Source organism: Nycticebus coucang, chromosome 5 (genome assembly GCF_027406575.1).
Source record: "Nycticebus coucang isolate mNycCou1 chromosome 5, mNycCou1.pri, whole genome shotgun sequence".
NCBI classification, from domain to species: Eukaryota; Metazoa; Chordata; class Mammalia; order Primates; family Lorisidae; genus Nycticebus; species Nycticebus coucang.
Genome location: NC_069784.1, coordinates 81,768,577 through 81,985,003, shown reverse-complemented (window position 1 = coordinate 81,985,003; position 216,427 = coordinate 81,768,577). Strand labels below are relative to the sequence as shown.

The 216,427-nt window shown below is 38.3% G+C and overlaps 1 protein-coding gene across 1 annotated transcript; it reads right to left on the bottom strand.

The window, feature by feature from the left end:
* Nucleotides 1–31,830: 31,830 nt before the first annotated feature.
* LIN28B (lin-28 homolog B) lies at nucleotides 31,831–166,356 on the bottom strand. Its single transcript, XM_053590599.1, has 4 exons — nucleotides 166,248–166,356; nucleotides 165,220–165,410; nucleotides 98,452–98,636; nucleotides 31,831–32,467 (listed from the first exon to the last, which is right to left on the bottom strand). Exons 1-4 carry the CDS (start codon nucleotides 166,354–166,356, stop codon nucleotides 32,098–32,100), a joined length of 855 nt encoding a protein of 284 aa, XP_053446574.1. The 3' UTR covers nucleotides 31,831–32,097.
* Between the last annotated feature and the right edge of the window lie 50,071 nt (nucleotides 166,357–216,427).

Below are 216,427 nucleotides of genomic sequence, written 5' to 3'. Positions count from 1 at the left end.
ATCACTCAATTTCACTTCAATCATTGGACACATTGTGGTTTGCTGCTAACAGTGTGTGTACTGGGAGACGTCACTTTCTTTGGATCTGGTTCTTCTACACATCTGATGCTTTTCTGATTTTATGACTTGAAGCTGCTATTCTTGCCTCCCAGGTCCCAAAGATAGTCACTTGGATGCTGAGAGAAAACTTTGGCGAAAGCTGTTGTAAACTACATGGTGCCCCGGCCCCAGCACACCTAGGTAATGACTTGGGCCTGCAGCTAAGATTCATGCTAATGTTATGCCAGCTCCTAACCAAGCACATGGCATGTAGGTCAGGCCCTAGCAGCGGGGTTCAGTGCCCACCTCCCTGCGGTCCCCAGAGTGCAGGCCCAAGCATCCACCATTTGGGGTTTTTAAAAATCCATTTCCAGTCATTTCCAAAGCTGCTGTTTAGAAACCTGTGACTGTGCATGCCTTGAGTTCCTCTTCCTTTCCTTTTTTTTTTTCAGTTTTTGGCCGGGGCTGGGTTTGAACCACACACCTCCGGCATTTGGGGCCGGTGCCCTATGCCTGTGAGCCACAGGCGCTGCCCAACCTTTTATTTTTTTAATCCCAGTTTCCCACCTCCTTTTCTATGCTCAACTAGGGAAGGAGGGAGGGGGGTGGGGCCTTGGTGTGTGCCACACCTTCTGGGGGCAAGACATGATTGCAAGAGAGACTTTACCTAACAAATGCAATCAGTGTAACCTGGCTTATTGTACCCTCAATGAATCCCCAACGATGAAAAAAAAAAAAACATTACCAATTACTGGCTGGGTGCAGTGGCTGGTGCCCCTAATCCTAGCACTCTGGGAGGCAGAGGCAAGAGGATCCCTAGAGCTCAAGAGTTCAAGACCAGCCTGAGCAATATTGAGATCCCATCTCTACTAGAAATAGAAAAATTAGCCAGGCATTGTGGTGGGTGCCTGTAGTCCCAAATATGTGGGAGGCTGAGGTAGGGGGAATCACTTGAGCACAGGAGTTTAAGGCACTCTACCCAGGGCAACAGAGTAAGACAATGTCTCCAAAAAGAGAAAAGAAAGAAATTCCCATTTACTCAATTCAAGGTCCCAAGGATTTGGAAGAGTAGGCTGCTGTTTGGGGAACTTGGTGTTGAGGCATAGCCACTGCTTTGGTTCTGCTTGTCATGGGATGACACTTTGTCTTACTGGTGGCAGCCACAGAACCCCCCAAAATACCTTGTGTATAATGATATACCATAGGCATCATAAATTTAAGAAACCTGCTTTTAAGTACTGTTTATAGGTTTTTCTGTTACACCTGCAACCTGTTTTCAAAATACATGAGGATTTTATGATTGCCTTATACAGACACGTTAGTTATGGGAAAATTTGTTTTTAGGTGTCACTAACATCTACTTTGTAATAAAGATTCATTTTGTCTGAATAGAGCCTTTGAGTTTAAAATATTTTCATGTGTTGCCATTTGATCAAATAATTTCTTTAAAAACGTGTGTATTTTTATATTATTCCTCTACGTATAGCTGGTTTGCTCTACCACCACACCCAAAAGCTGAGGGCTGGTTCAGTGACCTTCAGAGGTTGTGGAAATTTCCCTGGTTGAGGTGGTCTGAGCAGACCAGCACAAGTGGTGCTCTTGGGTCAGTTTTACCTAATGTCAAAGTCTCTGGCCTGGATAGGAAAAGAAAGGGCCAGAAGGCAGTGGGGACAGAGATGACTGGATGTGGCATTCGAGAAATTGCATCACCACATCTGAACACCTCAACTTTCACGGAAGTCCTGGGAAGCAGTCAGGGACTCCCATGGATGCTTTCTGTGGTGGGCGAGGGGAACAGTTTCCATTCTTGGAGAAACCCACATTTTCTTCCATCAATGCCCCAGGTGCTAGAGAGGAAACTTGACAGCCCATGTTTTGGCCTTTTGTACCAAGTCCTGAGCACCTAATAGATCAGCTCCTGTCAGCCCCACAGCTAGACCCAAAGGAAAGGGGATCTTACACTATCAGAGGAGGAATTAATTCTGACACTCAAGAAGCATGTCGCTGGGGCCTGATGTTTGGTTCTGAGCTCTGAACTTGCAGAGCCAGCTACAGGGCAACTGCCCTTTACCCAAGGCTGCTCTGTAAGACCTGAGAGTGTCCACCCACATCCACCTGACGTGGCCACAGCCCTCCGGAAGGGAGAACTGATGTGCTTGACTGTGGACTCGTGGGAGCAGAGGTGGTGGAGAGGGAGGGGCGTGTCCAAGGTCTCTGGCTCGCGTTACTGCTGATCCCTGGCTAGGGACACAGTGTGGGACCAGGGGTGTGTGGACAGCCTGAGTGTGTTTTCTTCATGTTGAATTTGAGAGGCTTTGCAGGTGGCAGAGCGACGTCAAGGTAGGCAACTGGATGAATCAGCCTGGAACTTGGTGGAAGGCCCTGGGCTGAAGATATGGATTTCTGAGTTGAAGATACCATGTGAGCTTGCCAGCTTTCTAATAAAGATTTTTCTTTTTTTTTTTTTTTTTTGTAGAGACAGAGTCTCACTTTATGGCCCTCGGTAGAGTGCCGTGGCCTCACACAGCTCACAGCAACCTCCAACTTCTGGGCTTAAGCGATTCTCTTGCCTCAGCCTCCCGAGTAGCCGGGACTACAGGCGCCCGCCACAACGCCCGGCTATTTTTTGGTTGCAGTTTGGCTGGGGCTGGGTTTGAACCCTCCACCCTCGGTATATGGGGCCGGTGCCCTACCGACTGAGCCACAGGCGCCACCCTAATAAAGATTTTTCTAATAAGTTGTGTTTTTTCCTTTGTTCCCCCCAATAAATGAGTGAATAATAATGAATTTTTAATGACTATTTGATCTTTTATTTTGTAATGTGTTAATATTTGGAAGAGCTGCATAATTGAGCAAAAGTATTAAATGATTGATGCATGAGGTAAAGTCACACTCAGCTATAAGATCCGTTCCGAGTGTGAGCTGAACCAAGGGCACAGCACAGAAAGGTCATTGATACAGTTGCAGATTCCACCTTCCAGCCAGCCTTATAGAAACTCTCAACTGTAGAATTTTCTTGAGCTATCAAGAATATCCACAATTGGGTGGGGCCTGTGGCTCAGTGAGTAGGACGCCGGCCCCATATACCGAGGGTGGCGGGTTCAAACCCAGCTTGCAACCAAAAATAGCCGGGCTTTGTGGCGGGTGCCTGTAGTCCCAGCTGCTCGGGAGGCTGAGCAGGAGAATCGCGAAAGCCCAAGAGCTGGAGGTTGCTGTGAGTCCTGTGACATCATGGCACTCTACCAAGGGTGGTAAAGTGAGACGCTGTCTCTACAAAAAAAAAAAAAAGAATATACACAATTATCTCTAAATGCTATTAAAGTGCCCCTTCCTTCTCCAAAATCTGAGTGAGGCCAGATTTTCTTCATGCACTTCAACAAAAAAAAAAAAAAACGTATTGCAGGCTCAGCGCCTGTGGCTCAAGCGGTTAAGGCACCAGCGACATACACCTGAGCTGGCGGGTTCAAATCCAGCCTGAGCCTGCCAAATGACAATAACAGCTGCAACCACAAAATAGCCGGGCATTGTGGTGGGCACCTGTGGTCCCAGCTACTTGGGAGGTGGAGGCAGGAAAATAGCTTGAGCCCAGGAGCTGCAGGTTGCTGTGAGCTGTGATGCCCCAGCACTCTACCCAGGGCAACAGCTTGAGGCTCTGTCTCAAAAAAAAAAAAAAAAATGTATTTCAACATATTGAATGCAGAGGCTTGTGTAAGAATACAGCTATGTCTTCTATTATGCTGGACTTTTAAAAGATTTGCAAAAAGGTCAAACAATGCCACTTTTTGCTTTTAGTTTCATAAAAGTTATTTTCAAGAAAAATATCATTTATGTTAATGTGTAATGAGTTATTTTATTTTATTTTATTATTTTTTTCTTTTTGTAGAGACAGAGTCTCACTTTACCGCCCTCGGTAGAGTGCCATGACGTCACACGGCTCACAGCAACCTCCAGTTCTTGGGCTTACGCAATTCTCCTGCCCCAGCCTCCCATGCAGCTGGGACCACAGGTGCCCGCCACAATGCCTGGCTATTCTTTTGTTGCAGTTTGGCCGGAACCCGCCACCCTCGGTATACGGGGCTGGCGTCCTACTCACTGAGCTACAGGCACTGCCCAGAGTTTTTTTATTATTTTTAAATGAAAAAATAAATGTCACCATTCTCCACCTCTGGCCTCATGGCTGTCCCCGGTTCCTCCACCCCTCACCTGGCGTCTTCCCATCAAGCTTTGTGCTGCTATCATTCGTCTGAAAATTTGCCAACAGAGATGGAAACCTGCTGAGGACCTCCTGACCTGCAGAGAAAAGCCCTCCCTCACATGGCCCCTCCCACACTATCACTCCCGGCACTCTGTGATTTTGCATTCCCAGAGCTCATCACTGCAAGCCCACCCCTGCCAGAAATGCCCAAATGTCCCCCCAACAGTGCCCCCATGACAAACTCACACTCTGGACTAAAGTGTCACAGCCTCTGCTGAGTCAGCATTTCGCCACATGCCACCCTCCACTGCCACGGTTCACACCCACGGCGTGGCTCTTCATGGAGCAGCCACTGCAGGGAGGTTTGTTGAGGTTTGCAAGGTCCATTATTGAATTTAATGAAGAAGCTTCTTCATGTAATCCCTCTAATCTGAACCTTCAACAATACTGTGACCGTGACAGGACAGGCTTAGTGTCCCCCTCTTTTTTTTTTTTTTTGAGACAGAGTCATTTTGTTGCCCTCAGTAGAATGCCCTGGCATCAGAGCTCATGGCAACCTCAAACTCCTGGGCTGAAGTGATGCTCTTTCCTCAGCCTCCCAAGTAGCTGGGACTACAGGTGCCTGCCACAACCCCCAACTATTTTTAGAGACGGAGTGTCGCTGTTGCTCAGGCTGGTCTCAAACCTCAGGCAATCCACCCGCCTCAGCCTCCCAAAGTGCTGGGATTATAGGCATGAGCCACTGTGCCCGACCTGTGTCCCCTTTTCAAAGGAAAGAGAGAGATTGGATGGGCCCAAGCTTCATACCTGTAATCCTAGCACTCTGGGAGGCTGAGGCAGGTGGATCCCTTGACCTCAGCAGTCTGAGACCATCCTGAGCAAAAGCAAGACCCTCTCTCTACTAAGAATAGAAAAATTAGCCAGGCATCATGGTGAGCACCTGTAGTCTCAACTATTCAGGAGGCTCAGGCAGGAGGATTGTTTGAGACCAGGAGTTTGAGGTTGCTATGAGCTATGATGCCACGGCACTCTACCCAGGGTAAGAGAGCAAGACTGTCTCAAAAAAAAAAAAGGAGAAAGGGCAAAGTACTGAGCGAGGAAGTGATTGGTCCAAGGTCACCCTGCAGCAGGTGACCCAGTAAATGCTGGGGCCGGGCACCCCCCTTGCTCCCTCCTGCCGCTCTGGGCAGCCAGCTCGTCTCCAGCCGTGTTCTTACTCTGCTCCCGCTCTGTGCTCAGGCCTTGCTCTCTTTCCACTTTCAGCCACTATGGTCCCCACGCCATCTACACCAGCTGCTTCTTGGTCACTGTGCCACTGAGACCTGGATACAGAAACAGTGTTAACATTATCTTGCTATTTGCTGGGGGCAAATACATCCCCATGGACTTTCAAGTTCTCCCAGCACCATCTCCAGCTGTCCTGGGAGAATTCACCTCTTTCAGCTTTTGGCTATGCCGTTCTAGCCCCCCTCCCCCACCTGCTTGTCACAGCTGCCTGCTTTGCTGCCGTGCACAGCATCACTGGGCCCTCAGGGCCTGCTCTCCGGAAGATGAAGCGCCAGCGACTGGGATTCTCCACTCCAAAGCCTTCAATGACAGGCCAACAGGACCAAATGTGGTTTACGCTTAGCTAAAGGATCTCACAACTGAGTATGTGGAACTTTATATCTTTTTATTTTTTGAGACAGAGTCTCACTCTGTCACCCTCAGTAGAGTTTCATTGAGTCATAGCACACAGTAACCTCAAACTCTTGGGTTCAAGTGTTCTTGCCTCAGACACAGGGGCCTGCCACAAGCCCAGCTGTTTTCAGCGGGGAGGGTTCTCATTCTTGCTCAGGCTGGTCTCGAACTCCTGAGCTCAAACAATCCCACAGTGCTAGGGTAACAGGCGTGAGCCACCACAGCCGGCCTACAACTACAACCAGCACTTAAACCAGCACTTAAAACAGTGATTTTCAACCTGTGTGCCATGAAAAACTTTTAAAGATCATTTATTAAATTATTTTCAAAAGAAGTTCAAAACATAGTAAGTACATTCTTGTTTTACTCTCTGTTTTTTTTTAATGTGCATATTTCTTTTTTTATTGTAAAATCATAGCTGTGTACATTAGTGCAATCGCCTGTACCCATTCTAAGATGCACCATAGATGTGGCCCCACCCATTACCCTCCCTCCACCAAACCCTCCCCCCTCCCTTTCCCTTCCTTGGCCCTTTCCCCATAGTCTTGTACTATAGTTAGGTTATAGACTTCATGTGAAAGCTATAATTTAGCTTCATAGTAGGGCTGAATACATTGGATACTTTTTCTTCCATTCCTGAGATACTTTGCTAAGAAGAATATGTTCCAGCTCCATCCATGTAAACATGAAAGAGGTAAAGTCTCCATCTTTCTTTAAGGCTGCATAGTATTCCATGGTATACATGTACCACAATTTGCTAGTCCATTCGTTGATCGATGGGCACTTGGGCTTCTTCCTTGACTTAGCAATTATGAATTGGGCTGCAATAACATTCTGGTACAGATGTCTTTGTTATATTGTGACTTTTGGTCTTCTGGGTATAAATCTAGTAAAGGAATTATAAGATCGAATGGCAGGTATATTTTTAGGTCTCTAAGTATTCTCCAAACATCCTTCCAGAAGGAACATATTAGTGTGCATTCCCACCAGCAGTGTAGAAGTGTGCCCTTTCCTCCACATCCATGCCAACATCTCTGGTCTTGGGATTTTGTTATGTGGGCTACTCTTACTGGGGTTAGGTGATATCTCAGAGTAGTTTTGATTTGCATTTCTCTGATAATTAAGGATGATGAGCTTTTTATCATGTGTTTGTAGATTTTGCGTCGGTCTTCTTTAGAGAAGTTTCTCTTCAAGTCCCTTGCCCACTCTGAAATGGGGTCACATGTTCTTTTCCTGCTAATAAATTTGAGTTCTCTGTGGATTCTGGTTATTAGACCTTTATTGGAGGTATAACCTGCAAATATTTTCTCCCATTCTGAGGGCTGTCTGCTTGCTTTACTCACTATGTTCTTGGCTGTGCAGAAGCTTTTTAGTTTGATCAGGTCCCAGTAGTGTATTTTTGATACTGCATCAATTGCCTGGGGGGTCCTCCTCATAAAATATTCACCCAGGCCGATTCCTTCAAGAGTTTTCCCTGCACCTTCTTCAAGTATTTTTATAGTTTCATGTCTTAAGTATAAATCTTTTATCCAGTGAGAGTCTATCTTAGTTAATGGTGAAAGGTGTGGGTCCAGTTTCAGTCTTCTACAGGTTGCCAGCCAGTTCACCCAGCACCATTTGTTAAATAGGGAATCTTTTCCCCACTGAATGTTTTTAATTGGCTTGTCAAAGATCAAATGATGGTAAGTAGCTGGATCCATCTCTTGGTTCTCTATTCTGTTCCAGACATCTACTTCTCTGTTTTTGTGCCAGTACCATGCTGTTTGATCACTATGGATTTATAGTACAGTCTCAGGTCTGGTAGTGTGATTCCTCCTGCTTTGTTTTTATTGCTCAGTAATGTTTTGGCTATTCGAGGTTTTTTCTGATTCCATATAAAACAAACTATTATTTTTTCAAGATCTTTAAAGTATGACAATGGAGCTTTAATAGGAATTGCATTAAAATTATATATTGTTTGGGCAGTATGGACATTTTAACAATGTTGATTCTTCCCAGCCATGAGCGTGGTATGTTTTTCCATCTGTTAACATCTTCAGCTATTTCTTTTCTTAGAGTTTCATAGTTCTCTTTGTAGAGATCTTTCACGTACGTTGTTAGGTATACTCCCAAATATTTCATCTTCTTTGGCACTACTGTGAAAGGAATAGAGTCCTTGACCGTTCAGCTTGGTTATTGTTGGTATAAAGGCTACAGATTTATGGGTGTTGATTTTGTAGCCTGAGACATTGCTGTATTCCTTGATCACTTCTAAAAGTTTTGTAGTAGAATCCCTAGTGTTTTCCAGATATACGATCATATCATCTGCGAAGAGTGAAAGTTTGATCTCCTCTGACCCTATGTGGATACCCTTGATCACCTTTTCTTCCCTAATTGCAATGGCTAAAACTTCCATTACCATGTTAAAGAGCAATGGAGACAATGGGCAACCTTGTCTGGTTCCTGATCTAAGTGGAAATTATTTCAATTTAACTCCATTCAATACGATATTGGCTGTGGGTTTGCTGTAGATGGCCTCTATTAGTTTAAGAAATGTCCCTTCCATACCAATTTTCTTAAGTGCTCTGATCATGAAGGGATGCTGGATATTATCAAAAGCTTTTTCTGCATCAATTGAAAGAATCATATGGTCTTTATTTGTAAGTTTGTTTATGTGTTGAATTACATTTATAGATTTACGTATATTGAACCAGCCTTGAGACCCTGGGATAAATCCCACTTGGTCATGGTGTATAATTTTTTTGATGTGTTGCTGGATTCTGTTTGTTAGGATCTTATTGAGTATTTTAGCATCTATATTCATTAGTGATATTGGTCTATAATTTTCTTTTCTTGTTGGGTCTTTCCCTGGTTTGGGGATCAAGGTGATGTTTGCTTCATAGAATGTGCTGGGTAATATTCCTTCTTTTTCTACATTTTGGAAGAGGTTTAGTAGTATGGGTACTAGTTCTTCTTTAAATGTTTGGTAGAATTCTGACGTAAAGTCATCTGGTCCTGGGCTTTTCTTTTTAGGGAGATTTTGTATAGTTGATGCTATTTCAGAACTTGATATAGGCCTGTTCAACATATCCACTTCGTTCTGGCTAAGTCTTGGTAGGTGGCGTGCTTCCAGGTATTGGTCGATTTCTTTCAGATTTTCATATTTATGAGAGTAGAGTTTCTTGTAGTATTCATTAAGGATTTTTTGAATTCCTGAGGGGTCTGTTGTTATTTCATCATTACCATTTCTGATTGATGAAATTAGAGATTTTACTCTTTTTTTCCTGGTTAGGTTGGCCAAAGGTTTATCTATTTTATTGAACTTTTCAAAAAAACCAACTTTTGGATTTATTGGTCTGTTGTATAATTCTTTTCTTTTCAATTTCATTTAATTCTGCTCTGATTTTGGTTATTTCTTTTCTTTTGCTGTGTTTGGGGTTGAAGTGTTCTTCTTTCTCCAGTTGCTTGAGATGTTCCATTAAGTTATTGACTTCCTCTCTTTCCGTTTTCTTGAGGAAGGCTTGTAGTGATATAAATCTTAGGATTGCCTTTGCAGTATCCCCGAGGTTCTGGTAATTCGTGTCTTGATTGTTGTTTTGTTCCAAAAATATGGCGATTTCCTTCTTAATCTCGTTTATAACCCATGTATCCTTCAGCATAAGGTTGTTTAGCTTCCATGTTTTTGTATGGGTATGCAGGTTCCTGTTGTTATTTAGTTCAACTTTTATTCCATGATGGTCTGAGAAGACTCAAGGAATAATTTCTATTTTTTAAAAATTTGCTGAGGTTATATTTGTGGCCTAGGATGTGGTCAATTTTGGAGTATGTTCCGTGGGCTGATGAGAAGAATGTGTATTCAGTTTTTTTGGGATGAAATGTTCTGTACATGTCTGTTAAGTACAGATGTTGAATGGTTGAGTTTAAATCTAAAATTTCTTTGCTTAGCTTCTTTTTGGAGGATCTATCCAGGACTGCTAAAGGGGTGTTAAAATCTCCAACTACTATGGAAGTGGAGGAAATCGAGTTGCTCATGTCTGTTAGAGTTTCTCTTATAAATTGAGGTGCGTTGTGGTTGGGTGCATAAATATTAATAATAGAGATCTCATCATATTGAGTATTACCTTTAACAAATATGAAGTGTCCATCCTTATCCTTAATTATTTTGGTTGGTTTAAAGCCTATTGCATCTGCGAACAGGATTGCAACACCTGCTTTTTTCTGCTTTCCATTTGCCTGGAATATAGATGACCATCCCTTCACCTTGAGTCTATATCTGTCTTTTAATGTAAGATATGATTCTTGGATGCAGCAGATATCTGGCTTGAGTTTTTGTATCCAGTCCGCCAACCTATGCCTCTTTAGAGGACAATTTAAACCATTCACATTAATTGAGAGTATTGATAAGCCTTTCGAGAGACCGGTGGACATTTTTAATCCTTTTGCGACTGTGGAAGTTGGAATTGGATCAAAAATTTTTTGGATGGGTTTACTTTTGTGGTGGAGAATTATGCTGGTCTTTATGGAGGATAGGTCTAAGAATGTCCTGGAGAGCTGGTTTAGTTGTGGCAAATTTCTTCAACATGTGAATGTCGTTGAAGTATTTAATTTCTCCGTCATAAATGAAGCTCAGGTTAGCTGGGTACAGGATCCTGGGTTGAAAGTTATTTTGTTTTAGGAGATTAAAAGTCGATGACCATCCTCTTCTAGCTTGAAAGGTTTCAGCAGAGAGATCTGCAGTTATTCTGATATTCTTCCCCTTGTAGGTAATGGTTTTCTTTCGTCTGGCAGCTTTCAGAATTTTCTCCTTCATATTAACTTTAGTGAAATTGATTATGATGTGTCTGGGGGGTATCTTATTTGGGTTGAGTCGTGCTGGAGTTCTGAAACTGTCTGCTATCTGGATTTTGGAATCTCTTGGCATGTCCGGAAAGTTCTCCTTCATAATCTCATGGAGAAGAGACTCTGTGCCTTGTGAAACCACTTCGTCACTTTCGGGGATCCCTATAAGACAAATATTGGTTTTCTTCAAATTATCCGAGAGCTCTCTGAGAGAGTGGTCTGTTTTTGCTCTCCATTTCTCTTCTTCTTTGAGGGTTTGGGAGCATTCAAAAGCTTTGTCTTCAATGTCAGAAATCCTTTCTTCTGCTTGCTCCATTCTGTTACTGAGGGATTCTACTGTGTTTCTCAGATCTTTGAGGGATGCAACTTCTTGTCTCAAAGTGTCAAATTCTTTGGTCATTTGGTCTTTGAATCCGTTGAATTCTTGAGATAACTTTTGGAATTCTAATTCGATCTTATTTGCTATCCAGATCCTGAATTCAATTTCTGACATCTCAGCTATTTGTTTGTGCATGGGGTCTTGTGCTGTTTCTGCCCCATCGATCCTTGGGGGAGTTGATCTACTCTGATTATTCATATTGCCAGAGTTTTTCTGTGGATTTCGCCTCATGATTGTTTTTCACCGTTGCCTCTGGCTGTCCTCAGAGTTAGGGAAGTGTCTCTCCAAGATTAGATCCCAGCGGGATCACTCTATTGTTGCTAGATCTTTGTAGGGAGTGACCCTATGTAGTTCCTCTGGGGCTGCTCTAGCCAGGGAGTTCTGGTTGTGGAAGCAGCTCCGGTTTGTGACACACCCGGATCCAGCAACAGGGCTGGGGGTGGTGCACATGGTTCTGGGAGTGCCAGGCGCCCAATGACTTTGGCACAGAGAGCCCAAGGCTCCAGCAGTCTCTGGCCAGGAGAAGAGCTCTGCGCAGAGGCAGGGAGGGCTCCAAAGGGCATGCAGCTACCAGAGTCCCTGTCCAGATGAACGGGCTAGTGTGGAAGCTGGGAGGACACAGGAGGGAGGACGCAGGGTTGCGTGGCTCCTGCAGTTCCTGGTCGAGGAATGTGGAGGCCCTGTGGGTGCAGGTCACCGGTCAGGGGTCACTGCACAGCTCTTATGGAGGTCTGGGCGGTACTAAGCCCAGGAGTTTGAGGTTGCTACGAGCTGTGACGTCACGTCACGGCACAGCCCAAGGCTCTAGTGTGCCAAAACCGTCTCACTCTGCCCCTAAGGATTAAGGCTGTAAGCAGCTCAGCCCCCACCTTTAGGCTGCTCAGTCAGTAGGTTACTTTGACCCGCCCAATACTTGCTCTGAGACCCTGAGGGCGGAGCTTGCTGGGGCAGTTCTTTCGCAATGGCTTCCTGCACCCAGCTCAGTGGCTCAGTCTGGGGCCCCAGACAATGCCCAAAGTTCTCCACACTCCTGCTCAAGCTCTCCCCAAGGCAGTTCAACTGAGTGCCAAGTCCAAGCACATCGAAACAGTTCACAGGTAAGGCCTTTCCGGTTTGCAGTCTCACTGCTGCTTGTACTTACCGTTGCCGGTGTGATTAGGTCGATCGAACACACGCAACCACTTGCCAGTTTTCCACTGTTTTTGTCCTCCTCTTGGGGTCCAGAAGTCCCTTGCTGACTCCCTGTATCCTCAAAGGGATGATTATAGGCAGATCCCACCGGCCAGAGATGCCTGGAGTCTTGTCTCCCCAGACTCACTGTTCCCATTTGCAGGGAAGCTGTTACTCGGCCGCCATATTTAATCTACTCTCTGTTTTGGATCAACATAATTTCAGCATACTATGGAAGTTTAACTATAGGTTCAAGTGTGCCGTGAGATAAAAAAAAGTTGAAAAACACTGTGATAGGAAAGGAGCCTTGAGGGGGAAGTGATATCAGCCATTTCTTTCTTGACATTTACCTACAAGTGATAAAAAGTTCCTGAGCTGCTTACAACTGTTGGCAGCTACATGGAATTATGCCATTTGTGCAGAGACTGGCTGAGGAAAGAGCTCAGACACGAAACAAACCTCAGCAAACCTGCCCAGGGCTGAGCACGCCACACACTGTGAGGGACATGGCTACAATCCTCTCACCTGCTCTGACTTCGTGTCTCCCAAAATAGCTTCTGTTACTTTGGGGACTTCATTGCCTTTCGCTGCGCTTCCTACCACTTTTATTCTTCTCATCTGCTCTCTCTTAACTCTTCTCCTTCTTAGTGTTGACATGTTTTGCCAGTAAGAATTATGACCGTGTAATGTGGCTACGGCACTGCAGGAGCGACAGCTAGCACGTGCCTACTGTTTACCAGCCACTGCACCGGAAACACACAATTTAGTACTTTCACAACAATCCTGCAGGGTGGTTTTTATGAGCACCACTTTACAGATGAGGAAACTGAAGCTCAAATAGACTGGTTTCGCCAAGACACCCTGGCAAGCCCCGGAGCCAGCACTCTCTCCCACTGTGCTTCTCCCAGGCTGGCGCCCCTGCATCTGGTTCTTGGTTCCTCTCCTTGGCTTATCAAGGAATTTCCATGTTGAAGTTGAAAAATGTAAGACTTTCTATTTTTGGTGCATGTCTTTCTTTCTTTCTTACTTTTCTTTCTCTCTCTCTCTCTCTTTCTTTCTCTCTCTTTCTTTCTTTCTTTCTTTTTTGAAACAGTCTTACTCTGTTGCCCTGGGTAGAGTACTGTGGCATCATAGCTCACAGCAACCTCAAACTCTCAGGCTCAAGCAATTATCTTGCCTGAGCCTCCCAGTAGCTGGGACTACAGACGCCACCACAACACCTGGCTAGTTTTTCTATTTTTAATATAGATAGGGGTCTCGCTTAGCTCAGTCTGGTCTTCAACTCTTGAGCGCAGGTAATCCACCACCTCAGCCTCCCAGAGCGCTAGGATTACAGACATGAGCCACCACACCTGGCCTATTTGTGCAGTTATTTTATGGAGGAATATTTTCTTAGAAAAAAAGAAAAATTAAAATCTGACATTGGCCTTTAAAATTATCAGTTCATGTGGAAATGTGTGGTCCTAGTTACATTTTGTCCCAGATTTCTTATCCATGTTGTTCCCCTCAACCACCCTGCTAGATCAAAGCAGCTCAGCTCGAAAGCACAGACCTAAAAAAGAAGGCAGAGGGGTTCGGCCTTGGACATGGCTTTGAGGTCAAACAGACATGGTTTGGAACACTAGCTTCTGTGTCCTCGTGTGTCCTCTAGTGCTCCCGCCTAGCAAATGGTTGGCACTAGAGTTAGTCCTCAACGCCTTTCCCCTTGGATGTCAAGTCGAATCCTTAAGGCTTCTGGAATCTTGGTAGCTATAGTCCTTGTAAAGAGCCGGAGGGTCAGTGCCAGGTGCGGGGAGGAGCAGAAGCATACAGGGTAGGGTTGTCACCAGGTTCCTCTGCTCACAGCAGACCAGGCTGAAGACACTAGTAGCCCAGCACCAAGACTGCTGAGGTGTTCCTCAGGGGCAGAGAGAGCGAGCCGATCCTGACTTAGGTGGCCCCAGAGAGTACCAGGCGGAGAAGGGAGACTGTCGAGAGCTCCTTGAGGCAGCAGGGGTGGAGAGCGCTGGCATTAGGTTAAGTGATCTCCACGAGGTGAAGAGAAGGGAGAATGTGTACCCTTGCTTATCTGCCCGTGTCAACCACCTGTAAGCCAGGAGCAGGTGGGATGGATGCCTGCGGGACACAAGATGGGTTCATTTTGATGACAAGAGGGATGGAGAGAAGATCTAGAATGCAAAGAGTGTGGTGGTGGTGGAGGGGGAGAGGTTCTCAAAAACTCTCTGGAAACTTGTTTCTCTATACGGCTGCTGACTAATGCTGGGACATGGGGCCAGACTGCACCTGCTGGACCTCAGTTTCGTCTATGAGGTGACGGTAGGCCAGGTGAGGGCTCTTGCAGCTCTGGAGAACACCCTTCTTCAGCCTGGCATTGTGTCTCCCTACTGGGTGAGAACTTCGTTTTAGCTGAGGGTGATTTAGAGGCAAAGTCCTCCCCGGCTGTTCTTCCTGTTCAGGGAAGCCACACCCTTGTCCTATCCTTCATAAATGGTGTGTTGGCCTGAAGACATTACATCAACATCGTCATCAATACCACGACTGTGTTGGCTCCTTTTACCACCAATTGCCAGTGTTTCTTTTTATAGTGTTTAAAGGGCTTCTGAACAGGTGTCTTGCTGAAAACCCCCTTCTAGAATGGTGTTGACTGATGTTTTCCTCCAAAAGAGAGAGAATTGTTGAACTTCAGAGCAGATAAAGTATATTAGTTTCAACTAATACAGAGGTTCCTCAACTCGAGTGTCTATCAGAGTCTCCTGGACGCTCTTTAAATCCTGCTTGCTGTGCCCCACAGCCTGAGTTTGATTCAGTATATCTGAGGAGGGCCCATAAGTTCTGAGAAGATACTGACACTGCCATTAAGGCCACCCCACTTTCAGGTCCTCTTGACTAGCCCAGCCCCCTTATTTGAACCAAGAAAAACCAGAGCCCAAATGTTCTTGCTCCACCAGCCCCATGGTTTCCACTAGGAAGCAACTTGTATTTGTCAGCTCTAGGTCAGTAGTTCCCAAAGTTTTTGTAAAGGGTTCACTCAAGGAACCAGTTAAAATTCCACCTCCAAGAACCCACTCTCACAGATACGTGGGGAACAGTGATCCTTAATGTGGCTGCACGTTGGAACATTGGAATCGGAGGCTGTGATGCCATTCATTCGGGCATCAGAGAGTTTTCAAATCTCTGCAGGTGACCCAAATGGGAAGGCAGTGTAAGGAGTTCTGGGCCGCAGCATTGTCCAGGAACATGCTGCTTTGGGCGGCACTCCCGGCGGGTTGGAGCTCTGTGGACAGTGCGTTCGGAGTCCTGCCTCCTGCAGTGAGAAACAGGCGGAACAGGAGGGTCAGAGGGGGTCTGGTGAATGAATAGGAGTGGGTGGCACTGCCTGCAGCATTCAGACCAAAGCAAATGTAGGCCGCTGTCATCAGGTGTGACTGGGGCAGGATTTTGATCCTTTCAACTCTGGCATTCACTTTCTTTTGCTCCCTACAGCTTCCTAAAGAGTTGGAAAGAAGCTCACTGCCTGGTTCTGGTATTTGGAAGAAGAGAATGATTAAAATCAGGATTCTGAGGTGGCTTTTCTAGTTCTAAACCTGATGATGTGACCCGAGCAATAATGGAATCTCCTCCTAGAGGCCCAACTGTACGTCCCTCTGTAACTCAGGAACATTCATATCTGCCATTTTTACCTTAGGAGGGTTTTGTGAGAACCAAATTTCAAAGTACCACATAAACTCTATGACATTGTAAAAGTGAAAGCTATTATTATGTTAATCAGTGGCACAGATGGAAGATTAAGGTGCAAGAAATAGATCTTCACTGTATTATTCCTGAAAAAAACGTTTTTTAAAAAACTTGCGTCTAATTTGTCCTTGCTTCTAGGCTCACAGATTTAAATCCAATACTCAGAACATTGGCGTGTGATAACATTAGCATTTTAACAAGACATTGTTTCTTCTCAGATAATGGAAGTATGAGCAGACTTTTAAGGTGTCTAAAGGGGAAAGAACAACATAAAAGTTTTAAGCAATATTTAAAATTCCAAGAATTTTGGAAGCCTACTATTTCTTACAGCTTGAAATGTGGAGAAGAGATTTATGAGGTAGTAATTCAATGGGTTTTTAATGTGATATGAGTGTTTACAGTTTTGAAGTTTCTTACTACAAAAAAAAACTTAGGAAATAACGCAGTTAAGTTACTTTGTCCTAGACCAGTTACCAATATCAGTATCCCTTCAGCATCCTCAGCTCCATATTGAAGCCTGTCTTTTGCATAAGAGTTCATAAAGTCATTACTTATAATTACACATTTTTCTAGTCAGAAATTTTCCTAGGTAAATTTATTATATGAAATATTCAGATATTTAAATAGTAGCCATGAGGTAACAAAAAATATTTGTTTAAGAGAGCAAGAGTGCCCTCTGGTGGTGTATGGCAGTAACTGAAATGCATCATGCTCAGTTATTTACATCAAACTCCAGTTCTTCTATAGTTTCTCAAAAGTCAGACTATTACCATAAGCAACAGATGCAGAAAAATAATTTGAAAAAATTCAACATCATTTTCTAACAAGAATAGTTAAGAACGTAGGCATAGGGCAGCACGTGTTGCTCAGTGAGTAGGGTGCCAGCACCATCTACCGAGGGTGGTGGGTTTGAATCCGGCCCCGACCAAACTGCAACAAAAAAATAGCCGGGCGTTGTGGCGGGCACCTGAAGTCCCAGCTACTTGGGAGGCTGAGGCAAGAGAATCGCCTAAGCCCAAGAGCTGGAGGTTGCTGTAAGCTGTGACACCACAGCACTCTACCAAGGGTGACAAAGTGAGACTCTGTCTCTTAAAAAAAAAAAAAGAAAAAAGAACATAGGCATAGGTGGCACATTTATTAATCTGACAAACCCATAGCTAACATCATACTGAATGGAGTAAAACTGAAAGCTTTTCCACTTAGTACTGGAACCACTTAGACAAGGATAACCACTGTTACCACTGGTATTCAAAATATTGCTGGAAATTCTAGTCAATGCAATCAGGCAATAGAACGAAATAAAGGGCATCCAAATGGGTAGAGGGTGTCAAACTCTCGCTCTTTGCACATGATACGATCTTATACTTAGAAAACCCCAGAGACTCAACCACAAAACTCTTGGAAGTCATCAGGAAATACAGTAATGTCTCAGGGTATAAAATCAATGTCCACAAATATGTGGCCTTTGTATATGCCAACAATAGCCAAATTGAGAAGCAAATCAAGGACACAATTCCCTTCACAGTAGCTTTAAAGAAAATGAAATGCTTAGGAATATACCTAACATAAGAGGTGAAGGATCTTTACAAAGAGAATTATGAAACCTTAAGAAAAGAAATTGCAGAAGGTATTAACAAATGGAAGACCACACCATGTTATTGGCTAGAAAGAATCAACATTGTCAAAATGTCAATTCTACAGCAATTCTACAGATTCAATGCAATCCCAACTAAAATACCAACATCATATTTTGGATAACTGGAAAAAATAGTACTTCATTTTATATGGAACAAGAAAAAAAAAATTAGTAATAAAAACAAAGCTGGGGGCATCACCCTACCAGACTTCAGGCTATATTACAAGTCCACAGCAATCAAAACAGTATGGTATTAGCACAAAAATAGAGACATAGACATATGGAACAGAAAAGAAAACCAAAAGATAAAACCAGGCTCTACTTGCCATTTCATTCTTGATAAACCAAACAAAAGCATAGACAGGGAAAAAGAATCCCTATTCAACAAATGGTGCTGGGAGAACCAGATAACCACATGTAAAAGACTAAAACTGGACTTCACCTTTCACTACTTATAAAAATCGACTGAAGATGCTCCAGGGCTGGTGGGTTCAAACACGGGCCAGGCCTGCTAAACAAACAAACAACAACAACAAAAAAAAAAATAGAGGGCACCTGTACTCCCACTAGGGAGGCTGAGGCAAGAGAATCACTTGAGCCCAAGAGTTTGAGGTTGCTGTGAGCTGTTACACCATGGCACTCCACCGAGGGCAACAAAGTGAGACTCTGTTTCCAAAAAAAAAAATTGACTGATGAGGATAACAAATTTAAATCTAAGACACAAAACAATAATAATCGTAGAAGAAAGTATGGGAAAAACTCTTGATGATGTTGGACTGGGAAAAGATCTTATGACAAAGATTTCAGTGGCCATTGCAACAACAAAAATTAGCAAATGAGACTTAATTAAGCTGAAAAGCTCTGCACAGCTAAGGGCACAACACGTAAAGAAAAAAGACAATCTTCAGAATGGGAAAAGATATTTGCATGATATGAATCTGACAAAGAGTTGATAACTAGAATCTACAGAGAAATTAATCAACAAAAAAGAGCAAACAATCCCACCTATCACTGGACAAAAGTTATGAACAGAATCTTCTCTGATGAAGACAGATGAATAACTAATAAACATTTGAAAAAAGTCTCATCATCCCTAATCATCAGAGAAATGCAAATCAAAACCACCCTGAGATATCACCTAACCCCAGAGAGAATGGCCCACATCACTAAGTCTCAAAGCTGCAGATGCTGGCGTGGATGTGGAGAGAAGGGAACACTTTTACACTGCTGGTGGGACTACAAACTAATACAACCTTTTTGGAAGGAAGTATGGAGAATCCTCAAAGAACTCAAATTAGACCTCCAATTTGATCCTACAATCCCATTACTAAGCATCTACCCAGAAGAAAAAGAATCATTTTATCATAAGGACGTTTGCACTAGACTGTTTATTGCAGCTCAATTTACGATCACCAAAATGTGGGAACAGCCTAAATGCTCACCAACCCAGGAATGGATTAACAAGCTGTGGTATATATATACCATGGAATACTATTCAGGAGACTTTATATCTTTGTATTAACCTGGATTGAGGTAAAACACATTCTTCTTAGTAAAGCATCACAAGAATGGTGAAGCAAGAATCCGATGTACTCAATTCTAATACGAAGGCAGTAGATGAGCTAATACAAACCCTCATAAGCGAAAAACTCAAACCAGTTCGAGGTAGTGAGTGGGCAGGGGAATGAGGGAGCAGGGAGAGGGGAGAAGGAAGGGGGTTGGGGGGTCATGGTGTATGGCATAACTTTTGGGGGTGGGACACAATTATAAGAGGGACTTTACCTAACAAATACAATCGGTGTAACCTAATTCTTTGTACTCTTAATGAACCCCAAACAAAAAAAAAACCATCATATAATTTAAAAAAAAAAAGACCTTAACCATAAGAAAGTTTTATACTTCCCAAGACTCTCTGAAGGGTGGAATACCTTAGGACACAATGTTTAGAATGTGTAATGTTATTTAAGACATCATTTACTAAGTGCTGAAGAGCATTTTGGTGGGGACAGCGTTCCATTAAGAAATCATTTTTAACTAAAAAGAAACACTGTTGTCAATATGGCTCTTATAAATAATATCTCTTAAATAATCTGACCTGTTCCCATAGTCTTTTATTTGTTTTGTTTTGTGGTGAGATTCTAAAGGAACATTATGAATCTTCTCAAGTAGGTTTTGGAAATTACCACCTGGGATGACCAGGTAAGGTCCTAGATGGAGACAGACTATTAAACCAGATGTCATGCCAAGATTTCTTCCCACCATTTTGTTCTGTGTTAAAATTTCCCTGGCAATCTGATTTTAAATTCTGCAGAGTATCAACAAACAAAAGCCCCTCTCAGGAAACAGAATGTGGACTGGTCCATTTCCAAAACAATGTAAGAGCAGCTTCTCACATGTTAGCTGTTATTTCCTAAATTTTCTACCATGAGAAAGTGTATTATAGTTATCATTAGATTTGATTGTTTTAAGTAGATTGCTATGGCTAAGTTTTTGATTGATTTGGGGCAGATCAAGTTTAACATAGTACTTGTTGAACTAATACCTGGAGTAGATAATAAAAATTATTTGTGCAGAATTAATTTTAGGTAGAAGTGAGAAAATTCAAAGAGCTAATGTGGAGATAACTGTAAAGGCTTGAGTACATGACATGACGATCGCCACGAGAGAGTGCTGAACAATACTTAACACATCCGACCCATCAGCAGGGAGGGACAGGCCACACTCAGAGGAAAGCTGTGGAAAAGCAGCAAGAAAGGACCTTATGTCAATAATACATCTACTTGAACCAAATCAAATGTAAATGTGGTTTAATTCTTATGTGCTACATAGTCTTTCCTTATACTTTGACTTTGCAGCCTTACCTTTCCTATAACGGAGGGGAGAGTCCAGCCCCTTCACTTCTCTTGACAAAGGAGAGCAAACCATACCATGTAACTTGGGATGGCAGCCAAAACCCTGAGGTGGGAGTTGGTACTTTAAAGAATGTGTACAAACTGGAGCAGGCAGGTAGCTGGAGATGCTAAGTTCAGAAACTAAATGGAAATTGAGGTCCATGACCTTCAGAAAACAGCTCACAACGTCAATAAATTATGAGTGAATTTAGAAACAAAATATACATACATCTGCTATGTTGTATTAAGGAACATTCCTGATATACAGCCTCAGAAACATTTATCATTTTTCAGATACCCAAAACTAATTTAGAGAAAAAGAGAGAGGGAGAGATTGAGACAGGAGAGAGAGGGAGAGCGGTCAGGAAGAATTACATGCTGATTTCTAAACTGAGAATGATGGGAATTATATTTGAATAACAATAAAATCTTTTAATGTTTTCAGTAAAATTATTCAGAAAAAATTGAATTATTTCCAGAAATCAAAGCAATCAAGAAATCTCATAGAAAGAGTTGATAGAATATTTCAAAAAAATTACAAGAAAACAGGAATAGAATCTCACTAGATGGTGGATATCACAATAACTATTGTTTTGATTTAGCAGCCTAGCCAGCAAAAGCTTTCTGGGAAGGCCCCTGCAAATTGCGTATGTGGGAGGTATAGCAAACACAGATATAAAAACCTAACACAGTTCCTTGTGTTCTGGGTGTAACTGTTGTCTTAAATAGGCCTCACACTTGTTCTTTATTAGAAAAAAAGAAAAGAAACATTAATTACAGAAGCATATTGAACCACCTGTATTTTAATCATCAAATAGCTCTATCTAGAATTTAAACACTGTAACTTTCCTAGTGTAGCTCCCTGGCGAGGACAAATGTGGTTGGTGAACCACGCATCTCCAGACCAGCATGTGGGACGCCAGAGCATAAGACGGTTGTATGTTTCCATACACTTATAAAAATTCAGATTGCTCAAGCCCCACTTTGTCTAGGGAGTTTCATTAAAATGCTAAAATGGATGATTTCCTTCTCAGAATCCATGTCCATGCTAACTGTCTGATACACCCCTCAGCCACTTATGGAACCACTAGGAGAAGTGATAAGAAGCCCTTTCTCTTCATACTCTTGCATGAAATTGGCTCCCTAGTTATCCTCTCTTCTAGAACCTTCAGAGTTTCTCCCCTCTGCCTTAGACATGTGCTAGGGTATCCCTAAGGAGCAAAGGGCAAGGTGCTGGGAAGACTCTACTGAGGGCTAGTAGCAAAAATTCGTTTGCCTCTGGTATTGGAATATATCCATTGTGTCTGTCTGCCACAGTCACTATGGTTTTGAACCTATGACAATGAGTTTTTTGGAAGGATATCCATGTTGAGGAATAGAAAGCACGTCTTTACACACACCAAGGCCCCACCCCCCTCCCTCCGTCCCTCTTTCTGCTTTTCCTCCCCCCCATAACCTTAATTGTCATTAATTGTCCTCTGCAAGAGGGACTTTGCCTAACAATTGCAATCAGTGTAACCTGGCTTATTGTACCCTCAATGAATCCCCAACAATAAAAAAAAAAAATGTTAAAAAAATATATATATAAATTTAAAAAAAAAGAAAAGAAGAATAGAAAGCAAAGAGCAAGAGTCCAACAGGGCTTCTAACCACGATCTTAGCAAGAAAGTTGGGAAGCAAGACTATAATAACTTTGTTGTTTTTGTTGTTGTTGTTGTTGTTGTTGCAGTTTTTGGCCAGGGCTGGGTTTGAACCCAGCACCTCCGGCTATGGTGGTGCTGGGTTCCCTACTCGTTGAGCCACAGGCACCGCCCTATATTAACTTTGTTAAGGAAAACAGCTATGTAAAAATTGTAACAACTTTGTTGAGACTTGTAGCTTTTCTACATTCATTAATCACATTTTATGTTTTCTAATAATGAAATAATCATTTGCTACAAAGCAAAGTTTTGGTCACTGACAGCCAGCATGTACAATGGTGGTCCCAGGAGAATGCATGGCATTTTTACTTTCCCTTTTCTAAGTTTAGTTTAGTTACATTTAGATACACAGATACTTACCATTGTGTTGCAATTCCCTGTAGCATTCTGCAGTGCAGGAACACACTGGACAGCTGGACAGGCGTGTAGCTTGGAGCAACAGGCTCTGCCTTGTGGCCCTTGTGTGCAGTTGGCTGCAGCAGCTGGGTTTGTGTGAGTGCACTCTCATGTTCACACAGGGCAGAATCATCTACGGACACATTTCTCAGATCATATCCCCATCATTGAAGCAAGGCTATAAAATAATACAGTGAACAAAGAAGCAATTTTTTTAATCTGGAAAAATTCTTAACTCTTACTAGTTGCTGTATTACATCATTCTCTCTTTCACTTCATTCCAAACAAGTAGTACAGACTCTGTTGCTTTAAAAACAACAACAACAAAAACACTCTGCAATTTGATGCTGCACTATCAAAATTTTTTGTGCACCATTCTGGATACTTTCTATTGACCTGTCTTCCCATTTTCTAATCTTCTGTTTGGTTGCTTCTAACCTGCTGTTAACCTCATCTGTTGAATTTTTATTTTCAGGCATTAGCTTTTGCATTCTACAATTTGTTTCACTTCTGTATCTTCTCCTGTATTTATTTCCCATAGTTTTTGTTGTTGTTGTTGTTGTTGTTTGTTTTTTTGAGGCAGAGTCTCAGTCACCCTGGGATTGAGTGCTGCCATGTTATAGCTTACAGCAACCTCAAATTCTTGGGCTAAAGTCATTTTCTTGCCTCAGCCTCTGAAGTAGCTGGGACTACAGACGCCTGCCACAACGCTGGCTATTTTTTTTTTTTTTAGACACAGGGTCTTGCTCCTGCTCAGGCTGGTCTACAACTCCTTAGCTCAAGGGATCCACCTGACTCCACCTTCCAGAGTGTTAGGATTACAGGTGTGAGCTACTACGCCCGGCCACCATAGTTATTTTTCCAAGTGCTTTTATAATAATGGCTATCTCTTAATCACCTCTGTGTATCTTTTTGTCATCTGTTGTTTCTGCTTCCAGCCAATTGGTTATTAGCATGCTGCATGCTTTTTGGTTGGGTGCCAGATATTGTAGATGAAAGTTTGTAAAGGTTCTTCTTCCAAGGAGGGTTGATTTCTTTTGGCAGGTAGGCAGTGTTATCTGGCTGCTTTGGTCCCATTAAGGATTAATATTAGGCTTTATTAGAGCAGGTCTGTTTCAGTTTTGCTTTTTTCCCTAAGGCATGATTCCTCTGGGGTCTATATGCTCTTTTGTGGGATAACACAAAAAGCTGAGGGTGTTTACCAAGAGCCATCCAGCTTGCTGAGGCCGGATATTCACTATCTCCCCAGCCCTGGATGACTGAGGGCATCTCCCACTTCTTTAGCCTCCCAGCCAAGCTGGGACGAGACAGGAAGGTACCTGGGCCAAGGTACTCCCCGAAAATGAGACATACCCTCCCCCCCCAAAAAAAGAAAATGAGCACACCCTTAATTTTGCTCCTCAGGCTCCTCTTTGGCTGCGTCCTCATCACAGCCCTGCTCTCAGCTGCTGTTTTCTGCCAACTCACGTGATTTAGTTACTGTCTTAAAAATAACCTATATGAAGTTTAGGGGCTCTCTTTTCCACATCCTTCTCTCTGGAATTTGTCTTTCAATTTTCTCTTGCTCTGGTTGATATAGGATTCCCCCACGCAAGGCTGGACAGAGATCCCCCTATTCTCTAGGCCCAGGGGAGCTCAGAAATCAGATCCCCATTTTCAGGCACAAATAGGTGGGTCTTTCCAGGCCATACTCTCTGGGTTCAAGCAAGGTCATGAACAAAGCAGCCTAAAATGTTTTGGGTAGTTCCACCTTGAGTAGGGAGCACTAGCCCTAATCCCTTCCCTGAGGTACCTGCCTTCGCAGAAGGGAGACTGCATTCCACTCATTTTTTTTTTTTTTTTTTTTTGTAGAGACAGAGTCTCACTTTATGGCCCTGGGTAGAGTGCCGTGGCATCACACAGCTCACAGCAACCTCCAACTCCTGGGCTTAAGCAATTCTCTTGCCTCAGCCTCCCAAGCAGCTGGGACTACAGCTCATTTGTTAATATACTCATTAACTTTGAAAAGATGTTTTTCCACCTACCAAATCCTGGCCAAAAATGTAATGTATCCCCCTAGACAAAGGACCCACGTGAGAGACTTCCAACTTAGTTCTTCCCTTTTGCCAGAAGCTCTGGTGCTTTTTACTACTTCTGTGTTCCTCTTCTGTCTGATAAAAGCCTGTCTTACCACTGATCTGTGGTCTGTGGGTTCAGTCTTCAAATCCCAGAAACCAAAGACCTACTGAAGAAGAAATTCCAGTATCATGGTGGCCTTGAATTCCTGCTTCCTCCACTCACCAAACCTTCCACTTCCTGTTGGGTCCTGTCACCCTGTGGTGCCCCAGGGAGCCAGCGAGTTGTCTGAGGGGAAACGTTGGGGGTAAACGTGGCATTTGCCTAGGGTGCTCCCCTTCTTTCAAAGTTGTAACCCCTCAGATCCTGGCTGCTTTGGTTGCCCTCCAAAACATTCCCTTGTTTTCTATCATACTTTGTCTAGCAACATTTGTCTCTTTCCTGGCTGTGAGAGTTCACGGGTGGGAAGACAACGAAGCCAGGCTGGGCCCAGACGACACAGCTGGTCTGGCTGGTTTAGGTCCTGCGTCACTTCACGTCGTCCATCCTTGCTGTTCTATAAATTCAGCTTTAACCTAAATATGTATACTTTAGGGCAATTGATTTAGGTGATAAGTCTTTGAATTAGAAATGTTTTGGGTCATGGTTTATGCCAATTCTCATTTATTATGGGTCACGGGATATACTGATTATTGTTTAAGATAAGGGTTAACATGGTTTTTGCTGTGAACTTTTATGTATAAAATGATAGTTTTGGAAATGGAAGTTCAAAACAGTCTCAGAGAGGCTACTCGCACTGTTCTGCAGATTGCTGGCCTTCTGCTATCTGTGTCTCTGCATATTGGCTGGACAGTGACAGGTGGCCGGACCCTCTATGTCCAGGAATAGGAGCTTAAAGAGGAATGCTTACTCTTAACCCTAATCTCTCATTCATGCTGTTTCTTCTGAATATTCTTCCAATTCCCTTTCTTTATCCAAACCAGACCCATCTTTTGTGCTCAACCTAAAACCCAACATGCTTTTACCCAGTTGTTTTGAAATAAGTTTTATTGATATGACAAAAATATATGATGTTAAAGGAAAAGCACAAAACTCCAAACCATATATAATGTAACATAATTTTTGAAAATCACCCAGGTGTATATATGACCAGAAGAAAATTCAAAAATTTTTATTGGTTGTTTCCAGGTGATGGGATTTTTATTATTTTTTAAAGATTTACCCTATTTTCTATAGTAAATACTGCTTTTAAAATAACAAAAGACTCTTCTACCAAAAAGCCCTTCATATCCTAGGAAGAGTGACTCACCCACTGTTACACAAGAACGTGAATATACTCTAAACTACCAAACTGTACAATTGAAAATGGTTAAGATTGGCTGGACTCGGTAGGTCATGCCTGTAATCCTAGCACTCTGGGGAGGCTGAGGCAGGCGGATCACCTGAGCTCAGGAGTTTAAGACCAGCCTGTCTCTACTAAAAATTGAAAAACTAGTTGGGTGTCGTGGTGGGTGCCTGCAGTCCCAGCCGTTCCGGAGGCTGAGCACGCCATGGCAATCTAGCCAAGGAGACACAGTAAGACTATGTCTCAAAAAAAAAAAAAAAAAAAGTTAAGATCACGAATTTGGCGGTCATAGTAGACCTCCAAAAAATTAAAGTTAATTATCCTGGTGTAAACAATGAGTTTAATTGTGGGATTGGCCAATTTATAGAACTCAACAGTTTTATCAAATTTTTTTAAAGAGACAAGGTCTCACTCTGTCGCCTGGAGTGAAGTGGTATGATCATAGCTACTGTAACCTCAAACTCCTGGGCTCAAGCAATCCTTTTTTTCTTTCTGGTGTGTCTGCCTGGGAGAGCAGAGAAGGCAGGGGAGGAATAAGAAGTGGTAGAGAGTCTTTGAAGATTCAGTGTCCCCCAAAGTTACTCTTCATTTACCCATCTCAGGCAGATGCCCTGGTGGTTCATGTGCCCATAGCCCATGGCATACTGTCTGGACCACCTTCTTTCTCCCTTCCCCTGAGTTATCTTTCTGCTTCAGCCTCCTGAGTAGCTGGGATGACACCATGCCTAGTTAATGTTTCAGTATGTTTTGCAGACATGGAATCTTGCTGTGTTGCCCAGCCTCAGGTGGTTCTCCTACCAGGGCCTGCTGAAGTGCTGGGAATACAGGTACGATCTCCTTGCCTCAAATCGTTTATTTATGTATTTATTTTGGTGACCATGATGTGACTTGAACACCTCAAATTGTTTTTATACCACACCAATACTGCATTCATAGTTACTGGTAAGTCTACATTCACATTTTAGATATTTGGTACTGTTGTATTCTGGCTTTCATTTTCTTTTCACATTCTGTATAATTATTAGGAAACACTTGTAGGAAAATTCTAAAATGATTTCTCCAAAAGGCTTTGAAAATTTCGTTTCAGACCACTCGGAGTATGTCCCGACCGGCCAGTCTGCACGGCCAGGTGTGGTGTGCACATCTGTAACCCTAGCTGCTCTGCAGGCTGACGTGGGAAGGTCAGTGAAGCCCAGGAGTTTGAGACTAGCCTGAGCAACGCAGCGAGACCGTGTTTCAAATAGTATAATGATAATGAAAAAAGTTTTTTTAAAACTGCATAATCCCGGTTGGATGATGCAGAACAATCCCTACCGATGGCACAGCCCGCTTTTCCGTGTTCATTGGCTCACACCGCACTTATTTACCATCTGAGCTGTCCCGCGTAAGTTCCATGTTTGTTAATCACCATCACCTGAAGGTGTGTTAAAACCAGTGCACCCAACTCAGACCTGTGTAGATACTGCCCAAATGCCCTTCTGTCCATTTATTTGATGGAGCAACAACATAAATCATGAAAAATCTCCAAAAGCCGTTATAAATGCCAACGTTATATGTTTTATTTTTAATCAAGTAATTTTTTAAAACCTCAACAAATCCATAATTGACAGACTAAGACATTAGGCATGAAATGAGAATATCAAATCCATGGTCTGCAGAAAGGCAAAGAGTGCGTGAGACCGTCCAGATGACTGCACACGAGGGAAATGCCATTCCAAACAGCTCCTTCTTTTTCGTCCTTTAAAAACATACAGTTCAAGTGTTATTTTCACTGGTAAACAACATGAGTCAAAGTGGACAATGAGGTAATCTAAATACTACATGGGATAATTTAAAAACGCTAGATAAAACACCGTATTAAAGACATAAAAATCAGGGTTCACTTTGGTCTCTAGTATGGTTAGAGTTATTAACACCAAAAAGCAACACACACTAATTATTAAAGCCAGCTTGGTGGCACGTGCCAGTGGTTGATAGATGCAAGTGATTCAAGAGGTAGTCAACACCATCATTTTCAAGCTGGTGACTCTCACAAGTGTTAAGCCATGGATGTATTAAATATCATAATACTTTCTCACGGTACAGTACTTTACTATAACTTGCAGCTTTGTTCCAAATATAAAATTTAAAAATGAATCATATGTTAACCTTTCACTCTATCTGAACAACTATTGACACAGATCACATAAAAACCACATCTTGAAGAGGCTGTTGATAGTTATGCCAGACAGAATTTGATGCTTTCAATAAGTTGTTCTTCTCTAAACAAATAAATCTCATTAAGACATCTAGAAAATTAAAGTCAGTGCAGCTGCACTTGTACACACTTTCCCAAAATTTATAAGCAAAGGGGAAATACATATATATTTTATGATAAACATTTCTTAGAGAAAACAGATAAATTAATTTAAATTAATTTTAAGACTTAATGAGATTTCCCATGTCCTGTATAATTCATCTTAAAGTGAATGTTACAAAGTCTATGAACACTTATGGGCTTCTATTCACAAACTAAATACAACCAGCAGTAACTTGGGGCCATAATGGTGCAAAATCCAAAGGAACACATCAGCAATAAAAGCATTCTCTATTTGGTGGTGGAACGATGCTAAAACATGACATTTCTTGATCTTTTTCCTTACATTGCACACTAAACTTCCAAGTTATAAGCAGGTAAAAATGTTTCTAAATCTTTCAATTGTAAAAATACACCCAAAGTCTTGTAGTAAAGACTAGAAATGCAAGTATAAAAATGTTTCCACTATACTCTGCCATGTAGCTCATAGGCTTAAGAGACTAGTAGGAATTACCTTTGTGTTGACACGAGGGTGAGGCTGGTTAAAATGCAACTTCATTTACAGACCTGCTGCCCCACCGTCGGTAACCCCTGCAAACCAACGCTCTACACAGACTCTGCTTCCTCAGTAGCGAGGCATGGCATTGTGTGTTCACTCCTTGGTAAACCAGTGCTAGTTAGTTATGTGCCTGGGGCTATGATGTTGCAATTCGCGTGGCTTCAGGGCAACACATGGAAATGAAGAAGATTGGCATCTTTTAAACTGTTTGCCCAGCACAAATACACAAAAACACTCATACATGGACCCTCTTCCTGCTACCCCTTTCTGCCCCCCACCTCTGGGCAAAGCAGAGAGAGTGCTTCTGGGTTCTGTTTTGCTTAAGTTGAAGAGTGCCCATAATTTTTTTAAACTAAATACACAATCATTTTAAGGAAATGCTTGGAGACATGGCTAACTAAAATGGGATGCTCTGTTTTTTGCTAGTGTTTGTCAGAAACGTGCAGTTGTGAATTGCTATCTATAACATAGGTAAAAAGGTTCTGTACCAGAGAATTACCAGCCACCTGTGAGGCTAGAACAGCACACAGGTGTGCCAGACATCAACTATGAGGTAGCCTTTTGCTGTAAACAGAATAATATTTCACTGCCATAAACGGACAATGTGCTCGTGTCAGAGATAGTCACATATGCCAGGAGTTGAGGAATACTGCTTTTGACTATTTCTCACATGAAATAAAAACAGGAGAACTGATACTGGATAGTCAGAAACTTTGATCTATGTCAAACTCAGAGGTAGTTACTAATATCAGTACATAATACTTATATAAAGGTCTCAGGTATTTGGTTTATCTGGAGTAAGCAGGACTGCAGACTAGCCTGTAAAGAAACAACAAAAACATATGGTGTGTTCCCTGAGCAAAGTTCTTTGTCCTGAGTATGTATTGTAATAGTGACAATAGTCTCATATAAAAAATAAACTCCAACTTTTAACTGTAAGATAGGTTTGGTATGTGCTCTTAGTAGTTCAGCCTTGTAAGATGTTGAAAAGGATTTCAAATTGCATCCATAAAATCCACAGTTCAAAAGTGTTTCTGTGTTTTTTTTTTTTTTAACCATGATCTCAGCTGTGAATTTTTATATGTAAACAGGGAATGTCCAATTTTCAAGTCCATAATTTCCTATTTCTATAAGGTCAAGGAACTTTGGTTTGAATTTTCAAAGTGACTTACCATGTTTTGCATTTTTACTGTTAACCTGCTTATTATATCTGCTAAAAAAAATTAAGCAATGTCACTTTGATTTGTCTACATAATTTAAATAAGCTTGAAATCCTCACATAAGGCAAGGAAGTACTTCTCTACAGCTATTATCACATTCAATATCGTCAAAGGTAAGCTTTGCATCACAGCACAATGAAATTTCAGTATATACCACAGAGATTCTCACAAACACTGTTGTGAAATTCAAGCTGAGCTGTAAGGGACTGGTAACCCAATCAGAGGCATTTTCTCCTTAGGATGGCTTGCTGAAACAGCAGCAACGTGGATGTCTCCCGTGACAGCACAAGGAGAAGGAGCAAAAACTGTTCAGCAAAATATGTCTCCTTTGAGTCATGCTATTTTCTCTTTTTGATTATCTGAGCTTACACCAACAGGCCCATACAAAACTATATTTATTGCCTAATCATAATTAACTGATATCTTCCTGAAGCTGTTTCTCAAATTTGCCCATAACACCTAAAGTCAGGATGACCCCAAAATAATTTTTTCCTTAACTGACACCTAAAGGAACCAATCGTAGGACTGGTCTCCAGCAGGTGTATTACTATCAACACAGATGAGAACCGGCCTGAGAAGATCCTCTACCCCTACCACTGAACGTCCATCCTGGATCTACCACACAGGTTACTCCAGCACAAACACTGAAGATACCTTCCACATCATCAATTGTGTTGTACAAAATACTTGTAGCTATCTGGTGGAGGGGTTTTGGTACCTATGCCCAGGCTTCTCATTCATTCTAGCTGCCTGACACCAAACACTGTCCTTTTCAAAGTCATTGTCAGCTCACACAGACTGGGCAACTGTGAGCATTCACTGGATTTTCATTCTCAACCCTAGTCTTTTGTTCTTTTCTGTGCTGCTTTTGTTTGTTTGCTTTAGAGTCAAGTTGATTAACTCCCCAGGGGGAATAAACACAGCTAGCCACCAGAAATACTCGCGCAGCTATTGGAATTCTCCTTTAAGGTCTTCAGTAGTAAGTGAGGAGGGCTCAGGGCTCCCTGCTCTAAGCGGTGGTCACAAGATTGACTTAGTCAAGAGAAGCTGCTGCCGCCACAATCCCCTCAAAACCTCACAGCATGGAAAAGATTACAACGAGCTGGTATCAAAATACCACTGAAAACAGTCAAATCACTATCTTTATACCCTCCCCTTCATCTCTCTTAATAGGCATCTAATTTACAATCAAAACATAGAATTAAAAACATTGAAATATCGGCACAGAAATTACACATTCATTGTCTTTTCTGGAGTTATGAATCCCAGAATTAAAAAAAAAACAAAAACAAAAACAAATCAACTATGGCAGTCAGAGGCATATGGAGTTAAGGTACTGCCTTAAAAGGGGGGAAAAATACCACTCCACAGACATCAAGGAAAAGAGACAATCCCAAACTCGGGAGAAGTGGATGTTTTAAAAAACCTTTAGTACCATATGATTGGCAGCTCTGAGATCTGAAGTAGCCTTTGGTTCACAAAAAAAATAACAGTCATGGTTTTGTTTTTATGTAATATAAAAGAAGTGGTATTTCAAGAAAACTCCAGGGGTTGTTTTTGAAATCATTTAAAACACTTGAATCATTTAAAATACACAAGGGTTTTCAATTCTTGGAAATGTCCAATTACGTGAGGGAGGGTGTGTGCTTGTATATATATACACATATATAAAGGCAAATTCTCTTTATATATATGTCTACTTTCCTATATAAAAATCCTCATGTCCACACACACAGACTCAGGCTCGCTCCCTCTCCCACATGCACATGTTGATACACATAATATCTCATTCTCTGAATAACATAAAACATGACACCCTGATCAAATGTAATTTGCTTAGAGTGATTTGTCTGTTTAAAAATTCACAGTTCCTCAACAGTAGTTAAAATACCAGGTCAGCTGCTGTTTGTGAAATACTGTTCCCCTGTACTTGCATGAGGTAGACTTCCCGATTGGGTAAAGAAAGCGATACGTTAAGAAGTGTTATGTCTTTTTTCTTTTTTGGACTGAAGGACCCTTTTTGCTTTGCTCTTCTGGTGCTGCAGACGACTTGGAGGAGGAAGCTTCTTGAGGTGACCTGCCTAACCGTTCTGAGATCTCTGCCCTCGCCTCCTGAGGAAACAGTGGTGATGTGCAGCCATGCCCGCCTCCCACTTCTCGAGGGAAAGTCGAAGTGCATGGCTGGGATTCTGCTTCCTGTCTTCCCTGAGAACTGGCGGGTGGCTGTGCAACAGTTTTATGCGGGCAGTTTGCCACCATGTGCGTGATGCTCTGGCAGTAATGGCACTTCTTTGGCTGAGGAGGTAGACTGCATTCCTTAGCATGATGATCAAGGCCACCACAGTTGTAGCATCTGCAAGAATGAATGAGGAGAACACTGAGAAGTAGGCAGCAGGTTTCATAAAGCACGTCACAAACTGTCCCTGAGATCAGCGTGTTTTAACGTGCCTTTCTTTTCTGTTTGTTTTGAGACAAGGTAGAGTGCAATGGCATCACCATAGCTCCTTGCAACCTCAAACTCCTGGGATCAAGTGATCCTCCTGCCTTGGAGACTACATATCACATGGCCAGCTATTTTTCCTACTTATGGTAGAGATGGGGGTCTTGCTCTTGCTTAGGCTGGTCTCAAACTCCTGAGTTCAGGTGATCCACCCACCTTGGCCTTCCAAAGTGTGAGGATTACAGGCATGAGCCACCATACCTGGCCTAATGTGCTTTCTTAAAAGTATTTATTGTTTTTTATTAATATGTTGGTTATCCTTGTTGCTTCAAATCCTATCATCACCAAAGTGCTCTAGCAAAGTTACACAATTAGTTGTGCATAATAGCCAGTGAAAAACAAGAGTACTAAAACATGAAAGAGTATTTCATCACTTCCACATAAAAATGACTGCTTATTTAAATTTGACAGTTGCTTATTTTCAACGAACAGTTTAGTCCACTAGAGGGCAGCGAATATTCAACAAAAACCAACCAGTTAGTTTTACAAACAACAGTTTAAAAATACAGCTGTTGACATGATATGAAATAGCAGTTCACTCAGCAATCGGGAAAATTACAGACCAAATTAAATTTTATGAGTTTAACACTTTTTTGAGCATTAATTATTTTGATTATTGAAACCAGCTGAACTGGAAGAATTTTTTCATTTATACAAAATAAAGTAGTGCAGTGAAATTGGATATACACATATTAAAAACTCAGATGTTTCATCAGAAAGTCAGAATGCTATCTGGCAAATTGCCAATATATTTTAGAGCGACACAGTTAAGTGTCTGACTCAGGGCTTCAGAAAAAGAAAGCTTCTAAATATTAATATTTACATCAGATTGATACAAGATTAGTTCAGTGATAAGAAAAATTTATTTTCTTTTCTTTCTGTAAGAAATTAGTTTTCCTTTATGGTGATTTCCTCTAAATAGAAAACAACATAAATCCATCCTTATTTAATATTTGAATGCATACTTGGGACACAGCTCTGTACTAGATCTCTAAAAATTTAGCTTACCAAGGGAATTATTTGGAAGATGTATTTGCTCAATTTCAACACAATTTTTTTCTTTTAAAATTTTATATTGAAAACAAACTATTGGAAGAAGAAATTAAGAAAAACTTAGATTTACAAAGGTTTTTAATTTGATTGTTAAATATAGAATTTGCTTATTGATTTGTCTCCAAATGAAGTATTTTAAGGTTTTATTTCAAATTTATTTTCCAAATACATTTCTGACTCCACAAATCTCATTGAAGCACAAATAATGACAGCTCACACTGTTTTTAGAAAACAACAGCAAAATATGCAGTAACTATGAGAAAATAGACTAATGACATAGTTAATTGTAATGAATTATATTTGTATGTGTATGAGAGAACATCAAGCTCAGTAATTTAGACTACTTTATACTTCAAAGATAAGCTACTAAGCTACTCTTAATCTGTTAAACAGTGTATGTGGGATACTTAGTATTTTATCTTCTAGGATAATTTATAAAGGGTGAATTTTTTAATAGTCAAAAAATCTAGATAATTATTGCCTATTTCTATAGTTATTTATACTGCCTTACAAATTTTATAAAAATGAATTTACAGAATGGGCTTTTAGTCTTTACAATAATTAACAAGTATTTATCTTAGGACAGACTAGATCATATTTTCAAAACTTAAATGGGAAAACTAAGGAATCATGTTCTAATTAAATTATTTATTGTACAATTAATATCTTAATAAGTAAAATTTATAATAGATTCATTATTATTTCAGCCATATGTTCTAACAGATATTGCAAAAATACTAATAGAAATTACAAATGTTTGAAATTCTTGTCCTCAAAAGAGCACACTCAAAAATGGCATCTTTCAAAAATATAACCATATTACTTATAATAATGTTTTCCTACATCGTTTTCCTCTATAATGGATAAGTGAATTCTTAAATTAAATTTGCCCATCTATAAGACATCTTCTTTTGAATTAAATTCACTTCCTTGAGGATAACATCCACTCAGAAGCTCATTTTCAGAGAAAGAGAAAATAGGTTAAAGGCTTCAGTAATAGAGCCAGCTCTCCTGCGGACACATCAATTTCATCAGTCACCGTGGTATGCGCTGCGTTATCCAATTCAGGGAACCATTTTGACCATTCATTGACCAAGGCCTGGTATCAGGATTCACTTTCACAAATGGGATCTTCAATCACATTCTCTATGTGCATTTACCATCACATTTCAGTTATAAAAGTCAGTTTTAAGGATGCTGTATGATTTTGGTTTTGGTTTCCTTGCATTTTGATCTGCATAATTCACCTCTCCCCCACCCTGCTTTTCTAGTATGTGCTATCATTAAGCCAGACTCCCTTCCATACTGAAAAGATCTGCATTCAGTGTGTATGTGCTCAGCCCTAAAAGGAGGAGAAGTGGTATTTATTCTCTTCTTCTATTTAATCATTTAATGTCAATCACTCTTATTAAGTGTGCAGATCACACCCCATTATGAAAACCCTTCATTCCCAAGGGAGTGACGGCAAAATGGAAATGCTCGGCTACCTTTTAGCCACCACCGGCACCACAAACTCCACACAGGCTCAACACAGCTCTAGTGCCCTTTGTTCATCCTCTACACTTCTCTAATCAGTCCGCTTGTTAGTTTGAATTTCTGCTCGCATTATGATGTGACCATAAAAATGGCACGTGTGCCCACGAGTAGCTACATGCTTAAGAAATATGACAGTCTTACAAGAAAGACTGTATAAAGAAAACTATAATCATACTGTGTTAAGTATTCCTGTAGCCCAACATAAAAATAAAATAATTTATGTTAAGAATTTTACAAACTACTGAACCAATGGCATAAAAAAGATTCTCACATATTAAACATAAAGATAAATAAAAATGTTCAGCTTAATCTTAGAATGTTACCAAATTCCTCATAAAATTACTTTGTAAATAATTTTAACTATAAGCATTGCTTCTTATTCAAGAAGCTTCTGAAGATAGAATAGAGATAATCAAATTGGAGTAATGTTTTAAAAACTATTAAAATAAGGCTAAAATTTTTTAATGAAAGGAAAATGTCAATAACAGAATAAAGGCACCCAAGACAGCCAAATAAATAAAAACAAATGTTTTAGGCCTTCAGAACTATTTAACTACATCCTGAAATAATTGTGTGAATTTTTATAAATCAAGTTCAAACACCTATACTACTTAGTAAGTTAGTCAAAACAAATCCAAATTTCTGAGGAGTCCAGGAAAAAAAAATATGATGCAGACATAATTTAGATCTGCTATGAACCATTAGAAAATTTCTCAGTTTTCAGTCCAAACAACTCAATAAGTAAATTCTATTTTCTACCTTTTTTTTTTTTTGCAGTTGTCGTTGTTTAGCTGGCCCTGGGTTCAAACCCGCCAGCCTGGGTGCATGTGGCCAGAGCTGTAACCACTATGCTACGGGCACCGAGCCAAGTAAATTCTATTTTCAAATGATATCAGCAATAATGGTTAGAGCTGAGCTCAACTGAGGATCACTAGGTTAAAAAAAAGATGTTAATTGAAAAATAACACTCCAACAGCTTAATTGAAAAAAATCATCAATTATATATTCCCCCGATCCCTAGAGTGATTAAATAAAAATGAGAAGAGGAGTAATCCTACAGATAGAGAGCCAGATTTACCAATCCAAGTTACTGTAAAGGGAAAAATATAACTTAGGGTGCTTCTCAGTATTTGAAAGTTTTAACATAATAAGAAGTTATATGGAAACTTAAATCCATGTTCTGAGGGTCTGGTGGGGGCCTTAAGGATCACGATCTGGAAGTTTCTCAAGAAGAAGGAAATGTTGAAAGAACAGTAAATGAAGCAGTATCTGGGAGAAAGAATAGAGTAAAAAACAAGTGCAAGCTTTTGGCAGGCAGAAGGTATTCCTTCCCTATAAAAGGAGTACACAAAAGTCCCTGGAAAACAAAGAGGAAGAAAGGATTAATGAAGTTTCTAATGAGGGGTCAGAGGAGCTAAAGAAAATTCACAAAAAACAACATTACAAAAAAAAAGAAAAAAGAAAAATCACAGATTTAAAAGAATTTCAGAAACTAAACTGGAAAAGATAATTGAGTCTCTGAAAAAATTATAATATTTATCATTTTAACCTCAAGATTAAAATCTGGAAATGATACTAACATTCTACAACTCTATGGTTTTGGATTCTGATACATCTGGACACTTGTTATCTAATCAGAATATGTGTCAGTCAAACATAATACATGGAGGTACTGCATCCCAGCTGGGTGGTGATGGGGAGATAGATGGTAGGGCAGGGATTTTACCAGAGAACCCAAGAGACGAGACCTAAAAGCAAAAGGATTCAGAGCATAGCTGAGGAGGAAAGGAATCTGTTTACTTTGTAGCGTCTTCTTTTTGAGACATCACTCTTTCACCCTTGGTAGAGCGGGTCACAGCTCACAGCAACCTAAAACTCTTGGGCTGAAGTAATCCTTGCTTCAGCCTCCTGAGCAACTGGGACTACAAGTACCTGCCTGGCTAGTTTTTCCATTTTCAAAAAAATACAGATGGGGTCTCCTCTTGCTCAGGCTAGCTTTGAACTCCTGAGCACAAACAATCCACCCACCTTGGCCTTCCAGAGTGCTGGGATCACAGGCATGATGAGCCACTGCACCCAGGTGAGAAAGACAGATTCTAAGACCAATGTTCCAGAAGAAGGCCCCCTTTTGTATTGATTTGATTCTAAACAATCTACTCAACCTGGGTATACTCTACAGGATCTGCCCCAAAATACCAAGAGGAGAGTTAGAGTTAGGAAACTTTGAGGAACCACAGAACTGAATAGTCCCACTTACGGTGCACATGTCTTCTAACCTTTATGGAAGCAACCTATACTTCAATGAATTTGTTTCTTTTTATTTCATTCTTTTTTTTGTTTGTTTGTTTTTGAGACAGAGTCTTACCTTTGTCACCCTGGTGTTGTAGCTCACAGCAACCTCAAACTCTTGGGCTCAAGCAATTCTCCTGCCTCAGCCTCCTGAGTAGCTGACAACGCCTGGCTATTTTTGAGATGAGGTCTTGCTCTGACTCAGGCTGGTCTCTAACTCTTGAGCTCAGGCAATCCACCAGCCTCCACCTCCCATGGTGCTGGGATTACAAGCATTAGCCACCTTGTCTCGTATATTTCATTCTTCTTATATCCAAATTCCTTTTTTTTTTGAGACAGAGTCTCACTATGTTGCCCTTGGTAGAGTGCTGTGGCATCACAGCTTATAGCAAACTCAAACTCTTAGGCTTAAGCTTTTGCCTCAGCCTCCCAAGTAGCTGGGACTACAGGTGCCACAACGCCTGGCTATTTTTTGTTGCAGTTGTTAATTGTTGTTTAGCTGGCCCACGCCAGCTTTGAACCCACCAGCTTCAGTGTATGTGGCTGGTGCCGTAACCACTGTGCTACAGGCGCTGAGCCGAATTTCTAAGGTTGTAAGCCAACTAAACTATTTTTTTTTTGTAGAGACAGAGTCTCACTTTATGGCCCTCGGTAGAGTGCCGTGGCCTCACACAGCTCACAGCAACCTCCATCTCCTGGGCTTAAGCGATTCTTTTGCCTCAGCCTCCGGAGTAGCTGGGACTACAGGCACCCGCCACAACGCCCGGCTATTTTTTTTTTGGTTGCAGTTTGGCCAGGCCGGGTTTAACCCGCCACCCTCGGTATATGGGGCTGGCGCCCTACTGACTGAGCCACAGGCGCCGCCCCCAACTAAACTATTAAAACACTTTAATGAAGTTAATATTTATACATTCTAAGTATAGTGATAAAAATACTGAATTTTCAAAAGTACTGGTTGACGGTGACTTATGTTCTTTTAAAAAGTGTATCTTTCTTGGGCGGTGCCTGTGGCTCAGTCGGTAAGGTGCCGGCCCCATATACCGAGGGTGGCGGGTTCAAACCCGGCCCCATATACCGAGGGTGGCGGGTTCAAACCCGGCCCCGGCCAAACTGCAACCAAAAAATAGCTGGGCGTTGTGGCGGGCGCCTGTAGTCCCAGCTACTCGGGAGGCTGAGGCAAGAGAATCACTTAAGCCCAGGAGTTGGAGGTTGCTGTGAGCTGTGTGAGGCCACGGCACTCTACCGAGGGCCATAAAGTGAGACTCTGTCTCTACCAAAAAAAAAAAAAAAAAAGTAAAAAAAGTGTATCTTTCTTTTGATGAAGAAATTCAGACTCAGAGTTCACCTAGAAGGACATTTTTATGAAAATGGTTGTTTCACTTCCATTTTTATTACATAAAAATGCTACATCCAACAAGATTTATGGAATTTGATTACACATAAATTTAAAAAATATAAAATCTTGATTTTTAAAACACTGACCCACACACACTACCACGTGGAGTTGGTAGTGAAAAAAAATCTGGACTGCAGTAGTCCTAACCTTATGTTTTATAGATTGGGAGAGTTCACAGAAAGAAGCTGACCTCCCGGTAACCCTAATCTCAAGAAATATGTACTTCAAATCATAAATAAAATTCGAGCCAAAAGAAAGCGACTTTAGCTCATGAAATCAAACTGTGATATGAATGATCTATTTAGGCCTTGAGGTAGTGCGATCAGATTCTATTGGTTAGAGGAAATGTAAATTGGAACTTCCTTTCCCAGAGGAGAATATGACAGCACATTTCAAATTAATATGCATGACCTCTGACCCAGCATTCTCACGCTAGGAATGTGCTCTATAGGGTAAGCACAATCGAGGCACTAAAATTTGACTACAGCATTGTCCATATTGGTAAAAAGTTAGACAAATTAAATAATAATCATCACAATAAATGCTTATAATCAAACCCAGGTATTCTAACTATAGAATCCAGGCTCTTTACCACTAAGCTACAAATATGTTAACATGAAAAATAAAGCCCACGCATAGTAAGAAACACTTTGCAGACACTGAAAGGAGTTAAGTAAAAAAAAAATTTTTTTTAAACTAAGATAGATCTTGACTGGTCTAGTTGAAGTGGAATACATGGAAAGATCTCTAGGACAAATTGGTAAGTAAAAAAAGTAAACCACAGCATGATACATGTAGTATAACCACATTGATGTTTCAAAGACACTATATACTAAGTAATTGCATACATTTTTAAATGCATGGAAAAACCACTGGAAAGATAAACTGTAAATTAACAAATTAACAGTGGTTACATCTGGGGAGGAGAATAGAGTTAGTAAGGAAAAGGGGCATTTCATTTTTACTCCATACATTTTTGTACAGTTTCTTTTATAGTTCCAACAAGAAAGAATTAACATATTATTTACGAAATTAAAAAAGGAGCAATTATAATGAGAAAACTCCATTTCTATTCTGTTTGACCATCGTTGTTATCGTTAGTCATATGCCAGTGAGCCTATGTATCAGTAGTTCTAGAATCATTTTGGAAGTTTAAAAAAAAATACTAATAGGGCATTGTGGTTTATGCTGCTAATCCTAGCACTCTGGGAGGCTGAGGTGGCTGGATTGCCTGAGCTCAGGAGTTTGTGAACAGCCTGAGTAAAAGCGAGATCCTGTCTCTACTAAAAACAGAAAAACTAGCCAGGCTTTGTGCTGGGAGCCTGTAGTCCCAGCTACTTGAGAGGTTGACGCAAAAGATTACTTAGGCCCAAGGTTGCTGTGAACTGTGACGCCACAGCACTCTGTCAAGGGCGCAGAGTGAGACTCTGTCTCAATAAATAAATACCCAGGTGGTGCCCATAGCTCAGTGGCTAAGGCACCAGCCACATACACCTGGGCTAACTAAAACAACAACGACAACTCCAACCAAAAAATAGCTGGGCGTTGTGGCAGGTGCCTGTAGTCCCAGCTACTTGGGAGGCTGAGGCAAGAGAATCACTTATGCCCAAGAGTTTGATATTGGTGTGAGTTGTGACGCCATGGCACTCTACCTACCCAAGGCAAGAGCTTGAGACTCTGTCTCAAAAAATAAATACCCAGACTAATAATTAAATCAGAATCTTAGAGAGTGAGCCCCAGGCACCTAACAGTTTCATATATTTACAGGGGACATGTGATATTTTCATACATGCCTACAATGTGTAATAAGCACATCTGTCTAACTGGGGTGTCCGTCACTTCAAGTTATCTCTTTGTGTTAGGAACATTCCTATTCTGCTCTTTTAGTTAAAGTCTACCATACTCATTGTAGACTGTAGTCACTTTTTTTTTTTTTTTTTGTGGTTTTTGGCCAGGGCTGGGTTTGAACCTGCCACCTCCAGCATATGGGGCTGGCGCCCTACCCCTTTGAGCCACAGGCGCCACCCCTGTAGTCACTTTGTTGTGCTATGATTATTGTTCATTCTCTATATTTTTCCACCCATTAACCATCCCTACTTTATCCCCTCTGCTACAGCCTTTGGTAACAACCATCATTCTACGAGATTGTTTTAGTATTTAGCTCCCATATAAAAGTGAGAACATATGAGATTTGTCTTTCTGCGCTTGACTTATTTCACTTAATGATGTTTTCCATCCAGGCATCAGTGGTTTTTAAAAGCTTCCTAGGAGAGAGTTGTGTGCAGCTACTTGAGAATCACAGCTGTATACAAGCGCAAATGTTGCACTGACAATCTTACTAAGGGATTGCTCAGTAATCCCAATTATAAGGGATGTGGTTCAAGACAGAAAAAAACCTCTGAAAACATTGTTGTCAATATGTCATTGAAATCTCAGAAATGAAAAGAGAGAGGGATGGAAGCAGGCAAAGGAGGTGGGAAAAAGAGAAGACAGAGAGGAAGGAAGAAAAATTAGTGTGTGTCTCTTATTTTTTTAGGGAAACTAAACCCCGATCCTTCAAATACACTGATCTCTACTTATTTGGGGAGGCAAATATTGCAAAAACGTACTGAGTTGTAACTTTAGAGGTGGTTTCTCTGTACAACTTTTAGCTCATCAGTAAGAACAAGTTCAATGTGTAGTACCCATGTTATCAAAGTGGACAATTATGTATAGCTCCTTAATCAGTGGCTACTTTCCCTAAACGTCACCATAATTACCAACCAGCATTTACTGATTTCACATAATAACTTTTAATTCTCCATCTTGTCTTCATCTAAAATTATTTTGAAAAGTATATGGATCTGTTTAGTATGAATATGCTCTTGTAAACATTTCTCCTAATGGCCAAATTCTGTTGTTGTTTCAATAGCAAACTGCCTTTTTATGGGTATAAACATAAGATCTCTGCTTTTTATAAAAATGATTAGTCATGTAATTTTTTTGTTGGTGGTGGCTGAATTTCCTCTCTTTTTCTTTTCAGTATTATTTTTTCTTTATTTAAATAAATTTAAGGGGGCAAGTTTTTTGTTTTTTTTAACCATGCTGAATTGAATAGTAGAGGCAGCTAGGCTTTTAATATATCCATCACCTGAACAGTGTACATTGTACCCAACAGATAATTTTTTATTCCACATCCCCTCCAACCCTACCCCTTCTGAGTTTCCAATGTCCATTAAGTCACTCTGCATGACCATGCATACCCACTGCTTAGCTCCCACTTATGACAGCCATGTAATTTTTAAAAACCCTAAGTAATATTTGTTTTTGAGACAGAGTCTTACTTTGTTGCCCCAAAGAATGCCGTAGCGTCACAACTCACAGCAACCCCAAACTCCTGGGTTCAAACGATCCTCTTGCCTCAACCTACTGAGTAGCTGGGACTACAGGCACCTGTCACATGCTGGCTATTTTTTTTTTAGAGACAGGGTCTCGCTCTTGCTCAGGTTGTTCTCAAACTCCTGAGCAAGCAATCCACCTGCCTTGGCCTCCCAGGGTGCTAGGATTATAGGCGTGAGCCACCAGGCCCAGCCTCCTAACTAATATTTAAACTACATATTGCCTAAAAGAGTACCATTGACAAGGTGAGTACTGCTTACTGTTTTCCATACTTAAAAAGAAAGAAGTCCATACATAAGTGATTGTTTTAAAGCCTGTTTAATTAGACTACCCATGAGTATGTTCTTCATATTATTAAATAAAAAGCAAAATTGAGTCAGTATAATTGTCTTTCTGTTCTTTCTGGGGCATAAGAAATGGTAGATATTTGAAAGTTCTGTGTTGCCTAAATTTAGTCAGAGTAATCAGCAAGGTGGTGGCACAGAATTCAAGACTCCAAAACTGCTGACAGTGGAAATCAATATTCTGTGTCTCCTCCCCACCCCCAAACCTTAGTTTTCAGGACCACCAAACTGATTTGGAGTTTATATTGAATTCAAAAGGTATTTTTAAATTACCAACTACTGTTCTGACCTCTTTATCTGGTTATATAGTGAGGAATTATCTAGATACCTTGCCTATTAGTAGTTTCAACTGCTTGTAATACCTGTTCAGTCATTTTCATAAAATCATATGAAAACCAACAGAAAAAAACAAGCACTTAAGAGTATCTACCATGTGCACAACTGTGTACTAGATGCCCATGAAAGGCATCTGAATAGTTTAGCTGGATGGTGTATGATTTATTTATTTTATCTCACTGATGTCTTTCTACTGACTGCTTTTTGGATTGTCTTAGGTTTATTAGCTTTTGGACACTTTCTCTGATTAATGCCAAAGACTATCTCATAACGCCAGCTCAAATGCAACAAAGTGTCTTGAAAATCAGCTAAAATGCAGTAATAGCTCTGTTCACAAACCTTTCATCATCTTATGAAAACAAGATAAGATGAAAAATGCAGGGGACCAAGATGTCACGAATGGCAATGCAGGTGGCTGGAAAGTAGGGATGGAACATGCGGTGGTGTATACAAGGACACTGAAGGGACAGAAATCATGATGCTGTGGGGGCAGAGGGGGCATTCTTTAGTAAGGGCACTCCAATCTGGGAAGCTGATTTATATTTTAGTCTATTATGCTTAAAAGTACTTAACAGAGGGCGGCGCCTATGGCTTTAAGGAGTAGGGCGCAGGCCCCATATACCGGAGGTGGGGGGTTCAAACCTGGCCCCGAACAAAAACTGCAAAAATAAAAAGTACTTAATAGATTCTGTGGCAAATCCATGGAAAAAAACATTATTTATTTATTTATTTTGTTTTTTGAGACAAAGAGTCTTAACTATGTCACCCTTGGTAGAGTGCTGTGGCGTCACACCTCTCAGCACCCTCAAACTCTTGGGCTTAAGAGATTCTCTTGCCTCAGCCTCCCAGGTAGCTATGTACCTGCCACAACACCCAGCTGTTTTTTGTTGCAATTGCCATTGTTGTTTAGCAGGCCTGAACCAGGTTTGAACCCACCAGCCCCAGTGTATGTGGTTGGCACCCTAACCACTGAGGTATAGGCGCTGAGCGAAAAACAATTATTATTTTTTTTTTTTTTGTAGAGACATAGTCTCACTTTATGGCCCTCGGGTAGAGTGCCGTGGCATCATACAGCTCACAGCAACCTCCAACTCCTGGGCCTAAGCGATTCTCTTGCCTCAGCCTCCCGAGTAGCTGGGACTACAGGCGCCCGCCACAACGCCCGGCTATTTTTTGGTTGCAGTTCAGCCGGGGCCGGGTTTGAACCCGCCACCCTCGGTATATGGGGCCGGCGCCTTACCGACTGAGCCACAGGCGCCGCCCGAAAAACAATTATTTTTTAAGAGTTTTCTACTGTTAGTTGAGAAAAATAATGAATTCTAAGTCAAAGTTAAAATTTGAATATAAATGTTATCTCTCTTTTAGGTGACAAACAACATCCCAGCCAGACAATCTGTTCTGGCTAATGGAAAAGTTGGAAAAACAAAGAGAAAGATGTACTCAAACACAGATAACCTAATGCTTTCCAATTTCTCAGGAGTAAAAGTAGTTTGTTACGAAATAGGATCCAATCCCATGTGCAATGGGCTCCCTGCCAGCGCTGCTTTCAGAACCCAAGACAACCAAGGAGAAGTGTCTGGGTCAAGAGCAGGGCGCACGCATGCGCGCGCGCGCACACACACACACCCCCCAAAACCACATGCATTTTTGCAGTCATAGTGCTAAAACTATCCAAATCATAAATTTAAATTCAGGCTGGGCCCGGTTGCTCACACCTGTAATCCTAGCACTTTGGGAGGCCAAGGCAGGACGACTGCTTAAGGTCAGGCATTAGAGGTCAGCCTGAGCAAGACACCGTCTCTGCTAAAAAAGTAGAAAAAAATAGCCAGGCATGTTGGCGCACACCTGGAGACCCAGCTATTCCTCCTACTTGGGAGGCTAAGCAGGAAGATAGCTTGAGCCCAGCAGTTTGAGTTTGCAGAGAGCTATGATGTCCCCGCACTCTAGCCTGGTCAATAGATAGCAAGATCGTATCTTTAAAAAAAAAAAAATTCATTCTTGTTGAAAGCAAGGTCAGTTTATCTACCATCTTTGGTCATACTGACCTTTAAGTACAAAGTGTTTTAGAAGGTTAGTAGTACTATGCATTATGAAAGAACAAAAGACATTCGATATTTAACTTACCTTGAAATAGTTAAAATTAGAGATGTTCACTTAGAAAGAAGAATCAGATCATAATACAGTCTGAAAATGTTTGTTATTTGTCTATTACAGTGGCCTTACTGAAAATCTAAAGTTACCAGAGCAATTTGTTTTCATAGACTATTCATTTCGAATTCACCAACATCATGGGTATGACATCTGAAGTAAATTAAGCATTGTCTCAGTCTTAAGAAATAGAATTCCTCCAGTGCTTTGTGTCAACCTTTATAAATTTTGTTTCTTGCTCATCACATAGTTCCTATTAGGCTTTGGTGCAGCAAACCAGCATTATTTTTTACCTATAACATCATTTACAAGTCATTCTAAATTCATGTTTCCTGGATACATACATTGGAAGATTTTTTACTCTTCAACATTTGTCCACAGCACAAGAAAGAGGAATTTCTTTATGTTTGATAAGTGAAGTAATAATTTATTATTTAGAGAAGCAGATGTAAACATCCAAACAATATATAAAAGAATTTAAATACCCTATTAAAATAGCTTAGGTATACAAAATAAGGACTGCAAAACAGTGACCACCTCATATTTTATCAAATACACTTCACCATTTAAACACAGAAAGAGGAGAGAGCCTGAGAAATTCCAAAAGAAAGAAAGATGCACAAAGGTCAAGAATCAATCTTGGTGGCGTGACTGATGAGAACGGGACAGAAGAAGGTTAGATCACAGTTATACATTTATAATGGTTGTTTGCAAGCCAGAGGCAAAGGAACTGGATTAAAAGATGGATTCTAGTTTCAGCCAAGTGGTTCGGGTTATTCAAAGCTTTGAGGTTATTATGTGAGCTACCTTAGATACAAGTAAATGTTGGTAGTTTGAGTATTTATGAAAATAAACTCTTAAAACACCTCCCTACTAATGTATTACTAAATTACTAGCACTGAATTATTACTATATTATTGAATTCATAAGAAATATTCATGAACTTTCCATTTTGACAATGTTTTTTATGAACATTTACATAAGAGCAGCTCTCTCAGCGCACCTTACCTGGTGTGATCAGGAATAATTCATGTGCAAGGGACAAAAGAAGAATGTGGCAAACTGTCTCTTGTCTTCACAGCTATATAGGAATAAAGAGTTAAAACTATCTTGCTGAAGTCACCAAGGAAAGGCTTCTGATGATCAATAAGTTTGATCTCTCATCCCAGCACTAGCAACTGTGAGGCAAGCGAGGAAGTATAAATGAGAAGTAAACGACCTCTGTCCACTTCTCCCTCTAATCCAGTTGGTCTGTGACTGACTATAGATTGCCCTTTGCCAAGAACCAGCAGCTCTTAAATCGTTCTCCATGTAGGCAGGCGGGTAGGCAGGTGAAAACTGAACAGGGAAAACTGCTACCATATTCAGACAGCCTCGGAAAACTTTGATATTATCTCCTCTTGTGTACGTTCCACCTTGAAAATCAGAGCTTAAAAGAAAGCCTTGTATTATTGACTTCATGGCTATTTCCTTTCTTCCTTCTTACTGGCTGAGGCTGTTTCATGTCATAAATCTTCTTATGTGATTAAAACTTGATAGTCAAGCTGCTAAGATGTCCCTGTAGATCTTTCCCCTAATCACTGATCCCGTAAGGAACCTTGTCTCTCTCTGTGTACACTGTAAGGCTGTGACCCTGTGAAGACACGGCCTTTGGTATAAAAAAAGATAACTGTCAAGCTAAGGTTAGAGGCAGGATTAGGGCTACATTCTGTATGTTAACAGATTTATTTGCACATATTCCATAAGCCAAAAAAATGGTTTTGTTATAAGAATAATTCCTTAAGCACCTGAATGGTGAGTTTTGTTTTGTTTTTTTTTTTTTTTTGAGACAGAGCCTCAAGCTGTCGCCCTAGGTACAGTGCTGTGGCATCACAACTCACAGCAACCTCCAACTCCTGGGCTCAAGCCATTCTCCTGCCTCCGCCTCCCAAGTAGCTGGGACTACAGGCGCCCACCACAATGCCCAGCCATTTCTGGGTTGCAGCCATCATTGTTGTTTGGCAGGCCGGGGCTGCATACGGAACCCACCAGCTCAGGGGTATGTGGCTGGTGCCTTAGCCGCTTGAGCCACAGGCGCCGAGCCTGAATGGTGAGTTTTAATATCCCTTGGTCAGCCTCTGGATTTGGCGGGAGGGAGTTTATATGAAGAGCTGAACTTATTCCCTCGGTGAGAGAAAGGAAAGAAAGCCGCTGACTATTTTTTCTAGGTTTTTCTTTTTTAAAATCTTGAAAAGTAGCCTGAAAAGTGTGGCAAAAAGAGGGAAATTTACTTGAGCAATATTTGAGCATTTCATTCAAAAAATGTTATTTCAGAAAACTAATAAACATTTAAAAACATGTGAAACAGCTAACATGATAGCTGGCAACTGGCAAGGTGCTCCTTACCACACTGCATATAAAGTTCTCTTTATACATCTGACTTTTAAAACTCAATTTAATGCAGCATGCGCAGGGGAAGAGTTGTGCTTGCCTGGAAAACCGTGTGTTGTCTAGATCTAGAGAACAGTTTCTGGATTATTCGATTCTGATTCTAGGAAGGCTATTTTTTCAGCTCTTTCCATGGCAAAATTATTTTTCTCCACATCCTATCCTGGCAGATGGAAGTTCAGCTGACTTCCCTTCCCCACAGCGGGGGAGCTAGTTTGCTTCCATTTGCACACTCATGTCAAAAATCCCTGATCTACAAATATGTTTGTTTTTTGAATTCTCCCTTGTACCACAGTTAACCCTCCTGGTTCTCTCATTTAATTGAATTAAAATAAAATCCTTAACACTTGTTCATTTTATATCTATGTAAGAATCATAGAAAATTATCCTTTAACTTACAGTAAATATGCACTACAGAAGCCACTACATGAGATACAAAAATCATTATGAACTTCTTGCTCTCGTAAGCATATGAAATCTAGAAAGGAGGTAAGGTGATGCAAAACTGACTTGAACTCTCAGTATTACTGGACTCAATTTTAGTATTTTTGTTTCTTTTCGGTGATTTTATTTTTCCTGTATCTTGAAACATTTTGCTTTTCCATAATCCGGGGAATTATTTCTAACTATGCTGAAGGGTATTAAAGTGATATGAATGTAATTATTTTCAATGTTAAGATAGGTTACCAATAAAATTCTTATGTAATAGGAATATGATTAAAATAATAAGAAAATGATATAATAAAATAAGACAAGGAGATCAGAATACTAAGAAAAAGAATGATATAATCACTTAGGGGTAATTATTATCTTAGCACCCTTCAATCTTCTTGTTGCAATTGCTCAAAGAGTTGCCTGATCCTTTTAAGAACATTAAGAAAGATATTGGGAGATAGCATTTTTGTGGCTTTTTGTTTTTTTTTTTGAGACAGAGCCTCAAGCTGTCGCCCTAGGTAGAGTGCCATGGCATCACAGCTCACAGCAACCTCCAACTCCTGGGCTCAAGTGATTCTCCTGCCTCCGCCTCCCAAGCAGCTGGGACTACAGGCGCCCACCACAACACCAGGCCATTTTTTTTTTGGTTGCAGCCATCATTGTTGTTTGGAGGGCCCAGGCTGGATTTGAACACGCCAGCTCAGGTGTATGTGGCTGGCGCCTTAGCTGCTTGAGCCACAGGTGCCGAGCCTTTTGTGGCCTTTTTTCTTTTTACCTGTTCATTGAACATAATGTGGCTCAAGGAGTAGGGCGCTGGTCCCATATGCCAGAGGTGGTGGGTTCAAACCCAGCCCTGGCCAAAAAGAAAAAAAAAAAAAAAAGAATTCAGAATTTTTCATTTCTGTTCATAATGGCAGGGAAAAGAAAATTGACAGGAGATGTTTTGCAATCATTAGAGAAAGAAGAACATAAATACAAAAATAAAGACAGCAGCATTCCAGATTCTAACAGGAATGAGAAAACTGTATAAGCTAAATGTCAAAGCATGAATCTTCACATAAGACAATATCTTTAATAAATATTCTCAAACTCAAGAATCAGTGAGTGAACAACCTATTTCTAAGAACAAAATTATCCAGTTTGTCATTCTACAGGGAGGATGTCACCATAAAATATTTTTGAACAAAAATTTTTGCTATAAGAAATGTGATGGCATTTCACCTTTTATGAGGTTTGTATGAGAAAATCTACATGATCTTGTTCATAGGTAAGTACGTGCTGAAGGCCCTGACTGAAAGGGAGTAGCACAAAAAAGAAAAATGCACTGACTTGATCATTCTAATCAATTTCTTAAAAATGAAAATATTTTATAATTATACATTAGATAAAATGACCACCTCTTTCTTTTTTTTTTGGCCGGGCTGGGTTTGAACTCACCATCTCCGGCATATGGGGCCGGCGCCCTACTCCTTTGAGCCATAGGCGGCACCCATGAAACCTTTCAAAAGTATTGCAGTTTGAGTATGTAAACGCAAGAAAAACCAGAAATAATGACGAGCTGGAACCTCTTAAAATGTATTTGAAATCTAGATTAGAATATACCAGATAGGCATGTTCCAGGATCATCTATGCAAAATCACTTGCATTCAAAAAGATACCTCCCATTTTGGATGTGTATATCTTTACATCAGAAAAATGTGGAATTAAAATTCACGTTTGTTACATTTAAATTCTTATTGATTTCTGATGCAGTCTTTCTAAACAATCCCTTTATTTACTTATCTATACATTATTTGTAATATTACTTTAAAAATCTATTTTAAAAGAGTCCATTGGACTTAGATGATAAGTGGTTATAACTTTTCTTCCTGGCATACTGATGACTAATAAAATGCAGACTTTGATAAATGCAGTAATAATATCTTTTCAAAAGAAGACACAGTCACGGGGCAGCGACTGTGGCTCAAAGGAGTAGGGCGCAGGTCCCATATGCAGGAGGTGGTAAGTTCAAGCCCAGCCCCAGCCAAAAACCACAAAAAAAAAAAAGAAGAAGAAGAAGAAGACACAGTCACAATCATTGGAGGACTAGAAATAACTTTGTAAAGGAGCTGGCCTAGCTGCCAACAAGTGTGTTAAAAGCTATTAAAAAATGAGTAAGGTAGGGTGGCGCCTGTGGCTCAGTGAGTAGGGCGCCGGCCCCATATACCGAGGGTGGCGGGTTCAAACCCAGCCCCAGCTGAACTGCAACCAAAAAATTGCCAGGCGTTGTGGCGGGCGCCTATAGTCCCAGCTGCTCGGGAGGCTGAGGCAGGAGAATCGCGGAAGCCCAAGAGCTAGAGGTTGCTGTGAGTCCTGTGACATCATGGCACTCTACTGAAGGTGGTAAAGTGAGACTCTGTCTCTACAAAAAAAAAAAAAAAAAAAAAAAAAAAAGAGTAAGGTTTATATAGATGCAGAGATGAAAAAGAAAATAATATGCCAGGTGAGTAAATAGCATGAGTATAAGATGACAGAAATGGAAAAACCGAAAGGCAAGTTGGCCTTTAGTCTAGTTCTGGATGTTACTTAATATACTGTATTTCTAAAGCACCTCTATCACACTAGTGGCAAGAAAATTCATGGCAGATGAACTGACATCTTCGTGAATTAGGGAGCAATGGCAAAAAGAAATAACAGGGAAACTTAAAATACTTTTCCCCTTTACAAGAATAGCAAACATAGCAAACTAAACAACCTAACAATGATAATTATAAAAATCTTATGGATACTCTATAGTTAATGTCTATTTTTCCGTTCCTTGTCCATCAGTATTTTCTTTACCATCTCCTACTCTTACATTTTCATTAACTACTAGTAAATTAATTTGCTTTGTTGAAGATACCATGCATTTCTTCCTATATGTATGTAGTTCACTATCGAAATGTTCTGTATTGTTCTAAAATTCAAATCTCAGATTAACTTAGCTTATGTAAACCTTACCAGAATATTTGCAAATGAAGAAAATGATAAAGTAGTTTATTTGTGTATAATACACAGTAGTTCTAAATGTGGGAAGTTTGCTCATTATGCCTGTATTCTAGAAACTATTTTTTTACCTGGCTTTCAAAATACTATTATATTGATTTTCTTTCTACCTACTGATATTTTCCTATCTTATTCTCAGTACCTTCCTAGATTCACTGAGACCTAGACTTATGTTCGTCTGTTACCTTCCCCTTGAAAAATTAACCCATTCCCTTTATACATGCTGTATTCTTTAGTCTGATCACTCACAAATTGTTGACGTCTTTTTGTAATTTCAAATTCATCTAAGTTCATTTTGACCCCTCATTTCCAAAGCTCTTCCAATATTGACATATTTCTCTGTAAGTTGTATCATTCATTACTGCATTCATAGTGTTTATTAGTATAGTACTTCATTGGCTCAAAGAAAAAGAATAAGTATTATTAAAATCTTCAAGCACTCTGGGAGGCTGAGGTAGGTGGATTGCCTGAGCTCACAGGCTTGAGACCAGCCTGAGCCAGAGCCAGACCTTGTCTCTAAAAATAGCCAGGTGTTGTGGTGGGCGCCTATAGTCTCAGCTACTTGGGAGGCTGAAGCAAGAGAATTGCTTGAACCCAGGAGTGTGAGGCTGCTGTGAGTGTACACGGCACTCTACCGAGGAGGACAAAATGAGACTCTGTCTTAAAAAAAAAAAAGGACAAAAACCTTCACTATAGAGGCCGGGCGCAGTGGCTCATGCCTGTAATCCTAGCACTCTGGGAGGCAGAGGCCGGTAGATTGCTTGAGCTCAGGAGTTTGAGATCAGCCTGAGCAAGAACAAGACCCATCTCTACTAAAAGTAGAAAAACAGGTGCCTGTGGTCCCCAGCTACATGGGAAGCCGAGGCATGAGGACAGCTCAAGCCCAAGAATTTGAGGTTGTTGTGAGCTGTGATGCCACAGCTCTCTACTCAGGGTGACAGAGTGAGACTCTGTCCAAAAAAAGAAAGAAAAGAAAAAGAAAAACAGACTGTAGTTAAAGCTCAGAAGTTACCTACCAAAATGAAGAATGAAAAGAGGACTATAGGGCGGCGCCTGTGGCTCAGTGACTAGGGTGCCGGCCCCATATGCCGAGGGTGGCGGGTTCAAACCCAGCCCCGGCCAAACTGCAACAACAACAACAACAAAAAAAAAAAAAATAGCCGGGCGTTGTGGCGGGCGCCTGTAGTCCCAGCTACTCGGGAGGCTGAGGCAAGAGAATTGCATAAGCCCAAGAGTTAGAGGTTGCTGTGAGCCGTGTGACGCCACAGCACTCTACTGAGGGCAGTAAAGTGAGACTCTGTCTCTACAAAAAGAAAAAAAAAAAGAAAGAAAGAAAAAAGAAAAGAGGACTATAGATAAAGCTCTCAGGAAAACTACTAATTGGTAACTTTTGGGTGGAAGAACCAGTAGGAATCTAGGGGGGAACGGTCAGAAAAGGAGTAGGAAGGCAAGAAAAGAGGTATTTCCCTAGTTAATGCAGAAAGTACAGTTTCAGGGTGGTGCCTGTGGCTCAAAGGAGTAGGGCACTGGTCCCATATGCTGGAGGTGGCGGGTTCAAACCCAGCCCCAACCAAAAACTGCAAAAAAAAAAAAAAAAAAAGAAAGTACAGTTTCATGTTCCAAAAAGTAGCTACTAGATGGAAGCATTAAGATAGGTTGGTGTATTTAGCAAGGAGTAGTAGTAGAGGCCTAAGATAGAGCATAATATAAAGACACTAAAGAATTAAAACTGAACCATAGTACCAGTATCAGAGTCAGACAAGCATATCTTAGGAAATAGACCTTCCTAGGGCATGACTTTATTCAGAGAGTAGAGAAGCAACCCTTTCCCAAGCTGCATACCACAAATTCTTTTGAAAATCACTAGCATCCAGTAGAACAGACATCAGACATGAACAGGCAATTCACAAAAAGAGAAAGAAAAATGGCACAAATATTTCAAATATAATGTTAAAAAAATATTTCAAATATTTATCCACAGCAGAAAAAATACAAATTTTTTAAAAGCAAAAATCATACAAAAAAGAAAAAAACAATGAATTACATTTCCTTCAAAGTAGCATATATTCTGAATGACCCTATCACTGAAAAATATGGAAAATACAAGATAAAAATATTTTTAAAACATCTTTTGAAATGCTCTGCTGATCAGGCAGGAAAGTAAGTATTGCTTAGAAGTCAAAAATGAAGTGAAAGCAGGCAACTAGGAAGGTGAATATAGCACGGAAACAAACTGTCTTTCTAGACACATTTACAGAACAGCAGCGATACCCTCAGCTTTCCCCTTACAAGATGGGTAATGCCCAAAGCAGGGTCAGGAAAGAGAATCTAGGACCTGTCTAAAATTAGGAGTCTAACAGCATATCCTGCCCCCTAGAGAGCTGGAACCCCTGCCCCAAATTACACTGTCAATGTCAAGATAAATGAAAAGTAAAGTTACTTCACAGAAGGGGCCGGCATGAGAACGTTTCTACTCCTAACTTGGTGCTGGGAGGAAGAGAAAACAAATCTCCCCCCTGAGAACTGATAACCACAAGCCAGATGCCATGTGGTGCTGCAGCTCAAGCTGAGAATTTATTTTCAAATGGTTCTGTTGGTACAAGTTCCTCCAGGCACAAGATAGAGTAGGCACAAATCCTCCCAGAGAAAATACACTTTCAAGGCAACAGTCAAAAAATTCCTAGAGATAAAAAGTTCAAGAAATATGACTTTCTGGTTAAAAAAAAAGAAAAAGAAAAAGAAAGTAGGGCACCATGTGCTACAGCCAATAGAATCAGACCCAAAGACTTGAGATATGGAATTGGTCAGATTCAGACTATTAAAATGGGTATGTGTTGATATGTTTAAAGTAACAGTTGTTAACATTATCAGAACAATCTCTTCTTTTTATCATAAATATTTTTGTAATGCCCTTATTCTTGCACAGAAAGAAATTTAAAATAATGTAGTCTACATAGGCATATAATCTAAACTATTTATCTATATTCCTTAACTGCAATATATACAAAAAAAGCAATTTATGGTAAGTTAATACATACATCCATTAAAAAATGTAGTGGCAAGCTACCTAAGCTACACAATAAAAATGTCTATGCTTAATACTTATCTATGATAAACAGATGTAGATTAAAGAGAAGCCATTCCATGAGTATAGGAAAAGGAAAGATAAATGGTACATGGGGATACTAAAATAAAAATTATCATGTGTGTATACATAAAAGGAAAATTATCTTGATTGAAATAGTGTAACATGTCAAGACAAATTAATCAACACAGGAACAATTAGAAAATACAATACTTATATAAGCTAAACCTTATGTATAAGTGTAGTAATCAAATAATTTCCTATGTTGTTACATAACAGACCACATGCATTTTAATTCTACCACATTCTGAGACATAAATTCAGTGGCAAATATATAAAAAGACCTTGGAGATCAGATCCTTTAATAGGTGACCTGGAATAGTGGATGGGTTGGAAAATAAATGATAATACAAGAGATTATAAAGAAATTATTTCTGGAAACAGTTATCACAGTGAGGCCAGAAAACAATTTGCAACCCCCAAATAAATTTCTACATGTAATTTTTACCATATAGGTATTTTTATCTCTCTATTACAAAAAAGTTTATGAATACTATACATGGATTCAGTCGCTTCTGACTGGGATAGACTTACTCTTCTGCAGTCTACAACAATAAAACTGGAAAAGATATACGAGATAACTGTTCACAGTCAATGGACAGAACAGTAAGTAGTAAAAGACCAGGATGCATTACAGAAGGGAAATATTCAAAGTAAGCCCCATGTTGTCCCAGCTTTCTGCCTAGGTAGATGTTCAGGACTACAAAACCCAAGCATAGCACAATGGTGTGAGCGAGCTGAAGAGGCACAGAAGTGAGTTCAGGGTTTCTGAAACAGCTGCAATTCTCAGGACAGGATACTGGAGAGAAGATATCTGTGCATAAAAGGACTCTCACCCCCCTGCTCCTCCACACCGACACTCTTGATTTTTTTTTTTTTTTTTAAGGGCGAAGTTGCACAGGCACTGGTTGAGACCCTCCCAGCACAGCAGAAAGAGACTTTGTTGTCTGGCAGAGAGATAAGCAAAAATCCCCTAAGGACGCGTAATGCTATGCGATATTGGAGTTCTAGCCTAGCCTAGACAATGTGGGAGAGCCCACATTGGATTTTAAATTTAAATTTCTAAACTTAAATCTAGAAATTTTGTATTCACTGGAGATTCTACTAAGCTTATGACTTGGGAGTAAGAACCATTCACTTAAGGAAGGACTATACCCCAGGACTAAACAAAAACCAAAGTAGATCTTCTACCCTGACCTAGAATAAAAACAAAGTTGGCAAATTAAAAACTACCAGTTATTTAACTGTATGCCAAAAAACCCTCCACACATTGTAAAGAAATGACCCAAATCTCCCACAGCCTATCTGCCCAACATTCTACATACAATAAAAAAAAATTACTAGAAATGTAAAAAAGAAGGAAAAAGTGGCCCATATTCAAGGAGACACAAAAGCCTAAAAGCCTAAAAGACCTAAATGTTGGAAATAGCAGGAAAGAACTTAAAATAACTATAATACATGGGGCACCTTGGTAGGAAAAACAAAAAACTATTTTTAAAAACCAACCAAAAATTCTAGAATTTAAAGCTACAATATCTAAAATGAAAAAAAAAAAAAGAATTGTTGATTGGATGAGAGTACTTAGAAAATACCAAAGAGTCAGTGAACTTAAGCACAGATTACAAAAGAAAAAATAGAACTTGACTTATAGAAAAGAAACAAGGACTGTAAAATATGATTAGTGTCTTTGTGACATGTGAAACGATATGAAGTAGTCTGATACATATGCAGCTAGTATCTCAGGAGAAGAAAGAATGGAGCAGAAAAAACACTTGGAAAAAAACAATAGCCTAAATCTTCCCAAATTCTATAAAAGAAAAGAAATCTTGGCTGAACAAATCAAAGAGCTCAGAGAACCCCAAACATAATGAATTCAAAGGAAACCATACCTTGGTACATTATAAAGGAATAAGAAAAAATCAAGACGCAGTTCACATTAAGGCACAAAATGAATGACATGTGATGTCTTCTCAGAAATAATGGAGGTTAGTTGACAATGAAACATCTTAAAAGTAGTAAAAGAAAAAATATTTTCAATCAAGAATTACTGATCTATTTAAAAATTCTTTAAGTTGGGTGTCGTTGCTCAGTGGTTAGAGCAACAGTGTGCAGGGCTGGCAGGTTTGAAACTTACCTGGGCCTGATTAAGAAAAAAACAAAATAGCTGGGACTACAGGCACCTGTCATGATGCCTGGGTATTTTTTGTTGCAGCTGTCATTGTTGTTTAGCTGGTCCAGGCTGGGTTCAAACCCACCACCCTTGGTGCATGTGGCTGGAACCATAATCACTCTGCTACAGGCGTGGAGCCGGGTTTTAACCATTTTTTTTTTTTTTTTTTGTAGAGACAGAGTCTCACTTTATGGCCCTCGGTAGAGTGCCGTGGCCTCACACAGCTCACAGCAACCTCCAACTCCTGGGCTTAAGCGATTCTCTTGCCTCAGCCTCCCGAGCAGCTGGGACTACAGGCGCCCGCCACAACGCCCGGCTATTTTTTGGTTGCAGTTTGGCCGGGGCCGGGTTTGAACCCGTTACTCTGGGTATATGGGGCCAGCGCCTTACCGACTGAGCCACAGGCGTCACCCCGGTTTTAACCATTTTTAAAGGAGTGTAATTGTATCTAGTTGTTTCAGTGTGTAATCCCCTAGTGACGTCTGATGTTGAACATCTTTCCATGTGCTTATTTGCCATCTGTCTATCTTCTTTTAGTGAGATGTCTATTCGGGTCTTTTGGCCATTTTCAATTGGGTTGTTTGCTTTCCTTTTTTTTTTTTTTATTGTTGGGGATTCATTGAGGGTACAATAAGCCAGGTTACACTGATTGCAATTGTTAGGTAAAGTCCCTCTTGCAATCATGTCTTGCCCCCATAAAGTGTGACACACACTAAGGCCCCACTCCCCTCCCTCCGTTCCTCTTTCTGCTTTTCCTCCCCCCCCATAACCTTAATTCTCATTAATTGTCCTCATATCAAAATTTAGTACATAGGATTCATGCTTCCCTTCTAAGTAAGTGTACACATACGCACATGTACACACACACACACACACACACACACAAATGCCTGTAGTCCCAGCTACTTGGGAGGCTGAGGCAAGAGAATCGCTTAAGCCCAAGAGTTTGAGGTTGCTGTGAACTGTGATGCCACAGCACTCTATCAAGGGTGATATAGTGAGACTGTCTTAAATAAATAAATAAATAAAATAAAATGGTTAAAATCCAAAACACTGACAATACCAAATACTGGCAAGGAGGTGAAGAAAACCCATTCATTGCTGGTGGAAATGTAAAATGATAGTCACTTCAGAAGACAGATTACCAGCTTCTAACAAAGTTAAACAGAGTCTTACCATACGATCCAGCAATTTTGCTCCCATGTACCCAGAAGAGTTGGTATTTATCCAAATGAGCTGAAAACTTATGGCCACCCAAAATCCTGCATTTGAATATTTATAGCAGCTTTATCCCAATTTCCACAACTTGGCAGCAACTAAGATATCCCTCAATAGTGAATGGATACACAATGTGTGGCGCATCCACACAACGGAATATTATTCAGAGATAAAAATGAAATGAGCCATCAAGCCGCAAAGAGTCAAAGAAGCCTGTCTATAAAGGCCGTATGATTTCAACTACATGACACTGTGGGAAAGGCCAACTGTAGAGGCAATCAGAAGGGCAGTGACTGCCGGGCTACCCAGGGAGGCCTGGAAGGATAAGGAGGTAGAGCCCAGGGGATGTTGAGGGTAATGACACCATGCTGTCCTTACTGTAATGGTGGAGACTTGATATTAGACATTTGTCCAGGCCCACGAAACCATGCAACCCAAAGAGTAGACAGACCCTTGTGTAAACCATGCACTTTAGTTAATAATAATATGTCAATATTAGTTCGTAAATTATAAACAGATGCACCATGCTACTGCAAAATGTTAATAATAGGGGTATCTTTAAGGGGAAGGGAGAGAGTATATAGGAACTCTATGCTTTCTGTTCAATTTTTCTGTAACCTTAGGACTGCTCTGAAATAGTCTATTAATTAGTATATATAAATATAATTTATATAATGAAAACCATGATATAAGATGGTTCACCTATGACAATCCCTTTCTTTTCTTTTCTTTTTTTTTGAGACAGAGTCTCACTATGTCACCCTCAGTAGAGTGTCATGGTGTCACAGCTTACAGCAACCTCAAACTCTTGGGCTTAAGCAATTCTTTTGCCTCAGCCTCCCAAGTAGCTGAGACTACAGGCACCCACCACATTGCCCGGCTATTTTTTTTGTTGTAGTTGTCATTGTTTAGCAGGCCTGGGCCCAGTGCATGTGGTCTGCGCCCTATCCACTGAGCTCTGGGCATGGAGCCTATCTAGGACATTTCCACTGTTCATGAAGATGCAATCTATTCTCTACTCAAGGATACAGTTATCTTTTTAAGTACTTCATATATATATGAAATATATGTAATCCCTTTTTCAAAAACTTCTATTTGTTCCTCAGGGTATCGTACCAAAAATGTCTGTATTCACTCAGATTTTTAATACCTCGCACAGTGCCTAGTTCAATAAATATTTGCTAAATGTTGAATGTAAAACAAACAAACAAACAAACAAAATAAAAATTCTTTAAAAATCAGAGTAAAATAAAGATATTTGAGCAAACTTTTGGTCAGCAGATTGCTACCAAAAGAAATGCTAAAAAAAAAAAAAAAAAACCAAAAATCTTCAAGTTCAAAAGAAATGTTATCACATAGAAATTTATGAAAGAATGACTAAAACTAGAGAGAAATGTGTTCACCAACTACTACATATGTATTTTAAGCAAAAAGAGTAACACTGAACTGTGGAACTACAAGTTATACAGAGATAAAATATATGACACACTAGCACAGAGAACGACATGGAGGATAGTAATTATATTTTTCTAAGATTTTTTTTTTTTACATTTTAGATCATACAGAACATTAAACAAAAGGCAGAAAAAAAAAACAAAAAAAAACCCCAAATGATAAAAAGAGTTAAAAAGGAGCAAAATGGCAGATTTGCACCCAACCACATTGACAATTACATTAAGGATAAGCACAGTAGCTCACACCTGTAATTACAGCACCTGGGAAGGCTAAGGCTTGAGGTCAGGAGTTCAAGACCTGCCTGGGCAATACAGTAAGATTCTGTCTGTATAACAAAATTTTAAAAATTAGTTGAGTGTGGTGGCTAGCACTGGCAGTCCAAGCTACTTGAAAGGGTGAGCTAGCAAGATTGCTTGAGCCCAAGAGTTTGAGGTTGCAGTGAGTAATGACTGGATTGTGCCACTGCACTCCAGCATGGGTGACAGAATAAGACCCCAACTCTTCCAAAACAAAAAAATAAAAAAATAATAATTATAGGCCAGACACAGTCGGCTCGTGCCTGTAATCCTGGCACTTTGAGAGGCTGAGGCGGGTAGATTGTCTGAGCTCAGGAGTTTTAGGCCAGCCTGAGCAAGAGTGAGGCACTGACTCTAAAAAATAGCCAGGTATTATGGCGGGCACCTGTAGCCCCAGCTACTCAGAAGGCTGAGGCAGGAGGATCACTTGAGCTCTAGAGTTTGAGGTTGCTGGGAGCTATGACACCATGATACGCTCAAGGGTGACAAAGTGAGACATTGTCTAATAAATAAATAATTAATTACATTAAGCACAAAGGTCTCAATATTACAACTAAAAGGCAGAGATTATCAGGTTTGCTTTTTTAAAAAAGCACCTACTTATATCTTAACTATAGTAGACATAACTTATAGTCACAGATTTTTTTTTTTTTTGAGACAGAGCCTCAAGCTATCACCCTGGGTAGAGTTCTGTGGCATCACAGCTCACAGCACCCTCCAACTCTAGGGCTTAAGCGATTCTCTTGCCTCAGCCTCCCAAAGTAGCCGGGACCACAGGTGCCCACCACAACACTCAGCTATTTTTTGGTTGCAGTTATCATTGTTTGGCAAGCCCGGGCTGGATTCGAACCTGGGTGGTTTATGTGGCTGGCGCCTATAGCTCAAGGCTTGGCGCCTGTAGCTCTTTCTTAAAAAGAGAAAACATCATGCAGATAACAATCATAAAAAAGTGTGTGTGGCTATACTGGTATCAAAGAATACTTCAAACAGTATCTATTACAAGAGAAGTGAGACATCTCATAAAAATGAAAGGTCAATTTACCATGAAGACACAATATTCCCAAATATAAATGTAACTGATCTGTTGCTAATGGGTTCCAAAACACATGAAGCAAAAATAATGTCAGAATTTAATAAAGAAATAGAAAAATTCATAATCAGAGTTAGAATTCAAAATCCCTTTGCAGCAATAAGTAGACATTTGCACATTTACACACACAAAATAAAGATATACCTTTGAGCTACAGTATGAACCACCATTACCTAATGAATATCTTAGAACAATGCATTCAGTATCTGTTGAACATGCATTCTTTTCAAGTGTACAGGAAACACTGTCCAGGATAGAACACACAAGAATCTTGGGTCAAAAAATAAGCCTCAATAAATTTCACACAAAGTGGAAATATTATAGAATGTTTTCTAGCAACAAAAGAATTAAGTTAGAAATAAATAAGTATGCAAGAATTTCAAATAATTTTAGAAACCATACAATAATACACTTTTAACATTCAGATCAAAAAAGAAATCACAATGCAAATAAAATGTGTTAAAATTTGTGGGTGCAACTAAGCACTGCTTAGCAAAAAATTTAAAGCTTCACCTGTTCATCTTAGAAAAGGAAAAAGATTTAAAATGCAGTGGTCTAAATTTCTTTTCTTTTTTTTTTTTTTTGTAGAGACAGAGTCTCACTTTACCACCCTCAGTAGAGTGCCATGATGTCACAGGACTCACAGCAACCTCTACCTTTTGGGCTTCAGCGATTCTTCTGCCTCAGCCTCCCGAGCAGCTGGGACTACAGGCGCCCGCCACAACGCCCAGCTATTTTTTGGTTGCAGTTCAGCAGGGGCTGGGTTTGAACCCACCACCCTCAGTATATGGAGCTGGCACCCTACTCACTGAGCCACAGGCACCACCCAGTGGCCTAAATTTCAATCTAAAGAAGCCAGCAAAAGATAAATATAAAATAAGTAAAATGAATTAATAATTAAGAGCAGATACCAATTAAATCGAAAATAGAGAAAATAAAGCTAAAAATTAGCTTAAAAAGATTTTAATTAACTCCTAGTAAGAATAATCAAGAAATAAGAAGAAACAAATTATCACTATCAGAAATGAAAGAGGAAATCTTGCTACAGATCTTACAAAGAAATATTATGAACAACTTTTTGCCAGAAATATTCCACGACTTAAACAAATACTCCATACCTTCAAAAAAACACAATGTAAGAAAACTAACATAAATTGCCTTCTGTGATAGTTAATTTTATGTGTCAACTTGGCTAGACCACAGTAATCAATTTTTGGCTCTTGTGAAGGTTATTATTAGATGTGATTAATGTTTGAATCAATAGATCCTGAGTAAAGCAGACTTCCTACATAATATGGGTGAGTCTATTCCAATTAGTTGAAAGCCTTAAGAGAAAAAGACTGAGTGAGGTTCCTTTAAGAAAAGGATTCGGTCTCCGGATAGAAGGACTGCCTTAGGCTTTGAGCTGCAATATCAACTCTTCTCTGGGTCTCCAGCCTGCAGGCCTGACTTGCAGATTTCTAACCTACCAGACCCCAGCAATTGTCTCCAGAAAGACTTAAAGGGAGTGAATTTGTAATATTTTTTTCCCCAAGGAAAACTAAGCCCAGATAGTTTTACTGACGAATTCTACAAAATATTTAAATAATTATTTTTAATAATGAAATCCTACAAAACCTTTTTCAGCATGAGGAAGAACTCATTTATTAGACCCAAATAATCCTAATAATACCAAAGAATATCAAAACCTGACAAATCTACTACAATGACCTAGAATTATATAATTCTTCATGAACACAGACAAATCAACGAAAATACGAGCAAAAAGAATCCCGTGATTTATAAAAAGGATTATATATTATGACCAGACCAACTGAAGTTTATCCTAGAAATGGACAGCTGGTTGGTCATATAAAAGGTCAATTAATTCACCATATTAATAAATACCAGAAAGGAGATTAGAAAAATCCTTTTACCTTAGTACTGGAAAATGCAGGAAAAAAATTTGACAAAATCCAACATGTACTCATAATCAAAAGTTCTCAAATCAGGAATAGAGGAAAACTTCCTCACTTTGACAAAGGATTACTAAGCACTTTCATCCAAAGAATGAGAAGGCAGCAAGGATATCCATTCTCATCACTTGTAAATAACATTTTATTGAAGTAACTAGCCAGTTCAGTAAGGCAATAACCAAAAAATGGGAAAGAAATAAAAAGTATAAAAATGGAAAAGGACAAGAAAAATTATCTTCATTTGCAGACATTATTAGCAACATATAAAATCTAAAAGAAATCCACAAAAATAAAATAGGTAAATTAATGTTATAAGTTACAAGTTAGATATATAAGCAACAACCGTATTTTTACATACTAGCAACACAAAACAAAACTTTAAAAGATTATTTACAGTAGCATTAAAATACATAAAATAATCAATAAACGTAACAAAAGATATGGAAGACTTTTTTATACTAAGACTTTTTTATCGTAAGAACTGAGAACTATCATGATGAGAAATAAAAGAAAACCAGGTGGCACCTGTGGCTCAAAGAGTAGGGTACCAGCCCCATATACCAAAGGTGGAGGGTTCAACTCGGCCCCCGGCCAAAAACTGCAATAAAAAACAAACAAAAACAACCTAAATAGATATATATCAATGTTAATCACACGACTCAAAAACGATTATATTAGGATGTCAATTCTCACCAAATTATTCCATTGATTAAATACAGTGACAAATCTCCAGTTGACAAGTTCATTTTATAATTTTTATAAAAATGTGAAAGACTTTGAATAGCCAACGAAATTTTGAAAAAGATACACAAGGTTAGAGGGCTCCGGCCACGCGAAGTGGCTCACGCCTGTAATCCCAGCACTCTGAAAGACCAAGGCAGGTGGATTGCCTGAGGTGTTTGAGACCAGCCTGAGCCAAAGCCAGACCTCATCCCTAAAAAATAGCCAGGCATTGTGGCTGGCACCTGCAGTCCCAGCTACTTGGGAGGCTGAGGCAAGAAAACTACTTAAGTCCAAAAGTTTGAGGTTGCTGTGAGCTATGACGCCATAGCACTCTACCACGGGTGACATAGTAAGATTCTATCTCAAAAAAAAAAAAAAAAAAAAAGAAAAAGAAAAGACCTACTGAGGTAGAAAACATTAATCAATCTCATAAACTCTACAATGAATAACAAACTAACAAAGTAGATTGCAAACTGTATGTGTATACTGCCTGATTCATTCCACTATGTTAAATCTTCACAAAACTTCCACACGGAGAGAAATCAGGAACAGGTACATACAGATGGTAGAGACTGGCTGGAAAGAGGCACAGGGTCCTCGCGGGATGATGAAAAGTGTTCTATGTATTGACTGGGGTATTTCTTTCTTTCTTTTCTTCTTTTTTTTTTTTTAATAAGAGGAAGGGCTTTATTTACCTGCCGGGAGCTTAGGCATAAGAATTCCAAATGGCCGTGCTCCAACTGGGGTATTTCTTACAAGGGAAGTATATTTTATTAAAACTCATCAAACTGTACATTTATGATCTGTGTATTATATGCATATTTTCTCAATTAAATTTGTAAAATGTCAATTAATATGCAATTTTAAAATAACGCTTGTTATGTACATATGCTAATTTGATAAGATTTTAATTCAAATTGATTTAAAAAGGAGTCTCAATCTCCTCTCTTAAATATTTACAAGTAACAAGTACAAATGGTCCCTGACATTGATGTGTTGGATTGTCAACTAAAATACTAACAGTGGCCCAGCTGAAAGACAAACAATTCTAGGACAATGGTCAGTAAAAATAAAGTATAACCTTCTTTCAACTTAGAGTGTAGTCCCATTTCTAAAAAAATATGGTGTATTACAATGGATTAAGAATTCTTTGTATTTACATGCAAAAGAGTTAAATTTGATGCTCTGATATTTAGAACTAGGCTTTTCACTATACAGGGTGAAAATAAATTGTGTGCAATTTAAAACGGTTTAACATAGTATATTGCACACAAAGTTTATGGACACCATGTATGTGAGTGCAAAAGTAATGATGCAGATGCCACAATCTGCTGTCTGAGACTACCTCACATGTTAAAGTTATCTAGCGTTCCCAAATGAGAGTACCCTTCCCCATCATCGGTTTACCAAAATCTCCCATACATATTTACAAATAGTGTGGTAAGGAACCAACCACATGGTGAACCACTGATTTAAAGAAATAATAAGAAACAGAAAATACAATCTCTGATATCACCAAGGAGATTTAAAAAAACAAGCAGAACTCATAGAATGTTTTTTTCTTAAATTGAAACTAAAAACCTAATGGGTAACTTACAATCAGATCAGAAATGGCTGAAGAAAAGCATCAACAACTTCTGTTTCCAGCAGTAGGGCCAACCAGGCTCTCTAAAACACACCTGGATAAAACACATTGCTGGACTTGCAGAAAATGAGGAAAATGTTTTCCCGCAAATGGAAAAGGCAGAGCTGTCCTGAAGGCAGTTGCTGATATTAATATTGCAATGAGCGACCAGATGAAGTCAGGGGCTAGCAGCATCTGAAACTGCTACGACACCAAGCCTGGGAACCTTGAAATTAGATACCACAGTCAAGGCAATGGCAACCGCAAGTCTGGACAGAAGCAATCACAACTCTGTCTTTCTCTGGTAAAGAAACACTTTACTGATTTAAGCCTATACAATTTTCACAGATTAAATATGTATGCTCACATATTAAAAGATAATGAAACATTAAGAACTAATCCACCATATGTGACAGTCAGCATAAACAACATACTTGGATTTAGACTTCTAAGAACATGACTGGAATTGTCAAAAACAGACTATAAAATAGGTAGAGACTAAGTTTTTTACTAAAATGATGAAATTACAAAAGTGAATAAGTAACAAGAGACCAACAAAAGTCATCAAGCACATTTGGAAATATAAAAGTCCAACAGAACTATTACATATGAAAAAGGTATTTTTGACATTCACACCTCCGTGGGAGTGGTAAATAGCAACTTAAGACAGTGAAAGGTAGGCTTAGTAAACTAGAAAATAAATCTGAAGAAATTATGTAGAACACAGAATTATGTGGAAGATTAAAAGCGGTGAAAAGACTTGAACATAGAGCTAGATGGAGCATTACATATATCAAGGGGGTCCTTTCCCCTTTCTAAGGAGCAAAGCCACAATGACCGTCTAAAAGCAAGGCGTCTTTAACCCTCCTGGAAGGGTGACCTAGCCAGGTAAATTTTAAACAACGCTTCAATGTAGAAGGTGTAAGCTATTTGGGGCTTGATGTGCTGTGAATGTTGCTTTTTTCCTTTGTTAAAATATTTAAAGAGAAGTGGAAAGGTCCTCGGAGGTGAGATCAGATCATGCATGCTCCATTTTTTACTTACTGCAATTGTTAAATAGGCAAAGTTCTAAAAAGCACTGCTGCCAGCCAACGATAATGTTTTTGTAAAGTACAGCAAAACCTACAGATATACGCAGTATATAAAAAAAAGTATTTATATTTTGGAGGGGTGAGAGAAATCCAAAATAAAGTAAATGCTTGTTTTACTTTTTAAAAAAAGAGAAAAATAACCTTCAAAAAGGCAGCAATTAGACCAATAGCAGATATTTTTACTGAACAATGCAAACCGAGAGTCAGCATGGTACCTTTACAATGCTGAGAGCACAGCTCATAACTAAAAAGGCATATACCCTGTGAAACCATAAAACAGGGAGAAATCAAGAACAAAAGTAATAATAAAAACATTTAACAAATACCAACCAACTACAATGATCAGTACAATGAACATACGCTATTACTGAATATCATGCTTAATGGGACAATTTCAAGGGAACAGCTAAAATAATAGAAACAGATTATATAACCTCTGGACTACTGTGGAGGAATAGCGAAATAAGAAAATAAACAAAACCTCAATCAACAAAAATGGAAAAAGAGAAGAATTAACAAGAAAAAAAGGAAAAAGGGAGAAAAAGCACTGCAGGGTGAATAGACAGCACAAAACTTGTAATAGAATGTATCAGTAATTGTAGTAAATGTACACAGAGTAAGTGATAAATTTACCAGTTTATAGATTGTCAGATGAGATTTTAGAAATTTTTAGAAAGCCAGCTATTTTGACGAGGCCTATAAAATATGAAGATGTGAAAAGACTGAAGAGAGAGAAGTGAGATCAGGTGTTATGAATCAAATTGTGCCTGTCTTCCAATTTACACTTGAAGCCCTAACCCTAATGTGGAGATAGAGCCTTTAAAGAAGTAAAATTAGATGAGGTCATAAGGGGGGCTCTACACCAACAAGACTGACATACTTGTATGAAGAGGACAGAGTTGGAGAACATTCTCTTTAGTAAAGTATCATAAGACAGGAAAAGCAAGTAGCCAATGTATTCAATACTAATACAAAGCCAGTAAATGAACTAATACATGCCCATACAAGAGGAAAATCTCGATTCAATTCAAGTTGGGGGAAAGAGAAGGTGAGAAGGGGAAGAGGGGAGGAGAGGGTGGGATTGGTGTGCTCTCACCTAATGGGCACAAGGTAAGGGTATATGGCTCACCTCCTGGGTGAGGGGCACAACTACCACAGGGACCTTACCTAACAAATGCAAACATTGTAACCTAATCATTTGTACCTTCATATGAATCTGAAAAAATAAAATGTCCACAACCTGGCAACTTCTTTCCATGTCCACAGCCATATTCCTAGACCATGCTGGAACCATGCCACTGTTATCTTTCATCTTCCTCCATTTTTGCAACAACCTCCAACTAATCTCTCTGCTTTTATTCTTGCCTCACCTAGTCTATTTTCCACAAACCAGTGATCTTTGCATAACGACACACAGATCACATCATTACCTTCCCCCAAATCTTCAAGGTCTATCCATCTGCTTTGGTTTCATGTGTCAGAAACTTGATCTTCAATGCAATGGTGCTGGCAGGTAAGGCCTAATAGAAGGTGTATGAGTCACAGGGGCACCACCTGCATGATTCCATTAATGATGTTATATTGGGAGGGTTATAAAAGGATGACTTCTGCCTCATTTTATTCTCTTTTGACCTCTCCAGCCTTCCACTATGGGATGATATAGCAAAAGGGCCCTCACAAGATGCCTGCCCCTCAATCTTGGACTTCCTAACCTCTAAAAACTGTGGGTCAACAAATTTTTTTTTTTTTTTTGTAGAGACAGAGTCTCACTGTACCGCCCTCAGGTAGAGTGCCGTGGCGTCACACGGCTCACAGCAACCTCTTAACTCTTGGGCGTACGCGATTCTCTTGCCTCAGCCTCCCGAGCAGCTGGGACTACAGGCGCCCGCCACAACGCCCGGCTATTTTTTGGTTGCAGTTTGGCCGGGGCTGGGTTTGAAACCGCCACCCTCGGCATATGGGGCTGGCGCCCTACTCACTGAGCCACAGGTGAATTTTTGTTTATTATAAATTATGCAGTCTGTGGTATTCTTGTATAAGCAGTACAAAATAGACTAAATCATCATCTCATCAAGAATAAAATCAAACTTCATAAACAACCATGGTCCTTTATGATCTGATTTTCTTTGAGACTCTTCCTTCCCTTACTTTTAATCACTGTGGCTCAGATGGGGCTCACATGACTCCATGTCGAGCAAATCACTGTGCCACATTCTAGGCTAGAACAATAAATCAATCCTGAACTTTTGTTGGAGTTGCTGAGAATTCTAACCCTCTTAGCACTGGGATTGAACATTCAAATTGTATCTCAAACTACTTTAATTCCTGGGATTATAAATTATGTGATTCACTTAAATTTCTTTCCAGCTCCATTACCCCTTAAGGCAGTGGCTCTCAATCTTCAGCAAGTATCAAAAGTACCCTGAGGGTTTGTTCAAAAACAGGGGAAAAAATGATGACTGAGATCTACTACACCCCAAGGTGAATCCGGGGAGAGGCCTGAGAATGTGCCTTTGACCAAGATTCCATGTGATGCTAATGCTGGTCGAGGGATGACATTTGAACAATCACCTTAAGCCATTCTGAGTCAGTTCCTGTGACTTGCATCTGAAAGATTAGTGACTGGTCTACTTCCAGTCAGATGACAACCCTTGAAGCAAGCTGAAAATCAGATTAAAACTTCACATTATCTAGAAAATAATAAAAGTAACTAGAACTTCCTACCAAAACCTATGTAACACTTTTTCCTATTATCTATAAAAATAAAGATTGAGAATAAAGTAAGCATCCAACTTAAGGAAATAGAAAAAATTTTTAAAAAATAAAGAAAGAAGACTTTCTACAGGTGAGATATGAAAGAAATAGAAAACAAAACTAGCAAAATGTGTAGTTAAAACAAACAAGGCCAAGCCTGGTAGCTCATGCCTGTAATCCTAGCACTCGGGGAGATCTAGGCAGGTGGAATACATGAGCTCAGGAGTTCAAGACCAGCCTGAGCAAGAGTGAGATCCGTCTCTCTAAAAATAGGAAAACTAGCCCAGCGTGGTAGTGCATGCCTGTAGTCCTAAGCTACTCAGGAGGCTGAGGCAAAGATCTCTTGAGGCCAAGAGTTTGAGGCTACTATGAGCTATGCAGCCACTCACACTAGCCTGGGGCAACAGAGTGAGACCCTATCAGGGGTTGGGGGGAAGAGCTAATTATTTGAAAGGGTAAACTCTTGAGAAGACTCAATAGGTTAAAAAAGAGAGAAAATAGAAACATAAATGTTAGAAATTAAAATCTAGTTGCACATAAGAAAGAAATTAGTAAGAGAATCTTACTGCAACCTTATGGCAACAAATTAGAAAATCTAAGGCAAGTAAAAGCTCTGGAAATCTAACATTCTTAACTACAAAATGCAAAGGGATTAACTGTATTTATTACTTTTTGTTTGTTTTCTTTTTCCTGTTCTTTCTTTTTTAGAGACAGGGTCTCTCTTGGCCAGGGAGGGTGGCTAACGCCTATAGTTCTAGCACTCTAGGAGGATAAGGAGGGTGGACTGCTTGAGCTCATGAGTTCAAGTCCAGCCTGAGCAAGAGCAAGAACCCGTCTCTAAAAATACCAGCCAGGCACTGTAAGTCCCTACTACTTGGGAGGCTAAGGCAAGAGGATCACTTGAGCCCAGGTGTTTGAGATTGCTATGAGTTGTAACGGCAAGGCACTCTACCGAGGGTGACAAAATGAGACTCTGTCTCAAAAATAAAAAAAAGAGAAAGGTCTCCTCTGTTCACACCTCCCATCCCCCAGGTGGAGTGCAGTGGTGCCATCATAACTTACTGCAACCTTGCGATCCTAAGTAGCTAGAAGTGCAGGTGTGTGGCACCATGTCTGGCTAATTTTTAACTTTTATTTGTAGAGCTGTGGGGGCGGTCTCACTATGTTGTCTCAAGGGATCCTCCCATCTCAGCCTCCTAAAGTGCTGGAAGTAAAGGCATGAACCACCATACCTGGCAGCCTCTATTACCTCTCAAGTTGGGGGCTACAAATTATTTTGATCAGGCATACTTATCTATAAATTATGTTTTAATGTTTATCCCAATATATGTATATTTGCATGAAGTTATACATCAGGTACATACCAAAAATAAAAGGTGTAAAATAAATAAAAAACATGTGATATTTTTTCCATGAAAGAAAATAAATTTATTATTTATTCCTTGAGAGGACATTACTATTTTAATTCTTCCAAACTTTAAGTTATTCGACAACATAGACAGAAAACTCCCTAATTTGTGAAGCTAGAGTATAACCTTAATAATAAAACTTGAAGGGAAAAAACAAAGTCCAAGTGCATGTATGACCAATAAATATTATGAAAATGAATATATCAGCACACCATGACTAAGGTTTCTCTCTCTTTTTTTTTTTTTTTGCCCAGGAATGTAAGAACGATTCAACTTCACAAAAATCTACAGATGCAATTCATTTTATCAGTATATTGAAGTAGAAAATTACCTGTTATGTCAATAGATGCTAAAAAAGATTTTTGATATAACGTAGCAGCCTTCTATAAGAACTCTGAATAAAAGAGACGAAAAAGGGGGCAATTATACATGATGATTATTTACTGAAAAAGAAAAGCAAACATCAGGCTAAATTTGAAATCTTTAAGCCATTTTCATTAAATTGGAAGACAGGTGTCATCAGCATTATTCAACACTGCTTATAGAAAGTTCTAGTCCACTTGTAAGAAAACAAAATAAAATAATAAGTATAAATATTGGCGAAGAGACAAAACTACCCACAAAAGCCATTGCTTTTCTCTATATATGCAATAACCAGTTAAAACTGAAAGAAGAAATTCATTCACAATAGCCACAAAAATTATAATACCTAAGAATAAACATTTTAAGAATGGAAGCTATATGCATATTCTGTTGAAAGAGTCAAATAACTTGAACAGATGGTTAAGGACAGCCTGCATTCTCCTCCAGTCCTATTCTCTCTGCCTCTTCAGCATAAACACTATTGTGAATTCAGGGCTTATTACGTTTTCATATTCTTACCATACATGTAAGTGTGTGAAGATAATATACAATATCACTTGCTGATTAAAAAAACTTAATGATTGAATAATATTACACATATCTTTTGTGTAACCTGCTTTTTTATTTAACATTACAGGTTTTTTTAAGAAAAGTCAACCATCCACATCTTAAACACAGTTCGTGTGTTTCCAGTTTTTAGCTATTACAAACATTGCTCCAAGAAACGTTATTGTACAATTCTTTGTATAAAACTGACCATGATCCACACTGAGAAAATATTTAAAATCATGATTTAGTATTCATATATAAAAATATACATACCACCATAACTAAAAGTTTATGAAACAATAGTTACTCTTAGTACATGAAAGGTATTATTATTATTCTATTATTCTATTTTATTCTTAAAAAACTTAATAATGCTGGTCATAACCCATCAAATTCTCTCAAAGCCCCTAGTAGGTCCCAATCCACTGTTTGAAAAACACTACCATGGAAAATCTATCAGAAGTGGAGTTGAAGGACGTGAACAATCTCAATTCTACCAGACGTTGCCAAATCGTTCTCTAAAGCAGTTGTATCAAGAATCCCATCAGTACTGAGTAACATTTTTCACAAGACTTGCTGTTGTCAGACTTTGAAATTTCTGCTAATTCAACCAGAGTAAAATGATGTCTCATTTAAATTAGCAATGCCAAGCATCTGTTTGTTTATTGAATAGTTTCCTCTTCAATAATTACTATTTATTTCCTTATTTTCTACTGTGCTTTTACTTTTTCTTTTTGATTTATAGTGCTTAATATATTTTGGATATTAATTATCAATTACATGCATTGCAAATATTTTTTCCCATCCTTATTCTCTCTCTAACTTTATTTATTTATATTATTGGTGCTTGACTGTTTTACGTCATTCTGGTTATGGCTGGCACTTCTATTCCCCAGAATCTCCCTGTCTGAATGGTTATGGGTTAGAATCAGCCAAGAGAAATTTTTACAAGATTTGGAAATCCAAAGTGAAGAAGTCATTCTTGAAGGATCATCATGATCAGACATGGTAAAAGATAAGACGCATAACTGCCCAGGACGTTCCAGCTGTTCTCTTTCCCGTGCTCTCTGCCCAGCTTATCTTCCCAACTGCTGGCCCTTGTCTGCAAGCCCACAGAGGCTGTAGCCACACACAGTCAGCAGTTTCTATAGGCCTCTCCAGGAGCTCTCTCTTCCAGTTCCCCTTAAATATGTAGATGGGCTGAGCTTTTAGGAATTCTCTGCAAGTGCTTATTTGTCCACCCAGTTGAATAAATCTAAAAACTGATGATTGACTATTTTTCTAATCTGCTGATTCTTCCATTTCCCTGCAACTGCCACTTTTGCATAAGATCTCAATCCCTAATTCTTGTAATACTTTGAAAGAGAATTGCTTAAGCCCAAGAGTTTGAGGCTGCTGTGAGCTGTGACACCATAGCACTCTACCCAGGGCTATAGCTTGAGACTCTGTCTCAAAATAAATAAATAAATAAATAAATAAATGAAATACTTCATATGGAAATTTAATGATTATAAATCTGATTTTACATAAAGAGAACCTGGTTTTCTAAACTGGTACTTCCCATGGATAAGTACAAGCAGATTATAATTTATATATTATAAATTAAAATATAAATAAGGTAGCCATATTATACCAACAAAAATGAAAATATCTTTATGAAAACAGTGCAAGTCATAGCTCTTAAATGTTTATTTTTAACCAAATTTCAAATATTAAAATTCCAATGTAAACTTAGAAGGCTTTTACATAGGATCTTCCAATTTATCAGCACAGATTTGATCTTGTATATCCTTACTAACGTAGAATTTTTTTAAAGGGTAGCTGGAGGCTGCTAACAACTTTGTGATTCCCCTGGATTGTTCTTTTGGTTTGAGGTGTAGGACTGGTATTTCGATGGAAGGATTTGGCAGTATAAACGTGGAAATTTTCTGTTGATTAGTTTCATCTTGATCTACTCTTATCCTGTTTACACAAGAACAAACTGGATATCACAGCTAACGGATAGAAATCATGAGAATGTATGTTTACATTTAAAGGCATTTTATACATAAATTTTTAAAATTTAAAAGTGATATTCTGAATATTATAATATTCATTTAAAAATATACTTACCTAATATTATAGGGTAAATTAATTTCCTTTTTTGGAAGGATCTTAGACTTTTGAAATACTATCCAATTCTCATAATACTTGTATATTGTTTGTACTAAAACCAAACAATACATATTTGATCTCATTTTCACCAAGGCCACAGTCTAAAGGAAGAAAGCTAAATTACTTCTTCAATCCATAATTTCCACTTGAAATATTATTAAAGCTGCTTCTGGAACTCTTTTTGTCTATAGGCATTATTTTACTATTTATTAGGCTCAGAATAAAACAGTAATCAAAAAAATCAACCTCAAATTCTGATTATTTGCCACTTGGCTTCTGACCACTCCCGTCAGGCATCTTGGGAGACCTATGCAGCGCCAAATGAAGCTCAGCCCCACACAATGTCTGGCAGAGGGTGATGAGAATGGCACATTGTCTGCCCAGTCTGAACAGAGGTCACAGCAGGGAGAGCATCTGCTAAGATAATGTGAATGAAGGAAACGACTATAATTGCCTCATTAAGAGATCGCTGGCCAAATAATCACAAGAAGAAAGGATTTGGATAACCACCCTAAAATTAGGCTATAATAAAGAAAATTTGGGATAGAATAAAAAAATGCAGAAAGATTAAAGAAACTCGGGTATTTTATTGGTTTTACTTATTTCCTCAGTCACTATATGGATGAATGAAATCTTGGATGCAACAGTTCAGTTATTCAACTCCTGCCTGTGCCAGTCATTTGCAGGAAGCAAAAGATGCAAATTTGCAGCTGTCCAGGATGCAAACAAATGTAAAATAAAGAGTTGTGGGGAATTCCTTACAGGGACCAAAACACGGAAATTAAGAATGGATATGTACTAATCTGTGTTTCAGAATAATAATGAAATGCATACAATCAAAAGGCATGAGAGAAACATGTAAAAATTAAAAGAGCAAAGTCTCAAAAAGCCAAAGGAGAAAAAAGGACAAATGGTCTAATCAATTTACCTTCTCTATCATATTTACCACCTCCACCTTTTAAAATTATTTTTCCTTAAAAATACACATTACATAATTATAACTAAATCCTTAATCACTTCATATTATCAGAGCAATTGTACATATTTTGTTTAACATTGTTGATAAATTAAAACTTTTCATAGGAAAAGCTGAAGTAAATACATGTTTTTTTAATTTAAATTTAAATCAAGTATCCAAAATGGAAACAAAACTAAAATTTAGTCTTGATTACAAACTATTTTTGCATTTCCTGGTATTTTGAGGGTAAGCTGTATGAATTTAATTTATATTATGCAGCTAAAATTTATTATGATATAAATAGTATCTCAAGGTAAATATGGTTATTAAATTTTTCTGATTACAACAAACACAATAAAATTAGCTTGTTATACTCATAAGCCAGGTTTAAAATAAGCAAACTATTTGATGACTTTGATGTTTTACACCCAAAATGTGCTGGCTAATTTTTCCATTCCATTTGCCATTCCGGTCTTTAAACTGCCTTAATCTCCTGCCCTCAGATGTTGACCTTGTAAGAATAGGGGTCATAGGTCAGAATAGAAAGACCTCAAAGGATCTGGACTATCAATTCATGCCTGAAAGATTTCTCTGCCACAATAGGAAAACCTACTAAACAGCAAATTCCTAAATCTAATCACACAAGTATCGGGGTGAAACAGTTATTTATTGGAATTTGTTGATCTACATTTTTAAAACATCTCTAGTACCTGAAAAGCATTTTTACTTTTCTTCAGGAAACAGGATCTGGCATATAACAAATATAAAAATAAAATCATTGAAAGAATTTTGAAAGTAAAACCGATATTCCTTAATAAAACTGCATTATAAACCTAAGGTTAGGTTTGTTATTTTCAGCAATTATATGGGGATTAAAAAAATACAGCACTGTATTTTCCAGTACAAAGTACCAGGAAACTTCAAATTATAACGCTGATATGATGAGAGAGATAATACTGATGTAGAGGAGGGTGGGATAGGATGTGGTGAGATGGGATTACCTCTAGTTTTCAGCTTGCTTGCTCTAAAAGTGAATGAGGGCAATAAATAAATATTTTTCTTTTTAGTAAACAAAAGCTCCCTCAATGGGAAAAAAAGAAATGAAAATTTTTAACCCCCTCCAAAAACCACAAAACTTCACAGCTTCCAAAGGTTTCTTGCAAAATTTAAAGAATGTGAGCTCACAAAATTGTGCCCCTCAAAAAACAACTTCATTATCACACATCTCTACTTTCCTTAAAAAAAAAAAAAAAAAAAGGGCAAGTTAACTTTTGTGAGTAGAGAATAAATCAAACAAATGATTAGTTCCTGTCTGTGTTCACCTTGATCTTTCTGACCATAACACACCATAATATACCATTTTAATACTGGACTACAAGAAATGTTAAATTCCATAACCAATTTTTAAGTCTACATGAAGAGTATTTAACAAGTCTTTCTAATATGACTAAATGAAGGAAATCCCCTAGACTTTATACCATAAGGAGTAATACCAAACATTGTAACAATCAACCTTCTTTCTAAGTAAAGGTAAAAAAAAATCAAAAAGCTTACTCATGTAGTTATGTAAGCTAAATATTGAATAAAATGAAATAAAAGCATAGAATGCTGGTATTATTTCCTAAATTGTTTTTTAAAACTCAAGTCAACACTGTATTGTTATAAATAGCACTTCTTGGAGTATATGGTTGGGTAAAAAGATGTAGAAGGGTAAGGGAAAAAAGAAGATAATCAATACCCTAAGGAAAGAATTAGAATTAACAAAGTAGGTAAAAAGAGAAACCACAAATAATACAAAACTATACATACTTACCACATATGTAGAACTTCAAATGTCAAAAATTACATACATTTTCATTCACTAGTTAGTAAAGAGTAAAATCATTTAACCCATAAGGAAGAATGTTCAGGACAGTCATTTTAGTCCAAATTCTTTTTATTCATTTAACGTATTTGCAATATAAACTAAAATCTTATTATAGAAAATATCCAATTCCATATTATAGGCTGACATGATTATTTCATATATATACTAAAAATCAACAGTTGCAAAGAAAAATAATTCTACTATTTTTCCCCTATAATTTCATTCTGTTAGGAGTTACTTTTTTTCCTCAATTGCGCTTTTAAAGAGAACAAAAAGGTATCAAGTATAGGCTAGTTTTTGTTAGAAGAAATGTAAAGTTTCTTAATCTTTTAGTAATAATCTTCATTTATTATAATATGAAGAGTGTTCCATGGGGTCATTAAATCTCTTTTTTGAAAAGAAACATAAAGAGAAAAAAGAAATCTTAAATTATTTCATTCGAAGTTTTAAGAAAAGTTTTCAAACGTGAACAATTTAAAATAAAATAACACAATTTTTACTATTATTTAATAACTTGACACTAGTAACTGGACACTAAATTCAGTAGAACTTTAAGACAATAAAAAACTCCCTTTTATAAATGCTTAATTATAATTATGATAGAATTTTCAAACTTATTTTATACTTTTTGCCACAAGATACATTTCTACCTTACATAAATATATTAGAATTGAACAAATAAGTTTTCTAGAGTGACAGAACCAAATTCAGAATTTCTTAGACATGTTAATTCCATGCAATAAAAACTTCAAGGCTTTGATTTTTTAACCTGAAATGACAAAAATTAGAGTAAACATTCTAACCTAAATACATTTCAAGGGTACTCTTTTCAACAAAAAATGTATTTCAACAATTCATATTATTCATAAGCAGAAATGGACCACTATCTAAACCTAACACCTTATAGAAAAACTAACTCTAAATGGATCATTGAAGTAAATGGAAAATGTAAAACTATGAAAACTGCTAGAGAAAACATGGGAGAAAATCTTTGTGACCTGGGGTTCAGTAAAGAGTGGGGTTCACTTCAAAAGTATAACACCAAGAAAACATGACATCAACTAAAAGACTGATAATGGTGGCAGGCACCTCTAGTCTCAGCTACTTGGGAGGCCCAGGCAAGAGGATCTTTTCTTTCTTTCTTTCTTTTTTTTGAGACAGAATCTCACTCTGGGGCCCTAGGTAAAGAGTACCCTGGTCTTATGATAGCTCACAGTACTCCACCCAGGGCGACAGAGTGAGACTCTGCCTCAACCTCCCATCCCCAAACTAAAAGACTGATAAATCTAAAATTAAAAACTTCTGCTGTATAAGAGACATTGAAGATCATAGACAAGCCACAGACTGGGAGAAAATACTTGCAAATCATGTATCTGAAAAGACACAAAAGATACTTCACCAAAGAGGGTATAAAGATGACACTGAAGTACATAAAAAGGTGCTTAATATCAGTAGCCATTAGGGAAATGAAAATTAAACCATGATGAGGTATCACTATATACCTAACAGAAAGGGTTAAAATATGAATTTACTGATAATACCAAATGCTGGCAAAGATGGACAGCAGGTATAAGGCTCATACACTGCTGATAGGAATGCGAAATAGAATAATCACTCTAGAAAACAATTTGGTAGTTTTTTTTTATAAAGTTAAACTTATGGTTCGGCACCTGTAGCTCAGTGATTACAGCGCCAGCTACATACACTGGGGCTGGCGGGTTCGAACCCAGCCTGGGCCTGCCAAACAACAATGACAACTGCAACCAAAATATAGCCAGGTGTTGTGGCAGGCGCCTGTAGTCCCACCTACTTGGGAGGCTGTGGCAAGAGAATACCTTAAGCCCAAGAGTTTGAGGTTGCTGTAAACTGTGATGCTACAGCACTCTACTGAGCATGAGATAGTGAGACTCTGTGAAAGAAAGAAAATAGAGAGACAGAGAGAGAAAGAAAGAAAGTTAAACTTACACCTATGCTCATATCATCTAGCAATCCCATTCCAAAAATGAAAACTAATGTTCAAACAAATACCACCACATAAATGTTTATAGCTGCTCTATTCACAATTGTCACAACTGGAAACTATCCAAAAGCCCTTCAACAAGGGAATAGATAAGCGATCTGATACTTATACAATGGGCTACTACTCGGCAATGAAGAACTATTAATATACTCAACAGCTGGGATGAATTTCAAGGTCATTACGTTGAGTTAAAAAAAAAAACAATTTTTTCATGTAATCATCGAAATCATTACACACTGTATGATTACACTTACAAGCCACTCACAAAGAGACAAGACTGTAGTGACAGAGAATAGGTCAATGGTTGTCAGAGATTACAGATGGGAGAGAGGTAACTTTGTAAATACAAAAGATGAAAAGAGAGAGTTTGTGGGGAGGGTAATAAACTGTTTTGAATCTGGATTGGGGTAGTGAATACAGGAATGTATATGTGATTTAAAATTCATAGAACTGTACATCCACACATCAAAAGAAAAAAAGTCAATTTTACTACAACTTAAAAAATAAAATGAAAACAATACTCCAAGTAAACCAAATATGCAGAAATATACCCATGCTTACTTATTTCCTTTTTAAATATATATGAACTGGATCTCTAGCTTCCTACTACTTCAGCAAGCCAAATCAATTCCTTAATATATTACCTTAAACATTCTGTAGGCTAAAAGATGGGCATGAAAACATCTACCACCATTGAGAAAGGAGTCAAAGGTGTTAGGAACCCATCAAAATGACACAGAAGCCAGCTGCAGGGCTCCTACTGGCCACATCTGGAAAATCTGAACATTAAAATAACTAATGATGGTTACAGATTACCATTCATATGATAAAATAGCATAGTTTTTTTTTATCATGGTTCAGACTAATATGATAAATGAAAAATTAAAAGTTAGGCTCGGCGCCTGCCACATACACCAGAACTGGAGGGTTCGAACCCAGTCCAGGGCTGCCAAACAACAATGACAACTACAACAAAAAAAAAATAGCTGGGCACTGTGGCGGTCATCTGTAGTTCCAGTTACTTGGGAGGCTGAGGCAAGAGAATCGCTTGAGCCCAAGAGTTTGAGGTTGCCATGAGCTGTGACATCACAGCACTCTACCAAGGGTGACAAGATGAGATTCTGTCTCAAAAAAAAAAAAAAAGAAAGAAAGAAAAAAGTTTAACAAGGAATGGGATATTTACATAGTTTTAAAGTATCTAACCACAAAAAGCTTACTAATTACAAAAGGAAAAAGAATAACTTTAAAGTGGAGAAGCCTGGCAGATACCACCTTAATCAAGTCATCAAAAGAAATCCTCGGGTGGTGCCTGTGGCTCAGTCGGTAAGGCGCGAGCCCCATGTACCTAGGGTGGCGGGTTCAGGCCCGGCCCTGGCCAAACTGCAACCAAAAAATAGCCGGGCGTTGTGGCGGGCGCCTGTAGTCCCAGCTACTCGGGAGGTTGAGGCAAGAGAATCGCTTGAGCCCAGGAGTTGGAGGTTGCTGTGAGCTGTGTGAGGCCACGGCACTCTACCGAGGGCCATAAAGTGAGACCCTGTCTCTACAAAAAAAAAAAAAAAAAAGAAATCCTCATCAATAACAGAAAAAGTGAAAACGAACGCCAACTACAGGGTACACAGAACACGGCATTACTTCCATGATATTCTCCATAAAGATAATAATCTCGATTTAATTCTAAGGATCTATTAGACAAACCATGATCTGGATTCATCCGGGCATTTTAAAATTTGTGAAAGTTAGATTAAAAGGATTTTGTTAGAAACCAGTTAAACATTTTTGGCATAGAACTTCAATTTACAGGCAATATAGGAGTCAGAGAAACAAGTTTAAAGACGATAGAATGAATATAGATTATGATACATTCTACAAAACAATTGAAATTCTTTCCTAAAGAATATAGAGGAATGGAGGTCCTCCTTTATTAGAGTATAAGAAATTTAAGACATATAAAAAACTGAAAGGCATGTTCTTTAACTGGACTCTGCTATGAAAAAACCACAGCCACTAGGGCGGCGCCTGTGGCTCAAGGAGTAAGGCGCCGGTCCCGTATGCTGGAGGTGGCGGGTTCAAACCCAGCCCCGGCAAAAAAACCACAAAAAAAAAAAAAAAGAAAGAAAAAACCACAGCCACAAAAGATAGAGGGAAATTTAAAGACATAGAAATTTATTTATTTACTAGAGTTAGGGTATTTACTATATTGCCCAGGCTAGAATGCAGTGGCTACCTAAATGTGCAATCCTACTAGTAATCACCATGGGAGCTTGGACTTGCTCCATTTCTGACCAGTGCCAGATCACCCAGGTTTAGGTGACCTGGTGGTCTCATGCTACTGAGAAGTCACCACACTGATGCTGAACTCAGTGTGGACCCTGATCAGCTTAGTGTACTGCAGACCAGAGATCCCGGATTCAAGCAATCCTTTATCGTAGCCTTGTTGAGTAGCTGGGACTACAGGTGCAACCCCCGGTGACAGGAGAAATAAGAAAACATTCAAAATAAATTTATATGTTTATATTATAAAGTTAATATAATAGTTACAAATTTAATAAAATTTTTAATTTGCACATAATGCTTGCACATATTTTGGGGGTACATGTGTTATTCCGTAACAACCATTTCAGGGTATATCCATCACCACAAATATTTCTTTTTTTTGGTGAGAACATTACAATTCCTCTCTTCTAGCTATTTTAAAATATACAATAAATTATTGTTAACTATAGTCTCCCTACTGTACTATTTAATGGGAAATTTAAATGGACTGGGTATTAAATGCTATTAAGAAACTACTATTTATTTAGAAAGGGATGATAAGGAGTAACATGCTACATATTAGCAGGGGTGGAGAAACAGTGGCCTTAAGGCCACATGTGGCTTTCTAGATCCTTATGTGTGGCCTTATGACTGAATCCAAATTTTACAGAACAAATCCATTTATTATTCATATTTGTCTTTTTTTTTTTTTTGTGCAGTTTTTGGCCAGAGCCAGGTTTGAACCCACCACCTCCAGTATATGGGGCCAATGCCCTACTCCTTGAGCCATAGGCACTGCCCTGTATTTGTCTTTTACATTTATATTTTATTTTAAAATGAATGTACTTGGCTTGGTGCCCGTAGCACAGTGGTTATGATGCCAGCCACATACACCGAGGCTGAAAGGTTCAAAACTGGCCCAGGCCAGCTAAACAACAATGACAACTACAACAAAAAATAGCCAGGCATTGCGGCGGATGCCTGTAGTCCTAGCTACTTGGGAGGCTGAGGTAAGAGAATCAATAAAGCCCAAGAGTTTGAGGTTGCTGTGAGCTGTGACGCTCCGACACTCAGCCTAGGGCAATATACTGAGACTGTCTCAAAAAAAAAAAAAAGAATGTACTTATAACACCAAAGAATAAAATAACAGAACATTAGTAAGCCATAGGGGCTAAATTGACAGTTGCTACTCTGATGATTTAGTTCTAACTTCCCTGCCTGACCAGCACTACCACCACCACATGAGGCTGGTTGGTGAGAGATTATGGGGTCTGGTATGCCAGTCTTGTTATCAGCTTTTGACAGTGAGTACACTGTGTTTCTGTTTGAAAAAGAATTTGTGAATAGTTTCACAGCCCAGCAGTATTCTTTTAATTCTGTCTGCTTAATAGCCCATCTTGTCGAAGAAGGCCACAAGGATAATGAAGAAAGAAAACAGATTTTTTTAATGAGGACTGGGAATTGCACTTGTTTCTGCTACAGATAAGATAATTTCTTTGCTTTGAGATACTTCAATATCAACATTAAAGAAATTCAATGCTCATCAGCATTATAACACCCAGAAGGACCACAAATATTTTAAATTAGAGGGAGAGGCAAAAAAGTTACATTGCAGAAATTAAAGATGAAAAGCAGTAAGACCTGGAAATAATGCCATGGAAGCAACTTAAAAAGTCACTTATATACTCAGGGGAAACAGGGAAGCCATTCAGTGATGGAGAAATGGTGAAAGAATGCATTGTTCAAGTTATAGGTTGCTCAGACCCAGATGAAGATTCAAAGTACAAACAACTGCCTCTTTGAAGGAGAACCATAACTGACCAGCAGCATAAATTAGCCGTCAACTTAACAGAACAACTTCGTGCAGTACTTCAAAAAGAAAACATCTATCATTCAACTGCTTTGGATGAATCCTCTGATACTACTGACAGGCATAGGTTTTATCCTTCATTCGGGTCTAAACAGATTCTCTTTGGACACTCTTGTGAATAGAATACAGGGAATAGATTATCTTCAACAACTTTCAAGATACATGTCATGAAGTTGGACTGAATTTGGTAAATTTAGTGAGTGTATGTGCAAATGGTGTAATTTCCATGACAGGAAATATGAAGGCTTTATGCCAAGATATAAAAAAGCTTCAACAGATCCACTCTCATTTCTTTTCATTGCATCTTGTATCAGCAAAATCTCTGTGCTAAAGTTACTATTTTAAGTGATATTTTGCAATTGTTAACTATGTTTGGGCAAATGCAACGCTGCATCTTCAGTTTCCTGGAAGGCTGAAGTTGAAGAATGAGGTATTCCGTATGGATCTGTAGTATCACTCTAAAGAGTGCTGGCTATCGCAGCAACAGGTGTTAGCCAAAATTTTATCTCTGCAAGAACAGTTAAGTTTTATGAAGAACAGAATCAGCAATGTGAGTTATTAAAAGAAGATTTCTATAGGAAAGCAGCATTTCTGATACAATGTCAAATCACAATGACTTGAACATTTCTTTGCAAGATAAAACTAAGTCTATATAAGACATATGACAAAAAAAAAAAAATCAAGCATCTGGGGGTAAAAAGCTATCTTTTTTCAAAACACGTCTTCAAAAGGAAATTCTGGATGAACATTTTCCCCAGTTATCAAAGGCCACTGATGAGCAGGATGATATATGGGAATCATTTGAACAATACACAGCTGTTATACATCTACTGTTCACTGACTTTGAGAATCATGACAACACACTTAAATTAGCATTTCAGTCTCACCTCATTGATATCACCAAGGCACCTAGAGAACGACAGATGAAACTGAAACTTGAGCTCTCAGAAAACAGCATTTTAAAGTCATTGTTTGATGCTGCGAAAGATCCAACTGAAATATGGAAAAATGCAGTAAAATACCCAGGCTTTTAGCATGATTCCCCCAAAATGCTTTCTTGCTTTTCAACCACTTATTGCTGCAAATTTACATTCTCCTACCTAATCCAAATCAAGATTCCCTTAAGGTCACAAATGGTTGGCAGACACGCTGGCTCACGCCTATAATCCCAGCACTCTGGGAGGCTGACGCAGGTGGATTGCCTGAGCTCACAGGTTCAAGACCAGCCTGAGCCAGAGCAAGACCTTGTCTCTAAAATAGCTGGGCATTGCGGTGGTGCCTGCAGTCCCTGCTGCTTGGGAGGCTGAGGCAAGAGAATCACTACAGCCTATGAGGTATGATGCCAGGACACCTACCGAGGGCAACAAAATGAGACTCTGTCTCCAGCAAATGAAAAGGTCACAAAAGGCTACAGAGGATCAACTGAAACTATACACCTCCATGCTGCAACCAAATAGTCAAATGCCTTCCAACAAAAAATAGACACAATAAAGTCATTAGCTAGTTAACTTTGAAATTAACAAATAGTTTTCAGTTTTTGAAATGATGTGTTCCACTGCCATCCAGGTTAATACAAAAGCTATAGTAGTTTTTTGGGTATATACCTAGTAGAGGAATTATAGGATTGAATGGCAGATCTATTTTTAGATCTCTAAGTGTTCTCCAAACATCTTTCCAAAAGGAATGTATTAATTTGCATTCCCACCAGCAGTGTAGAAGTGTTCCCTTTTCTCCACATGCACACCAACATCTCTGGTCTTGGGATTTTGTGATATGGGCTAATCTTACTGGAGTTAGATGGTATCTCGAGGTAGTTTTGATTTGCATTTCTCTGATGATTAAAGATGATGAGCATTTTTTCATATGTCTGTAGGCTGTGCGCCTGTCTTCTTCAGAGAAGTTTCTCTTAAAGTCCCTTGCCCAAAAATTGCATTATAACAAAGATATTTGCACCACAATGTTTATTGCAACGCAATTCACAATTGCTAAGTCATGGAAAAAGCCCAAGTGCCCATCAATCCACGCATGGATCAATAAATTGTGTTATATGTACACCATGGAATATTATGCAGCCTTAAAGAAAGATGGAGACTTTACCTCTTTCATGTCTACATGGATGGAGCTGGAACATACTCTTCTTAGTAAAGTATTTCAAGAATGGAAGAAAAAGTATCCAATGTACTCAGCCCTACTATGAAACTAATTTATGGCTTTCACATGAAAGCTATAATCCAGTTATAACCTAAGAATATGGGGAATGCGGAGAGGGAGGGGAGGGAGTGGGGAGGATGGGCAGAGGGAGGGCGATTGGTGGGATTACACCTGCGGTGCACCTTACAAGGGTATATGTGAAACTTAGTAAATGTAGAATATAATTGTCTTAATACAATAACTAAGAAAATGCCAGGAAGGCTATGTTAACCATGTGTCAAACTGTTTATAAAACCAGTGTATGTTGCCCCATGATCGCATTAATGTACACAGCTATGATATAATATTAATAAAAAAAATAATAAAGTGCCTCTCCTAAGGAAAGATATAGTAGTTGGAGTTTTAAAAAATAATGTATATTTTTAAGTATATCTAATTGAGGTTTCTTGACTGTGGTCTTATTTGATTACAGCTAAATTAATGCAGCCTTTCTACATGAGAAGGTCCTCCACCCCTGTGCTATATAGCATCTACAATACTATGTATTTTAAAACTTTAAAAAAGTTCCATAAAATGAATTATTAAAATACATAAAGTGGGCATATGTATGGATGTCAATCATGCCACTTCTCTACTTTATTGTATTCTGAAAACTTTTATAATAGAAAGTGAAAAATAAAATGTAAGGAAATAAGAATAATCACAGGAAGAATTAGGAAAAAGCTGCATAGCAGAAATTAATCCAAAAGCAGGTTCCTTGAGATTTAGTAAAATGCCTTATCAAAGCAATTGAAAATAACTGGAAAATTCAGAATATTTTGTAAGAATTTTTAAGCTAGTTTATATGTAATTATACTAATAAACATAAAATCTGGACCAGAGCATAATTTTATTCTCATTATTAAAACTGCCTCAGGAAGGAGTCATAATTAATAACCATGAAACAAATCAAGAAACTATCAAAGATCTTTGAAGTCTTTTCAACATTAAGGGAATGAATCATGGCCTTAGTAGCTATTCCAGTTGCCCACGGCCAATGATCCGTTTTGCACTACCACACTGTTCATCCTGGGTTCTCACGTTTCAGCTTCTATACAGGAGTCTATGTCTATTCGAATATTTTATTGCAGGTTGTTACTCTATAACACTTTATAAAAACAAGTGGCCCGGGTGGTGCCTGTGGCTCAAGGAGTAGGGTGCAGGTCCCATATGCTGGAGGTGGCGGGTTCAAACCCAGCTCCGGCCAAAAACCAAAAAAAAAAACAAGTGGCCCATGGAAAACTAGAATTGCTAGCCCTAGCATCAAAAATTATGGGCCCCTGAACTTAATACAAAGCTGGAAATCATTAGATACTATGTCACAGCTTTGCGAACAAGACACCCAACAAACAAAAGCAGTTGGTGTTACTCACTTCTTTTTTTTATTTTTTTTATTGTTGGGGATTCATTGAGGGTACAATAAGCCAGGTTACACTGATTGCAATTGTTAGGTAAAGTCCCTCTTGCAATCATGTCTTGCCCCCATAAAGTGTGACACACACCAAGGCCCCACCCACCTCCCTCCTTCTCTCTTTATGCTTTCCCCCCCATAACCTTAATTGTCATTAATTGTCCTCATATCAAAATTGAGTACATAGGATTCATGCTTCTCCATTCTTGTGATGCTTTATTAAGAATAATGTCTTCCACGTCCATCCAGGTTAATACGAAGGATGTAAAGTCTCCATTTTTTTAAATGGCTGAATAGTATTCCATGGTATACATATACCACAGCTTGTTAATCCATTCCTGGGTTGGTGGGCATTTTGGCGATTGTAAATTGAGCTGCAATAAACAGTCTAGTACAAGTGTCCTTATGATAAAAGGATTTCTTTCCTTCTGGGTAGATGCCCAGTAATGGGATTGCAGGATCAAATGGGAGGTCTAGCTTGAGTGCTTTGAGGTTTCTCCATATTTCCTTCCAAAAAGGTTGTACTAGTTTGCAGTCCCACCAGCAGTGTAAAAGTGTTCCCTTCTCTCCACATCCACGCCAGCATCTGCAGTTTTGAGATTTTGAGATGTGGGCCATTCTCACTGGGGTTAGATGATATCTCAGGGTTGTTTTGATTTGCATTTCTCTAACATATAGAGATGATGAACATTTTTTCATGTGTTTGTTAGCCATTCGTCTGTCATCTTTAGAGAAAGTTCTATTCATCTCTCTTGCCCATTGATATAAGGGATTGTTGGCTTTTTTCATGTGGATTAATTTGAGTTCTCTATAGATCCTAGTTATCAAGCTTTTGTCTGATTGAAAATATGCAAATATCCTTTCCCATTGTGTAGGTTGTCTCTTTGCTTTGGTTATTGTCTCCTTAGCTGTACAGAAGCTTTTCAGTTTCATGAAGTCCCATTTGTTTATTTTTGTTGTTGTTGCAATTGCCATGGCAGTCTTCTTCATGAAGTCTTTCCCCAGGCCAGTATCTTCCAGTGTTTTTCCTATGCTTTCTTTGAGGATTTTTATTGTTTCATGCCTTAAATTGAAGTCCTTTATCCATCTTGAATCAATTTTTGTGAGTGGGGAAAGGTGTGGGTCCAGTTTCAGTCTTTTACATGTAGACATCCAGTTCTCCCAACACCATTTATTGAATAGGGAGTCTTTCCCCAAGGTATGTTCTTGTTTGGTTTATCGAAGATTAGGTGGTTGTAAGATGTTAGTTTCATTTCTTGGTTTTCAATTTGATTCCAAGTGTCTATGTCTCTGTTTTTCTGCCAGTACCATGCTGTCTTGAGCACTATGGCTTTGTAGTACAGACTAAAATCTGGTATGCTGATGCCCCCAGCTTTATTTTTGTTACTAAGAACTGCCATAGCTATACAGGGTTTTTCCGGTTCCATACAAAGCGCAGAATCATTTTTTCCAAATCTTGAAAGTACGATGTTGGTATTTTGATAGGAATGGCATTGAATAGGTAGATTGCTTTGGAAAGTACAGACATTTTAACAATGTTGATTCTTCCCATCCATGAGCATGGTATGTTCTTCCATTTGTTAATATCCTCTGCTATTTCCTTTCTGAGGATTTCATAGTTTTCTTTACAGAGGTCCTTCACCTCCTTCGTTAGGTATATTCCTAGGTATTTCATTTTCTTTGAGACTATGGTGAGGGAGTTGTGTCCTTAATTAGCTTCTCATCTTGACTGTTATTGGTTTATACAAAGGCTACTGACTTGTGGACATTGATTTTATATCCTGAAACATTACTGTATTTTTTGATGACTTCAAGGAGTCTTGTGATTGAGTCTTTGGGGTTCTCTAAGTATAAGATCATGTCGTCAGCAAAGAGGGAGAGTTTGACCTCCTCTGCTCCCATTTGGATTCCCTTTATTTCCTTGTCTTGCCGAATTGTACTGGCTAGAACTTCCAGCACTACGTTGAATAGTAAAGGTGACAGAGGACAACCTTGTCTGGTTCCAGTTCTAAGAGGAAAAGCTTTCAGTTTAACTCCATTCAGTAAAATATTGGCTGTGGGTTTGTCATAGATAGCTTCAATCAGTTTTAGAAATGTGCCACCTATGCCTATACTCTTCAGTGTTCTAATTAGAAAAGGATGCTGGATTTTATCAAATGCTTTTTCTGCATCTATTGAGAGGATCATGTGATCTTTATTTTTGCCTCTGTTAATATGGTGGATAACGTTTATGGACTTGCGTATGTTAAACCAGCCTTGCATCCCTGGGATGAAGACTACTTGATCATGATGAATGACTTTTTTGATGATAAGCTGTAATATATTGGCTAGGATTTTGTTGAGGATTTTTGCATCTATATTCATGAGTGAGATTGGTCTGAAATTCTCCTTTTTGGTTGGGTCTTTTCCTGGTTTTGGTATCAGGATGATGTTTGCTTCATAGAATGTGTTGGGGAAGATTCCTTCTTCCTCAATTTTTTGGAATAATTTCTGCAGTACAGGAATAAGCTTTTCCTTGAAGGTTTGATTGAATTCTGGTGTGAAGCCATCTGGACCAGGGCATATTTTGGTTGGAAGATTTTTTATTGTTTCTTTGATCTCAGTGCTTGAAATTGGTCTCTTCAGGAGCTCTATTTCTTCCTGGCTGAGTCTAGGGAGAGGGTGTGATTCCAAATTTTATACATTTCCTTCACATTGTCAAATTTCTGGGCATAGAGTTTCTGGTAGTATTCAGAGATGATCTCTTGTATCTCTGTGGGATCAGTTGTTATTTCCCCTTTATCATTTCTGATTGAGGTTACTAGAGATTTTACTTTTCTATTCCTTGTTAGTCTGGTCAATGGTTTATCTATTTTATTTATTTTTTCAAAAAACCAACTCCTTGTTTCATTAATTTTCTGAATGATTCTTTTGTTTTCAATTTCATTGATCTCTGATTTGATTTTGGATATTTCTTTTCTTCTACTGAGTTTAGGCTTAGATTGTTCTTCTTTTTCCAATTCCATAAGATCTCTTGTGAGATTGTTGATGTGCTCTCTTTCTGTTTTTCGAATGTCGGCATCTAAAGCGATGAATTTTCCTCTCAAAACTGCTTTTGCAGTGTCCCACAGGTTTTGGTAGCTTGTGTCTTCATTGTTGTTATGCTCAAGGAAGTTAATGATTTCCTGTTTTATTTCTTCCTGCACCCATCTGTTATTCAACAGAAGATTGTTTAATTTCCATGTCTTTGGGTGGGGTGGAGCATTTTTGTTACAGTTGAGTTCCACCTTTAGTGCCTTATGGTGTGAGAAGATACAAGGTAAAATTTCAATTCTTTTGATTCTGTTGATATTTGTTTTGTGTCCCAGGATATGATCACTTTTGGAGAATGTTCCATGGGGTGATGAGAAGAATGTATATTCTTTATCTTTGGGGTGGAGTGTTCTATATGTGTCTGTCAAGCACAGTTGTTCTCGGGTCTCATTTAAATCTCTTATATCTTTGTTTAATTTCTGTTTACAGGATCTGTCCAGCTCTGTAAGAGAAGTGTTAAAGTCCCCTGTTATGATGGTATTATCAGATATCATATTGCTCAGACTGAGAAAGGTCTGTTTCAAGAATCTGGGAGCATTTAAATTGGGTGCATAAATATTTAGAATTGAAATGTCTCCTTGTTGTATTTTTCCCTTGACCAATATAAAGTGACCATCTTTGTCTTTTTTGACTTTAGTTGCTTTAAATCCACATGTGTCTGAAAATAAGATTGCAACTCCTCTTTTCTTCTGAATGCCATTTGCCTGAAAAATTGTCTTCCAACCCTTGACTCGGAGCTTTAATTTGTCTTTTGAAGCCAGGTGTGTTTCTTGCAGACAGCAAGTGGATGGCTTGTGTTTTTTAATCCAGTCAGCCAATCTATGTCTCTTCAGTGGGGAATTCAAGCCATTAACATTTATTGAGATAATTGATAAGTGTGGTAGTATTCTATTCGTCTTATTTGGTGAGAGTCCATTGCTTAGTTTTATCTTTTGCATCAGTGTGGAGGTTAGGTTCTGTCCTTTAATTTCTGAGTTCTTACTTTGCTGCTGATCCATTGTGGTGGTCAGTGTGCAGAACAGGTTGAAGTATTTCCTGTAGAGCTGGTCGTGCTGGTGAATTTCCTCAATGTTTGTATATCCATAAATGATTTGATTTCTCCGTCAATTTTGAAGCTTTAGCTTAGCAGGGTACAGAATTCTGGGCAGAAAATTGTTCTGCTTAAGTAGATTAAAGGTAGATGACCATTGTCTTCTTGCTTGGAAAGTTTCATTAGAGAAGTCTGCGGTCACTCTGATGGATTTGCCCCTGTAGGTCAACTGGCGCTTACTCTTGGCAGCTTGCAGAATCTTTTCTTTTGTCTTGACTTTGGACAGGTTCATCACAATGTGTCTTGGAGAAGCTCGGTTAGAGTTGAGGTGACCCGGGGTCCGATATCCCTCTGAAAGCAGTGTGTCAGAATCTTTGGTGATATTTGGGAAATTTTCTTTTATAATATTCTCTCGTATGGCTTCCATTCCTCTGGGGCATTCTTCTTCCCCTTCTGGAATTCCTATAACTCGTATGTTGAAACGCTTCATAAAGTCCCATAGTTCTGACAGTGAACGTTCTGCTTTCTCTCTCTTCTTTTCTTCCTCTTTTACTATCTGAGTTATCTCAAGAACTTTGTCTTCTACCTCTGAAATTCTTTCTTCTGCATGGTCTAACCTGTTGCTGATACTTTCCATTGCACCTTTAAGTTCCCTAATTGACTGTTTCAGTTCCTTCAGCTCTGCTATATCCTTTTTATATTCTTCATATCGTTCATCTGTTATTTGATTCTGTTTTTGGATTTCCTTTTGGTTATTTTCCACTTTATTAGCAGTTTCCTTCATTGTTTCCATCATTTCTTTCATTGTTTTCAACGTGTGTATTCTAAATTCCCTTTCTGTCATTCCTAGCATTTCTTCATAGGTGGAATCTTCTGCAGTAGCTACCTCATGGTCCCTTGGCAGGGTTGTTCTGGACTAGTTCTTCATGTTGCCTGGAGTTTTCTGCTAATTCTTCCTCATGAGTGATTTCTTTTTATCTGTTTCCTTGCCCTAATTTTCCTTTCACTTCCTCTTGCTCTTTAAGTTCTCGTGCCTGTGGACTAAGGGTTACAGGACCAGAGGGGTGAGAAGGTTGAAGAGCAAAAAAGGGATGAAAGAAAGGAGGACCGAGTGATAAGAAAAAAAAGAAAAATAGAGAAAGGAGAGGGGGTGGGTAAAAGGAATATTGACAAAAAGAAGAGAGGCACAGAAAGAGGGAGACAGAACAATATAGGTGTACAGTAGGGTACTTTGACACAACCTTCAAAAAAGCCCACCTTCTGGGGGTGCCCAGTTGGGTGGTTCCCTTGAGGTCAGCAGCTCTTTGCTAACCTGATCAGACACAGTACCCCACCTCCACCAAGTACAGAGGAAAGACAAAAATGCTATAAATCAAACCAAAACAAGCAAACAGAAAACTTTACGGGATAAAATTGGGTGAAAAACCAAATAATAGCAGTAGAAACACTAGCAAAAATGAAGTTGTAATTATTGAAAAAGACAGCAATGGGAAATTATAATTAAACTAGAAAAATTGAGAAAGAAAAAGGATCTGTATGGAAAAGATTGAACTTATAAAAGAAAATAACATCAACAACATCAAAATAAACAAAAAAAAAAAAACAACCAAACCAAACAAAGAAAAAAAACACAACCAAAAACAAAGCAGTATGTATATGTTATTGAATATTGTCTGGGCAACACGTGGTTTTCTGGGGTATGAGATGTTAATCACAGTTCTGATACGACTGGAGGCTGCTGATTTCTCAAACCCCAGCAGGTAGACACCCTAAATCTCTCTTCAGCCCACAAGGCACTTTGAACTTGTTCACTTGCTGAGCAGAGGCTTTCCCAGGAAAGTGCTTGTCGCTGGAATCACTGATGAAGTGGCTATCCACTTACCCAGTGTGCCAAAACTGGTCTCTCTCTGCCCCTGAGGGTTAGGGCTGCAAGGCGGCTCAGACCCCACCCTTAGGCTACTAGGTCGCTGGGTTACCAGCTCCCACCCAATTCTAGCTCTGCAACCCTGAGGGCGGAGCTTACAGGGGCAGATCGCTCACAATGGCTCCCTGTGACCCAACGCCAAACACCGTTAGCTCCGTCTGGCTCAGCGGCTCAGACTGGGGCCCTAGACAATGGCCAAAGTTCTCCGCACTCCCGCTCAGGCTCTCCCCAAGGCAGTTCAGCTGAGTGCCAAGTCCAAAGACACCAAAACAGTTCACAGGTAAGGCCTTTCTGGTTTGCAGTCTCGCTGCTACTGAACCTACAGTTGCGGGCGGGTTTAGACCGATTGAACACACGCGACCATTTGCCGGTTTTCCACTGTTTTAGTCCTCCTCTTGGGGTCCAGAAGTCTCTCGCTGACTCCCTGTATCCGCACAGGTGTGATGATAGGCAGATCCCACCAGCCAGAGATGCCTGGAGAGTTCTATCTCCCCAGACTCACGGTGCCCAGATGCAAGAAAGCTGTTACTCGGCTGCCATCTTGCTCCGCCTCCCATCAACTCCGGTGTTACTCACTTCTGACAGCCACTACCTTCTACCTTGCCAGACCATTTGTTTTATTCCCTCAAGTACAACAAATCTCTGAGCCCACTGTAACCTACATGCCATGAACCCACTGCCTTCTTGCCCCGGTCACTCCTTACCTAGTTTAGGTATGTACACTCCCTGGCATACATCTTTGCTGTACTTTGTCATTCTCACCTAGGAAAACCTCACCTCTAGTTACATGCATTTTAATGCCTATTTCACACCTATAGCCATGACGTTAACAATGGATAGAGAGGTGCCTGTGGCTCAAAGGGGTAGGGCACCAGCCCCATATGACAGAGGTGACAGGTTCAAACCCAGCCCTGGCCAAAAACCGCAAAAAACAAACAAACCAAAAAAACAATGGATACAGGAAAAAACACAACAATCTTAACTGAATTTACTTTAAATTCATGCCCAGTAACCTTAAATGCATTTTTGACATAGCCTAGAATTCTACCTTTTTCCTACTTTATACCTTCTCTTTTAGTTACATCTCCGAACCTACTCTTCTACCATCACTCTCAGTTGATGACCTTGCTTAAAATTGGACTAAGAAAACAGCATGAAAAAAAAAAGAGAGAGAGAAATCTCACCCTTTTCCATGTTTTTTTTTTTTGCAGGTTTTTGGCCAGGGCTGGGTTTGAACCCACCACCCTCAGCACATGGGACCAGCGCCCTACTCCTTGACCCACAGGCGCCTCCCCTTTTCCATGTTCTTACCTGCCTACCACCTGCATCTTGTTTGTATGCTGCATCTTGAAGAATGAGCCATCTGTGCTCATGTAAACAGTTCCCCCTGTTATGCTTTAAATCCCAATCTTCAGACCCACTCAAGGAAATCATTCCCCCTCCCCCGTTTTTTTTTGAGACAGAGTCTCACCTTGTCCCCCTGGGTAGAGCTATAATGTCACAGCTCACAGTAACCTCAAACTCTTGGGTTCAAGAGATTCTCCTGCCTCAGCCTCCCGAGTAGCTGGGACTACAGGTGTCCACCAGAATACCCAGCTATTTTTAGAGATGGGGGTCTCACTATTGCTCAGGCTGCCTTGAACTCCTGAGCTTAAGCAGTCCACCTGCCTCAGCCTCCCAGAGTGCTAGGATTATAGGCATGATCCGGGCCTGGCCAGGGAAATCATTCTTGCTATTGTCTTCCCCTCCCTCACATGTTCAATCTTTTCTTTCCAGACCATTCCCATCAACATATAAATATGCTATAATTTCTTTCCCCTAGCTGTTGCTTCACTTTCTGCACCCACTTGCTGTCTCTGCCTCTTCTCCTTTCATTCTGTTGAACACAACCTACACAGGCCTCCCCCTCCACCAGTCCATTGAACTTGTTTTTGTCAGTATCACCACTGACTTCCATGTTGCTAAGTGGATTATCTTACTTCATCATTTCACCATCAGCACCATTTAACACATTTGATAACGTCTCCTTCTTGAAATACTCTCTTTCCTTGACTTCTAAAACAAAATTCTCCCTTGATTGTCCTATTTCCTTCCTTCTTACTTAGTGCCCTGAGCTGTTTCCTCCTAGACTGCTTGACCCTTGACTGCTGGCGTGCCCCAGGGCACAGGGCACAGTCCTCTTCTCTGCTCTGTGGATACTCACTCTGAGGGCAATTTTATTCCTAGAGCTACAATGATCACCATTGTGCTGAAGACTGCCAAATTTTTACTTCCAACCCAGGAACTCCACATCATGCATCCATCTGTCTAATCTATAGTGACGTGGATGTCCACTACGTATCTCTAATTAAATATGTCTGAAACCAGGCTTCTGATTTCCTGCTTCTCTGGTAGTCTTCAACATCTTGGAAAATGGTCCCTCCATCTGTCCTGCTGCTCAGCCCCCTAAAGCATGGAGTCATGCTGGACCCTTCTCTCAACAGTCCCCACCTGATCCAGGAGAAAATTCTACTGCTTCTTCCTTCCAAACACATCAGGAGTTTCACGCAACACTTCTGCTGCTACTAGCCCAGTTCAAACCACAACCACCTATTTTCTGTATTATTGGAACTGCCTCCTTGGTTTCTCAGCTTTAATCCTTGCCTCTCCATACTGTGCTGTCATCACAGCTGTTAGAATAATACATTAAGAAAGTAAATCAGAATGTGTTACTCTCCACCTAAAATTTCCCAATGACTTCCCATTTTCTTGGGGATCAAAGTCCTTGCAATGGTTGACGAGGTCTTATACCAAGGAACATCCTGATACCTTACTCCTCAAATCTCAGCCTCCACCACCTTCCTCTCTCACTGATTATAATCCAGCACTCATGTAAAATATTCTGTAACTACATTGTTAAAAATTTGTATCAAAAAGACATGGAAGGGGCGGCGCCTGTGGCTCAGTGAGTGGGGCGCCGGCCCCATATGCCGAGGGTGGCGGGTTCAAACCCAGCCCCGGCCAAACTACAACAAAAAAATAGCCGGGCGTTGTGGCGGGTGCCTGTAGTCCCAGCTGCTCGGGAGGCTGAGGCAAGAGAATCGCATAAGCCCAAGAGTTAGAGGTTGCTGTGAGCCGTGTGACGCCACGGCACTCTACCCGAGGGTGGTACAGTGAGACTCTGTCTCTACAAAAAAAAAAAAAAAAAAAAAAACAGACATGGAAAAATAAAGGACTGTTTTATATTAAGTTTGCTTAATTCATATGTATGTATTAATATTGTCTCTCTGGGCTGGGCACCCATAGCTCAATGGTTAGGGCATTGGCCACATGCTCCGGGGATGGTGGATTCAAATCCAGCTTGGGCCTGCTAAACATAAACACAAAACAAAACGAATAGCTGGGTGTTGCGGTAGGCACCTATAGTCCCAGTTACTAGGGAGGCCTTGAGCCCAAAAGTTTGCCCAAGAATTTAAGGTTACTGTTATCTATGATGCCACAGCACTCTACTAAGGGTGACAAAGTACAACTCTGTCTCAATTAAAAAGAAAATATATTGTCTCTCTGGAAGCAGCAAATCACTTTAACAGGTAAGGACATCATTAAACTGTCACAAATGCTCATAAGACTTTCTTTTGTATGAAATGAACACCCCAAAAAATGAGGATGAAAATGGAATTTATTCTCTTACTGGACAGCTTTCAAACCAGTGAGAAAATACACACTAGACAATAAATGCTACAGTGATAACTAGCTAGCAGTTTGAAGAGAAGAGCTACACCTTTACAGTCCACTCTTGAAAAGCAAATTATTACAAAGAGAAAACTAAATATAAAAAATAAGTTGTAATGACACAACAAAATAAAAGAGGCTGCACACAGTAGCCCACACCTATAATCCCAGGACTTTGGAAGGCTGAGGCAGGAGGATCCCTTGAGGTTGGAAGTTCAAGACAAGTCTGACCAAGAGCAAGAGCCCATCTCTACTTAAAAAAGGGAAAAAATTGACTAGGCATGGCAGCATGCTCCTATAGTCCAAGGTATTGGGGAGGCTGAGGCAGGAGGATCACTTGATCCTAGGAGTTTGAAATTGCAATGAGCTATGATGGAGGCCACTGTAACTCTAGCAAAGGCCACAGAGCAATAGTTTGTTTAAGAAAAAGAAGGGAAGAGAGAGAGAGGGGAAAGAAGGGAGGGAAGGAGGAAGGAAGGGACGGAGGGAAGGAGGTAGGGAGGGAGGAAGGGAGGGGAGGGGATATAGTGCATTTTTAATTTTATAGTTTAGAGAACCAGATAGCAAAGTCAGATAGCATTAAGGACAGAATCACAGAACTGTCTGCATACAAATTCAAAATTTCAATACTACTTTTAAAAACTCTATCATTAAAGCTATAAAATAGGTCAGGCATGGTGACTTATGCCTATAATCCTAGCACTTTGGGAGGCTAAGGTGGGAGGATTGCTTGAGGTCAGAAGTTGAGACCAACCTGAGCAAGAATGAGACCCTGTCTCTACAAAATATAGAAAAATTAGCTAAGTATGGCAGTGCACACCTATAGTCCCAGCTACTTGAAGGCTGAAGCAGGAGGATAGCTTAACCTCAGCAGTTTGAGATTGCTGTGAGGCACTGCACTCTAGCCCCTAGTGAAAGTCAGACCCTGTCTCAAAAGAAAACTAACAACACAAAACAAAAAACAAAGCTAAAATATATTTTACAATCTGATAAAATATCTTATTTTTTGTTTGAGACAAAAGATTCACTTCCTAAATATATAAAGAAAATTTACAAATCACCAGAAAAAGATCTAAGGACAGAAATGCACAATTTGCAGAACAAAAAGTAAAATGTAAAAACATACAAAAACATATTCAACTTCCAACATAACCACGGAATGCAAAGAATCACAGTGAGCTTCATCTCTCAAATGATGTTGCTGGAAACAATTTAAAAGAATAACATTCAGGGTCAGCGCCTGTGGCTCAGCAGCTAGGGTGCCAGCCACATATACGGGAGCTGGCAGGTTTGAATCCAGCCCGGGCCCGCCAAACAATCATGACAACTACAACCAAAAAAAATAGCCGGGCATTGTGGTGGGTGCCGGTCCTAGTTACTCAGGAGGCTGAGGCAAGAGAATCACTTAAGCCAAAGAGTTGGAAGTTGCTGTGAGCTGTGATGCCACAGCACTCTACCAAGCTACCAAGGGTGACAAAGTGAGACTCAGTCTCAAAAAAAAAAAAAGAGCTGCCTCACTTTTGGAGGGGTTATATACTTGCCCTGTACATTTTTGGAAAGCAGTTTAGAAATATGTGTCAAGGTTTTTTTAGAGACAGGGTCTCGCTCTATCGCTCAGGCTGGAGTGCAGTGGCATGATGACGGTTCACTGTAACCCCAAATTCCTGGGCTCAAGCGGTCCTCCTATTGAGGAGGACCTCAAGAATCTGGGACTATGGATACCCACCATCACACCTGGCTAATTTTTTTTTCTTTTTAGAGGTGAGGTCTTTTTTTTTTTTTTTTTGTAGAGACAGAGTTTCACTTTATTGCCCTCGGTAGAGTGCCGTGGCATCACACAGCTCACAGCAACCTCCATCTCCTGGGCTTAAGCGATTCTCCTGCCTCAGCCTCCCGAGTAGCTGGGACTACAGGCGGCTGCCACAACACCCGGCTATTTTTTTTGTTGTTGTTATTGCAGTTTGGCCGGGGCTGGGTTTGAACCCGCCATCGTCGGCATATGGGGCCGGCGCCCTGCTCACTGAGCCACAGGCGCCGCCCTAGAGGTGAGGTCTTGCATAGGCTGTCCTTGAATTCCTGGCCCTAAGCAATTCTCTTGTCTTGGCCTCCCAAAATGCTGTTATTACAGATATAAACCATGCCCAGCCAAAAGTACATGTTTTTTGATCTAGAATTTTCACTATTTAATAGTAGCCTGAGGACATAATCAGACAACTGTTTGAAAATATCAGAATTTCCACAGTAGTATTACTTAATAAATTCAAAATATTGAAATAGTTCAAATATCCATTAAAATACATTATTTACATTAAATTTTAGTACTTCATACAGTGGGAATTTACATAGGTACTAATGATTAAATGAAATAGCCCATAGTATGCTAAGTAAAAACAAATGCAAGTTTCAAAATAGTATCTATAGGCTCAGCGCCCGTAGCACAGTGGTTTCGGTGCCAGCCACATGCACCGAGGCAGGCGGGTTTGAACCCAGCCTGAGCCCGCTAAAAAAACAATGACAACTGCAACAAAAAATAGCTGGTGTTGTGACGGGCCCCTGTAGTCCCAGCTACTTGGGAGGCTGAAGCAAGAGAATCACTTAAGCCCAAGAGTTTGAGGCTGCTGTTAGCTGGGACACCACAGCACTCTACCAAGGGCAACATAGTAAGACTGTCTCCAAAAAAACAAAAAAAAGAAAAATAGCATCTATATTACGATTCCTTCCTCCAGGGAGGATTTTAAGTAAATTTCTTCCTTACTTTTTAGTTTTTTATATTAGTTGGATTTTCTACATCTGAGGTATCTTTTAAAAATAGACAAAACTAAAAAAAAAAAAGACAAAACTGTGTATTTTTTACTTGGAAAAAATAGGTGGGCACTAGCAAATTTGGGATGTTTGGAGAGGCCTCTTTGCCTGTTCAGATCTTAAACTCTTTGTGGTTTCAGAACAGTCTGGTGGAAAAGGTCAAAAGAACGCTTAGTGCTTAACATGGAACGCTCAGTTCTGTACACTCTGTAGACAACTCAAATGGTAAGACAGCTATATTCCTGATAAATTCTATTCAAGTACACAAATGGGGCATTTTCTTTTGGTTAAATCCAATAATGTAAAATATAATGACATTTTTAGAAATCTTTTCCAAATGCAATAAACTCATAAATTAACACAGTACCTATCTCCCTTTGGTTTTCTTTTTTGTAGTGTCTTCCCTTTGGGCCTTCTTTCGCTTCCTAAACAGGGGCTCCCACCAGGTCCTGTTACCCGTATTGATTCAAGGCCTTTGGAAGATTTTTTAAATGTGAATTCCACTGGTTCTCCTTCTTTTAGGCTTCTAAATCCTTCCATGAATAGTTTGCTCTGTAAGGAGGAGAGAGAGAGAAAAGAGATCATTATGGCTGCTTTATAAATTATCTCTATAATTCTAAGATTAACAAAGCAAGATATTCTGTTACCCATTACAAAAGTATGAAGTCTGTTCTTTTTTTTTTTTTTTTTTAGTTCAGTGAAACACACCATTTTAAAGTTTTCTATTGCAGTGCTGGCAATGGGAGATTATTGTGATTACTTTTTTTTTAATTTTTGTAACATTTAAAAATTTTTTTTTAATTTTTTAACATTTTTTTAAAAAGGCAATTTGGTAATACTTAGAAAAATTTCAGTGTGCATATTCTTTGACCCAGCAATTCCACTTCAATGACTTTACTACAGACAAACTCACACAAAGGTTCAAAAAAACAACCATAGCCCTGTCTTGTAAAAAGTTATAACTACTTTAATAAAGATCTCCTTTAACTGTGTTTAACCCACCAATTTCTCAACCTAACTGATCCTAGAACCCTTTCTTTATAAGTACAGATGACTAGTGTACTTAGGAAATACTGAACCAGCTTCGCCCCTCTGAATTCCGTGATCCTAAAGGCAACTAAATAATTACATATACCCAGATCTTTACATAGGCAAAATAACAAAACTTCAAAATCCATTGCAAAAGGAGACTATTTACTGTGAAAGTGAGACATCTTCCATAAAAACAGGGTTATTAACCTGTCTCCAGTGCCGGTCTCCTGACACCGTGAAATCCTCCATGCGAAGTCTGCAATTTGGTGGCAACTTTTCTGCTGTCTGGTGAGATGTAGGCAAAAAATAATCACAACTGCCTACACCCTTTACAATAGCAAATTATTATTTTAAAGTCATTTTAACATTTCTACAGCATTTTCTCACTTTTTTTCCTCCTAAGCTCTCTCCTCACTATTTCTAAATGGTTCTTCAGGTTTCATTTCCTTTCTCCCTTACCACTCAAGAAAGAGCAGACTATTTCTCTTTTGAATTGGATGAAGTGGAGCATAGTTCAATTACTGAAACTATGAAAGCAAAACAACAGCATTTTAATTAGAACTATCCTATATTCATGTGTCTTCTTTCTGTAATAATAATTCTATCACTTATTTATCCCTTCATAGTTCCCATGCACTTTCCTAGCACCAAATTAAGTCGGTGTTTTCCATTATTAGTTTCGGTAGGTATAATTTGTGAGTAACTGCTTTTCCAAATCTAAAGTAAAATTCTGGCTCATACAAACTGGTAAATGCTGGCTATTCTTTATGATATTTGGAAAGAATACTTTTTAAAATTCTAGCATATGCACCCTCACCCCAAATTAGTACATAAGGCAATTTAGACTCATAATACTTGACAAATATTTAATGAATATCCATAGAAATGGCTTTGCAAGAAAAGGAGTCATAGAAAGATAAGGAGTCAGAAAACATGTTATCTCTTTGCTATTATACCAAAATAGCTGCAGCATAGGAGGCAGAGACCTGTCAAAATGTGGGGAATTAGCAAATTATATTAATTTGCAAAAATCAACTTTTCCCCTTGAACTGATTTTTATTAAAGGTTCCTCCATTTTTCCAGTCACACCAGTTCTAATCCTTAATGTTACTCAAATGAGTTATTGAATCTTGTACATCCTTCATAATCTCTCTTTCATCTGTTCCATCCATTTTACTGAATTATACCATTGCTCTACCTCAGATCTTAACTATCTTCTATCAGGACAAGTGTAATAGTTTCCTCACTGACATATCAGCCTCAAATTGTTACCACTCAACCAGGCTCACTGCCTGCTACTCAAAAGGAAGATCATACATTGAGACAGCAGGGGTTATAGCAGAGAAAGGGTTTAATATTGCAGGATGCCACATAGGAGGAATTTCTCAAATCTGTCCCCCCAAGAATTTGATCCTCGAACTTCTGGGCTCAAGAGATCCTCCTGCCTCAGCCTCCTGAGTAGCTGGGATTATAGGAGCATACTACCATACCCTGCTAAATTTTTACTTTTTTTTTTTTTTTTTTTTTTTGGTAGAGACAGGGTCTTGCTGTTGCAGGGCTGGTCTCGAACTCTTGGCCTCCAATGATCCTCCCACCTCAGCTTCCTGAAGTGCTAGAATTAAAGATGTGAGCCACCACACCCAGCCCAAGCCAGGGTTTTAAAAGATAGTTTGGTGGGCAAAGGGCTAGGAAATTAAATCTGCTGATAGGGCAGATCATAGGGCTGGGAAGCAAAAGCAGAAATTGTCTTCTTGAGCAGAATTGTTTCCCGGGTTGCAGGACCAGTTGAGTTAGTTTCTTGGTATGAGTCACTGGTCTGGCTGGGTCAGTCACTCCACTGGAATGCAATGCGGGTCTGGAAGATATCTCAAGACTAGCCTTAGGTTTTACAAGGGTGATGTTATTTACAGGCGCAATGAAGAAAAAAGCTAAGAATCTTTATGATCATCAGCTATGTTACTCTTAAATAATAAGCAACTATAGGACCGTAAGCTAGGGAACCATGGCTGGTATTTCATATGATATACATGTGTGTATCTGTATATATATGCATGTGTGTGTGTGTGTATGAAAATAAAATTATGCCTATACCTTAGCAGACTTCAGGCCCTTACCACAGATCCCACTTTATCACTTTTTATTTATTTTATAAAGTACAGTTTCAAATTCTCCTTCCTACTCTGCAACATCTTCCATACCTACATATTCTCTCAATAAATCTTAGCCTGTTAGTCTCCTGCCTCAAAAATTCTACAACATCCCTCTAAAATTTTAGATGAGATCCTTCATAATCTTACCTTTACTTATATTTTCCATTTCCTTTCCAATTACTCTAAAACACAACCCCTCCATTAGTAAAACTAACTAACTTATACTTCTCTGAATATTTTCTCATCTCTGTATTTCAGATTATTCTGGTCAAGGACATCCTCTCCTCGTCCTGGCTGTACATTAAAATCTTACTCAAACTTCAAAGCATAGTTCAAACAATCCTTTATGGGATCATCCTCAGTGGCTCCAGTTATAAAATTCTGATTTTTTTTGTATAGTTTTTACAATATAACCCTGTGTGATGCAACTATTTGGGTATGCCTTGAATATTCTGAAGGCCAAGGATGGTGATATATATCTTAGCATTTTCGAAAGGGCCTACAAATAGCTATCATTCAACAGGTACTTAAAAAAATTATAGATTTAGTATCAATAAAATCTTTCAAAATTATTAGACATTTTAATAAACATGGACTGAACTCGGAAGGGTTAAATGAGTTACTCATGCAAAGTCATACATTCTGGGTCCCACTTCTATTACATAAACTACGTTCTCTTATTCTTAATGTCCAAATGATACTGTGTATGTTTTATCTGAAATAAAATGCTGAAAGAATTATAATAGTTCGGGGTAATAATGTTATTTGCTGACTCCATTCAGAAGCTGGTATGAATCTATTTTCCTTGTTATTCGTTCTACTCACATTTCCCCCCCCACAACCAATTTTATTTATTTATTTATTTACTTATTATTTATTTTTAATTTATTGGTTCAGGTTCATTGAATGTACAAAGAATTATGTTACACTGATTGCATTTGTTAGATAAAGTGTCTCTCTTGTAATTGTGTCCCGCACCCACAAGGTGCGCCATACACCGTAAACCCCACTCCCCCTCTGACCTCCCTTCTCCCCTTTCCTGGTTCCCCACCCCCCACCTTGAATTGATTTGAGTTTTTCTCTTATGTGGGCATGTATCAGATCATCTACTGGCTTCATATTAGAACTGAGTACACTGGATTCTTGCTTCTCCATTCTTGTGATACCTTACTAAGAAGAATGGGTTCAAACACTATTAAGGATACTCACATTTTCTAAGGAAATAGCCACTTTTGATATGCCTCACAATTTATGAAGTTGTGCACATCCAAGCCAAGAATGCTGATTTATGCTGTTTTTAACTCACATGTAACATCTATATAAGCCAGGACTTTTGGTATTTGGGCTTATGTTATCTTCTGTGCCATATGTTTGAACAAAACAGAGGTATATTCTGTACAGTGGTGTCCCCAAGCCCCAGGCCACACAGGATCACCGCCTGAGCTCGGCCTCCTGCCCCATCCCTCCTCCCTCCCCTGTCCATAGAAAAACTGTCTTCCATGAAACCAGTCCTTGGTGCCAAAAGGGGATCTCTGCTGTACAGAAGAGAATTGTAATTATTGAATTAACAAATAAAGGAGTGACCAGATAAATGAAGAAGCATTTAGAAGAAATGCATACATCACACTAAGATATCATGTCCTTACAATAAAACAGGCCAATATTGAATGCGCACATATTAGATCATCTAACACCTCTAATTTGTGTTACTCTTTCTCTAACCAAGTAAGGGTCCCTTTTCTCCCTCTTCCCTTCATTTCAATATTTAAAATTCATCATGGCACATTTATTTAAGAAATATAAAAATGTTGGCTTTTAATTTCCCTGTGATACTCCTTTTTTTCCTCCCAACCGGTTAAAAATAACTTTTTAAAAAATAATCACAAAAGTATAGAGTCAAGTGAGAACTGTCCAAATGCTACATAGTTTATTTGCCAAGTACTTCTCCCCAGGGCTCCACAAAGGAATGGGATTACTTATCTCTTTCAGCACATGCTTTTTTTCCCTAACCAGTCTGGAAAAGCTCTGAAGTATTGCTACAGTTTCATACTTGAGTCTCCTTAGAGCTAAGAGCACATTTTCTTCTTAAGGAAGCATAAGCTGTCTTCCAGTTCAAGATGGTAGGCTGAGCAACAGATATTCATATTATTCTGTAAAAGCCATCAAAATGGTAGTAAATTAATAAAAGAGAAATGTGTCCACAATAAGGAAGAGGGAATGAGAAAGGTGCCATTAGCAGAAAACTGAATTCAACAAATTTCTGGAAATCCATGTGCTATCTGAGAATTGAGTTGAAGGAGCCATCCCTTTGAAACTAACAGAAGGGCTGAAGCAAAAGCAGAAACCAGCATTCCTAACAGAACTCCCAGAGACTGTGCTCACACACAACACATGGGATGAGGGGCAAGAAGACCACTTCTTGAAAACAGGGGGGTTAATGGAAGGGTTGTATAAGGATGACATGCCCGTTTCATCCTAATTCTACCTACACAGGTGAAAAAAAGGCAAACACTGCCTCAAGACAAATAATATGAGGCCCTTCTCTAAAGAGATTGAAGGAAATATCTGGATAACTAGTAAAATACTAGATCCTGTGCACAAACTCCTGTTTTTTGGACTATTAGCAGGCCACTGGCATAAGGACTAGCTTCCTACACACTTGACCTTAAGTCATTATTATTATCTTTTTTTTTTGGCCGGGGCTGGCCTCCACCTCTGGCATATGGGGCCGGTGCCTTACTTCTTGAGCCACAGGCACTGCCCATCTTAAGTCATTATTATCCTTCATTCTTATCCTTCATTCATATACCCCAAGGGTCAACCAACAATCATAAAACGTGCAGCATAATTAAGAAAGGCCAAGGTAAATGAGAGCACAAAAGAAATTTTATACACACTCTAATTAGTACCTCCGAGATAGATTTGAGACAATATATCATCAATACAACATGATCAAAAAAAACAGATAATATAAAAAGTCCTCTCAGAAAACTTAAAATCATTGTTGAAATTATGGGAGTTTGGGCCAGGCATGAGAGCTCAAACCTGAAATCCCAGAGCTTTGGGAAGCTGAGGTGGGAACATTACTTTAGGCCAGGAGTTTGAGACCAGCCTGAGCAACATACCAAGATCACATCTCTATTAAAAAAATAATAACAATAAATAAATAAATAAATTTAAACTTAGCTGGGTGTGGTGGCATGTACCTATAGTTTAGCTCCTTAAGAGGCTGAGGTGGGAGACTCACGTGGGCCCAGGATTTCAGGTTACCCTGAGCTATGATTGTACCACTCAACTCTAGCTAGGGCAATAAAGTGAGACCTTGTTTCTTTAAAAAAATAAATAAATAAAATAAATAAAAAGCAGGAATGGTGGCTCACTCCTATAATCGTAGCACTCTGGGAGGTGGAAGCAGGTGAATTGCTGGAGCTCAGAATTTCAAAACCAGACTGAGCAAGAGGGAGAGCCTGTCTCTCTTAAAAACAGAAAAACTAGCCCGGGGTTTTGGCAGGCACCTGTATTTCCAGCTACTTCGGAGTATGAGATAGGATTGTGTGAGTCCAGGAGTTTGAGGTTGCTGTGAGCTATGACACCACAACACTCTAACCCAGGGCAAAAGAGTGAGACTCTGTCTAAAAAAAAAAAAAAAAAAAAAGTAAGTTAGAAAATCTCTCACATACAGAATAAGTAGGTAAGAAAGGAAGGGAGGGAGGTAAATATACGAGTGAAAAAGCAAGAATTACAGAGGATGAATCCAAAAAGACAAATATTCAATGTTAACATGAGTTCTAGGTAGAGAGAATACAAAAAATAAAGAGAAAATAGGAAATGAATAATGCCAAAAAGTTTTTCCAGAAGTAAACAAATAATACCAAGGTGGAGTCTAAGCCAGATGGAAGCATTAAAGATGCTTTTACACGTAAGGTACATTTTTGAGTGCATGAAGAGCAAGTGAGATTTGAATGGAGATTGAAGACAGTAATCCAAATTGGGGTAATGGTTTACTCATATGCATATGCAGTAAGAATAGTTAATGCTATGCTTAAGGGTGACAAGTATTTAAGTGTATTACTGAGAAGGAAGATACCAAAAAACCAAGTTAAAAAATGCAAGGGCCAGGTAATGGAAATTTCTGATTGACATCCTAAGCATTTTATTATGTCTAATATGGATATACCTACAGATAGTTTTTGGTATTAGAAGAAGCAACATCAAATCTGTGTTTAAAAAATTGCAACTACTTTGGTTTATAGACAAGTATATATATATATATATATATATATATATATATATATATATATATACACACTTTTTTTTTTTTTTGGCGAGACAGAGTCTTACTTTGTTGCCCTCAGTAGAGTGCTGTAGCGTCACAGCTCACAGCAACCTCAAACTTTTGGGCTCATGCAATTCTCTTGCCTCAGTCTCACAAGTAGCTAGGACTACAGGCGCCTGCCATAATGCCTGGCTATTGTTTTTTAAAGAGACGGGGTCTGCTCTTGCTTGGGCTGGTCTCGAACTTGTGAGGGCAGAAAATCCACCTGCCTCAGCCTCCCAGAGAGATGGGATTACAGGCGTGAGACACTATGCTTGGCCAAAAAGAATGTATTTCTTACGAAATAACTATAATAGTCTCAGCAAGAAATTATTACAACTGAACTACAAAAAGGAGGACAGTTTTACAAAAAAATTCAGAATTCATACCTATCATCTGCCATACAACATCACTAGCCTCGTATAACAATTCATTATAGAAATGTATGATGATGTTGTAACAGCAGCACAAATCTTTGCAAGTCTGCTCTAAATGCTTCATCACCGAGAAGATCCCCTAACACAGCAGGCTGGAAGACAACAATTCTAAAAGCCAAATTCTGGTCTTCTTGACTACCAGTCCTTGAACAAGTCTATTAATATGTTGATAGTTGATTTTCTCAAACTATAATAAAAACAAATTTATGTGATTCTCTTCATCATTAGGCAGTATAATGAGAATGTAATTAAAAATTATTAAATTATAGAAGAATTTAAGTCTACTAAAGCTGGGTAGTATAGGTATGTTATAAGAATAGCAGATTTCTAGATAACAGATATTAGGAAGCTAAAGAGGTAAAAAAAGAATTTAAAGAAATTCAAATATACTCCATTTCTTTTTAATATTTTTATGAAGCAAAGACTATGTTTTCTAAGGTTATCAGTAGAGAAATATATAACCAGCTAAGGACAACTAGTTACTACATAATATACAGTGTATAGTGGTAAAAATATTATACAATATCCGTGACTATCATACAATATGCATGCTAGGACTCTTAAGGTCTACGTGCTTTTGTGTACATGACAAGATACTTCCAGAATCTTTTTTCCTTTCCTTTTTTTTTTTGGAGACAAAGTCTCACTCTGTTGCTTAGGTTCAGCCAATCTTACAGCATCTCAAACTCCTGAGTTCAAGTGATCCTCCTGCCTCAGCCTTCCTAGTAGCTGGGACAATAGGCACCTGTCACAATTCCTGGCTATTTTTTTCTATTTTTAGTAGAGATGGATTCTTGCTCAGGCTGGTCTCAAACTCCTGAGCTTAAGGGATCTTCCTAACTCAGCCTCCCAGAGTGCTAGGGTTACAAGCATGAGCCACTGATCCTGGCTTCACATCAGGAATCATTAACCAGAGACACCCAGAACAGAGCAACAAGATCAGACTAAGTATCAGATGATCTGCGATCTAGCATTGGTCAACAACTAATACGTACTGCAACCCTACAAGTCCCTTACTTGGAAGTAGGCAGGTCTCTCTCTTTTCCTTTTGTTACAGAACATGAATGTCTATTCTCTGTTATAAGATTTATTTTTTAATTTGGTGACTTCACTTTGTCTATGTGAACACAAATGGAAATGAATGGGTAACTATTTTTAGTCAATACTGAAATTTCCCTTTATGCGTTCTTAAAATTTCCCAATTCACTAAAGAGGCAAGATTTGAGTTCTTTCTTAATTCAAATCCCTTAACAAAACAGAAGTTAAAAGAAATATGGTGATACTATAGAAGTTAATGTTGACTGAGAATTCCACCTACATAGATAAAATGCAATTTAGTTCCAGTCAAATTATTACCTCTCATACAAACAGGATGAAAAATAATAAGATTTTTCTACTTGTCTTGAATATTAAAGAAAGCCTCATGTAAATCCTTCCAAGTGGCCTATATTTCAAACCAAGAAGTACACGCTAAACCTGACCACACTACTAAAAAGCCTTTTTTTTTTTTTTTTGGAGACAGAGTTTCACTGTGTCACCCTGGGTGGAGTGCTGTGGCGTCACAGCAACCTCAAACTCTTGGGCTTAAGTGATTCTCTTGTCTCTGCCTCCCAAGTAGTTGGGACTACAGGCACCCGCCACAACACCCAGCTATTTTTGTTGTTGTTGTCATTGTTGTTTAGCTGGCCTGGGCTGGGTTTGAACCCACCAGCCCCAGTGCATGTAGCCAGTGCCCTAACTACTGAGCTACAGGCACCCAGCCTAAAATGGCATTTTTTTTTTTTAAGTGTATGGAAAGCATGTGGGGCATTAATGTTGGATTTTAATCCTGGGTTTTAATCCCCATCCTCCTACTTATAAACTCAAGGTATGCTAAAAATATAAAGCACAAAGAACTCTGTGTCAGTTTACTTATCTATAATCTAGGAATAATAGTATCTTCTAGGAATAAAAAAAAAAAAAATCTACTAAAATTACTGTTGGAACCAAAGCATAAAATGCCTAGGACAGTGTTCAGCCCATCAACTAGTAATTCAATAAACAGTTCATACTGTTCTACACTGTTTTTATACATTTTAGGTCAGCTCCCCTCCCTCCCGATACAGGCACAGGTGGGAGAAGACTAACAAGCACGAGCATCCATTCAGTAACAGGCACTGTGCTGAATGCTTGCACCGACCATCTCATTTGATCCACCTGCCATGAACCTTCACCCCCACGTGGCAAGTGTCTATACCTCACTGAGTTTCAGTTTAAACATTATCTTTTCTTCAAAGCCTTTTACATTTTCAAGCAAATATAGGTACTCCTTTTCCAGTGCTCCAATTACAGTAGAACCTCTGTAGTTGACCATCTTCCCACACTGACTGCCTTAAGTGTTGTTTTTTTTTTTTTTGCAGTTTTTGGCCTGGCCTGGGTTTGAACCCACCACCTGCAGCATATGGGGCCGGCGCCCTACTCCCTTGAGCCACAGGCACTGCCCTGACCTACTTTTTATAGACCTGAAATGCAGCATATGTATGCATCAGTACAGCAGGTCTGGTTTCATATGTTGACAACCTCAGTATGCTGACCAGTTTGTTATAGTCCCGTGGGTGGTCAACTTACAGAAGTTTCACTGCATATCTGGTGTAAGTCACCATTGTAACCCTTCCCATATTACTCTGTTCTCTTATGACTATAAATTTCTTCAAAGAGAATACTGTAATTTTTAATTTACATGCTTAAAACCGTCCTGGAAACATATCAGGTGCTCAATATACATTTGAGGTAGAGGGGAACAAGGGAAAGAATCAGGTAGTGGGGAACAAGGGAAAGAGAAGAGGGAGGTAGTAAAAAGTAGCTGTGATTTTTTCTTACTTAGATGAAAACAGTGAGAGTCCCCAGGTGCTATCGGATGAGAGGTAGAACAAGGACTCAAAGCCAGACCTTTGATATCTAAAGCCCTTGTATACCATGCTGCTTAGTGTAACATTCTCTAAAATATTTCAGTCATCCTTCAGTAACATAATATTGAAGTTTAGAATTTTGAAACTATAGGCCTCCAGTAGGCTACCCTATTTTAACCCATGCTCACCTTTTATTCCTTCATTTCCTCAACTACTTAAAATTTATGGGAGGCACCTATGGCTAAGTGAGTAGGGTGCTGGCCCCATATACCAAGTTTGGCGGATTCAAACCCGGCCCTGGCCAAACTGCAACAACAAAATAAATAGCCGGCGTTGTGGCGGGTGCCTGTAGTCCCAGCTACTTGGGAGGCTGAAGCAAGAGAATCATCTAAGCCCAAGAGATGGAGGTTGCTATGAGCTGTGATGCCATAGCACTCTACCGAGGGTGATAAAGTTAGACTGTCTCTAAAAAAAAAAAAAAAAATTTACTACACAACTTCTTAGGTGATATACTGAATCATAAGAAACTGATTCTTTTATGGTAAGATATTTTATTGATCCTCTTTAAAAGTAGGACGTGCTTAATAGATAATAACTAAATAAACTTTAAAAATCCATGTCCCTGATTGCAAGAGGAACTTTGCCTAACAATTGCAATCAATGTAACCTGGCTTATTGTACCCTCAATGAATCCCTAACGATAAAAAAAAAAAAATCCATGTCCTATCTATGCTTCTATGATATTATGTTTCATAACTGAAGGAATTCTCTATTTCAACTACATCTTAAAAAAATACATCTCTGACTTTCCATGCAGTACAAAGGCTATGTACACTATGCATAATTTGAGGATGTATACTATAAATCTAGGAAAGTGTTTCTCAAACTGTTTTTCATTATACTTCCCTAACTAGTCTTTTTCCCTATTTGAAAATTTAAATGCCATAGACATACTGAGTGTTTGCTTATGAACCATGGATCCCTGGAGGACCACAAACCACTATAATATCTCAGACGTTTTTGCCTCTACATGAACCAATTTTTGCTTCTTTGTTGTGATATCACCCACTTTGCATGTCCTTGACCACTAAAAATAATGCAAAAAGTTACAATTAAAAAGCCAATAGATAAAATGGGATTTTGAAAATGTCATATTAACAAGAAGGTAGCAGAAATGGAAGGCAAAGTTACCAAAACAATGGGATAAACAGAAGAACACCAGAGTGAAAGATCTAAATCCAACCACATAAATAATTACATTAGATATTAATGGACATAACACTCCAACTAAAATGAAGAGATTGATCAAATGGATAAACAACACCTATTTGCCATCTACTTATCAACCAAAAAGATACATAAAGATCGAAAGAGGGTAGAAAAAAAGACTAGGTAAACAGTAAGCAGTAAGAAGGCTACACTCATATAGCTAAAAGAAGACTTTAAGACAAAGGGTATTATCAAAAATAAAGAACAGTTCCCAATAAAACTAAAAAAAAAACCTCATTAGGAAGACATAACAAGGCTGGGCATGGTGACTCATGCCTATAATCCTAACACTCTGGGCAGCCAAGGTAGGAGGATTTCTGGAGCTCAGGACTTTGAGACCAGCCTAAACAATGGTAAGACCCTGTCTCTACAAACAATAGCAATTATTAGCTGGGTATTGTGCATGGTGGCACACACCTATATTCCAAGCTATTTGTGAGGCTTAGGCAGGAGGATCCTTTGAGTCTAGAAGTTTGACATTGCAGTGAGTTATAATCACACCACTGCACTTTACTCAAATGACAGTGAGACTATCTCAAAAAAAAAAAAAAAAAAAAGCAATTATAAATGTGCCCAGGAATAGACCTTTGAGATCCATACCTGAACTGTACAATAAGAAAGAGAATTAGACAAATTACAATCACAATTGGAGTTTGAGAAATTATTTTTAAAATTTAAAATATAAGGCTGGGTGTGGTGGATCACACCTATAATCCCAGTACTCTGGGAGGCCAAGGCAGGTGGATCGCTTAAGCAAAGGAGTTTGAGACCAGCCTGACCTAGAGCAAGATCTCGTCTCTAAAAATAGCTGGGCATTGTGGCTGGTGCCTATAGTCCCAGCTACTTGGGAGCCTGAGGCAAGAGAATCAGTTGAACCCAAGAGTTGGAGGTTGCTATGAGCTATGATGCCATGGCACTCTACCAGGGAAGACAAAGTGAGAGGCTGCCTAAAAAAAATTAAAATTAAAAAAATTTTTTTCTACAAACTATGGGGTACACTTGCAATTTGTTACATGCATAAATTGCACAGTGGTCAAGTCAGGGTTTTTAATGTATCCATCATCTAAATAACATAAATTGTACCTGTCAACAAATTTCTTATGATCCACCCTCTCCCACAGCCTCCCCTTTGAATCTGCATTGTTTATCATTCCATATTTGTACATGTTTTAGTAGAAAAGAAAGAATAGAAAAGTAGAGAACACAAATTAAAAATCAGGAATCACTGCTTGGGAGGCTGAGGCAAGAGAATCGCGTAAGCCCAAGAGTTAGAGGTTGCTGTGAGCCGTGTGATGCCACGGCACTCTACCCGAGGGCGGTACAGTGAGACTCTGTCTCTAGGAAAAAAAAAAAAAAAAAAAAATCAGGAATCAAAGATGGCTTGTCACTACCAATCAAAGGGGGCCTATCACTGCCAATCCTAGAGATATTAAAGGATAATAAATAGTACAAATGAATGCCAATAAAATCAACAACTTAAAAGAAATGAGCATTTGTTTGAAAAATACCATTTACCCAAACTGACAAGATAAAACAGAAAGTAATGACCAAAAAACAAAATAAAATGAATAAAATAAGATAAAATGCAGCAAAAACTCTAGCAATCAGTAATCCAGTAAATGGCTACTCTGAAAAATCTAAAGCTAAATCAAACTTAATACTGAAATAATGAATATCTTTTTCCTCAGACTACAAATAAGGTGCAGATGCTCAATCTAATCATCTCTATTCCACCATGTACTAAAGGTCCTAGACATTGCAATAAAGAAAAAGATAAAAATAAAGAGACAGAAATAATGGAAAAGAGGCTAGGTGCAGTGGCTCAGGCCTGTAATCCCAGCACTCTGGGAGGCCAACGCAGCAAGACTTGAAGCTAGGAATTCCAGACCGGCCTAGGCAATGTAGCAAGATCCTATCTATACAGAAAGTAAGAAAACTGATCCAGGTGTGGCAGGCCACACCTGTAGTTCCAGCTACTCAGGAGGCTCAGGTGGCAGGATTGCTTGAGCCCAGGAAGCTGCAGTGAGCTATAACTGCATCTTCAGAGATCAGCCTGTGTGACAGGGTAAGAACCTATCTCTATTAAAGAAAGAAAAAGAAAAAAATAATGGTAATGAAACAGCAAATCTGTGCATCATCTACTATTTATACAGAATATCTTTAGGAATCTTTAAAGTAAAACATGGAACTACTATGTGAATTCAGTAAGCCTAATGATACAAGGATAATACCTACAAAAATCTATTGTATTTTTATTAAGTAGCACATGGCTGGGGAGCCTGTGGCTGTAAGGCCACATGTGGCTTTCTAGGTCCTTCAGTATGGCTTTTTGACTGCATAGAAATTTTATAGAACAAATTCTCCTATTTTTATTAATACATTATTATTCATCTTTATATCTTTAAAATGAACATATTTAAGATACCAAAGAATAAAATAACTTCCAGCAAAATAATCCTCCTAAATTGGCACAATTATAACATTCATCAGCCATAAGGGTAAACTGATGGCTGCTACACTCATGATTTAGTTCTAACTCCCCCACAAGACTGACTGGTGACAGTTTATGGGGTCAGGTATGCCAGTCCTGTTATCAGCTTTTGAATAGCATTGCACCGTGTTTCTGTTTGAAGTAGAATTTGTGAATAGTTTCACAGCTCACCAGTGTTTTTTAATTCTGTCTGCGTCAAAGCCCATCATGTCAAAGAAGGCCACAAGTAGGATGAAGGAAGAAAACAGATTTCGAATGAGGATTAGGAACTGTGATATTCCCTTGTTTCTGCTACAGATGATTTGCTTGCTTTGTGATACTGCCAGCCGTATCAACACGGAAGAGATCCAATGCTCACCAGCATTTGGACTCAGACAGACTACAAATATTTTCTGAGATGGAGAGGCACAAAAATGTTATACTGCAGAAATGGTAAGATGAAAAACAAAACAAGGACAATGCTGTCAAGAAGCAATGAGACCTGGAATAATGCCACTAAAGCTCTTACAAAGTCACTTATAGGCCCAGCGTGGTGGCTCACACCCACAATCCTAGCAGTCTGGAAGGCCAAGGCAGGCAGAATGCTTGAGCTCAGGAGCTGAAGACCAGCCTGAGCAAGAGTGAGACCCCAACTCTACTAAACACAGAAAATCTAGCCAGGTGTTGTGGCAAGCACCTGTAATCCCAGCTACTTGGGAGGCTGAGGCAAGAGATCACTTAAGCCCACGATTTTTAGGTTGCTGTGACCTGAGACGCCATAGCACTCTACCCAGAGTGACAGAGTGGAATTGGCTCAAAAAGCCCCCAAATTATGAGACCACTTATATACTCAGGAAAAAAGGGAAGCTAATCAGTGATACAGAAATTGTGAAAGAATGTATAATCAAAATTGCAGGATGATTAAACCCAGATGAAGATTCAAAGTACAAACAACTGCCTCTTTCAAGGAGAACTATAACTGACAAGCAGCATAAATTATCCTTCAACTTAATGGAAGAACTTCACACAACACTTCAAAAGGAAAAGGTCTATCATTCAATCTCTTTGAATGAATCTACTAGTACTACTGACTGGCACAGGTTTTATACTTCATTCGGGTCACAAAGATTTTCTTTGCTATGAAGAGTTACTGACTGGGCACTCTTGTGAACAGAATAAGGGGAACAGATTATCTTCAACAACTTTCAAAATGAATGTCATTGGACTGAATTTGATAAATTTAGTGAGAGTTACGTACAGATGGCGTACTTTCGGCAACAGGAAAATATGAAGGTTTTATGGCACAGATAAAAGAAGTATTAACAGATCCAGATGCTCTCATTTCTTTTCATTGTATCTTGCATCAGCAAAATTCCTGTGCTAAAGCTACTGATACTTTGCAACAAGTTCTAAGTCTTGTTAACTATGTTTGTGTAAATGCAACACAGCATCTTCGGTTTCCTGACATGCTGAAGTTGAAGAATGAGGTATGGATTCGTCATTATCATCCTAAAGCGTGCTGGCTACCGCAGGAACAGGTGTTAGCCAAAATTTTATCTCTACAAGAACGGTTAAATTTTATGAAGAATGGAATCAGCAATGTTAATGATTTCTGGCTTGGTGCCTGTAGCTCAAGTGGCTGGCGGGTTCGAATCCAGCCGGGGCCTGCCAAACAACAATGACAACTACAACCAAAAAATAGCCGGTGTTATGGCGGGCGCTTGTAGTCCCAGCTACTTGGGAGGCTGAGGCAAGAGAATTGCTTGAGCCCGGGAGTTGGAGGTTGCTATGAGCTGTGATGCCACAGCACTCTACCCAGGGTGACAGCTTGAGACTCTGTCTCAGAAAAAACAAAAAAAAGATTTCTATTGAAATGCAGCATTTCTGATATAATGTCAAATCATAATGACTCCAATATTTCTTCGCAAGGTAAAAACTATACATGACATGAGGCAAAAAAATCCAAGCATTTTGAAAAATCTTATCTTTTTTCAAAACACTTCTTCAAAAGGAAATTCTGGATGAACATTTTCTTCAGCCAAGGCCATTGATGAGCAAGATGATACATGGGAATCATCTGAACAATACCCAGCTGCTACAGACCCATTAATTGGAGACTATAATGAAAGGTTCACTAATTTTGAGAACTATGGCATCACACTCAAATTAGCCTTTGAGCCTCACCTCGCTGATATCACCAAGGCACCTAAAGAACTACAGAAGGAATGGACTGCGCTCTCAATAAACGACATTTTAAAGTCATTGTTTCATGCTGAGAAAGATCCAACTGAACTAAGGGAAAATGTAGTAAAATACCCATGCCTTTAGCAACATGCCAAAAAAGCTTTCTTGCTTTTCAACCCCTTATTGCTGCAAATCTACATTCCCCTACCTAACTCAAATCAAGATGCCCTTACGGTCACAAATGGCTGATATCCCTCTCTAAGGTATCAACTGAAACTACACACCTCCGTGCTGCAACCAAACAGTTCAACTAAAAGGAGACATAACAAAGTCATTAAAAGGTCACTTATCTTTAAAATTAACAAATAGCTACCATTTTTTGAAATAATTGAGTACAAAGAAGTTAGATTTTTACAAAATAATGTACATTTTAAGTATATATAATTGAAGTTTCTTGAATGTGGCCTTCCAACATGAAGTTTTCCTACCTGTACTTCTAGCAGCAAATAATTGGAAAATAAAAAATTAAAATACTTGACTCACAGTATTTCAAAAAAATACAAAATAACCTGAGAAGTTATTAAATGAAAGATGTATAAGAGTTTCATAGTGAAAACTACATAACAGAGCAAATAGAAATTTTAAAAGAGGTAAATAAATGGGGAGATATACCCTGTAATGGGTTGGAAGATAACAATATTATTAGGTTGAGAATTCTCTCCAGTTTTTCCATAAATTCAACAAAATCCCAAATATAATTCTGTCAGGTTTCTTTTGTACAAAAATGGTAAGTTAATTCTAGGACTTATGTAGAAATGTAAAACAACTGAGCTAGAGGACTTATGCTACCGACCTAGGCAGCTACACAGGTCATTTAAAGCTGCAGTGATGAAGGCAGGTTCTGGTATATGAATTAATAAAGTATATAAATCTAACAGAATAGGTCCCAGAAGTAAATCCACTCTTACAAGGTAATGTAACTTTTGACAAAAGAGCCCAAGCAATCTAACAAGAGAAAAATATCTTTGCAATAAATAGAGCTGAAATCATTAAGTCATTCATGTGAAAAAAAAATTAATGTTAATTCCTACTACATCCCCCAAACATATATGAATTTGACATGGATAAAAGCCATAAAGCTAAAACTATAATAAAGCTTTTCTAAAATATTAGAATATATTTTTGAGATCTAAGATAAGGAAGGGTTTCTCAGGATATAGAAAGCGATAACCATGAAACTTCATCGAAGTTAAAAAAACTTCGGCACATCAAAAGACACTGTTAAGAAAAGAAAAAGAGAAGACACAATGGAAAGAAAATATTCACAAAACACACCTCACAGAGGACTGTCATCCGGTGTGTGTGTATTTATATTACGACCCAATAATAAAAGACAAAGGCTCCAATAAATATGCCCCCACACACACACAAATACATGCATTAACTATTAAAATCTCAATAAGCTCTGTGGACTTGCTATCACTAAATGCGTTCTCCCTCAAATTAACTTACTGAAGTCCTACTCCCTAGTGTGATGGTATTTGAAGGTGTGGCCTCTGGGAGGTTATTAGGTTGTAAGTGGGAAAACTTCATGAATGAAATTAGTGAACTCCGAAGAAGAAACATGAGATTGATGATCTTTCTGTAAATGGGGAACAGGGCCCTCACTGGACATAGAATCTGCTGGCTCCTTGATCTTCAACTTCTTGGCCTCCAGAACTGTGAGAAATGAATGTTTGGTGTTTAAGCCACCTTTTCTATGGTATTTGGCACAGCAGCATAAAATGACTAAGAAGGGTTGTACTGATGTCAATCTCATGGTTTTAAGGCAATACTGCAGTTACACGAGATACTAAAATGGGGGCGGGGGAGTGAAGGGTGCACAGAGCCTCCTTTAATGTAATTTCCTGTAAATCTGTAATTATTTCAGAATGAAAAATGCAGAAATGGGGAGAGGGAGAAAGACCCTGGGCTGGATTTTGCCACAGTTTTTTGATTCCTGCTCTGGAGAGTCACACGGTGCAAGAAATGAAAGCTGTAACGGATTTTTTTCATCATTTACTAATGTCTGTAAGAACAGTTTAGAAAAGGAATTAGAGCTGAAATCATTAAGTCATTCATGTGAAAAAAAGGAAATGTTAAAATGTTAACATTTTAAGGAAAATGTTTATTATAATTACGCTTAATTTGCCTATCCTTTCCCCTTTGAGATCTCCCTGTTTGGTAGAAAATTCCTAGCTACCAGTATCAAAAACAAATTTGTTTCCCCTGGAAATTCCTCAGTTTCTCCTTCAAATGGTGAGACTATTGATTTTCCTGTTACTTCATTCTTTATATTAATTTACACTTAGTGGTAAGAATAAATCTAGTTTAATCTCCAAAAAATGTCCTTGACAGTTTTTCTATGGTTCTACTTCCACTGCCACCTGTCAAAGCAGGGGACAGTAAGTCCTCCGAAGATTCTACATGTGACCCCCACCCTCAGCTGTCTCTACTTTACTTCCATCCTGGCACCCCTTCCCAAGCATTACACTCAGCACACTCAGGCATGTGGGTAACAGACATTATTTAGGTACAGAGCTTTTAGATCATCTCTAGAAGCAATGGGTCTCTTAAAAACTAGATTGGTTGCAGTTGTGAAAATTCTATTTTATCGAGGCTAGCATAATATAACTTAATTTTTTTAAGTTGGCAAAAGATTGAATAGATCAGTCTATAAAAAGATAATAAAAAGTAAGCACATGAAAGAGTGCTCGACATCAATAGTCCTCAAAAAATGAAAATTAAAACCACAATGCATTACACACCCGCTAGAATGGTTTAAAACTTGGTGAGGATGTGGAGCAATTAGAGCTCTCATATACTGTAGCTAGGAATTTAAAATGGTAGATCTACTTTGGAAAACGTTCAGTCTCTTATAGAATTAAACATATGCCTGCCCTATGCCTCTAGATTCCACTGCCAGGTATTTATCCAAGCTAAATGAAAACATATGTTCACACAAAAATTTGTGTGCAAATATGTATTTTTAAAATATATATATGGAAATATGTATCAATAATAGCCCCAAACTGAAAACAGAGTAGACATCCTTCAATAGATTTTTCTATGTACATACAATTGAATACTACTAAGCAATAAAAGAATGTATTCCTGGTATACACACCATAATACTCGTCAAAAACTGTGAAGGTTATTTGATTTTACCTCAAACACATGCTGAAAATTGACCTGCCAGAATTTTGCAAATGGTGGTAGAATCTACAGGGTCAGAGATAAAGGATAATTTATTTTTCAAAGCAACAGCAGTAACACCAATTCCCATAGGGTTGCATGAAAAAGGTCAGATGAGACCTTCACACCCAGTGTTTGTGTTACGAGAGAAGAACACTGACATTAGCACACCCAAATTTTTTATATGGGCAGTAGGCACGTTTGGCCTTTACTCTGAAAGGAAACACAATCTCTGTGTTCCAAGGCTGTTTGCTTTACAAACATCCTGGAAAAGATAGTTGGGAACAGAGGGGACTTAGTACCTCACTCTGAAGACATGCGGGAATCTGAATGAGAGATCCCAGGAAAGTTATCTCCAAGTGGAAGAGACCCAGGGTCCCTGTTGTCAGGTGGCTGGGATAGGAAAAGAAAGAAAGAGGGCAGTGCTGTAGCTCAGTGGGTAGGGAGCCAGCTACATACACCAAAGCTGGCAGGTTCGAACCCGCCCGGACCAGCTAAAGCAACAATGACAACTGAAACAACAACAACAAAAATAGGCAGGCGTTGTGGTGGGCACCTATAATCTGAGCTACTTGGGAGGCTGAGGCCAGAGAATGGCTTAAGCCCAAGAGTTTGAGGATGCTGTGAGCTGTGATGCCATAGGACTCTACGGAGAGGACATAGTGAAACTCTGTCTCAGAAAGAAAGAAAGAGATCCAGGAAAACTATCTCCCAAAAACACTGATTAAAAGCAGCTTTATTAAAAATGAACCATGTGGCTTGATGCCCGCAGCTCAATGGTTACGGGTAGGCCACACACACCCAGGCTGGCTGTTCAAACAGGGCCTGGGCCTGCTAAACAACGATGATAACTGCAACAAAAACTAGCTGTACATTGTGGCGGGTGCCTGTAGTTCCAGCTTCTTGAGAGGCTGAGGCAAGAGAATCACTAAAGACCAAGAGTTGGAGGTTGCTGTGAGCTGTGACGCTACAGCACTCTACCCAGGGTGACATAGTGAGACTCTGCCTAAAAAATAAAACAAAGTAAACAAATAAATAAATAAAAATTGTGTGATTCCATTTATTTGAAGTTCTAGAATGGACAAAACTATTCTATAGTAGAATTTAAAAGATAGAATACTTGTTGCCTGTGAGTGTGAACTGAATGAAGTAAGGCATGAGGAAATCTTTCTGGAGTGAGACAATGTTCCTTATCTTGAGATGGATTCAGGATACAAAAGTGTACACATCTTGCCAAAGTTGCTGCTTATGATATGTATACTATATTGTTTATCAATTTTAGCTCAAAACATATACTGCATTCTATTTAATGATATACGTGCTGAAAAATTTAGGGGATACAGTATTGATGTTTAACTTCTTTTGAAATGTAACAAAAATTTAAGAGATGGATTCATAGATGAATAGACGTAGAGTTAGGTATGTGAAAAAAAACAAGTATACAAAAATGTTAATTATACAACCTAGATTTTATGGTGCTCCCTGTTAAAATTCTTTCAATGTTATTGTATGTTCTGAATTTTTCATTTAAAAATACTGGGGAATATATGTCTTTGACACAGAAATACATTATCAGTGAGAGAGACCTTGGTTTGCTGAAATTTAAATTTAAAAATGAGCAAGAAGTTGATAAGGATGCTATCGTTCTTATCTTTATAAAGTAGTGAGACCACTGTACAGGGCATTACATAGGACACTACCAACAAATATTAGCAACTTACAATTTTTTTTTTTTGGTTGATAGCAAGATTCAAAATTTTTTTTAATTGTTTGGGATTCATTGAGGGTACAAATTAGGTTATACTGATTGCATTTGTTAACGTCTCTCTTATAATCATGTCCCGCCCCCAAGAGGTATGCCATACACCATGACTCTCTATCCTCCCCCTCCTCCTCCCCGCTCCCTCATTCCCCTATCCCCACCTTGTATTAGCCCACCCACTGCCTTTGTATTACAATTGAGTACACTGGATTCTTGCTTCTCCATTATTACTAGGAAGAATGTGTTCCACCTCAATTCAAGTTAAAACAAAAGATGTAGAGTCTCCATCTTTTTAAATAGCTGAATAGTATTCCATAGTATACATATACCACACAGCTTGTTGATCCATTCCCGGGTTGGTGGGCATGTCGGCTGTTTCCACAATTTGGCGATTGTAAATTGAGCTGCACTAAAGCAGTCTAATGAAAATGTCCTTAGGATAAAATGATTTTTTTTCCTTCTGGGTAAATGCCCAGTAATGGGATTACAATTTGACATTTTATATTACTCATATAATTGAAAAATTGGAGAAAGTAGATAGAATGGTGAATAAGACAGACATGAATGTGAATAAAAGAATAAATGAATGTAAGAATGTTCAAGTGAATCTGGAGAATTGTTTTAGACTTACACTCTTGAATTTGAAAGGCAGCAGGAAGGTAATTTAGAGTTCAAGAAATGAGAATATAGATCATGAAACTAAAGTGAACAAATGATAGAGGCCTGCTCCCCTTCTTAACATATCTTCTAGGAAGAGTTACACTGATCCTGCCCCTTGCGGTTTCAGTCCTCTGCTGGAAGGCAAATAGGTTGTGAGAACAGTTTATTCTATCTACACTCTACATCTACAAGGCCCAAGTAAAAAAAGATGGATCAGTAAGAAGTATGTCTACTTTCCTTTTGGATTTCAGGAAAAATTAAGAAATTCTCAAGTTACACAGGTAACTTTAAACAATTCAATTTTCTTTTTGCTTTATTCAGTATAGAAATATCCCCCCTCAAAACCAAAAACTCAGCTTTCTATACTCCTCTCAATCCCACCTAAAGCAATTGTTTTGAAAAAACAATTTTGAAAAATTGAAAAAGCAATTGTTTTATTTTTTAAAACTCCACAGTTCAAGGAAATGCTTTGAAGATTCTAAAATAATTTAAGTTTCTACTTTTTTTTTTAGTTTTGTTTTTTTTTTGAGACAGTCTTACTTTTGTCGCCTTGGTAGAGTGCCAGAGTCACAGCTAACAGCAACCTCAAACTCTTGGTCTTAAGCAATTCTCTTGCCTCAGTCTCCTGAATAGCTGGAAATACAGGCACCTACCACAACACCTGGCTATTTTTAGAGATGGGGTCTCGGCCTGGTGCCTATAGCTCAAGCAGCTAAGGCACCAGCCACATACACCAGAGCTGGTGGGTTCAAATCCAGCCCAGGCCCGCCAAACAGTGACAACTATAACCAAAAAATGGCTGGGCATTGTGGCAGGCGCCTGTAGTCCCAGCTACTTGGGAGACTGAGGCAGGAGAATCGCTTGAGCCCAGGAGTTGGAGGTTGCTGTGAGCTGTGATGCCACAGCACTCTACCCAGTGCGACAAGCTTGAGGCTTGTCTCAAAAAAAAAAAAAAGAAAGAAAAAGAAAAAAATAGAGATGGGGGTCTTGGTGGGCTCAGGCAATCCACCTGCCTCGGCCTTCCAAAGTGCTGGGATTACAGGTGTAAGCCACCGTGCCGGCTTTCAGTTTCTACTTTTAAATGTATTTTTAAAGTATTTTAAAATCTGTAACATACAATATGAACTATTACACACTCAAAATTAAGTCAATGGAATCCCTACTGTATTCCTTGGTACCATCAGGTATATACATATTTTGTGAGTGCAGATCTCAGAATAGTTTCTATGTTTATTTTTTAATACATGTATTAAAAAGTGTGCTTTTGATTTAGAATGCTCCAGCTCTGCATTACTTTCATTAAAACCCCCAGCTTGGGCATGGTTACTCACACACACTTCTGTAATCCTAGCAATCTGGGAAGCAGAGGCGGGTGCATTGCTTGAGCTCAGGAGTTCAAGACCAGCAAGAGCAAGACCCCATCTCTACTAAAAACAGAAAAACTAGCCGAGCATGTGGCAGGTGCCTATAATCCCAGCTACTTGGGAAGTTGACACAAGAGGATCTCTTGAGCCCAAGAGTTTGGGGCTGCTGTGAGCTATGACAGCACAGTACTCTACAGAGGGTGATAAAGTGAGACTCTGTCTCAAAATAATAATAGTGACAGTGTAGACTAGAGAACAGGTGATACTCACCAACGTGGTAAGTCCCAGGCACAGCATGTAATCCTCATTTGTTGATAAACAAGTAAACATATAGCATGCCTTATTATAATACCTGAGGGTTTTTTAGCTGAATGTCACTGTGTAAAGTAAACATAAGTACCTTTAAAGCCAGAACATTTAAAAAGAAATGTATAAAGTCATTAGACCCAAGGTAAAAAAAAAGTTCCACTGAATTAGCACATTAATCAACTGTTTCCACTATATGCACAATGCAGAAAATGAAAACAGTGGGCCCAAAACTTTCATATGAGGTTGTTGTTCAATTCCAAGCAAATGTCAAACATTGTAAGTTATTTACGTTGGGATGCTCCTTTATGAAAATAAAATCTACCCAACCAAACACGTGCATCAAACAGTGAAATTTAGCAAATTGTCTGAACTGCCACTGTCAAGACAAAACATTTGCAAATACAGAATGAAGATCATGCTGCTAACTTTTTAGTATAAATTGAACCAACTCAGTGCTTGGAAAACAAAAGTGTATCATGCAACCTACACTGCACTGAATAAGTCTGAAAAACAGGCATGTACAGGGGAAAAGCTTATTGATTTAGCAATGTGGTGGTACAATGTTACTGGGCTAACAAATATAGATGTGTTAGCAACAAAATTAAAATTTAAAGTTTGAATATAAAATACAAGATAAATGCAACTGTTTAAAATTTTATGTTATAGATGTCACTAATACTTGAGGTGTTTTTTAATGACAATATGGAATAATTTATAATAAAAGATATATTTAAAAGCATACATATTTATTTTCAAGCAAGAAAGAACATTTAAGGGCCTGGTGTGGTGGCTCATGCCTGTGTTCCTAACACTCTGTGAGGTGGAGGAAGAAGGATCATTTGAGCTCAGGAGTTCAAAACCAGCCTGAGCAAAGTGAGATCTGTCTGTCTCTACTAAAAACAGAAAAATTAGTTGGGTATGGTACCATGCACCTATTGTCCTAACAACTTGGGAGGCTGAGACAGGAGCATCACTTGAACCCAGGAGTTTGAGATTGCTGTGAACTAGGTTAAAGCCATAGCTCTCTAGCCTGGGCAACAAAACAGAAGCGACACTCTGTCTTAAAAAAGAGAGAAGGAGGGGCGGCGCCTGTGGCTCGGTCGGTAAGGCGCCGGCCCCATATACCGAGGGTGGCAGGTTCAAACCCGGCCCGGCTAGGTTAAACTGCAACCAAAAAATAGCCGGGCGTTGTGGCGGGCGCCTGTAGTCCCAGCTACTCGGGAGGCTAAGGCAAGAGAATCACTTAAGCCCAGGAGTTGGAGGTTGCTGTGAGCTGTCTGATGCCATGGCACTCTACCAAGGGCCATAAAGTGAAACTCTGTCTCTACAAAAAAAAAAAAAAAAGAGAGAGAGAGAAGGGAGAGGCAGGGAGAGAAGGGGAAGGGGGACAAGGGTGGAAAAGGAAAAAGGGGAAAAGAAAGAAAAAAGGAAAGAAAAGAACATTTAAGTTAGCTGAGAAAGCTGGTTGTTTAAAATCTCCACACTGGACATTTATAATTCAAAGATTATAAGCAAGCAGTTGTTATATATTGCCAGTGACGCATCACAGAAACAAAAATGTCTTATAATTCTTTCAAGTTTCTGACTCTGTTTCAATAAAGAGTACCTCTAAATCATTTTTCTTAAACTGCTGTTGAGAAAAATAGCTCCCATCTTTTATGGAATACTAATGCTTTTATTAACATTACACTTACTGAACACAGTTACTCTTAACAATTTGTCAGTGTGATTGTTAATTCTTATGACTTATAGCCGTAGAATTTGAAGCTGAAAGAAACCTTTAAACATCTTGCTCTTGGAAGATACATAGATTATAAAGTTCATTCAAATAACAAGAGCCTAAACAAATTATACTAATAGGACACACGTAAGTGGAATGCCATTGTGGTAGCCATAATAGTTGTTAAAAATATTCTGTTCTCCTTCAGGATAAAAGGCAAGCATGCCTGTCCCTACCATCTTTTAAATAGGGCACGGCCAGGTAATTTACTCTGGCCAATGAAAACACAGTAGATTGTGAGGGTGTATAAACGCCCTCTGGGTGAGCGGCTCTTTTACAAATGGAACTTTACCCTGGAAGTGAGAACAATGAAACCTAAAAATTGTACCCTGATATTAACTTAATTAAAAAATTAAAATATATAAAAGTAAAATTAAAATAAAAAGTAAAGAAAGCTGAGTAGAAATGGCTTAGGTATTTTTGGACAGGAGCTAGTCAGGGCACAGTCTACCATATCCCCCTTTCCTGCTTCACTGTGACAGCAAGTTCCAAGGTGGAGCCTCTCCAGTGAGGCTCCTGAGGTGAGGACCAGGAGTAAAAGGGCCAATGGAACCGGCTGCATTAGGACGTGTAGTATGTGAGAGAGAAGACTTTCATTGTGTTATGTCACTGAAAATTTCAGGCTGTGTGTTACCAAAACATAAGAGTATCCCTGAATGGAACAAAAAGTGGAACCCAGAAGTGAGTTGTGGCAATACCAAAAACCTAAAACATTTGGCATTATCTTACACGATAGTAAATAAAAATCACAGTGGACAGCAATGCACGCTAATCAGTGTCAAAGCATTTAGTAAAAGTGTCACAAGACAAAATCGTTAGGTCACTCAAAAATGGAAAGCCAAGGGCAGGCTTTGCTCTGTGGTGGCTCATACCTTTAATTCTACTACTTTTGGAAGCCAAGACACTTGGCTTGATCCTCAAGGGGATCACTTGAGGCCAGGACATCAAGACCAGCCTGAGCAACACAGCAAGATCATATCTCTACAAAATATAAAAAACTGGCCAGGCCTGGTGGTGCACCATAGAACCATCTACGGTGGAAACAGAGACAGAAGATCACTTAGGCTCAGGAGTATGATATTATCACTATACTTTAGCGTTGGCAACAGAGTGAGACCCTGTCTGAAAAAAAAACAAAAAGGGACAGTCAAGAATCATCAGATACTTCAACATGGAAGAGAGGAGTGCCAACAAGCAAACAGAAAAAGAGAGAGCTCCAAGGAAACAGATATGTCATGAAAAGAAATCCTAAATTATAATTAGTATTCCTTAGGTAGATAAAAGATTATACTGTTATCTATGAAACAAGCCAGAAATCGATTTAAAATAAGAGTATTTAAAAATTAAATTATAGGGCGATGCCTGTGGCTCAAAGGAGTAGGGCGCTGGCGGTGAGGTGACAGGTTCAAACCCAACCCCAGCCAAAAACTGCAAAAAAAAAAGGAGAGAAAATAGTCTCAAGAAAGATATGAGTTTTTATGAAGAAAAGATCAAGTCATGAAAAAAAATTAATATAGGGCAGCACCTGTGGCTCAAAGGAGTAGGGTGCTGGCCCCATATGCTGGAAGTGGCAGGTTCAAACCCAGCCCCGGCCAAAAACCGCAAAGAAAGAAAAAAAAAATTAATATAAAAAAAAGTACGACCTTAGGGCGATGCCTGTGGCTCAAGGAGTAGGGCGCTGGACCCATATACCAAGGGTGGTGGGTTCGGTGGGTTCAAACCCAGCCCCAGCCAAAAAACTGCAAAAAAAAAAGTAGGATCTTATAAAATGAAATAAGAATTAGAAGGGCATCTGACTTTTCAACAGCAATAATAACTTACAAGGTAACAGAAAAATACTTTCAAAATTCCCAGGAAAATATATTTCCATATGAATTCTATACCTAGCCAAAATACCAAATAGAGTCTTAAAAACTTATCACCTTATTACCCTTTTTCAGAAAGTTTAAGGATGTGTTTCATCAAAACTTTGGGAGAAAACCAAAAAGAAAGCATGGGGATACCAAGCAGGCCTATATGGACTGCAGCCAGAATATGGTTAAATGCAGGATGGATTCTCCAAGGAGAAAAACAAACAAAAAAAGAAAGAATTGGCGGACGACCTGATACATTTGTAGCTACTGAAAGTAGATTTCCTGTTCTGTTGAGGATTTTAGAAATATATTAATAACATGTATACATAGAAAATTAAAGAGAAAAATATACACCCTTAATATTTTGAAATAAAAAAAGAAAAGCAGTAACTATAAAAGCTGTTTTGTTAAAAAAAAAAAAAAAAGGAAGAGTAAGCATAGTACACTGTGATTCTGCTGTGAACATTTAGGTAGCTACAATAAATACTAGGTATTTATTTAATCAAAATTTATGCTAAATTTTTTTTTGGGGAACAACAGTGGAAGAGGTAGTATGGAAGAGGTGGTGTAAAAGACCTAACTCTTCATTTTCTGCAGTAATGAATCTACAGATAATAACTGAGGAGAAAAAATATATAGCAGTATTAAACATGGCAATAAATGCCAAAAGAAACTATATAATTTAAATTTGGTCATCTGTATAAAAAGGAAGCAAGCGTGTGAGGAAAAGGACATAGGATTACTCTTCCTTTTTTTCTTTCCAAGCCTTATAGAAATATTAGCACAGTTAAAGCTCTGTAAGTTGGGTTACCCAAGGGACTGCCACAAGCTGATCAACATAAGGAACTAGGCCTACTGTCTGATACATACATGTGGTACATGTCCAGTCCATGAAAATTCAGTTAATAAGGAGGTGGTCAGTTTAAGAAGGTGGTTAACTATGGAGTTAACCAGATTTGATTTTTTAAATTGTGACTTTGTAAAATTAGATTTTAAAAAATCAAAGAGAGAGAAGACTGATTTAAATTCATTATCTCCATCACTTCTTCATCGATTTATTCCTCAGTCTTTGGTAAAGTGACCTCTGCCCCAAACTCTCCACCAAACCAAAATGTTCTCACTAAGGTCATTCGGTGTCTTTTGATGCACATGCAGTGGACGCTTTATCAAAATTATCACTTTACAGCATTTAACACGATGAATCCCTCCCTCACTGCCCTTAGTTTGTGGGACCCTGAGGCCTACCTTTCTTCCTCATGTCTTTGGTCATTTCCACTCAGTAATACAGGTAAAAAGTTTGTCTTCCTCCTTGGCCTTCTTCTCACTACATCTCTAGTCTCTAGGATACATCCTTAGTTTCGATTATTAGTTACATGGTAACTCCCATCATATTATCCCCAGCCCAGAATTCTCTACTGAGTTCTAGACTCATGTATTTAGCTATTTGCCACAGTTTCCATATAACTCTCTCACATCTAAAATTTAACCCACTCATATCCCTACTAATAATAAGGGCAAATACATTTAGTGTTTATTACACCAGAACTATTCTACACATTTTACACAGATTAATTCACGTGTACAAGAAGCTAATGAAGGACACCGAAGCACAAAGAGTCTAAGTAACAAACCCAGGACCTCACAGATTAATAAATGGCAAAGCCAGGATTTTAAACCAGACAGCCTGGCTCCAACGTAGATCCCTCTTAGTTATGAGTACATACTACATTACCTCATGAGTCGATTCTTCTTAATGTAGTCCTTACCCAATGACAAGTCACCAACATTCATCCCACTGCTTGAGACAAACCTCCATCTCCCTCAAATTCACATCGATCAATCACCAAGTTCAAAAACAACTGATTTTACTTCCTTAACACCTGTAGAATCTGTTCCCTTCCTTCCATTTTCCTAATACAAGCCTTTATCATTTCTCATCTAAACTGGAATAATAGCTTCCTACTGGTCTCTGCTTTCTTCATATTGCTGTTAAAAGAGAACATTCTAAAGCTCAGAATTATTCTCTCACTCCCCCATACCTCCATGTCACCCTCACCCATAGATACTGACAAAATGTTTCCCACCGTGTTCAGGATAAAACAAACTTTTTAGTCCCTTATTTTATAGCTTCTGCATGTATTTCCAGACTTAACTGTTACTGTACTCCTTCCCTATGCTTTAGCTATCTACACTCCACATCCCAACGTCTGGGCACACTCACTCTGCCTGGAATACCCCTACCACTTTTTTCTCCTCCAGCTTGCCCAGGTCTCAGACAATTTTCCTTTCTGCTTTCATAATGCCAGGTATGCACCCACCCATTAGTATAGTCATGTGTCCTTTTCTCTGACTTGGGACAGATCTCCCTATCCATTAGTATAGTCATGTGTCCTTTTCTCTGACTTGACTGCCAGCTCCGGGAGATCATGGTATCACTTCTCTTCATCTGTCCGATGGTAAACTGAAGCAGACAGGTCATGTAACTTGCTCAAGGCCACAGAGGTAGTAATGACAGGAAATACTATCTAAATCTTAGCAGCTTCATCAATACTCTTTCCATTTAAAACCACAGACTTTAATAAAAGTTGTACCTAAAGGAACATAATCCTCAGAATTAACTATCATTAAAAAAGGGAGATGTGGACTCTAAACTGTAATTTTCTTGTAACTATTTTGGAATGATGCATATTTCTAATGTTTGTTATACTTGAATAGAGCATTGATGTTGATTGCTTTTTTTTTAAAGTCTTACCAATACCAAATATAAAAAATGTCAGTGCAAAAAAAAAAAAGGACATTTTAAAACTATTTTATTCAAACCTATAATTTAGAGATAAAGATATTATTAATAAAACCCAAATTAACCTGCCTGAACCCTTATAACTATTTGGTGGTAAAGCTGGGACAGGAGTCTATTTTCTATCTTCAAGGTTAATGTTATTTTTCACTACTTACACAATGCAGTTGCACACACAATTTTGTAGTACAGTAGAACCTCTGTAAGTTGATAATGAAGAGATTATAACAAACTAATCAACATATGGAGGGGGTCAACACAAGAAACTAGGCCTACTGTGCTGATGCATACATGTGGTGCATGTCCAGTCTACAAAAATTAGGTCAATTGAAGGAAGTGGTCAATTATAGAGGTTCAGCTGTATTTTACAGCCTAACACAGGAAATCTCTATTACTGATTAATTTGAATGAAACTGTTCTCTACAATAGTAAAAAGTAAAGTTAGCTAACTTGCAAATCTACTGTCATTGTAATATGGTGTCAAAGTTAAAAGAACATGTGGTCAATTTGAAAAAAAAACATTATTTTCTCATGACAAGAGAGAATCTTAAGTTTCTCATCAATAAACATATTTTAAACCCCATAAATGAGGCAATATTAATGAGCTCCTCAAAAGATGCACATATATATGCTCCAGAGGAGTTCTGACCAATAATACTGTATGTAATGATAAATGTCTTACATTTTTTCTGTACAAGACGGTAACTGCTAACTAGCCACATAGCTATTGAGTACACGAAATCTTGTTAGTGCAACTGATGAATCAAATATTTTATTTAAATGTTATTAATTTCAATTTAAATAGTCATATGCAGCTAGACGATACACTCTTGGACAGTGTAATTCTGTGGTATGTCAACATCTGAAGTAATTACAAAGAACATTTGAAAACAGCTTCCATCTCTACCCTGTTCAACCCTATCCATTAAAAGAAATGAGCATGTGTGACTATGAGGTACTGTTATTTTTAAAAGTCTTTATTCACTCAAATACCTTCATCATCCAATTTATGTATCAGAGCAAGATATTATGTGCATGTGAGAAAAACCTTTATGGGCAAAGAATGAGCAAACCTTTTTCCTCTTAAAAAAAAAATCAGAGGTTCTCTTCAAGTGCCCAGCCTGCTCCAATGATCACAGAAGGGTCACAAAGCCCCAGGGAATCTTTCCAGGCATGAAACAAGTTCCACAACTCTCCTCTAATTCTTTCTTTAAATAAGTCACTGGATACATGTATGGCAATGTCCCAGCTTTGCCATACTAGAGTTTTTACGTTACTACAAATTCTTTCAAATAACCAGAAAGAAAAGATGTACTTTTAGACAAGAGTTTCATTAATTTATGATTGTGCTATGTAGTTTCTCCCCTCCCCCTCTCTAATATTTGAATACTTGTAAATTACTTTCTAGCTACAGATACAAGATTTTTTTCAATATCAAGAATATGAAAAAGGGTTCATTTCATTTTTAGAGAATACTATAACATTTCCTTAGTTGGCTTATCATCTTTCAGTAGTATTGTTTTCATTTCTATGATATTTTCAGTAGCACATTTCCCCTATACTTATTTTTTCCTTGTTTTCCCTCCTCATTTGTTCATCACACTTCATTGACCTTGTTAATAAATCTTCCCTTCTGTTACACATGTCCTTTTCCTTTAGACTCTTAATAATATATTTTCTGACACTCATCAAACCTAAATAGTATTTTAGAAATGCACTATCTGCTGTTGGGAGAAACCTATACATAGTGACGATAATTCTCTAAATGTACTCAAGAGTTCTCCCAGCTTTCTCACCTAATTCTGAGAAGGCCTGTAGGGTCATGGATAAGAGAATATGTAGATGGTTCAATACACTCAGCTACCACCATAAATATTAATAACTAGACATTAATATTGCTGACAGTGGGAAGTCTGGACTAGGATATAATGCTCCCCCCAAATATCATCTTCATGTATAAAAGAACTGATTTGTGTATGTTCTAAGGGCAAATGAAGTGTCTGTGTTCCACGGCATGACATGTAGACACAGTGTGTATCCACAAGACCGTCAGCTTGCTAAAAAAATACAGAGTAACTCAGGACTAGGACTACCATTAACAAACAGGTTTCTACAATATTTTAATAAGAACGGGCATCTGATCAACCTATAAGCTCTTCTTGTTTACTGTCTGCATATGATGGTGGCAGTAAGAGAAGCAACAGCAGCAGCAGGTCAAAGGCTTCTAGCAGCATGAGATAAAAACTGCGAATACAAATAATACATAAAATACACACATGTCAACATATTTAAGTATTTTTTCACATCTACCAAATATAAACTCTTTACAAATTTTAAGAGAATTAGTATTAAGAATTGGAGTTTAATGGGGTGAAACTACGAACACAAAAGGTAATGTATTAAGGTAGTTTGAACAAGTAGTGTGAACTTGGTCGTATTACTTAAGCTTTAAGTATATAACAAAATACTTAACATCCAGTTTTTATAAGAATTAGATGAATTAATACATGTGGGCTGCTTTAATACTTGGCAGATAGTAAATCTTACATACGTTTAGTCATTTTAGGTTAACAAAGCATTTTCTATTCTTTTAAGTTTAATAAATATGTTTAACCCAAGTCACTTAATCTTTTTGTATGCCTTAACTTCAGTGGTTTTACCTATTAAATTCAAAATACTTGAAACAGAAACTCAGTTACAATATAGCTTTTTATTATATATAGGTCTCCTGAACAATTAGCCTATTAAGGCTAGTTCTCACCAAACCACCAAAGGGGATTTTTCACATAAATGTGCTAACATTTTAAAAGTATAAGTGACTGCTATAACTCTTTTTTTCTGTCATCACAAACAGCACCTGTTCATTTATGAAAATACAGATAAGAAAAACAGCCAGTAAAAAAAATCACCCGAAATCATGCCAAACAGCTGTTACCATTTTAGCTTTTTATCATTTTGTTACCACTACTACCATAAACCTCCATTTTTAAAAATACATAAATGGAGATACAACTTTTTCAACTTTTTTAAAACACTAGGCTCCACCTATACCAAATGTTTTGTACTATACCTTTTTCATTTAGGAAGGTAACATGACTGTCTTTTCATAGCACTGGCCACAATTTTACCTGCCATATGTGCCCCCTCCCTGACACTTTTCCAGAAACTCCTGTCTGAAAAAAAAGACAAAGTTGTTGTGGTTGAAGCAGAATGAGACGTGTTCAGCATTCCCTTCTCCCAGTGGTCCTCAAAGTATTGCCAGGGAAATCAAGAGACCTTCTGAATACAGTTTGACAATCTAAGTTTTAAAACATCACTTGCTTATGTTTTTTAAGACTTGTTTTAATACTTTATTTAACCTGGAATCACATTTTATATCCAGCAGACTCCTTACATGCTTGTTTTCATTTGTTTAAATTGGCTATATAGTATTCCACTACACTGATGTACATTATTTAATCACTTAATGATGAACATTTAGTTGTTTCCAATTTTTTGTAAGTGCTATAACAAATAGTGCTTAACGTGTCCATAATTTAATCACCTCATGATGAACATTTGTTTCCAATTCTTTGGTACATAAGCACTATAATGAATACCTGACATAGATTGCCAAATTATATTCCAGAAACTTGTATCAGTATGTATCTCTGCCAAAGACATTCATTTCTTTGCAACTTTGTCAATATCAGGTATTATCATTAAAATGATAAAAATCATTCCCAAACTTTCATCTATTAAATACTGTTTCAACTTACATTTCTTTAATTTATATATTCAGACATTTACTAATTCCCATATTCCTGTCCACTGCCCATTTTCTAACAGGCTGATTGTTTTTTCTTAGTAATTCACAAGAGCTTTTTATGCCACCAGGGTATTAATCCTGTGTGTTATAAATAATTTTCTTACTTTGTAATTTGCCTTGCAATTACCTAACAAGTTTCTACAAAACTTGTAGTGATTCTAAAAATCATTACAATGATAAGGATCCATAGCACAATATCAAAAAAATTATCTAACTTACTGTATTCTTATGATGCATATATATTTAATTTATGCATAACTTACTTTGCTTAAATAAGGCTATAATGTGTAAGTAAACTGTCTATGAAATTAAATATATTTAAAATAAAAGATTTCACTTATTAAATAGACAACCATCATTACTTTTATAAATAATAGGTTATCTAAATATAAATTGACTTTATGTCAACATCAGTGAATGATTAATGATAGTGGATTCTAAGAGGAAGTGAAGAGACAGGAAGAAATTAATTTTTTATACATGCAGTTGTAATATGACATAGCTGGGAAATTCAGAGAGAAAAAAACAGTTAAATATAAATGGTAAAGGTCAACAAATTTTAAAATCACAAAAAACTTATTATTGTCTATATTTTAATAATGAACTTATAGTAAGAATAAAATTAGATAAAACAAATCAGCTAATTTTAATTTGGGAGGGGTATGTTCATTGTTAAATATATTCCCTGTGAAAGTTTAGTTTAATACTGAAAATCTAAATGAAATAATAATAAAATGCTAAAAAATTTTATCCATCTTTTAGTTGAACCTTATGCTTTCTGAATGAAATGTAGTCTGAAGAACTTCAATTACATGGTAGGTTAAATTCTACTGAAATGAACTTCAATTATCTCCAGGTTCATCCTTGTAGGGTTTTATAACATGAAACACTTCTTTAAAAAATATGGGTCATGAATTGGTTTTTCTTTATTTTAATATTCCATTATAGTGTATTACATGTTGTATTTAAAACTATTCTATTTATAATGAAAACAAATTAGGTAGATTACAAAATAATTTTATAGAACAAAAGGTTTAAAACAATCATTCAACAATCAGGCTTTTCCAATAATGAAACCTTTTTTCTCCACAGTTTATTACTGTATCTAAATAAGACACTCTTCAAAAGCATCTAAAAGAAAACCTCATCAAAAAGACACAAGGGAATAAATTAAGGATGAAAGGCTACTGCTCCTTCTGATGACTACCACCAACACTAATGGGGAGGCTGGGAATGTAAACCCGGAAGTGTCAGCCTTTCCTAATGCACAAAGACTAATTTTTATGGGATGTGAACCAAGCCCCAATCAGATTATAAATTCTAGCTTCAGTATGAGTATGAACTTCTTCCCAATACAAATCTACCCTCATCATTATTCCCTACCATCACCACCAAATGTCAAACCCTTAGACCTAAAAGCATGTTATCATTTCAGCAGTCAAGTTTGTATTACAACTTTCAGACTATCTCAAAGAAATAATACTGGTGGGTGTTATATGCTTTTGTATGATCAAACACTCCCTTTTTCCGGCTAATAATACTGTACTATATCACCCAACTGAAAAATTATATGTAGTTTGTAGATATACTTTTATTTCATCACTGACAAGGGTACAAATGTTCGTTTTTGTTTTTTTTTGAGACAGAGTCTGACAACAGCTCACAGCAACCTTAAACTCTTGGGCTTAAGCGATTCTCTTGCCTCAGCCTCCCAAGTAGCTGGGACTAGAGGCACCTGCCACAACGCCCAGCTATTTTTTGGTTGCAGTTGTCATTGTTTAGCAGGTCCTGGCTGGGCGCCCATCTCAGTCCCTACTCACTGAGCTACGGGTGCCCACCCAAAGGTTCAAATTTTCATTCCTCTCTTCCTTTTACTCCATTATCGGTATAGATTTAAATCAAAATATTCTAACATTTATGTATCATTAGAAAATTAAAATTACAACCATGTAAAAATGTATATGGACAAATATTTTTAAGAAAAAATAAAGTTATTTAAAGTATAATCAATAGCAAAATTTAGCAAGATTCCAGGATACAGGGGTAATATTAAAAAGTCAATTAGTCCATCAGTGATTTAAAGTATAAGAAGGATTCTGCATACCATTGTTGGCTTGAAAGTGAAGGGGGCCTTGCAGCAGAGAATGTAAGCAGCTGCTAGCATTTAGAGTGGTCTCTGGCTGATAGTGAACAAGAAAATGGGACCACAGGCCTACAACAGCAAGGAACTGAATAACAAGGATGAACGTGGCAGTGAATTTCACTGCTGGATGAGCCTCTAGGTGAGAACTCAGCCTGGCCAACACTTTGATTTCAGCCTTGAGATAGTCTGAGCAGGGAACTCAACTGTGCTGTGCCTGGACTTATAACCTACTGAATGGTGAACAAGTAACTGGTGGTGCTTCAAAAATAAGAATCAATTAATGATAAGTGGAAAATAAAACATAAAAAATACTTTTAACAAATCTAATACATAGAATAGCATAATAAAAAATTTACAGAATCTGAAAAAGCATCCCTGAGAGAAATTAATGAAGCTTTAAATAAATAAAAAGATCAACATGTTCATGGATTGAACCACTCAGTATTGTTTACAATGTCATTTTGCCTCTAAACTGATCCCCAGATGTAAATCCACAGAATTCCTTTTGGTGGAAATGAACAAGGCAACTCCCTAATTTATAACTAAAAGAAAAGGAACTAAATAGCCGGGCGTTGTGGCGGGCGCCTGTAGTCTCAGCTACTGGGAGGGTGAGGCAAGAGAATCGCCTAAGCCCAAGAACTGGAGTTTGCTATGAGCTGTGATGCTACAGCACTCTACTGAGGGCAACATAGAGACACTCTGTCTCAAAAAAAAAAAATAGAACTACAAATCAATAAAAAGGATAATCAATTAAAATATAGGCAAAAGAGTAGAAAAGAAATCCAAACAAACAAGTCTTGTTAAGTTTCCCCTAGTTTACTATACTTAATTCATACCTTTTTATCCTATCATATTTATCCACGACTTTCCACACTTCAGGATGGCCAGGCACAGTGGCGTATGCCTATAATCCTAGCACTCTAAGAGACCAAGGTGGGATGATAGCTTGAGCTCAGGCGTTTGAGACCAGTTTGAGTAAGACCAAGACCCTGTCTCTATTAAAAATTGTGGAGGGCAACTGTAGTCCTAGCTACTGGGGAGGCTGAGGCAGGAGGATCACTTGAACCCAGGAATTTGAAGTTGCTGTGAGCTAAGCTTACACCAGAGGACTTTTGCCTAGGTAAGACAGTATGACCCTGTCTCAAAACAAACAAAAACAGGTTTAATGGTTTCTTTAGGTCTATATTTTCTTATGAATTCTTCTATGTCATATGTAGGATAATATTTAGAAATAAACATATCCTACATCAAGCACACAAAGAACTTTGCTACACGCCATCCCTTGCTGTGTAGTCTGTTTTTTGTCCTCATTTCTTAACATTGCAGGAGTGGGCTTATCCCTGAAGGCTGCAAGGCTATTTCTCTGCAGTATTGGCATTCACACCAACAGTCATATAAAACTTACATTAAATAAATTTGAATGCTTTTCTCTCATTAATCTCTCTCATCAGTCTAATGTACAAGCCCCAGCCAAAAAACCCAGGAGGGTAAGGGAAAAAGGTTTTTCCTCCTCCCCTACAAAATATTTGTCACTGTGTATTTTTTCCCATATCCACATTAGTAACATTACATTGGTAGCTAGAAATTGGCTATGGCAAAAATATTTATACCATGTAAATTAGCAAACACTACAAATCAGGGCCTGATTTATTGTTTTCTTGATTATCTACCAGAGGTTCTCAGCCTGTGAGTCACAACCCCTTTTTAACAATGAAAGTACATTGTGGCATGAGGAAGGTTCAGAACCCCTGATCTAGACATTTAGGAGAGTGATAGAAAAAATGTGAATAATTCAAATTAATTTAACAATATGTCATGTCTATATCCGTTATGTTGTAAGGAGGACAAAAAATTAGGAAATGTTACTTCAGAATTCAAAAACTGTTACCCAGTTCAGCAAAAGTCATTCATAACATTCTCAAATTAATAAAATTCTGACATACATGTTTCTTTCTCTTGGTTGTTTTATTTTTGCATAACTCAGTATCAAAAACCTCTTTTAACATACATGTAAGAACTATATTCAATCATCAACTGCAAGCTTGGTTTGCCTGGAGATACAAGAGTTCAGGAAAAAAAACAAAATAAGTATTCCATGAGAATTTATATTCCACAGAATTTATAATATGGAGTATTATATACTTACTATTCATAAATTCTGTGCTATATTTTTATATCAGTAAAATTTATAATACATATACAATTTTTTTCTCTGGAAAGTCAATTACCAAATATTTACCAAATCACCTGTTTTATTACTTTTTTATTTTTCTGGAAACAGAATCTCACTGTGTTGCCCTGGTACTGTGGCATCATCATAAGTTCATAGCAACCTCCAAATTCTTGGGCGCAAGTGGTTCTCTTGCCTTAGCCTCCGAGTAGCTGGGAGTACAGTTGCTCAACACAACACCTGGCTAATTTTTCAATTTTTAGTAGAGATGGGGTCTCACTCTTGCTCAGACTCCCTCAGAGTTCAAGGGATCTTCCCACCTCAGCTTCCCAGAGTGCTAGGATTACAGGCATGAATCATGGCACCTGGCCTAAATCACCTTTTTAAAAAATACATTATTTACTAGGCTACAAATTACCAAAATCACAATCACTGAGTCAAAGAAAGTACTTTATATTTTTAAATCACATTTTTCTGTACTTGTAGAATGAAAGATATAGTTCTCAGTAAGAAGAATTTTAGGCACTTGTTAGTAGGTAGGACATTTTCAATTTGGGACCTGGATAAAAAAGGTATAGATACTCCAGAATAGTGGTAGTATAGTCCTGAGGATTGGTACTGGCCAGTCAACTGTTTATGACTGAACCATGACAAGATAAGTACATAAATCAAGAATAAACAAATTTATACAAGTATCTGGTCTGTAGCGGATTCAATTTTTTTTGTAAAAGCTTGAGAATCACTTCTCTAGCACACCAAGATTTTCACTAACAGTAAACCTGACACTATCCTGTTAAGTGAAGGCAGTAGCTGCCTTCAACCAAATATTGCTGCTACTCAAGAAAAGACTGGCCAGAAGCTGAAGTAAAAGACGAATGTACATCACTCATCAGTGTTCTTTACTTTTCACCTGACACAGAACCCACCCTGTCCAAATTGCAGTTTCCCTATACTACTACCACCATCTACCAATCCTGAGCTATCTTCACTTTTCTTTTAAGATGCCCAGATTCATGGTTGATATTTTCTAAATACTCACCAGACTTTAGCTTATCTGTTACATTCTTTTTTTTTGAGACAGAGTCTCACTATGTTGCCCTCTGTAGAGTGCTCACAGAAACCTCAAACTCTTGGGCTTACGTGATTTCTCATCTCAGCCTCCCAAGTAGCTGGGACTACAGGTGCCTGCCACAATGCCAGGCTATTTTTTGTTGCAATTGTCATTGTTGTTTAGCAGGCCTAGACCAGGCTCTAACCTGCCAGCCTAGGTGTATGTACGTGGCCAGTGTCCTAACCACTAAGCAACAGGCGCCGAGCCTGTTACATTCTTTTTATATGATGAATCACCCCTTCGCAGTTTTGCTGTATGCCTTGAATGTTAATTAATGTTCCAGTTTTGTAAAATAAAAATATATTAAAATTTTAGAAGATGTTTAAATTTTTAACATAATGATTAACTATAAGCTAATAACCAATTTTAATATTGGTTAATATACAAATTACTCTCAGCCAAGGATTTCCCAGTACTTGTCCCCATAGAACTATGTCCCATGAGATAATCCTTATAAAAAAAAAAAAAAAAGAAAAAAAGAAAGAAAAAGAAAAAATAGTAACGGTGTCAATGTTTACAGGAAAATACTGCATCTTATATCCCTATCTTGGAAATTAACAATTTAACTTAGTATGAGTATGATAAGGCATTAAGTCATGTATTCAATGAAAAAACAGGTTGGATACTGTATGGCCAAAACTTCCCAAACTTATTATGAACTTCTTTTTCCTTTCAGGGAACACTTTATATACCATAAAACTACTGGTGAAAGATATGTTAGGGGACTCTCTCCTTCCTTCTTCCAAGAGATGGACCCACTTCCAACTCTTGTTAGAAGTGCTCTAAACTTCCTCTTTGATTTTATTTTTTTCTTTTGAGACAGAGTCTCATTTGGTCACCTTCAGTAGAGAGCTGTGATGTCTTAGTTCACACCAACCTCAAACTCTTGGGTTCAAGCAATCCTGTTACCTCAGCCTCCCAAGTAGCTGGGACTACAGGCGCCCGCCACAACGCCCGGGGTCTCAATCTTGCTCAGGCTACTCTGGAACTCCTGAGCTCAGACAATCCCCACCTGCCTTGGCCTCCCAAGTGCTGGGATTCCAGGCATGAGCCACTGCACCTGGCCTATACAGAGGGCAACTATTTTGTTTGTTCTTTTTCTCTTTGATTTTCTTAAATAAATTTTTTCTTTGTTACACTGAAATTTGTGCAGGTTACTTTTACTTTCTTCCTTTTTTTATTTTATTTTATTTTTTTATTTTGAGACAGAGTCTTACTCTGCCCTGGGTAGAGTGCTGTGGCATTGTCACTCATAGCAACCTCAAATTCTTGGGCTCAAGTGATCCCCTTGCCTCAGCCTTCCAAGTAGCTGAGACCACAAGTGCCTGCCAAAACGCCCAGCTAGTTTTTCTATTTTTAGTACAAGATGGGGTCTCACTTTTTTGCTCAGGCTGGTCTCCAACTCCTATGCTCAGGCGATCCACCCGCCTAGGCCTCCCAAAGTGGTAGGATTATAGGCGTGAGCCACCGGCCAGGCCTACTTTCACTTTCTATTCATAGTGCCTGTACTGCTCCAGTTTTAATGTATTTTTTAATTGAAAAAAATAAATGATGCTTTACAGCATCAGCCATCATTCACTCTCACTGCTGAGTGGAAGGCCATTTGAATCAATTCTTTCTTACGATAATCATGTCTGAATTTAATATCACTATGTACAAACACCTTTATACATCATCTAAAGGACATTCCATCTGGCCATTTTACAAATATTCTCATCAGATCTCATAAGCCTATTTGCAGGCTAACTTGGCTGCTCAAATCTATCCACGATCCAATGGCAAATTCTTTTAACCCTGAATCTAAGTCTAACATACTTGGTGTGTAAAGAAACATCACTGTTAAAAAATAACAAGGAACTCTTCCTCATTTTTCTGGGTCTCTTTGTATTAGTTTATGATAACATGATGCCCTTTAAGCATTTGGAATTTCTTCATTTTTGCCCTTTGATCAACAAAAGTTGAAATATATATGCATACATTTTAATTTGCAGTCATTGTCTTTTGAATAGAAAGCAGCTTTTGTACAAACTGAATTGTAGGAGTATTCAAATTAGCTAAAATCATTGAGACTACATGAATTACAAGAAATTAGCTCTTTACTCTCCAGTACAAGTAAGATAACCAAAAGCTAAGAACTAAATAATGAAAGGGTAAAGTGATAGGAACAGAAAAAGACCAGAAATAAAGAACAGATAGAAGCAGCTATGGGCAAATGATTGAAATTTCAGGTTAAGTTTCCTTTTGTTAAGAGCAGCTTCTCCAGTAAGAAAAAATTGATTAATCAGAGAAACTGACAAGGATCACAGGAACCTGGTCAATTTCTTTTAGCAGCCAGCTCCATGTGTTAAAGACTTTGAAGCCGAAAGGCACAGATTATCAATTTCCTACAGAAGCTTTTAACACCAGGAAGAGGGAGTGGGGGTGGAAGTTGGGAAAGAGAAGAGGAAAAAAAACCCAAAGTGGTGAGAGAAGCAAAAATGAATGGAATGATTTTAAAATAGCAATGTTTTAGAAAAGATAGGAAATACTAACACAAAGAAAACAAAGGTTACAGTGAATTTATAATGTGGAAGGCTACTCTTGAATCCTTTGTGATGCCATGTTTTTACTAGCTAAAATAAAATGTCCCTAGAACCTGTTGTGGTATCCAACCTCAATTATACTTGATGTTATCTTAAGAACAGACCAAACAAGAGACAAGAGAGCAACAATATAGCATGAAACATACAGCCAAAAATGACAACATTTGGCATGTATTTTAATGTATGGTAGGAATAAAATTATTAACAGTAGATTAGGGATGGGCTGTTTCCAGCAGCTGTGCTTATAAAACGAGTAGGGTAGCCAACAATTTAAGTGGGCATGATATGAAAAGGTTAATTCAGTTTGTGTGCAGAGGGGGTATTCCAGTGTCTAGAGAAGATAAATGAGTGACAACTAATAAATATGTGAATAAGCAGATAAGGAATCAGTCTTTGTGGTGAAAGGAATGTTTATAGAAATTATAAAGACTGTTTTCTCCCATATTAAATGAAAATTGTTCCTTTAACATGGGTTGTTAATTTCTATAATTCAAGACAGAACCTGAAGTACATTTGCCAGTTAAATTTAGGTCAGTATATGATCTTCTAGTCATAAAAAGTAACATATACATTTGTGAATCTCTGAAACCAGTTTGGGAAGATAAAGTTGAGAGAGGCTTCTTGGAACTCCTTATGTCACACAAATATTCAAAATCAAAAGGCTGTTACATCTGTATCATTTTCACTACCCAGAATGCTTTTCATTCCTGCTCTGTTACCAGGCAAAACATCTTCTTTTCTCGAAGAAGTAGAAATTCACCTCTCTCCACTATAAATCACACTGAAAAGGTCCTTAATATACGTTGGTTACATAGATTCATCAAAATTTGTGTAACATTTCAGGTGGCGGTGCCTGTGGCTCAGTGAGTAGGGCACAGGCTCCATATACGGAGGGTGGCAGGTTCAAACCTCCAGCCACAATGCAACAACAAAAAAAATAGCTGGGTGTTGTGGCGGGCGCCTGTAGTCCCAGCTACTCAGAAGGCTGAGGCAAGTGAATCACCTAAGCCCAAGAGCTGGAGGTTGCTGTGAGCTGTGACTCAACAGCACTCTACCAATGACAACAAAGTGAGACTCTGTCTCTAAAAAAACAAAACCAACAAACAAACAAAAACATCATTTCACGCATTTCATTAAATTTAAGCCAACTTTACTACAGAATTTTAAACATTTTAAAAATGAAAGTGGGCTTGGCACCTGTAGCTCAGGCAGCTAGGGTGCCAGCCACATACACCAGAGCTGGCGGGTTCGAATCCAGCCCGGGACTGCCAAACAACAATGATAACTACAACCAAAACATGGCCGGGCATTGTGGTGGGCACTGGTGGGCACCTGTAGTCCCAGCTGCTTGGGAGACTGAGGCAAGAGAATCGCTTAAGCCCAGGAGTTTGAGGTTGCTGTGAGCTGTGATGCCACAGAACTCTACCCAGGGCAATAGCTTGAGACTTTGTCTCAAAAAAAAAACAACAAAAAACAGTGGATCTCTAAATATAATTAGCAGAATTCAATTGTATATTAGGTTGGAAAAATTAACTTGCCTATAAAAGTTAAAAACTAGCTGAAAATTTAAAGTACATCACATCTGGGCCAGGCATACTGGCTCACTACTATAATCTTAGCACTCTAGGAGGCTGAGGTGGGTGGATTGCTTGAGCTCAGAAGTTCAAGGAGTTGGAGACCAACCTAAGCAAGAGCAAGAGACTGAGTCTCTACTAAAAATAGAAAAACTAGCCAGTCATGGTGGTGCACACCTCTGGTCCCCAGCTACTTGGGAAGCTAAGGCAAGAGGCACAACACTCTACCCCACTCTACTCAAGACAGTCTTACTCTGTCACCCTGGGTAGAGCGCATCAATCCTTCCTATATTTATCATGTTAAAATAAAGAAATACCAATATAACACTATTTCTTTTTCTATAGCCAGATGAAAAAATATCCCAAAGAATTATTTTAAAAAATACTGAAGGAAATTTTAAAAAATACTTAATAGCTCACATATTCAGACTATTGAAATTTTGAGTGGATTAAAGTAAATATAGACTATCAGGTTTACTCATTTTTTTTTAATTATACGTCAACAAATACGATTAGAATCTGTCACTCAAATGCACAATATGTTTCTCTCTCTCTTTTTATTTTTTTGAGACAAAGTCTCCGATTGTCACCCTCAGTAGAGCGCAATATCATAGCTCACCGCAACCTCAAACTCTTGGGCTCAAGTGATTCTCTGCCTTAGCCTCTGCGGCTACAGGTGCCTGCCACCACGTCCAGCTATTTTTAGAGACAGGGTCTCACTATTGCTCAGGCTGGTCTCGAAAGGTGAACTCAGCCAATCCACCCACCTCAGACTCCCAGACTGCCAGGATTACAGCCATGAGCCACTACGTCCCATCTCTAATTTATATGCTTCTAAATAAATAAGTGATGGAGAGTGAGGGAGTAGGGGAAAGGACGATAAGAAATTATTTAATCGACTTGGTGCCATAGCTCAGTGAGTAGGGTGTCAGTCACATACACCAAGGCTGCTGGGTTCAAGCCCAGCATGGGCCAACTAAACAAAAATGACAACTACAACCAAAAAATAGCCAGACATTGTGGCAGGAGCCTACAATCCCAGCTACTTGGGAGGCTGAGGCAAGAGAATCATTCAAGTCCAAGAGTTTGAGGTTGCAGTGAGCTATGCTCAACAGCACTCTACCCAGGGCTACATAGTGAGACTCTGTCTCAAATAATAAATAAATAAATAAATAAATAAGAAAAGAAATTATTTAATGGGTACAACACATGTCATTTGGGTAACAGATACCCTAATAGCCCTGACTTCACCACTATTGAATATATACACATGACAAAATGTCGGAAGCCATATAAGGTACAGCTCGGCCTTACTTCCTCTTCAAGTAAAAAACAGTTTTACGTTTTCCCAGTAACTTTACCTGGCAACTAGCCAACCAATCACCTTATGCCCCATCTTACTTACTCTAGCCAATCCCCAGTTAACAACTCCTCTGAACCTCCCAACAAGACACACCCACCTTCCCCGTAATGCTTATAAGGCACAAGTTTTTTCAATAAAGTTGGAGACTTGATCAGAAAACTGTCTTGTCTCCCTTTCTCGCGCCCCTTGTTTGTTTTTCTCCTTAGGTGGTTCCTGCGCCTCCCCCCAACCCCCCACCCCCCGTTGCTGTCGGGACAACAAAATTATACTTGGGTTCCAGAAACACAATTTAAAAAAATAATAATACTTTTCAAAAAAGAAATCTCAAGTATATGATATGAAATGTGACACTCTTGAGATTTAAAAAACCTTAATTAACAACTAGACAAGAGGGATAAAGAGGAGTCATAAAACAACACCAAGGTTTCATATCTAAGTAACCCACTGATGGAAAGGCTGCCATGGGAAGGGTGCAGGACACGTCCTCCAGACTGGGATTCACTACACGCAAAAGGAAGGAACACTGGTGAATTTCTGCCTAAGGAAATAGAATAAAAGCAGAGAAACAAAATAAGAAATCCAAAAGTAAAAGAATAATGATTCTGTTACAAATAAAATGTAAGTTATGCTCCCTTCAGAACAAACAGGCAAACTTAAGTTTCATTTCCTCTCTTGGATTTGTGACAGTAGCCACGTGAATGCCCTGTGCTTTGATTAATTAGGAGCTGCCCTGTATGCTGGGGATGGAGTTGCCTTTCCCTGGGCATATAGGGATGGAGATAAGTATTTGAGTAAATTGGGCTTTTGATCAGAAGAAATAAAGTAAGGAATGGATACTGAGTATGCACCCAATAGTACCCACTACAACAACCTTAGATCTTTTTCACTCAAGCAGATATTTACACGGACTAGCCCATCCTATATTTGTGGCAATGACTTGCATCCATGATGCCCTTTTGTCATTAACTAACATGCCAATTTTTATACTTGTCTCCATTAAATTTCATCTTATATAGTTAATCCCATTTATTTGCTACAGAGATTAAGATTTGGTTCTGTCGGGCGGCGCCTGTGGCTCAGTGAGTAGGGCGCCAGCCCCATGTGCCGAGGGTGGTGGGTTCGAACCTAGCCCCGGCCAAACTGCAACCAAAATATAGCCAGGCGTTGTGGCGGGCGCCTGTAGTCCCAGCTGTTCGGGAGGCTGAGGCAAGAGAATCGTGTAGGCCCAAGAGTTAGAGGTTGCTGTGAGCCGTGTAACACCACGGCACTCTACCCGAGGGCAGTACAGTGACACTCTGTCTCTACAAAAAAAAAAGATTTGGTTCTGTTATCCCTTATACCAGATATCTCCCTCTCCCTGTATTTTATTAACTGTAGCATATCTACATTTGCCTAAAATTAGAAAAAAAAAAGGACAATCAGGATACTATCATTCTTCTATCAGGTACTACACTAAATACTTAAAATACATAAATGCTAATTCTCACAATCCTTAAAATTTTTATTAGCATCTGTTTTCTACAGATGGAAAATTTGAGGTAGGATAATTTGGCAAAATTCAAGTAGCTAATAAGCACTGGAGTTGGGATTCAAACATGGGTCCCTCCCTCTCCAATGTCTCCACTATTCACATTTAGTATCATCTCATCTCCCCAGTGATACTGCTATACTGCTATTTAAAAACATTTATTAAACAAACATCCAGGGCGGTGCCTGTGGCTCAAGGAGTAGGGAGCCGGTCCCATATGCCAGAGGTGGTGGGTTCAAACCCAGCCCCAGCCAAAAACCCAAAAAAAAAAAAAAAAAAAAACAATAAACAAACATCCAGTTCAATATTCTCTGGACTTAAAAAAGAGAATTAGAGCCTTCCCTTCCAACAAACTGCAGATACTTTAGACTTAGCAGTAAACAGTGGTAATTAAATATAATACAGATGTTATCTTTTCTGCTAAAAAAAAAAACCAAAAAAAAACAAAGGCATAAGTCCCAAAGTGTCTTGCACCCCCAGAGTTTACCATGTAACTCAAGGCATAAAGAACATGTACAGGTGGTATTAAAAGGGAAGGGATTATGCTAAACACTAGCTTTTTAAAACAAGAGTTCACATATGCTCGCTCTCTTGAACAATATGAATCTAGCTAATTTCCCAGGGAAGACAGAAAAAATGTTCCTAATGAATTATACTTTCTTCACTGTTCAGCAAATGTTTTGGAGTAGGAATTATAAGAAAACCATATACTTTGTATCGTAAGAATAAAAATGTGGTAAAATGATTTCTCCGTAAGAGTTTCTAATTTAGTAGGAAAAACAAGGAAACAAAACATAATAGAAGATAGTCTATGACAAGTAACCCATGATTTACAAAGAGTTGTATTAAGAGTTTATGAGAAGGAAATGAACAATTCTAACTAAAACAATGAGGAATGGCCTTGGAGAAAGAAGGACCTGACTTTGCTTCTGGGTTCTGAAGGATGGCAATGATTTCTAAAAGTGAATGTAGGAAAGAATTTGAGGAAAAGACAGTACCATTTGTGCAAGGGGGATGAGGCAAAGAAATGTAGAGTATGTTTGCAAAATGGCTGGTCCTGCTTGACAAAGCAAACAATTTAAATAAGAAAAAGGAGAAAAAAGTTTGAAAAGTAGGTTCAATCAGATTACAAACAGCTTTGAAGTCTGGCTAAGAAGTCTAAATTTCATTCATTAAACAAATAGTCAATGAAGCTTTAGGAGGAGTGAACACTTTAGAGAAATTCACAAATAAGAATGCTCAGGCTGAGGACCGATGAGGAGGATAAGCCTGCCAGCTCAAGAGTGGTTCCCACCTAGCCTTAAGCTTCATCCCCTACCATTTTTCCACAACCCCTCCCAGGCACCCAAGCTACCCGTTGGCCGCTCCAAGAGGTTACTTACCAACTCATCTTTGCACATTTAGAACATGAAATGCTTTCTTGGGCTGACAAATTCTTAGGTATTGCCCAGGCCCATCTCAGAATCGTTTCTTCCTTTGTAAAGTTTTCCCTGGTACTAAAAGCATGGGTGATTGTTGCCATAAAGCCTTTATCCTAGCACTCATCACTCGGTTAGAACTGTTAGTAACTTGTGTATACATGACTATAAGTTCTTAAAGACAGAGACTGGATATCACTGCTCTTTGTAATCTTAATTTTTAAAGCAAATGCTCAATAAAGTTCCATTTTCCCTCCTGCTACAAAGCCTCTATACACAATCTCTTCCTCTGTTAGAATGCTCTTTTCCTTGTTTATCCTTGTTCTCTGCCTACTCATTCTACAACCTCATTACAAATCTACAAAGAAGCCTTCCTCCCCCAAGACTATGTCAGGTACCTCACCATTACACACTCACCGTACCATGTACTTTTTCTTCATCACACTCACAGTAACAATTTTAATTTTACCTTCATTTACGTGATCAGATCATCTCTCTTTTCCAAACTGTTCTTTAAGCTCCTTGAGGTCAGAGTCCCTCTCTGCTTTTGGCTCATAATTAAATCTCTAGCACTTAGCACAAAGTAAGCACCTTAGAAACTAAACAGTTGAATGTGGCTAGAACCCAAAGAGTTAAGTACACTGCTCTGGAGTTATACTGCTGGCTCAATAATGTGAAATTGAGCATTAGCCAGCCATTCTATGATCATTTTCTTCATCAACAATAACAGGACAAGTACCTATCTTTCAGAGTTGTGAGAATTTAATATATATAAAATGGTAAGACTTGGCACATGCAAATATTCTAACAAAATTACATGATACTATTATTATTTTCTGTTGGAGTTAATGATATCATGATTATCATCATTACTGTAATACTGACTGGCTGTAGCTTACAGGATTCTCTTACGTTGACACTTCTTTTTTTTTTTTTTTAGAGACAGAGTCTCACTTTATCACCCTTGGTAGAGTGCCATATCATCACAGCTCACAGCAACCTCCAACTCCTGGGTTTAGGAGATTTTCTTGCCTCAGCCTCCCGAGTAGCTGGGACTACAGGTGCCTGCCACAACACCCAGCTATTTTTTTGTTGCAGTTTGGCCAGGGCTGGGTTTGAACCCACCACCATCGGTATATGGGGCCGGCGCCCTGCTCACTGAGCCACAGGCGATACCAAAAAGTCTTAGTAGTGGTGAATAATACTTTGGATGATCAGTTAGAAATAATTGGTGGCAACCCAGGGTCTGTTCCTAAGGATTGGTAGTGGTAGGGATTTAATATTAGCAAGAAGTTAAAACAAAATACGAACATTAATCTGGACAGGGTTTTGGATCAATTGGGAGGAATATAGTATTACGATGTAATCTAATGTATTTTTTAAATTATTCTATTAAAAGATTGCTTATAAACTCTTACAGTTTTTATATTATCTTAAATCTACTCAGTTATATTTTTGCATTTGCCTTCAAACAAATAATATTCAAATCTTTCAAAGTATCCTAGGTTTAATCCATGAAATATGACTTATGTAATATTCATTTTTATTATATTTCAGATACAGATTATGAATTCTAAAATCCCAATTGGACTAATTGTGAGATGTCATGACCATACTGCTTAATTTTTTCAAACTAGTGTCAACAAGTATAAGAATTTAGCCAAATGCATGTGGAGCTAAGTAAGATGGAGAAATGTAGCAAAGTATCTACAGCACAATGAAAGAAACTTGGGTCCCTTGGTAATCTTATATTATGGTTTTCAGTGTTTATTCCACTGAATCTGTATTTTCTCATTCTTCTTGAGAAAAAAATCAATTGCATGAACAGTCTTAAGTATGTAAACCATTAAAAAATTTCTAGATCTATCAATATCAATTTATTTTCACTGTTAACCTGTTTTATGAGTCATTGATTTTAAAAGCCTTCTTCTAGATAAAAATATGCTAGACACACAAACATCTTTACATGACAAATGATGAAGAGTAAAACATTTCATATATAATTTCTTTGGAAATTTAGGTAATATCAATAAGTACATATAAATTTTAAAAATTACCTAGCCATTCAATGTTCTTGTTAAAAACTCATTCTCCTCTTCATTAGGAAAATCATGACATGGCAACAGCCCTTAGAAAAGGTATAAAAGATTAAACTTAAGTAAAGAGAGAAAAGTGGTAAGAACTGGATTGGACTTATTACCTAAACAGGCAAATTAGACTTCATTTATCATAATAACACCAATACCCAGCTGTATCAGAAATAAATTCTAAACTAATTTAGAATAAACTCTATTATCTATTATTAACCTCTTCTCAACTCCACTCTTCTCTGCTAAAGAGAGACACTTTTCTATTGAGTGATTGCTTTTTCCTGCTATCTCTAAAAAGCCAGGGCCTCAGGCTTCCTTCCCGAAGGGTAGTGGGGGGAGGAGAAAATAAAGGCAAGAAGGAGACTAAAGAGAGAGACCACTTAGAGCTGTAATAATTCCTAGTGGCAGATCAAATTATAATGATAGAGCAGGGAATAATTTGGGGATAGCACAATACATTAATAATTTGGGTAATTTCATTTTTCAATTTACAGCTAAAAATTGAAAAATAGAAATCAAAATAATGAATTCTATTTTATTAAAATCTCCCTCTGAAAACATTAGTCCATATCTTATAAGATTTTTGAATGCGTCTTCAACCCTAAATCACACAAGAAACTGTGAACTATCTTTAGAAATATTAATGGTTTCACAGTGCTCAGATACTTTTAAAACTAAAGGCAAAGAGGAAAGAAAAGAGGACATCACCTTACAAGACAATTTCTCACGCATCATTTAAGATTTTTTAATATCAAAATATCTTAAATACCCAGCCCTAAAGAATAGGTACTAGGCGGCGCCTGAGGCTCAGTGAGTAGGGCACTGGTCCCATATGCCGGAGATGGCGGGTTCAAACCCAGCCCCGGCCAAAAACCACAAAAAAAAAAAAAAGAATAGGTACTAAAATGTCTACATTTATTCGACCATTTATGTATGTCAACTATTTGAAAAATTATTTCCTATTTATTATTATTTCAGGAGAAAGAAACCAATGATCAACCTTATGTTTAGAATAACCCACGTGAAAACAAGCAACAAATAAATATACCAAATGGTGTTATCCTCCACCCCAACGAGCCTTGTATTTTTAACAAAACATGAAGACACTTAAAACTAAATACATAATATTTTACAAACTATGTTTCACCACACAAATTTAAAAGAAAAAATTTGCAGGAAGAGAAAAGAATTATAAAGGGGAAAAACCTCAACTTTTCACCTTTTAATATCAAATTTTGTTATTAATGCTAATTTCTGTTATAGGCTATTTAAAAAGGTGCATGTATCACACAAAAAAACCCAGGTAGCAATTTTTTTAAAGTAGGCTTTTATCTTTTTATTTTAAAACTCACAGGGACACCAGAATACCAAATGAATTAGTTCAACAATAAATGTCAGTACTAGATTCAAATTCTCAATAATAGTTATTGGCATTTTATGACTACCTTCCTAATCCAAATGGAAAATGAGGGGGGGTACCACGGATTTGAAAGATTTAGTATCCTACACCTTCCCTCAAAGCAAAATTTATTGACAACTTAAAGGACAATTAAAATATTAATGAAAAATTTTAATTTAATTAAGTAAACTGAAGTTGTACATCTTAATAGTAAAGGACACAAAAAGTAAATCACTTAACTATAAATTTCAATGACAATGAAAGCATGGACCAATGCAATAATTACAGACTTCTTACCAGATCATAGTTTTTGAAAAGTTGATAACCTATTGTTACTAACAGGAAAGTTAAACAGCCTTTCTATGTAGCTCAACATATCTTACATTTAACTTTTATTTATTTATTTATTTTTTTTGAGACAGCCTCAAGCTGTCACCCTAGATAGAGAGTGCCGTGGCATCACAGCTCACAGCAACCTCCAACTCCTGGACTCAAGCGATTCTCCTGCCTCTGCCTCCCAAGTAGCTGGGACTACATGTACCTGCCACAACCCCTGGCTATTTTTTGGTTGCAGCTGTCATTGTTGTTTGGTGGGCCTGGGCTGGATTTGAACTCGCCAGCTCAGATGTATGTGGCTGGTGCCTTAGCTCCTTGAGCCACAGGCACCGAGCCTACATTTAACTTTTAAAGGTAAAAATAAATTACCACAAAACACACTACTAAAAATTAAGAGATGATTTTATTTTTCTCATATTCATCCTAAATGAGGACCAAAGGATCATGTTAATTCTAGTTAACCAACTTGTCTCAGATTGATAATAAAATAGTATTATCAAACCTTTTAAGATCTATAAGACGATGACAATATAAGGAACAATTTTTATGTAACAATAAAATACTGAAATGTAATGTTTTAAATAAAAATGATACTAGTTTTAAAAATAGTCTTTTTAAGTCTTTTAAAAGTACTTACTTGCATGGAAATATCATGTGCCAAATAATAATATGTTTTTTTTGTTTTTTTTTTTTTTTTTTGTAGAGAGAGAGTCTCACTTTATGGCCCTTGGTAGAGTGCCATGGCCTCACACAGCTCACAGCAACCTCCAACTCCTGGGCTTAAGCGATTCTCTTGCCTCTGCCTCCCGAGTAGCTGCGACTACAGGCGCCCACCACAGCACCCAGCTAGTTTTTTTTTTGGTTGCAGTTTGGCCGGGGCTGGGTTTGAACCCGCCACCCTCGGTATATGGGGCCGGCGCCTTACCGACTGAGCCACAGGCGCCGCCCCAAATAATAATATGTTTTAAAAAGTCAATGGGAGGATGATATTACTTTTGAAATTACCGTTATTTCAAATATTTTATTATTTGTAGACAGTTATACTGTTTACAAAAACAGAATTTAAGGCAGCACCTGTAGTTCAAGCAGCTAAAGTACCAGCCACATACACCAAAGCTGGTGGGTTTGAATCCAGCCTGGGTCTGCCACACAACAATGACAACTATAACCAAAAATAGCTGGGCGTTGTAGAAGGAGCCTGTACTCTCAGCTAGTTGGGAAGCTGAGGAAAGAGGATCTCTTAAGCCCAAGAGTGAGACTCTGTCTCAAAAAAAAAAAAAAAAAAAAGAATTTAAACATTTGAAACTGAAACTGTTTACCAAAATAGAATTTAAACATTTGAAAAGTAGCTTAAGTGTAAATTAAAATAACTTCAAAAATCAAATATTTAATGGTTCATAGGAAATTATATCATCATGACTAAGTTGCCAAATAAGGACTACATGTTCAACATTTTTCCTCCTTTAACTTCATAATGAAATATTAGTCCATTGATATAAATGTCTTAAGAGTTGGATAAATCTTAACAACTAGCTATATATACTATGCTTATCATCAAAAGGTGAGAGAGAAAAGGAGCAAGAATAAATACAGGGTAGCCGTAAAGTTCATGTGTAATTAAAAATAGTGTGCAATTTAAAATTGTACATGAACTTTACAGCCACCTTGTATGTCTAATGAATTCCTTTTTACATTTACATGCAGTTCTATAACACTTCTTTTTTTCCTATCAGCAATTTTTTCTTGCTAAAATCATCCCAACTACCACCCCTATTTTTTTTTAGGCTATGAGTTCTGTGAAATAAGCTACAGTTTAGAAACCTCAAATGATACAAAAGATAACTGACAATAAATAAATACACAAAGAAACTACCATAACAAAGATAAAAAGGTTCAGTATTGTTTTTAAAATCTATTTAACAGTAATCTTTTTTCCAGCTTCCTAAAAAAAATACAGCATGGTTATAAAAATAAGGTATAATAATTCAAAACAAATATTTTAAAGCATAAAAATTTAATTAAGAGGCACGTTTCAAAAAATACTTCCTATAAGCGTAAAACTTTGGCATCTTATCCATTCTTAGATTCACTTCAATCCAATCTGTGACTAACTAGAAGGGAAGTCACATGACTAAGCAATGAAAGAGAAAGAAAAGTTTCCTTTCCTTTCTACAGGAAGAAACAAAAGCTTGGTATTAGCAATCCAAAACTAATGGGTGGGGCCTGCAAGCTAAAAAACTGTAATGGATTGAGGTTAAATTAATGGGGGCCATTTTAGCCTTCAAAAACGCAAAGACTGCAACCAACACTTACATAAAATAACAAGTGCTTAATGTTAGATAGGTTTTACAACTAGAAAATTCTTCAGGGATATAATTCAGTTTATAAACAATGTTGCTGCTTTTCTGGGGGTAAAATCACCTAACTGTGATTCCCTACACAGATACACACACCCCATCCCCCACTGGTACACAGATACTTCACAAGCCTCTCGAATAAATAGAGGAGTATCCAATATCCAGGGTGATGGGTGGTCCTGAGGTCCTGAACCAGAGCTGTATACTTTTAAGGGATGCTAAGATAAGAACAAAGTGTTTTGTGTTTGTTTAAACCCAGGTCTAGCTACAAAGTCTTTACACCATTACTGGTACAGCTCATAAATTTGTGCTATTATTGATTCATACAAATTCTAAGTGTCAGCATACATGCAAGAAATTAAACATATCAAAATAAAAGACTCTGGGATTTTTATAGATCTGATTCAAATTAGCTAATTCAATTTACTTAAAAGTAATCACTACATTTCAAAAGTGTAAAATCTCAACCTAAGACAGAATACCCTATCACCACATTTTAATTACCAACAGAATACTTTTAAAATACACATTACGTAACATGTATTTTAATAAAATTACATATTTTAATTGCTACAAAGCAATTAAAAACTTATAAAGTAAACAAAATTAACCCACGTGGAGTCACAATGAAGCATCAACTATTACGCCCATTTTTATACTCCAAGTTTTTATATAAGTGAGAACTTTTTTTTCTTTTTTTGCAGCAGAAAGCAAGATTTACAAGTGGCCCAAGGAAAAAATAAGCAATAAATAATAGTTCTGTCCTGGCTTCTCTGGCTTGATAAAGTGGACCTGCAACCTGAGCCAAAGGGCACAAATTCCTCACCACTCAAAATTCTTCAATGGTAAGGGGGAGGAAATAGCCAAAGGGGCAAACATAATGAATCCAACAGTCCTTAGACTGAAGATTCAACTGAAAATTTTAATTAGTGAGTGCCAAAAATGAGGCCAATACCATGATTAATCTCTTATGTACAATGTAAACAACCTAAAAAGACTTTTTTTCTTATTAAAATTGAAAATGATTCTTTTTTAACTTATGTCCTATGCTGAACTGTTAGGTATGTATCTCTAATATTATTTAATCTATTTAAAGGAGTTGCTGAAAAGTACAATTAATTTGCAAGCACCAGTGTTTCTATATTGTAAGCAAAATCATGAATTATTAAAATCATACCCAGAAAAACATGTTGATAAAGTTCATTCTAAACTTCACAATGTATCAACAATCTGTTAAGTATTTAAAGTGATAACCTGTATTGTCAGACCTTTGTTACGGACTAAACTAAGGATAATGACAATTCCTATAGAAAAAAAGTTAAGGTGAAGGAATTTAAGCCTTATATTATCTAGGAACATTCTAGTCATTATCCCTTAAAGGTCTAGGAAATTGCTTACAAAGTTTGAGGAAAAAAATGGTCATGAACAAATCTTGGCTGAAGTAAAAGTTATTTGAAATTTATATGGAGTCTTCACATCATATAGTGCAATAAAACTAAATAAAAATCTTAAATATGATTACCAAATTTAACTTACAAGATTTTAAAACAGAATCCAATTTTAACATTAATGAAAGTAATAAATTTAAGTGGGTTTTCATTTTTAAAAGTGTACTGCTATGACAAGTTTAAAACAGCTGGTAAAACTTAAGCATATTATTAACAGTACAATAAATTAATCATTCTGAGCACTGGCAAAGATAGCTTTCTCTGCACAAAATCTGAAAACCATATTATTACATGACTATTGAGAAATCATTGTATTTAGCTCAAATTCTTAAAAGCTTTTTTGAATCATAATCTCCAAATAAAACTAGTAAAGACTATAAAAAGAAGTAGGGAAAATGATCCTTCGCTTTTATGCCTTACACAAAAAGACTGAGAATTGGAAAAATTTTATTAGAAAGTCTGGTAAAATTAAAAACACGAAAAAATATATAGGGAGCTAAAGAGCAGAAACCCTAAATCTATCATCCAACAACACTTTACACTTAAGTGATCAAAAACAATTAGTTTAATAGACAAATTACTGAACCATAATTTTCCTAAAATACCCATTTTCTTAAAAGTTAATACTTTTCTACAAAAATAAGCCATCTTGTGAATTTACATCTCTAAAAATGTTTATACAAAAACCGAGTTGAGACATAAATTCAATAAATTTCAGGGAAGAACCATGAATATCAATAAGCCTAATTATGCCCTTTTAGGTAAGCAGTGAGTTTATAGTACATGAAAAAGTACCACAGGATAAATGAAATCAAGATTGAAGATTAGTAAAATATTTACAAATTAATCTCTCAAAAGCACAGAAATTACTGGTATAAAGATAACTGCTAGACAGAAATAATTAAAGAAAAGTAAACTGTGAAAAAATACAGGAACAAACGTGGATCAGAATTGACAGGACACGTGGATCAGAATTGACAGGACACTGTGGAATCAAGTCAGGTAACTAACCAGTTAATACAACACATATTTTTTTTTTTTTTTGTAGAGACAGAGTCTCACTTACTGCCCTTGGTAGAGTGCCGTGGCGTCACACGGCTCACAGCAACCTCCAGCTCTTGGGCTTATGTGATTCTCTTGCCTCAGCCTCCCGAGCAGCTGGGACTACAGGTGCCCGCCACAACACCCGGCTATTTTTTTGTTGTTGCAGTTTGGCCGGGGCTGGGTTTGAACCCACCACCCTCGGCATATGGGGCCGGCGCCCTACTCACTGAGCCACAGGCGCCGCCCAACCAGTTAATACAACATATTAATGATCAAACAGGACAACTGAGCCTCTTCTCCTCAAGGGTGACTATAAATGGGGACAGAAAAACCTTCTGAGATGATGAAAATGTTCTATTTCATTATGGTGGTGTTGGTAATGATACAATTTGCCAAAACTCACCTGATTAGATACTTATTTGGCAATTTTTTTTGTTTTTTGAGACAGAGTTTCAAGCTGTCACCCTGGGTAGAGTGCTATGGCGTCACAGCTCACAGCAACCTCAAACTCATGGGCTTAAGTGATTCTCTTGCCTCAGCCTCCCAAGTAGCTGGGACTACAGGCGCCTACCACAATGCCGGGCTATTTTTTTTTTTTTTTTAAGTTGTAGTTGTCATTGTTGTTTGTACATTGTTGTTCGAATCCGGGCTGGATTCGAACCCAACAGCTCCGATGTATGTGGCTGGCGCCCTAGCCGCTTGAGCTACACGTGCTGAGCCTAGCAAATTTAATATACCTAAATTATGCCTCAGTAAAGCTGACAAGGTAAAAAAAAAAAAGACATGAGTTTAATATTTTTAAAAATTCTGCCAACCATTTATATGGAGAAAGTATTGTAATAATAAAAACATAGCTCCCCAAACAGATTAAAACCTGGGATTGCTATAGTTTTAAAATGATTTTCATATTTATTACTTCTATCAACCTTTATCATAACCCTCTAAAAGAGGGAGGAAAGATACTGGCTACATCTTACCCAGGGGCACACTGAAGCTCCCAGGAAGAGAGCAGCCAAACTCAGAAACCTACCAAGTGGCAAATCTAAAACCATTTTCAATGTTTTGTCTCTCACTATGCCTTACTATTTCTCCTTGTAGTAATAACTACGTAGAACAAATATGAGTCCTTACTATCTACCAAGTTTGTATAAGTTTTTAAATGTGTAATAACATGATTATAGAAATTTAGTGCCATGATTCAGATTCAAACCCTGAAGTAAAATTTAATCCTCAGAGCAGGCCTATTCAAAGTGGGTACTATTTTTGGCCTCTCATTTATAGGACACTGAAAAACTGACAAATTAACTTACTTCCCCCATTAGATATCTAATAAACTAGGATTTGGGTACTGTTTATCTGACTGGAGTCTATACCATTCTATACTGTCACATAAGGATTAAATATTAATAGAGCAAAGTTATTAAATTATCACAACAGGTCTGTTTAAAGGATTACTTTTCCCTGTAATGCAGAATACACAATCCAGATATGTAACACCTGAATACACATGTAAAATTTCATAACACAACAGATTACTCCATGGAAAATACTTACACAAAAAAGCTGTCTCCAAGCCTCAGTTTACATCATGATATTTTAAATATTAAATAATATTCTTTACCATAAAACTATAAAAAGCCTTAGACTTAACTGTAATAGAAATTAAGCTATTAATTTTTTTTTAGACAGAGTCTATGTCACCCTCAGCAGAGTGCTGTGGCGTCACAGCTCACAGCAACCTCAAACTTTTGGGCTTAAGTGATTTTCTTGCCTCAGCCTCCCAAGTAGCTAGGACTATAGGCACCCGTCTATTTTTTGGTTGCAGTTGTCATTGTTGTTTAGCAGGCCCAGTCCAGGCCATGTTCAAACATGCCAGCCTTGGTGTATGTGGCCACTGTGTTACGGGCACCAAGCCTAAGCTATTAATATTATACATCATCATACCACATAAAAAAAAAGAAATCAATTTAATTTTTCACCAAGAGTATGTGCCATTGAAAATAACTGTAATTTTATTTTGGCAAAGACTAGTTTACATTTTAGCTTATTTACTTAACAGATTCATAGAAGGCAGTATCTCTACTCTTCACGACTTAAGTACCACAGCAAATTACAGAAAGAAATATAATACTAAATCTATCAATTATCTATAGATCTTGGTTTAGAAGCTATTTCCAAGTTGTCAAATATTTAGATATCGAAAAGGAAGCAATCATCAGACTATCTTCCAATTTGTTTAAAAGATGAGATCAATCTTGATGTATCAAAAATGCAATAACACTTGTTACTCATTTTATAGAATACTCATTAAAAGATCATTTCTACACGTACCTCACTGACCTGCAATGTATTTTAACACATTTCTGTTATATTAGAAGATATTATAACCAAGTTATTGTAGAGAGGAATATAAGTCATTTAAGTTTAAGGACTGAATATGGTACAGGGTCATAATGTATAGTAAGTATATATTGAACAAAGCGAACTTCCTGTTATGTAAAATTCAAAGAAATATATCTTACAGTATAAAGAATTAGTAATTTTTTTAAATTTAGAATGTTAAGGGGTACATATGTTTTGTTTACGTACTTTGTTTTTGTACAGACTGGGTCAAAGTTATACACTTGAGACCTTTACCTGGATAGTGTGCTTTGTACCCTCTAGGTGTGAATTTACCCATCCCCACCTCACCCCTGCCCCCAGCCTGATTTTCATTGAGATTTACTTCATATGTGGGCTTAAGCTGTTCATCAATTAGTTCCAGTTTAGTACTGAATACATGTGTTTGTTTCTCCATTTTTGTGTTGTTTCACTAAGAAATAAAAAGTTAATAAAATAACTTATTTCATATTTAGTTCCAAATCAAATCTATACAATACCACATTTAAGTTAACTTGCCAGTTTAACTGATCAGAAATATCTTCACTTTAAGTTACTATGTACTTGGTTTAGAAACAAAAATACAGCACATCATCTTTTTAACTAACAACTTTTATTTTTATTTTTATTCTTTTTTTTTTTTTTTTTTTTTTTGTAGAGACAGAGTCTCACTGTACCGCCCTCGGGTAGAGTGCCGTGGCGTCACACGGCTCACAGCAACCTCTTAACTCTTGGGCTTACGCGATTCTCTTGCCTCAGCCTCCCGAGCAGCTGGGACTACAGGCGCCCGCCACAACGCCCGGCTATTTTTTTTTGTTGTTGCAGTTTGGCCGGGGCTGGGTTTGAACCCGCCACCCTCGGCATATGGGGCCGGCGCCCTACTCACTGAGCCACAGGCGCCGCCCACAACTTTTAATTTAATCACAGTACCAACACAATTTATTCAGAATACACCAAACTATCTGCAATATTTATGTAATCTCTGAACAAAAAGAATTATACCAAATCCAAATAATAAAATTTCAGCACTTCCTGAAAGCAATCAGAATTAAATAAGAGACTCATTTTTTGTTTTGTTTCGTTTTGCTTTGCTTTTGACACAGAGTCTCACTTTGTCACCCTGGATATAGTGCCAGGATATTAGCAACCTCAGCTCACGGCAACCTCAAACTCTTGGGCTCAAGTGATTCTCTTGCCTCAGCTTCCCAAGTGGTTCAGACTACAGGCACCCATTGCAATGCATGGCTATTTTTTGGCTGTAGTTATCATTGTTGTTTGGCAGGCTCGGGGTGAATTTGAACCCGTCAGCTTCAGTTTATGTGGCTGGTGCCCTAGCTACTGAGCTACAGGCACCGAGCCCAGGACTCATTTTTTAATCTACTATGTTGAATACAGGTAACAAATAAAATTTTAATTTCTCATGAAAGCTAAGAAGTCAGATTAGGTTAAAATGGTCCACTGAATACTAGTGGTTGGTCACTCACATATTTATTTAAAAACAAATTCTATGGCCAGGTGTGGTGGCTCATGCCTATAATCCTAGCTCTCTGGGAGGCCAAAGGGAATGGATAGCTTGAGCTTAGGCCTTCAAGACCAGACTGAGCAAGAGTAACAGCAAGGCCCTGTCTCCAAAAATATCAGGACAGGCGACTGTAGTCCCAGCTACTCAGGAGGTGGAGCTTGAGGCAAGGGGATCACTTGAGCCCACCTAGGGTGACAAAGTGAGACTCTGTCTCAAAAACAAACAAAAAAAAAAGCAGTTCTTTTGATTTCTCACCTTCATTTGTTGTGAACAGATGGTTAAAACAAAAAAGAAGAACCTAAAATAAGCAAGAGTGTGCCTCCCTAAGAGAACTACGTACTGGGTAACTAGGACTTGCCACTGTGGGTTCAATTGTAACATATGTGCCACTCTGGTGGAGAATGCAGACAATGGAGAAGGCTATCCATTTGTGGGGTCTGGGTGTACAGAAAATCTGTACCTTCCTCTTAATTCTGCTGTGGACTTAAAAGTGCTCTAAAAGAGACTTTAAAAAAATAATGAAAATTCATTTAAGAAGTATAGTCTTTAAAACAAGAACACTATAACGTGAATATGTCTAGTTCACATTTCAAGTTTAAATTCAGTAATTATTAAGAATATCTTTCAGAAGTTAAATCCACAACAAAGAGTCTGGAAAAATGTACTACCATTGGAAAATCAATGGAAACTATCCACTATCTTTACAGCTAAAGTCTTATAAATTTTTGATATAAACGTCTTTAAATGTGATTTTATAATTAAACAGTGTTAAAGCATTTTGTTTGGGAATCTTCCAAATTGGTCAACTGGGCAAAACATTTTAAAAACTTGGTAGGCTAGAAATCACTGTAAAAATATTAAAATATGTAACTTATTATACAAACGAGTATGATCAGTTTTTAGTTTGTAAGATGCCTCCTCTGTCTAAATATTTAATTGGCATTTTTTTAATTTTTATTTTCCTCTCTGCTCTTCCTTTCTACACCCCTCCCTCCTTCTTTCTCTCCCTGCTCTGCCCTTCCTCCACCCCCACAGTGACCTTAATTGTCATTAATTGTCCTCATATCAAAATTGAGTACCTAGGATTCATGCTTCTCCATTCTTGTGATGCTTTACTAGGAATAATGTCTTCCGCTTCCATCCAGGTTAATACAAAGGATGTTAAAGTCTCCATTTTTTTGATGGCTGAATAGTATTCCATGGTGTACATATACCACAGCTTGTTAATCCATTGCTGGGTTGGTGGGCATTTAGGCTGTTCCACATTTTGACGATTGTAAATTGAGCTGCAATAAACAGTCTAGTACAAGTATCCTTATGATAAAAGGATTTTTTTCCTTCTGCGTAGATGCCCAGTAATGAGATAGCAGGATCAAATGGTAGGTCTAACTTGAGTGCTTTGAGGTTTCTCCATACTTCCTTCCAAAAAGGTTGTTCTAGTTTGCAGTCCCACTAGCAGGGTAAAAGTGTTCCTTTCTCTCCACATCCACGCCAGCATCTGCAGTTTTGAGATTTTGTGATGTGGGCCATTCTCGCTGGGGTTAGATGGTATCTCAGGGTGGTTTTGATTTGTATTTCTCTAATAGATAGGGATGATGAACATTTTTTCATATGTTTGTTAGCCATCTGTCATCTTTAGAGAAGGTTCTATTCCTGTCTCTTGCCCATTGATATATGGGATTGTTGGCTTTAATTGGCATTTTAAACAGCCCCAAGAATAATAATAATAATCACAAATAGTCCGCATGTGAAAAATGTTCTCATGCTAAACTATGACAAAAGTAAATATAGATAATTAATTAATCAAAAAAAACAAGGAAAAGCTGTTAAACATGAACATACTGGAAAAAATTGTTTTCATAAATTATATAATTGATTTTGAATAGATTTAGGAACTCTATGTTAGATCAATTGATTAAACTGCATATACTACATAAAATTTTCAAACATTCAAATATTAAATGTCACTGCTCACAGCAACCTCAAACTCTTAGGCTTAAGCGATTCTCTTGTCTCAGCCTTTCAAGTAGCTAGGACTACAGGCACCCGCCATGATGCCCAGCTATTTTTTGGTTGTAGTTGTCATTGTTGTTTAGCAGGCCAGGCTGGGTTCCAACCTGCCAGCCCCAGTGTATGTGGCTGGCGCCCTAACCACTGAGTTACAGGCACTGAGCCCTCTAAATGTTTTCATATCCCTCCACTGTTAATAATGCTTTAAATTTATCTCAGTATAATAATAATTCTATTTTTTCTCTATTACTACTTGAAATGTTTTTGAAGCAAAAGAACATAAAATATAGTCATCTATATTATCCATAACAATCAAAATATAAGTCAGAAATAAAGGGCATAAGAACACAATAATGCTTAAAAGGTAAATGATGGGCAGCGCCTGTGGCTCAGTGAGTAGGGCGCCGGCCCCATATGCCGAGGGTGGCGGGTTCAAACCCGGCCCCGGCCAAACTGCAACCAAAAAATAGCCGGGCCTTGTGGCGGGCACCTGTAGTCCCAGCTACTCGGGAGGCTGAGGCAAGAGAATCGCGTAAGCCCAAGAGTTAGAGGTTGCTGTGAGCCGTGTGACGCCACGGCACTCTACCCGAGGGCGGTACAGTGAGACTCTGTCTCTACAAAAAAAAAAAAAAGGTAAATGAATATGTCACAACCAAATTATTAATATTCAAGCCTACTGAGCAATGATAGCTCAATTGCAGTCATTTTAAAATTACTCTTTGGAAAAGAAATCTTGCATAAATTATGAACTGAAATACATTTAGATAAAAATTCTCTGTGTCATGTTTTATGGCAAAGAATTAAAAATATATATTAACCCAATGTGTAAAAAAAGCATTATGCAAATAAGCTGAGGAGAGGGCAATAAGGAAAATGGTTTCTGTATTTCTCTGGACAAAATAGAATTCAAATGATTATATCTTATTAGATGAGATAATTATTTGGAAGCAGAAATCAAAAGGTATGTAAAGAAAAACTGAAATGATAACAAACATCAACAGGTAGTTGTTTAGTAACACTGTTCTTCTCCAAAAAAGATCTAATAATTACCATGCAATTCCTCTAAAGTCCTAGCAAATATTTAAGTCCTTTAAAAAATTTAAACATTTCAAAACCATTGAGGTTTTCCAGGCAATTTAAACATGTTATCCTACAATCTGTGGATGCAAATTTTTAAACTTATGAATAATAAATTGATAGGAGTATTAATTATTAGCACTTACAAAATAATTGCATTCTAATTGCTGATGTCACCTTAGTGAGAACCTACACTGTATTAACCATATATATTCTTTTTTACTTTGATTGAGGCAAATGTGTGTTTTGCGTTAGATTCTTAAGTAAGAAATTTCTAAAAATTTACCTTATGTAAAAACTAAATCATGACCAAAGTTTTTACATACTTTAAGGAACACCTCAAAAACAATGAGATGTGACAAAATTCACAAATATAATACTATATATTTTTATTGATGTTTTCAAAATAAAATATCACTGAACTCAGAATATGGGTCAGAATGCATATATTCACTTTCAGATCATAAAAATATGATTATTTAACTCACAAGTTAACATTAGAAAATCAAATGAAGACTGTCATTTTAAACCACCAATGGTAACACCCCACCCTCAAAAGTATCCCACTGCATTTATCAATATGTCTAAATATAGTGAAAGCAAGCACCCAGGCCTGTGCTTCTTTTTGAAAAGTTGATAATATTAGAGCAATTACAAGAACGTCTGCTTATATTACTGCTAACAAATTTTAACTAGAACTATGTAACTATAAACAACTCTAGATAAAAACACACACACATATGTTCTATATTTCACCACAACTGAATTGTTTTGATACGCAGTTCTTTGCAGTCAATATTTTTAAAAGAGAAAAAAAAATTCTAGGTGCCTTGGCATGAATTTTTTAATACTATCTTAAAGAAACCAAAATCATTTCTTTATCTCCCCAGGGATATACTATTAAAAACATGCTTCAGAATACTTAAAAAAAAATCCAATGACACATGTACTTCTGAAAGTTCCAAAGAACAAAACAAAACAAAAACTATGTCATATATTTAAAATAGTTTGATTAGCTACTGGTCCAGTTCAACACTTAGAATTCCTACTTATGATGCATATCTTTTTATAACAAGTATATAAACATAACAGAAAAAAATTTACCTTAAAATTACACATAAAGCCTGATATGTTCTCAAAAATGTTCATGTAACAAAAAATGGCAGCTAAAATAAGAAATTCTTAAAATTTTATGAAATAATCCTGAATTCTATAAGAGATGCTCACGTAATACCTATATGTACCATTTACAACCATCCAATTGTTACTTGTAGCTGCTTAACTAGAATTAGTAGGATTCCTGCCTTCTTCAAAATAATTATTCATACAATTTATACATAATTTATGTAAATCTCAGTATAGGAAACTGTCTGAACGAGGCATCATTTAATAATTACTATCCTTTTTGTACATATGTGATATATATAACAGAAGACTAAAGCCAATCAAATACTAAAAATCTATGTTTATAACATAGAAATCATTAGCTATATATTAAAAAACTTCAGCAGTAAAATGTCTTAATTCAGTGTTCGTGAATGTTTATCAACATATATATAACCATTAAGTAGCTTAAAATTGGATATCTCATAGTCCTAAACATTAACACTGGTTAATAAAATATCTAATATTTAAATATTTTAAAAGGTAAACATAGAAAACTAAATTATAACAAGGTGTGATCAGACAAAGAAGAAAAGGGTTACTTTTTTCATTCATCTATAAAACAAATTTATGACATCGTAAAGAACAATTTAACAACCAACAGAATGTTTAAAGGGGGAAGCAAGAGCCTGAGAGAAAATGGATTTGTCAATGATTTTAGTCATTCCATCTTAGAGGGGGAAAAGAAAATGCAGCTTCACTTTGCAAATAAAGTAGGAAGCATAAAATCCAGTAGCCTGTATGTGCATTCCTATTTATGTATTTAAACCTTGTTTCATTCGCAAATTATGCTGATCCTTCTACATGTAAACAGCCAATAATGATAGCCAGGCCTTTAGAAAAGGAAAACACCACACGGCAAGGTCAGGGAGCTACCAAGTACTGCAGGGCAACAGATCAAAACAGAATGATTTCCTATTTCTATTGTTTATATACTTAATTTGAAGATGATATTCCTTGGAAGGGGTATAAATATTCCTAGGAACATGCAGTATAGTATCTAACAAAATATACACTTTTCAAGAAAACATACTATTTTCAGATATGTGTACCTATGTCAGGCAATCTGTAGTCAACAGCCATTCATTCAATTCTTTTTAACTTATTTGTCATGTCAAAATAAACCTCTTTAGTCCTAAACTTCTTTATTTCTAACCATGAATTCACTACAGAGAATTTATATTTAACTTCTTTTGATTAAACAACCAGGCTCGCAAAAAAAAAGATTAACATCTTTTTTACTATAAAGAGATTAAGCAATAGAGAGAAGTAAAGAGGAAGAGGTATTAATTTATTATTTCCTAAGTATAATTTTGAAAATGGGAAGCAATGACATTCTGTTTGGTATTTAAGCATCTTAAAACATTATAACATACAATAAGCAAAAGTGGAAATTCCCAAGTAGCAGACTAGCAGATTTTAAACCCACGAGCTAAAGCCGCCTCTGGCCACATGTTTTTTTGGAATTGAGTTTCTTAAAGAGACAGTATCCTTGGACCAATGCCTACACAGGAACACATTTCCAAAATGTTTTGATTATTGAGCATCGTCTTGCATTTCTTCATTCACATCCACACTAGGCCAGCAATGTTCTATTTTATTTTACTGTTAAATCAAATTATTTTTATCATAATCTGCAAATAACTACACGCAGGCAGTGATGAAATACGTAATAGTGGGAGTTACTGTGAATATAAGTGTCTCAAATAAGGGAACCTGTACATGTCTTTTAACAGCAAAATGTCTTATTTTTTTAACCTTAAAATGATCGTTATTTCTTCATTCATTTTTTCACCCATTCTCCAGGCACAGATGACAGAAAATGTATTTGAACCTATAACACTGGCAGTTGGAGGAAGGCAATTTCATTGCAGAATTCTGACAAAGTAAGCTCAAATCAAACAATGAAATTTCAAACATTTCATCTTCTGTTTAGAAGGATATTCAGAGAGGGTCTCATATATATACCAAAAAACTGGGCAATTCTAACAATTTTGTCTTTTAGCATACCCGAGGGCACATTATTATTGTACATATACTGACCCAACTACCCATGGGGTGCTGTTGCACATGGAGAAAGATACAGAGGGGAAAAAAGTTTTGCTTACTTGGTGTACAAATACATCGACTGGAATATCCAAGGGGCTTCCCTCTCGGTTTATCATGGAGATGAATCCAAATCCCATGCGCACATTGAACCACTTGCAATGGCCAGTCCCATGCAAAACCTGGGAAGATTCTTCCTCTGCTGGCTCAGACAGTTTCCCCGGGTCTTCTCCACCACCTTTGCTCGCCCCGCCTGAGACGGAACAGGACAAAAAAAAATGCAGTTAGTATATAAGCCCCTACTGTGTTCATTAAAAGAAGAAAAAAACTCGGAGGCAAAGAGGGATAACAGAGAAAAAACATTAATAAATGCTTTGATTCCTCCTTTACTTCTATAGAAAATGTTTAAAATCAAAAGAGTTAAAAGAAAAAAGGGGGAGGGGAAGCTACACCATTCTATCGATCACTCCAACTTCCACATTTCTGTACATACGTGCATTTTTTCATTTAACTCCGTTTTTCAGCCACATATTACAGTACAGCCTGCAATACTTGTTATGTGGCTGATTTAACACTGATCCCATTTACAAACAGAAATTTTCAGCAAAACTAGTCTCTCCAGCCGACACGAGGAGGAAAGAGAAATCGTGAACATGGGTAGATTAATGCACATGTGGCAGCAGTGAATCCAGGGTTATTTGCAATGTGCATTCCCCTCCCCCCATAACTTTCAATTAAAGTTGGGGTGGAATGGGGGAGGGGGCAGGTGTATAAAAGTTTCCTCAGTCTCACTTACTGAAACTGCACTTAATCACACACACACAATTCAAACAATAGCCCCCTGAAAGCTTTTCAAGTTGTGAATCAGTGTGGGCGGTACAAAACATTTTTGGAGATCTGTAACAATAGGTTTGCCGAAAGCCCCTCAGAGCAATGGGGGGTAGGGAGGTAATGCCCAGTATTGGGGTAAAAGGGGAAGGGGGAGACGGGCAAAGAAGGTTGGGAGAGGGGGAGGGGGTAGAGAAAAGAAGAAAGAAAATCACAGTAAGACAATAGAAACGAAAATTAACCTTCGGCCATGTTGCCCCACCGGCCCTCAGCTCCAAACTCGTGAGATGAAAACTTTCCCTTTGGAACGGAGTGATCTTCTGCATCAACCTAACATCCTGATTTTGTGCGAACACAAATTTAGCTCGCATGGTCTAATGTGCTTTCCTCCTTTTCATTTTTTTCTCTTCTCCAGTTTCTGGCCCCCTGAGCACACACGTGACTTTGTCAATTACATGCTTTCTTGCTACTAATTTCACCTCGGATCCTTAAGGGGCTGGCAAGAGGAAGAGATAACCAATCGCCATTTCATCTAGGCTGACATCAAAATAATTTATGAATGAACACGAAAAACTCAAACATGTTATCTTAAAGACAATTTGGAATGCTTCTTTACGATAAATCAGATAAATGCTGATTTCGTGCTTTTACTTAAACACAATGGAGGGTCCTCTGGAACTGTCGATTTAGAAAAATGGCATAAACATGTATGTGTACACGCGTGCCTTGCACACAGCCTGTCTAAAGAATCTCACGGGTGGGGGGAGTCATTTAAATAAAGCAGCCGTTGTTACATTACTTTTCTCCTAAGAATTCAGCTACCTCCATAGCAGTAAACCTGCTTGGGACACTCATTTCATATTTAAAGCAATTCTTAATTTCTAAAAGACCTAATTGACAATAATTACATCCCCCATGAAACTTTAGGTAATGATTACAGATACAAAAAGGCAAAAACACACCATTATCGGTCACACAATGATGCCCTGAAGAAATTTCAACTTTAAAATAAAATCCTAACAGAAGAACCGCATGGGTCTGTGCCGTTTATCACTTTGGAACATTTTCCAGGGAGTTGGTAAGGAATTGTACTTCACAGGTTTATCCGCCATCTCTTTCTGGGGGAGGAGATGTGATTAATGACTTCCTAAATAACAGCGCAGTTTTCCAGCCTAACGTAGAGTGAACCTCAGTCAGTGGCGATTGTTCCCCTAGAGCAAGACGCATAGGGCGGAGGGGGAGGGGCGCGCAGGCAGGAGAGGTGAAGAGCAGCCGACAGGAGAGGCGGCCACAGAGCCGGAGAAAGAGTGGGGGAGACCCGGGCGTGTGTGTGAAGAAAGAGAGGCACGCGGGAGAAAAAAGGTGAATTCAAACCACGCTGACTTGGACTCCGACATTTTAAAAGTCCACTACCAGTGGGTAGAAAAGGCGAATAAACGAAAATTTATTAACGGATTAAGCTACTGGGGTCCCTTCCCTGACTATCCCCCAGTTTCAAAATGCTTACTCTTTTACCTTTCAAATAGGTTCAAAGGGCTGATGATTTGGAGACGCTGACAGTGTTACCGCCTGTATCGAATACTACAATACTACAGATTAACTAGAAATGCTTTATTTCTTTTAAAATACAAGATACTACCCGTTTTGAAATAGTAAAGTACACCACCAGTCTTTACCCCCTCCACCCCCCATTTTCTTAAACAAGCAGTTTATGGAGAAACTAACTGCTCAGATACCACTTCCCTTGGGCTAAGCTACAGAGCCGACCCTCCCCCACCACTCCCGCAATCCCCCTCCCCGGCTCTCAAAACAAGTCCACACTCTAACACTGCTTCACACAAACTAAAATGCAGCGATTGCCAATCTAAAAGCTTTTGAAAAACCCACATACACCTACTGAAACCCCCTACCATATGAAACAACTAAATATAGTTAAACTCATTCGTTCAGATCCGAAAGAAATGTATGTATATAAAAACAACTTATTTTCAGCTGTTTGTGATAAAAAGTGTCAATCAAAACTGATCAATTTGGAAGATTTTTTTCATCTATTTCCTTTGTTATTTCTGAAGAAAGAAAGCAAGCATTCTCATTTTATTAGGCAGCTGCTAGAAAGAAAAGAAAAAAAATGCAAAATTCCACTGCTTTTGCAAGTACAACAAAAGTTCAGTGCTCTGAAAGAATTATTGACTAACTAAACATTTAGGGAGTATTATTTTAGTAGTATAAATTGATTACTAGGATTGCACTGATCACATTAACTTATAAGGAAGTAACTTTAAGGATGGCATCATAGGTTAACTATTTCACATAATGTGAAATAAAGTAATTTAAAATAAATAAGATTTTTTATATTTTAAATTAAAAATCAACATCTGGTATCAGAAAAATAATCTTTAAAAGGATGTAAGAGATGAAATACAATTATTTACAAAAAAGTAATTATCACAAAACTCACAGGCTAGTACAGTTTTGTTAAGCATTTAGGGTAAACAACATTTTGTCTAAAAGATGGTTTTTAATTAGAAAACAGTTTAATCATTATTAAAATCAGAAACACAATATGTATGTAGAGTCAGAACCCTTGTTTATTGTTAAATTAAGTGAAATTCAAACCTATTAATACATACATGAAAAGTGTCAAAAACCATAACTGAGTGACATTGGATGGTATAGTTATGAGAGTCATGGGCTTGCCTGATTGGGGCCTCCAGTATTAGTGGAATTAAGGCAGGGTTCACTGGACTGGTCACTGGTGTCAGAGGTTATCACTTGTTCATTTCCTGAGAGGGACATTAGCCTTTCAAGTTGTGTAGAAGGCTTTTTTCCAACTGGGAACCCTGAGCAATCCTCTAAAATTCATTCACAAAGAATTTAAAACAAATGCATTTACATACCTGGGGGTGGGGAGTAAAAGAAAGGGGAAGAGAAGGGGATAGGCCAAGGGTAGAGGGAGAGAACAAGTAAGGAAGGAAGTTGGAAAGGAAGAGAAGTAAAGGAAGGAGACACAGAAAATAACCACTCACCAATTCAAGAACATGGCACTGTCTTTTAAACAGATTCATCTTTTCTGTGCCTTCCCCCAAATCTTTTGAGCCTACGATCCTTTTATAAACTGACCATAAGCTCTTAAAGCTCAGAGTGCTTCTTTCACATAAAACCGTCCTGTGAGTCTCCTAGAATGCTTTCCAATTTGTCACTTTCCTAGTCTTCTGGTTCTAATTTTTTTCTCATTTCCTACTTTTTTGTGTGTGCCAGAAAGACCTGTTTGACTCAAAATGCCTGCTTTATTCCTACAAAAGCAAAATGTTTTACAGCTTGATTTATCATCGTTCTTTCAAAATGTCTTTAAAATCAGTTCAAGTAGCTACAAAAGAATCGTCAACACACCAAGGGGAAGAATCGAGGAAATAACCTATCGTATGCCTGGTGGTTATCACAATTTAGGTTTCCCCGTTTAAAAAACGAGGTACATATTCCCTCAGGGTTTTTTTTTTCTGTTTGCTTTTTGCCCTGTAGTACAAGGGTCCGAAAGAGGTGCCAGACCCCACCATGAATGTTTCAACTATAAGTAATGAGTGACCTGTATTAAGCAGAAACAAAGCTTCAGTTCTTCTTAAAAAAAGAGGAGGGGCCAGAGCTTAGCTGCGAGCGACTCCACCCGTCCTCTCCCCGCGGCCAGTAAGGCGGGGTCAGCTCCCCGCGCCACCTTGGCGGCCGACCCTTCCCGCACCGCTCGCCCCGGGTCGCCAGGACTCCAGGCCAGCGTCTGCCCAGTCCCTGCACCTCCCGCCTCCTCGCTCCCTTCACTTTTCTCTCTCCGTCACCTTTCCTTTATTCATCCCATCTACACCTCCCTTCTGAAGATGGAGCGGTTCCAAAGAAGGCTGGTGATTTCTGACGAATTAAAGGACTTTTAATATTTGTCAACTTGTCCCAAAGAACACCAAACCAAAAAAAACCTTGCCTTTGTCGCTATGGCAAAAACACTATGCACGAACTACCTCCTGAATTTCCTCATCTGTGAGACGCCAGAAGCCCCTAAATCTAAGTGAGGTCAAGGAAAGAGGGAGAAACAAAACCCAAGAAAATGTCTCTGACCACCTCCCCACCCCCAGCAAGCCATGCTTAAAATGGAACTGCCCTCAAACCCCGGCGCAGTCCTTTCGGGAAGCCACCGGGTAGGGAAGCCACCATGCGGGGCAGCCCCCGTGGCAAACGTCGGTGCGTCTTTGGAGGATCAAGGCAAGACTTCGGGAAGGGGCTGAAGGCGCAGCCTGGGCCGATTTTTAGTAACCCTCCCTCTCCTCGGTGTGAGCTTTTCCTGCCACAAAGCTACTGACCTGCACGTCGGGCAAATTATTCCCGATTCCTACCTCTGTGTTTCAATAAACTACTAGGCAATAACTTTCCTGACATTCTTACAACATGGAATCAGAAGAAAAAAGTACCCGACTGGGTGCGTTGGCCTCATTGTGGAGGCACTATAGAATATGGGAGTGCTTTGCTTTTATTAACAAAAAGCAAAATTCCGTTTTCATCTCGTTTAATTTCCTTATCTAAAGGCAAAATGCTCTGGCTTAACACAATTATTCCAGTTTTAAAATTTTTACAGAGCTGTAAAAATCTCCTAAAATTTTCCTTAAGTATCTTAATACATTTCCCCAAGAATAATTAAGTAAAATTATGGAAATACTGAAATAGATAAGCATAAATTATAAGTTTTCCAGACAAATTGCCTTTTATATTTCAAAAAGCAAGCATCTGCAACTGTATCCTCCTCTTTGGTTAGATGTTTCAGCAAAACAGAACAACAAAATTAATTCAGAAAAGGGGCATTAGTTTAAAACCACCATTTTGTAGAAAGCATCCTTTTTTGGTTCTAATTTTTTATTGTTTTGTAGTAACTATACAGTGTCTTTTTTAAAAAAATGGAATATCAAAAAATCAATTATATTAACATACTTCTCTCCCAATGGCAACGAAAAATACTTTATGATTACTCCTCCCAAATACTGTCTAAACTGTGCTCAACACTTTATGAAATGATTTTAATTAAAATAGTAACAGATTAGAAAAATCTTTAGTAGGAAGTTTTACATAACTTTGCCCAGAATAGAACAAAAGAAAGCTTCATGTTTTATTTGTAAAATGAAGGTCAATATTTTTCAACTGTTCTACTTGAACATATATGTTTCATAATTTAAAGATCTTTTTACAATAAATATTGAGACTATGGAAAAAACAAATAATGTAAACATACAATTCTCCCTGTTCCAAAGCAATGAATGAAAGTATATTTTTTAAAACTTAATTTCTTCAAAAGAAATAACCAATTTAAATCAGAGTGTGGACTTTTCCCAGGTACCTACATCAATATTTATACTTTGGGTTTATTTGGGGGAGAGGGCAGGTATATCATAAATGGAAAAGAACAGTAGCAGGTAAAAGATGGGACAAGTGAGAAAAATTCTTCAGGCTCTTCAGATGCCTATGTGGGAAGTAAATCTACTGAGCAAAAGCATACAGCTAGAAAACAGTGGCCAGAGTTCTGGTCCCATTTGTTAATCTTGTGGCCTTGGGCTATTCACTGAACTTCTCTGGGCTTCTGTTTCCTCATCTGCAAAGTGAGGAGACAGAACCACTTGATATTCAAAGTCTTTCAGCTTAAAATATAATCTCTAGAAATAACCTTCTTTTGGTGAAAGTGTTACCTCACCCTTCCCACCCCTTTTAATCACAAGGAAACACAGACATGAAACTTTATTGCAGTCACTTAACACATTGGTGTTAACATTATTTCCCAGTATAAAAGAAAAAGGTCTCTAGACTGCCCCCAATTTGCCCCCAGAGAAAACTCACAATCAATAATGAGGGGGTGGGAGGTTAAATAAATAAAAAGAAAAAAACTATATGGGGGAACTAGTTGGTATATTGTAGCAACTTGTGAGAATCTTCTTTCTCATGATACTCATTACAGCATCATCTCCATGTTAAAGAATTAACTTGGAAAAGAATAAAGTATTTCTCAAATGGCAATACCTATCATGGTTTCCTTATTAAGCCTTTGGTCCTGACTGCTTTCCTCTTACAACAATCCAATATTTGATAAGTTTAATAACACCATTGTACTTGTACATCTTACTAATGTTCATAAACTTGGCTATATCACAGTTCTTAATGTGTAAATTGTCTTCAAAGTAGTACAAGTTAAACCAGAGTAATACATTTTCATCAAATAAAACTATTACTGGGGAAAGTAATTTAAGTTTTAAATTAATTTCAACAATGTAAAGAAAGTATTTATATATCAAAAGTCTAGGTTTAAAATGTTAAAAGTTAAAATGACTCAGTTTTGCAGTATGATCTTAGAAGCAAATTCTGATAAATGTTCACAAAAAGCAACGTAAAGTTTCCCGGATTAGAGAAACTCCCTCAATATATCAAATATATTGCACTTTTAATATTAAGGTAAAATACTTGAAAATAGCACCATGTTTCTGTTTTTAATTTTAATTCAACAGGCATTTGTTAGTGCCAATCTTACTTTGGGAGTTGCAAAAATGAACAAGCTATGAATACTTTTCATTCATCTCTGTAAGCATTTAGATATTTATTATCTATCTTGCTTGAGTTACAGAAAAGGGAATCACAAAATCTAATACTACTAAATTCAGGGGAAATGAGTTAATTAGAAGATGTCATCCATGTAATTCCTGTAAGAATCCCAGTTTTATAAATGGAGTGACCAGGATGGAGTATGTAGGACATGGTACCCATCTTGCCAAAGTAGAAAGGATGGAGAATTTCTGAGGGCTGTCAAGTTCTTATGCGACTCTGGTGGTACTTTTTAAACATAAATTAAGTATAATACTTCATTAAAAAACAAACAAACAAAAAAAAAAACAGACTAACCTGGGGCTGATGAAACCTGGTTGAATGACCTCATCGTCTTCTGAAGAACCTAAAATCAGAGAGCTCAAGTCAGTACTACATTAATTGCCTATTTAATTGCCTCTTCTTCATCTTAATGACTCATTAGAAACCAATAAAATACCCAGGTTCAACTCTGCCTCGAGACGTATAAACTAAGACTTGCCTACCAAAATTAGATAATCAATTGTCATGTCTGCCTTTTACTTCTACTATAGGACACTAATTTAATAAACATTTTAAGACCATTACAATGAAGTCAAAAGATCCTGATTTCATTACCAATACAGTTTTAAATTTTTTAATATTTTAATTTTACAGTGTAATTTAAGAATCCCAGTCTTTTTCAATCACAGTTAAAATCTACCTAACCTGGAATATTATGTTTTTGATGAACTTATTTAGAAGACAAATTATGAGAATCTGATTATGGTACCACACCATTGACACTAGGTCTCTTTCTTACATTCAAATGAATGAAAATTAACTTTAATGGTAATATATTTAATCACACTGTATAGTTAAAGACATTTAGTATGTACTAACCATATTTTAAAAAGCAAAAACAGTTCTCATTTTTAAAATGTGTAAGTAATGATGTTTCTAACATTCACTGGCAGATGCCACAGCACGATGAAACTGGCAATAGAGGCTACTCAGTAATGAAGTACAGCAATTAGAAGAGAAACTCCTGATGTTCACTGAATTATTATTTTTATCCTTGAGTCAGAGTTATTAAGGTCTGGAAAACAAATTGGTGTGAACATGCATCCACTCACCTATCACCCAGGGGTCTTTCTCTCCTTAACTAAGTTTTACACGCTATACCTACCATATCAATGCAAGAAAAATAAACCATTATGTGTAAATTCTTTAAGTTGCAAAAAGGAAAATGAAAGTTTTCAATATGCAGAGTATTACTGAATGTTGACCCAGATTCTTCTTCCAAAGGATGACAATCCCACTAAGATTTGAAAAGAATAGATGAAGAATGTGAACAAGACATGTAAACCTCTGTACATTAAATCTTTCTGTTATCCTATTACAACCAAAAGACAATGACAGACCCTACCTAACAAAATTCATTACTAAAACTTGTTGAAATAGAGCCTTCCTTTAGAGGTTCTGCAATGTTTTATTTTGCAAATTTGGTTTATGTGTGGGTGTTTTTAATTATCACGCATGACCATCTCAGCACAACCCTAGCTTATGCCTTTCTATTCTAATTAGCCCACAATCTATGCTTAACCTTCTCTGTCTGCTTACATTTACAGAGAAGAATAAATCATTATATTTTAAAGATGTGTAAACACAATAGATAGGGTTTGAAAAAAAGAAAAATACTTCTCAAATAATTTGGGTGAATTTTTGTAAATGGTAGGTTTAACAAAATCAAAGTCAAATAACATAAGTTAGCTAAATAATGCCATTTAATTCAAGAGCCCCAACTATAAACATCTGGGATTTAAAAAATTAAAAAGCCAGTCAATTTGGTGGATAAAAATGTTCAGATATTTCACTACTCAAACTTACGTATTTTGTTATTAATAGTTTAATATTTTCAAAGGAAAATAAGGTAGGATTATTTCACAATATATTTCATCTTATCTAGATAATGACTTAAAATTTTTCAAAAACAAGAGTTGGTAAAGAAAACAGAATTGAGTTTAAATATGGACTTATAATCTATCCATCCACTATCTACTGAACAATTAGTATAGAAATGAGATAGATAAATGTTACATAAAATATTTACAATTTTTTTGAGACAGTCATACTCTGTTGCTCCAGGCTAGAGTACAGTGGCATCAGCCTAGCTCACAGCAATCTCAAACTCCTGTATTCAACCCATCCTCCTGCCTCAGCCTACTAAGTAACTGAGATTAGAGGCATCCCCTTTTCCTGTTTTTTTGGTTTTTTAAGTAGAGACAGGGTCTCTCACTCTTGCTCAGGCTGGTCTTGAACTCCTGAGATCAAGAGATTCTCCTGCCTCAGCGTGCCAGACTGCCAGCTTACAGGCTTGAGCCACAGTATATGCAAATGCTCATATTCTTGCTCTAGATGACTACTTTTTGATAGAACAGTTCATTAATTTTTCTTAGAAAACCTAAAAAAAAGAAAACAAAACTGAAATCCTGACTTAACTTCTCTGCCCCTTCACTAAAATAATCCCTGTTCATCATTTAGATCTCTACTCAGAGCTGTTCTTACTGTTACATACTGAGTACAATGTCTCTACCATGCAATACTGTAATACAATTACAAGTCAATGGAATAGTTCTCTCCCAACTTAATTCTATGCTCTGCAGTGACAGAGATTGTGTACATTTAGCTCATTATTATAATTCTGGCATTATTTAGGGTTTATTACATTTTTTGAGTGAATCAATGACGATGATTCTACACCTGGTTTGACTATCTCAAGGATGGCTTTTATTTTCAAAAAATGGAACTGTATACAAAATTTTTTAAACTATCTTTTCATAAAAAAAGGATGTGATAGGCAATTATTCTTTTGATTACAAATATAAAATGAGTTTTATTTTGAATATACAGATTTACTGCTTTAGAGTTGCTAAACTTGTAAACATCTATTATAAACATTCTTACATACATTTCATATTTCCTACTAGAATGTATAACAACATTCTCCTAAAGTAAATTATGTATTATTCATTGTTAAGATTCACTTTTGTAACTAAATATAAAGGAAAATGCTACCACAAATTATTTCATTGCCAAGCTGTTAAGCCCAGAGTTGGTAATGGATAAAAATAAAATACTATTACATAACGTATTACTCAGAACTTTATTTCAATTCAGTTCACATCACATTAATTTTTACTTCTAACACTAACAAAATGCAAAACAATCAAGAATGTTCACAATAAAAGAAAATTTATTTCATTACTCATTCTGATAGCCACAACTTTTATACATTTAAAAATATATTTAAGATAAATTGTTTCCATTAATAAGTATTTTCTAAAATAATGTAAGTCTAAAATATACCATAACTTATTAACTATTCACTTTATGGTTTATAACAAAAATAAACCTATTTACAGTATGTGACAACTATCACTGAACTAAATACTTTGGAAAGTAAAGTAGACAACAATGTGTTTTCTCTTCTTAGAAGAATAGCTCGGGGAAAGTTTTTACATACTACTATTTAAAATCATAGCACGCATACTACACAAACAGTAGAGTAAAACCTAACACACAATACTTCCTACATATAACATATACACATATCAAATAAGATATTAAATACGAATTGAAGTTCAACATCAAAGTGAATGTGGTGGCTTTAGAAAAGAGCTTTTTTACATTGTCCTCTAAGGAAACATTTCAAATATTATTAAAACTCCTTCACTCCAATTATTTTTTTATACATTAGTCAATACACAATACAAATACTACCTAAAGACGATCAAGATAAATTATTTTGCAATTTAACTGAACATCCTATTGTAATGTTAGATATAACTGTAATTGCTGCTGCTGTTGCATCCTCAATCATACACAAGTACAAAAAATTAAAAGAAAACCATCTTCTTAAAATGAAAGTAAAACAAATATTTACATGAGACCCTATACAATTTTAAAATCACAGGTTATTGGAGTTATAAAATAGGAAGCTTCAAAGCTAGTGAAATATTTTTAAAATGATTGAGAGAACAAATACTTTGTATTAAATAAAAATGTTATATTAAGAAAATATTTCAAAGTTGTATTCTTTTTTACAGGTACAAAGTATATAATTTAATGTATAATACATTATATAAAACACTTAACCCTGGATGTTAATATTTGTAGCATTGCTGAATTACAGAGATGAATTTAACTTTCTCAAGCATTTTACAAATTAGAATGTTATTGGTTTCTCGTAAGGTATAGGCAACTCCATCATTTCCTTCAAATACTGTAATAAAAAAGAATTTATCCTAGAAAATCAAAATTCCAATGAACAGTAATTTCAGTCAGCTGGCATACTGTCAAGCAAGGATTATGGCACAAATATTAATTGCTAAAACAGATTTTTTCACTTAAACATAAATGTTGTAACACAGTTGAGCCACAGCACAATTGGTTTTGCTAATATAAATGTTTTCTATTTTTCAAAATATTAAACAACAGTCTTATATAATAAAGCTCATAGCTCAGTCATTGTTTAGATGACATTAAACAGAAGAAAATTTTTAAAAAGCAGTAACGGTTTTTAGATTTTTAAAACAGACTCAAAATAGTGGCAAGACTCTTGCTTTCAAAAAACTAGCACCATATATTTTGAAGGCCCACCATAATTTTAAGATAAAATATTTACAACAGCTCCTTGATATAGTAAACAAAATGATTCTAAGTAAAACTGAACACTTCCATTTAATTATAATATTAACAAAGTTTTAGCTTTATTTATTTAGCTTTATTATTTCAAGTTTTACTACACAAAATTCTTAATGGTTAAAAATTTACAATAGTGCCAGATCAACAACTAAATGAGAACTTTAGTGCATTCTAAATATCATTAATAAACAATTTAATGTAATAAGGATAAAAATATTTGGTTTCTTATCTTTACATCACTAAGAGTGACCTAATGAGGTAATAAGTGTAATCTTAAATAAAATAAGATTTTAACTAACAGGGGAGGAGATACCAACAGACTAATACAAAAAGATAAAATATAATTTACAGTTTTTGTAAAATTTGTATCTATAAAAGAAAGCATTTCTAACAAGTTCAGAATTTTTTAGTTGAAATGTTTTGTAGAGTCTGAACGAATGCTACATGAAATACTGTTTGAAAAACAAAAAAGTGCCATTTTAACCCTTACATTCACAGATAAGTCTGTGAAAGAAATGCTGATTTCAAAATACCTAGAAAATTTTAAACATGTTTTTCTACCATTAGAACTGGCCATTCAGCACTAAGTCCTTTTTCCCATATAAGTAAGCTTTTGTTCAGCTAAGAAAAAACTAGAAACTGATTGCTTGAAAATGAGCTGCATGCCCTTTGTCCTGGTTTGTCACCTTTGACCCTTAATTTGATGATCTTGCATATCAACCTATTCTATTTTTAGAAAAATGTCAAAGTCCTATGCTTAAAATAGTATTTTACTATTTACTAAAATATTAAATAGACTACAACATTCCTTTTCAGGTAAGTTCTATTATGGTTTCCTACCAGTACTCACTCTACACAATGTAGAGCACAGTAATACTGTAAACAGTGAAAGCTTGGTGCTTGTCCTGCTTCAAATAATAGAAAATTTCCCAAAATGCTAGGTCAAGATCATTATAATCTCAATTTTATATTATTATTTGTAAATGGAATTTCTTTCACGAGTGATTTTTAATTCGATAAAGCTTGACAATCATGTATTTTGATGTTGCTTTTGATAGTGCCAGAGTATGAACCTGAATCAAAAATTGCAGATATCAAGTTCATACTCTACCTTACAGCAGTGTCAACTAAAACCGTACTATTTTTGAGTTATCTTAGTAGTTGCGTAAACTGGTTTGAAATCTTGTCATCGCCCCGTGTCAGCTGTCAAAGAAAGAGAAAACTTCTAACACTGATCCTATTGATTTTACTGACATTATTCAAAAATCAATATTATACAGTAAATTAATATACTTCAGGGATAAAATTTCTCTATCACAATTTCTGGATGATTCCAATTCAACTAGGTAAAAAGCAAAAAATGAAAATAAAAATAAATTTGAAACATGTATGTGTGTTTCCTACAGTCACGATGCTACTTGAACCCCACAATTTCTATGTACTGTACGGTTTTCAGTCAGATTTAGCAGTGACCAATATGGCTGTCTTGATTCAGCACTATGGCCAGCGACTTTATCCAGAATCTGTCAGTGAAATCCAACAAAATACATGTACACGTGTAATGGTGGGCAATTTTCTCAAAACCACTGTGATTCTATTTTGCACAGACTCTAACATATGTTCATATAAATCAATCTTAAGTATTCGAGTATAAAGAATTTTCATTGTTCTGCTGGGCAAGCTAGCAATTCTTTTACCTTGTGGTTCATCAAAGCCAGCACTTATTTGTAAAATATAGTCCCATTAAAAGGCAAGAAAATCAGGTACAAGTTCCAAAGTATTTAAATAAGAAAAAAATGGGCATTTGATAATTTTTAAAGAAAATTAAATTCTACTTAAAATACCAAATAAGGAAATCCTTTTAACTGACCAACAATTTGTAATGCCTCTTTCATAATCAATAACTTAATTACTTCTAAATTGATTCATCTCTGTACCCCCGTGTTTCTTTCTTTTAATCAACTCAACTATGGATCAAGATAAATGCCTATAAATCATTTCTTAAGCTGAGTTTACTAATATAGTCCCCAAATTCGGTAGCTGTGCCTAACATTTCAATTATTTTAAAAAACTATCAGTCTCATAACTAAGACTGTTATGCGTATGTTTTATATAATATTTTCTTCTTTAACTGTGATTTGTAAATTTAACAACGTTGTGTTCTAACTACCTAAAAAAGTGAGCAAATCAGATACCAAGCATTATCAAACTTTCAGGCAGGTAAGATCTTTCTTACTCTTTCTTCAGAGTATACAAGGGGGAAAAAACTGATGTTAAATTCACTCTATTTTGGAATTTATATGTGCAACACACTTTAAGTTATTGTGAAGTCTAACTTTAAGCACTACTATTTTAAATTTCAATCTGCTTCACTAAGCATAAGATTGACCATATCTCCCATCATAGTCCAGTAGTTTTTATTTAAATCCTGATTAATTTCACAAGAAACTGTTTTCATTGTTTCTGAAAGAAACATGACATAGAACATGTATTATCACACACACTGCATTCTGACAAAGATTAATGAGAATATAATCATTTAATCATCTGCTTCCAGATCTATTGAGAAGCACCTATAAACAGTTACAGTAAGCAATACACACTTACAAACTGATTTAAATCCTTTATTTTTATGACCTTATATTATCAAGCGATGATTAGCTGTTCCTGTTTGCAAAATGGAAAAGTCAAATACAACTTTTTATTTATTGGTTGCATCATTCCCCTCCCCAATAAATACTAAGAGGCCTTGTGTCAGTTTAATGTTTCTTTAGGAAATCAGGCACACCAGAATGCTATATTTCATACATGCAAAGATAAAATAATTTGGGAAGCAGCAGCAAGAACTTCCCCCAAATGGGCATTTAATTAATATTATAAATGGAAGATTGATCATTACATGCTGTTTCCTTAATTCATAGTCGACTCCTCTATCGAACCTATGCAAGTCCACAGCAGAAGAAAAAGAGGCATAAATTTCACAACAAATTTTTAATTTTTAAATCACTCAAATTGCCATATTGAGTCAAGAATTCAATTTTAATTTTTAAAATTTCTCTGAAGACTTCCATAGAATAAATAAAATTGTGCTGCTTTATAACTTATTGTTGGATGCATATTTTGCATCATCACTTAGCTTTGTAATCTGCACCAAAAAAGAAACATTAAGATTTTCTTCATCAAAAAAATCACGTTAAGTTATACTTTTCCAGCAATTTTGTAAAATGCTTTAAATTTCATTCAAATACGAGTTGTCATGTGTAATTTTCACTTCCCCAACATTTATGAGGAACTAAAAACTACAATAAAACGCACGCAAATTTTTCCCTTGCATTAACAATTATAGGTACAAAATTCCTCAGTTTTTAAGTCTATGAACAGGAGTCATACTAGATAATCTTAAAAACCTATGGATGAAAACAAATCCACAGAAAGAACTGAAGGGAACTCAAGGAAACACAGGCACCTAAGATTTCATTCTGTGTTACATGAAACAATTCAAAATGGCGGACTTACTATTACTTACATTTAAGAAATTCCCGCAATGAGGACACTAAATACATACTGTAAGACGTTACTCGAAAACACCCAATATTTACCAACTTGCTATTTTAAAAAAAAGTTTTTGGAGTACAAATCCTCACAAAGCACCACATCCAGTGTTCCAGTCTGCAGTCACTTAATGCTCCTACAAATGTATCATTTCTTCTTTGGCTTTTCCCTTTCCAAAACAACCTATATCCAAGTCCGTTGTTCTACGTTCTCTCCAAATCCTGAATTTTAATTCATGAATTTTCATCACCGATATCGAAGCAAAAAAAAGGATCCCCCGACGCCTGCCCGGTACAAAGCAGCTCGCTTTGCTGAGAGCACGAAGGGCAGCCGCGAGCGCCCCCTGGAGGCGCGGCCCCGCGCGTCCGAGGCGCCAGCACCAGCCGAGAGGACCCGCCGCCCGGACCCCCAGCCCGCCTCGCACCAGCGCGCCCCGAGTCGCCCGCGCGCGCCCCGCCCCACCCCGGCCTTCCTCTCCGAGCCGGCTCCGGCCGCCCGGCGGTGACGGCGGCGGCGGGCCTGGGCTGCAGAGCTAGCGACACACTGCCCACACCGGGCGCCGACCCAGCGGCGCGAGCGGGGAGAGAAAGGTGTGAACCCGGAAGTACATCGACCGCCCGCGTCTCAGCGGCAACACCGGGGCGATAAATCAGGGCCGGTGAAGGAAGGGCGCGGCGCTCCGGCTCCCTAACGGCAACTTGCTGCGAGACCTGTCACTTCCCCTCGGTGCCCAGGGCTCGCCCCTCCCCGGCGCTCGCGCCTCCTCTGTTCTTCCTGCCCCTCGGCACAGAGCTCCCCTCGACGTTGCTCACGTGCCAGACCCGGACCGCGAGCGGCGTCCGCACCCGCACGCACACCCGGCCACGCTCGCACCCGCGCGGCCGCGGGGCCGGCTGCTTACCTCCGGGGCCTCATGGTCGCGTCGCTAGCCTGGGTGCGAGTGGGAGAGGGTGTGAGTATGTGTGTGGCGTTCAGTCCCGGAGGACGGGCGGAGGAAGGGACCTGGAGGTTGTCACTTCCTGAGGGAGCGCGGCAGCCGGGAGACCCGGGATGCGCGCGGCGGGGCCGGGAGGGTCAGCACATTGTGAGCCGGCGAGGGGACGCGGCGCGGAGGGGCTGGGCGGCTCGCGGCTGCCGGACGCGGAATCCGCTGTCGCCGCCGCTTGCCCGCCGCAGGCCGGCGGGTGGCGGGGCGCACAGAGGAGGGGGCTGGGAGGGGGGAAGGGGGGCGGCGGCACCAGGCGGCTCGACTAGAGCCCTGCGTCAGGCGGCGGCACGCGCACACCTGCCCGCCGCCGCTCCCGGCAGCGTCATTGGCTGCCGGCGCCGAGCGCGCGAGATTGAACCTTCCATTCATTCATTCCTGGACCGGGCGGGCGCGCGCGGCTGCCGAGGAGCTCTCGCCCGACTCCGGAGGCGCGTCCCCGCGAGGCCCGTGGGCGCGCGCCGCCGCCGCAGGCAGTTCTGGTGGAGGCTGCGGGAGCCGGGCCTGCTGCTCGGGCGCGCGCGGAGTCGCTCCTGAAGGAGTCTCAGAGGGTCCCCGGAGCGCACCTGGAGGGAGCCGGGCGTTTGCTGCTTCTCACTCCCCAAACTGACACCTTGGACAGCCCAACTATGAGAAGATAACCCAAATCAGTCCGAAACCCAGGGCTTTTCTTTTACTATAAACGCTGAGGAGTTTCCACAAGATAATTCCTAACGACGCAGTTCACGGTAGTAATGAGCAGTGTATCTCAGAATCCGGTGTCAAAAGTTTGCAGAACCTAGTATCTGTTGTTCCTTTCATAAACAAAATACTCAACCTTAAGTTGAGTGTAGACTTAATGATTATCACACGAAGAGCCAAGAAGTCTGTAGCCAAAAACACTACCATAAGGAATGTACCTAGCATTGGTGTTTGATATAAATTACCAAAGTACCACTGCCTTTTCTCCTATTCTACCTGATGATTTTATAATTCTTTCTTGTACTTTGGGTGGTTTCTGATTATACTCAAAACTTTACTGGTCACCCATTATGATCCAACCGGCTACAAAAATTAGGGTCTTGCGTCTGGACTTTGTGGTGGAACCAAATAAAGGGATTAAATATTTCAGCTACCTAAAAACTAGATGTGTTCAAAAATAAAAAGTATAGGGTATAAGAACAAGTGGCGAACTTTTTTTTTTTTTTTTCAGTTTTTGGCCGGGGCTGGGTTTGAACCCGCCATCTCCGGCATGTGGGGCCAGTGCCCTACTCCGATGAGCCACAGGCGCTGCCCTAAGTGGCAAACTTTTCAAGTAAAAACATTTTCATTCGAATATGTCTAATAAAGGCCAGTTATCTGGATAATGTTCTAAGACAAAAAGGCAAATCTCCACACCATTGCTGGGTAATGATGACCATAATTTTCTCTTCCAGTTTCTAGATTAGGATTAAGAAGCCAGTTCATCTATCAGGGATAACCATGTTCTAGAAAAAACTGTCTATTCTGCAGGTGAGACAAATGAAGACAAACTGATCAATCAGAAGCTAAATCCCATTCCCAAGAATTTTCCAGATTGGATGTCTATACCAGATTTCCTAGATGGCTGCCCAGCTTTCCATGGAGAATGCGATTTAAAATTCCTTTTCATTGACAAATATAATTCGTAGTGTTTATTACATTACTATTACAGAGGATTCTTTTTAGCTACCATTCTTAGTTATAATCATTATATCAATTTTAATTATGATTCCAAATATAATTTAGAAGTAAATGACGCAGACATTGATTAGTAGAAATGAAAAACAAAGCAATTAATTACATATCACCATCTGAAATGTAATATGCCTTGACTTAAAGCATTGTAGTAATTTTTTATTTATAAGTGGAGCTTACAAATAATGATTTTATAGAATGAATTTGGTGGTTTTTGCCTTCATCACTATGTTTTTTTAGGTACTTCATAAGACTTAGTATTTAGGTGTGATATTTATGTAATACTTGTTTAAGTCTTGAGAAGAATTGTAAACAGAAAATTAAAAATTAAAACTTAACTTAGAGTTGGTATCCTGAGCAATCAAGAGGTCATCTTTCTCTTCTGTTTCAAACTAATTATCATCATGGCCTCATGTTGCTGTCACAAAAATGAAAAGTGGGACATTATAATATTTAATGTATTATTTTATGTTTGGCACATGGTAGGGGAGATAATAGACTAAGCACTAACTAAGGAAATAGCAGGATTAGAAATGAATGAAAAGGCGCTAGACAAAACAAAAGAATTTATCCTTTGTTTACAGCTCTTGACAATTTCATTCTAAAATGATCCCTTCTACCTGGGGCTCTGATGATAATTTGCTCTCCTCTTAAAACTGTATTTAATTATTATTCCCGAAGAGAACAGGCTCTATCTTAGTTTTAATATCTCCATTGCCTACAACAGTTCCTGGCACATTGTCATGTGTGAGAAATGTTTTTTAATCTGAGGTGTGTGAAAAAGCACCTGATTACATTTGAAGTGAATAATTAGTAAGACATTTAGAAAATATAAAATGCAGTGTGTTAGATTTCTCTTGCCCTTTACTTTTTATGACTGGAATATATGAAGGCAAATCCTAGAAATCAGGTGATTTTTCTTATGGACTCTTAATAATGTTATAATGTTGAAAAACTAGGTTCTATACGGACTTTTCCACTCTAAAACAATTTGAAAAATAGTTTGAGAATAAGGTAAGAATAGTATTGTATTTGTTTGCTAGGTCTACCACAATAAAGTACCACAAACTGGGTGGGTTAAACAAAATTTATTGTCTCATAGTTCTGGGGGCTAGAAGTCTGAAATACGGTGCTTTAGGATTGAATCTCCTCAGCCATTCCTTAGCCTGTGTGTAGCTTCTTTGTGTGTCAATACATCATCTTTTTTCCTCTATGCATATCTATCCCTCTCTCCAAATTTCCTCTTTTCATATGAACAGTAGTCAGATTAGGACCCGCTCTATTGACCTCAATTTGGTCATCTACGGAAAACCTATTCCAAATAAATTCACATTAACACGTAGTTGGGGTTAGGATTTCAGTGAACTGTGGATCCCCATAACAAGTTGAACAGTTCAACCCATAACAAGAATCATTGTTAGAACTGGGTGATTTTGTTTCTTTACTAAAAAAAAGAACATTTTTCTGCAAGAAACTAACTAGATCCACATAGGTTTTTTTTTCTACTTACTATTGTAAAAAAAATAACTGGTCAAAAAGCTTGTTTTAGATGCTAAAAAAAAAAAAAACTAAAGTAGGTGCTTTATACCCAGCACAAATATAAATTATTTTATTTTCAAAATGTAAAGTTAATAAAGCAAGCACTATCACCCAACTTAGCTATTGAGCACTCCCTTGTGTACAGGTGAGGAAAATGAAAAATGGGCAAGAAGTTTAACCTTCATAGAAATTATAACAAACTTGTTGTATTGAAGTAGCAAAAATGTTAGGGTTTGACGGCACACTCTGCTGTCAAGGTTGTAAGTAAACCAGTCCTTTGACGTTACTTGATAGGAATGCAAAAGAGGCACAATATTTCAAAAGGGAAATTTGGTGAAATCTCAAAAATATAAATATACTTTATGTCTTAGCAATCTCTCTTGTGGGAAATTATCCTATAGATGTAACTGCACACATACCAAATGTTGTGTGCGTGAGGATTGAACATTTTTTTTTTTTGGCTGGGGCTAGGTTTGAACCCACCACCTCTGGCATATGGGACCGGCGCCCTACTCCTTGAGCCACAGGCGCCGCCCAGGATTGAACATTTTTATAAAAGCAAAAGTATGGAAATAACCTAAGTATCCATCTACGTAGGCTGGATAAATAAACACGAACAGTGATAAACTGATAAAATGAATGTAAAATCCCCCCATGTGCTTATATGGAAAGAGCTCCAGGATACGTTGTTAAGTATAAGAAGGTGCATGCCAAACATCACATATACTGCCTTTTTGTGAGAAAGGGAGGGGATAATAAGAATGTGTGTTTATATTTGTGTATAGAAACAGAAGAATACATAAAAAAACTGAACAATTGCCTATTGGGGGCAGAGTGGGAGATCAGAGTGAATGGAAATAGAGGTAGCAACAAGATTTTTTGAGCCATGGAATTATTATTCAAACAAAATTTAGTAAAAACAAAGTATTAATGCTACTTCTATGGAGAAACACCTAAAAAAACATTTTTCATGGATTTTGTAATAGCGGATTTTTAAAGTTATTAGTATGTAATACACAGTTGTATATATTTGTAGGGTATGTGTGATGTTTTGATATAGACATACATCAAGCATTTATCATTTCTTTGTGTTAGGAACATTCCAATTCCGTTCTTTTAAAATATATCATAACTTGTTGATTATAGTCACTTTGTTGTACTATCACATATTCTTCATTCTATCTATAGTTTTGCACCCGTTAACCATCTCAACTTTATCCCCACCTCCCTACCTACCCATCTGAGGCACAGATAACTGTCATTCTGCTCTCTGTCTCTGTGAGATCAATGTTTTAATATTTAGCGCCTACATATGAATGAGATATGTCTCTTTATGCTCGGCTTATTTCACTTAACATAATGTTCTCCAGTTCCATTCATGTTGTTGCAAAAGGCAGTATTTCATTTTTAAAGGATCCATATTTTGGAAACTTGATTGTTACAAAAGATGACTTTGGGGGTTTTTGGTTTTGTTTTTTGAGATAGAGTCTCACTTTGTCGCCCTCGGTTGAATGCCATGGCGTCATAGCTCACAGCAACCTCAAATTCCGGGGCTCAAGCGGTCCTCTTGCTTCAACTTCTGGAGTAGCCTGGACTACAGGCGCCCACCACAACACCTGACTATTTTTATAGATGGGGTCTCACTCTTCTCAGGCCGGTCTAGAACTCCTGAGCTCAGGCAATCTGCCCAACTCAGCCTCCTACAGTGCTGGGATTACAGGCGTGAGCCAAAAAGATGACTTTGAAAAAATGAAAGAAAATGGATAGATGAAGCATATGTGGCAAAATCTTGATAACTCTTAAATTTAGGTAACGTGTATATGTCAGTTCATTATACTAATCTCTAGTTTTATCTGTTTTAACATTTTCACATTTTTAATATCTTTTTTTATTCAAACAGTGTCTTGCACTGTCACCCTCGGTAAAGTGCAGTGGCATCATCGTAACTCACTGGAACCTCCAATTCTTGGGCTCAAGTGATCCTCCTGCCTCAGCCTGCATAGTAGCAGGGACTACAGGTGTATGCCACCATACTGGGCTAATTTTCCTGTTTTCAGTAAAGATGGGTGTAGCTCCTGCTCAGGCTGGTCTTGAACTCCTGAGTTCAAGCAATCCTCCCACCTGGACCTCTCAGAGTACTAGGATTATAGACATAAGTCACTGCATGTAGCCCTTAACTGTTATCTTAATCATTATAATTTATGAAATCTCATGAGAGTTACCTAAAAATGTTATTTAAAAATTTTTTTTTTTTTTTATTGTTGGGGATTCATTGAGGATACAATAAGCCAGGTTACACTGATTGCAATTGTTAGGTAAAGTCCCTCTTGCAATCATGTCTTGCCCCCATAAAGTGTGACACACACCAAGGCCCCACCCACCTCCCTCCTTCCCTCTTTCTGCTTGCCCCCCCATAACCATAATTGTCATTAATTGTCCTCATATCAAAATTGAGTACATAGGATTCATGCTTCTCCATTCTTGTGATGCTTTACTAAGAATAATGTCTTCCACGTCCATCCAGGTTAATACGAAGGATGTAAAGTCTCCATTTTTTTTAATGGCTGAATAGTATTCCATGGTATACATATACCACAGCTGGTTAATCCATTCCTGGGTTGGTGGGCATTTAGGCTGTTTCCACATTTTGGCGATTGTAAATTGAGCTGCAATAAACAGTCTAGTACAAGTGTCCTTGTGATAAAAGGATTTCTTTCCTTCTGGGTAGATGCTCAGTAATGGGATTGCAGGATCAAATGGGAGGTCTAGCTTGAGTGCTTTGAGGTTTCTCCATACTTCCTTCCAGAAAGGTTGTACTAGTTTGCAGTCCCACCAGCAGTGTAAAAGTGTTCCCTTCTCTCCACATCCACACCAGCATCTGCCATTTTGAGATTTTGTGATGTGGGCCATTCTCACTGGGGTTAGATGATATCTCAGGGTTGTTTTGATTTGCATTTCTCTAATATATAGAGATGATGAACATTTTTTCATGTGTTTGTTAGCCATTCGTCTGTCGTCTTTAGAGAAAGTTCTATTCATGTCTCTTGCCCATTGATATAAGGGATTGTTGGCTTTTTTCATGTGGATTAATTTGAGTTCTCTATAGATCCTAGTTATCAAGCTTTTGTCTGATTGAAAATATGCAAATATCCTTTCCCATTGTGTAGGTTGTCTCTTTGCTTTGGTTATTGTCTCCTTAGCTGTACAGAAGCTTTTCAGTTTAATGAAGTCCCATTTGTTTATTTTTGTTGTTGTTGCAATTGCCATGGCAGTCTTCTTCATGAAGTCTTTCCCCAGGCCAATATCTTCCAGTGTTTTTCCTATGCTTTCTTGGAGGATTTTTATTGTTTCATGCCTTAAGTTTAAGTCCTTTATCCATCTTGAATCAATTTTTGTGAGTGGGGAAAGGTGTGGGTCCAGTTTCAGTCTTTTACATGTAGACATCCAGTTCTCCCAACACCATTTATTGCATAGGGAGTCTTTCCCCCAAGGTATGTTCTTGTTTGGTTTATCAAAGATTAGGTGGTTGTAAAATGTTAGTTTCATTTCTTGGCTTTCAATTCGATTCCAAGTGTCTATGTCTCTGTTTTTGTGCCAGTACCATGCTGTCTTGAGCACTATGGCTTTGTAGTACAGACTAAAATCTGGTATGCTGATGCCCCCAGCTTTATTTTTGTTACTAAGAACTGCCTTAGCTATACGGGTTTTTTTCCGGTTCCATACAAAACGCAGAATCATTTTTTCCAAATGTTGAAAGTACGATGTTGGTATTTTGATAGGAATGGCATTGAATAGGTAGATTGCTTTGGGAAGTATAGACATTTTAACAATGTTGATTCTTCCCATCCATGAGCATGGTATGTTCTTCCATTTGTTAATATCCTCTGCTATTTCCTTTCTGAGGATTTCATAGTTTTCTTTATAGAGGTCCTTCACCTCCTTCATTAGGTATATTCCTAGGTATTTCATTTTCTTTGAGACTATGGTGAAGGGAGTTGTGTCCTTAATTAGCTTCTCATCTTGACTGTTATTGGTGTACACAAAGGCTACTGACTTGTGGACATTGATTTTATATCCTGAAACATTACTGTATTTTTTGATGACTTCTAGGAGTCTTGTGGTTGAGTCTTTGGGGTTCTCTAAGTATAAGATCATGTCGTCAGCAAAGAGGGAGAGTTTGACCTCTGCTCCCATTTGGATTCCCTTTATTTCCTTGTCTTGCCTAATTGTATTGGCTAGAACTTCCAGCACTACGTTGAATAGTAAAGGTGACAGAGGACATCCTTGTCTGGTTCCAGTTCTAAGAGGAAAAGCTTTCAGTTTTACTCCATTCAGTAAAATATTGGCTGTGGGTTTGTCATAGATAGCTTCAATCAGTTTTAGAAATGTGCCACGTATGGCTATACTCTTCAGTGTTCTAATTAGAAAAGGATGCTGGATTTTATCAAATGCTTTTTCTGCATCTATTGAAAGGATCATGTGATCTTTATTTTTGCCTCTGTTAATATGGTGGATAACGTTTATGGACTTGCGTATGTTAAACCAGCCTTGCATCCCTGGGATGATATTTAAAAATTGTTAATGGCCAAAAGGCTTTAGGGGAAATATACTTAATCCAGGGCTTTAAGGTAGTTGACTAGAAATAACCAGTGAAGCCTCCTTTGAACAGATAGTCTGACCAAGTAGGCCAGATCAGGAAAAAGAGAATGCTTGGCAGAAAGGTTGCTTATTATTACAGTTTATAGTTTTACATAGATTTACAGACCCCCACCTTTTTAAAATCAAACCTCTTATCCAACTCCAACTTCTGAAAATGAAATCATTATTCATTTTAAAATTTTTATTTCACATGTGTTTTAAATTACTGGAGCCATGGTGGAAATATTTTTATCTTGCACCCAAGTCAGTAAAAGCATTGATCAGACCCCTCTGTAAAGGAAGGAAAAAATATTATCCTTCTACCCATCTTAGGTTCTTTGGTTTGGGGCCCTAGACTAACAAATGACAGATTAACAAGAGAAAAGCAGTTAAATTTTACTTAACATAGGAAACTTTATAAAGTAATAAAGACCTAAGAAATGGTTAAGCCTAAGCGTTTTTTTTTTTTTTGTGGTTTTTGGCCAGGGCTAGGTTTGAACCCACCACCTCCGGCATATGGGACTGGCACCCTACTCCTTGAGCCACAGGCGCCACCCGCCTAAGCATTTTTTTAATACTAGGTTTGATGGAGAGTACAGAGTCAGAAAAAATAAGACAGGACAAAATGGTCCAAGTTAATGGTAATAAACTGGGAGAAATTTAGCAAGTCCTGTTTAGATTCCTCTCACTGTACCTGTGTCTTCAGAGATAATGGGTGCTTCTTTCCCCTGGGCATAGGAATTCATCTCTCATAAGATGGTCTATGACCTGCTTCAGGGAGAAAGGGAAGGTCAGAGAGTCCTTCTGGCATCTGTATTTCTCAAATTCCTTCAGCTTAACATATTTAATTAGGGGCAGCGCCTGTGCTCAGTGGGTAGGGCGCTGGCCACATAACACAGAGGCTGGCAGGTTCAAACCCCGCCTGGGCCTGCCAAACAACGACAACTACAACAATAACAACAACAAAAATAGCCAGGCATTGTGGCAGGCACCTGTAGTCCCAGTTACTTGGGAGGCTGAGGCAAGAGAATCGGGGTTTGAGCTTGCTATGAGCTTTGACACCATGGCACTCTACCAAGGTTCACATAGTGAGACTCTGTCTCAAAAAAAAAGGGACATCAATTGCTGGTTATTTATTTGGCTTGGTGCCTGTAGCTCAGTGGCTAGGGTGCCAGCCACATGCCACATGGCTGGTGAGTTCGGACCCGGCCTGGACCTGCTAAACAACAATGACGACAAGAACAGAAAAATAACAGGGCATTGTGGTAAGTACCTGTAGTCCCAGCTACTTGGGAGGCTGAGGCAAGAGAATCACAGCCCAAGAGTTTGAGGTTGCTGTGAGCTGTGATGCCACAGCACCCTACCAAGGGCGACATAGTAAGACTCTGCCTCAAAAAAAAAAAAAATTTAATTGGTAAGGCAACCACATTTTAGGGTAATGTGTTCTAAACTTTGTCACCCTTATTTATTTATAGATTGTATGTATATACTTGTGTACTAATAATACATTATGTACATTGTAAAACATGTACAAGTAGAAATTTAAAAGTGAGATAAAAAATCAAATTGAACTTACATATTTCTCATTCCTCATTGGATTTTCTTCTGTTTTCATCCCACTTGCAGACCATTAGACAGCAAACAGACCTAATACCGCCATGCAATTGCTTAAAGGAATAATGAAAACAAAGTACAATGTCATAATAATTTTTCCCCTTGAGGACAGTGTTTTACTTGCTTTTGTTCTCTGAAGTAGGTGTACAATAAACAGTTGTACATTAGATTGAATAAATGAATATTTGCACTAATTTTATCTAATTCGCCCAAGACTTTGAGTCAGAAAAGCATTCATTAGCCCCATTTGATAATTGTGAAAACTGACATCTTAAGTGAAATAGGAAAGATTTTAAGTAAAAGAACTAGTGTTCAAATTTGGATCACCTGAAGCCTTCTCTCCCTAGGGCCTCTTCAATTCTCTTAAATTTCTGTTTTAGACTTTGAATTCACAACTAGGGAAACATTTCAACAACCATTTTTTCATTTATACATGTGAAAAATTTACATATTTGTACTGTATTCCACAGATCTCTTAAATTTTCACATTTCTATCTTACCACTTATATTATCTCTCCCTGTATTCCAATATTTGGCTAGAATTTTCAGTTAAAAAATTTAGATTGTAATTTGACCTTTGTATTCAATTTCATAAATAATTCTAACACTTACTAAATGATTGACTTTACATTTGTGCTTTCATGGCTTTTCTGTCTGAATGGTCCTTCCTCTCATTTCCACTGTCTTTTAAAAACATTATTGGTCATTTATATGCAACAGCATTAAATTATGGTACATAATACAAACATTCTGCTTCCATAAAAAATAATTTAATAGAAATACGTTTAAAATAATACAACTAATAATCTAACATTTGTCAAATGCTTATTGTTTGAAGCTAATATGTTTTACACACATTCTTTCATTTAATTATCACAGTAGTACAAGTGCTATTCTGTTTTACAAATAAGGCTTTTCCAAAATTGTGCAGCTGGTAAGAGGCACAGAAGAGGCAATGGGGTGATCGTGATCTCTGGTTATATGTCCTGATGTATTGCTTCTTCTCAGGACTGAAATTCTAGTTGCAGCTTGAGTCCCACATAGCCATTACAAATTTAATAAGGCAGCAAATGCTTTGTTTTGGTCTTCTAGGGAAGTTGAAACTTTCTCTCTGAAGGTTCCAATCTAAGTCTGCTGAAACAAATTGACAGTAGGCACATCAGCAGGAAGAAAATTAAACAAAATGTATTACATGCACAGGCACAGGAGCAACACAAAGTATGAGACTCAAAAAACAGCCGGATGACTGGGCTTTTTTATCATGCAGACAAGCCTAAAGGCCTGGAGTGTGGAAATAGCTTAAGGGAGAGAGAGGAAAGAAAAATAAAGGCTGTCTTTTTGTGCAGATGAAGCCTCACAGGTAGCAGCCCTTAGAAAGAGTAGATGGTACCTTTTTTTTTTTTTTTTTTTTTTTTTGCAGTTTTTGACCAGGGCAGGGTTTGAACCCGCCACCTACAACATATGGGGCCAGCACCCAACTGCACCGCCCAGTAGATGGTATCTTATGGTAAAAGTTGCTCTGTCATCCCTTTGAAAGTGTAAGAATTTTAGGCCAAGTATCCTGGCTCACTCCTGTAATCCCAGCATTTTGAAAAGCCAAGGCAGGAGGATCCTTGATCCTTGAGGGAGTTGAAAGCCAGCCAGGGCAACATAACAAGACCCCATCTCTACAAAAATTTTAAAATTTATTTGGTCATGGTGGTGTGCACCTGTAGTCCCAGCTACTTGGAAGGCTGGAGGGTCTCTTGAGCCCAGGAGTTGAAGGCTGCAGTCAGCTGTGACCGGGCCACTACACTGCACTCAAGCCTGCTTCAGCCTGGGTCACAGAGCAAGACTCTCTCTTAAAAAAAAAAAAAGTGTAAGACTTTTAGTCTCCTTTTCCTGTAAATTAATCTTTCCTAGATCCACGAGTGGACTCCTAAGCAAGCCTCTGCATCTGCTGTTTACTTCACTAATGTAGATTTCTTCCAAAGCTATTCCTATGGTCTGTAGCCCCTCTACATATGCGGAGGAGTATATTTTGGGGTGGCATATTTTGGTTTCCTTCAGTCTGTGAATATATCCTTTCTCTGATCTTCCTCTCTTTAAAATCTCATGAAGGAAAGGTGACATATACAGTTTTTTAACTGGATAGAGGATCCCAAGTTTACAAATAGTTTTTAAGGGTCTTCTTATGCTAAATGCTATGTGTATGTCCCAGTATGCACTTTGGCTGGGATGAGAGCTCAAAAACCTTCATCAGACTCAAAGCATAACAAACACAAGATTAAGAACTACTGACTTAGAAGATGTGTGAGAATAAGGTAACAATTCCCTTGTACGAGTGCCACTGCTCGTAGGAGTGCCACTGCTCGCATCAGTGGTATACTCAACTTAAAAAAAAAAGCAAAGAGAGAACTGTGTGATTATGAATGGCTTGGCCTCTTTGGCCTTTCTACTCAAAATCAACCGGTTGCTTCAGAAATTATAGAGAGGCTGGACACAGTGGATTGCCTGAGCTCAGGAGTTGTAAGCCACCTTGAGCAAGAGTGAAACCCCATTTCTTCTAAAATAGGAAAACTACCTGGCCATTGTAGCCAATGCCTGTAGTCCCAGCTACTCCAGAGGCTGAGGCAAGAGGATATCTTGAGATCAAGAGTTTGAGGTTGCTGTGAGCTATAATGATGCCACAGCACTCAGCCCAGGGAATAGAGTGAGACTCTGTCTCAAAGAAAAGAAAAAGAACACTCGGCACCCATAGTACAGTGGTTATGGCTCCAGCCACATGCACTGAGGGTGGCAGGTTCGAATCCAGCCCAGGCCAGCTAAACAACAATGACAACTGCAACAAAAAAATAGCTGGGCGTTTTGGCAGGCGCCTATAGTCCCAGCTACTTGGGAGGCTGAGGCAAAAGAATCACTTAAACCCAAGAGTTTGAGGTTGCTGTGAGCTGTGATGCCACAGCACTCTACCAAGGGCAACATAGTGAAATGCTCTCTCAAAAAAAAAAAAAAAAAGGAAAAGAAATTAGAGATAGAGCCATCTGGAGAGAACAATAGCCATTGAAAGATATTCAGAACTTTCTTTAAAGGGGCAACACAACAATCAATGAAAGTTATGCCTTTGATCTGGAAGATTTGAGTAGTTCTCTTTAAAAACACTTTGTAGAGACCCTTCACACTATTCTAATAGTTTTTCTGACAGTAACTCAGGGGTTCTGTTTGACTGCTCTACAGTTTAATGTAAATGTTCTCCTGCTAAGCATAAAATTATAAATCAGGTGGCTGGTATCCCTGAAACCAGAAAGTTTCTCCGTATCTCAAGCTGTCATCTCATCAGCATCACAGATTTGGTGGGGGTTCGTAACAGTACATTAACCAATTATTATTCACCTTAATTTGAATGTGTGCACTCCTGACCATAGTATTTCCTCATTACATAAAGAAGCCTTAGAGATTTTGTAAGGCAGCAGGATGTAGTATAAAGATCCCTGATTCCAGAGGCAGAAGATTAGGTTTGAGTCTTGGCTTGGTTATTTAATGAGTTCAGTGACCTTTAGCAAATCATTGTACCTCTTAGAATCTCAACTTTAACATGTGTAAAATGAGCAGATGCTTGCATCAATAAATCTTTTTAAGCTATTAATAAATGTTGGTTGCTGTTTTTACTTCAAGGTAAACAAACACAATATACATAGTGCTCAGGCATCTGTGAAATCCAAAAGTCAAACACAAGTTCTGCATCATCATTGTGGTTTGTGTTCAGAACTGTGCTAGTATTTCTTGTACCAGTCATCTTAACTATTACAGCATTTTAACATAAAATGCTAGCATAAGACAGCAAAGTAGCTTTTTTTCATAAACATACTTGAATGTGTTCATCAAAATGAATATAGTAACCTTATTTTTTTTTTGCAGTTTTTGGCAGGGGCTGGGTTTGAACCCACCACCTCTTGCATATGGGGCCGGCACCCTACTCCTTTGAGCCACAGGTGCCTCCCATAGTATCCTTCTTAATACATTTATTCCAGCACTTCTGCTTTTAACATCTTTGACACTTCTCTTTTGTAATAGCTTTCAGAAGTGTCTTTCCATCCTAAGAAACCCAGCATATTGCTTTGCAGTCGTAGGGCATTCCCTTTTACCTACCTTTCATTTCTCTATCCCTCCTAAGCTCAATTTCTTTTCTTTTCTTTTCTTTTCTTTTTTTTTTTTTTGCAGTTTTTGGACAGGGCTAGGTTTGAACTCACCACCTCTGGTATATGAGGCTGGTGCCCTACTCCTTTGAGCCACAGGCACCACCCCTCATTTTCTTTTTCTATGTCTGTGTTTTTCCTAATCTACTACTATCAGCACTATGTAGTTATTGCCTAAGAATTCCCAGAGTAGGGCTAGGATAACTGATTGGTTAGGCAGCATGTGTGTGTCTAAGTGTTATTCCATTTCAGGAACAGGGAGAGACTACGGGATTTGGAGAGGTGGTTAGGTAGAACTGGCAATGGGGGGAGATATATTGGAACAACTGAAGCAAACCATCTTTAGAGAAAGGGAAAGAGAGTTTAGGGAACTAATTAAAATAAGAATAATTATAGATGTTATTAATGGTGTGTGGAGCAAGTAATTGGCTTGTTATTGTATAGAAAAAAATAAACTATATTTTGGGAGTTACATGCATACTGTCAGAGTAATTAATAACATGGCATAAAATTATATGAAATTAGATTGAAAACTACTCTTAGAAGTGCATAAGAATCTGTGAGCAGGAAGAGAGTTAACAAATATATACAGCCCTCAAGAAAGTCATCTTCTCCAACAAACACTTCAGATGTGGCTAGAGAGGTAATAGAAAAGGAAGTATCTTCTGGGGAAGCTGGAGTGGAATTGGAGAGCAAGGACATGGACAGCAATGAGCAAAGGATTTCCTCTAAGAGTAAAATCAGGGCCTACTCCCGGAAGATTCCCCACACTGTGGTTGGGAGGGTCTCACATCTTTCCAGCAGGATTCCAGAACTGCTTTAGACCAGTGACTACTCTGTGTCTTCATTCTTCTCCCTTTCAGAAAGGGAGCATAGACTGCAGTCCCAGTTCTGCCCTTATATATCAGGTGTGGTTCAGGCTGTGTAGATGTATCCTATCTCTTCAGTTCCTATGTGGTGGAACTAAGAGGACTCACATCTGGACCTGAAAAGGAGACCACTGTGAATTAATTAAAGATCCAGAATTTTGAGTCCTATGCCGTATCTAGTTGGAATTTGGGGGTTGTTTCCTTTTGGAAGGACATTATTGATTCTGTATCTGGGACATGGCCATGTTACAGAAAGGAAGACTGTACAAATAATTCTGATGGTATTCAATCCATATCTCCTCTCCTGATAAATAGAAATCTCATTTGCAGCTGGGAAGGGACACATGCCAGTCTTGCCAATGGGTTAGAAATGTGAGTGACCCATGCCTCTTGTGGGTGAGAACATTTCATTGCCAGTGTAAGAATCAGCTTTCCAGACAGTGGATCCTCCATCACCCAGAATGCAGGTTAAAACAAAAGATATAAAGTCTCAGCCAGGCATGGTGGCTCACACTTGTAATCCCAGTCCTTAGGAGACCAAGGTGGGTGGATTGCCTGAACTCAGGACTTCGAAACTAGCCTGAGCAAAAGTGAGACCCCATTCCAGGAGGATAACTAGAGCTCAAAAATTTGAGGTTGCTGTGAGCTAAGACGCCATGGCACTCTAGCCAGGGTGACAAAGTAAGACTCTATCTCAAAAAAAAAAGATATAAAGTCTCCATTGTTTTTATGGCTGAGTAGTATTCCATGGCATACTTATACTATAGTTTGTTAATGCATTTCTGGGTTGGTGGGCATTTAGGTTATTTCCATATCTTGGCAATTGTGAATTGAGCTGCAATAAACAATCGAGTACCGATGTCCTTATGTAATAAAATGATTTTTTTTTTTTCTGCTGGGTAGATGCCTAGTAATGGGATTGTAGGATCAAATGAGAGATTTAATTTGAGTTCTTTTCTTTTTACTTATTTATTTATTTATTTATTATTAAATCATAGCTGTGTACATTAATGTGATCATGGGGCACCATACACTGGTTTTATAGACCATTTGACACATTTTCATCACACTGGTTAACATAGCCTTCCTAGCATTTTTTAGTTAGTGTATTAAGACATTTATATTCTACATTTACTAAGTTTCACATGTACCCTTGTAAGATGCACCGCAGGTGTGATCCTACCCATCACCCTAGCTCCGCCCATCCTCCCTCCTCCCTCCCCTTCCTCTCCCCTTTTCCCCTATTCTTAGATTATAACTAGGTTATAGCTAGCTGGGCGTTGTGGCGGGCGCCTGTAGTCCCAGCTACTTGGGAGGCTGAGGCAAGAGAATCACCTAAGCCCAGGAGTTGGAGGTTGCTGTGAGTTGTGTGAGGCCACGGCACTCTACTGAGGGCCATAAAGTGAGACTCTGTCTCTACAAAAACTAAAAAAATAAAAAAATAACTAGGTTATAGTTTTCATATAAAAGCCATAAATTAGTTTCATAGTAGGGCTGAGTACATTGGATACTTTTTCTTCCATTCTTGGGATACTTTACTAAGAAGAATATGTTCCAGCACCATCCATGTAAACATGAAAGAGGTAAAGTCTCCATCTTCCTTTAAGGCTGCATAATATTCCATGGTGTATATATACCACAATTTATTAATCCATTTGTGGATCGATGGGCACTTGGGCTTTTTCCATGACTTAGCAATTATGAATTGGGCAGCAATAAACATTCTGGTACAAATATCTTTGTTATAATGTGATTTTTGGTCTTCTGGGTATATACCTAGTAGAGGAATTATAGGATTGAGTGGCAGGTCTATTTTTAGATCTCTAAGTGTTCCCCAAACATCTTTCCAAAACGAATGTATTAATTTGCATTCCCACCAGCAGTGTAGAAGTGTTCCCTTTTCTCCACATCCACGCCAACATCTCTGGTCTTGGGATTTTGTGATATGGGCTAATCTTACTGGAGTTGGATGATATCTCAAAGTAGTTTTCATTTGCATTTCTCTGATGATAAGGATGACGAGCATTTTTTCATATGTCTGTAGGCTGTGCGCCTTTCTTCAGAGAAGTTTCTCTTTAAGTCCTTTGCCCACATTAACATGAGATCACTTGTTCTTTTCTTGCTAATACGTTTGAGTTCTCTGGGGATTCTAGTTAATCAAAGTAACTTTTGTCGGAGACATAACCTGCAAATATCTTCTCCCATTCGGAGGGCTGTCTGCTTGCTTTACTTACTGTGTCCTTGGCTGTGCAGAAGCTTTTTACTTTAATCAGGTCCCAGGAGTGTATTTTTGAAGCTGCTTCAATTGCTCAGGGGGGTCCTCCTCATAAAATATTCGCTGAGGCTGATTTGTTCGAGTTTTCCCTGCACTCTCTTCTAGTATTTTTATAGTTTCATGTCTTAAGTTTAAATGTTTAATCCAGTGAGAGTCTATCTTAGTTAATGGTGAAAGGTGTGGGTCCAGTTTCAGTCTTCTACAGGTGGCCAGCCAATTCACCCGGCACCCCATTTATTAAATAGGGAATCTTTTCCCCACTGACTGTTTTTAATTGGCTTGTGAAAGATCAAATCACAGTAAGTAGATGGATTCATCTCTTGATTCTCTATTCTGTTCCAGACATCTGTTTTTGTGCCAGTACCATGCTGTTTTGATCACTATTGATTTATACTATAGTCAGAGGTGATTCTGACTATAGTGTGATTCCTCCTGCTTTGTTTTCACTTCTGAGTAATGTCTTGGCTATTTGAGTTTTTTTCTGATTGCATATAAAACGAAGTATTATTTTTTCAAGGTCTTTAAAGTATGACAGTGGAGCTTTAATAGGGATTGCATTAAAATTGTATATTGCTTTGGGTAGTATGGACATTTTAACAATGTTGATTATTCCAGCCATGAGCATGGTATGTTTTTCCATTTGTTAACATTTTCAGCTATTTCTTTTCTTAGAATTTCATAGTTCTCTTTATAGAGATCTTTCACGTCCTTTGTTAGATAAACTCCCAAATATTTCATCTTCTTTGGCACTACTGTGAATGGAATAGAGTTCTTGACTGTTTCTTCAGCTTGACTATTGTTGGTATATATAAAGGTTACCGATATATGGATGTTGATTTTGTAACCTGAGATGCTGCTGTATTTCTTGATCACTTCTAAGAGTGTTGTAGTAGAATCCCTGGTGTTTTTCAGATACACAATCATACCATCTGTGAAGAGTGAAAGTGTGATCTCTTCTGACCCTGTATGGATACCCTTGATTGCCTTTTCTTCCCTAATTGCGATGGCTAAAACTTCCATTACAATGTTAAAGAGCAGTGTAGACAATGGGCAACCTTGCCTGGTTCCTGATCTGAGTGGAAATGATTTCAATTTAACTCCATTCAATATGATATTTGCTGTGGGTTTGCTGTAGATGGCCTCTATCAGTTTAAGAAATGTCCCTTCTATACCCATTTTCTTAAGTGTTCTGATCATGAAGCGATGCTGGATATTATCAAAAGCTTTTTCTGCATCAATTGAGAGAATCATATGGTCTTTGTTTTTTAATTTGTTTATGTGCTGAATTATATTTATGGATTTATGTATATTGAACCAGCCTTGAGACCCCGGGATAAAACTAACTTGGTCATGATGTATATAATTTGTTTGATGTGTTGCTGGAGTCTGTTTGTTGAATATTTTTGCATCTATATTCATTAGTGATATTGGTCTATAATTTTCTTTTCTTGTTGGGTCTTTTCCTGGTTTGGGGATCAGGCTGATGTTTGCTTCATAGAATGTGTTGGGTAGTCTTCCTTCTTTTTCTGCCTTTTGGAACAGGTTGAGTAATATAGGTACTAATTCCTCTTTAAAGGTTTGGTAGAATTCTGGCGTGAAACCATCTGGTCCCAGGCTTTTCTTTTTAGGGAGGTTTTGTATGGTTGATGCTATTTCAGAACTTGATATGGGCCTGTCCAACATTCCCACTTGATTCTGGCTAAGTCTTGGAAGGTGACATGCTTCCAAGTATTGGTCAATTTCCTTCAGATTTTCATATTTCTGAGAATAAAGTTTCTTGTAATATTCATTAACGATTTTTTTTTTTTGTAGAGACAGAGTCTCACTTTACTGCCCTCAGTAGAGTGCCATGGCGTCACACGGCTCATAGCAACCTCCAGCTCTTGGGCTTACGTGATTCTCTTGCCTCAGCCTCCCAAGCAGCTGGTACTACAGGCGCTCACCATAATGCCCGGCTATTTTTTTGTTGCAGTTTGGCCAGGTCTGGGTTTGAACCCATCACCCTCAGTATATGGGGCCGGCGCCCTAATCACTGAGCCACAGGTGCCACCCCATTAAGAATTTTTTTAATCTGAGGAGTCTGTTGTTATTTCGTCTTTGTCATTTCTGATTGATGAGATTAGGGATTTTACTCTTTTTTTCCTGGTTAGGTTAGCCAAAGGTTTATCTAGTTTGTTGACTTTTCAAAAAACCAACTTTTGGATTTATCGATCTGTTGTAGAATCCTTTTGTTTTCAATTTCATTTAATTCTGCTCTAATTTTGGTTATTTCTTTTCTTCTACTGAGTTTGGGGTTGGAATGTTCTTCCTTTTCCAGTTGCTTGAGATGTCCCATTAAGTTGTTAACTTCCTCTCTTTCCGTTCTCTTGAGAAAGGCTTGCAATGTTATAATTTTCCCTTTTAGGACTGCCTTTGTGGTATCCCAGAGGTTCTGATAATTTGTGTCTTCATTGTCATTTTGTTCCAAAAATTTGGTAATTTCGTTCTTAATCTCATCTATGACCTAGCTATCATTCAGCATAAGGTTATTTAAATTCCATGTTTTTGTATGAGTATGCAGATTCCTGTTGTTACTGAGTTCAACATTTATTCCATGGTGGTCCGAGAAGATGCAAGGAATAATTTCTTTTCCTTTAAATTTACAGAGGTTAGACTTGTGACCTGAGATGTGATCGATTTGGGAGTATGTTCCGTGGGCTGATGAGAAGTATGTGTATTTGGTTTTGTTGGGATGAAATGTTCTATAGATGTCTGTTAAATCCAAATGTTGGATGGTTAGGTTTAAATCTAAAATTTCTTTGCTCAGCTTCTTATTGGAGGATTTATCCAACACAGCCAAAGTAGTGTTAAAAATCTCTGACTATTATGGAGCTGGAGGAAATCAAGTTGCTCATGTCTATTAGAGTTTCTCTTATAAACTGAGACACATTTTGGTTGGGTGCATAAATATTAATAATTGAAATTTCATCATATTGAGTATTACCCTTAACAAATATGAAGTGACCATTCTTATCTTTCCTTAGGTTTGTTGGTCTAAAGCCTATTGTATCTGAAAATAGAATTGCAACACCTGCTTTTTTCTGATTTCCATTTGCCTGAAATATGGATGACCATCCTTTCACCTGAGTTATATTTATCTTTTAAAGTAAGAGGAGAGTCTTATATGCAGCAGATATCTGGCCTGAGTTTTTGTATCCAGTCAGCCAACCATTACCTCTTTAGAGGACAGTTTAAGCCGTTCACATTAATGGAGAATACAGATAAGTCTGGTAAAATTTTTAGGTATCGAGTTTTTCGAGAGTACAGTGGACATTTTTAATCCTTTGGCCACTGTGGAAGTAGGAGTTTAATCAAAAGTCTCTGAGTGAGTTTACTTTTGTGTTAGAGGATTGTGCTGGTCATTATGGAGGATAGATCTGAGAATATCCTGAAGAGCTGGTTTGGTCATGGCAAATTTCTTCAACATGTGAATGTCATTAAAGTATTTAATTTCTCCATCATAAATGAAACTCAGTTTAGATGGATACAGGATCCTGGGTTGAATGTTATTTTCTTTTAGGAGATTAAAAGTCAATGACCACTGTCTACTGGCTTGAAAGTTTTCAGCAGAGAGATCTGCAGTGATTCTAATATTCTTCCATTTGTTGGTTATGGTTTTCTTACGTCTGGCTGCTTTCAGAATTTTCTCCTTCATATTAACTTTAGTGAAGTTAATTATGATGTGCCTGGGGGATGTCTTATTCAGGCTGAGTTGTGTTGGGGGTTCTGAAAGTGTCTGCTATCTGAATTTTAGAATCCCTTGGCATGTCTGGAAAGTTCTCTTTCATAATTTCTTTTTTGCCCCTTTGTCCAGAGTGACTTTTTTTATTATTAAATCATAGCTTCATTCATTAATGTGATCATACACTGGTTTTATAGACCGTTTGACACATTTTCATCACAGTGGTTAACATAGCCTTCCTGGCATTTTCTTAGTTTTTGTGTTAAGACATTTATATTCTACATTTACTAAGTTTCACATGTACCCTTGCAAGATGCACTGTAGGTGTAATCCCACTAATCACAATCCCTCCGCCCATCCTCCGCTCTCCCACCCCTCCCTCTCCCCCTTCTGCCTATTCTTAGGTTATAAGTGGGTTATAGCTTTCATGTGAAAGCCATAAATTAGTTTCATAGTAGGGCTGAGTACATTGGATACTTTTTCTTCCATTCTTGAAATACTTTACTAGGAAGAATATGTTCCAGCTCCATCCAAGTAAACATGAAAGAGGTAAAGTCTCCATCTTTCTTTAAGGCTGCTTAATATTCCATGGTGTACATATACCACAATTTATTAATCCATTCGTGGATCGATGGGCACTTGGGCTTTTTTCATGATCTCTGAGATCACTTGTTCTCTTCTTGCTAATATGTTTGAGTTCTCTGGGGATTCTGGTTATTAAACCTTTGTCAGAGACATAACTTCTCCCATTCTGAGGGCTGTCTGCTTGCTTTACTTACTGTGTTCTTGGCTGTGCAGAAGCTTTTTACTTTGATCTGGTCCCAGTAGTGTATTTTTGAAGCTGCTTCAATTGCCTGGGGGGTCCTCCTCATAAAATTCTCACCCAGACCGATTTCTTCAAGTATTTCATAAAATACTTCACCCAGACTGATTTCCCTGCATTCCCTCCCAGTATTTTTATAGTTTCATGTCTTATGAGTCTATATAAAACAAAGTATTATTTTTTCAAGATCTTTCAAGTATGACAGTGGAGCTTTAATAGGGATTGCATTAAAATTGTATATTGCTTTGGGTAGTATGGACATTTTAACAATGTTGATTATTCCAGCCATGAGCATGGCATGTTTTTCCATTTGTTAACACTTTCAGCTATTTCACATTCTGCCTTTGCCTATCCTACCAACCTTTCAGCTGTGCCATCATTTTGCCAGTTCCAGGTTTCTGAGTTTCATAGTTAAAATGACATCACCCAAAATGTTACTCTGGGGGTGGAGACAAGATGGCTGACTGATGCTAGGTTTCCACAGAGGCTCCCATCCAGAAGGAGAGTTAAATGACAGAAATTTAGCAAGTAACCTGGTGGATTAGAGTTGCACCAAGAGAGAAGTTTGAAGAACACACATCAACCCTGCTGAGGTGAGCTGTGACCCCAAAGGTACAAACAAAAGGTACAAAATCCACCACCAAGTGGATGGGAGTGCCCTCCCCAATGAGAACATCTTGGAGTGCCTCACAAACAAACGAACAGAGTTCAAAGTTCCTCCCACTACACTCCACAGGAGCTACCCTCTAAAAATTGAACCTACCTCCCTTACTAGAGTGCCACAGATTTCTCCTTCCAGGCACAAAACTGTATATATTCTCTACCTGCAATTCTGATCTCCCAGCACTCCCATCCACTCTCACTCTGAGGTCTGGAGGCCTCTCCCCCAAGAGTCCAGATTCTTGGGTGATTTCTCAAGGGGTGTGGACAGGGCCTAGACTGCTGGGCAGTGCTGATTCTGCAGCATGGGAGTGAGGAGAGGACAGTTGGCTGAGACGGAACCACACCGGAGCAGCGGTGCCCCGACGTGCAAAGCAGCAGCTGTTTTTGGCAACAATAAGGCTCACTTCCGGATATTCCAAAGCCACACCCCCTGTCTCCCTGGGCTACCAGAGGAGGCCGGACATCTTCTCAGTGTCAACCACTGCGGAACAGATCTGGGACGGAAACGCAGGCCCCGTGAGTAAAGGGGTACTGGACTGGGTAGAGTGCGGGGACTAGAAAATGCACTCACAGAGCCAGGAAATGCACTCACAGCCCCAGGGTGGGGCTGACAGAGAGGATTGCTTTACTGAGCCTAAGATGCACCCGGCCCTCAGGGGATTGTCAGCCTATAGACAAATTAAGGCAGGAGGCTAGAACTGACAGCTAACCGAATACAAACCTGCAGGAGCAAAGATAGGGCCTGAGACACAGGCTCTTGGAACTCAAGACAGCTTCTCTTCTGGAGGGGAATTTAGCAGGGACAGAAACAAATTCCCGCAAAATTTTTCTGTTCTGTTCTGTTCTGTTCTGTCAGTAATCAATCAGGGGCAGGGCTGGAACTGAGCGAACACCCCCCAGCCTACATCAAGCACCCAAGATTGTCAGGCCTCACCTCTCCCTGCTGGATAGAGGCAGAGTGCAGCAGCCTGGCTGAGCAGAAATAGATTCCTTGTGATTCAGGCAGGTGCAACCCCCTGGAGTATCTCTTCACTAGAGGCAACTGGGTCACAGCCCTGTGGGATTATTAGTGACTGGGTGTGAAAGAGGTATAAGGTGGGGAAGGAGGCATCCACCTTCCCAGACTAATCTATTTGCTGGGTGGGTCCTCTGGACTTCATGGAGTACCAGAGCAAGTCATATCTGAGTTGTCACTGGACCCCTGCGATCCAGTTGCCAGAGACCTTTTAAACGCCCACATGAGACAGGTGCTGACTGAGACAATTGATTTGGACCTTTTGAACTGAGCCAATTGCCCGAGGACTATTCAAGTGGTGCCCTGGGTGTGTGGTTGTAGGAAGGTTTGATCTTCCTTTTCCAATTGTTGCCTATTGGGGCAGGGTGATTTAATTGGTGCTATTTCTCCACAGTTGAGACTTCAACCCAGAGTAACTGTTTCACTAAGTTCAAACAGAGACCAGCTGAAAACAAGACAAAACCACTTAGCCCCACCACACCAAACAGGTCCCCAGTTTCTCAGGCCATAGCACTGTACAGGTCCTTGACAAAGCTCCAGGGGAAAAATCAAACGGTGTAAAATAATCATGGGGTGGAATCAGCAGAAAAACTGTGGTAACATGAATAACCAGAATAGATCAAACCCCTTCCCCCCCCCAGGAAAGATATGGCAGATGTAACTGAAGATCCCATTCATAAACAGCTGGTTGAGATGTCAGAAATCGAATTCAGAATTTGGATTGCAAACAAGATTAATAGAATGGAGGAAAATTTGGAATTAGAAATTCAAGGAGCAATTCAAAAGTCGGAATTAGAAATTTGAGGAGAAATTCAAACGTTGTCTCAAGAATTTAACGAATTTAAAGACAAAACCACCAAAGATTTTGACACCTTGAAGCAAGAATTTGCAGCTCTCAAAGATCTGAAAAATACAGTAGAATCCCTCAGTAATAGGGTGGAGCAAGCAGAAGAAAGGATTTCTGACTTTGGAGACAAAGCCTTTGAACACTCCCAAACTCTCAAAGAGGAAGAGAAATGGAGAACCAAAATGGATCATTCTCTCAGAGAGCTCTGGGATAATTCAAAGAAGGCTAATATCTGCCTCATTGGAATCCCTGAAAGTGATGAAGTGGCCTCGTAAGGCACAGAGGCCCTTCTCCATGAAATTATGGAAGAGAATTTTCCAGACATGCCAAAAGATTCTGAAATTCAGATAGCAGACAGTTGCAGAACCCCAGCACGACTAAATCTGAATAAGACATCTCCCAGGCATATCATAATTAACTTCACTAAAGTTAATATGAAGGAGAAAATTCTGAAAGCAGGCACATGTAAGAAATCCATTACCTATGAATGGAAGAATATTAGAATCACTGCAGATCTCTCTGCTGAAACCTTTCAAGCCAGAGGAGGATGGTCATCGACTTTTAATCTTCTAAACAAAATAACTTTCAACCCCGGATCCTGTACCCATCTAAACTGAGTTTCATTTATCATGGAGAAATTAAATACTTTAATGACATTCACATGTTGAAGAAATTTGCCATAACCAAACCAGCTCTTCAGGATATTCTCAGACCTATCCTCCATGATGACCAGCCCAATCCTCTACCACAAAAGCAAACTCACTCAGAAACTTTGGATAATAATTTCATGGAGAAGAACCTCTGCACCTTGTGAAGCCACTTCATCACTTTCAGGGATTCCCATGAGGCGGATATTAGCCTTCTTCGAATTATCCCAGAGCTCTCTAAGAGAATGATCCATTTTTGCTCTCCATTTCTCTTCCTCTTTGAGAGTTTGGGAGCATTATAAAAAGCTTTGTCTTCAATGTCAGAAATCCTTTCTTCTGCTTGGACCACTCTGTTACTGAGGGATTCTACTGTATTTTTCAGATCTTTGAGGGCTGTAATTCTTGCTTCAAGGTGTCAAAATCTTTGGTGATTTTGTCTTTAAATTCATTGAATTCTTGAGACAACTTTTGTATCGCTCCTCGAATTTCTAATTCCAACTTTTCCTCCATTCTATTAACTTTGTTTGCAATCCAAACTCTGAACTCGATTTCTGGCATCTCAGCCATCTGTTTATGAATGGGATCTTCAGTTACCTCTGCCATTTCTTTTCTTGGGTAGGGGGGTGTGGGTTGATCTACTCTGGTTATTCATGTTACCAGATTTTTCCCACTGATTCTGCCCCATGATTATTTTACACCATTTGACTAGATGAGTGGATAAAGAAAAGTTGCGTTCGGGGCTCCAGGAGGGGTGATTAACCAACCCTTTGCCAAAAAGCTGGGACTGATGTCTGTACCTTTTCCCCTGGAGCTTTACCAAGGACCTGTATAGTGCTCTGGCCTGAGACACTAGGGACCTGCTTGGTGTGGTGGGGCTAAGTGGCTCTGTCTTGTTTTCAGCTTGTCTCTGTCCAACACTAGTGAATCAGTTGCTCTGGGTTGAAGTCTCAGCTGTGGAGAAATACCAGCAATTAAGTCACCCCGTGCCCCACAGGCAACAATTGGAAAAGGAAAATGAAAATCAAACCTTCCTACAACCATACACCCAGGGTACCACTTGGATAGTCCTTGGGTGATTGACCCAGTTCAAGAGTTCCAAATCAATTGTCTCAGTCAGCACCTGTCTCAGGTGGGAGAATTTAAAAGGTCTCTGGCAACTAGATTGCAGGGGCCTGCTGACAACTCAAATATGACTTGCTCCGGTGCTCCGTGAGGTCAGGAGGACTCACCCAGCAAATAGATTAGTCTGGGAAGGTTGATGCCTCCTTTCCCACCTTGGACCTCAATCACACCCATTCACTGATAACCCTGCAGGGCTGTGACCCAGTTGCTCCAATGAGCAGATACTCCAGGCTTTTGTACCTGCCTGAATCACAGAGAGATCTATGTCTCCTCAGCCAGGCCACTGCTCTCTGCCACTCTCCAGCAGGGGAAGATGAGACCTGACAACCTCGGGTGCTTAATTGAAGCTGGGGATGTTCACTCAGTTCCAGCCCTGCCCCTGATTGATGTTACTGACAGAACAGAAAAACTTCGCAGAATTTGTTTCTGTCCCAGTTATCTTCCCCTGGAGAAGAGAGGCTCTTAGAGTTCACCAAACCTGTGCCTCAGGCCCTGTCTGTGCTGCTGCCCGGTCTCAGTGCCATTTGTATTCCAGCAGCACATGGTTAGCTGTCAGTTCTAGCTCTGGCTGCCCTCCTTTGTATAGTCGTCCTCTGGGTTAGCCCCGCCGTGGGAATCTGTCGGCTGTGTGCGTGTGTTTTCTAGTCCCCATGCTCCACCCAGGCTGGTACCGCCTCAGGCAAACCCTTTACTCATGGGGCCTGCGTTTTGGTCCCAGATCTGTTCTGCCAGTGGCTGCCACAAGAGAAGATGCCTGGCCTCCTCTGCTTCCCCAGAGAGACAGGGGGTGTGACTCTGGAATATCTAGGGGTGAGCCCTATTGTTGCCAAAATGGCTGGTGCTCTGTGCCTTAGGGCACCGCCACTCCTGTGTGGTTCCCTCTCAGCCGACCGTTCTCTCCTCACTCCCGTGCTACAGAATCAATACTGACCAGCAGCAGTCCATGCCCTATCCACACCTCTTGACAAAATACCCAAGAATCTGGATTCCTGGAGGAGTCCAGAGCTCAGGGTGAGAGTGGAGGGGAGTGCTGGGAGCTCAGAATTTCAGGTAGAGAATATATACAGTTTTATACAGTTTTATGCCTGGCAGGAGAATGCCATGGCACCCTAGTAGGGGAAGTAGGTCCAGTTTTTAGAGGGTCTCTCCCATGGGATAAAATGGGAGGACTTTTGAACTCTGCTCATTTGTTTATGGGGTCCTCCAAGCTGTTCTCATGGGGGAGGGGACTCCCTTCCATTGGCAATGAATTTTGTACCTTTTGTTTGTATCCTTTGGGTCGCAGCTCTCCTCAGCAGGGTTGATGTGCATTCTTCAACTTTCTCTCTTGCACAGCTCTAATCTGCCATGTTACTTGCTAAATTTCTGTCCTTTAACTCTCCTTCTGGATGGGAGCCTCTGTGGAAAGCTGGCTTCAGTGAGCCATCTTGCCTCTGCCCCCCTTCCCCGGTGCTTTTAAGGGCAGCATTTGTCCTATCAAAACTCTCCAAGAATTTGGCAAGCAGAGATCCCTGGACTAACCTAATTTGAGTTCTTTGAGGATTCTCCATACTTCTTTCTAAAGAGACTGTATGAGTTTGCAATCCCACCAACAGCATATAAGTGTTCCTTCTCTCCACATCTGCACAAGTATCTGCAGTTCTGGGACTTTGTGATATTGGCTATTCTCACTGGGGTTCAATGATATCTCGGGGTGGTTTTGATTTGCATTTCTCCCGATGATTAGGAACAAAGAGCATTTTTTCATATTTTTTAGCCATTCATCTGTCTTTTTCGGAGAAAGTTCTGTTCATGTCTCTTGCCCAGTGATAATTGGATTGTTTGCTCTTTTTTGTGGGTTAATTTGAGTTCTCTGTAGATTCTAGTTATCTCACTTTTCTAGTTATTAACCCTTTGTCAGATTCATAACATGCTGATATCTTTTCTCATTCTGAAGGTTGTCTATTTAAGTGTTGGATCCTACAAAAGCTTTTCAGCTTAATTAAGTCCCATTTGTTAATTTTTGTTGTTGTTGCGATTGCTACTCAAGTCTTCTTCATAAAATATTTCCCTGGGCTCACATCCTTAGAGTTTTTTCCATGTTTTCTACTAGGATTTTTATCATTTCATGTCTTAGATTTAAATCTTTTATCCATCTCAAGTCAATTTTGTAAGTGGTGAAAGGTGCAGGTCCAGTTTCACTCTTTTACTTGTAGTTATCCAGTTCTCCCAGCACATGTATTGAATAGGCATTCTTTACCCCACTGTAGGCTTTTGTTTGGTTTATTGAACATTAGATGGAGATAAGAGACTGGTTTCATCTTTTGATTTTCTATTCAGTTCCATAAGTATATATCTCTGTTTTCATGCCAATACCAGGCTGTTTTGATCACTGTGGACTTGTAATATAACCTGAAGTCTGGAAGAGTGATATTTCTGGCTCTCCTTTTATTACTAAGAATTACCTTGACAATATGGGTTTTTTTCTGGTTCCATACAAAACAAAGAATTGTTTGTTCCCATTCTTGAAAGTATGATGCTGGGGGTGGCACCTGTGGCTCAAGGAGTAGGGTGCCAGTCCCATATGCCGGAGGTGGTGGGTTCAAACCCAGCCCTGACCAAAAAAATCACACACACACACAAAAAAAATGGGTGGCACCTGTGGCTCAGTGAATAGGGCGCCGGCCCCATATACTGAGGGTGGTGGGTTCAAACCCAGCCCCCACTGAGGGCATTGTGGTGGGTGCCTGTAGTCCCAGCTGCTCGGGAGGTTGAGGCAGGAGAATCACGGAAGCCCAAGAGCTAGAGGTTGCTGTGAGTCCTGTGACATCATGGCACTCTACTGAAGGCAGTAAAGTGAGACTCTGTCTCTACAAAAAAAAAAAGAAAGAAAGTATGATGTTGGTCTTTAAACAGGGATTGAATTAAATCTATAGATTGCTTCAGGTAGTGTAGACATTTTAAGAATGTTGATTCTTACCAGCCAAGAGTATGGTGTGCTCTTCCATTTACTAATGTCTTTTGTTATTTCTTTTCTTAGGGTTTCACAATTCTCTTTGTAGAGATGCTTCACCTCCTTTGATATGTATATTCCTAGGTATTTCATTTTCTTTGAAGCTACTGTGAAGGGAATTCTGTCCTGGGTTTGCTTCTCAACTTGGCTGTTATCAGCATATACAAAGGCTGCAGATTTGTGGACATCAATTTTATACCCTGAAACATTACTGAATTTCTTGATAACTTCCAGGAGTCTTGTGGTTGCGTCTCTGAGGTTTTCTAAGTATAAGATCATATCATCAGCAAAGAGTGAGAGTTTGACCTCTTCCTCCTCTATTTAGATGCTCTTAATATACTTCTTCTGCCTGACTGCATTGGCTAGAACTTCCAGAACTATATTGAATGATGTGGAGAGCAGGCTGTGAGGAGGCAAAGCCCCACAGCCTAGGGAACATTTAGGGAATGAAGCCCCAACTGCTTCGCCTCTCTTCCCAGAACAGCCATATTCCTTTCTTCATGCTCCCTCTGGCAGAAGTCAGTAGCTCTTTCTTTATCCAGTTAACTATGCAGAGACCCTTGTGATCTTTGCCTTCCTACTTCTTATAATATGTTAATGAAGTTGAGTAGAAACTACTAAGTCACATAGTTCTTCCTTTGTTTTGTCAACTATGCTGAGATCCTCATGATTTTGCCCTTCTTACTTCTTGTCATATGTTAATGAAGTTGAGTGGAAACCATTAACAAGATGATTTGTTCTTATTAAAGTCATTTATATTTTCCAATTGTACTGTAAGACCAAAATTATGTCTTTTGTTTATTCTATTTCCCCATAATGTCTGTGCTACTACTTTCCACTGGACAACCCTGAATAGATACTATAAAACAAAGCTGCTTTTGTGCTTTGGTGCTGGCCTCAGCCATCAGCTCAGTCAGTCCTCCCGGTCCCATCCTTTGTTTCTGTGTCTTCTCTTATGCTGTATTATCCTCATTCCCCACCAGTTCCACTCTGGTTCACTTACCTTTGCCACACTCATTTGCGAATAGTAGAATAGTAGTGGTGATAGAGGACATCTGTGTCTGGTTCCAGTTCTAAATGGAAAAGCTTTCAGTTTTACTCCATTTTGTGTGATATTGGTTATGGGTTTGTCATAGATGGCTTCAATTAGTTTAAGAAATGTGCCAGCTATGCCTATTTTCTTAAATGTTCTTGTTAGGAAAGGGTACTGAATTTTGTTAAATGCTTTTTCTGCATAAATTGAGAAGATCTTATGGCCTTTGTTTTTGCTTCTATTGATATGGTGAATTACGTTTATGGATTTGCACATCTTAAACCAACCTGGCATTCCTTGAATGAAGCCTACTTGATCAAGATGTATAATTTTTTTTAATGTGTAGCTGCAATCTATTAGCTAAGATTTTATTGAGTAATTTTTCATTGATATTTATTAGTGAAATTGGTCTATAGTTCTCCTTCTTTTTTCAGTTTTTGGCCGGGGCTGGGTTTGAACACGCCACCTCTGGCATATGGGGCTGGCACCCTACTCCTTTGAGCCACAGGCACTGCCCTCTATTGTTCTCCTTTTTAGTTAGGTCCTTTCCTGGTTTTGGTACCAGGGCAATGTTTGCTACATAGAATATGTTGGAGAAGGTTCCTTCCTTCTCAGTGTTTTGTAATAGTTTCTGCATTATAGGTACAAGCTCTTCTTTGAAGATTTGATAGACTTCTGGTGTGAAACCATCTAGTCCAGTGCTTTTTGTTGGTGGTGGTGGAATTTTTTAAATTATTTCTTCAGGGTGGCACCTGTGGCTCAAGGAGTAGGGCGCTGGTCCCATATGCTGGAGGTGGCCAAAAACCACAAAAAAAAAAAAAAAAATTATTTCTTCAATTTCAGTGTTTGATATTGGTCTTTTCAAAAGATCTATTTTTTTCTGATTAAGTCTAGGGAGATGGTGCAATTTCAGGTATTGGTGTATTTCCTCCTCATTATCAAATTTATGGGCAGAGTTTTTTGTAGTAGTCAGAGATAAGTTCTTGCATCACCATGATATCTGTTATTATTTCCCCCTTTTCATTTCTTTTCTTTTTTTTTTTTTTTTGTAGAGACAGAGTCTCACTGTACCACCCTCAGGTAGAGTGCCGTGGCGTCACACGGCTCACAGCAACCTCTAACTCTTGGGCTTACGCGATTCTCTTGCCTCAGCCTCCTGAGCAGCTGGGACTATAGGCACCCGCCACAATGCCCGGCTATTTTTTTGTTGCAGTTTGGCCGGGGCTGGGTTTGAACCCGCCACCCTTGGCATATGGGGCCGGCGCCCTACTCACTGAGCCACAGGTGCCGCCCTCCCCCTTTTCATTTCTGATTGAGGTTATTAGAGATCTTACACTTCTGTTTCTAGTTAATCTGGCCAAAGGTTTATTGATTTTATTTATCTTTTATAAGAACAAACTTTTTATTTCATTAATTTTCTGAATGATTCTTTTGTTTTAAATTACATTTATTTAGGAATTAATTTTGGTTATTTATTTTTTTCTGCTAGGTTTGGGATTGGATTATTCTTCATTTTTTATTTCTTTAAGGTGTTTCATTAGGTTATTGGATGTGCTGTCTTTGATAGACATAGAAACATGTTGATATAGAGACATAAAACTCCTTCTCTGGTACTCTTGCAGAGTGAGATCTGGCTCCCTCTGATGGTCCACAGAATTGGGGAGGTGTCTCTCTAAAATTGGACCCCAGTGGAAGCACACTACTATTGCTACTGCTGCATGGCAGGTGCTGCCATGTGAGAAGATACAAGGTTTGATTTCAGTTCTTTTAATTTTTTTGAGGTTTGATTTATGAGAAAGGGGAAATAATCAGAGATACCAGGGTGATACAAGAGATTATTTCTGACTATTACAAAAAACTCTATGCACATAAATTTGACAATGAGGAGGAAATATACTAATATCTGGAATCACACCATCTCCTCAGACTTAACCAGAAAGAAATAGATTTCTTGAACAGACCAATATTTTGTAGGCATCTAATGAGATAAATATCCCTCTCATTTTAGACTGATTTTGCAGTGTCCCAGAGATTTTGGTAACTTCTGGCTTCATTGTTGTTATGTTCAAAGAATTTAGTAATTTACTTCTTTTTATGTCCCTTGACCCAATTGTCATTCAGCATAAAGTTGTTTAGTTTCCATGCCTTTGTGTGGGGATGAAAATTTTTGTTGGAGTTGAGTTTCACCTTTATTGCTTTGTGATCTGAGAAGATACAAGGTATAATTTCAGTTCTTTTAAATTTTTTGAGGTTTGACTTATGTGCTAAGATATGATCTGTTTTGGGGTATATACCATGGGATGATGAGAAAAATATATATTCATTAGCTTTGGGACGATATGTTCTGTGTATGTCTATGATCCCAAGTGTTCTAGGGTTGCATTTACATCTCTTGTTTCTTTATTTAGTTTCTGTTTAGAGGATCTGTCTAATTCTGTCAGACAGATGTTAAGCTATTATGATGTTGTTGAATATCATGTTGTTCAGACCAATTAAGGTCCATTTCATAAATCTGGGAGCATTTACATTGGGTGCATGAATATTTAGAATTGAAATGTCCTCTTGTTATATTGTTCACTTGACAAGTATGAAATGACCCTCTTTGTTTTTCTCAAATTTACTTGCTTTAAATCTACTTGTATCTGAAAATAAGATTCCACTCCTCCATTTTTTCTGATTTCCAATTTCCTAAAATAAAGTTTTCCAACCCTTCACAGCTTATAGGTGGCTTGTTATTTTTTATCCAATCAGCCAGCCTGTGCTTCTTCAGTGGCGAATTCAAGCCATTTACATTTATTGAGAGAATTTATAAGTATGGTGGAATACTACTCATCTAATTTTGTATAAGTCCATTGCTTAGTTTTATCCTTTGTACCATAGTGGAAGCTAGGTTTTGTCCTTTAGTTTCTGGATGTTAATTTGCTGGAGGTCCATTATGATGGTCAGTGTGGAAAATGGGTCTAAATTTTTCCTGTAGAGCTGGTCTTGTTGTGACAAATTTCCTCAATGTTTGCATGTCAGTAAATGACTTGATTTTTTTTCCCATCAAGTCTGAAGCTTAGTTTAGCAGGGTATAGAATTCTGGACTGAAAATTGTTTTGTGTAAGAAGGTTAAAGGTAGATGACCACACTCTTCTGGCTTGAAAAGTTTCAGCTGAAAAGTCTACTGTCACTCTGACAGATCTGCCCCTGTGAGTCAATTGGTGCTTACTGGTGGCTGCTTGCAGAATTTTCTCTTTTATCTTCACTTTGGAAGGCTTTGTTACAATATGTGTTAGACATGCTCTGTTTGTGTTGTGATGACCCGGGGTTCAATAGCCCTCTAAAAGGAGCATGTTGGAATCTTTGGTGATGCTTAGAAAGTTTTCATTTATAATATCCTCCAGTAAGATTTTCATCCCTTTAAGTCATTCTTCCCCTTCAGAGATTCCTATAATTCATATGTTTGAGTGCTTTGTGAAGTTCCATAATTCCCCAAACAATCACTGTGCATTTTCTCTCCTCTTTTCTGCCTCTTTAAATGCCTGGGTTAGCTTAAGAGCCTTATCCTCTAGCTCTGAGAGTCTTTCTTCTCTATGGTCTAATCTGTTATTGATACTTTCTACCACATCTTTTTTTTTTTCTATGACAGGATCTCACTATGTCACCCTCAGTATAGTGCTGTGGCATCACAGCTCACAGCAGCTTCCAACTCTTGGGCTGAAGTGATTCTCTTGCTTCAGTCTCCCAAGTAGCTTTGACTATAGGCACCTGCCACATTGCCCAGCTATTTTTTGTTGCAGTTGTCTTTGTTGTTTCAGGTGGCCTGGGCTGGGTTCGAACCTGCCAGCCTTGGTGTATGTGGCTGGTGCCATAACCACTGTGCCATGGGTGTGGAGCCTCTACCACATCTTTAAGTTCTCTAATTGACTTCTTCAATTCCTTAAGCTCCAATATATCCTTTCTAATTTTTTCATGCCTTTTGTTCATTTTTGGGTCAGTTTTTTGAATTTCCTTTTGGTTATTTCCCACTTTCCTTTCAATTCCCTTCATTGTTTTTGCCATCCATATTTTAAATTCCCTATCTCTCATATCCATAATTTCTTTATAGGTGGAATCATCTGTGATAGCTACCTCAAGATCCCTTCGGCATTGTTCTGTTCTGGATTTTCATGTTGACAGAATTTTTCTGTTGATTCCTCCTCATGTGTGTTTTCTTCTTGTTTATTTCCATTCCATGCTTTTTCCTCTTCCACCCTTATTCTCTTTAAATTACCTTGTCTCTGGGCTTAGGTGTTGAAGTGCCCTTTTGGTATAGGGCCAAAAGAAACAGAAAAGAAAGAGAAAGAGTGAAATGAAAAAATTGAATAAAAGAAGAGCAGAAGGACAGAAAGGGAAAGATTGGAGTAATAATGGGGTTCAGTAGGGTGTTTTGACCCACACTCACAATTCCAGGACTCTGGGGTACCAGGCTGGGTGGGTCCCTCAATGCTAAGAGCTCCTTACTAGCCTGAGCAAAAGCAAGATCCCCTCCTCCCCCAAATGTAGAAAAAAAACAACAATATGTTATTGTGGGGACCTACCAATACCATTCTTCCAAAGGCCAAAGCTAGAAGGACACCCTACAGCAGGGGCTCAGGGACTCCTTGAGTCAGGCCAATGCCATGGTACCCCAGCCCAGGCCTCAGAGTGGGCTGTAAATAGAATATAGAATTAAATGGAATAAAACAGATCAGAAAAAAATAGTAGTAATAAAAAAAGATAAAGAAAATTCAAAATAAAATTATATAAGATGCTAACAAATGGGGATATCTTAGTTGTTGTTTCTGAAAAAATATGTGGGAGTATGAGAAAAATAGAAAAATCTCTATGAAAAGAGCAAAAAGGAGAGGAATAGAAAAGAAAGAAAGAATTAAAGGGGCAGAAAAACTGTAGCAAAAATGGAGCCCTTGCTATTGAAAAATATGAAAATGAA

What these genes read in the sequence shown, in the direction of transcription:
- LIN28B (XM_053590599.1), bottom strand. Translation starts at nt 166,356, where the DNA reads ATGCGAGCTAAATTTGTGTTCGCACAAAATCAGGATGTTAGGTTGATG. An exon ending in TCGATGTATTTGTACACCAA is followed by an intron (nt 98,637 to 165,219) that starts GTAAGCAAAACT and finishes TCCTCCTTACAG; the next exon opens with AGCAAACTATTCATGGAAGG. An exon ending in AGAAAACCAAAGGGAGATAG is followed by an intron (nt 32,468 to 98,451) that starts GTACTGTGTTAA and finishes TCATTCTTGCAG; the next exon opens with ATGCTACAACTGTGGTGGCC.